Source organism: Canis lupus, chromosome 2 (assembly GCF_048164855.1).
Source record: "Canis lupus baileyi chromosome 2, mCanLup2.hap1, whole genome shotgun sequence".
Taxonomy (NCBI): domain Eukaryota; kingdom Metazoa; phylum Chordata; class Mammalia; order Carnivora; family Canidae; genus Canis; species Canis lupus.
The window spans coordinates 65,714,954-66,003,311 of NC_132839.1; the positions used below are offsets into that span (position 1 = coordinate 65,714,954).

At 43.1% G+C, this 288,358-nt stretch overlaps 2 protein-coding genes, 2 non-coding genes and 3 pseudogenes across 22 annotated transcripts; 6 read left to right on the forward strand and 1 right to left on the reverse strand.

The window, feature by feature from the left end:
* Window positions 1–25,021: 25,021 nt before the first annotated feature.
* PROM1 (prominin 1) lies at window positions 25,022–158,221 on the forward strand. 19 transcript variants are annotated; one of them, XM_072805012.1, is made up of 29 exons: window positions 25,067–25,327; window positions 25,684–25,718; window positions 28,587–28,697; window positions 56,090–56,568; window positions 93,331–93,386; window positions 99,716–99,742; window positions 101,991–102,196; window positions 110,812–110,932; window positions 112,912–112,975; window positions 114,391–114,480; window positions 120,505–120,722; window positions 122,543–122,617; window positions 125,264–125,327; window positions 128,193–128,352; window positions 130,554–130,706; window positions 137,011–137,134; window positions 138,888–138,991; window positions 140,534–140,618; window positions 142,191–142,337; window positions 143,138–143,209; window positions 144,217–144,309; window positions 144,902–144,919; window positions 146,236–146,289; window positions 147,789–147,869; window positions 147,959–148,027; window positions 152,099–152,191; window positions 156,710–156,825; window positions 157,327–157,359; window positions 157,790–158,221. In XM_072805012.1, exons 4-28 carry the CDS (start codon window positions 56,349–56,351, stop codon window positions 157,334–157,336), a joined length of 2,520 nt encoding a protein of 839 aa, XP_072661113.1. In that variant the 5' UTR covers window positions 25,067–25,327; window positions 25,684–25,718; window positions 28,587–28,697; window positions 56,090–56,348; the 3' UTR covers window positions 157,337–157,359; window positions 157,790–158,221. The 19 variants fall into 19 exon arrangements, with proteins under 19 accessions (XP_072661004.1, XP_072661079.1, XP_072661113.1 ...); XM_072804978.1 differs by lacking the exons at window positions 157,327–157,359; window positions 157,790–158,221 and adding an exon at window positions 157,089–157,315 and having other exon boundaries at window positions 25,066–25,327; XM_072804896.1 differs by lacking the exon at window positions 157,327–157,359 and having other exon boundaries at window positions 25,068–25,327.
* Window positions 118,142–118,331, reverse strand: LOC140623893 (U2 spliceosomal RNA). The gene has a single exon (XR_012023429.1). It is a non-coding gene; the product is annotated as a U2 spliceosomal RNA (small nuclear RNA).
* On the forward strand, window positions 128,519–128,621 carry LOC140623752 (U6 spliceosomal RNA). The gene has a single exon (XR_012023295.1). It is a non-coding gene; the product is annotated as a U6 spliceosomal RNA (small nuclear RNA).
* On the forward strand, window positions 149,565–151,177 carry LOC140620758 (dnaJ homolog subfamily A member 1 pseudogene; annotated as a pseudogene).
* A 54,496-nt stretch (window positions 158,222–212,717) lies between the features above and the next one.
* LOC140609602 (non-POU domain-containing octamer-binding protein pseudogene) lies at window positions 212,718–227,181 on the forward strand (annotated as a pseudogene).
* Window positions 227,182–243,646: 16,465 nt separating this feature from the next.
* On the forward strand, window positions 243,647–246,732 carry FGFBP1 (fibroblast growth factor binding protein 1). The gene is made up of 2 exons (XM_072805064.1): window positions 243,647–243,798; window positions 245,596–246,732. The coding sequence occupies exon 2, from the start codon at window positions 245,616–245,618 to the stop codon at window positions 246,381–246,383; it is 768 nt and encodes a 255-aa protein (XP_072661165.1). The 5' UTR covers window positions 243,647–243,798; window positions 245,596–245,615; the 3' UTR covers window positions 246,384–246,732.
* Window positions 246,733–267,973: 21,241 nt separating this feature from the next.
* LOC140620766 (mRNA turnover protein 4 homolog) lies at window positions 267,974–268,700 on the forward strand (annotated as a pseudogene).
* The last annotated feature ends 19,658 nt before the right edge of the window (window positions 268,701–288,358 follow it).

Sequence of the window (288,358 nt, forward strand, 5' to 3'; positions counted from 1 at the left end):
GGCGTGGATGGATGAGCTTTGCAAAACATGATGCTCAGGGAAAGAAGTCAGACCCAATGTATGGCTCCATTTCTAGGAGGTGTCCAGAACGGGCTAATCCAGAGAGATAGAAAATCAATTAGTGTTTGTCAGGGCTGGACTTTGAGGGGACAGGCAATGGCTGCTAATGGGTATAGAGTTCCTTTCTGGAGGGATGAAAAGTTTCTGAAAAATCTTTTTAAAGATTTTATTTATTTATTCATGAGAGGCAGAGACACAGACAGAGGGAGAAGCAGGCTCCTTGCAGGGAGCCCGATGGGGGACTCATCCCAGGACCCCGGGATCACGACCTGAGCCAAAGGAGACGCTCAACTACTGGGCCACCCAGGTGCCCCCAAGTTTCTAAAATTAGATAGTGGGGATGGTTGTACAACCTTGGAACTGTAATAAAACGCCATTGAATTTTACGCTTCTAAATAGTGAATTTTGTAGTTTGTGAAAAACGTTGATAAAATTTTTTTAACCAATTAGCAAATGTATAAGGAGAACATTACTATGATTTGTTCTGTATCTTACACCAAATTTCAACTGGCCTTCTATATCTGACATGTCTCCTGACCTTTTGTGACAGAGAGCCAAGACTATGGATATTTACTGTGGATTTGATCAGAAAGTAAGAGCAAAGATTGGTTTTAAAGCATTTCAGGAGGTGGCTCACTGGCTGACTGGCTGTGTCAGCTTTCTGGGCTGTGTAACTACTGCCTCCGTAGGTGTGCCTGGAGGAGTTAGTAAGGGAACGCTTTCAAAGTCAAAGCCTAAAAGTCAATGAAGAAATAATGGAAATTGTCAAGTTATAATAACCACAAAAAAGCATGAAGTGTGAAAAATATTTGAAAAGTATATGACAGCTAGGATATTGCTAAGCAAATCAATAAGAAATGCCCATTGAAAGAGAAAAAAGGCACATGAAAAATTGATTCTTGAGAAAATAAACACATACAGCCAATAAATATAAAAGTATGCATTCTCTCAAGTAACTTAAAAATTACAAAGTGAAACAATAACATGAGGCCATTTTTAGCTTGCAGACTATGAAGAACCATAACATCAGTGTGGATGAGGGTCATGACACTTTCCTGCATTTTTGGTGGGGACGATTAGCATTAATTTTCGTGAGGGCTATTTAACAAAAGGTATCATAAGAATTAAAAGATACAGAAACTAATCTGGTATGTTTAGGCATCAGAAATGATTAACTATTCAAGTTATAGAATCAGATAAACCTAAGTGTATAGCTTCGACCATTTACTAGCTGTTTCTCCACAGGCAAGGCATTTACTATCTCCAAATACCAGTTACTTTATCTATAAAATGGGATTAGTTATAGTACCTGCTTCCTAAGGATCTCTGAGAGTTCATTAATCCAGATATTTGTGAAGCACTCAACACAGTCACTGGCTCTTATGAAGCATCCATCAAATATTCACTATTTCATTGTCATTAAGAATTTCTTGGGGCAGCCCCGGTGGCACAGCGGTTTAGCGCCGCCTGCAGCCCAGGGCGTGATCCTGGAGACTCGGGATCAAGTCCCATGTCAGGCTCCCTGCATGGAGCCTGCTTCTCCCTCTGCCTGTGTCTCTGCCTCTCATTCTCTCTGTGTCTCTATGAATAAATAAATAAATAAAATCTTTAAAAAAAAAAAGAATTTCTTCTAAGAACATGCAATGTTTATCACAGTGTTATTTATACCAGCACAAATTAAGAGAATGTGGAGTGTTTAAATCAATTGTAGCTCATCTACACAATGGATTTCCATGTACATATCATATAATGTAATAAAATCTTCTTTGACATGGAAAAAAGTTTATAGTATATTGTTAGATGAAGAAAACCAGGCTAAAATGCTAAAATGCTATAACATGAAACTAGTGTAAAAAGTGTTTACTGAGATGGCAAGAGCACGCAAGTGAGGGGAGGAGCAGAGGAGAAGGACAAGCAGACTGCGCTGAGTGGGGCTGGATCCAAGGACCCTGAAATCATGACCTGAGCCAAAATCAAGTCGGACTCTCATCTGACTGAGCTACCCTGGGGCCTCCTAGGCCTTATTTTTCAGGATGAGTTTTAGATTCACATAAAAATTGTGTGGCAATTTTTCCCATTGAAATGAGTTCCCATATGAGTTCCCATATGAGTTCCCATATATCCCTTGGCCCCCTCGTCCTCTTCCCCCAATAACAATATTCTCCACAGAGTGATACATTTGTCACAATCAATGATCCCACGCTGACACATCATTATCACCCAGAGTCCATGATATATGAGCGTTCACTCTTAGTGTTGTACATTCTATGGGTTTGGAGAAATATATAATGATATGTGTCTACCATTATAATATCATACAGAATAGATTCATTGCCCTAAAAATCCTCTATGCTCACTCTGTTCATCTCTCCTTCCCACTTCCCTCCAATCCCTGACAACCACTGATCTTTTTACTGTCTTCATCATTTTGTGTTTTCCAGAAGGTCATTTAGTTAGAATCGTACAGTATGTGGCCTTCTCAGATTGGCTTCTTCCACTTGGCCGTCTGCATTTAAGTTTCTTCCAAGTCTTTTCATGGCCTGATAGCTCCTTTCTTGTTAGTGCAGAATAATATTCCATTGTCTGGACATACCACAGTTTACCCATTCAGCTCCTGAAGGACATCTTGGCTCCTTCCATGTTTTGGCAATTATAAATAAAGCTGCTATATGGGATGCCTGGGTGGCTCAGTGGTTAAGTGTCTGCCTTCGGCTTGGGGTGTAATCCCGGGGTCTTGGGATCGAGTCCTGCCCTGGGCTCCCCACAGGAAGCCTGCTTCTCCCTCTGCCTATGTCTCTGCCTCTCTCTCTGTGTCTCTCATGAATAAGTAAATAAAATCTTTAAATAAATTAATAAATCTGCTATAAACATCCATGTGCAGGGTTTTGTGTGGACATAAGTTTACATGGTTTGTTTTATAAGTTTTATTGAGATACAATTCATATACCATACAATTTGCTCATTTAAAGGGCACACCTCAATGATTCCTAGCATATTTATAGTTATACAGACATTACGACAATCAATTTTAGAACATTCTTTTAACCCCCAAGGAAACCCCACACCCTTTAGTACTCACTTCCCATCCCATCCACCCCAGCCGTGGGCGAGCACTAATCCACTTTCTATCTATAGATTTGCTTCTTCTGTGCATTTCATAAAAGTGGACCTACATAACTTCACATAGTATTTTCGAGCTCCATTCGTGTTGTGACGTGTCTCAGAACTTCGTTTCTTATTATTGCTGATTAATGTCCATTTTATGGATAGATCATGTTCTCGTCTCTTCATCAATCGATGGACATTTGAGGTCCTTCCACATTTTGGCTATTATGACTAATTCTGCTAAGAACACTCGTGTATAAACTCTGTGTGGACATACGTTTTTATACCCCTTTACCAGGTATATCCCTAAGAGCGGGATTGTTGGGTCATACGATGACTGCACATTTAACCTTTCTAGAAATTGTTTTGCAAAGCAGCTGTACCAACCACCAGCAATGTCTCCATGGCCTTACCACACCTACCATTAACTATCTTTTATTATAGTGTTTTAGTGGGCAGGGTGGATCAATATTAGTATACAACGTACATTTCTCTGTTTTACAATGAGGGTGGATCACTTTTGTAACTGTGAGGAATGTGTTATTAAAACAAACCATAAAGGAAAAGAAAAAGGAAAAAAACCCTCTGGGTGGGATAATCACGATTGAAAGTGTGTAGAAATGCAGTTGCAGCTGGGGACATTGGTGAGGTAAGCAGTTGAAAGAGCCAACGTTGGCCTGTGGAGGATGTGGGTGGCTCTGTGGTCTGCTGTCCTTAGCTCGTCCCACTCCATAATTGTTTTGTCTTCTCAACTCCAAGAGAAGAACTTGGGGTGGCCCTCCCTGGCTGGGGTTGGGGTCCGCCTCCTTATCAACCTGGCTTGGGTCTCACCTCACCCTGTGTGTCACCTGCTGGGCAGTAGAAAACACTCCACGTAGGGAGGAGCTCCTTAGGATGCATCAGGAAGATGCCAGAAATGCCACTGAAGTTTTACTTGGTCCTTTATAGACAACATAACCCCCAGCAAGGCTCAAGCCCTCCTGGAGAGATGAAGACCAGAACAACTCCCTTGTCTGAAATACGGGGTGTTTCAATTTTCCCCTGGTGCATCTAGTGTGGCCAGTTCATTCTGTGATCAGAACTGTGCTCCGGGGAGTATTGTATAGATGGAAAATCAGATGACAGGAACCCTGGTCCTTTTTAAGGGCAAACTTAATGATTTGATGATTGTCTATGTAGCCAAAGTTACAGAAGCCAACACAATACTAGGACAGGTGGGGCTTCATGAACTGAGGGGGGTTTAAATGGCTTCACCTTGCTAGCAGTTTACTTAGATTATCTTAACTCTCTTGCGCTCAAGAGGCTTCCAGTGGCCCTCTGTGTCCTTGCCTTCCAGAAGGTTGCAGAGGCCGTTCCTCATCCGATTGGTCAGTCCCACAACAATAAAGAAATGCCTCCTCGGGGCCGCCTGGCTGGCTAAGCAGTTGAGTGTCTGCCTTCAGCTCAGGACGTGATCCCAGAATCTGGGATCAAGTCCCACATTGGGCTCCCTGCGAGGAGCCCGCTTCTCTCTCTGCCTCTCTCTGTCTTTCTGTGTCTCTCATGAACAAATAAATAAAATCTTTGAAGAAAAAAAAAAAAAGAAATGCCTCCTCTATTAATTGAATCATTTTATTCTATATTTTTGATGCTTTGACATCTTGGCCCTGGAGGACTGCTCCTCCCAAGGCTAGCTAATTCCTAGAGAAGGCAAATGGCTGGGCTGTATAAAAAAAAAAAAACCTTTCCTCTGCAAGCCAACCAATCCAGAGCCCAGAACCCATACCCCAACCACCTCCTCCATTGTCTCTCACCTCTCAGCCACTATCCAGCCAAGAGCCAGGTACAGGTGACAAGGGCAAGCACCTCCGTACGCCCCAGAGTCTGCTGATGTTACTCACACCAGCCAATCCCAGGCCTGTCTGTCCAGCAGCACATTCCTTCCCTGGAAAGTAGGAGAATGACTCCTGTCCACATTTCCCCCAGCTCCCTCTACCTCTGTACAGACCCAGTACTTCCCAGTGCTGCGGCTCCTGTTTCTAGGGCTCCGTGACGACAGCACATTCCTTTCTTCGTGATAGTCCCTCCCATGCCTGTATGTCTGGCCATACCTGATTGAAGGGAATCCCAGCTATTCTTTAAACACTCCTGGAGACTCGGTCTAGAGCCCCTCATTCCTCAACAAAGTTTGGGTGATTTTGTAAGCACCTACTTCCCTGTACTGTCTCTTTTTTTGCCTAGAAACCACTAGGGGGGTTTTGCTTCCTGCAGTTAATCCTCACGGTAAAGCCACTTACCCCAGACTGCGCAGCTGGCCAGGAAGAAAGCCGCACACCATCTGCCCCCAACACCCAAGGCCTGGCGCAGGAAGGCTGCTCTGTTTACACTGGCGTTTGTGTCATGAGGTACCTACCGCCTCACAGCTCTCCCCGGCTGAAAGCGCTTCCCTCCAGTGTGGCCCTGGCCAGTATGTGACCTTGGTTGGCCAGCCTCCAGGGGAAGCTGTGGCTGGAGCAAGAGTCTGGCTGTCCCTTGAAGTCTGGACCGTTTCCCTGCAGTGACCTGGGCTCCAGGTTAGGTTTCAATCCTTGGAGAAGAGGAATCTGAGACTTCTGTGAAGCTGAACTGAGGGTTCCTTCCATTTACAGAAAAGCCCAAGGAATGCTGGGAATCCAAGGTGACTTCTGACTGCCACCCACCCTGCATCCCACCCCGTCTCCTAGAACGGTGCTCTAGCTCCCACCAGGCTTAGGGCCTGTGAGATATTTCTTTTTTAAAAAGATTTTATTTAGGGATCCCTGGGTGGCGCAGCGGTTTAGCGCCTGCCTTTGGCCCAGGGCGCGATCCTGGAGACCCGGGATCGAATCCCACGTCAGGCTCCCGGTGCATGGAGCTTGCTTCTCCCTCTGCCTATGTCTCTGCCTCTCTCTCTCTCTCTCTCTCTGTGTGACTATCATAAATAAATAAAAATTTTAAAAAAATAAGTAAAAAGATTTTATTTATGCACTTGAGAGAGAGAGTGCATGAGCATGGGGAGGGGCAGAGGGAGAAGTAGACTCCCTGCTGAACGGGAAGCCCGACAAGGGGTTCAATCCCAGGACCCCAGGCTCATGACCTGAGCCGAAGGCAGACCCTCAACCACTGAGCCCCCAGGTGCCCCCGTCAGATATTTCTTTTACCTGTGTGTTTTCCGTGGATTCTCTCTCAGTCTAGGCTCCTTGAGGCAACTTTGTACATTAAATGTGGATCCTACAACTCGTTCTGGTCATTTTCAAGTAGTAAAAAGATTCCAGTCCAACCTAAACCAGAACTTTCTTTTTCTTTTTTTCATCTCACAACCCATTCAAAGCAGCCACCTCTTCCCTCCACTCAGGCAGAAGAGCAGCAGGAATGGGGCCTGGGGTGTCCCTCAGCTCATCTTTTCCTTTCCTCTTCCCCAATGCCTTGCTCTTCCACTTCTCTGGAACTAGGGGAATAAGGGTGGGCAGGAGCTGTGTAGACAAGCCAGTCTGGTTGGACTCCTGTTGGAATATCTGGCCACTGGTACCTGTGGGGGTGGATGCCCAATGGTTGGTCCTTATGTTAATTCCCTAGAGCTGCCACAGCAAATTACCACAATCTGGGTGGCTTGAATCAACAGAAATGTATTTTCTCACAGTTCTGGAGGCTGAGCTCCAAAATCAAGGTTTGGGCAAAGCCACACCCCCTCTAAAGTCTCTAGGCTCCCCTTGCTTCTTCCAGCTTCTGGTGGCTCCAGCATCCTTTGGCTTGTGGCCACATCGCTCCAGTCCCTGCCTCTGTATTCATATGCCCTGCTCCTCCCTATGTCTATGCCCAAATCTCCCTCTTCCTGTAAGGACAGCAGTCACAGTGGACTAAGAGCCCACCCTATCCTAGTATGATCTCACCTTATTACATTAGCCACAACCTCATTTCCCAATAAGTTCACATTCACCAGTCCTGGGGGGTTAGGACTTCATCCTCTCTACTGGAAGGACACAGTTCAACCCATAATGGCCCTCTTTCTCTTCTCCTTTTTAGGGAGTGCTTTTGTGGCTTCCGAGATATCCCACCCGCTCACTGCCCCCCCCCAACCTGCCACCACCTGGGCCCCCTGGCAAGGGAGATATATTCCCTGTCTGACTCCTCATAACTCCTTGTCATCTCTTTACCTCCTGCCCGAGGGCTCACGTGGAGGTCCCCCGGCTCAGCAAGCAGCCCCCTCCGGCAGGGTTTTCTCCAAGGTGGCTCCGGTCTGGTTCCTTCCTTGGCATCCCCTTGGCCACAAGAAGACTCCCCCGATTCTGGCCTCACCAGCCCCTGGGGATGCAAGATGCTCCCGTGGCTGCCGTCCCTCGTGCTCCTGCGTCGAGACCAGAGTCTGTCACGTGGTGGGTAGAGTGGGTAGAGTGGGTAGAGTGGGACAGCTCCGGAAAGGCTGCGCCGCTTGTCGCTGGCCGCGCACTGCTCCCTGCTGCTGCGGTGCCCCCGCCCCGCCTGCCCTCCAGCGGCTGCCGAGACACTCGGGCCACCTCCCAAGATGCCAGCCTGGCTGCCTGCACCCCTTACTTCGCCAGGATTTCTCCTCTGCTCCCCTTCCCCTTGGGGCGAGGCGCTCCCCTGTCTGCCTCTGCCCTCTGGGGAGGAGGAGAAACATCACAACGTCCCCCACATCTGTGAATTTGCTTTTTAAGATCGCCCTTGGTCAGTCTCTGAGCTGCTCCCCAGGAGGAGCGAGGAGAGCCGGGCTACCGGGTTTTTGCAGATGTGGGCAATCCTGTGGGGCTGCGGCTGCCACCTCCTGGCGGAACCTGTGCGAACCCACTGCTTGCCAGGGGCTGGGGGCCGGGGTGCTCAGGTAGGTCCCGGTTAGCACCCTGGAAGGAGGCTGCGGTGCCTGGTTCCCAGTGCCCAGTAACTGGCCATCTTCAAAGCCCAGGTTCCCGCACCGATCGTCCTAAGGCTCTTTTCTTTCCTTGCTACTGTGCAGACATTTGCAGCCACGAGGCTTCCAGAACAGCTGCGCTCCCCCGGTGCTCGCTCTGCAAAAGACAAGCAGCCACGGTTTCACTCTGTCCACGTGCCTATCCTCCCAGGTCCCTGGACTTGGACACGTGGGGGGATCCGTGCACGTGCGAGTGACGTGCGCCCACCAGCCCCCTCTCCTGCGGGTGCCTCCCGCCACAGGGCACCTCCAACCACTATACTCCGAAGAGAACACACCCCAACCCGGATCATCTCTGCCCCCTTGGCCTTCCCAAGTGCACTTCAGAGCTGCTCTCCACCCGAAATTACATTAAATCATAGTTTGTTTACCTCTCCCCGTCTCCCCTTCACAAACTTCGTGAAGTTGGGCCCTGCCTGCCACACTTCCCGGGGCATCCAGCATTTATTTTTATTTAAATTCAATTCCAACCTATAGTATAACACCCAATGTTCATCCCATCAAGTGCCCTTCTTTTTGCATCCAGGGTTTAGACCAGAGTCTGTCATGTGGTGGGTATAGTGGGTTGAATCGTGCACACCCCCAGCCCCCAATCCCTTCACACACACACACAAAAAGATATGTCCTCCAAAACCTATGTGTGTGACTTTATTTGGGGAAAAAGTCTTTGCAGGTATAATTAAGCAAAGAATCTCAGGATGAGATGATCCTGGCCTCTTAGGATGGGCTTGGGAACCATGGCAAGTGGCTTACAAGAGAAGGGGAGGAGACGCAGGAGGAGAAGGCCTCATCAGGACGGAGGCGGTTCAGAGACATGAAACCACAAGCCAAGGACACCTGGCGCCAGCAGAACCTGCAAGAGGCAGGGAAGGATTCTCCCTTAAAATTCTTGAGAAGGAGCACAGCCCTCTCACCACCTTGATTTTGGACTTCTTGCCTCCAGAACTGTACAAGAATAAATTTCCATTACTTTAAGACACCGGGTTTGTGGTAATTTGTGATGGTAGCCCTGGGAAGCTAACACAGTGGACATTCAGTAAATGTTTGCTGAGGAAGTAAATGCATGCATGCATCTCCATCCACTGCAAGAGTATCCCGTCCCTTTCTTTGAGATCCTGGAGAGCCCACTGCCTCGAGTGGTCACCTCTAAAGGAGTAGGCGTCTGGAGCACTGAATGTGAGTCTCAGCTCTGCTGCTAAATGTCAGTTCCCTGTCGTGGCCACAGTCTCCCCAGTTGGAAGAGATGGTCTCCGAGGTCCCTGGGTTTTCTATGATTCAACAGGCGCACTGCAGACACCATGAAGATGCCCTGCAAGCAGCTCTCTCCAGGCAACCTGGCAGGCCCTGGGTCTGAGGCCTCAGCTGGCAGGGGGCCCACGGGAATCCCTCCAGAGCAGGGCACAGGCAGTGTGCCCAGTAGTAGCAGCTGCTGTGTGTCTGCGTCTGCCCACCCTCGGGGCCTTGCGGTTACCTTAGTGATCATCTCTCTCCCAGGGCTCCCCGCTGCAGAAGGAACCAGCTGGCGGTAGGGCTGGGGGCGAATTGTCCCCTGGATAGGAGACAAATCTTGTGCTTCACAAAGGACTTGTGCCTCTAGGTCAGGGTCGTGGACGAGTGATTTAGGGAAGCCACTTCGGTGGATATAGGCAGGATGCCCCCTGGTATTGCCATGTCTCCTAGGAAGACTGGCGAACTTCCCCAACAGAGAAAAAAAGGAGACTATTTTTTGGAAACTTGTAAAGCTCTACAGAAATGTATCCACACACTGCCTCTGTACTCTCCTGAGAACACCGATGGCTGGCCAAGACTTGGTTCATTTCAGCAGGCTCATCTGGGTTTTAAAAAATCTACAACCTCAAATATTTGTGCTGAATTTCAGGGCCTTCATCTCCTGGCCTTTCCAATGACTGATTCTTCCTGGAAGCTGCTTCCCATTGCAGTTATTCCTGCCCCTGGCCACTGGGTGAAGCCACAAGGATGCGGGGCTAGGTCATGGGATGACCATGGGTGCCTTGGAATGATCTGTGTGACCTTGGGGAAGTTCCTTGATCAGTCTGGGCCTGGTCTGACTCACTTGGGAAATAGAGATGACAGCATCGGCTATGCTTACCTCAGGAGGCATCTAAAGGACCCAGGCAGCTGGACACTTCAGGGATTCCCAAGAGAGGGCTTGGGGGCACCCAGAGAAATGGATGGGAAAGCTCAGGGAGGCTTGGTGTGCAGTAATTAACCTTTGCCCAGAGAAAGGTGTAGCCTTTGCCTCTAGCTTCTGGGAGATAACCACTAAGCCCTTGGAATGTTCTGCTTTGATCACAGGCTCTTTATTACCCGAGGGCTTGTGAGCCGCACCAGATAGTCTACAGTAACCAACCACGTGAACCCTGGTGGGGCCTTGGGCCATACAGTATCAGCTCATCCTCCAGAGGGGCTGGATACGAAAGTCAGTCTTGTGGGCAGGGCTGCCAGCTGCGTCTACATGGCTAACAGCCATAAAAACTCTGGATGCCAAGGCTTGGGTGAGTGTCCTTGGTTGTCAATACTCAGAGCACAGTATTGTCACACGTGGTTGCTGGAGAGGTAAGGGCTGCTCATAACTCCACTGGGAGATGACAACAGGAAGCTTGCTCCTGGAATTCTCCTGGAACCTTCTCTCTGCTCCTCTGACTTTAACCTGTGAGCTTTCATAGTAGAAAAGCATAAAGGTGAGTATGACAGCTTTGCTGAGCTTGAGGGTGGTCTTGGGGACCCTCCAGAACTTACACATTGGAGAAGGAACAACAGGAAGGAGGGGTCAATGATAGAGAATGCAAGAGCAGCTCCCAAGGAACGATGGGATGGGACCCTCACTCCTACTCCTTCTGGACCCTCACCTCTGCTCCAACCTCCTGATTCTGACCACCACAGGGAAGTGTTTCTAAGGCCCCTGCATGCTTATGAGTGATGCAAAACAAAACAAAACAAAAAACCTTGAAATCCTGGGAGGAAGCATCTGATTAGCTGAACTTGGATCACAGGCTTGTTCCCTGGTGTCCTGGGGGTAGGAAGAGGGTTTTCAGGGTGGAGGGGCCACGCCTCCCAGCTGGACCCTTATAATGAGGAATCCCTTAGACAGGATGGAGAGTCTAATGTTGAGCAGCCAAAAAAGCCATCCACTCGAAATGACTTGGATGGGTCAGAGCATCTCGAAAATTCTCTGAAATTAGAGAAGAAAACTGCTTGGAAGCTGGCCGACTTCATGGGTGTGCAATCTGTGCTGCGGCACAGCGCCTCGCACTTGTTTCCGTGCTCTGCTGTCACCAGCTTGAAATTCTTAATCATTTTCAAACAGGGACCTGCATTTTGATTTTGCAGCAGGCCCTGCAAATTGTGTAGCCTGTCCTGCCCAGAAGGCACAGAGCATCATGCAAATGTAAGGGCTGGTGATAACCTTTGTTTTACTAGCAAATGGTCCAATCCATCAAAGTTATTTTCACAGCTGCCTCTTTTTTTTTTTTTTTTTTTTTTTTAGTATTTGTTTTGACTTATACTTAGTGAAACCACCACCTGTTCCACTTGTAATAAACCCTGAGCAACACCCTCTGTGGGCACCCAGAGCCTTTTAAACAGCAGACCTACTCCCTTCCCTGCTGCTGCCAGTCCCACCTGCCTGAGTTCTCGGTACTTCGACTCCATTTCTCCTTCCCTCCAGACATGCTCCTGCCTGGACCTTGGTCATCCTACATGGCCCTGGTTTGCCTTTTCTCAGGCTGCTGCTTCTTTGCCTCTTCTATTGACTATGTCTGCTTTACTTCCTCTCAGTCCTTCAACCCTGGATTATTCCAGGCTGAGTTCTCCCTTGAGTCTGCCCTCCACTCTAGATCGACCAGTTTCCTCTCATGCCTTCAAACAGAACTCCCTGCAGAGTTCTCCAGGACTCTGCTCTGCTGGCTGTGGGCCTCACCACGTGGATGTTGTCAGCTCAGACCACATCCATCTGCCCCCCTCATCCTCCTGATTCTGCCCATATCACCATCAGCCTTCCAGCCCAGCTGGTCTCACATTCTTTCCTGCCTCCACATTGTTATCATATCTAAGTGTGTCCATCAGTGACAGAGTTCCAATAGGATGGGAGGGTGTATCAGAACCTCTGGGTTGGGATCCCTGGGTGGCGCAGCGGTTTGGCGCCTGCCTTTGGCCCAGGGCGTGATCCTGGAGACCCGGGATCGAATCCCACATCAGGCTCCCAGTGCATGGAGCCTGCTTCTCCCTCTGCCTGTGTCTCTGCCTCTCTCTCTCTCTCTCTGTGACTATCATAAATAAATAAAAAAAATTTAAAAAAAAAAAAAAAAAAAAAAAAAAAAAGAACCTCTGGGTAGCTGGATGGTGTGGAAAGATATGCTAAGTTAGCGAAAGCTCCCTAGAGCTCCTGCTAAGTGCCCCAGATAAGGCATGGCTCTCCAATTCCAACCTGCCAATCTTCCAGTTTCGATGCACCGTCCAGGACCTGATAGCCATCTGTGTATGTTGTGATATTTGTCCAGCTGCTGTAATAATGGTCAAAATAACAATAACTAAATCAAGATAGAAGCTTATGGCTCTTTCAGAAGAAAACAGTCTGCATGGATACAAAACAAGTCTGGTAGAGCCATTCCATGATGGTCAAGGACCTAGGCTCCTCTGTCTTGTTCCACATCTGAAATATTGCTTCTACCTCTAGGTCCAAAATGTCATCTGAGCTCAAGCAAACATCACTGCATTCCAGTTGGCAGGAGAGGGAGAGGGGAAGAAGGGCATGCCCCTGCCCCCATCTTTAAGGATACTTTCTAGATGCTAAACATGACGTTCTGTCTTCTTTCCATTGACTAGATGTCTGAACGGCAAGAGGCAGTTTTTATTTCATATAGTTGTGAACCCAGCTAAAGATGGGGATGTTCTATTTCTAAGGAAGTTAATGTTTGTGGACAACAAGCATCTCTATAGCAGTAATACAAACAAAAATCTTATGTGGAACTTTCAAGAGAATTCATTGCAAGGAAGAGGGTACACCCTCTGCTTCTTCTGTTGTCCCTCGTAGTTCTGTCCTCTGAGAAGTCCCCCTCTAGATTCTATTTACATAAGAAAGAGATAAATATCTATCTTGTTTAAACCACTGTCAGTTAATGGTTTAGTCATATGTGAGAAAGCTGAATCCTAAGGCCAAAATGATACAGATGTGAATAAGGCCTGGATATTGCAGGCAAACTCCAGTTGTGATTTCCTTGTCTTTCTGTGGATGAGTTTACACAGCTATCAAAAGTGCTGGGGGATTCTTGTAAGAGAATTAAAAAGAGAAGTGGGATTTTGCCAAAATGGGTCAGATTCAAGACTTAGGGTACAGAAAGGAGTACTGGGGATCTGAAAATAGTTTGAAAGCTAATATCTGAGATTCATTCTGACCCAGTTAATATACACTTTGAGATGGGAAAGGCCCAGAATGTACATGTAAATAAAAGAACTATTTGTAAACCAGAGATTATTGTCACTGGAATCATAACTACAGCCTGGTGAGATAATGAAGGGATAAAGAAGGTTATGTGTGTATGTGTGTGTATGTGTGTCTGAGTGTGTACATTTTGGAGGCACATTGATTATCCATTTGGCCAAATTCTATATTGGCCAGTGGTAAAATCAGCCTTTGGTTAAAGTTAAGACAAAAGCTTAATATTACAATAATAGTAGAATAAAGTCAGGCAATAAAAAAGAATCTGGTATTTTATCCAAAATACATTAATTTTACATTTTTGTTATTAAAACAACTTAGTAGCCAGTTTTAAAGCTTGAAATGGTAATGTAGAAACTATGTATTATGAGCTGCTATTTAGTTCCTAAATCACTATCCTGAACACTACTTATACCAAGTAGATGCCCACTTTGCACTATTGAGATAGGAAGATATATTAAGTCAGCTCTATCAGGATAAGTAAGGCTGTTGGTGATGTTGCAAACAAATTATTATCAAACTTGGAGAGTAGCAATTAAGATAAAGATTTATCATCTCTTCACCTACTTGACTTGAGAATCTGGTTTATGATGCTTATGTAATTTCACAGAAGCAATCTCACAAACTAAAGCTTTGGGCACTCAAAGATGATACTTCCTCACAAATTTGATAACTTAGATGAAATAGACCAATTCCTTGAAAGACAGATATCAAAACTCACATCAGAAAACAGATAAACTTCATAGCTTTATATCTATTTTAAAAATCGAACTGATATTTAAAGCTCTTACAGAAAAAGGAAACACTAGACTTTCACTGGTGAGTTCTGTCAAACGTTTGTAGAAAAAATAATACTAAAAAAAAAAAAAGAAAAAATAATACTAATTTTGTACCTTTTTTTCCCAGAAAATAGCAGAGAGAACACTTTTCTACTCATTTTAAGAGAATAAGATTACTCTAGTACCAACAGCAGATAAAACACAATAAATAAAACTGTTGACCAATTATCTTTCACCAATATGGATGCAAAAATCCTTAACCAAATAATGGCAAATAGAACCCAACAATATATAAAAAGGATAATACATTACAACCCAGTATAATTCAGGAATCAGGAATGCAAGTCTGATTTAACATTCATAAATCAATCAATGTAATTTTTAACAGAATGAAAAAAAAACATAAATGTCATGATAAGAACTCTTAAAAATCTGGGAATAGAAGGGAACTTCTTTAATGCAATAGGGAAATATATATTAAAAAAAAACCCTAATATCATACTTGATGGTGAGATACTGAGACTGGAAGTAACTGGAAACAAGTCTAAGACTAGAAGACTGGAAACAAGATAAAGAAGTCTTTCCTCACCATCCCTATTCAACATCATACCAGAAGTTCCACCTAGTGCAATATGATAAGAAAAGAAACTAAATAAAGGCATACACATTAGAACCAAAGAAAGAAGATGCTTCATGAATATTTGCAGAAGTGCTCTTAAGGTTATTACCCTTTCTTGCATTTTTTATTTCCTACATTTCAGGGTGTACTTACTGCCTTACTTTATCTTTTGAGAAAAAATTTGTTCTCAGATTTTGGATCTAGAAATATGGTAATGGACCAATATAATTTGCTTTCAAGAGAATAAAATCACACCCGAGTATCCAGCACATCTCCATTTTCATTGCATGCAAACAAATATCAGCCTTTTCTTGGAGTAGAAGGATAAAATAAATCTTTAAATCAGCTCAGAGACGCCAGATATGACAGAGGTAGACACTTGGCTGTTTAGCCTCCCAAATGGCAGGGCCAAATCTAATAATATATGTGAACAAACATATATAATTATGTCTCATAAACACTGAGACCAAAGTCAAACTTTTGTGAACCCTTGATATTTAGCCAGGAATTCCCAAGCTGTTCAACCTATGAGAAGAAACCCTTCCCTTAAATAGCCAGGGTAGGGATCCCTGCGTGGCGCAGCGGTTTGGCACCTGCCTTTGGCCCAGGGCGCGATCCTGGAGACCCGGGATCGAATCCCACGTCGGGCTCCCGGTGCATGGAGCCTGCTTCTCCCTCTGCCTATGTCTCTTCCTCTCTCTCTCTCTCTCTCTCTCTGTGACTATCATAAAAAAAATATATATATATATATAAATAGCCAGGGTAGAGTCATTCCCCAAATCATCCACTTCGAAGGAAGTACAGGATTTTAATAGGTTCCCTCCCAGGGGTCCCAGAGAGAGAAAGCATGTTTCCAAATCTGTCCTATATGCTACTTGTCACTTCAACAACAAGCTCTCCACATCCTACTCCTTCCCTGGAGATATCCTCTTATTATTGTATAACTGTTGCTTTCCGGGGCATGGCCACTTCCTCCCTAATCTCTAGAAGACAGCTAAGACCAGATTTGGTTAGTTAATAAATTATTTCTGTAGGTAACATTCTGGAAGAGTAATAAATCAGAAAGGAAACAGTTAAACAGGATACAAAATATGGCTCCCTAGATCCAGAAGCCAAGCCCCTTGAGGTATCTGACCTCTTGCCAACTTGGTCTCTGAAACAAGATGACAGCCTTTGCCATTTCTCCCTGCTAGATCCAGGGATTTTCAGTCTTAAGCCCGAAGGGAAGAATCAAATGTAATCTCAAAAAAAAAATTACAACTCTGCTTTCAATGGACACATCTACCTATGTCACTTTGCAACCAGTGGTCTGCCACAACATGCACAGAATTTCTTCACTTCAGAAGGTTCTGGACTTTTCTGTTGGATGACAGGAGATTTATTATGGGGCCTTTGCAAAATCAACGTGCAGTCTTTGTCAAAAGATAAAGTCTGCCCTAGAACAATGAGAAGACTTCAACTTTCGGTAAAAATCGTGGTTTGTCCCTACTTCTATGTATTGAAGTTTCAAAAATACTAAGTACAATCTCAGAGCATCTTATTACAAATATAGATTATGGTAGGTGCTGCTGGTGGCCTTCTCAGCATCCTCTCTCCCCTGCCTTCCTTCTTCTTACTATTTGTTTAAATCCTATGTTGGGTTTTCTGGTAAACGTAGTCAAGCTCAATCTTAACTGGTATGTGTGTGTGTGTGTGTGTGTGTGTGTGTGTGTGTGTGTTGTGTTCAGCAAAATTGTGATCAAACAAATTTCTATTTCTGGAGAGTGTGATGAAATGGATCTTTCTGCCATGAAGCTCCCCCTCCTCCCCACCCCAGGATGCCCAGTCCACAGGGAGCCAATGTGTCCAGATGCCATCTCCAAACTAGAGCAGACTCAACATAATCAGTGACATTCTCTGAGCCATACAGCAGGGCTAAGGAACATTTATTGAGGAAATAAATGAATGAAATGTTTCTGGCCATCAGGGTCTATATAATCTAATGGAGGAGGTAATAATTAGCATTTATGATCTGTAGGGTCAAATAAGAGCTATAATTACAGGGATCACATTTTTAGGACCAAATCTACAAGTATTCTAATAAAGCAAATTTTTCTGATTTTTAAACATGTTTAAGTGGACATTTTACAATGGTATCTGAATCTAAACACATCCGACTGCTTTTTACAAACTCTACTCCTCCCACCTGATGGGAGCCACATCATCTCAAGCCCAGCTGGGACTGCCTCTCCCCAGTGGTCCTAGTGGTTTCCCTTCTTACCCTCCTCAAGAGGTTCAGGGGGTTATACATGGCCACTAGGAGAGAGAAACTCTGCTCTGGAGTCCTAATCCAGTGTCATGCGATAGGAGCCCTGGGTAATGACTGCTCGGATTGTCTGCTACCTGAAGGAAGCTGGCCAGCAGTCAGGAATAAAATGAAAGAAGCCCTCAATATAACTGGAGCCAGTAGATTCAGCGGTGCCTGGGTTTTCCCCTATTCTGTCTACATCCTTGAGTCAACAACTTTCCCTTTGTGCTGAAACTCCATTGGAGCCAGCTTTCTCTCACTTGCAAATACAGAGGTTCTGGCAAATGCTAGGTTTCTAAACTTCAGTTTCCTCTTCTGCAAAATCAGCTGCCTCTAGGCGTGTAGTGAAGATTGAAGGAACTACGACTACCTCATGGCTTTGTAAGTTATGAAGCAAAATAGCCATTGTCATGTGCCTTCTCAAAGCACTTATCAGATAGGATGCTCAAGAAGTTGAGCAAGCAATTAAAATCAGCTTGAGCCAGGATGACTTAAAGTGTGGTTCCTGGACCAGCATCAGCGTCACTGGGAGTTAGAAATGCAAAATCATGGGTCTCACTCTAGCCCCATTGAACCAGAATTCCTATATTATAACGAACTCCTTGAGTGCACCCTAAAGTTTGGAAATCAGTCCCTTTGGCAACAAAGGGTTCGTTATCTCCCATAACAAGCCAGTACAAGGTGTCTGGGCATAGGTTGCTTAATTTTGCTTGGTCAAGGGCCTGGGTGCTTCCTACACTGAAGCTTGGTTCACTGGCCATAAGATGGTGATCTGAGCCTCCAATAGCAAATCTTTATAGAATCATGTCCAAGAACAGGAAGGGTGATTTTTCCTCACATACCCTTTTCATCAGGGAGTAAACCCTTTTCCCAAATCCCCAAAGGACCTCTCTTTTCACATCAGGAACTAGGGCTGCATCCCATGCCAGTACCTAAGTGATCATGGTCATGGGGAATGGAGTGACCGCACCAGCTTACACTTGACTACCTTCATTACCTGTGGCCCTAGAGGGGCCAGCTCCTCTGAGCACATAGGAGAGTGAATAACAGACCTGGTCAGAGCTTCGTCAGCAATGGAAGCTTGCAGGGACAGTTGTGGAATATAACCAGGAGGGTGTGCCACATCAATAATAGGGAATGAGGTCTGAAGTATGGAGAAATTGTGTTGCTTTGTCACTCTGATCCCTCAATCAAAGTAAAGTCAAAGTTCTGGAAGCTTCTCCACGTCTTGGGGGCCTCACCCATAGGTCAAAAATGATGAAGACTTTTCAAGGTGTGTCAACTGAATCATTAGCTCTGAAAGGCCAATGGAAGAGGTTAGGTGGACAGAGGCCGCCAGACACATCACATGCCCCCTATGTCTGTCTGGTGTGGACATCCCAAGCCTTCTCCAGGGTCAAGGCCATACCCATTACACCCACAGTGTTTGCTTATCAGGGCAGCACGCCATAGGAGTTCCATACATCCAGCCATCTCATCACCTAGTGGGTGCCCAACATTCTGAAGGGATAGGTTCCAAGGCATTTGGAATTTCTAAATTCAGGAATGCCAGTGGAGCATGTAAATTCATCCACAAAATGCACCAAGTATATCTCACATGATATGACAACAGATGTGATGAAGAGTGAACACGTAAACTAAGATGTGGATGCTGGGCGGGCAGGTTGATTCACTCAGTAGTCAATGATTCCTTCTGCACACAGAGTTGCAGAAATAAGATTGTGGACACAGAAGGTTTTAAAATAAAACTTTAGTCACGTCATAAAAATTCTGCATACAGGAAGAAATGAAGGCTTTATCCAGCAGCCAAGGCCGAGTGACTATTTCCCAGTTTTATAGATTCTGTTTTTCACACGAGCAGAACTCAAGAGTCTACCTACCGGGCCCCCTACCCCACACCTTTCCAGAAAGCTTCTTGTTGTGCTGCATTTAGCCTGGTACTTACAAGTCAATAAACAGATCACTCACACTTGACAAAGCGCCGTGAGTGCATATTTTGAAGATGAGGAATACTAGTGAACAAGGTAAAATCTACATCGAAACAGAGATTCAAATATACGGTTTGAAAACAAGGGGAGATGCATAATAAGCAGGAGAAAGGAGAATCAGACACACGTCTGAGGAGGAAGGAGTCATGCCATTTTTTAAAAGATTTTATTTATTTATTAGAGACAGAGAGAGGGAGAAGCAGAAGCACAGGTAGAGGGAGAAGCAGGCTCCATGCAGGGAGCCTGACGTGGGACTCGATCCCAGGTCTCCAGGATCCCACCCTGGGCTGAAGGCGGGCACCAAACCGCTGAGCCACTGGGACTGCCCGGAGTCATGCCATTTGTCCAGTGTGACATCAAACTATTTTGACTGGGAGGCTGATGTCTCTCATCACCATCCACAATTCAGTTCTTAGAAAAAAAGGCGAGCTAACACACTTACCGTTGAAAGCCCAGACACAAGGATTGGGTCTTTGTCTGGTCCAGGGTGAGGAAGAGGCAGGAAGGGGTGCTGAGCATGTGAATCAAGTGTGATGGGCTCTGCCCCCCCCCCACCAACCCTGTTGACCTTGGGCAGCTCATGTAGCCTCTGTGAATCGCGGTTGGTCTGTGAGGTGAGGAGTATGAGATCGTTCACCTTGCGAGTGCAGGGGAGAGTGACACAGCATGTCACTTAGAGAGAGTGACATGCTGTGTCACTTAGGAGGTGCCCAGGGGAACACCTGGCCCGGAATAGTGGCAGTGGAGAACGCAGACCAGGACCAAGGTGGTGCTGTGGCACCTCCTTCCCTGACTCCTAGGATCCCAGGGCAAGGTGATGGCAGCCAATCAGGTACAGCTGAGGTGGGGAGCGGGGCCTGCAGCCCTCCCGCAATGCCAGCCAGGCTCCTGGAACTCTACTAGGAAGAGGTAGTGACGTCGGGTGGCCGGTGTCATAAGGGTTCAACTGTAGACACTCTGAGGACTCAGACACCAGAAGGCCCCAAACTGGAGGATGCTTGGGAATGTCATGGAGGGAAGGGCATCCTGCTTCCGCGCTCCATTCCCATTTGGCAAGCTCCAGGCTGCCCGGGCAGCACCCCAAGGTGGGGCTTAGTCGGTGGCCGTGCCTCTGTGCCAGGGGCTGCCGGGACCAGTACATGACAAGTGAGAACCACAGGAGCAAGTGCGCCCTGGAGGGATTTGAGCAGCGGTGTGAACCTTGGTCCCTGTGCTCCGCCAAGTTGAATTATTGACGATGTTGTATTGGTCGGCTTGTATTTTTAATTAGCATCCTGGGAAAAGGCTGCAGCCTTGCCATCCTCCTGTGGAATCTCAGAGAAAGCTCCATGGCCCCTCTGATTGCTTTGGTAACAAGATCAAGGACCTGCCCCTGTGAGCTGGTGCTGTCGCTGGACAAGCCTGAGACCTCTTCCTTGTTTTATCAGGCCTGAGGTTTTCCTCTTCTGTGGGAGGGCTTCCCCTTCTCCAGGGGGAGTCAGGAACCTTCCATGCGCTGGTGCGAGTCAGGGCAGGCCGGGTGCCCGGCACTGAGCTGGTGGCAGGTAGCGTTTCCCAGCAAGGCATCACCTGAGGGCCCGGTGCCGTCTCCCAGCAGGACCTGAGCGGCTCTGGCGACCGAAGCCCGGGGACTGAAAGTCTGCTCCCGCCACCCTGCTCTTCAGAAACAGCATGGGTGTCTCCGGTCACCCCCAGATGAGCAGGGCGACCAGCCAGGCGGGAAACAAACAGTGGCCCTGGGGAGCCAGGAAGGCAGAATTAGATGCTTGGAACCACCCGGAGGTGAGTGGCCCCATCACATGATTCTAAACCCCAGAGTAGGGGCCTGGGGTACAGGGGAGGAGGCCCTGGGCTGGCTGGAGCAACACACAAGGCCTTCGGAAATGAGGCCTGCTCCTCACTAGCTGTGTGACCTTGTGTGACCTTAGCCCCTCAGGGCCTCAGTTTCCTTCTCTGTGACATGAAGTAATGATAATGACTAGCACCTGTTGGCTCTCAAAAAGAAATTTACTTTCTCTGTCCTATTGTTCTTCTAAGATTGATTGATTGATTGATTGATTGATTGATGTGACAGAGAGAGAGTGAGAGCACAACTAGGATGAGGGACAGAGGGAGAACCAGGCTCTCTGCTGAGCAAGGAGCCCAATGCGGAGCTCGATCCCAGGACCCCGGGATCATGAGCTGAGCCGAAGGCAGACGCTCAACCATTGAGCCACCCAGGTGTCCCTTCGCTGTCCTTTTGGCAAGTTACTTGGGCTCCCTGACCCTCGGTTTCTTCTTCGCAGATATGATAACACCACACCGCTAAGTTGGGGAAAGCATAATGCGTAGATGAGCATTCATTCCGTGGCTCTCCCCGTTTTCAGTGCTTCACGTGCATTATTGACTCATTTCTCCTCTTGACAACCCCGTGGAGTGGGTGCTGTCACATCTGCATTTTGCCAGCGAGGAAATGAGACAGGTTAAGAGTCCAGTGCAAGGCGCACAACTGGGGAAGTGGCCTAGACGCTTGTCCACATTTGCCTGGGGGCAAAATAGAAGGTTTTTCTCAGAGATGTTAGTGCAGTGACTGTGAGGGATGCAACAAGGAGAGATTTTAAGTTTCTGCGCTGGGCTTTTGTCCATTTTCAACCATGAAATTGCGACTTTATCACACACACAGAAGTCTCAACAAGGGTTAAAATACATCAAAACGAAAACCACAGTTCAACCCATCTCAACCTGATGCTCTGCAGGCACTTGTGCAACCCCACGTATAGGAAGGATCCAGGATAGGTCAACGCACAGAGACGGATGCAGACTGCTGGTTGCCAGGGGCTGGGAGGTGGGGATGGGGGGCTACTGCTTTGGGAGAACTGTGCTCTGTTTTGAGGGTGCTGAGGATGTTTTGGAACCAGATAGGCCTGGTACCTGCGCAGCACTGTGGGTGTACTAAATGCCAGTGAATGGTACACTTTAAAATGGTTGATTTTATTCTATGTGAATTTAGCCTCAATTTAAAAAAGTAAAGAAATGGAGAGTGGGATCGTACCTGTAGGTAGCTCATTCCTGTCCAGTAGCTGGATCTGGTAGAATGACCCTCCTTCCTCTCCCCCTCAAGGCAGGAACTTCCATTAAGAATTCCTCTTCCTGGGACCCCTGGGTGGCTCAGTGGATGAGTGTCTGCCTTTGGCTCAGGGCATGATCCCGGGGTCCTGGGATCAAGTCCCCCATCAGGCCCCCACAGGGAGCCTGCTTCTCCCTCTGCCTCTGTCTCTGACTCTCTCGGTGTGTCTCTCATGAATAAATAAAATAAAAATCTTAAAAAAAAAAAAAAAAGAGAGAGAGAGAGAAGTCCTCTTCCTGAAGCTTTTCAGGATCCCTTGGGGAAAGGCCAGCCCCACCCCCTGTTGTGGGTCCCTCTGCCCCCTGTTAAGAAGGAGGCATTTGTCAGGCCCCCTGGAGCCTTGAGGGTCTTCTTGAGATGACAACCTTCTCCTTCCCACAGGATCCTCGGTGCTGGTCCTATACGGCCGCCCGTGGCCCAGCGGTATAGGGGAGTGTGCTGGCTGATTGAATGGTGGCCCCTGTTCTGGACCTAATCCTTGTTCTTTACCTGTGATGTCGTCATTCGAGGTAAATCCCTTTCCCCCATAAGCACCCTCTGTCCTATGACTCTGACCCCCTGAGTCTTCCTAAGCACAAACCTGGAAAGTCGGTTTCACAGGACTAACAAGATAGAAATGGGGTAGGAGAAATTTGTGGCCCCTAAGCAATTTAGACTTTTCTCTCTGCTCAGCTTCCTCTCAGGAGATGGTTCCATGAAAACCAGCCAGGCGTGGTGGTCGCTCTGAGCTTGCTTTGTGGTCTTGGGGCCTCAGTGGCCAGATCATCCTGATTCCTGATTTTGGCAACAACTGGGAAACTGAGTTACTGAGGCGGCCCCTACAGAGAGAGGGCTCAGAGGAGCCAACTCCAGACAGTCTAGAAGGGCTGGCTGTGTTTCCATTCTTCCCTTCTTCCTTCGTACAAAGAGTTAAGTGCCCGGTTATGGTCTCCTGATGAATTCTGTGGAGAGACAGCACAAGCTCGACTCTCAGCTCCGTCACTTACTAGCTGGTGGCTTTGGGCTATGCCTCTGCTCCCTGGAGCCTTGATGTCCTTAAGAGCATTCTGTGCCTCCCCGGGTGTGGACAGGCTAGGATGGGTGAATGGATGTAGGCCAGGAGATCCCATGGAGAGGTTCAGTTAACTCAGAGCCTCAATGTGATGATGCCAGTGTGGGCAAGGGGTGGCCGCCCAGAGCCACACATTTTCACTTTCAAAAATTTCCTGCATCCACCTTATTTACTTTCCCAAGGCTAAGCTCCCTGGTTTAAAACAAGGAAATGTGCTGCTGGGCCTTTCTTCCTTTTGGCTGCCAGGAATCAGATTGCTTCAGAGAGAGAGAGAGAATGAGAACTGTCCCTCCCACCTGGGCACCCAGGGAGATCACTGTCACCATTGCTTACCTAACCGCAGAAGGGCAGCGAGTGATCGTAATTACAGACAGAGCCTTCTGTGCGCACAGCATGAGGGTGCAGCTTGTTCTGGGTGTGGGGAAACCCCAGAGCTCCTGCACTCCCCACCCCGAGGAAAGCAGCTCGGTGCCATGGGAAAGGCTTGGCAGCTGAAATCTCTGCCTCTTACTGGATGGGAGGCCCCTCGAGGGGGACGTGCCACCTCTCTGAGCCTCATGCTCCCATTCCATAAAAAAGAGATGATAACTGCCCTTGTGGGGATGTGGATTCATTTTCTGGAGCTGCTGTGACAAAGAGTACAGACTGCGTGGCTCAGACAACAGAAATTTATTGCTTCATAGTTCCAGAGGCTAGAAGTTCAAAATCGAGGTAATTGTCAGGGTTGGTTTTGCCTGAGGGCGATGAGGAAAGGCATTGTCCCAGGCTTCTCTCCTTGACTTGGACCTGGCTGCCTTCTCTCTATGGCTCTTCATGTGGTCTTCCCTTGGTGCATGTCTGTCTGTGTGTCCAAATGTCCTCGAAAGATCTGTAAGAGCACAAGTCATGCTGGATTAGGATCATTCTAAAGACCTCATCTTAACTAAGAGCACCTCTGCAAGGAGCTCACCTCCACATAAGGTCACAGTGTGAGGTACTACAGGCAAGGGCACCATGGATTTTAGGGGAGATACAGTTCAGCCTGTAACAGGGTGGCCATGATGATGAGATGACAGGTTATCGGGGATGGGGACTGCTTCCTCTATGGAGGCAGGGGGCACCTTACTCTCAGGGACGTGTCTATTGTCTTCATCTTGCTTGGGCAGTAGAAGTCTTGTAGGACTCTTACTGGGTAGTTTCCTACCATGGAACATAGGTGAAAGGAGCCATGTCCCCACCCTGAGACTAGCAGGTCTTCAGGACCTTCCCAGGGAACACGGCACAACCCTTGGGCCAAAGACCCAGATTCTGCTCATGGAGGGCTGAGCCTCACAGGTGGAGTGTGGGGAAAAAAGGTAACCCTGCCAGGCTCCCTGGCTCCCCCCATGCTGGGCTGGGGGGCAGAGATGACCAGGTGGGACTTCCTGCCCCAAGCAGCTCAGGGATGGACAGAGTCCAGGTGTGCCAGGTAGGGCTGTGAGGAACCCTCCTGCAGGAGTTTCTGAGACCTTGAATGACACTGAAGGGACAGTGCTCCCAGTGCTCCAATGTGGCTAAGCTGGGGCTGCAAGGTCCTGGAGGTGGTGGGCAGGGTCTCCCAGGTGAGAGTGGACATTCTCGTTGTCAGTCAGGTGGGAAGAGAGGGATGCTGGGATAGGAAGTAGCTTGGAAGGCGGGCCTTAAACTGGTGAGGAGCTGCCTGCCACCTTCTTCTCTGTGGGGCCCTCTGTGGGGACTTGGATCCTGGGGGTAGGAAGGAGAGGTGCCTGTGCTGGAGGGTGGCGACGGTTGCCCAGGAAGAGGCCAGGCCAGGCAGGGGACAGCGTGGGTGGCCTTGAGGGTTCTGGAAGCAGTCACATTGGTGGCCATTGTCAGTTATTCTGTTCATGTCTCTTGGGTACTCCCAAGACTCCTCATAAAATCTTGCTAAAGAGTCCAGCCCAGTCTCAGCTGCGGTGGGACAAATTGAAGGTAAATTCTGTGTTTGGGGCTGGTTAGAGAGCATGGAGAATGGGCAGGGCCTTGGACATCAGGGGTATGATGACAGCAGGGAGACCCTGGAAGGAGAGGCGAGTCTCAGAGGAGAGACTAACATGGCCCTCCCGTGGTGGACAACCTCTCCCCTGCTGCCAACCCCAGATAACCAAGGTGAGAATTTGATGAGGACCCCAGTGGGGGAGGCACCCTTTTCCATGGATTTCCCTTCCCAAGATGGGTGTCCAGGGCCATGTGCTATGGCCACGTCTGGGTCGGTCCGGGGTTCCTGGTAGGGCAGAGGAAGCCAGCAGGGGCCGAGAGAACTTCAAATTCAAGGCTTCAAATTCCAGGAGGACCAAGCTCAGAGGGTCAGAGCAGATCCGGGGTGAGTTAGAGTCTGCACTTATAAACCTTCGTCCGTGTCTTCAAGCCTCTCTGGCCCCATTTTCTAGCACTGCACTGGACTCACCCAAGCTCCTTACTGTTCCATTAGCACATGAAGGAGCTCCACATCCAGGCCTTCGAACCTGCTATAACTTCTCCCAGAAACTCTCTTCCCACAGATCCTCACTTGGGTCTCTGCTCACATATCACCTCAGAGAGACGTCCCCGACCACCCCATGGAAAACAACAACTCCTGTCTCTCCCTACACCTTCTCTTACTTCACAGCACTACATGCCTAAAATCATATTCTACAAGGCGTGTATTGGTTTATCTGATTACTGTCCCTTTGCCCTGATAGAATGGAAACCCCCCGAAGGCAAGAACTGTGTGTTTGCTCCCCATTGACTCCCAAGGGCCTCAGGCAGGGCTTGGCACATAGTCAATACTCAATAAATCCTTGCTGAGTCAATGACTAAAAGCGATAAATGTCTGCTGGATTCTACTAGAGTTCCAAGACTTGGTTTTAGGGAGTATGGGGCCGCTGCAAGGGGCGGGAACATGGCAGAGGCAATTCTCATAACGCCGTCCTTTCCACCGAGGCTGTTTGCCCCTGTCTGCCCACTCCTTGACCATCTGCCCTGAGGAGACCCAGCCTCGCAGGGCGCCCCCCTCCACACCACACACGTTTCCCCAGCCCTGCCTTTGCTCCTGCTTTGGTGACTCACCATGGTCTTTCCCGGTTCTCTGCTTTCCAAAACCTGGTTCCTCCTTCAGGCCAGAACTATTCACCCTTCAAGAACTAGCTCGAGGCTCTCGGAGCTTGTAAAATCACACCAGGTAGCATGAATGAGTATTCCTTTCCCTTAGAACCCAGAGCTCGCTCTTTATATTGCAATTAAAGCAGTGTTCACAGTCTGGAGTAATTAGGACACAGCAGGTCTCTGTCCTCCTTGTAAGACAACCGGGTCCTGAGAGCTATGAACGGAGTGAAGGTATCTCTCATACTTGCCCTGTAAGTGCTCAATTAATATTTGCTTAATTGAATAAAATTGACATTATTCTCAGAGAATCAGCTGGGGGAAAGGAAGTAAATTTAAATACACACTGTAGCAATAAATGCCACCACATACTTTATTTTCCAAATTCCTTATTTCCAAAACACAGCAGTGTTACTGCATAGATATATTACCATCTGCCTCATAATGAGGGTCAGAGATGTGTGAGTTACCCCAGCTCACATAGCTAGTAAGATACAGAACCAGGGTTTAAAGTCAGGTAAGGGCAGCCTGGGTGGCTCAGCGGTTTAGCACAGCCTTCAGCCCAGGGCGTGATCCTGGAGACCCGGGATCGAGTCTCACGTCAGGCTCCCTGCGTGGAGCCTGCCTCTCCCTCTGCCTGTGTCTCTGCCTCTCTCTTTGTGGTCTCTCATGAATTTAAAAAAAAAAAAAAAAAGTGTCTCTAACCTTTATAAAAATAAAAAAATAAAATAAAGTCAGGTAAATATGGGCATGTGGGTGGCCTAGTGGTTGAGCATTTGCCTTTGAGTCAAGTCGTGATTCCAGAGCTGGGGATCGAGCCCCACATCAGGGTCCCTGCGGGGATCTTGACTCTCTCTCTCTCTCTCTCTCTAGCTGTGTCTTTCATCAATCAATAAATAAAATCTTAAAAAAATAAAATAAAGGTTCTTTTAAAAAATAAAAAATATAGTCAAGTAAATAAAGTCTTTACTTACTTAAAGACAAAATGGCTTATATTCAGTTAAATCATTTTAATCCTTTTAACTTCATAGAAGATGACATCACTAGACACAAATAGGCATGGATTTATGGCCCTGATTATAATACACCAAAAAGTAAATAAAAACAGTACATCCTTTTTTCACAGGGACGAAAATAACTTTATGTTGTATTCTTTTTGTGCAAGGGGACTGTGAATCACATAGACACCTGCCCCAGACAAATCAAAACAATTGGCTACAATGAGGTCCCATAAATTGATGACGTCTAATTTACATTTTTCCAGAGGCCAGAACAGCTAGTGTAACTCACCCAGGGCTTGAAAAGGCAAGAGAGCTATTTATAGCAACAATAACAGCTGATTGTAAGAATTTGTTTGCCAATTAAATTTATTCTAGGAAATCCTATAATTACCAAGTTCACTAGCTAGCACATCGGGCTCATGAGCTGAAGCCACCATTTAAAATGGATATTTTTAAAACCCCCATTGAAGCTAAGAATAGAAAAATAAGAGTTGCCTTGGAGTGGTGTCTTGGGGCAAACTTAGCTCCGTCCCTGAAGAAATAAGACTTAATAGTTGATTAAATGAAACTTTAAAAAAACTATCCATAAGAAAGCATGTTTCCAAATAATGTACTCTGCTGTTTATTGGAACTTACCAGAACATGACAATTGTCCTTTAAAGCATTTCCACGAACTTCTCAAACTACTTCCAGAATGGATGGCAATGCATTTTTAAACTTTCATGCTTTTTTCCCCAAAAAAAGTTGGTTACCAAAATATATCACCTATAAACTTGAGCAATAAAAAAAGAAAACCTTTAAGAACCTAAAAAATATGTAAAGAAGTCTTGAGTAGAGATACTTTTATACAATTACAGTGATTGTTTTTCCCTTCAAAGAAAACTTTCTTCTCTTAATGATAAAGGACCACGTGTTTCTTTAATAGACAATCTGGAAAAATACAAAAAAGAAATAGGGAAGAAAAAGGCTCTTGTCCCACCGCTCCCTGAGACAACCAAGGCTAACATGTCAGTGTATTTCCGTCTGCTCTGCTTGTTTTTTTTAAGCTTGGTTTTTCCTGTTTCTGTGTTTGCTGTTATTTATCTGAACACTTGTTTTGTCCTAAACAGTGCTGGTGACCTGGCAGATGGAGGTCCTGGGGGCGACAGGAGGCTGAGCTATCATCCACGCTATGATCATACGTGAGTTACTTCTTACCTCCAGGCTGGACGTTTATACAGGTGGGTTCTGAGAATCTAAAAAAGCAATGAACCCTCTCTTCACAGAAACACAGACACCCACAACACCTTGCAGACCAGTTTAGTGCCCATACCAAACTCCTTAGCCAGCCTGGAGCCCCCCGGGTCAACGCTCCTGAAATAGCTGGTTTTCAAGGCCCCCCTGGCAGCCTACCGCTCTGCTTTCTTGAAGAGGCTTTCACAGGCCTCCATGTATTTATTTACACCCCTGTGAGTTCTGAGCAAGAAGCGAGGAGGGGAGATCCTTCCCAGGACACTGCCTGGGACTCCCCACTGCAGACTGCACTGCCATCTCTGTGATCCTCGCCATTAGGTTGGGGAGGGCAGCTTTCTGCATGTGGTCCCAAGTCACAGTGCTGGGGTCACAGGCTATTTGTGTCAGGGTCAATAGAAAAGAAGCCATCAGTCAAGGCTTAAGGAAAGGCTTTGCTTTTTCTGTGCCTGCAAAATGGTCCCGATTCATTACATGCCCTGGCATGCATCTGATGCCACCCAGGCCTGACGGCCACACCCAGGCTCTGACCACACAGGGTCCAGGGGCAGCAGGACAATGAGTAGTTTTGAGTCACCAACCTCCAAACCCCCCAGCCTCTGTGTGTTCTAACTGTGGCATACCCTCTCTCTTCCTCTAGGGACACAGCCACGCCAGCACCAGGCAGCGCAATGGGCAGGGCAGTCAGGGACAGAACCTCATGCTGGCAGGCAGTGCAGAGAGCCTAGGGACAACCGGGGCCCAGGAGTGAATGGTGCCCTGGGAAGGACTTCTAACTGGGAGTCTGGAAGGAGAGGGAATGGGCTGGAAAGGCACAGGGAAGCTTCCACTTGCTAAGTACTTACTGTACCCAGCGCTTTGTGCACAGTAATTCTATTATCAAGCTTCTCATTTACCACGCGAGATCAGTATTGTTTCATCACTTGCCTACAAATACCATGGGGTGGTAGCTCTGTGCTGGACAGACTGTGGGAGACGGCAGCAAACAGATACTAAGCCTGCCTCCGCCCTCTAATCGGGGGAGCACACAAGAAAGAATTGCACACATGGATATATGAGACAGCAGGTGAAGGGGCCCTGAAGAAGGGTGTGCTCGGGGAAGCCTGGGAACCGTGTGGGTGTCTAGGGCCGAGCCCCCAGGCAGAGGTCACAATCATTTTACTGCCTGAGGGGAAGCAGCAGGGAGGTCAGGTGGGGGCAGAAGATCATAGGCCATGCTGGGCACTTCGGACACGGTTCTGGGTGCGGGCTGAGATGGGGATCACCAAGGACTTTTGAGTGAAGGAGTGGTGGGATCTGGCTTCCATTGTGGAAGCTTTGCTCTGGCCCTGGAGTGGAGAATTAGCCCACAGGTGGAAAAAAGGGAAAGTGGCGGGGGCGGGAGGGGGGCAAGTATTGACCCTGCATTTATAGATAAAGATTCAGGGGCTCAGGAACGTGCCTCAAAAACCTGATGACACTAGGACCGTCTGGAATTTTGAATGATTTCCCTTTGCCTTTAGGATAGAGCACGTGTGTGCAGATGAGATCCTGAGTAGTCTATGCCAGCCTCACTCCCCAGTTCCCTGGATGCTCATCCCCTCTGGACTTGTCTCTTGGACTCCTCAAGAGGCCCGGGTTCAGGCACTTACCTGGCCTTTTTGTGTCTCTCCTGGTACCTGCAGTACCCTCTTCACACTTGCTCACCTGGCACAATCCTCGTCATCCTCTGAGCCCTTGACCACCTTTTCCCAGGGAAGCCTATCCTGTCCCCTCAGACCAAGCCAGGTGGGTGGGGTACCTCTGCGGGGTCCCCCTCCACTTCAGCTGCAGTCTTCACCTTTGAGTGTCCCTGCTCTTTGTTGGTCTCCCCTCTGGGCTCGGAACACCCCAGGGCAGGTTGGCTTCTCTCTTGTTCACCCATCAGCACTTAAGCCAGGCACGTGATCTGGCACATTGTACGTATGGACACTTGATAAGTAAAACTTTGTGAGTTGAATAGGAAACTCGCCCAAGATCACACACAGCTAATCAACAGGAAGATCAGGGTTCAACTTTCTCTACAACAGTCTTGTAGCCTCAGAACTTCAAGTCTTGGCTTTGTAGGCCCAGCTCTTGATGGCTCATGAATAAGCCATTTCATTTTTCTGGTCTTCTATTGTTTCAGCATTAAAAAGAGAGCATCCAACATTGAGTGTCTTTTCAGATTACTTGCCCAGCAAGTGCTCCCTGAATTCATCTAACCTCAAGAAACTTCCAGGCCCTGGGCACTTCTTTCCATTGCTGATTCCTGGCCTTGCGCCAACCTGCAGAATCTCAACTCCAAGATCAACTTGCGATCCTTGTTCTGTGTATTTTTCAGTTTCATCAGGAATCCCAAGTGATTCTTACCACCGAAGAAGTTTTGGAAACACATTTCAATGAGACTGCTTCTCGGAGAGGTCCCCCAAAGAAAAAGTTCAAAGAGGACATTAAAACATGATAACCATGACTATTTCAACTATAATAACCGTTCCTTCTCAAATGTTTCCTCTCTTTTATAAAAAGAAACTGCAACTGAAGCCTCATATTTATTTATGTGAATTATTTTGGAGGCCTAACGGAAGGCTCCTGAATTTCCACCGAGAGTATAATTTCCTAGACAACCCTAAATAGCACTGCTTTGATGAGCATTAGCCAACTCTAGATGAAGGAACGCTCAAAAGGAGCACAAGCAAAGGTGGAGAAACTCTCAGCGGCCGTGAAAGAAGAAGCAGAAGCCCCGAACTGTTAACCCACTTATCTGAACATACATAATGCACAGGCAGTAGACATGGAGCCAGACTCAGCTCTCTGAGCCCCTGACTGGTGGTTTCTTTCTGAACCACAACACTGTGCCAGGGCACCGTGGCCTTTGTCCAGAAGTGGGAAGTTCACACTTTAGAGCAACAGGTGTCCCATAAACATCACATCGATGATGACCAACTGCAAGAACAGTGCATGGCACATAGTATGCACACAATAGCCAGGGCTTCACTGATTGACCAACCCCACTGTCTAACCATCTTGGTCTGGAAAGGGGGCACTTTTCAGACTAGTCCATTGCCTTGTCTTGTCAGAGTAAATCTGGTGGAATTCCTGAGATGAGTTCCTGCTGGTCAAACAGATATGCACTTGATGATCCAAAAAAATAATCAGTTCAGGATCAAGGGAAGCAGACTAATTCTCACTCGGCCATCTCCTGACCTCTCAAAACCTGCTTCCTCCTCTGGAGAACGGGGATGACACCTGCATCATTGTGTCATTAGTGAGAACTAGGTAAGATACCCAAGTAGCATCTGACACAGACTCCGCCAGCATTGGCTAAGTGAAATGACCAACGAAGGAAGGGGAAGAAAGGGTTCGTTGAGCTCTGGGTTTGGAATTCTCCCCCCTTCTTCTCAGCCTCTGGCTCTCTGTAACAAGTGTGCAGCAACTGGACCTTTCCTGAATGAGATCTGTGGCTAGGGGGAGAGTGTAAGTTCAAACACACTAGACGAATAAAGGTAGAAGTGAATGGCAAATCAAGAAGCCCACAGAACTCGCCATCTTCCACTGCGTGTGGTATGTTTGCATTTTATTAGTTATGAGGAAGTTTGGCTACAAGTAACAGAGGAAACTAAAATATTAGTAACTTAATCCTTTATTTGTCAGTCATGATCCCAGAGGCAGAGGGAAACCAGGGCAGGGCTGAAGTGGGGCTCCCCTGTTCCTTCCATGTTGCTTTTAGGCTAAGCACGGCTTCTATTTTCAAGGTCACCTCATGGCCCACAATGGCTGCTGGATTCCAGCCATCAGTGTAAATTCTGGCCAGCAGGTAGAAGGAAGAAATGAAGGAGGCAACTTCTCCCTCTGTGGTGGCCCATTTTATTGTCACCCTGACTAGCCACAGGTGCCCAGATTAAATATTGTTTCTAGGTGTGTCTGTGAGAGGTTTCCAAATGAGGTTAGCCTTTGAATAAGTGTACTCAGTAAAGGAAACTGCCCTTCTCAGTGTGGTTAAGCATTGGCCCATCCGTCAAGGGCCTGAATGGAACAAAAGGCCCAGGAAGGAGGGATTCTCTTCCTTTTTTTTCCTGCTTGAGCTGGGACATTTCATTTCATCTTTTTCTGCCCTTGGACTGGGATTTGCATTATCGGCCTCCCGGGTTCTCAGGCCTTGAGACTCAGCCAGAACTACACCACCGGCCGCCCTGGGGTTGCAGCTTGCAGGCAGCAGATCGTGAGACTTCTCAGCCTCCACTACCACGTGAGCCAATTCCTGCTAATACCCCTCCAAAGAGAGAGTCTATTGATTCTGTTTCTCTAGAAAACCCTGAGTAATACCCTCTCCAAGGACCTTTTCCCCGAGGTTGCACACACGATTCCTGCATAACTCTGCTTGATCAGAGTTAGTCCTGTGGGTACGCCAGCTCCATGGATGGCTGGGAAATGTATTTTTGAGGAGGCCACACTGTGGCTTAGTTCAGCTTCTCCGGGTGGAAGAAGGAGAGAATGGATACTGGTGGACAAAGAGCAGTCTGGGCTACATCCTTATTATTTGCATGCTTCTTTTTTTTTTTTTTTTTTTTTTTTTTGCATGCTTCTTGAATACTCACCAAGACCAGGGCTTCTCTTTGGCCGGCCTTTTTCAAATGTCAAGTTGGGGTAGAGAATAGAACGCTTTTTCTTAAGCGGGAATCGTATTCAGAAACCTGACCCATGTCACTGACATCCGGGTGTTTGATGTCCTTGAAATGGGCCTTGGGAGTCTGGGCAACATCCATGCACACTCGAGGGTCCCGTGGGTCACAGGCAGAAAACCACGCTCCCAGACCAGAAGTTCTTCCAGAGAGGGCTTCTGGAAATGAAAGCATAAATAGGCTTTGATGGGGGGCTAGCTTTGTAAGATGTACATTCCTGCTCTGTGGTGTGGAGCAGAAATTGAGGCTCAGAGAAGGCAAATCACTTGTGCCGGGTCATGGAGCCAGCAGGCCCAAGCCCCACACCTGTCCATCCCCATGCTGCTCCCCATTGCACGATGAAGGGGCCCAAGGTGGTCTTTCCCCAATATTCCCTTCCCTACTGTGAGCCTGAAGGAAAGACCCCTGAATGGAGGAATCCAGAACCCTTGGTACCCATCTTCTATTAATTTCTCTAGCTCTTGGCTCCTGAATCCTGCTGTTTCTGCACCAACACCAAGACTCTGTGAGGGGGCATTCGTGGACAGCGGAGCTGGGGGAGACGTGGAGGGGTGCTGTTTGGGAAAGGAGGGCAGGGCACCGCAACGGAAGCTCTGCAGGCCTTTGCTGGGCAATGTTTCCAGCATCCCTTGGGAAACTGGCTGCCATCACCATGTAGGGTATTTTGGAGGCAGATATAAGTGGGTATTGAGCCTGGAACCCTGGGGGGTGTTAAGGCAGGTTTATTCAGGTTATAGTGGGTTTAGTGGGAGAAGCCAGGCCCAGCTCTCAGCGACGGGGGACCAGAGTTGGAGGATCAGTGGGCCAGGTGCTGCCTGGGAGCCCTCTCCTCACTTACTCTAACCTATCCTGAGCAACAAGGGTGCCCAGGACATAGGACACCCAGGAGGGATCACTTCCCCAGTTCTCCTTACTGCCAGGAATGGTTCTGCTACAATGTTAGTCTCCACGGCCTCTGGTTGGCTCTGAAGGCAGAGGCCCAGGGATTCTTTAAACCACATCTGAGAAACAGGGGTAGCTGAGCCCGAGTTCAGTGTTAACTCTAAGAGGAGGGAGGGCAGACTTGGTGTGCTTTAAGTCTTCTTTCCTTTCTCTTGCCTGAAAAGATGGAGTCACATCTGTCCTGGGCAGAGCAGTGGTTCTGAGTCAGAGAGACCTGAGATTTAATCACTCACACCCCCACCCCCACCAACTGACACCGTGATGTCAGGGAAGACACAGCCAGCACATGGCAGGTGGTCAGTAAATACTTGCTGAGTAATAATATATGTCAGCCCCTTGCAAGCTCTTTGTGTGTATTAACTCACTGAATTCTCACCATCTAATGCCATATCAGCATTAGCCACGACTTGCAGACCAGGAAATTACAGCACGGAGGGATCCAGGCGGGTGGTAAATACCCAGGGGACGGCCTCCAGAATGCCGGCATTGACCCCCTCTGATGTAAAAGGCCGAATATGCAATTTCTTAGAGTCCATGTCCTCCTCTATAAGGTGGGGGCATTTGCAGGGCTGGGATGTGATGAGTGCAGGCTGGCTGGTGAGGTGATGGACACGTTCCTGTAGGTAACAACTGGAAGGTCGAGACCCACCCCTGTCTAGGAGGTAACTTGAGCTTGGGGTTGGGTCTGATGGGAGACGAGATGGGCAGGCAGCAGTCCTAAATGGAGATTGGGATGTTGTTCTATGATCCTCCTCATTGTCTGGTCTTACCCAATATCCTGGGGCCTTGTGTCTGTCATCTCCAGAGAGGGGTAGTGATGGGTAAAAACAAAAGGAACATTTCCCCCAATTGTCCTCAAGAGAAATATGGGCAATGCTAGCTTGTGGTCCCTTCAACAGAGGGTGACATCAAAGACAGAGGCACCCTCTAGTCCCCAGATACTTTAAAGGGTGTAGACAATCCTCAGGGGCCCCAGAAAATGGCAGTGATGGGGGGGTGAGGCAGGCAGAAGGGGAGAGATTGCGCCCACCAGGTGCTAGCCACACTTGGGCTCCTGGGCCCCCAACCACAGCCAGGCCTCACTGGGCAGCCAGGGTCACACAGCGTGGTGTCATGAGGACCTAATGAGGTCAGGATGAGAAGGTCTGAAGCCCAAGCAAGTTAATTGTGGGAAAATTAACCCAGATTACTGGTCTAGCTCTTTAACAGAGGGTATCACCAGAGGGAAAGAGATGCTCCCCAAGTGTCTGAATGCCTCGAGGATGTGTGTGGGGGGGGTCATGCTGGACAGAAGGAGAAAGAGGAAGAGATAGAGACTGCAAATCTGGGGTGAAGGGTGGAAAAAGCAGAGGAGCAGCAGAGCATCCCAAGAAAAACATGGAGATGCAGCCTCCAAGAAGAGGCCCAGAGGAAGTATTTATGAGCACCAACCGTGTCCTTTCACAAAACCCTCGTAATAACCGTAAAACAAGCGTTATTATTCCCATTTTGTCCACGGTAAAACAAATTCTGAGAGATCAGATGACATGCCCAAACCACACCACACGCCACACACATAGTCTGTGCAGTTCCAAAGCCCACAGTCTTCCTCCCATACCTACTTCACATTTTCACCTAGAACTGATCCTGCAGGGAACACACTTGTCACATCAAACGGGCTTCTAGGGCCTGCACCGCAGAGCAGTGGCTCCCTGCGTGCAGGTTACTCAAAGTGTCTTTGAAGCACCAAGATCAAAGTCACGTCTAATGTGGGGTGCTCTGAGGGGTGTCTAGAAAGCTGGACCAGAATGCAAGCTGACTCAAGAGGAAGTGAAGCCAGAAAGCTGAGGATAAGCTCGTACAAACCTCTTAATGACATCCAGGCACTAACAGGGAGTAACACCCCGGGGTTCCTGGCTTCAGTTTAAAACACGGGATGGACTGCCTACGGAGGCTGCCAGGCGGCAGGACAGCCTGTGTATTAACAAGTAATTCAATGGTCTTCTCTTAAATGAAAATACTGAGCTCCCTACAAATCACACAAAGTGACTCAGACAATGTACTGAACTTGGGGAGAACAATGAATCACAAACTGTCAGACTGTGGGAAGAATCTCAGAGATTGCTCTCTTGGATGAGGATGTGGGGGCCCCACGGCACGAGGTAGCTATAAGTCTGTGTATCTGGCCAGAGGGAGGGTCAGGTCAGCACTCCCAGCTCCTGGCCCCAGTGAGCATGGAGCATTGGCCCACCGGCCCAGGGCGAAAGAGATTTCCACTGAAGTTCAAATCTGGACATGCTTTCAGACAACCACTCCCCTTCGACTCCTTGGTCAGTTGCGCCATGCAGTTTGATTCTCTCCGTCGTTCTTAATCATCTGAAATGATCCTCTTGATTGCTTTGTGCCCGGATTTCCCTGTGTGTCTCAGTAACTAGACAGTACGCTTTGAACCTCTTCTGTCTTGATTCCTGCCATGTACTTGGGGCAATACCTGGCCCATGTAGGAAATATCCAATAACTATTTGTAGGAGATAGGGTAGGAGGGTAGGAAAGGGTAGGAAAGAGAGCGAAGAAAGAAGGAAAACAGTTTAGCACCTGTTAGGCACTAAGCACTCTCTATTGAATTCTCTTTGTGTATTAATTTATGGGTATAGCCCTCCCCTTATTTCCAACACACCTGAGGAATCTCTAAGCACTGTCAGGCCCATTTCCAATGAGGAAATTTCGTTTGGATAGCAAGAGTGAGTAGTCTCCGGTGCCTCAGCCAGCGTGTGGCAGAGCAGACTGGAACCTAGGTTAGGGTACTTCCACCATGTGCTTTCAATCGAGGCATATTTATTGAGCTCCTACTCTGTGCCAGGCACAGCTTTCTGCTCATGAGATACTTGAGCGAACAAAGCAGATGAAGACCTCGGCCCTTACAGAGGTTACAGTTGGTGGGAACCTAATGCTTCCGGGGTGTGTAACAGAGCAGTGGGCGGTGAGCCTTGGGGAGGAATCTGCAGGATGTGGGCCTTCCAGGGCTGCCAACCTGGGCTGAGCTCTGCCCGACAGTTCGTGCTGCACCGCAGGAAGCCAGGAGCCGGCTGGAAGGCAGTGGAGGAGGTGGCCCGGAGCCTCTTCCTTGCCTGAGGTCTGGGAGGTTGGAGGGTTTGAGCTCTTCTGACCAGAGGGGTAAGATCCCGAAACTGGTGGAACAGTTTGCAAGACTCAGGAACCTCTACGACCAGTCAAATCTGTTTTTTTGTTTTGTTTTGTTTTGTTTTGTTTTAATTTACTAGAGAGAGAGAGAGAGAGTGTGCAAGCACAAGCAGGGGGGAGGCAGAGGGAGAAGCAGACTCCCTGCTGAGCAGGGAGCCCAATGAAGGGCTCGATCCCAAGACCTAAGCCAAAGGAAGATGCTTAACCAACTGAGCCACCCAGGCTCCCCTCAATTCTGTTTGGAGCTCCGAATTAAAGCTGAGCTTGGAGAGGAGGCCATACTCCCCTGATCTATGCAGCACCCCTGGAGCTCCACGTTTTGAGGGCTCCGTGAAAACCAGGAGGTGGCAAGGAGCCAGGTGTCTCGCGATGAGCCCTCATGGGGACACTCTGTCAGCGCGGGCAGCGGAAGGGCCTTCCTCAGCGGTGTCCGAGGGCTGCGAGGGTCAGAGCAGGAGCCCAGGCACCTGTTGGGTTGGGGCTCCGAATGGTGGGTGATTGCCCATGGCCGACTGGATGGATGAAGCACGCTGCTGGGGACTCCCAGAAATACGTCAGGGCTGCCTAAGAAGCACCTAATTTCCTGCTTGGGAGGGAGGAAGTGGGGCAGGGCAGAGAGTCCCTAACTGTGACCTAAGTGTAAATGAGACTTTATTTTGCAGACAAGATATTGAGGCCTTATTGAGGCCTGCAGACAGTTGCTACACAGTTGCACTTTTTTTTTTTTTTTTTTTTTTTTTTACCAGCACTTAGAAGGAGAAAGGCAACACGAGGTGTTAGATCTAACGGATTATTCCAAAGACCAGAACCCTTCATCCTACAGGAAAGATTGCTTAATAGGACACCAGGGCCCTCACAAACCAGTTCCGGAGCACGCCCCTGGGCACTCTCCCACCAGGCATCTCTCTCTGGCGCCATACGGTTTCCTTCTCCCCACCCCCCACCCCCATTCTTCTTTCTGGAGTGACCTTCTTGAAACCAACACAACACCATAACTTCTCCGCTTTAGGACCTTAAACGGTTCCCCCATTGCCTTCAGATGGTCTGAATCCCTTGGCAAGGCAAATGAGCCCCTTCACAACCTGACCCCATCCAGTCTCCTGCTCTAGATTCATTTCTTTTTGTTCATTTCCTCTAATACGATGTTCCAGGCACATTACCATCCTGCCCCACGATATCATGGACTGAATCTGAACATACCTGGGTATGCTGACTCCTCTACTCAGAATGTCCTTCTCCTTGTTCTCCAGCTGGTGAACATCTCATTCCAAAGGATTGGCTTAAGTACTACAGCCCATGAGAGCCTATTCCTGGTCCACTGAGGGCTGAACTCAGTATTCATTGCTATTTTCATGCCCACTCTTACCTTGTCCTCTCCCTCTGTTGGTGCACCTAGAATTCAGAATGCCCTTTGTTTCCTCATGAAATGGTGACATTTTTGAGGGCTGGACTTGGTGTTAATCATCTCTGCATGCTTATAGTCTAGTATAATCGGCTACAGAGCAGAGCCCTAAAAAACCTGCTTAGTGAATGAAGGGAAATGTATGAGAAGCTCTGGTCCTGACTAGTATTGCATACAGCTATGCAAGGACCAGCACAAAATATTAGGGGATGCTCAAAAGCTCAATAATTGAGATAAATAATATTTTAATGCAATATTTTTAAAAATTAGTATCTATGCCCTAACATCATGATGAACAGAATCATTATGTTAAGTAAAGACGGGATCTGATCCTGCACCTTAGGACTCATTCACTTTCCCTAAGTCCTGGCCTAAGCAATTTGTTTAAAGGGAGAGACTCCCATATGCAAGCAGAGTGGCTGAGTAAGCACTGCTACCGTGAGACTGTCAAGAGAGATGTGGGTTAAAAAAGAAAGAAGAAAGAAAGAAAGATGTGGGTTAGAAAGCAAAGTGAAGGTGAAGGAGATAGTAGAGGTAGTGTTTTCATCAATCAGGCATTACAGAAAGAAACTGGCCAATCTTAGCCATAGAAGGAATGTACTGAAGGGTATTGGTTGGCTCCTGGCCTCATCAGGAGGCTGAAAGAGCAGAATCAGAACCAAGGGCAGCGGGCACAACCTGGTTAGGATATGGCTGTTGGCACCTGGCACCACCCACACTCCCATCACTGCCGCCCTCTGTTGGTCTGATTGGCCCTATTTACTGCATCACACACTCCAGAATCAAAGTCATGGGCAGAAGTGGCCGGCTGGCCAGGCTGGGTAGGACCATGCTTTGAGTGCATGACAGGTCAATGGAAAGATAATCTTTTGGCCTTTGTGGTGGGAGATGTTGAACTGGCCCACTAGTACTCCCCACAAAGGGGTGTTTGTTTCACCCAGAAAAGGGGCTATGTGTTGGACAACTCTACAAATGGCAAATACTAACTACAGGTAACGTTGAATTTCTCTCTCGGGAGATTGTGTAGAGCCATTAATTAGGATAGAAAACCGGCAAAAGGAAAACCACTAAACTGGTTTTGCTTTCAAACACATGTTCTGGTTCTATTGGTGGCCGTGGAGGCCAGTAGGACACATTTGGGCTGTTTTCCATGGTGGTGATGGCTGTGGAAACACGTGGCTCCCTTATACCTTCTAGTCTAGTTTTAGTGAAGAGCTGCCTTCTTTTGGTAGGGGTTTGGGGTTGGGATGTCAGAGCCATCCTATAACCTGTAGCTCTAGTGTCTTTTTGATACCACGGTATCCAATGAATCCAGTCAGCCACAGACCTGTGAGATGGGAGAAAGCAAGGTGGAGTCTAAAGAAGGAGCATTGTCCTGCCCTAAATATAATCAGATGTGGAGTGGTCAGGAGGAAAGAACCAGCTGTCCCTATATGTATCTCATTTAATGCTCTCAGAACCCACTGGTACTACCAGTGTTAACTCCACTTTACAGATGAGGGAAACTGAGGCTCAGAGGAGTTAGGTAATGCAACCAAGGTGACATGTGGAGTTAGGTGCACCAGAGCCAGGCTCAAACTTGGGTTGATCGTTCCACAGTCCATGATTCCAGAATCCATGTTACTCTCCAGTCCATAAGAGAGAGGGAGCTGGCCCTTCCTTATTAAACTTCCCAGGCATTTGCATTGTCCTTTTATAAATAAAACAAGACATAATCAGAGAGAGAGAGACAAACCGTAAGAGACTCTTAACCATAAGGAACAAACTGAGGGTTGCTAGAGCGGATGTAGGGTGTGATGGGGTAACTGGGTGCTGGGCATTAAAGAGGGAGAGGACATAATGTAACAAGCACTGGGTGTTTTGCACAATTGATAAATCCCTGAACTCTACCTCTGAAGCTAATAATACACTATATGTTAATTTATTGCATTTAAATTTTTTAAAAAAAGAACTAATGTGACGAAAATAGCCAAGATGAGACAGAGCTTTCTTTTTGCCTGCTGACTGGTCTTTCACCCCACATTCAACTCAGCCCTTCGGCCTCACCCCCAGAAGCCATCATGACCTCACTGCAGTTCGTGGACAGGCCCCAGTGCCACTTCCTATTTCCCTCAGCCATTGACTTGATTAATTAATTAACTAATTAATTTTTTACCTTTATATAGTGGAAAATTCAAACTGGTGCGAAATAGAACCCCTGATACCTATTACTCAGCTTCAGTAATTTTACCAACTTAAATTTCACTTCAGTGCATGCTTACAACATTTATTAGTATTCTCTGCATCTATAGGGCTCCTTACCAGGGGATTTTCCCTTAGGATTTAACTTTAATTTTACTTTTTTTGTTCCTCCACTCCCCACTTCTTCAAATTAGATACCTCTAAAAGCAGTACATCCTCTTTCTGGTTTTATACATTTTAGCATTTTTAGCGTTAGGTGGCTTCTGAAATGTTTTGCAGAATGAGGTGCATACAAATGTTTTTTTCCCACAAGTCTGTAATTTTGTCTTTTGTGCCAGTTAAGCTCTAGAATCCCCCAACCTCAGCTCAATTTTTCCAAGGCCCTGCTTCCCCAGGTTTATCATCGTTGTTCTGTTGATTCCAAGAGATCTAGGATTTTGTTGTTCTTTCTATTACACTTTCTTTTAAAATTATTTTTCTTCTACCACTGTTACTTGCCATCTAATAGAGTTTAGTGGTGCAACTACAGTGTACAGGAGGCCAGGTCCACCCAAAGAGTTTCTTATTGGGATGGGGCTGAAGTCAACTCTGTGTTTCTAAGTTCCAAGGACAGATCTTACCTGGCACAGACTAGGTGCTCATTAAAAGCTCACTGAGGAAGTGTCTTTACTTCCAGTCGTAGGTCTGAAGGCTGCCATCTGTAGTCTTGCATAATAGCTTCCAGCAGGGAGGCAGAAGGTGGGATTGTGAAACGAATCATCCCACCTGTAAGCTTTTGTGAATGTCTATCTTCGCTCCTCTACTGTACACTTGATGGGGGCAGGGCCTGTCTGCTGCTGTGTCCCAACCACCAGGGGCTATCCTGGCACATAACAAATGCTCAACCGACTTTTGTTTAATTTGCTTAGATAATACCTGCTCCCTACAATTATCTTAAATACTAGATGAGATATTTAGAGTAATTGTTACCCTGATAAATGGTAACTATTATTCTTATTATGAAACCAGTAGATAAGCCGGTTTCCTTCTCTGGAAAATGCAGGTAACAATGCGCCCTTAGGAGGGTTAATCGAATAAGGGAATGTATGGAAAGTACTGGGCTCAGTGCTTGACAGGTAATAGATAGCCAATAAAATGCCAGCAACAAGCACCCAACTGGATACACGTTTTCTACCTTTCAGAACTGTCTTACCGTTACTATACTTATTTGCCTTCTTATGAGGTAATAGCTTCACCTTATTCCCCTTATTTTTCTCTGAGGTCTACTGAAACCGTGTAATGTGCCAGGAACTTTTTCTTTTTTTTTTTTTTTAAAGTCTTTTTTTTAAATTTTTTTTTTCATTTATTTATGATAGTCACACACAGAGAGAGAGAGAGACAGAGACATAGGCAGAGGGAGAAGCAGGCTCCATGCACCGGGAGCCTGACGTGGGATTCGATCCCGGGTCTCCAGGATCGCGCCCTGGGCCAAAGGCAGGCGCTAAACCGCTGCGCCACCCAGGGATCCCAGCCAGGAACTTTTTCACTAGGTCATGGGAAATATCATTAACAGTCTTATTCTTTTTTTGGAATGCTTCTGTGCTCAAGTTTCTAAGTACGATGTCCAGTTTCTCCAAGGGCTAGGTTGTACTCAGAACAAGCACCCAGCACCCACCACCCAGCATGGGACATCTGTGAATGTCTCCAGGAGGAATACAAGTCGGCAAATTACTTTTCTGAAATAACTCACTTTGCAGTTCTTCCAGGGCAGGCTGTCATAGGAGGTGATGTGGAGTTAACATGAGAGCTGGCTTATCAGGGCCAGGTACCTAACATGAATATGTCGAGTTTGGGTACCAGATATGCTTCAGTTTATGTGCAAAGTCCTTAGCACTGGCCAAATCTGTTACCAGGAAGTCCCTCTTTAATATGTCTGATAAAATTCTGCCCAAACTCAATAATTTTTCCTATGCCTTAAAAAAAATAAAATAAAAAACAACAACAAAAAAAGCAACTCGAAGTTTCAAATATTTTTGGTTGTCACAGCTGGGAGGGGGGTGCTACTTATATTTGGTGGGTAGAAGTCAGAGCTGTTGAACATCCTTCATGCCCAGAACCACCTCATGACAAAGAATTATCCAGCTCAAAATGTCGAGAGTGCCAAGGGTAAAAAATCCTGATCTAGAACAATTTTCTCACTTTGCAAGTTTTCCTCCTTCATAGCGAAAACTATTTTGGAACTCTTTCCCAGATTTTACCCAGATTACTGGAAGGAATGATCCTATCTCCACACATAGTACACACACACACACATACACACACACACTCCCCAGAGTCTGTCTTTCCTATTTGCTCCTCCATCTTTCATGGGTGAGGTGTCCACTTGAATTCTGATAATGGAGCAAAGAGCCACATTTGCAAATGTTTGAGCATGCTTCCCAGCTACTTTCCTTGATCTTTAAGAACCTTAAACCAATTAATTAAAAACCAAATCATTCTGTGTTCCCAGCAGCCAACAAATAGTTTATTGTGATCTAACTTTTTAAAATCTTTCCTTTTCTCCCTAGCTGTGTCTTAGAGCCTCAGGTCAAAGATTGGTCTAAATGGGTTTGCTGTAGGGAGGCTTTGGGAGAGAAGTTGGCAGGAACTTTGGTGTGCTGCTTGTAGCATCTCTGTCCCAGTGAAAGGGCTGTTATTATAATATTAGAGTCTATACAAAGATTTAGAATTTCACCTTTCCAGCATTTATTCGAATTGTATATATTTTATTTTATTTATTTTTTTAAAGATGTATTTATTTATTCATGAGAGACACAGGCTGAGAGAGAGAGAGGCAGAGACATAGGCAGAAGGAGAAGCAGGCTCCTTGAAGGGAACCCAATGCAGGACTCGATCCCAGATCCTAGGATCACGACCTGAGCCGAAGGCAGGTGCCCAACTGCTGAGCCACCCGGGCATCCCTCAAAGTTTAATTAACAAAATTAATTAATGTTAAAATTTGCCATTTGTCTCTCTAGAGATCGTAAGTTCCATTAGAGCTTCTAAATTATAACTTTCAAGGAATTAAAAACATGACTTTCATGTAAATATATAGTGGACACATGTCAAAGGTTTTACTCAACTCAGTAACTAATGAGAGAACCAGTCATAACATCTTACTATTATGTAAGAGGACACTTTGGAAAGCAGACGTTTGTATACACAATCAGGAATGTCGAAATGAGTATTTGCCAGTAGTTGCAAAACATGTCACCAGCCTATAGAAAACTGAAATGCTGTGTTTGGGGTCATCTTTTCTACAGGGTAGAAATGAAATTATCTTTCGTGGAGAACATTCATTTGCATCATTATCTGTGTTCTACAATATCACTTCTATCCTTACACATTTGTAATGCAACCTAGTCAATAGAAATACAATGAAAGCTACACACCTCTGTAGAATCCAGTAATTCCCTGAAGGTCCCTTAGACCATGGCCCTCACTCCACCAAAAAATACTAGTGTCATTTCCAAGTGATAGACAATTTCTTCTGCAGAGCAGAAGCCAGAATACATCCCGAATATGTTTTTTTCTGACTCGGATCCTTGCAAATCCTTGGGGGCATAACATGTAAGTAACTGTGGGATGCTTGTTTAGCTCGTGGATCCTATAGTCCCACACTCCTAATCTATGAAATTGGAAATAAAAAGACGAGTGGGAGCAGAGAGTGAGAGAGAATTTGACAGAGAAATAGAAAGATATAATAGTGGTGATTTATCGCCCACTCTGTGCAAGGCATGTTGCATATGTTGGCTCATTTATCTTTGCAAAATTTCTGTCTTGTGAGTGAGGACACTGAAGTTCACAGATGTTAAGTAACTCATTCAAGGGTATATAGTGAACATGGTTATTGATTTGGTGGCATTTTTTTTTTAAAGACTTTATTTATTTATTCATGAGAGACAGAGAGAGAGAGGCAGAGACACAGGCAGAAAGAGAAGCAGGATCCATGCAGGGAGCCTGATGTGGGACTCGATTCCAAGACTCTGGGACGAAGACAGACGCTCAACTGCTGAGCCACCCAGGCATCCTGATTTGGTGGCTTTTCTGTTCTGTGTTCTCTATAAGGGAGTGAGCTCTGGGAGGGCAAGGCCTTCCCCCCTTGTTTTATTCTCTGCCATATTTCTGCTCAGTCTGGCCCACCAAAGGTGCTCAGTCAGTATCTGTGGAATGTGTGGATAAGCAATGTATGAGGGAGTGAATGAATGAATGGAGCAAGGACAGTTTTCTTACGTCTGTTCAAGCACCACGCCCCATGCCTCCCCTACCATACAACAACAGGAACATTGCTGTTCCTTCTCACCCTGTGGAATAAGTAGTTGAATGGAACTATAATTTTTTATACCGTATTTCATACTTTTTATTTATTTTATGTTTTCTATTTTTACTGAGAACATTTGTTTTCCTGAGATGAGAAATTTCAAGGTCTATTCACTTGGCTACTTTCAAATACACAATACAGTATTGTTAACTATAGTCATCAAGCTGTATATCACATCCCCAGGACTTATTTATCTTGTAAGTGAAAGTTTGTGCCTTTTGACCACCTTCGCCCTTTCCCCCACCCCCAACACCCATCCCTGGCCACTGCAAATCTGAGCTCTGTTTCTATGAATTGGTTTTATTAGATTCCATATGTAAGTGAGATCATACAGTATTTGTTTTTCTCTTCTCTGACTTATTTCACTTGGCATAATGCCCTCAAAGTTGGGTAGGACTATAATTTAACATTTTAGTTGCTCTGGCAAAAGTGAATGTTTTAATTAGCATACAGTTTATTGTGCTTAAAATAAATATCTGATTATAGCTTATGTAGCAGAGTATGAAGCAAAAGAGAATTCATTTTTTTTCTTTTTTTAAAATCTCATGATGAGGAAAATAGGCAAGAGGTAGAGGAAAGACAGTGTTTGATAAGTTTCCTTTTTTTTTTTTTTTTTCCCCATAAAGTATATTCTGGGTCAGAGTAATTGGCCTCTCTAGCTCCTGGCCTATATAGTAGGTGCTGCATCAATATTACTGAATGAATGACTAACCAATGGCTAATATATGCTTTCAGATAATGAGAGGAGGATAAGTGCAAATTCTTAGAAGGAAGTAATAATAGGGATCGTTCCCAGAGGGTAAAACACTTCTTAGCAGAGTAGTAAGTTTTACCATTGTATAAATTACAAGCTCCTAGGTGAGCCTTTTAAGGGATATGATTTAAAAACTGACAACTATGGAACCAGAAATTGAGAAATTTTCCTGCCTACCTGCCTCCTGAATCAGTCCAAGCATTGAGATGAAAGCACCTCGCCCTCCTTGAGAAAATGAGATCAAGTATCGGAATGCTTTGTAATTCCCTGCCCTTCAGCTGCATTCCCACCCCTCCCTCCAACCCTCGCCCCTGCCATGCGGTTACCAAAGGCAAATTAGGAAGCCCCATGTGAGTTAGTGCATGTTAAAAATGATGTCAGAGGGAAAGGCACAGATGAAAGCCAGCCCGAGGTCTGAAGCATTTATTTGAAACCGTTACTGGAAGGCAGATCCAGCACAGAAAATAGAAAACCATCCCGCGCCAGCCACCAGTAAGTGTGATAGGGTTTTCCCACTTTCCAGCTTCAGAATCCAAGCACTGGGGTGCTGGCCTGGGCTTTGGTCTGGTCCCTGATCTGTCTCTCCTCCTTTGTCGGAACTGGGTTGAAGTTTTTTCTTCCTCTGTCTCTGAATTAGTACACGATGGGCTTGATGAATGAGTTACAAATCTTACCTGAAGGTTGTGGAAGGTACAAGAAGGATAGTTTTTTGGCTTTTGGTTGGTAAACGTCAGCAAAGCTATTTTTGGTTTCTAAGCCCAGGGGCAAGGGGAGAAAATGCAAGATGAACAGGAAAGCATGAGGTAAAACATTTATGGGAGAACCCTGGCTTGCATGAAGCCATTCCCTTCAAAACTAGTGGAATTTTGATTTGGAATAATCTCTCTCTCTCTCTTTCTCTCTCCCTGCCCCCCCTCCCTGCTCACTCCCACCCTCACCTCCCACCCCTGCTTAACTTCTCCCTCTCTCCTTAGCTGTCTCTTACACAAATTTCAGGCTTAAGGAGGCAGGGCAGCCCATGTTGAGATGACACAAACCTGATTTCCTAAAGGGTCACTCGCTGCCCTGTTTGTTGGTCATACAAACACATTACTTTGGGGGTGGGGGTGGGGTGGGCATTGTTATTCATGGTAGAAGATATCAGGTTAATTAGAATAATATACTCACTAACATTTTGTGTTAATCTTAGTGATTCAAAGAAGACTATCCAAAGTCTTTCGTTAAAAAAAAAAAAAAAAGTCCTTCGTAAGGAACAGTTCATTAAAGATTGAGGATTGTTGAATGACCAAGTGTTGTGTACTCTGACAATGATTAACCTCAACACTTCATTTCTAAAGCTACATAACCTTGCTAATTTCTGTGGCAATTTAAGTTTCTTACGCCAGTCCTGCTGTCATTTTTCCTTTATTATGGTTCACTATTTAAATGAGCCCTATCCAGTAGACCTTCCTGTGTTGTTGAAAATGTCCCCTATCCATGGGGTGCCAAATGGTAGCCTCTTGCCCTATTAGGTCACTGAGCAAGGATATTGGACTGATGAGGAATGTGAAGCCCACGGGGGTTACCTGACTTACCAGGGACCACACTGGCAGGTAGTGATAGAACCTGAATGAATCTCCTGGCTCTTGCTAGAATGCCACACTGCCTTGTGTTTAGATTTCATTTGGGCAGGAAAAATGAGAAGCCATTTCAGAAAGGGAGACCTAATTTTTACTTTTTGCACCTAATGACTGACTGGATATATGGAAATAATATTACCTCCTCCAGCCCTGCATGGAACAGATGACAGAGAAATTCAGTTGTGCTAGATAGTAGGGCTGTAGCTTTAGGACTCCAAGCCGAATTGAACAGAATAAATCATTAAGTCCTGTGTCACTGTCTGCCTAAGGCTGCTCAGAACATATCTTAATATTGTGTTCTGCTTATCATTCATTCATTTACTTATTGAACACCTCCAATGGTCCACATAGAGTAGGTGTTGCGGGGTGGGGGGAGGCACATGAAAATGGATAAAAACAGTCGAAGCATTCAGTGCCTACAGGAAGACAGATGGCCAATCATTTCAATGCGATGCTGGAGTGCCACACTACATTGTCAGTCAGGGAGGGGAGTACAGAAGAGGGTTTTATGTTATCTCTTGGTACACGTGCTGTGTAGGGCAATGATGGGCTCTGGAGGCCAGATCTGGGTTCAAATTCAGCGCTTTGCTGACTACCTCTATGACCTCGGGCAAATTACTGCACCTGTTTTTAGCCTTATCTTTAAGGTGGAGATAATATGTTGTCTTTGTTGCTAAGACTACAGAAAATAATGCACTTTAAAGCTCTGGGCATAGTGCCTCATCCAGAGGAAGCATTCATTAAGTGTTAGCGCTCACTCCTACTACTGTTGTCATTTTTATTTTTATTCTTATTACTAGGAATAAACAGGAGCCCAGTGAGGCCTGTCTTTTATTTTGCAGACAAGGAAACTGAGGCTCGAGGAGATTGAGCAGCCAAAGTCACAGTGGTAAAAACAGAGTCCACCTTTGATGCAAGTCAGAGGTGGCTGCTCTCAGGAGGGGAGGACTCCCCACCTGGCCCAGCTCTGAGAGGGCTGCCTTGGAGCAGAAGTGCTGGGAGCCTCTGGGGGTGCAGAAGCAGAGGCTCCAGAGAGGAAGCATCAGGCCCGATTAGATTACCACCTAAACTTGCTATGCCTCTAGTGTCCTTAACAGAAGTTTTCTGATCTGGCATTTGTTGCCTAGAAGCATGCACATGCAAGATCAATTGAAACTTTAAACAAACCACGCTCTTTCCAGCACAGATTTTATGCTAGATTCTGGGGTTAGTGAAAGAGCCAGGGCAGAAATGGTCCTGACCAGTCTGCCTGCCATCCATCCATCCATCCATCCATCCATCCATCCATCCATCCACCTGCATCACAAACATTAAACGCCTACTGTGTGCTAGACAGTATCCTGACTATGCTTTTCTTCCATAAGTTTTATGTTTTCCACTAGTCAGTATTCTCAATTCAAGATAGGAAGTGGTGAGCAAGGTGTGAGGTGCACATTGGTGAGTGCCATTAGGAGAGTGAGTACTTAGGGGCTGGTTTCCACCGACTGGGCCTGGCAGCTTTGCAGAGAGGTGAAGACTGGATGTCAGGGGAGTCTCAGCCCACATCTGAAAGGAGTAATTAAAGCGCTTTGTGCTTCGGGCTGCAGCAGATGCATGTACTCGTGGGGCGGAGGATCGCTTCTTGCAGGTTTTACAGCTCCAGCCACGAGCATTGTGATTGGTACAAACTAAGGAGCAAAATGATTTGGGTTTAGTTTTGTTCGGGTAAATCAGAAAAGAAGCCTATTGGGATCCGGCAACAGGTCTAAAGCGGCTGGGGGCGGGGGTCAACGGAGGCCTGTCGGTGGTGGAACCAGAGAGAGTTTTTGGAAGGGGGCCGCATTCCAAGCAGAGGGCTGTGCCCAGGTGAGGCGGCGGGCGCCTGGGAAGGGCCAGCTCGCCGGAGCAGGACTCCCGCCTCAGGACGTGCGCGCAGCCCCGGGCCGGGAGCCTGCTGGTCCAGGGGCGCGCCCCGAAGCCCGGGCTGAGCGGTCCTTGGAGTCCGGAGCGGGCGGGGGCACCTGGCCGCGCGCTCAGCTCTGCGGCCCTGGGTGGGGGCTCGGGCAGCGCTGCCCTCCCCGAGGCTCCGGCCGCGAGTCCCCGCCGGGAGCCGTCCGGGTGGTCCCCGAAGCGGCTCATAAGCCATTCAGGAGCCGGACGGAGCCGGGCGCCCGGTGAGCGGCGCCCTGGCCCCGGGGCCCGGAGGCGTCGGCGCGGACGGCGGGGCCCGAGCGCGCCCTCCCGCAGGGAGCGGGGGCGGGGGGCGGGGGGCGGGGACGGAAGGGCCGGCTCGGGCCCCGCGGCAGGTAGTCCGAGCCGGGGGCGGCGGGGACGCGGGGCTGCGACAGCGGGCGTCCCGGGCCGAGCGCCGCCGCGCGCCAACTTTGCGCGCTGCCTGGTGGCCGCGAGGTGGGTCGTGTCTGCAGCCGCGGCTGTGGCTCGCCAGGTTCCGGGGCGCCAGGCGGCGGGGCCGGGCCCCCGGAGCCGCGGGCTCCCTCGGAGGGCGGAGGACCGAGGCGGGGCTGGTCAGGGGCCCGGGACCTGCTTTGCGCGGAGGGCGGTGCTGGGGGCGCCCCGGGGGCGCGGCGAGGGGGCTGCAGCGGAGCGCGCGGGGCCACGGACCGTAGCAGGAGCGGGGAGCCGGGGGCCGGGAGGCCGTCCCCGCGATGGCGCACGCACCCCTGGCTCCACGCAGCCCCCCACCCGCCGAGGGGCACCCCTAGGGCCCCCGCGGCAGCCGCTGGGTGGAGAACTGGGGGCTCCGGGCGCCCTTGGCCAGGACGGCGCCGGCTGGGACAACAAAGGGAAGCGCGGACCGAGGAAGGAGCTTCGAGGTGCTGCAGAGGCTGGGGCCCCAGGTCAGTTTCCCCGAAAGCCCGCTCCGAAAGGGGGGGGTCCAGGGGATGGCACGTCGCCCGGGTCCCCCTTCTCCCTGGCGACCCCGGTGCAGCGGCGGGGGACGCGCTGGGGCAGCCAAGTTACTGGGGCAACCCCCCCCCCCCCGCCCCCGGCGGCGGATTCCTCGAGTCTCCTGGCTTCCCGCGCCCGCCCAGCCGCCCATTCTTTTGTGTCCCGCAGCCCGGGAGAGCTTCCTGCGGAGGAGGGAGAGGGGGAGAGGGGGCAGGAAGGGGCCCGGCCTGGCGGTGGGCTGGAGGGAAAGGCCAGGGGGAGCCGGCGCCCCAAGCTTCCTGCAGCAACAGGTTGCGCCTCTAGCCACAGGCGGCTGCTGACCTTTCTCCTGACCCGGCTCCGATCCAAAAAGGGTGTCCCGGGTGCCTGTGGGCAGCGGCCGACCCTCGTAAAGACAGACACCAAGGCGAATGGTCGGGGTCCTTGAACGCCCCACCGGAGGCTCCGACATCTGCCGTTCTGTGTTGGGTTGAACCCTACGCAGTTGCTGTTTTTGTAGCTCGAAGACGAGTGTGGGAAACACTGTGGATTCACATTGTGTGAAGTTACTACTTCTTTTTTCACTCTTTTGTGAGCACCATGGGGAGCTGTCCTGTCTGTCAAGGTGAGCCCAGGGCCACGGTGGAGTGTGGAGGATTGATGCTGGCAATGGGGGTACAGACCTTGACTGACTGCCAGCTGTCGCCTGGTGCTGTTCCTACTCCGCGTCTAACCTTCTGCTACTATTCAAAACCCCACTTTACAGACAAGCCGAGGAAAGCATGGAGAATGTAAGCAACTGCTCATGTCACAGGGCTCATGAGTGGGACTGGAGACTCCTGCCCCGTCTCAAACCTGTGGTCTCTTGTCACTTCAGCAATGTCCTCTGGTTTCGTTTTGCTTCCTTGTTATGCCCTGTATTTTTTTTTCTAAATGAACTTCCTTATGATTTCCACACTAAACTGTTTCTGTTCATTCCAGCATAGTGAAGTAAACAAGTGCATCAAAGGACAGTTCAAAGTAATAAGACTTTAAACCAAATATTATTTTATTGGGACTGTTTAAAATATGAAGGATAAGGGTTTCGCAGGGGGCCAGGAGCTATCTCAGATTTGTTAAGGGGCCAAGATGCTTTGTTACAAATGATAGAAGCCAACTCTGGATAATTTTAGCAGAAAAGGGACTGGGTACCGGGTAGCTTAGAGAAGTGACAAGAAGACTGGCTAGCCAGGCTCAGGAGCTCATGCAGGACATGCAACAGGACCTTCGATTGGTGTGTGGCCGCAGCAGCCACTGCAAGACTCTGGATGTGGCTGCTGGCACTGTGCCATCATTGCTAGACTGAATTAGAAACTTCCTGCATGCAGAAGCCCAGGAACTTAGTGAGTTTGAGGCACCCCCCAACCCAGGGCACAGTTTGGGCACCTCCACTGACCTCACAATGAAATGCAAGAGTTCTGCCCATGGGATAGGCTCAGGAGTTGAGTAGCACCCATTTCCCCACCACAACCACTACCCATCTAGGTGACAAATATCCACTACAAAGATCCTTTCGAAAGATGGAGAAATGAAGCTAAATGCTCACCATATTTGCTTTTAAACCAATGTTTGTGAAAGTGCCATCCTCTGGACTCCAAGCTCAGAATTATGTGAAGTATTTCCTGAAAGTTCACATTCTCAGGCCCCATTTCCAAAAGTTTGAACTCAATGCTTTTGAATGGAAAACAGGAATCTGCACCCCGTAAATTAGAAAAATGGTGAGATTGCCTTATTGATTGGTCTAGTGCCTGTGTAAGGAGCTAGCCCCTGAGGGAGCAGTTTCCAAGACCTGCAAAGTCAAGGGTCCCAGCAGAAGGCATGGCCCCAGGATGGTAGACCAGTTGCTCTGCCCTGGGTAGTAAATCCAGTAAAGAGGCAGTCTGCTGCCTATATTGTGGAAATAGCTACAAACACTCCCAGCACCTCCCTTCCGGAGGCTATGTGACTGCTAATAAACGCTCAATACAATTTTGAAATGGGTAGAAATGATCATTTCATGTCAGCTCTCCCCCTACTCCTCGCTGCTTGATTTCAGCAATCCTTTATTGAGTGTCTGGCTCCGGGGATACAGAGAGGAGTAAATCAGAGACCCCACACAGCAGCTGGGAAAGATCAGTTTAATGCAATATAAGAAGGGCATTGGGGGCACTTGTCCCTTGCTTCTATTGTCTGGCAATTGTGTTTGAAGCCAACGGTGTCTTTGGAAAGTGGCACGAATTAGCCAGATGAGTGGGCACTCAGGAACAGTGCTGGTTTTCAGATTTTGGTTGTCTTGAGAATCAATCACCAGAGGAGGGTGTTAGAAATGCAGATTAATGGGCCCCATCCTCAGAAATTAGGTCCAATAATTAACATTTTAAGTAAATATGCATTTTATGCTAATACAGCTCTTGGTCCAGGAGAGCTGGCCTGGGCTTTCTGCTAGTGGTGCCAGAGAACAGCTCCAGTTCTCTTGCTACCCAGTAACGTTAACAGGTGAGGAGCCAGACCGTCTCCTTTAGCTTGATTTTTATTAATTACCTAATGTTTCCTAAGTAGTGAGATTTTAATATTTTCTTGACATTTACTCTAAATGTAAGAGGGTCTGACACTTTGGAGCTAGAAGTGAAGAGATCTGGACATGTGGCTCTAGGTGCTGGCTAGGTTAATTGGCACTTCCAGCTTTGCAGCCATGAGTGGGGCTGCGTTTCACTTGGGATTTGCCTTCCCCTGCTTCTTCACAGAGAGAGTTTGAAACTGTTTATTCATAGCTCTTCCCCAGGCCTCCTGCCATCTCTCTCCTGCTGTGCTTCTCTCCATCCCTGGCTGAGGCTCCATGGCATTACCAGAAAGTCAGCCTTTCTTAGCAGCTGAGCTTTTAATCCTTCTAGCTGCTGTGCTCCCTGCCCATCCTTTAGCAGAAAACAAGATGGGAGTGTGTTGTGTGAGTGTGTGCAAGGGTTGTGTATATTGTACATGATGTTTATGTGAGTATGCATGTTGTGCGTATGTATGTCTTGTGCATGTGTGGAGTGTGTTAGTGTGTAAGGTGTGTGCATGTGTGGTATGTATATGTGTTGTGTATCAAGGTGCAGTGTTTATGTATGTTAGTATGTGATACATGCATGTTTGTTGTGTTATACGTGGTGTGTGTGGTGTATGTCTGTGTAGTATGTGTGTGGTATGTGTGATGTGTGTATATGTATGGTATATGCTAGTGTGTGTGGTGTGATAGTGTAAAGTATGCATATGTGTGATATGTGTTAGTGTGTGGTGTATGTGTGGTATGTGTTAGCGTGTGTGGTGTGTGTATGTGTGGTGTATGGTATGCGTTTGTGTGGTATGTTACTGTGTGTGGGTGTTAGTGTATGTGGTTTGTGTTAGTGTGTGTGGTGTGTGTATGTGTGGTGTATAGTATGCGTTTGTGTGGTGTGTTACTGTGTGGTATATGTGTGGTGTGTGTTAGTGTGTGTCGTGAGTGTTAGTGTGCTAGTGTGTGTGGTGTGGGGGCGTATATGTGTGGTGTGCGTGCTGTGGGAGGCGTGTGCGTGCACCCTGCCTGGCCGTCCCCACGAGAGGAGCCCTAGCCTACGTGAGTGACACCTGCCCGCTCCTTTCCCATCTTCCTCCTGCCCTGGGCGGCCCCGCACACCCCCAGAGCGGCCGGCAGAGGCTGCCCGGCCTTGTTTCTTTCCCATTTGTTCGCTCTGGAAACTATTTGAAGACGGAGCAGAGCAGGCCCGGGTGTGAGTGAACGTGCGCAGGGGTGACTTCCAGTTGGAACCAGTGGAAGGCGAGGCACCCGGGAGCCGAGCAGGGGGTCTGCAGCAGCCGTGCCTGGAAGGGAGGACGCCCTTTGGAGACAGTTACCAGGGGCCCGGTGTCCCCAGGGTGTGATGACGAGCCGACGCGGGGTTAACCAGGTTGCACTGGGAGCGTAAAGGCTCCATGATTGGATAGAGAGAGTCCAGGGTCATTCCGCTGCGCGCTCCGTGCAGAAGTAATTGGGCGGGACAGGCCTTAGAAGATGAGGCAATATCCAGGGGCTTAAATCTGAATTAACCATCTTCACTCAGCTCCTGCACTCGCACCTTCCATCTGGAGCTTTCTCCGACTTGGTGGAATACAGGTAGCGGGCCCTCTGGCCCTTGAGCGATGTGTCACATTCTTGAGGACCTCCCTTCCTCCCTTCCGCCATCTCACCTTGGCTTTCTGGAGCACCCTGCCCTTATTTTGAAAGTCACTCAGTGTGTAACTAACATCCAAGATAGAATGAAGTCAGGGTGTTCCTGACCCCAGAACAGGGAGTACGAGCTGAGCATCCGAGGTGCCCTCATACATTCTGTTCTGATGCACCAAGTTCCACGCAGTGACACAAACAAAGCAGTCATTTTAGCTTATTTAGTTTTATACTCAAGGGCTTCTGAGCCCTGGCTGTGCGTGCTGTCTTGCGTTCGGTTCTGGGGGTAGAAACACAAGGGGACACGTTCCACTTTCGAGGCCCTCTCGGTCTCTTGCCCTCCCTGGACACTGGCTTGGTAGTTGCTTCTCGCGTTCCTGTTTCTTTCTCCCCGGTGGTGAGGAGTCTCCCTCCGCCCTGTGTCTCTTCCCAGGGACCCCTAATTCCCAGGTAGTGACTTGGGGGTGAGGGTTTCCATCAGCATTACCTGGTGAAAATGTCAGAAAGGTAGATGCCAGTCTGACTCGGCCTTAGAGAGCTTGGTTCGTGTCCTTGAGGTCTCTAGTTTGGGTTGGGGGTGAGGTAGAGAGGGGAGATGTCTGAAATAAGGTCAGTGAGCAAATGAGTAGAATTAAAAAGCAGGTAAGATATGGCTCCAGAACCAGGGACAGCAGCACTAGCTTGGAGGAAAAATAGGCATATAGTCCATGGCTGGAGGCTTCTGGGTGCTGCCGGGAGCCCCAGAGAGAGGGCTCTGTAGGAACGCTGTTCTAGCGTCTTACTTGGGACCTGAAGGCAAGCTCCCAGGTTTGAATTGTGATCCCACCGCTAATCAGCCCTGACCTTGGGCAAGTCCCAGAAGTCCTCTGTGGGGGCGGTTTCTCATCTGTAAATGGTAGAAGGGTCCAGACGGTCGAGCGCCGACAACGGTGTTGAATACATAGTAAGTGCTCAGTAAGCGTCTATATCCAAGGCTGCACAGCCTTCTCTACACTGTAGGGTGTTTCCTGAACCCATAAAGGTCTGTGTTCTGCATCTGACCCCTGGGGTGGGACCTTCTGGCTTCCGAGCCCCCGCGGCTCCAAGCAGGCTCTGCGCTTGCCTCCCACCTGGCGGATTAGGCTGCTGCTCGGGCTCTAAAGCTCTGCAGCCTCCTCTCCGGGCAGCTCCTGGGCAGGCGGGCTGCCTGCGAACTTAGTGTCGCCTTTCTGTCTCACCAGGGATGGTGCGTTGAGCTACAGATCCGGATCCGGACCCAGACCCAGACCCAGACCCAGACCCAGACCCGGACCAGCAGAAGGCTCTCGGACCCCCTTCGCTGCATGCCAGCCAGGCCAGGAAAAGGAGGACTCCGCACATCCAGCACTTGCAGCGCCTCTTCTGCACAGGAACGCAGGCTCCTGTCTCACCCAAGGCTTCCAGAACCTCTGAGGCCCCAGGCCCCCAGCTCTACCTCATGCGTGGGGGACATTGCTAGCCATGGCCCTCCTCCTCGGCTTCCTGCTGCTGCTGGAGCTGTGCTGGGACACCTCTGCCCTGGGGCCACTGTCTTCCACAAAGGGTTCCGATGGTTTGGAATTTGAATTGCCTGCCACCAACTATGAGACCAAAGACTCTAACCAAGCCGGGCCCATCAGTGTTCTCTTTCAAATCGTGCAAGTGTTCCTCCAAGTGGTGCAGCCCCATCCTTTCCCCGAAGGTAAGTGTGGGTGGCGGGAAAAGATGGAACTCTTCCCCAGACGCGCTCACGTGCGCACACTGAATATTATTTGTTAATAATGACACAGTAAACATGTATTATAGTCAGTATTTTATTTTATTTATATATTCAGTATTTTAAAGCATAAGATTCTAAGGGATTAGATTGCACAGGAGCAGAAAGTATTGAGACAGAAGTTAAGAAAACTTGTCCTCCGTTAAATAGGTTGTCAAGGAATGTGATTAGAAGAAATGAAACCAAATGATGTTGCTATGTTGGTTTTTCAATTCTTGATCTTTCTTCCCTCCCTTTCTTTTTTCTTTTTTTTTTTTTTTCCTGGTGAGAGCAATGAATTACTCTCAGGTGCCAACCAAAGGTAAAAATTAGGGTAAAAATGCAAATTCTCTGGCATCAGATAAGTTAATAATTACCTCTGGTGGCCAGGCCAGCACTGACAGATTGACCTCTCCTCCACACACCACAAAGTGTGATTTCACATTGCCTAGGACAAGGACAGGCCTGACCTCACCCCCCAGGTTTACCTGAGTTACTATTTGCTTCAGTTCTGAGACTCTTAAGTGTGAGGAAAGGAGGCATGGCCCCTTGTGGGAACTCTGATGGCATGATGCCTTACCCTTCCAGAGTTTTGCTATTGTTTGCCCCACTCCCTGTACTTGGAAGTCTGCGAGTGTGTGTTTTCAGTAACGAGATTATGAAAATTTAAATGGTCTGTGGAAAGTGTCTGCTATTACGGTTTGGGAGTCTAAATTTTTATTGACTTAACATTAGACCTATTCTAGGCTAGTTCTTCAAACTATGAAGATTTGAATACTATTATTGATTACTACAATATACGAATTATAAAATTTGTAGTAATCCTTATCATCTTCCTTAGCTGGTCAGCTGTTGTTCGTAAGAGGATTATGTGTCTGTGTATGTGAGAGAGAAAGAGACAGAGACAGAAAGAAGGAGGGAGAGAATGTATTTAGTGAACTTTCATTTTTTAAAATTTTTAAATTTTAAATTTTTATTTTTTTCAGTTAACTTTTAATACTTGTTCATATTATGAGCAGTTTATAGATTTTCATTATGATACATTTATGTTGAAATTGTCTTAGGTTTTTTTTTTTTGTCTCAGATTAAGCAATCAAAACAGTTTGAAGTGTAGTTCTCAATTTATTGTTAGTTTAAATTTCAGTTCAATGAAACAAATCACTCTGAGCCCTGTTGCCATTGAAGAGAACCTGAACAAATACTATGAACTATTTACGTCCCTGCTTAAAAGACTAAATTTGGAAATCTGAAAGATGCAAGTAGAAAATAGTTCATTTATTACTGTTGGATATAAGTTCACTATTCTCGATAGATACCACTTCCTTTGTTTGTGGACATGGTGTAAATATTATTGCATAATCAAATACCTGCTAATGTTTTTAGTCTTAGCTTCTGTGTTTTTTTTTATGCAAAAGGAATAGAATTCAGTTGTCTTATATGAATTTATAATGGTATCTTCAAAAAGATTGTGAAGCATCCATGTGTTATTAAGGTGTATCATGTAATTAATTAATCCTATAATCTCTTTCCATATGTTGCTTTATTTTGCTTCCTCTAGGTTTCAGAGGAAGGCTTTCTCACACTTATTTAACAGAGGAAAGCAATATTTTTTAAAGTTTTCATTCAAACGATCAGGTCAAAGGCATCCTGCATCCAGTGCCTTCTCCAGTTTTGAACTCCAGCATCATTATTAGTTGAGAAGGAGGTGTCTAAAGAATTTAAATCCTGCTGCAATCTGAGGGTGGTAGCCTTGTTTGTCCCTTGACCTTCATCAATACTTACTACTTTGGAAAAGGAAATTACTAAAAGTCTCAACGGTAGACCAGAGCAGAGCAGCACTATTCCTTGTGAAAAAAAAAAAAAATAAATCGTTAGGTTGCTTCAAGAATATAACACTGACTTTCATAAGGGACATCATGGAGTGTTGATTTTTTTCCCCACCATCCCATTTTTTAAATCCTTTCATCCAGTTACTAGATCTCAGAATGGTTTCAAAGTGCCCTGGAGGAGTTTTGCCACATAAAGGACATACATGAGACATGATTTTTCCTGCTGGGGCCAGTTCATTTCATGAGCACCAGATCATAGACAGACGTCCTCATTATTGAAGATGCAAAAACAACAATGAGAGAGAGAGAGAAATGCAATCCTATTCATTAGCTTAACTAACTTAATACATTAATCAAAACAGATGACTTCTGGACCTCTACAAAGCAACATCTTCACAGAGAGAATGATCCCCTAGGTATACTTTGTCATTTGAAAGAGTGTTTTGAATGCAGAGTCCCAGGCCAGTGCAGAAAGGGAGGACCCTCAAGCCTGGGCTTCCTTTTCTCATGCTGTTGGACTGGAGAGTCATCCTGTATTGGAGCAAAACAGTGTATCACCTTTTGCATTTGTAACTCTCTAAAGCAAAGCCCATGTTGTATCCTTATAAATACAAGATGGAAGGCTCTTATTTAGCTAAGACTTTACATAAAAGCCTATTTAACTTCCTGGGCAGAAGAAAAGATCAGGTTAAGTCAGACCAGAAAGACAGGTAACTATACACCACAGCAGAATATGCTCGAGAACCTGGTGGGAGTATTTCATAAACAACTGCCCTAGTCTAAAGCTGCAAGAGGGATGCCGAGTCCCGGGCATAGACTCACCAAAAAGAGACTCATGGCTGACATTCAGGAGGAGTCACTTGTCCATTCCTTCAATTTAGAAGGGGTGTTGAAGGCAGGATGACCAGGGGGACTTGAGGGATGGATGTTCTGGGCACAGGCAACCACGTGCCCAGGGAGTAGAGGAGACATTGGTTCACAGTGGAACCATGAGGTGGGTATTCATTGAGTAAGTCTGCTAAGGGTCAGACCCTGACTGGCACGCTGGTGAGTTTTGTAAAGGGTAAGAAACTAAGGCAGCATGAACAAAAGTTTCCCTCACTTGGCAAGCATTTATTGAGAGTCCTTGCTTTCTGAGGTGCACCTCCTGGGGGCTGAGAGCCTGGGCAGAAGGGAATTGGGTTTTGGGAAAAGAATCTGATAGCAGCTGGTAGGAAAGGTCATAAGGAGGCAGCGTGCTCTGCAGTGGTCCAGAGGGAGGTAATAACGGACTAACTTAGCACAAGGCAGAGGTGATGGGGGAAACAGAGTCAGGATCCATTTCATGGATTTCATTTCAAAGGACTTCCTTCGGTACAAATCCTAGCTCTTGCCTATTACCTGCTGGGTGATCTTGGCCAAGCTAATTTTCAGAGATTCTGTTCTCATAGATGTAATATGACTATAATCATACCTCATTTTGTAGCTTTTATCTGTGAAAAACATATGGAAAGAGATTATAGGATTAATTAATTACATTTAATACACATACATGTAGTGAAGCCTAGGGGTATAAAACCATGCCTGAAGGGTATAGATAAAATGCTCAATAAATGTAGCTGTTATTATTATTATTAGGAAGAATTGACCAAATTTGACACCAAGATTGATGCCAAAAAGGGACGTGGGAAAAAGAAGATGTCTCCAAGAGGGATCATTAAAATGTCCTTGCTGCTGCTCCATCAGGAATATTCTACATGGAGTTGCCTTTGTAGGAAGCAGTTCCGATACTTTTGATGTTCAATGGGCTCTGTCTCCTCCCAAGCCCCATAGCCACAGAACAGGGTCTAGAAGGCAAGGCATGAATGCAGTGCTAGTCTACTGAGTGGTCTTTACTCTTCCACTAAAGGCTACATCTAGCAGGCTCTCATTCTTCTCTTTTTTTGTTTTTTCCTGCCGTCCCCACTTATCTGTTGTGAGGCATACTTTGCTAAGTGTTATCACATTCCAATCCCCCAGCAACTTTGGGAGGTAGACAATAGTGGTAAATGATGGTCTTCTTTCTATTTATTATACCCGCTTTACAGATCAGAAAACTAAGTCAGAACAAGAGTATATGTTCAAGGCACACAGCTAGCCTTTGGCAGATGCATAAACCTCTGTCCCTGGGACTAGTTGTTTCTCCTGTATTCCACAGTTTACTTTGTGGGTCATTTACTTCCCTTTTACTTTACCACAGTGCTTTAAAAATGTCTGCGGGTCCCTATAAAAAAACAGTAATTTTTGCACACTTAGAGTGTGTGTTGCAGGAGATTATCTGGTGTGGATAACAAATGGTGCCTTTTTAATTTCATGTGTCTGTGACGAATTTGGCATAAATCATGACCCAAATCAGAGCTATTCAATTGGAGCAAGTAGGGAAAAAAGCATCCTTTGTTTTTATTTTATAGAAAGTCTCTAAAATTATTCTCAACTCTATTTTTGGTGTATTTTTAAATGAGATTTTAGGCTGGTTGACCTGTTTCTAACAGCGTTCTGGGTTAATCTGATTTTGGCGTGTGGCCGAGTGGAGCTGGGTGAGTGGGAGGGGCAGGAGGAGGGAAGAGTGAAGCTTGTCCTCTGCTGAATCTGAGATCCAGGTAGGATGTTATAGTAAGTGAGAGTTCCCTCCATTGCAGGTAACAGAAACCTTTTAGCTAAGGGAATCAAAAAGGACTTTATTATCATGACTCTCATTTACCTCATGGTGCCCAGCCACCGGGGACTGAGCCTCACTCTGGGCCCTCCTTGCCTCCCACCTTGGCTCCTCTCTGCACATAGTCACTTTGTACCCTCGCCTCCGATCCCCCTCCCTCTAGGTTCCTCAACTCCTGCCTTCCTTGTGTCAGAGAGCTAGGACACCAGTGTCGCAGAATTCAAGCCAACTTCTGGACAATGGTTGGGGGTTCTTATCCTTAAGTCTCAAGCCCCCGTTCCAGGCCTGCCTGGGCCAGTCACTAACCCACTAAAAGTGGCAGCCAGGGTCACACCTCATGGGCATGACACTGTGAGCCATCACTTTCCCCATGACAACACAGGTAGGGAGGTGCTTCCAGGAAAGGGGGTGGCTGGGCAGACAGCCTAATAGGCATGTCTTTGCCAATGTCCACTGAGAATCAGGATGTTATATTATATATAACACTCATGTGTTCTTAAGTCAAACAAAGCCAGCATTGTCTCCTTTAGATCATATCACTCAGATTGGCAATGGGCCTGGTCATAGATAAGGTCATTGAGGGAAAGAGCTAATATCTAGTGATCCTTCCTCCTCAGTGTCACTCACTGTGCTGGACAGGCTACAACTGTCATCACTTCTCATCCAAACTTATGTAAGAGCAAACAGCTATTATGTACATGCTTTGGGGATTTGAGCAACTCAATAACTCTAGGAGCTAGGTATCATTATTCTCATTTTACGGAAGAGGAAGCTGAGGGCCAGAGCATAGTTGACTTGTCCATGCAACTAGTCTGTAGCAGAGGCAGGGCTGGAATCCAGGTAGGCTGGCTTTATCATCCAAGCTCATAGTTGCTGCCTGTATTTGCTGAACAGGAACTCAGGAGACTCGGGGACTGTCCCAAGGTCCCATACTGATGGCGAGGGGGGGTTAACCCAGGGCCGGTGACTTTGCGCCTCAGCGCTGCACCATGTTGCCTCTGTGGAGGAGATCTGCTGTACAGATTGCATTCATGTGTCCCAGTGACCTGTGAGTGTGGGGTGGGTTTGGGTGGGAAGTGACCCGTCCACAGACTATGATGGGCACTGCTCTAATCCATCTTATGTCTTCTTCATAGAACAGCTTTTGCAGCTAAACTGAAAACCTAGTCCTATTGACTACATTCCTGTAATGTTGTCTATAAGGTCCTGCTGGGATGTGCTCCTGACACTATGCATGTAAACAACAGAGGCGTGTTACACTTCTCTGGGAAATGTGTGCCAGGCCCACAAAAAGACACAAGAAAAGTTCCCTACTTTTCTAGTCTCCAGTAGTGATGTCCTTTTAGGCAGGCTTCAAATACATGCAGGAAATGAGAGATTAAGTACGAATGTAAATAAAGAGAGGCCACCTGAGCAGCTACTGGATGAAGCCAATGTGGTGTTAAACACCACTTGTCCATTAGTGTTGAGCGGAAGAGAAGTCGTAAAATTTGCTCTTGGAGAAGCAGCTGTGAAGTGTGGACTATACAGGGAAGGCAGCGCTAGGCCAGAACTCCTGAGCAGGTTAGACATTAGCAGGAGAGATGGTAGGCCTAACAGGCCTGCCATGTATCCTCTACTTGGCTGGGATCTAGATTCGGAAATGAGCCCAGTGCTTGAGCAGTGGTGAGAACTCACATTCTGGAGCCACTGCTTGGTTTGAATCCTGGCTCCTTTGTTTACTAGCTCTGTAACCTTGGGTAAGTTACTGTCTGTAGTTTTCCCTCTGTAAAATGAAGAAAATAGTCATGCTACATTTGGGGTGCCTGGGTGGCTTGGTGGGTTGAGCATCTGATTCTTGGTTTCAGCTCAGATTGTGATCCTCAGGGTCATGAGATCAAGCCCCACATAGGGCTCCCTGCTGGGCATGGAGTCTGCTTGAGATTCTCTCTCCCTCTGCCCCTCTCCCCATTCTCCCCAGTCTCTCTCTGTCTCTCTCTCAAGAAAAGGATAAATAAATAATCATGGTGCTTTTTGGTCATCATAATATTTAAAGAAATAATGTTTGCAAAGCAGTTAGAACGGTGTCTAAGATACACTAAGAGCTGTGTGTTTGTCAAATAAAATTTGAATGTATGAAATTGATTTGAATGTATAAATTTCATATCTATTAAAAGCTTTTGAAGTAATGTCAGATTTTGGTGATCACATGGACAAAAGAACAAGTATTTATTTGACTTCCACTGTATTGGTTTCCTAGAGCTGCCATATTAAATGATCATCAACTGGGTGGCTTGAAACAGCAAAGATTTATTCTCCCTGAGTTCTGAGGGCCAGACATCAAGGTATTGGCAGGGCCTTGTTCTCTCTGAAAGCTCTAGTGGAGAATCCTTGCTACTTTCAGCTTCTAGTGGCTCTAGGTGTTCTAATCTCTGCCTGTCTTCACACGGCACCCCTCTGTGTCACTGGCCTTCCCTTATAAGGACCCCGGTCATTGGATTTAGGGCTTACCATTTATCTAAGATAATATCATCTCAAGATCCTTAATTATGTCAGCAAAGACCTTTTTCCAAATGAGGTCACTTTCACAGGACCTTGGGGTTAGGACTTGAACATGTCTTTTTGAAGGCCACCTTTCAACACACACACCCACTACATACTTCTTTCGTTCTCCCCAACAGCTCAATTATATCTAGTAGTGTGCCTAAGGTCATATTTCAAAAAAATGGAACCAGATTCAAACCTGACTATTTGATTCCAAGTGCTCATATTTTAATCTTGCAAATATGTAGTGAGCTCCTACTGGGTGCCAAGCCTAGTGGTGTTTGGCAGAGATGGCATTAGCCAGGTTTCTCTGTTCTTGAAAGGCTGACATCAAGAGAGGAGACCTCCACCTCCGTAGTGGGCTGTGGTGCAGGGTGGACTTATCCTTGCTCATTGTCAAGTGCCAGTAGTGGGCTCATGGCTGTCTGGAGGAGGGATTAATCATCATGGGGCCAACAGAAGGCTTCATGGAGGAAGTAGCATTTGAATTAGCCATAGGATGTGAAAGGGTTCAAGAAGCAGAGGAGAGCACGCAGGTGCATAAGTAGAGGCCTGATTGATGCAAGTTGAAACAGGGGCTCTTGGGTATGGCCTGGAGAACACCGAAGCTAGAGCCCTGCATGCCTGGGAGATTGTCAGGTCTACAGAGCCACACAACTACATGGGGCTCTGTAGACAGTGAAGGATGGGCATTGCTCAGTAAACCTCCTCACTTAAGCTAACAGGAGGAGGTCGTGGAAAATATGCGTTGTCCACTGAGCCTGCTCCTAGAAATTTTCAGGTACACTTGGACACTAGTGGACTAGCTCAGTGCTACCCCAGATGTGGCATTTGGAACAATAGCATCAACATCACTTGGAAACTTCTTAGGAATCCAGATTCTTAGGTCCCACCCCATATCTACTAAATCAAAATCCTTCTTTTAATTTAAAAAATATTTAAAATATTTTTATGTAGAAGCATAATATGCATACAGAAAAGTACACCTAAATCTACAACTTGGTGACTTTTCACAAACTTCACAAACTTCATCTGTGTATCCAGCCTCCAGATCAAGAAAAAACACAAGCTTCCAGAAGAACCCTGTCTTGTTTACTGCATATTGTCCTCCAACTCATCCCAAGAGTAAAGCCTCTTCTGCCTTTCAATAGTATAGATGAGTTACACCTGATGGAATGCAGTATATTATACACTTTGTTTCTGCCTCCTTTTACACAATATTTTATTTGTAAGATTCACCCAGATTGTTGCAGATAGTTGTAAATATTCATTCTCGCTGTTGTATACTCTTCTATCACATGAATATACTATAATTTATTGATCTATCCTACTGGCTTGGCTTTTGGGAGGTTTCCAGTTGAAACCTGTTTTAGTCAGCTTGGGCTGTGGTCACAAAATACCATAGACAGGGCGGGGGGCATGTAAACAGCACACATTTATTTCTCATAGTTCTGGATATTGAAAGTCCACAATCAAGGTGCAGGAGATTTAGTTTCTAGTAAGAGACAGCTGCCTTCCTGCTGTATCTTCACATGGAGGAGAGAGAGCACAGTCACACAGGTCTCTTCCTCTTATAAGGCACTAACCCCATCATGAGGGTCTACATCCAGGCCTCATCTAAATCTAATTACCTCTCAAAGGCTCCACTTCCAAATACCAGGATGCTGGCTTCACTATATGAAGATGAGGGGCACACATGTAGTCTATAACAGGGCCATTAAGCATAGTGCACTATGATGAGTTTTGTGTGTGTCTTCTGGTGATTACATATACGCATCCCTGTTGGGTGTATACCTAGGAGTGAACTGCTGGGCCATGTGGTGTATATTTTTTCACTTTTAGCAATACTACCAAACTGTTTTTCAAATGTATATATATCAATCAAATATCTTTTTAAAAAAATTTTTATTATGGAGGATTTCAAGAATGTATGAAAGTAGAAGGGTCTGATGAGCCTTCATTTACCTGTCACCCAAGCTTAAATAACTTTTTACACATAATCAATATTTTTTTAATTAAAGATTTCTGTTTATTTATACATAAGAGACATACAGAAAGAGGCAGAGACCTAGGCAGAGGGAGAAGCAGGTTTCTTGCAGGGAGCCAGCCCAATGTGGGACTCCATCCCGGACCCTGGGATCATGCCTTGAGCCAATGGTGTTACTTACTATTCAATCACTGAGCCACCCGGGTGTTCCCAACTCATGATCAATCTTATTTGATTTCTACCTCTACCTAGTCTTTCTACTCAACCTCTTCATTTTGAAGCAAACCCCAGTCTTTCTATCATATCATCTGTAAATATTTTAGTACCTATCTCTAAAAATAAAGATGCAGGACTATTACACTGTAGAAAGTCAATAGTAGTTCTTCAATATGATAAAGTATTGAAGTGTTCGGATTTCTTTATTGTCTCTTAAATGCACTTTCTTACACAGTTTGGTTGACTTGGGATCCAAATAATGCCCATATATTGCAATAGGTTGATAAGTCTCCTTATGTCTCCTTAATTTCTAGGATGTGCCTTGAGGTCTTTTTCCTCCTTGCAATTTGTTTGCTGAAGAACCTAGTTACTGTTCCTGCAGTAATTCTTATAGGCTGAACTTTCCTGCTTCCACTTTCATGGTGTTCTTAAATGTTTCTCTGTCCTCTGCATTTCCTGTAAAGTAGTATTTATAAAGATCAGACACAAGTTCATTCTGAGGACAGAAGCACTTTATAGGTGGTATTGTACATTTGCACCAGGATACGGATACTATCTGTCTGGTTGTGTCTCTTTTTGTGATGTTAGCAGCACTGATGACCACGTCTAGTTTCATTCATTCATGATGAGTCCAGCCCTTTCAATGTTATTTGCAAACATGCTTTCAGGTCTATTAAAAATCTTGAGGAACCAAATGTAATACTTTGCGTGTTCTGTAACTGCAAGTTTTCACTTAGTATTTCATGGACATCTTTCCAGGTCTGTCCCTGTTAGGGTGTTGCCTGAACTAGAAAGGTTTTTTAAACAAGGAGCTTGAAACATTCATTCACCAGCCTTTTGATGTAGAGCCAAGACTAAGACCTTTTTTTTTTTTAACATGAGTTAATTGTTTGAAGTTTCATGATTAGCGTTTACGATATAAATAGCAGCCAAAATGTATCCTCTATAATTTTTGGCTTCTTTGTTTTGATTTCTTTGAATTCAAAGAAAACACTTAAAGTTCAGAGTTGTGTATTTTTAGTTGCTTTTTCTTCCCAGACTTTTATGATTTACTCACTCGTGATTTCATCTAATTGGCTGGTCTTTATTAAGTCTTTATAGAACTAGTTTTCTGTGCTCGTTCTTTTTATGTGCACATTTCCTCAGTTTGTGTAATATTTAATTACACATTGAACTTAATATACATAAAGAGGCAGAGAGAAGCTTGGTAGTAAATGGAGGGTTATGGGTTGAATTGTTCCCCCCACCAGTTGATATGCTGAAGTCCTAACCCCTGGTATCTCAGAATGTGATCTCATTTGGAGATAGGGTTGATGCAGGTGCCAGTAGTTAAGATGGGGCCATACTAGAGAAGAGCAGGCCCCTAACCCTGTGTGACTAGTGTCCTCAGGAAGGGAAAACTGGAGACCGATATCGACATAGGGAGGATGCCATGTGAAGGGTGGAAGGATGCTTCCATAAGCCAAGGAACTGCCAGAAGCTAGGAGAGACCTAGAACATTTCCTTCTCTAGAACCTTCAGAGGGAGCATTGGCCCTATCCCCTCCTTGATCTTGGACTTGCAGCCCCCGGAACTGTGAGACAATACATTCCTGTGTTTTAAGCCACTCCATTTGTGGTATTTTGATGCAACATGCCTAGCAAACGCATCCACTGAGTAAGTAGATGCATGGGCCGGTGTTGCAGAGGGCCATGTGTACCCAGCAGAGGTGGTCACTTCACAGTGAGTGACAATGCACAGCCATGTTTTCTGAAGGAATAAACTGAGGGCTGGGTAATGTGGTCAACTGGAAAGTGGAGTTTAGCTCCCCATTTCTCCACTGTGCATTTATATATTTATGATCCGAGTCATAGCATCCATGCATTTCACTCATGAAGATTCAGTGATATGTGCCGAAAAGGGTAAAAAAAAAAAAGGAGAAATTAATGGTATAAATGGGTCTCTCACCAACCTACAACCACATCACGTAGTATTCACCTGAAGGAATTACTGCCTCCATCAGCGTTTAAAAGAAAAACTGGCATTGCTTGTTTGAGGCCAGTGACTTAAGGGATTTTCATAGGTAATTCCTCTCTCTCTGCTTTTTGTTGACTGTAGTCCCTGTCTGATGTGGCGTCTCAAGCCCCTTCAAAGTCAAACACCTCTCTCTCTTGCCTCTCTGTCCTTCACATGCCTCCTGGTAAAAGTCCTGTCGTTTCTTTAAAATTATCCTCAGGCTCCTGGGTGGCTCACTTGGTTAAGCGTCAGCCTTCAGCTCAGGTCATGTCATGATCTCAAGGTCCTGGGATTGAGTCCCATATTAGGCTCCCTGCTCCTCAGGGAGGAGGAAGCCTCTCCCTCTGCTTACCACTCCCCCCTGCTTGTGCTCGCTCTCTGTCGAATAAATAAATAAAGTCTTATAAATAAATAAATAAATCTTTACCCATGTGATACCTATCCTGGAAATCTGGAACCTCTCATCTCATATTGTCTGTACTATTTCTGTATCACTTGCATGCTTTCGATGTTACATATTAAACTTTGCTTTTTTGTTAGTTTGTAGTCTTAGATTATAAACTTATTAATACCAGCAATGCCTGGCACTTAAGAGATCTTTTATAATCTCTTGCTTTTGTTTTGGTATTTTGGGGCTTTAAGAAAGATTATACTTTTCCTTCCCTACCAAACTTCTTTATTCACTCAACGAAAGTTGAGTATTTACTGTGTGCACTTTCTTGAAATACTGATGTCACAGTGATGCCATTGAGCTATTATACAATAAAACCCTCAGGGCATGTGTCTTTCTAGAGCTTTGCTCTGCTTTAAAATTTTCTTCTATAACTTCCCTTACTGTCAGGTTTGCAACCTTTTTCTTTTGTTTCTGCGTTGTCAGCTGTTAATGGAGCTCTGCTTTCTTGAAATCCTAATGCTTCACTTTATATAGTTGAGTTGCAGTGGGTAACTCCATTTTTCCCGTAGAATTCAAAGTGGATGGACTTTATGATAGCTGTATTATTTCAGAGATTTATTACTTTATTTCCAAGTAATAAATGCTTTTTTGCTTTCATGGGAAAACTCAACTTTATAATATTTTAGCCATCAGGATTCTCAAACTTAACAGCAATTAAATATCTATGAAGAGCTTAAAAGCAAGGAACAGCTGTGATGTGAGGAATATCATGTGTGATCCAGATGGAAGGTGACCAGGAGTCCTGCAGATACCTGAACTGAGAAGGAATAAATATTGAATTAAATCCAAATCACCACATGAGTCCAATTATATGTATTTCTCTCATGTATTTATTAAAATAATGCTAAATTTATTTTTAAACATGAAAGCTGTATATACACATAAAAAGCAAATAACATTTAAAGGTAATGATTGCTAACAAGTTTTGTGTGTAGCTGTTCTTTCATTCCTTCTTTCATTCATTCAGTGGGTAATTTAGTGAGTGCTTACTAAGTACCAGGCTGTGTTCTAGCACATCCACAAAATGTTTTACACACACACACACACACACACACACACATCTTTTAAAGGAATTATTCAACATATTCTTTGCTCCTTGCTTTTCAAACTTAATATATCTGATATGTTATTCTAAACATTCATTTCATTTCCCTTTAACTTCACAAAATGCAGGGAAGTACAGAGAAAAAAATTCATAAAACACTGGTAGTTTCCTCATGCTCCCAGAATGAATAAGTAGTCAGATTGTTTTGAATAAAAGTGAGAAAACATAATTGACAAAATTGGAATTTTGGAATTTATATACCATCCCCACTCCCATTCCCCTCCTGCCTTCCCTCTTTTGCTTCTCCACAGACACTGTTTCCTCTCAATGCATGTTTTTATGTACTCACTATACATATCCAAAGTGGTTTATGTGTGAGTCTTGTTTTGTGTCTGTTGGTTTTTTTTTTTAACCCACTGTTAAGTTACGAGTTTCTTTTCTTTTTTTTCTAAGAAAAAAAAGCATGCTTATTTATTTGAGAGAGAGAGAGCACAAGCAGGGGAGTGGCAGAGGAAGGAGAAGCAGGCTTCACTGATCATTGAGCAGGAAGCCCAATGCGGGGTTCGATCCCAGGACCCCTAGATCATGACCTGAGCCAAAGGCAGATGCTTAACTGACTGAGTCACCCAGGCACCCCAAGTTTTAGGTTTCTATTCATGTTGAAACCCCTCAATTCTGATCCGTTCATTTGAGCTGTGCCAATGTACCATTGTAGGAGTGAGCCATGTTGTGTTTATTCTGTTCCCTAGTGATAGTATTTAGGTCTCTTTCCTCAACTGCTATATTGAGTTCCATCGATTTGACAATGCGTTTCACTGTTTTTGATGGATATTTAGGTTACCAGTTCTTTTTGCTATTTTAACACTGCTACAAAGACTGCTCTTGAATGTCTAGCTTTACACACTTGGGCGGGTAAATCAGAAGGACTCTCTAGAAAAGGAACTACTGTGGCAAATGGTATGTGTGTTTAAAGTTTTGATTGATATTAACAAGTGGTTCCCTAATTTTCACTGATTTGGACTCCCAATGTTAGTTCATAAAAATGCTTGCTTACCCACCCGTTTTCCAACCCTGGTTATTAAGATTGTTTTTTTTATCTTTGCAAGTCTGACACGTTATAGGAAAAAAATATTGTGGTTTAATTTGTGTATCTTTAATCACTGGTGAATCATATCCTTTATATTTCATTTTGCAAATAACTTCCAGTTTTTGCCTTTGCTTATTTTCCAGTTGAATTATTGGTATTTTCCACTCTGAGTTGTTCCAGTATCTCATTGAATTTTAAAAACATTTAATTTTTTGAATAGGTAACATGTTTACGTGGCTCAGAATTTAAGCGTAGAAAAAGACAATGTAAAGCTTCTGCCCCCTTCTTGATTCTCAGCCACCCAGCTGGCTTCTTTACAGACAACCACTGTTATCAGTCTTATGTGTGGCATTTGTGTGTCTTTTCAGAAGTATTTTCTACATAGACAAACAAAAATGTGTATGGTCTTTTTTTCATGAATGTTAACATATTGTATATATTATTTGGCACCTCATTTTCTTTTTAAACGTACAGCTTGCGGGGATCCCTGGGTGGCGCAGCGGTTTGGCGCCTGCCTTTGGCCCAGGGCGCGATCCTGGAGACCCGGGATCGAATCCCATGTCGGGCTCCCGGTGCATGGAGCCTGCTTCTCCCTCTGCCTGTGTCTCTGCCTCTCTCTCTCTCTCTGTGACTATCATAAATAAATAAAAAATTAAAAAAAAAAAAATTTAAACGTACAGCTTGCATGGTCTTTATTTTACATGAGTACATAAAGAGGTAATTCCTCATTCCTCTTTTTATTGCTGTAAAACGAGTCCATTACTTATTAACTCATTTCCACCATTTTACTGCTACAAACACTGTTATAAAATCACTTTAATTATTTCATAAATGTGCAAGTACATATGGAGGATATATTTCTAGAAATAGAATTGCCAGGTCAACTTACAACTTTATGAATTTGCACTTACAATAGATGTTGCTAATTGCACTCTGTAAAGGTTGATCCAGTTTAATCCTACATTAGTAATGCAAAAAAAATCTTAATGATGTTGTCTAGTGTCTTGTAAGGCGGACATAATTCTATATTACCTTTGTGAAAATAGATGCTCACAGAGAGGAAATCACTTAGCCAGGATCACACAGCTTGTGAGGGTGCAGAGCAGGAGTTTGGACTCTGGGCTGTCTGATTTCAGGATCTTACTTCTTTCTTATCATGCTTTTAGACTAGGCTTTGCATGATACCTTTCAGTGGGATCAAACAGTGCTTAAGTTCTCGGTTTTTAAGTTCTACTTGCAAGAAGTCTAGGAAGGAAAATAAGGAGGATGATTTTAACTTTTGATATGTAGGTTCAAGTCCAGTTATTACTCAAGGATTTTAGACCACTTTCACGTGCCTTTTTAGACATTGTGCTGCTTGTGTTCCACATCCATCTTCCCTGCCACAGCAGGAATAAACTTCAAAACGGAGGACTGGCTTTTACCGGCTCCCCATGTGCCTTTTAAATGAAAAATTATGTTCATTTTGCTCAATTTATTTTTAGGAACTCTTCCCTTTTGCATTCACAAGTCTACTTAATTTTCTTCTTTAACTTTTTGAGTTAAACAGTTGTTTCATTTTTATTCTCATTTCCTAATAGATTTAAGTCTGTAAAATGTCCTCTGAGAGTAATTTCAGCTTTATCTTGTAGATTTTGAAGTATCTTGTAGATGTGAAATATAGATTTTCCTTTGTAATTTCTAATAGTCTATAATTTCAGTTTTGAGTTCCTCTTTTACCCAGTTTGACTCATGTCAATTGAGTAAAGGAATGAATGACAAAGGCTAATTGTGAGTCCTTATAGTCTCTTTATTTATAAATTCCTGCATCCAGCTGTACCTTCTCTCCTGGGCTCTGTTCAGACCTGTGAGCTGTGCACCTGAATGGTTCGTGGTGAGCCCTCCTCTCATGCCTCTCGCCTTGCTTTCTGGAATATTCTGGCATTTCTTTGGCCACCGTCAGGACATTGTTAAGGCAGCTGTTGACTGTGTCTCAGAGTTTCCTTTTGATGAGGGCACCTAGGGGGAAAAAACCTTTCTAGTCTTGAGTTTTACCTGAACAACTGGCCTAAGCAATTGTAGGTGGCTTCTGGGTGTTGTAGAACCATGGCTCTGCCTCTAGCCACCGGTACAGGACTCTCCAGTGTACCCCTTGTTTCACGTCTTCCTTTTTCCACAAATGCCAAAAGTACATGGGAGGCTGAGCCAGGGATCAGAACGTTTCTGTCTGCAGGGACCTAAGGAGTTTCAGCTTATGTCCCTGGGCTGGCTCACCATTTTTCCTTCGTCTTATTTATGTTATCTTACAGAATAGGAATAAAAATAAGAAATCCTAAAGGCCAAATTTTTATTGAATGAGATTAAGAAAAATAAGAACTACCTAATTTCAAAGCAGAGGAGGAAGGTTGGAGAAGACCCCCGGGGCAGCAGCCAAGGTGAAAGCAGTCTCTGGAGCCTTGCAAGGAGAGTGTTGATTAGCTTACAGATTGAGGTTGGAGAGACAAGACTTCTGGTTAGTCATTCCGTGGGGAGGAAGCTTCTTAGTCCACACTGGGAGCCAAAAGGTGGTAACAGAACTGTGTATTTTTGCCTGGCATTTCTTTAGCATTTATTACATTTGTTATATTGTGCATTTGTTACAAAATGCAGTTCCTGAATTTTTTAATTTTAAAATATTTTAATTTGATGGGGTTGCTGCTTCCATGACCCATGTTTACTAATTGAGATGAAGGCTCTCTTCAGACCTGATTGGAAGTAAATAGCTCTGTGTATCCTGGGGAAGAGGGGGTTGTATGTTGTAATATCCTCTTGGAAATTGGCTGACCCAGAAACTCAGCCTAATGAGATTTGGACAGCAGGCCGCTAGGAGGGGAATTATTGTGACATGCTGCTTTTAATGCAGCCACGTCTGCTGTGTTTCAATATGACCGTCTACCCTGGAGGCCTATGTCGCAAGGAATTGCATTTCTTTAAGGAGTCATTCCTGATATGACTCATGTACTAGAAGGAAAGCTAAGTAGAAATGAATACGCTGAAATTCAAGTTAATAGCTGACTTCAGAAACGAGTGCCTCCTAAGAATTGCATTATAATAACAGGAACGGACCAGGCTTCCTAGAGACCAGTCTGTTGGCCGGTAAAGCCAGACGTTCTGCTGTGAACGTGTGTGTCAAATCTGTCCCCTTCTCTGTGTCAGGACTGTCCTCCCTCTAGTGAGGCCGTGCATCACCTGGACCATTGCAGGGGCCTCTGGACTCCCACAGACTGTGGGGAGGGATATACATCGTAGCCTCCTAATGACTGTAGTAGTCAAACCAGCTGACCTCCCCGCTCTTCCTAGAACACACCACACAACATCCTGCCTCAGACCTTTAACAACTGACTGTTCCCTTTGTTTGGACTGCTCTTCTGCATGGCTTGCACTCACGTCACTCAGGTCTTTGCTGAAATGTCATCTCCTCAAAGAGATTATCTCTAGCCATACTGCTATAGGATCACTCTCTCTGCTCCCTTGACTTGCTTCATTTTCATTTGTAGCACGTATCTTGGTATAATAGTAAAAATTTGTTTATCTTGCTTATTAAACTCTAAACATCTTGTTGGGGGGCGGGGGTTATTCTATCTTGTTTATCTCGTTAACACTGCATCCTTGGAGCTAGAACAGTGCCAAGGACATAGCGAGTGCTCAGTAAATCTTACACAAGTAAGGGTTGTGTGCGTAAGTGGATGCACTCTTGCATAGCTTACTTGTTCACTGTGCTGCAGTCACACTGGCTTAGAAGGTTACTAGACTCTAAACCCACTTCCCAACACTGGTGCCTTTGCACCTGCTGTGCCTTCCACCGAGTGCTCTGCATCTTCTTGGTGGGGGGGTTCCTTTGCATCTTTGCTATCTCTGCCCATGATTCCTCCTCAGTGGTGATCTTCCCTGACACAATACAGCAAGCCACCCCCTCACTTACCCTTCTCCAACTAGGCACCCCACGTTCACTCTGAGAGCTCCTCATCTTCACTTTGTGGGCACCCACAACCCTACATTATAGACATCCCCTTGCCTACCTCTCCCACCTTGATTCTCCCACAGAATTTCAAATCTGGTTGTGCCATTTTCTCAGGTTGCTATTGGAACAGCTAACTGTACCTACTGGACTCACTTTAAATGTATGTCTGAACACGTTCCCATTTCCTACTTACCTACTTTCTCTTCTCCAATTTCTACCCTATGCCCTCCTCCATCAGCCAGTGACCTCAGACTTCATGGAGGAGATGGATGGAATCACATAGAAACCAACCCCCCCTTCCCTACTTTTATTTCCAGTTTTTTCACCAGGGTTATTCAGACATTTAGAATTCTTTGCCCCAAGGAGACTTATCATTAGTGAAAGATCTGATCATTTTCAAAGTTTTGGTTGTCAGTTTACCAGAAGGTCCTATGATGGTTTACACCACCACCAGAAATGTGTTGGGCACTTTTAAGAATGAATTAATTGCAAGGGACAAAACAACATGTTAGTACTTAAATATATATTTCTGACTACTTGTGAGATTAATTGTATTTCCACCTGTTTTGGTTTTTTTTTTTTTAGAAGTTTGTCTGTGAAATGCCTTCTAGTTATATAGCAGAGTCAGTCCTTTTAGTATTGATTCCTTGAGAGTAGAGACCCTGTGCCTAATGTGTTTACTGTGAATTGCCATTAGACCATTTGGATTTAGAGAATTAGTCATTTGGGGAAGATTATCTGGTCAGAAATAATCATCCAATGTATTATTTCCATTGTACGGATGAAAACACTAAGGCCCAGAAATAGGAAGTTTGCTTGTTTAAGACAGTACAGCCAAGTGAGAATTGGTAGGACAGGCAAGCAAGAAAGAGAACAGGGATGTTGTTGCCTGGCAGGATTCTTAGCACTGGCAGGCAGTGGTTCCTTTGTTGTTCAAAATGGATTCCTGATCCTTGAAGCATTTCGCTGAATGAATGTGTTTCTGTCAACTAAGGAAGCGAATTGTTTAATCATTTGTAATGTCATTCATTGCTAACACAACAGACATACCTTTAATTCCATTTTACAAGTAGAATATATTCTTATAGAATAAACAGGAACAGAAATTTAAAAAGTATCCATTCTCTCACCCAAAGATAACCTCTGTTTACATTTTCATCTATTGTTTTTGGGCTTTTTTCCCCCTAAGCAAAGATTTTTTGTTGTTATTGTTTTTATATAGCTAAAATCACACTCTCCTCCCATATAAGATGGAAGCTTAAAGTTATGACCTAAAGCAAAACAGAAAGATATTTAAAATTTTTTTTTTTTTAAATTTTTATTTATTCATGATAGGCACACAGTGAGAGAGAGAGAGGCAGAGACACAGGCAGGGGGAGAAGCAGGCTCCATTCACCGGGAGCCTGACGTGGGATTTGATCCCGGATCTCCAGGATCGCGCCCTGGGCCAAAGGCAGGCGCCAAACCGCTGCGCCACCCAGGGATCCCAGAAAGATATTTAGATCGTCTGGTTTTGAACCATTTACCCACTGGTCTCCTGTATATTCAGATTACCTAACTTGACTGTGCTTAAGGATTTAATTTTTTTATTATGATAAATGAGACTTCAAAAAACTAGGTTGTGCATTTAAAAACCAGACTGAATTAAGGGCTTAGAGCTGCAGGGAAATCATATTTTGTCTGATGTTTAATGTACCATTGGAAGGACTGGGGTTTTAAAGTTCAATAATAATGTTGATTTGAAATTGTGTCTTAGTTTGTAAGAAGTCTCTGATTTCCCAGCCACATCCCCTTTGGGACTTAATCAAGAAGGAACGTCTTAAAACAATACTAAACTTCTTATGAATAGAACCATGATTGTATCCTAGATTCTTTTTTCAAGGAAACTATTCTTCTTAGAAGAATGGTAGCTTCTTGGATCTCGTTTAGACATCTTGTTTAGGGCATCAAGTTTTGTTGAACACTTGTCACAGGTGCATAGCACTGGGTTAAAGGTCACAGGATTTATAAATGTCATTAAATGTCACAAGTGAGTGATGAGTTGTAAGTATTTAGTGATGAAAAAAGTAGGTTGAGGACCTTAAGTTTGAACCTTGAAGGATAGAAGGAGGGTTTAATGGGTGGAGGAATAGCATCTCCAAGACTCAGGGGGGCATGAGTAAGGCACATTTCATTTTGGGGACCAGGGAAGAAGCCTGGCTGGATTAGAGGGGTCTTGTTTGAGGGAGATTTATATCACCTGCCTATTGATTGCTTAATATGTGCTGGACATCTTGTTTAGGGCTTATTTATGTATTTATTTTTAAAGATTTTATTTATTCATGAGAGACACAGAGAGAGAGGCAGAGACATAGAGGGAGAGGCAGGCTCTCCACAGAGAGCACTATGTGGGACTCAATCCTGGGACTCCGGGATCACTCCCTGAGTGTAAAGCAGACGTTCAGCTGCTGAGCCACCCAGGTGTCCCAAGTTCAGGGCTTTTTATGTATTAGTTTTTTTTTTTAAGATTTTATTCATTTATTCATGAGAGACACAGAGAGAGAGAGAGAGGCAAGGACACAGGCAGAGGGAGAAGCAGGCTCCAAGCAAGGAGCCCGACGCGGGACTTGATTGCAGGACTCCAGGATCACTCCCTGGGCCGAAGGCAGGTGCCAAACTGCCGAGCCACCCAGGGATCCCCTATGTATTAGTTTTTTAACAATGAGTATTATTACCTCTGTCTTACAGATGAGGAAGTTGAGGCCCAAGGATACTAAATAGGTCATACAGCATTAAGTATCAGATCTGGAATTTGAATTCAGGATCACTTGATTTGTTAGCCATTTAGATCATCATTTAAACCAGGGCATTTAAAGAGTAAAAGGGAACACTTGTAATGATTAGGCCAGGGCAACAGGTGTAAGCCAGGACTGTCTGGGCAAACCAAGGAATACATTTGGCCACCCTGTCTCCAAAGCCTGTGCTCACTTTGATTTTAATTGGCAGGATTGGGTGACATTATGGATAGCCCTAAAGATAATTAGTGGAAGCCACATAAAGGAGGTTATAGACTGATTTGTCTGACAGCCCTGTGTAGAGTGGAATGGAAAAGAAGAGAAAGGAAGAGACCAAAGGAGTAATTAGTCGACAGCTTCACTAAAAGTAGGTTAGGTGTGTGATGAAGATCTGAATTGAATAACAGATTACGAATGTAATAAGATTTCCTATAAATTGCTTATAATGAAAAATTTCAGACCTACCCAAGACTGGAAAGAATGACTCCCCAAACCATTTGCCAGCTAAAAAATTATCTGATTTTGTCATATTTGCTTCATCTGTCCTTTTTTCTTTACATTTTTCTTTGCTAGAACATTTAAGGCAAACCTGGACATAATATTTCACCTTGCATTTCAGTGTGCATCTCTAAAAGATATGGGCAGCTCTTACTATCCACAGTGTCATTGTCAACCTGCAAAAAATTAATAAGAATTTAATTTTTTTACTATTAATTCTCATTAAGTTTAATATCCACATTTTTTTCCAATTAGCTGTTTACTGATTCCTTTCTTCCCGTCTGACTCAGAATCCTGACAAGGAATAATAATACATTGTGACTCTCAGAAAGCTTTGAGCTTAGTAAACAAGAAAGTAGGTTAACTGGCTCACTGGCTATTGAAAATAAAGTTTGGTGAAGGGAAAGTGATTATAGAGAATGATGGGAGGAGATCTAGGAATGTTTTTCCTTCCAAATTTTTATTTTGAATAATTTCAAACCTTTGGCTCTGTTATGAGAATACAAATGAACACCTGTAAAACCTTTACCTAGATTCATCACCTGTTAGTCTTTTGCTACACCACTGAGTACTTTAGCATGTATCCCATGAGAATAAGTCATTCTCTTGTATAACCACATGCAAGCATGATACTCAAGACAACAAACAGTATTGAGACACTTTTTTCTAATGTACAATCCATACTTAACATTTCTCAAATTTTCCCGTTAATGTTCTTTATACTTTTTATTCCCTAGATCTAGTGTGGAGTCAAGAACCTTGCTTTATCTGTGGAGATTTAGTCTCTTCTAATCTAGAAGAGTTTCCCAGCCTTTTTATTTTTGTCTTTGTGACGTACACATTTTTTTGAAGAGCCTAAGCTGTTTTTGCCCCAAAAATGCCTCTCAATTTTGGATTTATCCTGATTTCTCATGATTAGATTTGAATTAAATATTTTGTCAGGGCTGCCACGCAAATGGTGTATCCTCTTGGTAGATCCATCCCATCAGGAGGTTATTGGTGTCCCTCTGTCCCATTATTGGTGAATTAAGTTTGATGGTTTTGCAAAGGTGGTACTTTCCAGATTTTTCCATACCCAACCTTGGTCCCTAGCAATCATTTTCTCTTAGCATCTGCAGCTTATTCTTGCCTTAATAAATCGTTATTGTGTTGGTTGTAAAATGGTAATGTCTTGTCATGTCTTTTCCATTTACTGTGGGCATTCTGCTATGTCAGGAGCATTCTGGTGCCATATTACAGGGACGGGGCTCACATAGTCTATTATTTTCCAGGGACTCAGTGGTAATTTTGTGACTGGCCGGCACAGAGCTCAGGGACTTGGATTCCGTAGGAGTGCAACAAATGCATGTTTCTTCACACAGATGTGGGAATGATAAGGAGGAAGGGCCATGTGCTTCTTCACTTGCCGAGGAAGCTTTATTTAGCCCATATTTTCTCAGTGGGAGCTCACGACTGCTTGGGCTCAGCTGTCATAAAGCATTCCTTTTCATCTCCACACTGGCTGCAGGGGTCCTGGCCCCATGGCTAATATATAGGCATAGGTATAGATCCAACAGAAGTTTGTTGCTTTGCTTTTAAATAGAAGGTGGCTTTGGGGCACTTTGCTCCCTTCTTCTTCATTTGGGGCTTTGTTTTCTGATACCTGGGAGGTTTATGTAACAGAGATTCAAAACAGATAAGCAAATTGTGCTTGTATTGGGGCTTGGAGAGTTGTTTTGGGGGGCCACCAGGTTCCTGCTAATACCAGTGCCAGGATCACTAAGCCGGGGTCAGGAGTTGGGTCCCAGCTGTATCCCCTGAAATTCCTTCCTTCCACTTAATGCATTTCTACTTCTCTTTGAAGACACTGGTCAAATATCACCTGCTCTGATAAGTCTCTGCTTAGTCCCCACAGCCCCCCCTCCCCCCGTAACCTGCTGACTTTGAACCTTATATGGCCACATCAGAGCACATCCATTTGATTTTATTTACTTACCTGTGTTCCCAGCAGACTATGAGCCTGTTAATGGTTGCATCTTTTCAGTTCTGTATCCTTAGCACTCAGTACAGGGTCTGGGACATATTCATGCTGGTTTAAGTATCTTCGTGTGTGTAGTGCAACTGTGTCACTACATGTGAGGAAATTTAGACCCCAAGGGGATAAGGGACTTGCCAAATATAATGGAACCAGTAAATGGAGAACAGGGCTAAGACCAAAGTCTCTCATGTCCAAGCCTTATCCCCTTCCCTGCTGCTAACAGATGTTTGGCCAATGTTTTTCTTAGACTGGAAAGCCCGGAGGTCTATCTATTCCTAAGCTATCACTGCGGCCCCCACCTCCTCCCCCACCATGGCCACCATCACTTCCATCACCAGCATGATGTGGGGGCATTTCTTTTGTGTCAGGTACTGTTTCCAAGTGCTTTACACGTAGTATTTACATTGCTTAGAATAGTTGTGCAAGGTGGGTATGATTACCCCATTTCACAGGTGAGGAGATGGAAACAGAGACTCGAAGTCAGTGGCCCAGGTCTTCTTACATGTAACAGGGCTGTGTAGTGGAGAGTGATCCTGAGTTTGAATTCCTGCCGCATCACTCATTAACTGAGTGATGTAGTGCAGCCTACTCAACATTCTGAAACTCTGGCTTCCTCATTTGGGAATGGGAACGATCCTGCTCCTCCTACTAGATTGCTGGGAGGGGAGACAGCCACCTTGAGTCATTTGTGATCTTTTTAATAAGCTCACAGATAGTGATTTTTCTGTCTTTCCATTTTATAGATGAAGAAATTGAGGCCAGAGAGTTTTGTAATTTGGCTTATATACAAACCAGTCACAGAGTTTCTAATGTTGGAGGCAGACCTTGAAGCCAGCTCTGGTGACCAAATTACTACCCTTCCTGGTCTGCCACACGGCCCCAAGTACTTGGCTCCATGGGCATTCATGGCTCTCATGAGCACCCATTGGAGGCTTGCAAGCAAATGCAAACTCGTTTCTGAGCCTTCTGCACTCACAGTGGACATACTTGCCCATACTCAGTGTTAAGAGCTTATCAGCATTTTCAGTGATTTATTTTTACCGGACCGTCAAAGGGGAAACACTGTGTGTCCCTTGTACTCTCTTTGGCGGGGCTTGATGCTCTGTGGAATTGATGGCTTTGCAGGCTCAGCTCTCTGGTGGGCCCAAGAAAAGCCATAATACTGTCTATGATCTAACTTGCTCTTCTTGTTGGTGGGAGGGACGCTGCTTTGCAGATTCGTACATCCTGAATGTCAGAGGAGTGTGAGTCTCCTGATAGGAATTTCCCCAGTAACGCAACCTTTATGATTTTCAGCCTGGGTCTTATTCCAGTAACAAGAATTTACGGTGTAAACTCAGTTCTGATTTTTTTTTTCCTAGACTTTTGCTGGTTTTCTCTCTGAGCTTCTAGAGTTGCTCCCCTACATTGAATTCAACAGCTCTTTTCTTTTATTAGACAACTCTTCTTTACTGAGTTTTTAAAAACATTCAACTTAGAATTTATGTAAACAGGAACTTTTGCTTTTTAGTCATGTTTTATCTGTTTACATGATATTCAATTAAATGATGTCATTGCATCAAGAACAACTAGCAGAAAGTGGTTTGGAGACAAACAGAAGAGAGCCTTAGAGAGCACATAGCTTAGCTGGCAAAGCAAGAGGGGTGAACACACAGCCATGAAACATTGAAACATCGGTTCTGGTCCATCATGAACAAAACCCTGAAAGAGTGTGTTTGACTTGAACCAAACACTTATTGGGATCTTGAATATTTAATAATTTCTTTTCCAATGATTATTTATTGGGCAGCATGTAAATTTTTGCAGATTTCAGCCTTATCTCTTTTCGAGATCTCTAGTGACAAACAGTACATGCTACGATGCTGTAAAAATGGCCCCAGATCATATATCCTACACAACATACGGTAAAATCTGATATACATTTACAGGAACTAGAATTTTTAACTCCATAGTGTTAAGAACTGTGGGTTTTTTAAATGTTATTTTTTTGGGAAGAAAGGGCTAGAAGAATGTCAACAAAAATACTTTAAGCATTTTTCAATAGTCTTTTAAAAATTCAAGTGAAGGGCAGCTGGGTGGCTCAGTGGTTGAGCATCTGCCTTCAGCTCAGGGTATGATCCCGGGTTCTGGGGATTGAGTCCCGCATCAGGCTCCCTGTGGGGAGCCTGCTTCTGTCTCTGCCTCTCTCTGTGTGTCTCTTGTGAATAAATAAATAAAATCTTTAAAAAATAAATAAATAAAAAAGTAAAAATAAAAATTCAAGTGAGTTCAAAAAACCTACAAAAATTTTCTCCTTTGCTCTGCCCCTCTATCCCTGGTTGGGGAGAGGCCATTGTCAACAGCTGAGCCTATTGTCACCTGATGGAAGAAAATGGGGCTTCGCTGATTTCACATTCTCCCAGGAGTGCATGTGAGATTATGAGGACCCCCCCCACCCAGTGCACAGCAAAACATGTGATGCACATCGCATTCCTTTCAAAGATTCTTGAGGCAAACTTTGCCCCAACAAACAGCAGAGACAAAGACTGCAAATGGAATTACACTTTCCAGGAATGTCTCGGGGAAGGAAATGAACTGAATACCTTGGGAACTGACAGATATTTTGACTCTGTTTCCTGCTCCCCTCCCTGGATTCACCGGTGGTGGCAGTCCAGCTGCCAGTCCAGCCCAGCTCCGGAGGCCCCTTCCCAGGTCCCGCCCAGCACGAAGGAGGCCAGGGGGCCCTGGGCCTTTACCCACACGCAGCTTTGTCAAGTACCCCAGGCTCCAGGAGACACCAGAAATTTCCCTTGGCCTGTGCAACCTGAGCTCCTGCTTCCTCTAAAGGAGTTTGAGGTGATTTAAGGGCAAGGCTGCCCAGTAACAGGCTTGGCCACATGCTATGGGTAAGATAAAACCCCACTGCACGATCAGTGTGAACACATGGCAGGGAGGAAGCTGCAAGGGCCAGACTGGTCCCAGATGTTTTTGCAAGAATAGCTTCCCGGGCAGCATTTTCCCCACACTCTGTTCTCAGAGTGAGTTGGTGCCATCATTAATTCGAGTACAAGCCCATGTGTGTCCTTCAGGGAGAGGCTGCTCCAGTCAATTAAAGGAGAACCACTCAGAGTCATGTGTTGACAGCTGTAACGAAGGAAAAAGCACAGCAAGGGTGTTCACATTGTATTTTAAATAAAGGAAAGGAGGCTAGCCCTCCAGAATACTTGATTGTACACTCGGAGGCAGGGGGAATACATTTGATAGGTTCTAATAAACCCAGCTTGGCTTCTAATTTGTGAGGCATCAATCCCTGTATTAAAAACCAAACTAGAGTTTAGTTATGTTGCTAGAGGATTTGAACGGTATAATGAAGTGCTCCATGCGATTGGAAAGTACAGGATGGTTACTGCATGAAGTGGTTGTTAAAATGCATATCCCTAGAGCACTGAATTCAGACAGGCTCCTGGCAGACATTCCAGAAAGAAATGTGCTCAAACGAGGGAATCTGATGAACAATAAGACCAGAAGAACTTGCATTGTTTGGGTCCCCAAAATCACTTCTTTGGGCTCAGCCTTACCCACATCAGCCACAGGAAAACATGACCTAAGAACTGGGCAGACTGTGTTCATCCCAGTGTCAAAGGATAACAAACACATTTAGCCATCAGGACTTCGCGAAGATAGGCTTGCTAAGTATGCTCTTCAGAGAAGCAACATTTAACCTTGCAAGTGACAAACAAATTTGGGTCTGCTCTTTTCTTCTTTCCTTTTTCTTTTCTTTTTTTTTTTTCTTTTTTCTTTTTAGAGAGAGAGAGCATGTACGAGCAGTGGAAAGGGCAGAGGGAGAGAGAGAGAGAATCTTAAGCAGGCTCCACACCCAGCACGGAGCCCTCTGTGGGACTCAATCCCATGACCCTGATCATGACCTTAGCCAAAATCAAGAGTCAGGGGCTCAACAGACTGAGCCACCCAGGAGCCCCAGTTCTGATATTTTTGATGGAAATCTTTTTCAAGTGGCATTTATTCACCTGTCTTGTAGTTTGGCACACACCAAATGTAAATCAATTTGGGGGCTGGTTAAGGATCATCATTCAAGATCAGTTGTCCTCAGAGACTGCATGAGATCCCTGCCCTTGCACTAACTGGGCCCTGATTGCAGTCTTCTGGTTGTCTGGGGGCGTAGGTTGTCAGTAATGGCCATTAGTGATGGTGAGTCTACCTGCTTTGTAACAGGGCTGCTAGGATACATTCTGTTCCAGTAAACCTGCAGGGTGTGACCATTCTGTGGCTAACGTGGCTGGCTTGGGCAGAGCTATGGTTAGTCTTCTGGTCAACTTGGCTGGGCTATAGTCCCCAGGGATTTAATGAAACACCAATCTATGTGTTGTCATAAAAGCATTTTATAGGTGTGGTTAACACCTACAGTAAGTTGGGTTTAAGTGAAGGAGATTACCCTCAATAATGTGGGTGGGCCTCCCCCAATCAGCTGAAAGGTCTTACGAGCAAAAACTGAGATTTCCCCAAGAGGAAGGAATTCTGCTTCAACACGTAGCATTAACTCTTGCTTGAGTTTCCAGCCGACTCTAAAGATTTCAAACTGTCTAGCCCCAACAATTCCTTAAAATCAACTCCCCTTTCTCTCCATCTCTGTCTCTTCTCTCATCGGTGCTGTTTCTTTGGAGAGCTCTGATACAGGCAATCGTTTGCAGTATTTGGGGATTGTGGGGTGGGAGGGGGGGAGTGTGTAGTTGGAAAAAAGCCTACTCCTCCTTTCCCCCATTTCAATCACTGAAGATTCAAATTAACCAGGTCCCCCCATATCTTGAGTCAGAGATCACCAAGTGCTTTCTCAAGAGGACCTATGCTATAGGTGGTGTCACTTTGTGAGGCAATGACCCCTTCTCATGTACCCTAAATGTGCAGTGCTGAGATGGGGTGGATGGCAAGAGTCTACCTTGAAATAAGGGAGGAGCTTTCTTTTACCATAGTCAGTCCTAACTCACCTCCATTCTAGCGAAGATGACTCATGATCAAAAATGAACCTTGGCTTCGCATCAAATGATAGGCAACAAACATGTACCTGTATGCCTTAAGTTAAAATATCTAAGGCATGATTATTCTTCTTTTTCTCTTTTGACTAATCTATCAGCTATCAGAACTGATTGCGTCTACTATGCTGATTTAACGTAGATTTAAACATTTTTCATGCAATAAATTGGCGCCTTAAACACTTTTCTTTTATTTATTTATTTATTTTTTAATTTTAATTTTTTATTTATGATAGGCACACAGTGAGAGAGAGAGGCAGAGACATAGGCAGAGGGAGAAGCAGGCTCCATGCACTGGGAGCCCGACATGGGATTCGATCCCGGGTCCCCAGGATCATGCCCTGGGCCAAATGCAGGCGCCAAACCACTGCGCCACCCAGGGATCCCAACACTTTTCTCGATAAAGGGTGAATTGAGTCAAATTATCAAGTAACCAGAAATTTTCCATTTTGTTCCCATTGAAATATTTCCGTGTCAAGAGAAGAAATAGATTTTCATTTATCGGAAATGTGAATCAGGAAGTTCTAAAGCACAAAAACAAAACCCAGGAAGCTTAGCCCAGGGAGAGAAGAAAGATCAACCACAATGAATTTCCTGTCTGTAGTCTAAGACCCCTTCATGTGGGAGCTCTGGAGAAAGTGCAAAGGCCACATAAAAACCACATAGAGGTTTACATTTTTACCAACTAACTTTGCATCTTGATGAAAATCTGCATTCTGCTCCAGAAAGAGCAACCTACCCTAGGGAGCTCGTGCTCTCAACCCATCTGAACAGCCATTTAGTGCCTGTAACTCTTGGAGATGACCCTAAGATCTTAAGCCAACGTAGTTTTAACTCCTTTTTGATACAAACTTCCCAGGATAACACTGTAACCTGAGAGCATTTTCCTTAGATATTTTGGCAGTAGAGATGCCTGAATCAGCATGTTTTAAACATGTGTTTTGTAGGTTAGGAAAATTCAGTTGGTAGTGAAACTGTTGAAAGGCTTATGGAAATTTAAGCCAGGACTATGGACATTTTCCAGAGCTTCATAGATCAACAAATGAGAAGCAGGCAGGAAGATGCTGTACCTGAATTACATTGTACTGAATTTTGTAGTGGTATTTCTGAGTTTGAATACCTTTTTAGGGATCCCTGGGTAGCTCAGCGGTTTAGCATCTGTCTTTGGCTCAGGGCGTGATCCTGGAGTCCCGGGGTCGAGTCCCACTTGGGGCTCCCTGCATGGAGCCTGCTTCTCCCTCTGCCTGTGTCTCTGCCTCTCTCTCTCCTTCTGTGTCTCTCATGAAAAAATAAAATCTTTTAAAAAAATACCTTTTTATGCATTCTCTTTTATGGATACAGAAATCTCAACCTTTTAATGAAGATGTCTTTTAAAATCTCTGTTTACATTAGTGCCAACCTAATGGCTTCAGCAAATGTCATTCTGTTGTGTTAGGTGTATGTGTGCCTGCTCCTGAGGAAAACAAGTTAACCTTTGTTTGGTCAAAGCTGGCAGGACCGTCTACAGGTAGAGGATGCTGCTGCACAAAAATGTAGGGAGTCTTGATTGGCTAAGGCTTTTTTAAAGGGTGACTGGCATCATTTGCTATAACAAATAAGTCCAAGTTTCAGTGAAAAATGTTCTCTGTCTTGGCTCAGTCTAATGTAGAAGCGATGGAATGGCGATGTGCAGGGACTCTAGCTCCCTCCATTTAATGGTCCTTCCATCCCTGTGGGCTTCAGGATTCTTCACTGGGTCTTCCATATTTGGCTGGAAGTTGGAGAAAGAGGGCGAGCACACAGGCCCTTGTGGGAGGTTTCAGAGGCAGGCCTGGAAGTGTTGTGCATACACACCTGCCCACATTCCCTTGGCCAGAATTCAAGTCCTATGTCCCATCCAAGTGCATGGGCTCCGGGGAATGTAGCCAAGCAGTGGACCAAAGAAAATGAGGTGACAATCTGCCAAACATTCACATTCTGTGTCCCCACAAGCTGAAGGACTGGAAAAGGCAGAGCAGGAAGTGTGCAGTACCAGAGTGGAAGTGGAAGACGCTCATGTTTCCGTGTTAGTATATCACATACCCAGCACTGCACTGAATATTTCTCTTAGGGCAGAGAGCCTCTTGCTCTTCCATCCCTTGCACAATGCCAGCACATCCAGGAAGGTAACACTTTGAACTGTCAAGGTTTGGGTTTTATCTGCACTTGTCAGACATTCCACTTGGTTTGCCTACCTGCCCCTTGTCCCCTCAGGAATTTGGTCTGGAGTGGGAGAGGGCGCACGTTGTCAAATGGATGTTTAAGAGCCTGTGGAAAGTCTTCTGTGTCTAGAAAGAAAGGATTAAAGTTTTCATTAATATTTAATTTTTGAAAGCTATGCATTCACAAACCTAGCTGTTGTAAGTTTCTAAGTTGAACTTGAATATCACTTTTATTACTTTTAGTAATACTTTTAAAAGCTAATACTTTTAGTAGTAACCTGGATAATCTTTCATTTTGATGATGTTGATTTAATGCACAAAATAACAGATTAAGTCATTCTTAATAAAGAGACATTCCCCCCCCCCAACACATGGGTTTAAGACAGTGCCACCGGAGGTCAAAGAGGGACACTGTGGTGTCTCTTCAGGGAACACTTAACACTGTTTATGCTCTTAGTTAATCACATTTCCAAGCAAACACTTTAAGCGCCTGAGAGAGCTTACTTTGTGTGCGTGTGTGTTTAATTTTTATTAATAAGCATTCTGAGTGCCAATACATTTAACTTGACATTTTGGAAAAAAAAAAAAGGATTCACTCTCTAAGCTTTGTTCATAAAGAAAAACCTGTTCTGTACGTCTTAATCTCTAATTTTGATGCTTAACACCATAATGCTTCTAAGGTTATCATTTCATTTTTGGCTTCATTTTAACAGTTCTGTCTTGTTGCATCTAGTTAAAGAGACTAGAAAACATCAGGTAGAGAAACGCAAAAAGACTAATTAAAATAACATGAATATAAAACTTTACTAAACTTTTTAAAAAGCATTTAAAATAGGACAGGCTAAAATTAGAATACTTTTGGCAGAAAAATTACCATCTACAAACCAGATAACATTCCATAAAAATATTTTCTCAAGAACCGCATTATAAATAATATCATTTTACATAGATTAAGAATTGGGGCACCCAGGTGGCTCAGTCGGTTGAGCACCCAACTCTTGGACTCTTGGTTCTGGCTCAGTTCATCATCCTAGGCTGCTGAGTGAGCCCTGCCTCTGGCTCTATGCTCAGCAGGAAGTCTGCTTATCCCTATTCCTGCCCCTCTGCTCCTCCCTCCCCATCCCCATGCACATACACTCTTTCTTTCAAATAAATTTTTAAAATCTTTTAAAAAAGGAATAACTTGCAATATACTAAATGTTTATTTATATAAAAATCTCTTTTATGACATAAAAATTTCTTTCTTAAAAAATCTTTCAAATGTAATTTAGCACTTTGGGACGGTTCTGCTCCCAGTAAATGACAGGAACACGCTTTAAAGATGTTAGGTAGCACATCTTTTAACTAGAGATCTAACCAGGTAAATCTTGTCAAACAGATAAAAGCAAAATCTTTGCAAGATCACTTAAGTTCGTCACAAATCTGATGAATCAACTGCCAACAGCAGGGGTTTTGTTGTTGTTTTTAAGTTGTTTACCCATTTTCCAAGAGTGGAATCTCATTTTGCCCAGCTCGGCCCAGAATCTACATACGTATTAAGAGAAGCCAGTTAGGATCCGAAATATCTTAGTCAAAGATGAGTTTTGACTAACATAGGGAAGATGGATTTTTTAATGTATAGATCCTATTTTTAAAATATTTTCTTGCTGAGTGGCTTCAGACATCAAAAAATCCATAGAGAAATTATTCCCACATAGCAAAAAACTCACAACCAACCAACCAAATAAAACCAACGTACTTTCTAAGTTGGTGGCATAACACAAGAGCTCAGACCAATGCTTCTACATTCCTTAATTTCCATCAATATATGAAATTTAAAATTAAGTCCCAAGCAAGACGGCATTGTACCGTCTAAGAGTTGAATGCAGAGAAGCTGATAGTCACCATCATTGTGGAAAGACCCACAGAGCCCCTTCATGAGACCAGATACTGAGAAACAGTCTTCTACCATGAAATGAACTTCCTTATCCACTGGCTTCCATATTTCCCTCCCACGGCTATATCTGAAGTGGCGACTGTTAACTTGTGGAAAGAGCATGGCATTGGTGTAGGGGAAAATGAATGGCCACTTGGAAAAGCTGGCCAGAAAGCTCCCCAAGTTCAGGGCAGGATGACTCTTTCCCTGGTCTCTGGGAGTTGTCTGGCCCATGCTAAGTGCCTGCCAGGCTCTGTCAGAGCAGACCTCCCCCCTTCATTTCAGGAAGGATGGGACAGGGGGGCACTGTTGTCCACACCAAGATCTCATGGATGGCAGGATAACACTGTGGTCATGCAAATGCTAATGGCTACCTTGCTCACTAGGCAATACCAGCAACTAATCACAGACTTCTGGAATCCCATCTGATCTGCAGAAACAAAGCAACAATTTTTTTTTGATAGTGTCATGTTTCTGCAGCTTCAATACCACAAACAGTTCTGAGACCCCGGAACTTTCTAGGGATGCAGATGATCCAGAGGTCAAGATAGTCTCCACTGGAAGCCTTTAATGAGCTGGCCAGGAAGACAGAGACAGACACAAAGGATTGTAGTGCAGCAGAGCCACCAAGCAGGGGTGGCGGGAGCTTGAGGAGCAGAATTGGGACCCTGCATCTTCCATATGCTTTCTGAGATGGACTGTACTTGGTTCCGAGTTCTCACCAGCAATGAACGTGTTAGAACTGACATAAGAGTTTCCTAGTGTGGGGCTTCATGAGTTCCCACAGGAGATGTGAGCAGCAGCATTAATACCAGGGCTTTACAAATACAGATACTGGGCTGCGTACTACAGGCATTTCCCATGATCATTACCTGGATTAAGAGCCACTTAGGGAAGGCGAAGGGAAAATGGATACTGTGGATGCTCATTTTGTGTTCTCATGACACTGGGGTACACTGGGAGGAAGGGGGAGATAAAAAGACAAGCCCTGGTGCTTTGGGTAAAATGGAATCGCTCCAAGGTAGATGACCTGCAGCTTCTAACCCTGTTCTGTCCAGTACAGAGGCCACGGCCATGGGTGGCCACTGAGCACTTGAATGGTAGCTAATCTGAACTAAATGTACCGAAGCACATCTACACCAGACTCTCAACACTTTGTGTGAAAAGAAGACTAGCTCATTAATATTTTTATATTGATTGCATAGAAAAGGGAAAACATATTGCATGTATCTGGACTAAGTACAACATATTATTAAAATTAATTTAAAATAATCACCTGTTTCTTTTCACTTCTTAAATGTGGCTACTAGGAAATTTGAAATTACTCGCATGGCTTGCAATATACTTCTAGGCAGTGCCGCTCAAAACGAGAGGGAGGGAGACCATCCCTGCTCCAAAACCTCTGGTGGGTTTTTGGCCCTCACAGCAAGGATCTGCATTGGCAGAGGGACAGGGCCAGTAGGCAGACAAAGGACAGGGGTCAGCTGTCAGTAAGGAGTGTCGTTTGGAGTAGCTGGGACCATTCCTCGACACCTGGGACCACCAGGATCCCGGGAACCGGAGAGAGTCCTCCCGCGAACCGAGGGGAGTGTCTGTCTGACATTGGAAGACTGTCACTGTCTCACGGTGGCTGTGGCCAACACATGATCCATATGTGTCATATTTGCTTGCCTACACATAGCTCCGTTAGGGAAGCACCTGCTACATGTGTTATTGATAGAACCTGTTAAAGTGTCGTGAGAACGATGTGGTTAAACCCCACGTCTGTCAACCCCACGGATACAAATTTTGCAGAATTCTAATTTTTGCTTCAGTGCTCTAATTTTATCACTGGCAACAAGTCCCATCAGTCGCTTTCTTGAAGTTGCAGGCTTGGCTTCCTCCCTTTTAGAGAAAATGTCTACGAGATACTTAAGTCCAAATAACCATGGTTTGTCTTTCTTTCCAGTGCAAACGATGCTCTGTGAGACACCTGGTGAATTTAGCTCCCACCTCAAAATGACTGCCCTGTGCTCCTTCTGGGGACAGCTGGTCACCAGGGTGCGCAGCAGAAGCGCCTTGGGTAGACTTCTGCTTCCTCACACAGGATAATAAAAAGATGGTCACTCACTGGTTGAGATTTAATAAAATCATGATTTTGTAATGCTTCATCAGGTTTATTCTGAAGTGTCACTGGGTTTTCTGTCTCTTTCTATCTCTGTCAAATTAATTGAATCATTTAAAAAAAATTATCAGGGCTGCTTGGGTGGCTCAGTGGATGAGCCTCTGCCTTCAGCTCAGGGTGTGATCCAGGGGTCCTGGGATCAAGTGCCACATCAGGCTCCCCGCAGGGCCTGCTTCTCCCTCTGCCTGTGTCTCTGCCTCTTTCTGTGTGTCTCATGAATAAATAAATAAAATCTCTTAAAAATAAGTAAATAAACAATTATTGGTAGACCCTTATATCCAATGAAATCTAGAACAGAAGCCTAATCTATAAAACAGACCGAAGAGGGGCACCTGGGTGGTTCAGTCGGTTTAATCGCCAACTCTTGATTTCAGTTTAAGTCATGATCTCAGGGTCCTAGGATCCAGTACCCCTGAGTCGGATTTTGCACCTTTCAGGCAGTCTGCTTCAGGATTCTCTCTCCCTCTGCCCTCACCCCCATGTATGTACTCTCTCTCTCTCTCTCTCTCTTTGTATCTAAAATAAGTAAATAAATCTTAAAAAACAGGGCAGCCCTGGTGGCTCAGTGGTTTAGCGCCGCCTTCGGTCAAGGGCCTAATCCTGGGGACTCCAGAGCAAGTCCCCAATCGGGCTCCCTGCATGGAGCCTGCTCCTCCCTCTGCCTGTGTCTCTGCCTCTCTCTCTCTCTCTCTCTCTCTCTCTGTGTCTCTCATGAATAAATAAATAAAATCTAAAAAAATAAAAATAACAAACAAACCAAACGACTAGTTCAAGGTGGGAGATCTGTGGGGCTGGGCAGCCGCATGCTCCTCCTGTCCTTGGGTCTCCCTGATGTCCCTTGGAGGAATAACCAGGGTTCCTAGTACCCTGGGGTTAAGGTAGGTATCCCAAACCTACCAGTTTGATCCCTGCTCCTGCAGCACACTGTTTAAAGATCTGCTCCATCTAGTGTGCTCTGTGCAGGTGAGAAGTTGTTTTTCAGAAAGCCTTGTGAGGAGGTGGCTTGCTTTGATTTCTGGCATTTAAATCTGAACTTCTTACTTTATGAAAGGATTCACAGTAGGGTTTCCTTTGCCCCCCACCCCCACCCCCTTGGACTACACTTTAGAAGTGATCTGTATGGAATGCAGCTATAGCATTCCAGAAGCTCGTTGCTGGGGTCAGTTACAGTGTGGAGCATGGGAAGGATCCTGGGCCTTGGCCTGGCCCCCTCACACAGCAGAGATTTTAGACAAGTTATTCTCTCTGTCTGGGCATCAGTTACATCATATCATTACTAGATTGGTGCATTAGAATAAGAGGCGAATGGTAACCTCTGTAGGAATTTGAAAGGAATTTGAAACGAACATGCAGGGGAAGAAAATTCCATTTTGCATATTATTTCACATTTTCATGCACTGCTTGCAGATGGGAAGAAAAGGATGTTTCATGTTAAGAACTGCTGGATTAAGTTAATTGTAAGATTCCTTTTATTTGTAAACTATTATGTAAATGTGGAATGATTAAAGAATAAATTGCATTTGTGGTTCCAAAAATTAAGAGTGAGCAATTTCAGTGTATTATTTTATCCATAATTATTAATGATGTGTATGCTAGTTAAGTATTAAGGTATCTTGTGAGAGATTGAAAACTCTTAAAAATAGCAACCCTCCCAGCACCTGGGTGACTCAGTGTGTTAAGCATCTTTAAGCATCTGCCTTCGGCTCAGGTCATGATCCCAGGGTCTTGGGATTGAGCCCCACGTTGAGCTCCCTGCTCAGCAGGGGAGACTAGTTCCCCTCTCTTCCCTGCTCATGCTCTCTCTCCCTATCTCTATCACTATCTCTGTCTCTCTCTCAAATAAATAAATAAAAGCTTTTAAAAAAATGGCAACCTTCTAATTCTAGCAAAATAGTAAGTCAAAAATACCTGTCTTCCATTCTTTGCTTCTGGTTTGAGCCTCATTAGCTCAATTATTTACCTACATTAAGAAACAGGAATAAAATTGGGGTGCCTAGGTTGTTCAGTTGGTTGAACATCTGGCTCTTAATTTTGACTCAGGTCATGATCTCAGGGTCCTGGGATGGAGACCCTGCATCAGGCTCCCCACTCAGTGGGGAATCTGCTAGAGGATTCTCTTCCTGTCTCTCCCTCTGCTGCTCCCCCTGCTTATGTGTGAGCACTCTCTTCTCTCTCTAAAACAAATATGTCTTTAAAAAAGGAAATAGGAATAAAATTATAAGAATATTACATAGAGGTACAGTAATTTGTGAGTATATATAGACTTCATTTCCTAAATACGGATTTTGTGTTTTTACTGGAAAAGTAATCTTGCTATTCTTTTGTGGCTTTTTCCCCCCCCCAGATATTTTAAGAAAAATTCTACAAAAGAAGTTTGACTTCTCAACTGATTATGATAAGGTAATTTTTATTGATATCTTTGTTATTAAAATAAGTATATACAAGATTTTGGCTGACTTGGAAGTAAATCTTTAAACAATCAGTTAATCTGTGAGGTTTGTAATTTTTTTTTTGACTAAGAACTTTTATGGAATATTGAAGCACCTTAAAAATCCCATTTGAACAACAGCAGAAATTCAAGCTGTGTGTTATTTTAAAACAGAAACTTCTTTAAGGGAAGTATTATGGTATTTCTTTTAGCTAAGGGAGAACTCTCTAAGAAAAATTGTTTGAACGCTTCTAGAAACAGGGATATATACTTTGTTTTAAAAGATAGTTTGTTAAAAAAACAGCTTCACATTTGAAGTGTGCAGTTGCCCCCACTAGAGATAAGGAAAATAGCCCTTGTCAGGAGGTGAAGAGCCAGATGGCAGAGACAGTACCTAATTGTTTAAGGAAGAAGAAGGAGAAAAAGGAAATAGGTAGATTTATAAATAACATACAGAGGAATGTAGATGGAAGTAATTAAATCTAATTGAAGCTCTTCCATAAGGCGGTGATTTGGGGGCTTGTTGTAAAAAGGATAATAAGCAGGGCTGGAGCAGGTGGGGAGGTGGCATCGCTGGCATCCCAGGCTTTGGGGCCCAAGTAAACCACCAGGACAAGGTGTGAAAGAGTGGAGTGGAAGGAGAGGTGAGCTGGGACCCTGAACGCTCGCTGATATGAGTGGATGGTATTTTCAGAAAGTATTGAAGGACCTTGTGCGTCAGGACCTCTACTTACTACCCCAGCACTGCTCTGCCCATTCATTCTGTTTGCTCTAGGATCGACTACCTAAATGGAGGAGTGTATTATTTTGATTTTGGTTGACCACGAGTGTGGGTTGCCAGTGAAATAAACAGACAGATGTTTGTTGCACTGAATGTCAGGGTAATAATAATATAATAAAATACTTGAATCTGTTTGTCAGGCTCTTGGTCCTACAGGGTCAGGCACTTTGCTCTCTCCTTCCCTGGCACGAAGGTGACTCTCAAAACAATAAAAGCAGGCATATGGTGGACATTCTCTAATGGCCAGCCACAGCAAACATGAACAACAGTATCCCCAGTGGGTGTGGGGGGCAGCGTAGGGGGAGGGTGCAGTGAACTCCTGTCCAGCGAATGGGTACCTCAGATACCATGCTTACCATGCCCTTTATTCTCAATTTGCAATAAAATGATACTCGAGAGCAAACAAACACAGAAGTCAAAGAGGAAAGCCTTATCTAAAAACTATTTATGTGTATAAAAGATGATGAGCCAGTTTCTCCCTGGTGCTAATAGCCTTCCCTAGTACCCTAGCTATGAAAACATTTTCATTATTAAATGCCACTGGCTTCATATATCTCCCAAACATGATTGCCCATGTCTGCCTGTGGAGCGACTGTTGCTTTTATACTGATATTGAAAATTAGTGTGCCATTAGCAGCCTGGCCTGAATGCCAACTAGTTACACCAAGGAATGGGTGGAGGTTGTGCTTCACCTGGTCCCGGCCTTGGAGGATGGGATCCTGAGACTCTGAGGTGACTCTCAGCAGCCCAACAGGTATGAGCTGGAATTGGGCTGCCACCATGCATGGCAGGATTTTTAGCTGGGCAAGTCCTTTATGGTGGGCTCAGTATCAGATTTAGAGCACCTGTAAAATTTGCCATCTCCCTAGAGCCTGATTTTCTCTCCAACTTAGGTGCCTTTGCAAATGAGCAAAAACCACTGGTATGGGGGTAAAGTGGAAAAAAGACAGATCTGAGCCCTCACGAATGACCTCAATTCTCTCCTACATGTGGAACTGGGTCGCATTTTCCACCACTGTCCAGGAAAGAGGGATTTGGTTAGTCTAAGACACTGGAGAGAAGCCAAGCACTTGGGAGGGGAGCTCTCGGGTTGCTTCTAGTCTGCTGTATATTGGGCATGTTGGGTTAGAGTCCTCCCAAGCAGACCCAGAGTTGAGGACTCATTGGTCTGGGAGGTGCAGGGAAGGCAGGCTGGGAAGTGGAGAGATAATACTAGGGAGTGTGTGGCATGAGGCCATCTGGCACGAGGGGTGACGGAAGTGTCATCCTGTAGAATTGCTGGGGAAACGGTGCAAAGTCCTAGTGTCTGAGTTAGCCCATGGGCAGGGTGAGGGAGCTGAGATCTCTAGACACCCAGACGGAGGGGCACAGGGTAAGGGCCATGTGGGCATGGGGAAAAGTGTTAATCCCTAAGCACTCTTGATCTTCTACAGTTCCAGAAAAGGCCTTCACACTCTTACTGGCGTAGAGTGAGAAATGCCAGTAAGCTAGAAGTTCGAGGAGGCACAGGGAGGTGCTTGACGCCTGAGGAGTATGGGGGTGTATCAACAGGACCCTCTTCACTGCCCAGTGCCCACCGCCCCCACACTGGCTGTCTAATCCACACGGTCACACAAGTCAGGTCCGACCAGGCAAGTGTCCCTGGGGGGCAGCTTTTCAGCTTTCTGTGTCCTGTGCTCATCATTTTCTTTTCTGGTGAACCCCCAGGTGGTGGTGGAGCTGGGCTGCTGAGTCGGTGGCCTTCTAGCAGGGTGCTCTCTTAGCGAACTCTCTTCACAAGGAGGTTTGGAAGCGTCCAGCAGACCTCTGGTTCCAAGGTCTGGGCCTGGCTTTGGAAGGAAAATAGGACTGCCTTTTGCAGAACTGCCTCCTTTTTACACTTCAGCTGAAAGTTCAAAGTAATACTTTAAGATCCTTAGATCCTTGGCCACTTCTTCTTGACATTTTTTTTTATACTTCTCCTTTTGGTTCTTTTGTGTTCCTTTTATCCTTGTTTACCCTCCCCCCCGGGAGGCTGATGAGGAACAATGCACTGGGACAGGAACAAACATGGGAAAGTATGGCCTTCACTCTGCCAACGTTCTGTTGGGGGAAGGGAGGTTGTGGGAGAAGATATAGACGTGGATGTTGGGGGTTGGTTGTGCCTCGGAGTCACATAGTTGAAGCCTGGCAGACATGGAGGTCCAGGAGGGGAATAGGATTTGGAAATAAGGAGCCACGAGGAGAGCCGAGGACCAGGCAGATGAAGCTATGGAAATCCAAGCAATGGCTGTAATAATCCCAGGTTCCTAGTGTGTCTGTAGCATGTGCTATGGGGTGGGTGTCCTTGTTCATGATTTTGCAAGTATTAAGCCATTTGGTCCTCGTTGGAATAGTGTATCTTCACCGGTGGTGTTAGTCTCTACTACATGGACAATTTGTCCATTCAGTTTGCTCAGCGTGTGCCGAGCCCCACACTCCAGTACAAAACTGAGCCATGCAAAGCATCTGAGGTGTGTTCCTCGGGATCAGAGTTTGGGTGATCCCTCTCCAATCCTCCAGCTGACTGATAAACCGAGGGAGACAGCATACCATCCTCCCAGCTCACCTGGATTTACTGCAGAGAGAGCCTCTCAGCCTGGCTTGTCAAGTGGTGGCTCCTCCATTAAATAAAAGGACATGATTCCTGTCTTCAAAGAATGCATAGTTTGGGACAGTTTAGGTAGATGGTTTACAATCACTTCCACCAGCAATCCCTAGGTACCACCCGCTCTCTAGAAATCTTCCCAGGGGACAGCTCTCCCCGCAACCCCCCCACCACCTCCATCTTTTCATTTTGTGCATCCTTATCCATAGGAATGGCCAGCTTCTTTGTGATGACCTCCTGGGTTCATTTCCTTGTGGTCATGGTCCCTCGCCACTCCAGCCTCTTGGTCATCTCCCCTTCCTCATTCAAGTTATCCCACCATTATTACCTTTCCCTTTCTTGAAGCTTCCCCTGGGGGCAGGTGCTGGGCCTGGGCGTCCTCCCTGCTGCCTCTCATGACCTCACCAGTGCTAACAGTCACTGGCTATCAATTTGGCACTTAGGAAATGGCAGGTCATCATTCCAGGTGGGTCTGTGGTATTTGGAACCCATTCTGTGTGTCTGCAAAAGGTAAGTGAATGAGTTCCTTGTTTCCTGCCCTCCAGGGGGAATGTGGCATGCTGCCTGTAAGAGCACACTGTCCTTTCCAACTAAGGGAAGTACCTTCTAGGACTCTCCAAAGCATGTAGAGAGCAAGGAGTGCCAGGCAGTCAGTGACTGATCATTGCCTGAGGCATGTTGGAGCTGAGGGATGAGAATCATGCTAACATGTTTTGATTATTATTTCTGGTGATAAGGATGACTAATTGAGCATTACTCTGGGAAACCCTGGTCTAAGCACTCCACATGTATTAACTCAACATACATTAAATAGTTTACGTGAAGCACTTAGAATAGAATAAGACAAAAAATGTGTTGCTTCTCACTGTTTTCTCTTGTTCTCTTTGCAAAAACCACATAAAATAGGGTCTCTGCTTACCCCATTCTGTCAGTAAAGTAACAAAAACTCAGAGTAGCATTGGCAACAAGGCCTAGGCCTGTCCCCAGAGATTCTGATGTAGTTGGTCAGGGCTGGCCAATTATTGATATTTGTCAAAAGGTCCCTGGGTGACAATAATGGGTAATTAATTGGAGGGGAATCCCAGACACAAAGTGGCACAGCCAGATTCACACTGCTGCATTGCATGATAATAACTTGATACCTGTGTGACACCAGCATGAACAGGGGAAAGGAAAAGATGCACCCAGCTTCACTAGGCAGGGGAGTTATTGGTACCCCATCAAATATATCAGACCAGACCGACCCCTCCATGTGAAAATGAAACACAAAAGAATCAGCTGATTATTGTAGTTTACAGGTGGCTCTGGCCTGGCCTCAGCCCATCACGATCAGCCCTTAGAGCTGACAGCAGGTTTCCCGAACCCACCTGATCATAGTCTTGACACCGAGCTTTGTTTAAAGACAGATTCCTGGTTTTACCCAAATCTCCTGATCCCCACTCTAGGGGAGGAGATGGAACCAGTCTTTTTAACATGTCCTGTGAGGTGCTTATGGTAGTAAGTTTGGGAGGCAACAAGCCCGTAGAGCCCACACCCAAGAGGGGAGTCCAGGGTCATTCAAGATGCCCCATGTGATCCTGTGGACATGTACATCTGAGCTGCCCACCCCAATATTTTGGATGCCTCCACTTAAAAATTGGTAATATCACAGGCATCGTTCTTTCGCGTCTTTGAAAATCTGCCATGTAAAGCTATTGTTTCCGAACTTTTAGATTTTCCAGAGTTTCAAAAAAGTAATCCAGGAAATGACTGAGAGTTATCCAATTTCATTTTGCCACACAAGGATATTTAAAACCCATCATAGCAGCAGTATTAACTCTGTCCCCTTTCATATACATATCACCTCCTTCTCTCCACAAAAGGATAAAATGAGCAAATTTCACTTCATGGGAAACTCATTGTGTCTTCATTTTCCTAATTCTCTGGGGGACGGTCCAGCCCTGTCTCTGGACCACCATTGAGGGAACTCCCTCAGTTCATCAGTTTATCTGATTCCAGTTGGGCACCTGTTGCATGCCAGGTCCCGGAGTGAGCACTTGGGAGAGAATGGTGAGCATGACGTCACAGTTCTCACTCTCCCGGAGTGAACAACACAGCTCTGGCAGTGCTCCTGTGGGAGCCAGTCCTTCCATGCAGGACTGGTGTGGCCTCCAAGGCAGCATGAAGCAGGCCTGAAAGCAAACCCAGACTCGATTATCAAGACAGATTCTCAGGAGGATGCAACATCCAGACAGACTTGAGTTTCATGAATCGAGGAGTGAAGGGAATAATGTTCTGGGCGAGGAGGCAGCACCAGTGAGCCGGAGGGAGGAAGGGGGAGCGTGAAGCTTCTTCCTAGGAAGAGAATGGTGGGCATGAAGAAGAACAGAACATGAAGCCAGGATTAAGTAACAAGACGACTGCATTAAGAGGTTTGAATGAAACATGGTGGGAATCCATGGAATGCTGTTGAGCAAGAGAATGATGCCATCAGATTCTCAGTTTAGAAAGGACACTTTGGAAAATGTTGCATTTGGTTGGGGCTTTAGGCAGCTACTGATCTTCTATTGTGTGAAGACCACATGGTTAGTGTGTAAAGCATGTACAACTTTCCCTCTAATTTCCTCCCCTGTCCACAATTGATTAGCATATTGATAAGAACCTTTCAAGAAATCTGAATATAAAGTTCAGATGTAGATTCCAGACCCGACTCTGCCTAAAGGCTGTTTCTGTAATAAGCACTCAAGTTTTCTGTTCCTGTCTTGTGTGGATCCACCTCTCACTTGATTTTCTCTGTATGGAATATTAATGTTCTCAGTTGTGGTTAATCGCTCATGTCACTTTTTCTGTTTTCTTGATGCATGCTTGCCTCTGCCTCACTCTCTTCAACTCCTCAACTGCTTTGACTTCCACAGCCAGAAAATGTTGTCTTGACTCTGAAGGTAAAGTCTTTGTTTGCTGTTTCTTGTTTTGCTCTGTCTAAAGCCAGCGAGTAATGAGATGCTTCTGCCAGAACTTTCTGTTCTTCACTGTCTCTCCATTGTGATGGTTTTTTCAATGGTTTGCTTCATTTTTTGTATATGGAATCATCATTAAATCTTCTCTTTCGGTTTTAGTACCTCACCAAAGAATAGCGACCCATCTCAGCAAATTTCAATCTTGATCTTCTCCTCAACACAATCCACGAAGCTCTCTGGAGATCCTTGTGTATCAGAAAACTATTTAGGCCCTTGCCAGACTTCAGCCCAGAAGGGAACGCTTGATGTGACATGTCCTGTTCCTGAAACTTTTTGACATAATATTGAGTCAGTAGCATTGCAAAGGTTTTATATAAAGCGTGAAATTTGTACTTGGAGCTAAACATAGTACAATTAAAACTGCAAAACACCTTCCCTTCTGGGTTTGGGTTCAGTGTCTCCTGGGATTCAGAAAGGATTTTAAACCCCTTGAAAAGTAAATAATTTAGAACATTTGCTGGGAAATAATAGGGAAATAGAGAAGAGTTTGGGGTGTCTGAGGCTGGTTTCTCAACTGGCCAATGATGTGGGTCCTCAGGGGTGGGTTACACGCACCAGCAGGTAATGACTCTGTGGCCATGGGGTGCGACTTAGTTTAAGCAGGAGCGTGAACTTGATGAATGCAGCAAAATTCAACCACTTTTTTCTTTTTTAGCATTTTATCCTTAACATCAAAGGAGATAATATTCAAGTGCCATGTACACCTCAATACTCTGAAGCATTTGTCCACAGAGTTAACTAATATCGATTGAATATTTGCTGTGTGCTGGGCACTTGACTGGTTGTTTTCACATTAAATCATTTAATTATCTGACCCTCACTATTTATGACAGTAATGCTAATTCTGGTGTAGGAAACCAGAAGCCCCCTGGAATTTAAGGCAGGGCTTCTGACTTCTGGTTCAGTACTAAGAACCAGTACTTAGTACTTAGTACTAAGTACTATCGCATTCACTCCTTCAAACAGCAGTTGTGTTGTGTTTACTCTGCTCAGCGCGGCTTCAGAATCTGTTGCTAGCTAGCTGGTCCATTAGTTGCAAACAGCCAATCTGTAATTGTCATTCATTAAAAATGTCCTGCTTTATGAGAATTTAAGTAACTGTACATGTGAATTGGAATAAACTCAAGTTTTGTCATCTGGTTGCATCAATTTTTTTATCCCAGAATGCAGCCAGCAGTGATTATGAAAATATATTTAGGTACATGGTTATATCTAGAAGTCATGCTAGTCCCTAGGCACATAGGACTATCTGAGACACAGGCTGCCCAGCCCAGCCTCACAGGCACAGCATGGCAGGTACCACTTATTAAGGTGTCTTCTCTGGCCCACATACTTTACTTGGCCATTATCACTGATCACACATCATCTGCAATATCCTCAATGACTTTACAAGGTATGTATTATTATTCCCAGTATATGAATGGGAAACAAAGCAAGTGGCCTCTGATTAACATGTCTGACTCAGAAAGTCTAAGCCTTTTATCTCGATTTAGATATATTCCAGATTCATTTGTAACTAGGAATTTGTCATTAATTGATCCAATCCAAAGTGCTTTGAATCCTTAATAGCTTATATTGGTCCTGTCTTTCTGGTGAAAAGTGCCCCGATATGTAGATTATTCATAGAGCAAATACTTCTACCAAAATTTGTTACACCATTTAAAAACAAACCCAATTGACCTTGGGATTTAAATTAAGCCATTTGCAACTTGACCATGCATTTGGACATTTTACTGTGAGTTGAAAGAAGATAGTAACTGGTTGGTTACATATTCCGATAATTCACATCTGCTTCCTCTGTTTCAAGAAGGAGCATCAAGAGACTCCAGGGTGGCCTGGTCCTTTAAGAGCCTCACTCTTGATATCAGCTGAGGTCATGTTCTCAAGGTCATGAGGTGGAGCCCTGCATCGGGCTCCATGCACTAGGTGTGAAACCAGCTTAAGATTCTCTCTCTCTCCCTCTCCCCCTGCCCCTGTCCTTCCCTCTAAAGAAAAAAAGAAAAGAGAGAGCATCAAGATGGAAACACACACACACACACACACACACACACACACATTAAGATTCAACTCATGATGGCAAATAGGTTAAAACAAATGAAACATGCAAGCTATGGAATGTGCTACTTGGTATTTTGTGTTACAGTATATGCTGTTTCTTTTGTTTGACTTGCAGATTATCTACTATGAAATCGGGATTATTATTTGTGCTGTCCTGGGGCTGCTCTTTGTGATTCTGATGCCGCTGGTGGGATTTTGCTTTGGTCTGTGTCGTTGCTGTAACAAATGTGGTGGAGAAATGCATCAGCGACAGAAGAAAAATGGGGCCTTCCTGAGGAAATACTTTACAGTCTCCCTCCTGGTGATTTGTATATTCATAAGGCAAGTAGAATCTGGGAGGATAGCTGATTTGTGTTTGGGGTGGGTGAGGAATGTCCCATGTGGTAGCTGTTAAACCCAGGAGTTGAAAGCAAAATAACAACAACAACAGCACACTCATAAAACAGAAAACAAAAAATGCATGTCCAGGATGGTTCAAACACAATGTCACTATGCACAGAAGTTAGTGTTGTAATCAGGCTGCCCTAATTTACATGCCAAGCCAACTCTTCGGTATTTTTTTTTTCATCGTGAAGACAAGCTGATAAATCTTGGCCTGCAAAAAGTATTTACCTCCCAGAACAGCAGCGCCTTCCTTAAATAGCTGTTTGGAGACAGGCGGCCTGCAGAAGGCAGAGCATTTGCTAGTTGATTTGTACATTCAAAGGGATCTTGAAAGATAGGTATAGTCCCTGAATTGGGGAATGTGAGAATACTGTAGAATAGAATTAACTTTCTAATAATAAACTCAGCCTTCTTGGATTTGCAGTGACGCTGCTACCCTCTCCCAAAGCCTAGAACACGCTTCATGATTTAGAATGTTTCTTCTGCAATTCCTTCTGCTGCCATGAGCTTTCCAACAGACTGACCAATCGGAAGTACACTGCCTTTAGGACAGTAACATTTTAGGGGCGCCTGGGTGACGCAGTCCACTAAGTGTCCAACTCTCGGTTTCCGCTCAGGTGGTGATCTCAGGGTTGTGAGATCGAGCCCCACATCCGGCTCTGCACTCAGTGCAGTGTCTGCTTAGGAGCCTCTGTCTCTCCCTCTCCCCCTCCACCACTGATCCCCTTGGTTGGGTTATTTGGTCATCATTTCACATCTCATCATTCATGCAGCCAATGAAATGTCCTGACATTTAGCAACAGAAATAAGGTGCCCACAATGTGAATAATGCTAGGCCGCCAAGGACACACAGAGACAGTGAGGACAGGAAGTCAGCCTCCCCCTCGCTGTTTTCTCCAAGCACTGCATCTGCTCGGTAGCTATAAGTAGGATATTTCAGGTTTTGCTAAATAACCAATGGAAGGGAATTTAAGCAGAATTCAGAATTAAACATAAATTGAACAAAATTAAACAAACAATTGAAGCTGGCCAACCAGCTGAAGCGTTAGCTGGAAATCCAAGAAGTTCTTGCAGTATGACCATTAGCAGGGTCTTGATAGGACCCATGCTTTGGGGTGATCATTCATCGGAACACAATACACCTTTTGGACGGGACCGGGCAGCTCTAGACATGATAATAGGAAACAGTCCCCAGGAGAGACAAATTGAGAGAAGTAGGCCCTGGGACAAAAATGAAAAAGGAGAGAGACACAAATACTTGGTTATATTTGCATAGAGCATATGTGGCAGGCTTGCCACCTGGCAACAGTGGTTGCCTCTAGGAAGGAAATTTGCTGGTTGTGGAGGGTAGGAAGGAAATCAACTTCTCATTGCAGGCAGACTTGTTGTCTTTTTTGAATTATCTCCGTATAGGAGATACGCTCAGGTGTTACTTACTGAACTAATTGCACCAAAAATTAAACTTAACCAAAAAAATCTCCACAAAGAGCAAAAACGCCAGTGCATTACCACTGATTCCGGGGCATTTTTTTTGGAACAAAGATATACTTTTTCTGGAAATAGTTAATAGACTTTAACAGTCTATGTGTTAACAGGACCCAAGTAAATGGATTGCTAAATTCACACACCCTTGTTTGACCACCAGGGAGAGTTTGGTATTTTTTTTTTTTTCTTTTTTTTCTCTTGTCTCTATCTCCTCACTCTCTCTTTGTAAATAATTTGAATCTGTCCCTGTACGGTGAATTCTGAAAAGCAGCTTGAGATCAAGTCAATGGTAATTTCAGATGTCCCTGTCTCTCTGCTTTGTGTTTGAAATATTTTCAGGAATGCACAGACCCTCCAGCTGTGGGAGTGGTTACTTCCTCTCCAGCTACTAGAAAAGTTTCAGTTGCAGTCCAAAGACCTGTCAGACCCAGTAGGGATCCTTGTGCTTTTCTTTTAAGACTAAAACTTCCATCTTTCATTCATCCAGAGACTTGGACAGCTGTGCTTCTCCCTCTCTAGAGGCATACTCTGGCCATCAAAGATGAGGCTCACGTGACAAAATGTCATGTGAAAATACTTGCCCTGAGGGCTTCTTGTTAACATGATTACTTATTTAACAAGTTAATAGTTTTCACTTGACATAAATACATGTGCCATAATTTCAGGAACATTTTTTCTTGCATGTAACTTCTTGTTTACCCAAATAAATGTTTACATATGTAATAATAGACTTTCCATTTTTTTTAATGAAGCACACATTCTATATTTAGTTTCTATTTTTAAATTGGGCTTTTATTTACATTATACGTAATTATGTGCCAGATATGTTGTACATCACCCTGAACTGTTTAAATTTATTTACATTATGTTTAAAGTGCCAGTGAGCACCTGGTTGGCTCTGTGGGTTAAGCATTTGACCTTGGCTCAGGTCACGATCTCATGGTTCTGAGATTGAGCCCAGGTAGGGCTCTGTGCAGGGCTCTGTGCTCAGTGGGGCGTCTGCTTCCCTCTCTCCCTCTGTCCCTCTGGCTCATACTCTCTCTCTCAAATAAAATAAAGTCTTTAAAAAAATTTTAAAGTACTAAAATATGTGAACAATAAAGCTACAAAGTCAGAAATAAACTCGGCTTTCATTTATATGTAAAATGAATGCTACAGTTATTTTTTAATTCTTCAAAACTCAGATCCATCAAATACATTTAGATAAGTTGTATGTGTGGTTTTTTTTTTTTTTTTTCCTTCCAGGGATATTTTAGTTTAGAAAATTCTTTAAAAACATACATGGTGTGATTCTCTATAGCCTACTCTACATTCAGTTGAGATATTTTTCTCCACCCAAGTAAAACTTATTAATGTAAAAACCACATCTTAAATTTCAATATAATTTAAACAAAGTTGATCATCTATTTGAAGCTAAGTGACAAATTTAAACAAACTTTCCATAATCTACTGAACTTATATATAAATCATAAATAGCTCTAAAAAAGTAGTGTTAAAGATTGTTTAGCTTACCTTAAGCTCACATTAGAAGTTTAAACTTCTTGGCTTGCATTTTTACATTTGGAATAGATATTATGATATCTTTCTTTTGAAACCACAATTGATTTGCAAGTATTTTCAACATTATGAGTTGAATAGTAGCTCTGTATTACTTCCAGGTAATCAAAACCGGCCAAAAAGATGAAGGCCTGGGGAAAGCAAAGATTTCTATGTTACAGTTAGATAGAAAGGAGAAGAAAGTATGTCCATAAAATCATATTAGATAAAATAAGAGGGAGGGGCACCTGGGTGGCTTAGTCAGTTGAGCACTTGAGCATCAGACTCTTGATTTTGGCTCACGTCCTGATCTTGGGGTCATGAGATTGAGCCCCGCCTTGCATCAGGCTGTACACTGGGTGTGAAGTCTGCTTAAGACTTTGTCTCTCTCTCCCTCTGTCCTTCCCCACATTGCTTGTCAGTGCACAGGCTTTCACTCTCTAAAAAAAAAAAAAAAAAAGGAAAAAAAAATAAGAAGCAAAAGAATGTCAATAAAGCTAGAAGACAGAGAAAGAAAAGGAGGTATAGCCTCTGGCTTACACTGACCTCAGCAGAGATTGGATACAATTGATAAATAATCTTTGGATATGATTTTTTTAAAAACTCTTTGATAAATCCAAAGCAGCTTACTTGCCTTTTAAATCAGTCTCAGCTTCATTTTGTGGCTATATACTGCATAACAGTTAATCCTGAAGTTGATTTTTATATTAGTCTTGAGTACCCTTATTTTTCTCCCATCTTTTTTTTTTAATTTAAAACAAATTAAATCTTTTTTTTTTTTTTTAATGGAGAAAGGCACAGGTGTTAAGGAAAAAGGCGCCCTCATATATATGGAATATATGTGGTCCTGTTCTTTCTCTGAGCTTTTCCAAAGGCAGCTGTGGAATGTTAGAATTCACAGACGTTGACATATGTTTATGTAAGGCTGTTTGACCATCAGCAGAAGATTGAATTTCCATCTCTTGCTGTAGACTGTTTAAGCAGATGTGTCTGACTCCAGAAAAAGCCAAGTTTCCTCTCCTTTCTTTCCTTTGTGCTTTGTCATCACTGCATTTTTCAGAATTCCAAAAAGGTGGTGGACAACAACAAAAAGTAACTGCCATGCCATTATTTTTCCAGTATATTTCTACGTTTCTTTTTTTTTTTTTAATTTATTTTTTATTGGTGTTCAATTTACTAACATACAGAATAACCCCCAGTGCCCGTCACCCATTCACTCCCACCCCCCTATTTCTACGTTTCTGATTAGTTAGTCAGCTTTTGCCAATTGTTGTGGTGAAAATTGAATCCTAGTCTCTGCCAGGAAGATGGCTACTTTCAAAATTCATTTTTTTTATTAGGATTGTGATGGTCAATTCCTGGCTTAGAGTCCACAAGGTTCTAGAAAAGAAACTGAGCTAGCACGCTTGAAAATCATGAGACTTTCTTAATGTGAATAAGATTAATAGTTATTTAAAATTAAAATTTAAAAATTGTCTTTACAAAATAAGAGATCAGTTATAGGCTGAAAGCAGTTATTTGGCTTTTATTGGCTAATTTCATTAAGTCATTGGAAATTGGTAGGGAAAAAAATTGCTACAGATTTTCAGGTTGAGCCTTAGTTTTTTAAAAGCTTTAAGTATTTGCTTTTAAGTGTATATGAGATAAAATTGGTCTGTCCATAATAAAATATAGAAGATGTAAAACTAATATGCCATAAAAATTAAAATTCCTGTCTTTGGCTAAACATTTCAAGAGATTTTATTGTACTGCATAAAAACACACATCAAATGCCAGATTGCTAATAGTCATAGAAATTTTATTTCCTTTTTGGGTGAGAAGAATTTCCCTCAGTGTTCTATTCTAATAGATGACTGATGGTTGTTTAAACAATAACATTAATTCATGTGATTTTTTTTTTTACTTAAAATATGTATTGACTAATAAAGACTTTGTAAATCAAGGGCACCAAAAACATAACTTTTTAATTCTCTGTGTTCAAGTGGGAGGTTTTTTTTTTTTTTTTTTTTTGAGATTTTATTTATTCATAAGAAACACAGAAAGAGAGGCAGAGACACAGGCAGAAGGAGAAACAGGCCCCCTACAGGGAGCCTGATGCAGTACACCATCCCAAGACCCTGGGATCACGCCCTGAGCCAAAGCCAGATGCTCAATCATTGAGCCACCCAGATGTCCCTAAATGGGAGTTTTAAAGGGCTCCCAGGTGGCTCTGTCAGTTAAGCATCTGACTCTTGATTTTGGCTCAGGTCCTGATCTCAGGGTGTGGAGCCTGCTTGAGATTCTCTCTCTCTCCTTCTGCCCCTTCCTCCACCCATGCCCACACACTCTCTCTTTCTAAAAACTAAATAAAATAAAGCATAAATAAAGAGGTGTTTTAAATTAGAGATCACAAATGGAGACTATCAGTTGGTTTGCATAGTATTTAGAGTTTTTTTTAATTAGTTGGTAATATTTAAAAAGGGATGATTTTACATAAAAATCCAAACCTCCAGATTTTTCTGAGTAACTGGAAGATCTGACAATACTGGTCTCATATCATGGTGGCACCTGCCAGACAGAGCACCTGCTCCCTCTCCCACTTGTGACCTCCCAGCTCGCAGAGGTTCATACCATATACTTTTGCCCCTTGTGCTTTCTGCCTGGCTATGTGGGCATTTGGATTTGCCATCCTTAATTTAAATATAGGATTTACAATGTGTTATGGGCCTGAAAATCAGCTTTGGAAGCTGCTGAATTTTATTCCAGAATTCTGTTTAGGACAGTTTGTTTTTTTTAAAAAGATCGATGCTTTCATTTTAATTGGATCCATAACTGATTGGCAGAAATGTAGGTATTTTTAAATACATCACATTGAAATCCAACGTTTTATTGCAAAGTTGTATTACAATTCATTTTACTGATTGATGATCTTTTGAGTAAAGGCATTTGTTCAGTAAAGGAACACTTGATCTTAGCCAAAAGGCCAAGATGCGATGTTCAATAAAGGAACAAAGGCAGTTTATGACCTAGGCATTCCAAACATATGGCTAATCTTCTAAATGGATCAAATGAAACAAAGCCCACTCCTTAAGTCCACTTTCATTGAGCACCCACCATGGACAAGAGACCCATCATTTATCCAAAGCTGACAAAGAAGCAGTTTCCACCCCTTTCTAGGGAAATTAAACATGGGTAGAAATAAGGGCAAATTAAAGTATGAAGTGAGAAGTAGCCCACCAGAATTTCAGGGAGAGCCCTCTGAGAGTTCAAGACAAGGAGGTTCTTCTCCCATCCAGGGTGCCCAGTGAAAGCCAGGTGGACTTGGACCTGTTGTTTGTTTTCCAAGTTCGTTTTGACTTCTTCTATAACAAAATGATGAATGGCAGTGTGGTCATACTGCAGAGAGAAAAACAGCAAGGGGCCCCCAGCGTGAAATGCTGTGATGGGCAGGTGTATTCAGGTGGTGGCCCCGACGCATCATGAGATGGAACATTTAAAGTTGGGCATGACAAAGCTGCAGGTGCATTGCTACAACCCAACTTTTTCTCTTCTTCTGTTCACACTACTCCAACATTGTGTTGGGTCATTTGGCCTTGTTTGGCATGAGCGCATCATTTAATAGCTATATTTTTATAGTATGCTACCTGTCTCAAAAAATACCAGTGCAGGCTTAAGGATCGTGAAGATGGATTGTAAGGTGATCATTCCAAATGGCACAGACTATTGTTAATGTTCTTTCTTTTTTTTTTTTTTAAATTCCCATCAGCGTGAACCCAAACTTTAAAAAAATGGTCTTAGAGAACTTGTGGACATCCAGACCTCCTCTCCTTTGCAGTTCAAGAAGTACTTCTCCAATTTAATTTTCAGTTTTGCAATATCCGCTGAAGCTCACAGAATGAGAGTGACATTTTCAAGCTCCCACCGTGTGAGTTAGGGGTAGCAGTGGGGCTAGAACCCATGTCTCATGTTCCTACCCTAGTACACATTCCACAGTGACTTGTTAACCATAAGAAATGTCCAACATTGTGTTACAGACTTTTTGGGATCAGTTTGGAAAACTTAATATACCTATGGAATTCTGCTGTGGGGAAATATGTTTTAAATGAGACCAGCAATGAATCAATGCTGCTTGGAACGAATCAGGACTATAAATAGGGTGAATGACTATCCCCATTTCCCAAGACTGAGGCATTGCTAGGGATCATGGGACTTTGGGTGCAAAAACAGACACTTGGCCATGAATTTGGCCTATTATTTGCAAACCTTTGTTCTAGAAACCTATCCATACCTTCCACTGGATGGTTACAAATGAACAATTTTGTCATTAACTTCTGTAGGTTAAAGCCTGTTGTGTCAGGTTAGGTAATTCCTTGCTGCCATCTAGTGGCTAAATCCAGAAGGGCCTTGGTAATTAGCAATTTTCAATGTAACGTTTTAATGTTGAAAGGCTTTGACGCGAAAACAAACTAACCTGTCAAATTAATTTAAGTCGGGATTGTTAGTAACTAGTTAGAATTAAGAAGCCTTGATTAAATGCAGACATTTTAGATGGCTTGAAAACTTGAACACTTTTTAATATTCCTGTAGAGTAACTTTCCATGCAAGATACCTTTCATAGTGTTGTTTTACTTAGAGAAGAGTGTCCACATCATGTAGGCATCAACTTGCATGACGTGAGCATGGCGATGATGTCAATAGCCGCCCCTCTCCAAATACAGACCCTAACTTTTAGCACCATTGGCTTCTTGATTTCGTACATTATATAAAATAGAATGATACAGTATGTATGCTACTGCAGCTTCCCATGTGACAGTTTAATACTAAAGTGGTAACTCATGTTTCTTTTCCACCTGGGTGAAAAAGTAATAAAGACAATTAGAGCAAAAAATGTTGGGAAGCCCAAACCATTCTTACCATTTTGGTATTTTGCCTGATAGTCATCTTAGGAGGGAGCAGAGGTATGCAGGTGGGGTGGGTTTGTGTGTGCCCCAGCAGGAGGGTGTGTACCTGCATTCGCATGTGCGCAGGAACGGCACTATGTTGCACACGCAGCCTCATAAGCTTTGCTCCTTCTGTTCCCTCCACAATTTAGTGGGATCATTGTTCCATTTATAAGATTAATATTCAGCAGAACAACATACTTTTTTTTTTAAAGATTTTATTTATTTGTGTGTGTGTGTGTGTGAGAGAGAGAGAGAGAGAGAGAGAAGCAGGCTCCACGCAGGGAGCCCGATATGGGACTCCATCCTGGGACTCCAGGATCATGCCCTGGGTCGAAGGCAGGCACCAAACCGCTGAGCCACCTAGGGATCCCCAGAATAACATATCTTAAGTGGTTGTGTGTTTCCCGTGAGAGGACTGAGTCTCATTTTGTGACCCACATGTTGGATTATGGGATCTCGGCAGGAAAGCGGTGGCAGTGGGTTGGGTGGGGGCCCCCCGCTTGGGAGCCCTGCTCACCTCGCACCTGCAGAGCTGCTCTCTCTGTGCCTGGCCAGAAGACCACAGATCACATAGTAAATGCCCTCCCTTCTCTTTTCCATTTCCTGCAGTGTGGGTATCATCTATGGTTTTGTGGCAAACCACCACCTGAGGACCCGGATCGAGAAGACTCGGAAACTAGCAGAGAGCAACTTAAAAGACTTAAGAACCCTCCTGATCGGAACTCCAGCGGTAAAAACCACAACTGTGTCTCCCGTGGCACTTTGTGTTTGGGGCCTTTCTGAGTCCCTGTATGTATTTGGAATCTCATTTGGACTTCTAGGAACTCAAGAAATCAGTGTAGACGGATACTACCTTTTAATTCTGTAGATGAGAAATAACGGCCCAATGAGTGATTTTCAAAAGCATACAGAAGAGTTATTTTAGAACTGGTGTTGTTATTTTATTATTTTATTTTACTTTATTTTAAGGTATAACATAAAATTATAATATTTATAAAACTGCTTGACTATTTTATGGTTCTCTTGATTTTTTTTAAAAAAGAAAAATCTTTGGGTGCCATCGTCCTTTCTCTTTGGCAAGATGGTTAATTACCCATCATTTGCATGAAGTTACAGAAGAGTTTTCTGCTTTATAAACACCCATTTGCTAATATCTGCATAGATGTGTAGAATTCCTTGGGAAGGGGATACGCACACACATGTAGACACACGTGCACACACACACACGTTTATGTACAAACACACACAGAGAAGTTGTTTTGAGAGAAGGGGGACAGGGTGGCTGGAGGGCATATTTTTTTCTGTATCCCAGAAGTATGTTGGTGTCTTGCTTGTACAGAATATTGTTTTTAAAAGTGTCTGAGCAGAAACCAGCCCAAATACTTGATGCTGAGCTGATGGGTACCAGTATGTGGAGGAGGATGCCTTCCTGTTGAATTTACAATCAGACCCCACCAGATTCCATGGGTCTTTTCACACAGAGATGTGCTCTTGTAAATTTATTATATTCTAAACAATACTAACATATTAAATACTGTAGCAGTTTTTAAAAATGGGGTTGGAACTGAAAGAGCAAAAAATGCAAGCTTTTTTTGATATTTGATATTTGAGGTTAGAGAAGCTAATTTTATTCATAGCTTTATAAGAGGGAAATGTTTCCTTTTCCCAATCTGTGAATAAAAATTCATGATTTTTACCCACCATTCTGAAGACTCCAAAGTAAAACCCTTTTCCTAAAAAGTTGGCAACATTAAGTATATAGTAGTAATGGCTGGTGAACTTTGGGATTGCTTTCATAATCTTGGAAGGATAGTAAATTATTATGACTTCTGGGGAAACTTGTCTAGTTCAAAATATATGAAGAAGTCTAACAAATGTATTTTTAAAATGGGCAAAAAGTGACTAGTCAGTTTACAGAGGAAATATGGCCACGAACATAATGAGATATTTAATCTTACTCTAGTAGTTGGAAAAATGAAAATTTGAATACTGATGTATATTTTCGCTGAGGAGATTGGCAGTGGTTATTTAACAAATGGTAGCACCCAGTGCTGTGGAGGGGATGGGGAAGCAGGTCCACTGGGCCACAGAAGACAGGAGATTAAGCAGCCCCTTTGGGGGCCAGCTCAGTAGTAGCCACTGAATAAAATGGTGGTTCCTACTGCAATAGATTACTAATGGCCTCAAATTCTTTTTGTCTCTCCTGTGAAGAGGTGGATGTGTTTCCAACCCCTTGAATCTGGTCTGTGCCTGTGACATGCTTTGACCAAAAAAAAAAAAAAAAAAAAGGCAGTAGATGTGCCCTTGTGCTAACCCTGACCTCAGGCTTCCAGAGAGCTCACTGTGTCCACTCCTGTTCTCCTGCTGCCAAGACCATGGTGTGAAAATACCCTGGCTGGCTGCTTAGAAGACGAGAGGCCCCATCAGGAGAGGGGCCCATTTGTCCCCAGCCAAGCTGGCCCTGCCCCAACTCTTTACAGAGCCAATGCTCAGAATCAGGACAAATTATACATCATATTTCCTAAGATGATAAGTTTTGGAGTATTATTAAGAAGTCTGGGTATCAGAAAATAGAGATATCTCTAAGAAGCTGCTTTCTTTTTAAAATGTTCTGACTCAGAATAGCTTTTGTTAAATGTCTCTTTATTGTGGCTTTGGACTTTAGAAGAGTTTCATGCAATGTTTTTTTTTGTTGTTGTTGTTTTTTAGCAAATCAACTATGTGCTGAGCCAGTACGCAAGCACTAAAGAAAAGGCATTCTCAGACCTGGATAGTGAGTAAACTTAAAGTTGCCTCAAATTCATTTGATTTTTGGTTGGTTGGTTTTGGCTAGAAATCACTGAGGCCATGTCCCATAAAACATGTGCCATGTGAGGAAGTATGCCAACTTCTGCCTCAGATTTGAGGCAAAACAGAACAATTCCCCAGAGTCACAGAGATTAGAGAAGGTTTGCTGCTTGCTACCCAATGAGTAAAAGCAAGCCTTTATTGTAAAAATACTTTTGATTTTTCTGTGGTCACCAGTGCTTGTTTTTCCTTCTCCGTGTGACAGAGGACATGAGTCTCTGTCAGGTCCATGGTGACAGACAGAAATGGGCTCCCCAGAGAAACCAGCGGGCTTCAGAGATAGAGGGCTGGCTAGTTCTGGTCCCTGCATGTCCACAGCCTCTTGCTCAGGGCTTCTCAGCCAGGGGTGGTTTTGCCTTCAGGACAACCTTGGGTGACATCTGGAGACATTGTTGTCCCAGCGGGTGAGGCTGGGGACAGTGCTACTGGCATCTGTTGGTCGGGGGACCAGGGATGCTTATAAACACCTTGCAACACACAGGACAGCCCCTACAAGAAATAATATTCCAGCTCAAAACACTGATAGTGCCATAGTTGGGAAACTCTGGTCTTGCAAGGAGATTGGAGACACAAGCAGGTATGACTCCACATTATAAACATCGTGTTCCTAGTACAGATTTCCTGCCATCCGAAAGCTGAGCGTTCCTGTGAATACTTTCGTAACACAAAATGGCATAAAGAAAAGAAACAATTACCATTAATTTATATGGAAGATTTTTGGAGCCTTCCCATAACCCCCAAATCACCCTTCTTAGGCTTTCTGGTTACCATCGGACACATCTTGCTAACGAATGCACACAGTAGGTGGAGATGCTCAGACAGCACAGAGCTCTGGTGCTCGACCCTGACATGCTGGGTGTGATTCCCGGGGAAGGTGCTTGGAGGTGCCAGTCTCGCTGTCTCTGCAAAATCAACAAGGAGAGATGTTTTCACTTTTCTCCTTTCCTCATGAAAGCAAGAATCCTTTATGTTAGTGAAAACTGGTACTAATGTTCGTTCTTCCGTAAAGGCAGAGATGACAAAAAAAAAATTTGTCAGAGATGACAAAAAACTTTCGGAAAGTGGGGGGTGGGGTGGGTTGGTGGAGGCGCCTGTAGCGTTAAATACCCAGTCCGTGCTGACTGCCTTTGTACCCAGGACTACTGGTGGGGGGACTTTGAATAGCAGGAAGACATGTCCCCAGAAATCAATACCTATTTGAGGTCAAGGATGACAAGGGGGCAGGAGAGACCACAGATGGCTTTCCAAGGGAGGAAATCCTGCAGCAGGAGGAAAATGCAGGTGAAAAGGGGAAATTTGTGGAGCCTACCCTCACAACCCCTTCTGCTTCTTTGAATTTAGATATTAAGTCATTGCTAGGAGGCGGAATTCATGACGAGCTGAGACCCAAAGTGATCCCCGTGCTTGATGACATCAAGGCCATGGCTGAAGGTAAGTCCTGTGCTAGAAATGGGCACAAGAGTGTTTGCCCTGGAAGTCTCTGGCTTCCCAGGATCACGCTCCCCATTCTTCTGTTCCCCAGATGTGGGCATGTCAACAGACCAGTTAGAGACACACAGCCTCGCAGTGTTTTGTTTTGGTTTGCTGTTTTCTTTTTTTAAAAACCAAACCAAACAAAACAAAACAAAAAACAACAAAAAAAGCTTGTGCCAAAGAGGTTGTACTAATTGTCTAAAAGTCCTTTGAGGTAATCACAGCAGGATGTGATAGGAGCTTGCCACCTGTTTCTGTAAAGGCAGTTATCAGAAGGCAGCCGTGCTTGTCCGGCTAGCTGGCATCTGCGGCTCCTTCCACTCGGTGACTGACCACAGAGTTACGGACAGTTGCAGCAGGGACCCTGTGGCCCACAAAGCCTACAATATTTCCCATCAGCCCTTTGCAGAAAAAGGTTGTCGACTCTTGCTATAGAAGATGAGTAACCTAGAGTTTCTGGGTATGTCTATTGGTCTCTGGGTATGCCTATTGGTTACTCTTTCCTGCCCCGCCCCCCGCATTGGAAAGAACAACTTTTAGAAAAGAGGAATGTAGAGAGGTATCTTCCGACCCACTGTTGATGATTTAAGGGAGCAGATGTGCTGATTTTAAGAAACAACATATTCAGTTGCAATGAAAATAAGACTCCTAGGCTCTTCCAAATGTTGAGGCGATATCTGTGTTCAGCATCTGATAGAATAATTTCATCTACGTATCGCATTTGTCATCCTGCCACTGTGAATTTTACTGTCGTGAGCCAGGATTCCCGACAAAACAGTCCACAAAGGAAGGACTTGTGTAGAAGCTGGAAAGTTAAGCCTGTTCCTTTTGGCATTCCTCCCTGCCACCCTCGTCCCCTCCGTAGAGTTAAAAGACTCAGATGGATGTACGAAAATAGATGGTACACAGAACAGGCCAGGAGTCGGTAAAATTAATTTTAACCAACTGATTAGTCATCCCTTGCTCTTCACCTTGACCCAGCAGTGGAACTACTACACCTGGAAGATGCGTCCTCTGCCATGGATGCCTTAGATACCTCCCTGGCCCCTGCTCTCCTCATCACCAACCGTGTCCTTCCAATGCAAGGAAACTGAGGCCCACAGAAGGGATGTGACTACAAATACCCATGCCTCCTGCCTTCCTCTTAGATTTTTACATGTAGCTCCTTCTTTCCTCATTCCTTCCTTTCTCCTTTCTTCCCTTCCTTCCTTCCATACCTGGTCCCTGCCTATCCCTCTAGTCCACTTCCCATCTCAACCCTCCAACCCCTAAACCTTTCCTTCCAAGCCATGAATCTCAGTGTTTATTCTCCTGCAGATCTCTGCAGGCATAATTCTCTCTCAGACCCTTGTATTGGGTGTGCTTCCTTGGCCTGAAATGCCACAGGCTCTTTCTGACAGCATCTCACCTACCTACCAGACCACAGAGAAGTGCTCTGTTGTCTACAAGCTTCTCCTCATGTCTCATCTCCTCCTTTGCCCATAATAGAGCACGACAGCCCCCTGATTTCTGTTCCTTACTTTATGACTCTAAAATATGGCTCATTTGTAGTATTTACAGCATTGCCCCTCTTTGTTAGGCAATGAGCTCCTTAAGGACGAGACCTGTTGATTTTGTTCATGTCTTAATTCCCCTGGCTTGTGTCTGGAGACACCCAGTACAGTGTCTGGCTTGGAGCAGATTGTCATTTCTTGAACGAATAAAGGCTGGCAGACCTTACCTTAATTTTCTAAGTGTAGGATACTGTTACTTCGCTGATTATGGAGTAGAAATGGATTATATTCTTTCATTCATCATCCTGCTTCAGTTGCTAGGCAACTCCTTTGACTTTACAAGCTTCCTGATCTTTTACTTTATGTCTGTAGTCATTTGATTTTGGGTTTTTTTTAGTTGCCCTTCATGCGCTTCGTGGATTTATCTATCTATTCAAATCAGATTATAGCTGTTTTCATTTGCTTTGGGAATTTTGCAGATAATTCTGATACTTAGAGATCTTTTGGAGGTGCCATTGTTGTGATATCAATGCCAAAGATCCTTTAAGTGTTTTAAACAGCAGGAAATATAGCACACACGACAAGAAAGTGGAGTATGGCGGTTCCAAATTTAGCTGCTTCAGGAGTTCGACAACACCGTCAAGGAGCCCCTCACTGCCTTGCTGAGTCCTGTGGCTAGCAGGAGGTATTATTTAACCAACCAACAGGAACAGACTGTGAAAGGAGGTGGGGGGCCCACTGGGAGAGTCATCACTCCTGTAAGATACTGAACCTGCACTTCTCACGTCTTCGCCATCACTCTTGCTGATTATCCTCCATGTCCCCTCATTATAGTTTCACATATTTGCACTTCACCAAGGGATTAATGATGAGTTGGGCTGGCTCTGTGACCTTTACAATCAAATGTCTCCAGTTATGGCTCTTCTCTTAGGAGCATCTTTTGAGTAATCATGTGTCATTTCCCCAACACATATGGAAAATCTGTCTCTATCTGGCTTTCAACTAAGGGGATTATTTGCTCTTGTAACTAACACTGGCTTCAGGTAAGGCTTGATCTAGTGGTGAGATTCTTTCCACCAAGCTGTTCCCTACAATGCCTGTATCATTCTAACACAAACTCCCCTTGTAATTGCAAGAGGGCTAACACCAGCCACATTGCTCTTCCTCCTCAACCAGATTTCTCTCCAGTTGGGCCACCTGGGATTCCACAGCCATCTGTGGTCACCAGTGTGACCCAGGGGAGATGGGCTGGCTGAGGATATCCAGGGCCCACTCCTTAAATGAGAAGTGGGACATGTGTCATCCAAACACAGGTCTGCTGAAGCACAGGAGTCAGGGGACATGGTTTCTGAGATGTCAACCAACAAAGGCCATAGCAAGTATTTATAGAAATCATTAGCCATAAAGTAATATTTAGAAAACTTTTGAGTGTCGAGGGCCTGCCACATGTCAGGTGCTTTTCCTAAATCCTGTTAGTACTCACAAGAGTTCTGTGTGATCAGTACAGTCACCTCCATTTTACCAACTCAAGGCAGTAAGGCTCAGAGATCAAGTAACCAAGACCAGGTAGCCAAGAAGTGGTGGAGTTGGGATTCAGATGCAGTTCTGACTATGAAGCCTGTGCAGCCTGGTCCACACTAGATGGTATTTGGGTACGAACACCATTTGAGTATTAATATGTAGGGTGCTTCTGTACTGTCCATGGCAAGACAGCACAGAGTAACTTTGGAGGAGGAGTTAGAAATCTAGAGTTCAGGAGCTCGTACAGCCACAGGATGATTCCAGGCATTTGGAAAATTTGTCTTTCAAGATCTCCAGCTCCAAAATCATGTGATGCTAAATTCTGTGCGAAAATACATGAATGATGCAGTGTGGTTGCTGTGTACCTTTACTTTTAACCCATGATTTGCCCAATTTTTAATGTTTGAATTATACCTTTTTTTGGATTAGAGACAACTAAAACAGATTTTAGTTGTTGCTTCAGGGCTTCCTACATTAATGTTAAAGTTTTATTTTTTTTTAAATAGCCTGAACAAGTTAAAGTTCAGCCCCTGGTGTTGCCAGAACTTCTTATAATATGATTAATAAACTGCTTTGACAATTTTTTTTTTTTTTTTTTGTCCTTGAAAGGGTGCACCCTTCCTGGAGGTACTGGATACCAGGTCAATGTGTGGAGCCGATGGAGGAAATTCTCATTCCATCTCCCCACTCCAAAAAACTATTTAATGTGTTGTCCTCAGATAGAGGACATATCAGATATTAAATTGTTAAGAACAGATCCTATACTGGGTCTTAGCCAAAAGGCTGAGAATTGATGCTTTGACAAAATTTTTGCTAAAAATCCTTTGAGGCTTTACATGTTTAGTGGCTTTGGAGAGAGCAGAAACATGCAAAATGATTCGTGTAAATCTTATTTGAGCTGCAGATCAGGACCCACAAAGGAAATGTGCTATGAGCTGGTAAAATGTTAATCAACTAAAATTGAGAATCTGAAATATCTTTCCACTGACTTCAGATACATAATATATGTGATCTTGCTAAGTCTGGAATGACTCCCAGAGTTGTAACCCAGTAGATATTTTATAGACATCAAATACTTTGAAGCCTTTGGAAAAAAATATATGTGTATTACCTCCGAGTCTTTCTTGGCACATGACAAAATATTTACCATAACCCGGGATGTCTGTAGACTGTGCTTAAATGGACACGTGTATTCTGGGCCATCAATTTCACCCATCATTCTAGGCTGTTGTTGCTTGTCTCTTGCCTTAAAATACCTTATCTTAAAATGGAAAGGACTATGAGAGGTAGACTACATTAAAATGTGAAGCATGTGTTGTGTGATGGGAGGCGTACTTTGGTACACTCCCTTGCATTCTGTTGTGTGTTTTTAGCTGCAACCTTGTTCTTTGTTTCTAGTAGACATTCACTGAGCCTCTAAAATGAGCCATGCTTTGCTGATAATTCTGGGAGGTAGATGCAAGAGATGAAAAACTGACACCCAGAGTGATTCTCTGACAGAGTCTTAAATATTATATCTCCAATACTGTTAAGACATGACTGGGCCACAATTCAAGAGGAAAGACTGAAGCAGATGCTAAGATTTCATATCTAGATAAGGTGACAGAATTTGGGGCCAGTGGTCATACCATCCAATCCTGGAAGCGTCCTCAGGTCTCATGGTAAACCATCAAAGTTAGGCTGCGGTGCCATCTTGGGTGACACAGGCAATGCACCTCTTAAGAGCAGACCTGCCAGGACTTGGCCTAGAATCATCAGCTCTCATAGTAACCAAGAGATGACCCAACCAGCTTCCCAATTTACAGAGGAGATCCCCCCGAGGTGTAAGAGTTTGCTAAAGATGCTATAACAAGGTGATCACAGAATTGGGATAAGACCTCAGGCGAGATCCCACAACACGAGGCATTAAATTGCATATGTGTGCATGTGTGCATGCGTGTGTGCACATGCGTGTGCATGTACGTGCTGCTTTAGCACTCAGTTTTTATGAGGTTGCCAGGGAAAGTTGGGGAAACTGACTTTTAAGGGCATTCACACTTTTCCTTGCAACACCCAAGTGTGGCTTGATGCTCTGCCATCTGTTCTGTGAGCCTGGAAGACTTGCTGGCTTAGAAGAAAACCACTGCCCTCTGATTTAAATTTCACATCTTTTACTGCTGTGGCTTTAAGTCACTGTGGAAAAGAGTTGTAATTCGTTACCTCCCTGGTCATGAATACACAGCTCTACACCTCAGAAAAGTGAGGAGGATACCAAACAATTATCAAGGATTTCCTAGCATAAGAATGTATCCTGGGCTGTGAGGCTTCCCAAATAAAACAGATGGATTCACTGCCATTGAGGAATCTCAATCCGATCATTCTAATGCCCACATTCCATGATGCATGTGGTGGTGGTTTCACCATTTTCAGATGAGAAAATTGCTAAAAATCTTTCAGGAATCTGTTTCCAGTGACCAGTGAGTAGCAAGGCTGGGATCTACACCTAGACTTGCGTGAATCCAAAACCATGCTCTGTTTAATTCCAGCTCTCTGAAGCTCCATAGTTAAGCTATATCTGGGTGTGATCAGTTTTTACGTGGGGTTAAAACTATTTGGGTTTGAAGGTGCTAGCTTGTCTGGGCTGGCCTCTTCAACGCTGGACAATTCTAGGGTAGTGATGCTTTGTCCTGCCATTGCCGTTCTTGTGCTGGCCAGTTAATGCTGCACCTAGGTGTCCCCCTTGCATTGCTGGGTTAGTTCTTGCTCCTTCTTCTTGTCTGAAAGGCCTCAGGCAGGAAAGCTGAGCTGGCTAAGGTAGCAGGGCAAGGAGGCCAACAATGTCCTGTATTCTCCTAGAGGGATCCTCTGGTTGCCTTCCAATGTCTAAGCCCAGCTCAAGTTCTTTAAGGGTACTTTGTAGATTAGAAGGAATTTCACCATTGCCAGCCAAGTGGGTGCCTCTATTCTGAAGCAAGGTGTGTCTCTACAGCAATCAAAGAGACCAGAGAAGCCCTGTTGAACGTGAACAACACCTTAAAGGAGCTGAAGATGTCAACTGCACAACTGAACACCAGCCTCAGTGATGTTAAAAGGAATCTGGAGCAATCACTCAATGATCCCATGTGCTCTGTCCCTCCAGTGGCTACAACTTGCAACAACATCAGAATGTCTCTAGGCCAACTGGATGACAATACCAACCTGGGTCAGGTGAGGAGGTGCTACAGTGCAGTGTCATTGGGACACCTGTCAGATGTATGGTGGCTTGGGTCTCCGCTGGCCTCCCTGGTTCTATAATTGCCACATTGGCATGGCTGCAGCAGGAGAGAAGGAATAATGGGAAACCTCTCCTTAAGTGTTCTCTGCAGTTGATTTGGTGGAACTGACCAGAATGAATTCAGCCTTAAAAAGAAAAAAGGGAGCAGAATGCATTTTTGTAGACCTCTAAAAATTAAAATATATTTTCAAATGACATTTGTAGTGTATTAACTATGTATGCCTAAATATAAGGTAGTTCCCCATATTCCAAAGAGAAAATTATGGGGAAAAAAGAATTTAGAGCAACTTGAATATATAAAGAAACAACTCAACAAAGAGAACTTAAGCTAAGATATAGATAAAATAATCATGTCTATTTATGATATTTAATGTATCAAGATAGTGGTGTATATGTGCCACATCTTTTATAAAACAATATTTTAGTATGGCCGTACTCTTCTCACTTCCTATCTCATGGGTCAATATTATGCAGATCCTTCTCCTTCAGCCTCTTTGTGTATGAATCTACCACCATCACTGTGGTCATCAGTGCATGGCTTTTCAGAGGCTGGGATCTTCACTTGCATTTAAATTGTTTCAGATCAAAAAATTAAATTAAAAAATTTTTGGAGACCAGGTCTTTTGGGTTTAACTTTTTATTCTGGTGTCCTTTCAAGCACACAGAAAATTTGCAAGAATGGTACAAGGAACCCTGTTTACACTCTTTACCCAGAGTCACCAATTGCCAGCCTTTTGCTGCATTTGCTTTATCATATTGTATCTGTTTATCAACCTGTGTAGCTACCATCTACTCACATTATCATTTCTATGTATAAAATACTATGTATTTTGTGTTTTTCTCAATCACTTGGCAGTAGGTTGCAAACTATGTCCTTTTACCCCTAAATATTTCAGTACATTTTCTAACCATACACAACCTTTCTACAGTTCTCAAAATTAGGACATGTAACACTGACCCAATAGTACCATCCATGGTTTATATTCAAATTTTGCTGATTTTCCTAAAAAACTGACTTTATAGCTGTTTTTTCTTTCTCCAGTCTAAGGACCACTCCAGGGTCGCACACAGTCTTTTGCTGTCATGTCTGTTTGATTCCTTCAATCTGGGACAGTCCACTGCCTCTTATTCTCCTTTTTGACATCGACCATTTATTTTATAGAAGGACCTTCAATTTAAGTTTATCTGTGTTCCCTCATGATTAGATTTGAGTTATGCATATTTGCCAGGAATATCACAAGAGTGATATTGTGTCCTTCTTGGCACATCATGTCAGAAGGTCCATGACGTTTGTCCCTGTCTTGGCAAGAGAACACTGTAAATCCATATACAATGCTGTAAACGAAAAATGTATTCCAGACCACTCACCCACTTGGCTGTATTATTTTTAAACATATTTTTTTAAAGGTTGTTTACAATTTTACTCAACAGTATTCAGTATCTGAAATTATAGGTCACACACATTTGATCTGTGTTAAGTTTCTTTCCCCAATTTTTGCCAACTGCAACAGGAATGCTCCAAACATCTAAAATGTAATGCCTATAGAATATGTGTATACTTACTTTAGCTTAGAGTATCCTCTAAGCTAAATATCTTTTTCCCCAAATAACAGTCTGTTGTTCAAAAGAAATTTAAATCATACCATATAACATTTGGGACTTTGGGACTTGGGTATAAGATGATTCCCTTTTTTATGACAAATAATGTTGCTAGTAACCACCTTGCCTTATACTTTGTTTTATGAATTTTCAGCTCCCATCTTTGGATAAGCAAATTGATAATATTAATAATGTTCTTCAAACAGATTTGTCCAGCCTGGTCCAAAAGGTATGTTTTTTAGAAAAAAAAATTACAGTAGTTTGTTTTACGGCATTTTAAAGGGTAGACTAGTACATAAGAAAAGAAGTAACTGCAAAAAAGTGTGAAATTTTGAAAAGGGTGCCAAAATTTTGCCAAGAAGGGTGTTGTTAACAATTATCCTCCAGGTAATTTTGCTCATTCCACTTCAAGAAATTTGTATCAAGCATCCGTTGTGTGCAAAGCACCATGCTGGAGATAAAAAGCAAAACATGATCTTGCCTTTCTGGGACTCAGAATCTGGTGGGTGTAGTGCTGAACCCCATACTGACTCTGACGCAAGGTGCCCTCCCACTCTGCATGAGTCAGTCCTGTTGCTTTGTCTCCTCCCCCTTCTGCTCATTCACACATGCTGAGGGCTATGTCTGTCATTCTCTCCTTCACCTCGCTACTTAGGCTACCAAGTACTAGCTTCTTAAAGTATTCAGTATCACTTTCTAGATTGATTGGTTGATTGATTTGAGAGACAGAGAGAGAGAGAGAGAGTGTGTACGTAAGTAGGGGGAGGGGCAGAGGGAGAGGGAGAGAGAGAATCTCAAGTAGACTCCCCTGTGGGAATGCCTGGGTAGCTCAGTGGTTTAGTGCCTGCCTTCAGCCCAGGGCGTGATCCTGGAGTCCCAGGATCAAGTCCCACATTGAGCTCCCAGCATGGAGCCTGCTTCTCCCTCTGCCTATGTCTCTGCCTCTCTCTCTCTCTCTCTCATGAATAAATAAATAAAATATTTTAAAAAAAGACTCCCCTGTGAGCTCAGAAGCTAACATAGGGCTCCATCATACCATTCCAAGATCATGATCTGAGCCAAAATCAAGAGTCAGACTCTTCGCCAACTGAACCACCCTTGTGCCCCCAGTATCGCTTTCTCAATGAAGCCTTTCCTGGGCATCTTGACCAAGTCACATCCTTTTAAATACATTCTTCCAGCACCACACATATTCTTTGTTAATGTCCTCATGACTGCAATTATTGCTTTAATGTCTCTATCGTCCCACTGGAGTGTAAACCCTAAAAAGAACAAGAGCTATGTTGGTCTAGCACATCATTATTTCCCTGATAGCCTACCAGTTATTGCTGTTTCTTTAGCCTATATGTTGAGTGCACAATAAATATTCCTTTGTAGATTATGATTTGATGAGAGTGCCCTGGGCCTGCAGGGCACTTGACTCTGACTTTGAGCATGGGTATAAAAAGATCATCAGTTATCTATTAAACACCTACTTACTGACAAAATTAAACATCACCTCCAACAAGTCATGAGAAACTCTTGGTCTTTCCATTCCAGTGTCCCCTCATTTGTTAAATGAGGGACTTGACCCAGGAGATCTGTAAGGCCCCTTCGGCCATAAAACCTCTTACAGTGAGTGACCACCACAAGTCCAAATGCAGATAAATGCAGAGGGGTCAGGTGTACACTAATCCAACAAGCACCCGTGTGCTGGTAGCTTAGTTACCGCTGAGGAAACAGAAGTGGTGGATGTTCTTTTCCTGGCATTGACGTTACCATGCCAAACTGTACACTTGCTGGCACCATAAATCTTATAACGTCTATAACCTAGATCGGAGTGCTCTAAAAGCCTATCACAGGCTGGGTAGCTTCTCAACAAGAGAAATTTATTTCTCAGTTCTGGCAGCTGGAAGTCCAAGATTAGGGGGTCAGCACGATCGAGTTCTAGCAAGAGACCCTTCAAGAGGCTTCACTCTCCTGACCTAATCACCTCCAGAAGGCCCCACCTCCTCATACCATCACTCATGTTCAGGATTAGGATTTCAGTGTGTGATGCCAGGGACAGGAGGCAGGGCTATGCAGACATTCAGTCCATAACAAGCTGTAATTGATACAGTGTTCCCCAGCAGATGGCTAAATACACCAGCAGACAGCTAAGAAACACAAAATAAACCACTTCCAGAGGAAACGCTGTCTGTTCAGTTGAATTACTTGGAAATAATGACATCTTCTTATCCCAGATTTAGCCCCAAAATGACATAGCTTGGCTTGGCTGTTTTTGTTTTCACTTTAGTCTCACTAAAATGTGTATCCTCTATAAGCTGTGTGTTCTGTGAGACTAGACTTAGTTAACTGCCATGACTCTTGTTTCGTTAACAAACTGACTCTTGTTTTGGAAACTCACTTTCTACCTGCATGAGGATCATTGTACAGATCAGAGCTTCTCAACATCAGCACTGTTGACATTGTTGATAATTTCCTGTGGTGGAGGTTGTCCCATGTTTTTGGGCTATTTACTAACACCCAGGTCCCTGATCACCCAGGGCCACTGTCGTGATGACCAGAACATCTCCAGACATTGCCGAATGTCTCCTGGAGGACAAAATCCCCTCCCCCCCATTGAGAAATGCTAGTATAGATGACATGAGTTAAAAGTTTAAAAGCAGAAGACTTTTAGCAGGATCTTTGATAGATACAATTTAAAGAGAAAGCCCTCTCTAAAGGGGAATTTTTTAGTGATCTTTTGATGGCCATATGGTTATGATTTCAGGCTTAATATGACTGTTAACATTATTACTTTGCTTCTCTATTCCACACTTTGCTGAAAACTGAGTACTTGTTAATTGCCTTTCTACTCACTATGTATATCAATTTACTTTGAACTATTTTCTAGGGCTATAAATCCTTTAATGATATTCCTGAGATGGTGCAAAATCAAACCACAGACATCGTATCAGGTGAGAATCAGAGTTTGAACTCATTTTGTTTCTCTCTGTGTTAAGAATTAGATAATTAATACCAAAAAAATCATATTGTTAAGAACTATACTTTTTCCCCCTCTTAAAAATAATCTCTCACTAATCTGGAAAATTAAATGAGCATCAGAGCTTTCTAAATGTGCCATCTTCACACAGTGATTTAGATTTTAAGAAATAATAATCCTCTTGAACTCTGATTAATATCATCCTGCTAGGTGGAGGCTGCAAGATCAAGGGCCACACTGTAGTGATGAGTCCTTGTCGTTGTCATGAACTGTCAAAGCTAAGGACAGCCATAGATGAACTAGGGAGGTCACACTTTGATTGGTTTCACTGGGGGAAAACTGTAGGTTATTATATTTTCTTTAAAAAAAAGTGAAAAAAGTTTTCCCAGGGATACTATGTATAAGGATTTGTCTTTTTAGGAAAATATTTATCTGCCTTCCAATGCTGCTGTAATGGTATCTTAGGCTCTTAAGATTGCTTATGATTTTGGAGAAGCAAGACTGATATTTGGGAGAATTCTACTAGTCTTAAATGATTGAATCACACTGTATTTGGGTTATGATATTTGGGGTAAATGTGCAGAGAAAGAGTGAGGTGTAAACAGTTTTTTGTGTAGCAATGACAATCGACGTGGGTTATTTGCTTAAAGAAGAAATCTCTGAAGCTATATGAGATTTTTCTCCTTTTAAATCATCTTCCCTGTGCTTCCTTTTATCTGTTGACCAAGCAGTTTTAAAATGTTGTGTTAGAAATATTTGATTTTTTTTCCTGTAATAGTGTTCTCTCAATCCATTAAGGCTTCGGGTGAAAAGCATTTCACATAGTGCTTTAGATGTTTTGTGGGTTCCTTTTTGTTTCACCTAAGATTCTACTTTAAAATATTAGGATATTAAAGATGAAGTTCTCAGTTTCCTATGCTAGCCTCTGAAGGCTAACACATGCTGTGTGTCTGATAGCCACCTGCTTACTAATTTCTGTGTTTACTTTTTTTTTGTTCCCCCTTTCTGGACCTCTTCTGCCAATACATGCAGCCCTCCCCTGTAAGTCTGGCAAAGCAAGGTGTGCAGTATGCGTGAGCGAGGTCCATTGCACACAGTGTCATTGCCTAAACACAAGCCAGAGTTTTCCCAGGTCTGGGCGGGTATCAACTCCATTAGCCTGAATATCCATTGCTTATTTTCATGTCTTTCCAAAAAAATAAAAACCCTTTGCTCCCATGTTTTGATCACTCGGCCCTACCCTGCACACATATCTTGAGTGCCTACTGTGTGCCAGGCTCTGCTGGGCTTAGGGGGTGGGAGATGAATAAAGCATGATCCCTGCCGGCCCTTCAGCTGGGCATGTAAACAGATGCATTTTCCCACACTCTAGAGACATGACAAGGTATGTGCAAGGGATCCAAGGTGGGAAAGGCTAGTGGAATGCTTCCTGGAGGAAGCAACATCTAAACTAGACCCCGAGGGAAGTATTTGGGGAGAGAGGACGCCGGCCATGATGGTCACCCAAGCTGGCAGGGCCAGGGAGTTCTGTCATATGGGAGGGCAGGACAGCCTGAGAAGCAGAAAAAACCTATTTCTGATTCTAGGGAATGTTCATAGGTGAGGGAGAGTCTGCAAACCACATCTCTCAAACTCCCAAAAATCCTAGAGGTAAAGAAGAGATCCACCAAGTCACCTTGTTGAGGATCCTCAGGCTTTTGGACACAGGTGGAAGAGAATTGAGACACTGTGGGTAGTCTTCTCCTAGGAGCTCTGTGTGAACAACACACTTTGAAAAAGATCCCCACCATCTTATGTAATTCCATTTGATTCATGCAACCATCTGCCATCCGAAATTCACCAGGAGCCCTGGGATCACATTGTGAGAACAGTTCACCTTGTCTCTGCTGCTGCAAAGAGATTTATCTCCCTTTTCAGGATCAGTGAACACTTAACTGATTAGCACGTTCTTAGGACATCTGTGTCAAGAATCACTGTGGATAGTGGCAACTTCATACCTGTGTGAGCACTGAGTTAGGTGATGCCCATGTCCTAGGTAACCTTGATCCCAGGACTTGTCACAGTGGACACACTTCCCAGAAACTTAGAACTTATCTTCTCTCAGAAAGGTTAGGATGGATATTACTAAGAAACTCTTTGACCACTGGGAATACATTGCTATCTACATATGAGAGACACAGGTGTACTTTAACAAGTCTTAATTTGTAGGAGTCACATACAGTTTGAACAAAAATGTCGCCCGGGGCTCGCTTGTTCAAAAAATGGTTCCTGGTGAATTATAGTGTTCCTGAATGCTATTCCTTATTAAATTTATTTTTTCCAAAATCATTTAACCGAAGCTTTGGAGTTAGACAAACCCGGGGTTCAATCCTATTTCTAGCACTTTCTGGAAAAAAAAAAAGACCTATAGGCAAGTAGTTTAACCTCAATAGCCTTCTGGCTCACTTCATAAAATAGGAATAAGAATATCTACCCCAGTGGGATAAATGAGTTAACATTTATAAAAGTGCCTGGTCTGTGGTAGGCATGCCATATGTTTTAGTCACCAAGGTTCATTCTATTTCTTTAGTGAAATAAGTAGCAGAGGAAAACTCTGGCTTGACTTCAGCACCATGTCATTAAAAGTCAACGCTCATAGCTTGCCGTTTTGTTAAGTAATTGCTCTTTGATGGTCTTGGCTACATTCATGCTTGTTGTAGAACCTTTCCACGTTTGAAACACATACATAACATGGGGAAAACTCAAAAAGTGGTTGAAGCTCTTCATTTTTGTTCCAAAAACAAAGTTTCTGTTTCCCCGTAGTTTTGAAAATGCATAACCTGGATATATTTGTTTTCAGATGTCAAAAGGACCTTGAATTCCCTTGGCTCAGATATTGAAAATATGAGCGAACAGATTCCTATTCAGGATAAGCTGTCAGATTTCATAGGTTATATTAATGACACTGAAACTTACATTCACCGCAATTTGCCCACGTTGGAAGAGTATGATTCGTACAGGTGAGTGCCCCCCTGGAGCTGGCAAACTAGAGAGCTAACCTTGCTCTGGAACAGAATAGAAATCTGATATGATAACTAGGATCATCATCTTATGAGAGAAGATCGTACAAAGAGCCCATAGCCCGATAGGTGTTAACCCTAGTTTATGTTTATTTAAAAAGTTGGAGTGCTCGCTTTGGCAGTGCATATACTAAAGTTGGAACTAGACAAGAAAGATTAGCATGGACCTGCACAAGGATGGTATGCAAACTCATATATTATGTATTTTTTAAAAATGGCTCAAGAAAGTTCTTGAGCCTAGTAGTCAGTAACTTGCCATTTTGACATCATTAATGGCTTCTAGAATCTTAGTCATAACTATCTAACACATGTAAAATTATTTTAAAGCCCGAAAGTAATTAAGGAGAGCATTTGAATAATATTCTTCTTTTCATTGGCTTAAAAAATAAACATGTAGAGCTTTGTTCTCACAGAAAGATTTTCCTTGAAACGAGTAAATTGCTCAAGAGCTCAGGGAAGCAGCTGTGGTCCTCAGCTGTTGATTGCTGCATTAGAAAATGTTAGCAGTGGGGTTTGGCCCTGGAGACGACAGTGGACATCTCAGGCGGGAGTGCTAGGGAGCCATGGACTCACAGACTTGAGGAATTTCAAGGACCACATGAGATAAGATGTGCTCTCCTCTCTGAAAGGCTCAGCCCCACCACCCATCACTTTCAGAATCATTCTTACAGCCCAAACTCATGGAGATTCCAGAGACTTTTCTTCCTATTCTGGTATTTGTTATGTAAGACCCCAAGATAAATAATAAAATGCTAACAATAATTGCTAGCATTTCACAAACAGTTGCATTGTGCCCTCCAAAGTGTGTTTCGTGGGATATCTCATAATACTCAAAAAAACAAACAAACAAAAAAAATCTGCCGTGTTGTGTCCTATTTGTAACCTTGTTTCACAGACAAGTTGAAGCTCAGAGGAGAGGAATAACCTTCACAAGGTCAGCAGCAATGTAGCAGAGATGGGTTTTCAACTCCCATCTGACTATGCTCTTAATTACTACCCTGTAATCATGAAGACATTTTCTTACTGCGGCTAGGCCATCCCAGCAGGTGTCAGGACAAACATAAGACAGACCCTTTCTCAATGAATTTACAATATCATTAGAGGTTAGAGTTTCACAAATGGAAAGATTGATACAATTATCTGTCTATACGACGGGCTCCCCCTGCCCTGAGAACTAGAAGCTTATTTTTAAAGGAAATCTAACCAAGCAGATGAAGCATGTATTAACTGCAAAAGATTTCTGAGGTTCCATGGCTCATGGTTCCAGTGTCTGGAACGAAATGCCACAGAATGGGTGCAGGTGGCTATTATAATTATCAAAATTGCTCTTAATTTAATTAAAAGCTTCAGTGGCAGTTTTTGTCGCAGAACTAAATTCTTTATTTTTTAGTGTTTTAAAGATTGGGAAGCATTTCTAGCCTTGAATGCTCCTCAGCTCCTGGAAAAGGTTGTTGTTCATTCCGGGAATGCCACTAAGACCTAATTGAGGATCCATTATCCTAAAATGTCTCACAGGACCATTACAAAACTGAGATTTGTATTCTACAGGCACTTGATTTAGGATGCTTGTAAATTCTAAAGTATTCAGCGCACTCCCCATGTAGAGTTTCTGGTTCAGCAAAGAACACGATGCCCCCTTTCCCTAATAATTCTTGCAACTACCAAGCATTTTAGAGAAAGACCAGGGAAAAGAGCCTGATATTTCTTTATCTGTTATCTAGTCATGATCTGTCCACATCTCGTCATCATTATAACAAGTGCTCACAGCATCGGGGACCTTGACAGGACTTACAGATCTGAAGGGGTACGGTTATCAGTAGCTTTGGAGAACCTGGGTAAACCCTGCTTTAGGAGCCCCACAGAAATGAAACAACAGAAGGAAGCAATCGTCTCCCGACCAGTGAGCGAGACAGAGTTCTTCAAAACCAAGATAAAAATTAAAATTTCCTGCTGGTTGGGTTGGAGGACTAGGGGTGAGAAGGGATCCTGTCACTACAGTGTTACTCTCCGAGGAATTAACAGGGGAATCTGATATTTGATTGCCAAGTATTTCTCACCTGCTCCAGCCCTAGTCTGACAGCTTTTGTGTTATAACAGTGCCACCTCTTTTATGTATAATAACACCGTGCTTGCTTCACCAGGTGGCTGGGTGGCCTGATTGTCTGCTGTTTGCTGACCCTCATAGTCGTCTTTTATTACCTGGGCTTGATGTGTGGCACATTTGGCTATGACCGGCATGCCACCCCGACCAGACGAGGCTGCGTCTCAAACACCGGGGGCATCTTTCTCATGGTGTGAGTGTTTGCTCTTCCTTGCCACGTGGGGGGTGAAAATGTAGGTGGGAGAGCAGATGGCACGAAGCCAGTGGCCTCTGCGCTGAGTGTTCTGGGTTCCAGTGGAGCAGGTATCCCCGTGTGATTGTACCTTTCGTCGGTTTGGGAAATCCCGCCAAGTGTAAAAAAGTAAAAGAAAACTCTAAATTGTTTGTACTTTGATAGACAAGCTGAAATGCAGCGTCTGTAGATGGTGGGCTGCTCTGTAGCTAAATTATTTCTAAGCTTGCTTTCTTGATTCCTGTTGTATTTTCTCTCTCTCCCTGCCACCCCCTCCCTGCCTCCCTCCATCCATCCATTTATTTATTCACCAGAAACTTGCTGAGGATTGGCCTGGTATCAAACACTGTTCTCTGTGGTCAGCAGTATCATTAGCTTGTTTACTTTGAAACTGGAAACTTGATTCAGCAAAGGGATTGTTGACCCGGCACCCTTAGGATTTTGACACGTAACCTAAATTAGTGATAAGAGCAGGTGTGGGGTATCAGCGAGAGGCAAACCTGCAGAACACTGGAGCAATTGTCCCTACCTCAAAGACATTCATACCCAAGCTCATATTTTTGAAACAAACAAACAAAAAACCTTCACCAGGATGTGACAAAGCACAGAGGGCATGAGCTGGGTGTGACTGGAGATGGAGCCAGAAATGTCAAGTAGGAGGCAGAGGTAGAAGCTTTGAATGCACCTCAGAGAGGAAGCTGTATGGCTTCCAAGTTGACATTTTCTTTTCCAGTAAGTATATCAAGAATAAGCAGCGGGGTGTGTGATGGGGCTGGAGAGGAAGGTAAAGCTTTAGAACAAGTTCATGGAGCAACGGAGAATCAAAATCTCAGCCATGTTCTCATTTCTCTGCTTGTATCACTAGTAGCAGGCTGGGAGAAGCTGGTCAGCAAGTGTTGTGCATTAACGTGCTTTTTCAAACATTGGGTCACTACAATAATTAATTAGACTGTTGAGTCATGATGGTAAGGCCTTTCCCTCAAACCCGTAGCCTCCAGTAGAGTACAGCTTTTATTAGCATTAACACAGCCACAAAGAGCCTTCCAAACAACCTTGAAGCTAACAACACGGGAATCTGCCAGAATCGGACACAAGTGAACAGCACTCCATGCATGGAAAAGGCTGTGTGCTCACATACCTACACTTAAGAAATTAACCCAGCAAGGAAGAGTATATGGCCCTGCCATTTTGTATCTGTTCACGATTACAGATTGTGTACAGATACAAAATAGTTTAGATAGAAAATGAGTTTAATGTCCAGATTTTACTAATCCTGGTACTTGGCTGTTTTGTCAGTGTTTCAAGGTGAGTCTATGCACCACATCTTTTTAACTGCTTGGTGGGAGGGAGCACCTTGCTCTGAAAAGCTGCACTTCTCATAGAATTCTATTTTGCACATTTTTTAAGAGTCGAAGCCAAAATATATGCTATCTGGCTTTGAAGATAAAAGAAACAGGGGAATCATGAGCAGTGAGATGGAGTCTAAAATTACTTCAATTTGGGTATAATTCTCACCTCTGCAGACTAAGGAATCTGTGAAGAGACAAAGTCACATGGAAGCCCATGGCTTGGGAATGAAGGGCTTTATCACATGGTAGGAAAAATGCTGGCCAATGCACTTCAGGTGCATTGTTGACACCTACCACTTAGCATGGAATTCATGTTTGCTGTGCTTCCATGTCTCTTGAGACATCTGGTAAACAACTGGATAATTATAAAGGAGGAAAATGGTACAAGTATAGTTAGTGTAGTCAAACTGATTAGATGAATGTAATTCCCTCTTAAAAACTATTTATTTGATTGTAGGAACAAGAAAGAGTGTATTTTGTTCAGCTACAACCATAACACCACCTGTTCTTAAAAACAGTGACGCCATCCATTGAAGAGCATGGTCTCTTCAAAAACCAAGCAAGAATCCTTATTTCCCAGGGGGCTCCTAGTGAAAGAACTGGCAGGAGGAAAAGTAGAAAGGCCTGGCTTTGCTCTGATACTCTGTCTTCTGAGGGTCTAGGGAGCACATTAGGGACTGGATGGGATACAGTAGGAATGTACATCTGTCTCAGGGGCACATGGAAGGTCTCCCTTGAGGTAAGGAGACCTAACCCAGGTACAAAGAAAACAACAAGCTCTTGTACTGAAGCCCACTGTGAAACTTCCAGTTTTAGCTCTTGCAAAACCACGCTCAGATTATCTGGAGCTTTGAAGAAAAGCTAATACCCAGCATGGCCATGGGTGTCACAAAATGGGCCACACGTACACACCGGTGGCAGTTCAACAGTCATAGATATTTCAGAAAACAGTTTGTCAGGCTGTAGTTGGGGCCAGAAAGACACAACAATCTCCTTGGCCAAGTCATCTCCATTTTAGGGGATCCGTTTTTAGGAAGAAGAACCCAGCTGTGGACAAAGCATCACAAGCAGGGAAGTGTTCTTGCACTTTTAGTTATAATAGTGATGCATTGGGAATGACACCAAGGTCAGCCACCAAAGAGTGAGAGATCCTGGGGTCACTGAAATGTAACCAGGTTGTCTACCTTGGATTGTTGACCAGAGTCCCTAAGATGATTGACAGGAGCTCACGAGATTATGCACACGTCACTACCATAACTGTGTAGATTTAGGAGTCAGCACACGTTTCTATAAAGGTCCAGATAATAAATATTTTTGCTTTTACTGGCCACATGCAGTCTTTATTGCATGTTCTTTTTCTTTTTTAAAAAATTTTAATAAAAAAAAAATTTAATAGTTTTATTTAACCTATAACATCCAAAACATTATCATTTCAACTTTCAATCAGTATAAAATTACTGAGGTGTAGTCTATATTCTTTTTTTCTCTACTAAGACTCTGAAATTCAGTGTGTATTGCACAGTTATGACACATCTTTATTTGGAGTAGCGACATTTCAAGTGCTCAATAGCTCTTTGTGACTAGGAGCTTTGGACATTGAAGTTCTAGGTAATGATATTAAAAACATAGAATTCAAGTCAATATGGGAATTTTTTATTTTCCTGGGACATCTAAACTACTTCGTGAAATTTGGAGGTGAACCTTAAAATTCCCTTGGCTCCACTCCCTTATCTAACTTAATACCAATCTCATTGATTTTTTTTTTAACATTCTAAGAATGTTATCAACCCATTCTCTTTCTCTACTCCCAACACCCCAATCGAAGATACCATTTTATCTCAACTGTGTATCCTCTTACTGATTTACCTGCATCCACTGACCATTCTAAACTCTTCTCTATCCGACACCCATGGTAGTGTTTTCAAACATCTAAATCTGCTCATGTGATCCCTCTGCTTAAAACACTTTAGTGGCTTTCTGTTGCTCTAAGAATAAAGACAAACTATCATAATATGATCTACAAATCTCATTTCTGGTCTAGCTACACTAGCCTTTTAGTCCCTGTCACCACTGAGCCTGTGTACATCCTAATTAACTCCTATTGCATGTTATTTTTCTTTTTTTTTATTAAAGATTTTATTTATTTATTCATGACAGACACAGAGAGAGAAAGAGGCAGAGACACAGGCAGAGGGAGAAGCAGGCCCACGCAGGGAGCCTGATGTGGGACTTCATCCCCAGTCTCCAGGATCATACCCCGGGCAGAAGGTGGCGCTAAACCACTGGGCCACCGGGGCTGCCGCATGTTATTTTTCTTATTCTGGTTTTACTTCTCCTTCTTTTCAACACTTTGAGCACACATTAGCCCTTGTATCTGAGTGACAGGCCTTGGGTGTGGTGTGTTTTTTATCTAGATAGATGCATATTTAGGAAACAAAGGCTGGAAATGCTAACAATAAGCTATTTAGAGTAGCTTGTTGTTTTGAAGCATTCTTTCAAAGGTTTTGATGATTTTTGTGACTCCAATACACACACATGCTCAGGCACACGGTTAAACTATGGTGACTGGCATACGCTTCACACGTGTTCCCCTTCTTTATACTCTCCCTGACCTCAAAAGCCTCTTAGGTCAGAGAAATTCAAGCTGAGAGAGGCCCCTGCAATGAGCAGATCTTGCTATTTATTTCATCCAAACCAGACAAATATTTGTAATTGCGCCTTAAGTCTATCCACTGGGCAGATTCATGCCCTTAGAAAGGGAGGCTGTTGTTTCTAAGTCCATCAGCCTATGTGCTTCTGAGGGTCCTTCCTGTTTGTACCAGTGACGGTACAATCATCAGTGATGATCTGGCTATTCCACCTAGACAGATTCAACACTCTGCTCTGTCTGTGTCTACACCTGAGTAACTGAGCACCCTAGAGAAAAGTCACACCATGGGGCACGTTGGCGTCCCTACAGAATTTTATTCCTACCTCAAATGGATCCTTCAGAGCCCTACAAGTTTCTTCCATCCTTACCTTCCCCCTTCCTTCTTTCCTTCCTTCCCTCCCTCCCTCCCTCCCTTCTTTCCTTCCTTCCTTCCTTCCTTCCTTCCTTCCTTCCTTCCTTCCTTCCTTCCTTCCTCAATGGCTTTTTTCACTCTGGTATATCCATCCTCCTCATGTTCCCCCTCTCTTAGTAGAAGGCTTTACCACCTTCTTCACAAAGAAAATAAAAACCAAAACAACTTCCCAAGGCGCCGGTGGTGCTGTGTCCACACACATATGGTGCCACATGCAGAGGGATGTCTCCCATCTGGGCCTGTCCCACCTGCGTTTCCCAATCCCATCCCTGCACACTGCCCCAAGCCTTCCATGGGTCAGTCTGCCCTCTCTTGCATCCTCCTTCTCCTCTTCCCCTCCCCCTAGACTTGCTTCTCAACACTAAACATGTTCTGCTCTCTCCCCTCTTTAAACGTGAAAACAGAAAACCTCCCAACACCCCTTCTTCCCTCTCACGCCCTTCCCTGCACGGACTTCTGGAAATAATGGTGTTTGCTTCCTCTGGTTTTCCTTATCTCCATGCCCTGCCCAGGCCACTCCCCTGCCCTCAGGTCCTCAGTGGCCTCTAGGCTTCCAGCCAGAGGACTTCCTTTACTTCTTCTGGAACGTGCATGCCCTCCCTGCAGTGTTTGGGACCGCTGCCCACTCTCTCCCCCTGCAGACACACCTTTGTTTTCCCTTCAGTGACTGTGGGCCTGGTGCTTTCTTTCCTACATTGCAACTCTCCTTAGCAGTCTTGTGTGTCTTGTGTGCTGCTTGCCCTACTCACCTGCTCCTCCAGCAGCCAAGTCCCCCAGGCCCAGCCCAAGTGTGCTTCTCCCTCCAGCGTCAGCCCCAGGGTCCAGTGGTCACGTCTAAGCATTTGATTGCCTCCTGCAGGCCTGGCACCCACATATGTGTGCTCCAGACGCAGCCGACTCCCCCCCAACATCCCCCGCACGTATCATGGGGGGGCAGGGGGAGCAGGACCAGGTCGCACCTCTCTTCCTTTCCTGGGCCCCGGCATCTCCTTCCCTGCTGCCAAGCCCCAGCTTCAGCCTGGCCCTTCCTCGCAGCATCCCCAGCACATCCCGCGGGGTCCGCCTCCCCTGTCCCATCTCCTCTCCCGTCTCACTTCTCTCCCCTGCCTCCAGCCACATCGGGCCACCGCCCAGGGCTGACAACAGCCTCCTCAGTGGTCGCCACTGTCCGTCCTGTGGTGCACACTCTGCCGAGAATGTTCTTCCTCAGAGAGAACCGGGCTTATGTTCCTCCTGCGCTTCAAGGCCCGCAGCAGCCTGCCCTCCTGGACCAGCCAGGCCCCGTCCCGTCCCGTGCACCCCGCCTGCCCCCCCCCGAAGGCTGCCTTCGCGCCCCCCCAGCCCTCCCTCTGGATGCAGAGCCACGTTGGCCCCTTTCAGACTCCCAGCGGTGCGTGCCCCCCTCAGAACGCCGCCCCTCCCCGTGTCCCCGCAGCTTCACCTCCCTGACCCCAGAGACCATGTCTGAAGCACCGTGCTGGCTGCAAGGAGAGCAGAGTCTAAGCCTTCCCTAAATACGTGTGTGCGGCCCACAGATCCCAGTGCCTATGGCTTCCTGTCCCCTCCTGAGCAGGCAGGGTCGGTCCCTTAACCTGCACAGAGCAAAGGCTCTCGGTCTGTTTCCTACACTGCATAGGTAGCATTAGCAAGGACCAGCAGGTAATACTGGATCTCTAGTTTTTTGTTGTGTGTTTTTTTAAAGTACTCCCTACATCTGACGTGGGGCTTGAACTCATAACCCGGAGATCAAGGGTCACACACTCTACCAACTGAACCAGGTGCCCCTGAATGTTGAATGGTTTACTGTAGAATTCCAAACTTTATTTCCGTTTTGGTTTTGGTTTTGTTTTCCAGCGGAGTTGGAATCAGTTTCCTCTTTTGTTGGATACTGATGACCATTGTGGTGCTCACGTTTGTCATCGGTGGAAACATGGAAAAACTGGTCTGTGAGCCTTACCAGAACAGGAAACTATTCCAGGTTAAGTATGACTTCTGGGCCCGATGGGATATGCCTTCAGTGGAAATTCTGATGTCTCTGTATCTTGTGGGGTCAGAAAGATGAGCAGTTTGGTTTCTTAATTCACTAAGTTAAGATTCCTTCAATTAGAGCAAATAACTGTGGTAGTATTGTTTCTCGAACGTCAAGTGAAATGAGTACCAGGACTTGAGGCGTCCTCATCAGTGTGGATTGTAATAAGCTGGGAAAGAAAATTCTTGAGGAGGGGTACCCCAGGAAGTTTCTGACATTTTAAAGAGTCTCTCAAATGACAATTGCCCATACAGATGGTGTGAGGCCTTCAATTTGAAGTGAGAGACACCAACAAATTCCATGCCTTGTGGCCAAGTATCGTCCCTGGTGGACGTCTGAGGAGACCATTGAGAAATGAATTTGGGCTCCACTTTCTCCTGAAACTGAGTCCTGTGGGCTCATCGGGACCGCTTCTCAGTTCAGCTTCATTAGTTAATGAGGAGGTTTGGGTCTATGTGCCAGTCTTTTCACTCTGGCTTTCTGGTGCTTTTTTCTACATTCTGGCTTTTAAAATATATTTGTTTTCCTGTTTTATTGTATATACTTTTCCACTTCATATCTGTTATGAAATCCGGTGAGGAACTATGCAGGTAACCAGTTGTCATGGAATTTTATTTTATTTTTTAAAGATTTTTTAATTTACTTATTTGAGAAAGAAAAAGTGTGCACACGTGAGCGCATGGAAACATTAGTAGGGTGAGGGGCAGAGGGAGAGGAAGAAGCAGGCTTCCCACTGAGCAGGGACCCTGACGTGGGGCTCGATCCCAGGACCTCAGGATCATGACCTGATCTGAAGGCAGATGCTTAACTGACTGAACTATACGGGTGCTGCTGTTGTCATGGTATTTTAATTTTTCAGTTGGCTGAGGAAAATTAAATTGGGAGTGTCGATTTGTCAAATTATGTCTGTTTGGCCTCTTGATAAAAAAAATAATAGCGATCAGCAAGCCAGACTTCATGTTCCATGCTGTGTTAAATTGCTAAAGTGGAATTCTTTAAAAATAGAGGGATATTTTGAAAACATTTACATTCCTCAAGCACATACATGGTCATGCATTAAGGAGCTCATTAAGATATATGATATATTAGCCATCTTAAATATATGATGTTAAGTGAGAGAATATGCAAGTTTTAATTCATTTTGTCTAGAGTAAAGGAGTAAAGAGATGGGCCAACTGTTTTATGGCTTTCTATAGGCTATTCTGAATCAAGTTGTCAATTCTTCTCTTATTTCTAATGTCCCTGTCTTACTAAGAGAGATGTTCTCTCAGGGCAGCCCCGGTGGCTCAGCGGTTTAGCGCCGCCTTCAGCCCAGGGCATGATCCTGGAGATCTGGGATCGAGTCCCACATCGGGTTCCCTGCACGGAGCCTACTTCTCCCTTTGCCTGTGTCTCTGCCTCTGTCTCTGTCTGTTTCTCATGAATGAATAAATAAAATCTTAAAAAAAAAAAAAGAAAGAAAGGGAAGTGTTCTCCAAAAAAAAAGCAGTTTCAGTAATTCTTACTGAAGTATCAGTAAGAACTGCCCCCATTGGGCAGTTTATTATGATCACACTATTATTTTCTTGTTTTAAATTGGAAACCAATGAAGAAAATCATGATCTGAAAACCCCCAAATATATTTAACAGAATATTTTATTATGTGTATGCATATTAGTATAAAAGCATCTCTTTCAAAATAGCTTTTTTCAATTTGTTCTAGATTTTGGACACCCCATATTTACTAAATGAGAATTGGAAATACTATCTCTCTGGCATGGTGTTGGACAAACCGGATATTAATCTCACTTTTGAACAAGTTTACAGGTATAAATAATGGCATGATGCATTTTTTTGGCTACTGAAAATGTTGTTTGTTCCAGAATGAGATTTTGCTTTCAAAGTGTCTTTAAGCTTGATAAGACTAGCTGTTCTATAATCTTCACAAAGAGATAGTAGAAATAAGACCAAAAAGAGATCCTTCTACTAAAAGCCTTCTAGACTTTGGTGTGGTGATGTCTCAAGGTCCTTCTGTTCAGTATCCCCTAGACCTCGCTAGTTAAGGTGACCCTAAGTGGCATTAAAGAGATCCTCTGAGAACTCTGGTGCAGGAGTCACGCTACCCCAAGTAAATGCCATATAACAAGATGTCAGTGGATGGGTCCAAATCTCATACATGCTAATAGTGAAGCACATGACAGGCCAGGCTGTGTAGTCAGTCTGCCTGGGCTCCAGTCTTGGCTCTGCCATCAGGGAGCAGGCCTTGGTGATCTTGGGCAATTTTACTTCTCTGTTCAATAGGGTTCAAAGCCTTCCCATCATCTCTAGCAGAGACAACAAATGAGTGGCACACGTGCCCACCTGTTGATCTCGCCCTCGTGATAGCCGTTGGTAGTTAGCAGAGGTCTTGTTCATAGCCCAGAGAGTCTCAGGATCCTTCTCAGGATCCTGCCTCAGCATGTTGTAGGCAAAGGTTATCAATCGATTTGAGTTACTGTGCATGATTAAACCATCCCTGGCCTGAAAGGACGAAGCCAGCCTTCTTGGCCTGGCCTGCCAGCTCTTTATGACTCTGGCTCTGCAGTCTTACCCCTGGTGGTTAGTGTATCAAGCTCTCTGTTCCAACAACACCAACCTACTGGGAATTCCCTGAAGAGGAGCATCACACCTCTAGGGCTGTGGGAAAGTCACTTTACCCAGGCACCCCTCAGGGCTAGAGGGCTTTGGCTGCTGGACCAGGAAGAGGCACCCCCAGGAAGCAGCTATCTCAGCAGCAAGGATATGCATCAGATGAGCCTGCCTTTCTTGGCTCAGTTGAAGAAGGATTTTGCACGTTTTAGAGAAGCATGAAGAGGTGAAGCCAAGCTATGTGAACTGACCGTCTGGATCTATGTGTGTTCCGCTTCTGTATCTCAACCCTGGAAATACAGAGGCAGGTGGTCTGGCAGAGGTTTGAATCTTTTAATAAAGCCCATGATATGCTGTGTAACACACATCTTTCCAGCAGGTGGTGGCTTGTTTTGTTTATTTATGAGAATTTATTTCTTCCCAATTTGTGAACTTATGATTCCATCATAGCACTAGAAAAAGCACAAAGGAGACAGATGGAAGGATGACTTACCACTCTTACTGTAACTGTTCCAAAGATGGGACATTTAGTAAAGCAGGGAACGAAGAATGGTAGGTCTCCGGGGCGAATCCATGCAGCCACTAGTGACCGCCCCCCCTGCATCAGCCCTCAAAAGCCGCTTCTGTGCTTGCAGATGTAAACAAAAGATACACCGTGAACCTTTCTCTCCACCCATAACTGGGGACAGAGATGGACACGGCTGCCTTTTCTGGATCATGATCTCTCTGTTTTTCCCACAGTGACTGCAAAGAAAATAAGGGCATCTATAGCACACTTAAGCTAGAGAACACCTACAACATCAGTGAGCATCTCAACATTCAGGAGGTAAGGAGTAGAGCCAGGCAGGAAACTGATGTACATCTTTAGTAAATCCATTTCTTTCTTTCTTTTCTTCCTTTATTACTTTCTTTCTTTGTCATTGAGGTGAAATTCACGTAAGGGAAAATCCTAAGACATTTTCGCCACCCTCAACCAGGTGTCTCTCTTGAGGCATGAGTTCCTCTAGTGGACTGTGCAGGTGCCCTAGGGGGGTCTGGCTGCAGATGCGATGCAGGAGGATCTTATCTTGCTATGTGTCAGGGTCCCTAGAGGAACAAATCCCAGGGATATTGGCTTTCCAACACTGGCCACCCTTTCCTGGTAGGTGCCTGAAGAGGGAACAAGACACCCAAGACTCCAGCCTACACAGTCTTTGCCCCTTGGGAGTCAGGGCTGTGGCCCCAGGGCTCCAGGGAGGCCCTGCAGAGCTCTATTGGCCTTCGAAAGACGGCGTGGCAAGAGTGTTGGGAGCAGACAGGAGGGAATGATTTCCTCCTTCTCCTTTGCCTGTGCCCACCCACAAATCTTGAGCCTTAAGACTCTGAAGAGAGGCCACTCGAGAGCATTCCAAGACAGGAGGAGGAACAAGAGTTTCCCTGGCAGGCCTAGGGTGCCATCAGCATAGGCTCTCCCCCTCCCCATACCTGGAGGCCTCTGGCCTTCTCGGGGGTTAAAAACTTAAGGAGGCTTCTTTCTTTTGGGCTTCCAACTGGAAGCAGATACCAAGAGACACCAAGGAAAGAGACTGTTCCCCAAACCCCATAGCTTGTCCACTGAGACATCACTGGCTTTCAGAGGCACCATGAGACCATGGTGGCCTCCCACTTTTCAGATATGAAGAGGTTTATTTAAAAGCCGAATACAAATTTTGTACTGTGTTGTATTTTGTATTGTGTTGATTATCCTCCCTAAATATTCCCTGCATGTATATACAAACAAAATATAATTCTGTAACCAAGCCCAGACTAAATGTCCTCTACTCATTTGGCATCACACCGTGTGTCATTTTCTCTGTGCACCAGAGACAGAGTGCCTGGGACGCTGGCACTGCATGCTGCCTGAAACTACTTAGGTCAATCTCAAGTCCCCAACCATGTCCCCATGATCTCAAGCATCCTCACTACGCAAGTCCAGTGCGTGCTGCCTTTTTTCGCCCTGAATACAGCCTGCCTGGCTCGTTTCAGCATCCATATTTGTCAAGACCCATTCAGAAGCCACCTCCTCTCTGTTGCCCTGTCTAGCCCCCTGCCTCAGCAGACTCTCTCCTGACCCTTGGGGTCCTGACATAGTTTGTGTGCCTTTATTATGACACTGCCTCTTCCTTTGAGGACTTTGAGAACAGAGATGGAATCTTATTCTGTTTTGCATCCCACCTCCTCACACAGTGCTTGGCGTGGGGCATAAGGAGGGAGGCGGGGATGCAGGGAAGGAGTGGGTGGGGAGAGAAGAGTACCAAGGAAGAAAATGCCAGTTAAGTGCCTGTGTTTTTTGTCTTGTGTCATTGCTCTTTTAAAGCATGAAAGCCTGTGGCATTCTTGAAGAATGGACTTACTTATCCCTTTTCTTTTCATCATGCAGCATGCTAGAAACCTCAGCAATGATTTTAAAAACATGAATGTAAATATTGACAATATTGTTCTGCTGGACGCAGCAGGAAGAAAAAACCTGATGGATTTCAGCTCTTCGGGAGTAGACACCATAGACTATAATGTCTACTTGGCAGAGGTGTGACCCATGATCTTGATCTGTGGGGGGCAAATAACAGCAGATACTTCTTTCTTTCTTTCTTTCTTTCTTTCTTTCTTTCTTTCTTTCTTTCTTTCTTTCATCATTGAAATGAAATTTATATAACATAAATTGGCTATTTTAAAGTGAGTTAATTCAAGGGCATCTGGCTGGCTCAGTTGGTAGAGCATACGACCCTTGATGTCAGGGTAGTGAGTTTGAGCCCATGTTGCATGGAGAGGTGACTTTAAAATAAAATCTTTATAAATAAAAAAAAAATCTTTATAAATAAATAAATAAAGGGAGCAATTCATCAGCTTGTAGTATAATCACAGTGTTGCACAACTACTGCTTCTATATGGTTTCAAAACATCATTATCACCCAAAATGAAAGCCTCCTTCCCACTCCATGGTTGTTCTTTTCCCCCAGCTCTGGCGACCACCAGTCTATGTTCTGCTTCTATGAATGTACCTGTGCTGGATGTGTCATACGAATAGAATCATACAGCACGTGACCTTCTCTGTTTAATGGCCTTTCATGTCACCTAAAGTTTTTGAGATTCATCTCCATTATAGCGTGGATCAGAACCTGATTTCTTTTTATGGTTGGATAATGTGGTTGGAGAAACATAATATGGTCTTATATGTGTAAATCAGAATGTAGCTGTTGTCATCTCTGTAAGAGTTTCCAGCTCTACTTTATGGTCACAGGACCATAGTTTATTCTGTTGTCCATTAGATATTGTTAAGGTCTAAAAATCCCACAGCCATGACACGGTTTCCCTCCCCCTCTTTTGTAGATGGGTAAAACTCCCACCAAAGTGAATCTTTTATCCTTTGCAGATGATCTGGACACAAAAGCCAACAATCTGGTGAGTTTGAACGGTCTAGTTTTAAATGCTATAATCGTTATAGATGTCAAATGTCCATACTATTCCTAGTTTCCTTACAGCACAAGTGACCTTTGGTTAAAAACCCCTCTCTCTTGTGCATGTCAAGACTTCCCACCAGCCGCCACTGCCGTGTGGCCCAGACACCTGTGAGCATACGAATGGTTCCAGGGTGGTGTCAGGGTGCCCACAGCTGCTCCTGACCTCTCCTCTTGCTGCTGCCCGCACTGCTTTAGAATGAGCTCTGCTCTCACGCCTATCAGCCCCTCCAACCACCACATGCACACATGCACACACACACATCATTTTTCTTGCAGTTTAGGGAATGGAAGGCGATTCCATTTGGTGATTTGCATCACCAATAACAAGTGGATAAGTGAAGGAAAAGACACCACCCAAGCCCCCGTAAGCTTCTGTTCTTCACTTCCCCTGCTGGCTGGTGACTAGATGACTCAAACCTGTCCCTTTCAAGAAGCAGCAGCACATGGGGGTGAGGAACCTGGGCTCCAGAGGAACACTGGGATTTAAACCTTGACTCAGCCACTTCCTAATGGTGGGCCCTTGGACAAGATGTTTCACTCCCCTGTGCCTTACTTTCCTCCTTTGTAAAATGATCACAATAAAATTGTTACATGTTAACATATTAAACATTATTTAAGTTGAGCCTGGGTTTTTCTCATCTGTAAAGTGGGGACACCGCTGCTGTAAAGTGGGCTTCACAGTGGCTATATTATGGTGAGGTAAGAAAGAGAGCCCAACCTCCAGCACTCAGGAAAGGCTCATGGGTTTGGGTGGCTGTGGAAAGTTCATGGTTCTAGGATTTGAGGCAGGGTGTCTTGGTGATGCCCCTCCTAGTGGTCCCCACACGCACAGCGTACAGGAGGGCTGCATGCTTGTCACCAGCACCCTGCCCTGACCTCCTGCAGTTAGAGAGTGCTCCACAGTCTGGAAGGATGGTGTTGATTCTGTTTATTTTATTCTCCTTGCAGCCCCAAGGAAGTTTGAAACAGTCCCTCAAAAATAATGCGCAAAATCTTAAAACGATTCACCATGGCCAAGTCATGCCTTTGGAACAGTCAATGGTAACAACCCGCCACCTCTGGGGTTTCCCGAGACCTGAGCAAAGCCCGTCCCACTAGCTGGCTTTCATTTAGACTGAGTGAAACATCTGCATCTCATGTGTGGGTCAAATCCAGTTGGCCTCAGGAACTGAGCTGTGTTAAAAATAAATGATGGCAGCGGGGCGCCTGAGTAGCTCAGTAGGTTGAGTGTCTGACTCTTGATTTCAGCTCAGGCGTCAACCCCATCTCGTGGTATCGAGCCCCACATCAGACTCCCTGCTCAGCGGGGAACCTGCTTCTTCTTCTCCCTCTGCCCCTCCCCCTCTCTCTCTGAAATAAATAAATCTTTAAAAAAATTAAATAAATGATAGCACCTGGGCTTTAAAGAAGACACATTTTCAATGTCCCCACTCCTTTTGTGCTTTATCTCCTTGCCTTTTCCACTCGCCTGTGTCCAGGTAGATTAACTCTGTGGTTGCCCCACACACGGTGCTTGGGTTCCCCGGCCCCCAACAGGCACCCGGGAGCCAGGCACCTACCTGGAGGGCTGATGTCTGTGCTGCGGACTCACTCTTACTTATTCTCAAATTCTTTTTCTCCAAACCCTGCCAAGAAATATGGGAAGGCGAGGGTAAGTTCTTTTCTCCCTGCCTCATTAAGCTTTGTTCACTGATCTAATGGGCCATGTTTTCTTTCTCCTCTCTCATAGCCTTTGATCTGACTTCCCCCGTTCTTTTTCCTCTCTCTGCTCCTGGCTTCTTTCCCGAATTCCAGAAGGGCAGTCTGTAGCAGAGAAAGAACACCGGCTCTGGAGTCAGGCGGAGCTGATTTCAGATCCTGCTTCTGCCTCCCCAAAGTCTCACCACTTTCGATTCTCTCCTCTGAAAATGGTGGGGACGGATCCCGCCCTACTGTCACCTGGTTCCTGGACATGACTCTGTAACTAGCAGGAATTCTTATTAGGCTTGTGTGGGAAACCCGTTACCCAGTCAGCGTGCTCAGGTTTGGAGAAGCACAGTAGCCCACTTGACTCCAGCTTTGAAGCCTTCTAGAACTAATTTTTACCATCTCTCTCTCTCTCTCCCCCTACCCCTTTCCTCCTGATTCTCTAAACTCGTTAGAGTATTCACAAAGAAAACTGAATTTTCTGAATTTGTGTGTTGTGCTCGTCACAATCCTCTGTTCTGCTTGTTATGCCTACCACCGGGTTGTTAACATTTTAAGTTGGTTTTTCCCTATTCCTTAAGCGGTTTCCTTCAAGTAGACACAGGACTCCTTGGCCTTTTAAGAGCTGGGGCAGCCTGTCTACAAATAGGCAAACTGCTCTGGACATGTGACCTACCATCTAAAACAGGGCGGGCAGCAAACTATGCCCCCCCAAACTACATTCTGTGGGCCAAATCCAACCTGTTGCTTGTTGTTATAAATAAGGTTTTACTGGAACACAGCCATGCCCCCTTATTTACAGATGATCCTTGGTTGCTTTCAGCTAAAAAGGCAAAGTTGAAAATAAAATAAAAGGGCAAAGTTGAGAGCTTTGGACAGGGTTTGGCCCACTAAGTCTGAAATATTTACTGTCTGGCCTCCTGTTTCACCAATCCCTGGTCTAAACCACTCAGAATAAACTACTCTGGGCAGTTTGGGCAGACTTTTTCTGATGTAGTGCCTGCCACTTGGAGCAAACCTGACTCAAAGTGGTTTCTTGGACACTTTGCATGAGATGTACCACCCTCCAAAGCTCTAGAATATATATCCTGATTTTCTTCTTCAGCTTCTCTTACACCAGAGGGATTGTTACTTCCATCTGTTGTTTTTTCTAGAATGAAAGCATCACAGAGTAAAATCAGATTTGGTGGCTGACTGGGAGAAGGGAGGGGAGACAGAGGCATGTGATCTTGCTGATTGATTCATGTAATAAGTTTGAAAATATGTATGTTTGTTCACCAGAGCACTATCAACCAAAGTATCAAGGAACTTCAACACAAAAGCAGCGGATTGAGGGTAAGGACTTCTTTTCCTTTCTGCCGTGGTGGGGGAGGGGCACACACAGACTCTCAAGAGATGTTGGTTTTATAAGTACTTAGGTTTAAAAAAACAAAAGTCTTGGTTATCTGCCCTTGTTAAATGCCAAACTGCCAAACTGAGTTTTCCTACCATTTGCTTTCTGCAAGTACTTCTCACCTTGGCCCTAGTAGACACACAGGTGAAAGCTGTGTCTTAATGTGTAGAACACAAGCTCAGAAGGTACGCTGGTCACTTTTACTGAGATAACGCTGCCTGCAAAACCCAGTGCCTTTGGACCACAAACTCATTCTCACTGTTGGATGGACTGCAGGCTTCTCCACCTATGTCCCCACCCAGGGGCAGGGTGAAGGGAGCACAGGAAATCAGGGGGTGAGTGGAAACAGGCTACTCTTTAAGTGACAGGTTAGAACCAGCATGCTGCCACTCCATCTACATTCTGTAGGCCAAAGCAAGTGACACAGCCAGGCCTATCATCACTGGTTGGGGATGTATGCAGGTCCCTTACTGTCCTATGTAGCTTGACCTTCAGGTGACAGTATGCGGCTCTGCACTGCCTTTCACAAGGAGCCAGCGTGGGGGCAAGTTGGGTTGGAAATCAGCCCTTGTCCCACTGGCCAGGCTGTGTGCCCTGAGGTCTCCAGGCAGGACAGAAAAGGCACCTTTTCTCATTTACCAAACTGCCATGTGGAGATTCTTATCTGTGTGAAGAGACTAGGTATGAATCCCAGGTCTTGTGTCCCCAGCTTGGTTACATAGAGCAGGATCAGCTACCTCCTCTGTGAAGGGGGCCTAACCATGCCTTCCTGTAGCCTGTGAGTACCAGAGCCCCCCCTTATCCCCAGGGGAGGGGGTTGGTTCATTCAGTGAATGCCTGAAACCACAGGTGGTACAGAGCCGTATTGTACTTACGGGTTTTTTCCCCATACATATGTAGCTCTGAGAAAGTTGAATTTATAAATTGGGCACAGTAAGAGGTTAACAACAACAATAATAAAATAGAACGATCATAGCAATATAATGTAATAAAAGTTATATGAACGTGGTCTCTCTCTCAAAATATCTTACTGTACTGAACTCACCCTTCTTCCCGTGATGATGTGAGACGATAAAATGAGTGATGGGAATGTCTTAGGCATGTGACGTGGCATTAGCCACTATTGACCTTCTGACCACACGTCAGAAGGAGGATCATCTGCCTCTGGACCCCAAGTAACAGAAACTGTGGATAAGGGGGAATTCCTGTCTCAGTGAGACGATTTGGATTCTTTGGCCCCGTGTCTGGCACAAAGCGAGGCTTGGTATGTACTGCTCTCATTCCTCTGCCCTCAGAGGGCTGGGCTGGTTCTGTGGTCTTCTTAACTAGCAAATTATGGTGGTGTGGAGCTGAGCTAACAGCACTCGTATCCACATGCCAACTCATATCCACATGAAATCCCTTCATTGATTGACCCCCTGGCAATTGCTGTGTTTTCCAGGTGAAAGTGGCCAATATCCTTTCCTCTCTGGATTCTGCTCAGGACTTCCTCCAAACTCGCATCTCCTCAGTTATTGTCAAAGTAAGTGGGTGTGAGCCCCTAACTATATGGCTGCAGAGAGTATGGGATGGTCCCCTCAATGGTGTTACTACTTTTTGATTTCTTTCCAGGAAAGTAGCAAGTATGGGAACATGATAATAGGATACTTTGAACACTACCTGCAATGGGTCAAGATCTCAGTAAGTAGTTTATCTTTTATGAACGTAAGAGGGCCATGTGTTAAGATAGTCATGTTCTAGGATAACATCAGGAGGAAATAAAGTAAAATTCCTAGTAATTTGGTAGGAGATAACCAAAGGACCTCAAATCTGGGGACCATGAGGAGGGGTGTCATTGGACTCAGCATGTGTCGTCTAAGCTGGACCCTTTTCCCAGCCTGCCCACTGAGCTGGAGAACATGCTCCTCACTTTCTCCCCTAGTTCCTTTGCTCACGTTGTGGGGGTTCCTGCTACAATTGACTCTGTCTCCCCAGGGAACTGCAGGGGTGGTTTGTTCATGCCCTGGGCCCCGCAGAACCTGTCATGTGGTTGGTGTGTAAATCTACGAGGGGTGGCTTGAGCTACAGAAATTTGTTTTCTCACAATTCTGGAAGGGCTGGAAGTCCAAAATCAAGGTGTCAGCAGAATTGGTTTCTTCGGAGGCCTCTCTCCTTGGCTTCTGGAAGACCGTCTTCCCCTTGTGTCTTCACATGATCATCCCTCTGTGCCTTTGTGTGCCCACATTTTCTCTTCTTTTATAGACACCAGTCATTGGATTAGGACTTACCCTAATGACTTCATTTTAACTGACCTGCCTCTTTAAGAACCCTACCTCCAAATACAGTCACATTCCAAGAAACCGGGAAGGAGGACTTTAACATGTGAACTTTTGGGGGTCACAATTCAGTACACATTTGGGTCCCCCTGAATATATTAGAAGACAAAGTTGAGGAGCAGAGTGAAGTTTCCAATGATTTCAAGGCAGCTCATTCCTCCCAGAAGCCAATTTATAGAGAAGTAAAGTGGCTTGGAAAGTGCTCCTTGCCATCTTGGGCTTTGGGTCAGCTTTCCTCTGAGGATTATTCCCCTGGGGCAGGGGTAGGGAGAGATGCTTGCAGCTGAGTTACTTGAGTAACTTGGGCTAAGTTATTGAGCTGCTTGCTGCTAGCCAAGACGGGCTTTGAGAAGTCTAGGGACTCAGGAAAATTTAGACTACTCCAAGAAGCCTTGAGTATTTCATTTGTATTCCTGGCCCTTGATGGTGTGAACCCAGACTACCGCCATCTCCTCCCTCTTTGCTGCTCCACCCCATATTCCAGCCACATCCAATGGCTTGAGTCTCTGAAATGTTCATATTTCTTGATGTGATACCCTCTATGTCATATCCTCCTCCCTGGTTCCCACCTCTGGCCCCCACCCTCTGGGCCCTGAGCCTGGTTCTCCTTCAGGGCCCAGCTTTCTCATGTCTGTGCTGACACTTCCTCCTGCCTCCCAGATCTGAAGACCTCAGGGTCTTATCAGTGCTGGGATGAAGGGCATACACACACAGGTGAGTTGTGGTGGAAGAAATGCATTATCATCATTGCCACCATGGCCACTAGAACCTATGCATCTCCTCCACCAGATCAAGGAACCATATTTTGGTCACATTCATACCCAGAATATGAAGCAAATACCCTGAAGCCAAAGTGAGTCTGGACAGGAATGGTTAAGTCATACAAGAGCCACATGTGAATATTAGGTGGCCGTTTATACAAAATGGATCAGAGCTCTGCCAAGGCACTAGGAGAAATTTTCACAGGGTATAAATAAGAGAGAAAAGCAAGATGCAGAAAAACATATGGAGTAAGACTCCTGCTCTGTTTTTTTTGTTGTTGTTGTTGTTTTTTAAAATAAACAGTTAAAAAGCCTATAAAGAGGGTGTACAGGGTTGTTCAAGCTTGGTAAAAATAGGGAACTTTCCAGAACGCTCGGTGAGACGCGGAGGAGCGGCGGCTGCCCGAGCTGCGCCCAGCAACACGCCCCTTCCCGCTCCCCCACACCGGCTTCGGCCCTCTCACTGGCTGTAGAAAATGGTGAAAGAAACCACTTACTATGATGTTTTGGGGGTCAAACCCAATGCCACCCAGGAGGAATTGAAAAAGGCTTACAGAAAACTGGCCTTGAAGTACCACCCTGATAAGAATCCAAATGAAGGAGAGAAGTTTAAACAGATTTCTCAAGCTTATGAAGTGCTCTCTGATGCAAAGAAAAGGGAATTATATGACAAAGGAGGAGAACAGGCAATTAAAGAAGGTGGAGCTGGTGGTGGTTTTGGCTCCCCCATGGACATCTTTGATATGTTTTTTGGAGGAGGAGGCAGGATGCAGAGAGAACGGAGAGGTAAAAATGTTGTACATCAGCTCTCAGTAACCTTAGAAGATCTCTATAATGGCGCAACAAGAAAACTAGCTCTGCAAAAGAATGTGATTTGCGATAAATGTGAAGGCCGAGGTGGTAAGAAAGGAGCAGTCGAATGTTGTCCCAATTGCCGAGGTACTGGAATGCAAATAAGAATTCATCAGATAGGACCTGGAATGGTTCAGCAAATTCAATCTGTGTGCATGGAGTGCCAGGGCCATGGGGAACGGATCAGTCCTAAAGATAGATGTAAAAGCTGCAACGGAAGGAAGATAGTTCGAGAGAAGAAGATTCTAGAAGTGCATATTGAAAAAGGCATGAAAGATGGCCAGAAGATAACATTCCATGGTGAGGGAGACCAAGAACCAGGACTGGAACCAGGAGATATTATCATTGTTTTAGATCAGAAGGACCATGCTGTTTTTACTCGACGAGGAGAAGATCTTTTCATGTGTATGGATATACAGCTGGTTGAAGCCCTGTGTGGCTTTCAAAAGCCAAGATCTACTCTTGACAGCTGAACCATCGTCATCACCTCTCATCCAGGTCAGATTGTCAAGCATGGGGATATCAAGTGTGTGCTAAATGAAGGCATGCCAATTTATCGTAGACCATATGAGAAGGGTCGCCTAATCATCGAATTCAAGGTAAACTTCCCCGAGAACGGCTTTCTCTCTCCTGATAAACTTTCTTTGCTGGAAAAACTCCTACCTGAGAGGAAGGAAGTAGAAGAGACTGATGAAATGGACCAGGTAGAACTTGTGGACTTTGATCCCAATCAGGAGAGACGGCGCCATTACAATGGGGAAGCATATGAGGATGATGAACATCATCCTAGGGGTGGTGTTCAGTGTCAGACTTCTTAATGGGGCCGGTGAATAACACTGCTGCTGGCATTTTATATGCAGTAGTGGATGAGTGAAGGACTATAATCATAGCTCACTACTTGCTATTGTTTTTGTTTTAATATTCAACTATAGTAGTGTTTTAAAAGTTAAATGAAGAATAAACTCAAATATAAAAGCAAAAAAAAAATCAGCTTGGTAAAAATAAGGTTGTTCACATGGGTTGCCTTGTAAGGCATAGGTGGGAGAAAAGGGGAAAGTGATCCAACCAATAAAGGCAAAGAAATAAGACACACCTCTGCCCTAAAGAGCTAACATCTAGCTCATTTTATGTATTTTTTTAATGAATGAATATAGTTATTTTAAGTCAATGGGATTGGAGCATCTGTTTGTCATTAAACTTGTTTAGTGAATTGTACATAGTCTTCTGCTTTCTAAATTGGGGTCAGCAGGTAGTGCTGTTTTTCTGTAAACACAATTTTATTAGCACACAGCCGCACATTCCTGCGTATTTATCACCTGTGGCTGCTTTCACCATACCATGGCAGAGTTCAGCACTTGAAACAGAAATGTTTCAGTCTGTCCTGCAGGGTCAAAAATATTTACTCTTTGATCTTTTAATAGAAAACGTTTGCCAAGCCCTGCTCTAAAATCTATAATTATTGATTAATTAGCTTTCCATTTTCTTCCCACATCCTTTGTCAGATCTCAGAGGGGTCAGGCAAGAAATTCAGACTGAGACCCAGTACCAAACACCTGGACTTCTTCATTCTCTCAGGAGCCTGGTAGGGTGGGTCTTACTGTTCCAGATAACAAGTGCAAAAACCAGAGACCCAGGCTCCAAGAGAATCCGCATCTTGCTTTCAAGTACCTACTTGTATGCATCATCGAACTTATCCATAGAAATCAGCTCTCAGGTCTGTACCTGAGACGGTATAGAGAACAGGTCAAAGGTAAATGGCACATCTAATTCTTGTGGATTTTTATGGGTATGGCTCAGAGTTCTCTTGTGCTTCCCACCCATAGATTACTGAGCAAATTGCAGCCTGCAAACCCGTGGCCACTGCTTTAGACTCCGCTGTTGACGTCTTCCTGTGTAGCTACATTATCGACCCTATGGTAAGAATTTCATCTTTCAAAATAAGGAAACACAATAAACTCCTCAATCATCATGTTTTGTTGGCAGAGTATAGGACACTCTGATATAAAAAGAGTTTTGTGCTTGGATCTGTTACCGTTGTAGAATCCAAAACCTAAAATCTAAAATTCAGATGACTGTGTTATGATACCTAACAGACCAAGGAAAGCCAAAGACCTAGCTGCATATCTTTGTTCCTTTGTAGAATGATATTTATGGAGGCCAGGAGACCCTCATGAAGAAAAATCCTATTTGTCCTATTTGTCCTATTTGTCTCGATTAGTCAGAAAGGAGCAGTCACTGGTGTGCAGATTGCCAATATTCAAAAGGATTTTGAGTGCAACTGTGTGATGTGTATGTGTGTGTGTGTGTGTGTGTGTCCCCATAGGAATAGCAAACTTAACTTAATTTTTGATTTAAAAGGCCTTTGATATGTTACCAACGGGATGGTAAGTTCCAATTAATCCAGTTTATTCCTCAGCTCTATTCACCCCTCAATATATCCTGACTGTCTGCGAGCCAACCCTTTCACTTCCTCTGCTGAAAGCACCGCAGTGGCTTCCTCCTGTGGTTATCCACTGTAAAGATCAGTATCCTTAACTGAGTACACCAGGCACTGTATGATTGGGCCCACGCCCATTGAGGCCACATTTTGCAAAATTTGAACACCTTTCCTGCTGTTCTTCAGACACATATTTTCTTTCACTTCTTTAAATATATCTCGTCCCCACCACAGGACCTTTGCACATGACATTTCTACCTGGACTGGAGCTCTCTCTCTCTCTCTCTCTCTCTCTCTCATTCTTCCCCTCCACATCCACACCCCACCTGGCTAACTCTGATTCTAAATCTGCCAGTGAGTGAAAACAAAGGCCCTGGATTCAGATTCTACTACATTTCCTGAACTCTGTGACTGAAAAATTATTGGACTTTTCTGAGCTTTCTGAACTTGTCTAAGTGGGATTGTTTCATGGTTCATGTGATTATGAGAGATTATGGGTAAAACCCTTAACACCATGTTTAGTACATTAACAGTCAATACATGTTTTCTATTACTAGTGAGCTGCTTTCAGGTCTTAACTCAAACAAGTCTTTTTTTTCCAGGAAGCCTCTTCTGATCTTCCCACCTAGACTGGGCTCCCTTTTCTACACTCCCATAGAATTCTGTACTTTTCCTTAAAGATGTTATTACTGCTTGAATTGTACATTTGTGTGGTTCTTTGGTTAAGACCTGTCCCCTGCAGGGGCACCTGGTGGCTCAGTGGTTGAGCATCTGCCCTTGGCTCAGGGCATGATCCTGGGGTCCTGGGATTGAGTCCTGCATCAGGTTCCCCACAAGGAGCCTGCTTCTCCTTCTGCCTGTGTCTCTGCCTCTCTCTGTGTCTTTCATGAATAAATAAACAAAATATTAAAAAAAAAAAAAACCTGTCCCTTGCAGCACACTCTAGACTCTCACCTCCCTGAGCAGAGGGCCGGTGTGTTGCTGTGCCCCTATCATCTGGCATGTTGCCTGGCACAGGCAATGGAATGAACGAAGAATGATCAGATGGCTATTTGTTGAAGTACATCTGTATTGCTCCATCTGTCCATCTCCCTACCCTACATCCACATGTCCATCTGTGTGCAGGACGGACTTTCACACCCAAATGGAAACACTCCTGTGCTCATAGCCATGCGGACCCCAAGGCTTGGCTTCCTGGCCACCTCCCTTCTCCCCAGCCCCTAAATCCCTCTGTCTTCTGCTTGGACTCCTGCTGATGGCTTTGCTTGAACCCTCATTGGACAAGTGCTGGGCTAACTTGGTAGATTCTGAACTGATCTCCTGTCTTTACCACCTGCCCCAGCTACTCAAATCACCCAACTATCAGACATCTTTCCACAAATAATTGGGGGCCAGTGGAGGGGAGGCCTAGAGTCTGCTCAGGAAGACTGTAGGCTGGAGTTTTATAGCCAGGTGGTTTAAACAGTGAAAAAGAGCTCTGGGCATTGATTTTGCCAGGAAAACAGACTCCAGAGTGACTAACATATTTCTCTTATATCTTGATTGTTCCCAGAAGAATTGTGGCAGCTTCCAGTAAAAGGATATGCTTGTCATAAAGCTCTAAAGCCTCTCAAAATAAGTCTGAAAGCATAGAAATCTGCCAATAAAAGAACATGGGGGGGGTGGGGGAAGAGAACAAATTTACTGGAAATACTGGGCCAAGAGGTGTCACTGCCATTGGGCAGGACACCACCAGGGGGGGAAGCAGAACCTCAGTGGCTGAGCTGTGAGGGTTGGAGTGGGGCCATTGTGACATCTAAGCTGCCTTTGCCTCCAGGTGGGCTGGGGAGGCGGCCCTAGTGTTGCCAACAACTTCTTAAGGCAGCAGCCGCAGACTTGAGCTTCTGTAGGGATCCTGCAGGTTGTACATTTACAAAGTAGGCCAAGTGTAAGACACCGGCCATGTGTGGTGCCCAAAGGGTCATGCTGGTGGTTCCCAGCTGTGTCTTTTCTGATTGGTGGATAAGGTTAAACAGTGTTAGGTGTCACCCCTGCAAAAGCTAGTGGTGTAGCCTGGGGCAAACCAAGGACAGATGCCCCTGTTGGATGGAAGAACCACCATTCAGCTACAGCTGGTGTAGCCTTGTGAGACTAGGGGCTCAGTGTTAGGAGACCAAACTTCAGACTTTTCAAGAAAGGATGGAAATCCAAGTTCCTATGTGAAATCTGACTATGAATGTTGGTAACCATTTTTTAAAAATACTTTAAGGGATGCCTGGGTGGCTCAGCAGTTGAGTGCCTGCCTTTGGCCCAGGGTGTGATCCTGGAGACCCGGGATCGAGTTCCACATTGGGCTCCCTGCATGGAGCCTGCTTCTCCCTCTGCCTGTGTCTCTGCCTCTCTCTCTCTCTCTTTCTGTCTCTCATGAATAAATAAATAAAAATCTTTTTTAAAAATAAGAATAAATAAAAATACTTTAACCTACTTTTTAGACAAAACGAAGTTGAATACAACCTACCCTAAAATGAGTTAAATTAAATACAGGAAGTTTATTGAGAGCCTCATAATTCTGCCTTTTTCACACAGTTTGGGATAAGGATGCTCCTGTCCCTCTGTTCCAATGCACAGCAAGGCCAGAAAGGTCAATCAGCATATCAAACAAGTCCTAAAAGGGATTAAGCTCAGGCTAGCTGGCTCTTCTCATTGGCATCAAAGGGACACCATCACCTGGTGGGATTCTTTTCTTTTCTTTTCTTTTCTTTTCTTTTCTTTTCTTTTCTTTTCTTTTCTTTTCTTTTCTTTTTTCTTTTCTTTTTTGTTTTAAGAAGCATTATCTTTATTTCTAAATTTTATTTATACTCAATTAATTGACATATAGTGTATCATTGGTTTCAGAAATAGACATCGGTGATTCATACATCTCATATGACACCCAGTGCTCATTACATCATGTGCGCTCCTTTTTTTTTTTAATAATAAATTTATTTTTTGTTGGTGTTCAATTTGCCAACATACAGAACAACACCCAGTGCTCCTCCCGTCAAGTGCCCCCCTCAGTGCCCGTCACCCATTCACCCCCACCCCCTGCCCTCTTCCCCTTCCACCACTCCTAGTTTGTTTCCCAGAGTTAGGAGTCTTCATGTTCTGTCTCCCTTTCTATTATTTTCTACCCATTTCTTCTCCCTTCCCTTCTATTCCCTTTCACTATTATTTATATTCCCCAAATGAATGGGACCATATAATGTTTGTCCTTCTCCGATTGACTTATTTCACTCAGCATAATACCCTCCAGTTCCATCCATGTTGAAGCAAATGGTGGGTATTTGTCATTTCTAATGGCTGAGGAATATTCCATTGTATACATAGACCACATCTTCTTTATCCATTCATCTGTTGAAGGACATCATGGCTCCTTCCACAATTTGGCTATTGTGAACATTGCTGCTATAAACATCGGGGTGCAGGTGTCCCGACATTTCATTGCATCCGTATCTTTGGGGTAAATCCCCAACAGTGCAATTGCTGGGTCGTAGGGCAGGTCTATTTTTAACTCTTTGAGGAGCCTCCACACAGTTTTCCAGAGTGGCTGCACCAGTTCACATTCCCACCAACAGTGCAAGAGGGTTACCCTTTCTCCACATCCTCTCCAACATTTGTGGTTTCCTGCCTTGTTAGTTTTCCCCATTCTCACTGGTGTGAGGTGGTATCTCATTGTGGGATTCTTCATGCAAACCCTGGCTTCCTTACCTGCTGCTACTTTTCCTCATTTGCAAAATAACTGTAATGATAGGACTGATTCAATGTTTTCAGAAAGATCTAATGACTTACAGTAATATGCAGTGCTTCACATAGTGGCTGACTCCTATTATGTCACAAATGGTCTTCACAAACAAAATTAGAGCTCATTTAAAAAACTGCAAAAAAAAGGGGGGGGGGTGGATTTCTGCCTCAAGAAACTGCTGTTTCCCATTCCCTGTCTTCAGGCATGTAATCCTCCTGATTTTCTTTTCTCCCCTAGAATTTGTTTTGGTTTGGCATAGGAAAGGCGACCATATTTTTACTTCCAGCCATCATTTTCGCTGTGAAGCTGGCTAAGTACTACCGTCGAATGGACTCAGAGGATGTGTATGATGAGTAAGTAGACAACTTTCTGCAGAGTTTGGTGGGATGGGGGTCATTTTCTAAGTGGTACTGATCTCAGAGAGCTTGCAAAAAGATGAGCTCTGATGAGATTAAGCTTGGTCTTTTTTTTTTTTTTTTTTTTTTTTAAGTAGGGGTTCATCTCAATTCAGGTGTTTTCTTTGTACCAACTTTCTTATGCTTGTGTTATGCTATATTTTCCCTCTCCCTTACTCTTCTCAGAATCCTTAACTGACCTTCTTATTTCTTGTTTGCAGTTCCTCTGTCTTGGGGACTTGGCACTTTACTTTATAACTGTTTTTACTAGTTTCCATTTTGACTCTGTAGCCTATACTTCACTCGGTATGCTTCGTTTTTACTTCTCTCATCTTCTTCTCGACTGTGTCTCTCCTGAATTTACTCTGTTAGCATCAGTATTAGGGTAAAAATGTGGGGGATGCAGCTGTTGAGCTGTAATAGTAATTTAAAAAAAAATAATTGTATCTCCCTTTTTAGTATTCTATAGTGCTGAAACTGTATCGCCAAAAAGTAAGCCTTTTCTTTTTTAAACCATATTCATCAGATGGGACTGGGGAGGTCTTTATTAGTATATGGTGGACTTATAAGATAAAATTAATAGCATCTTAAAATTACATAGCAACATTAGATATGCCTAGATAAAAATCAGTCCTAATGTCTCTTAAAATGAGGGCTGACACATGCAAGATACTTGTTGAGTTAATGAAATTTTATACATTAAGCTTATGTATGTATAAAATGGTTGTCTTAATACTTGGTTTTTCAAAGGGAGCAGAATGTTGATATACCTTTTTTACCTTCTTTGTAGACTTAACAAACTGTCACATACGTTTCATGACCATTGTATTGCCTTGTAACCCATGATGTAAATACTTCATCTTAGAGATAACATGGTGTTTTTGTTTTTTATAACAAGTTGGCATATTTATTTTTGTTACAGTATGGAAAATGGTAATATTGGTTTTCATAGACATCATTCCACTCAGACTGTATGAACAAAGGTTTTAAACAGATCCAACATGGCACGAGTTCTTGACCTACAGCATCTCCAAATGTTGGAAAAGAAACCCTTCTCTTCTGGAGTTTACAGAGTTCAGTGATTTTATATGCAACATGCACTGATGCACCAAAGAGTGAAAAGCGTGCTCACCAAAATTTTTTTAAATCTCTAGAATTTAAATTTTTTGCTCTAACCATCTAAACCTTCGATGAAAGTTTCAATATGTAATACCTTCATTAATTTCCAGTTTAGCTTTTGGAACAAGACATGAATTGTGTCACATTTCATTGCTTGGAAACTTAGACTTGTAGTTAGAGAAAGTTCAGCAAATCACAGATGTGAGTGTGAACAATAAAAGAATGATTTCAGAAATCTGACTCTAATCTTCTTATTGAAAAATATTCCTAGGGACGCCTGGGTGGCTCAGTGGTTGAGTGTCTGCCTTTGCTCAGGGCGTGATCCCAGAGTCTGGGGATCAAATCCCACGTCCAGCTGCTCCCTGCAAGGAGCCTGCTTCTGTCTCTGCCTCTCTCTCTCTCTGTCTCTCATGAATAAATAAAATCTTTAACAAAAAAAAAGAAAAAGAAAAATATTCCTATTTTATAGATATTGGTAACGTCACTGTGTTATTTGCTTAGGGCTACCGTAACAAATTATGCAAAGGGAGTGGCTTCAAGAAGTGTCTTCCTCAACACTTCTGGAGGCCAGGGGTCTGAAATCCCCATGTCAGCACCGCTGCTTCCTCAGAGAAGTTCTGTGGGAGATTCTGTTCCATGCCTTTCTCCTATATTCTGATGGTGGTGACAATGCACCACATTCCTTGGACACATCACTCCAGTCTCTGCTTCTGTCTTCCCCATCTTAGAGTCTTCCCTTGTGTGCCCATGTCCACGCATTGTGTGCCTATGTTTACAGAGGGAAATGTGGATCATGGCCCATCCTAATCAAGAATGACCTCGTCTCAATTTCATTACATTTGCAAACAACCTATTTCCAAACATTCACAGGTTCTAGGTGGATACGAATTTGGGGGAGTGTGGAGGGGATGGACGCCATTCAAGCCAGCACCATCACACAACAGCAATGCAAATAGCCAGAAAGTTAGGGAAGTAAATTTGAAGGAAAGAACACTATACACACAGAAACTAAGTTAAATGACCAAAATCACAAAAGATGGAAAAATAACATTTTATTAGACACGTACAAAAGAGTGACTCATCCCCCTTTTCATTTTATGTTTGTCTTAAAGAACACATTAATACCCCAACTGCTTGTGAGCATAAATTGTCTCTTTATCTAACACAGTGAGGCCCAGCCCCTGCCACACAATGGATTCACATGGCTGGTACTTAGGTACCACTCTTAGAGATTCTGATATAATTGGCTACGGGTGTGGATTTTTTAATTTCTTCAGGTGTATTTCCTGGATGGCCCACTTGGTTCGGCTTCCAGTTTTTGGTTTTGGCTCGGGCCACGGTCTTGACATTGTAGGATTGAGCCCCAAATCGGGCTCTACGCTTACTGAGGAGTCTGTTTCAGATTATTTCTCCCTCTCCCTCTGCCCCTCCCTGCTCATACTCTCTCCCTCTCCCTCAAACAGATGGATAAATCTTAAAAAAAAAAAAAAAAAAAGATTCCTCAGATGATTCTAATAGATGACCAAGATTGAGAAACACTTCCCTAGATTAACTGAATCATTTTCTGGGATATATACCATGTAATTCTCATGTAAACCTGGCTTGAGAACTACTAGTGCAGCTCTATATGCATTTCATCCATAAGGACCCTGTCCCTCAGATATCAGAGATTTGTGTTCTGATCGCTGATTGCTGCTCCTAATCCAGAGGTGCAGATGCAGAAGGGGGCAGCACTGTTACTCTCCTTCTGAGGACGAGCTGCATTGTGCTCTCACTATCTTCTCTCTGGGGAGCCTATAATGCTAATGACATGGTCTATCCAGCAATCTCTCCCAGTCAAGTCTTTTAAAGTCCTTTCAACTTCTTGATGACACCACCAGCTAAGAATGAGAAGGAGCATAAAATGCCCACTGAATGTCATGTCCATTGGCCCACTGTCAGGGCCCTTTGTCAGCATTTGATTGTAAATGTCCCAGACATCCAAAATATGCCAGAGCTTGGTCTCAAATGCTACTCTAGTGTGGCCAGAATCTGCCACTCCCACAGAACAGCAATTTTACTTATTGGATTGTGTCAAAGACCACAAGAAGCCAGAAGTTGCCACGAGATGGCAGCAGAGGACACATGTAATCTATTTGCAAGGTGTACCCTTAAAGCCCACGGGCTAAATTCAGAGGCATCTGTTCTGAAGTGCTGATGATGCTCTTGGCTGATGGGCCACTACCACAGTAATCCATCTATTTCTACCAGAGATGTCACTAGCACTAGAAGTCTGCTGCCACTCAATCAACTTATAGTTGGGATGAGCCTTCAGGAAACCAGGCCCAGGCATCCTCAGACCTACCTGGAAGCCATCACCAGGTAGCCAAAGGCTCCCATGTGAGTAATCAAGAGAGATATAATGGGTCCTAAAGATGTAGAGATGTAGCATTCCTTTGTCTTTGGGAACTGACTTGCTGTTCTGGGATGCTCCATTCCCTTTTTTTTTTTTTTTTTTTTTTTAAAAAAAGGAGAAATCTGTTTTCCCAGGATCTGAGGGGGCCCATGCAGAATGGGGACACCTGGACACAGTGACGTCTGGTATTTGTCTGTCCCTAAGCCACTCACTCTCCACAAGTGCCCAGTAATAGGCGAGCAGCAGTGTGTCAAGTGCAGTGCAGCAGGGAGACATGTGGGCAAGAAGTAGGACTCCCAAGGGGTGACCCTGGGCAGAGGTGCCTCCAGCTACCAGAGGTGCCACTCAGCACATGTCCCTGTGTCAGATCGCTGGGTTCCACCAAGGTCCTTGGGGTCTACAGGCCTTAGCTAGGTGGCCTATGGGGCTGCCTCTAGCATACCTGCTGTCCAGGTCCCCAAGCACATTTGGCAGATCTTCTGCTCAAGTTGTACACAGGGCTCAGCAAATTACCTGGATGAGGCACATACAGTCTCCTATCCCCAAGCAACCCAACTAAGTCTGGGCTTCCCTCTTGGCTTGTGAGGGCTCTAGAGCGTGTAACTTTTCTTTTACTGTCTCAGGAATCAACCTCTGAGCCTCAGTACACAGTCCTCCTGAGAACTGACTGGAGGCTGATCCCTCAGAACCCTATCCCTAAGCTGCTGCCACCTGCTCTTCTGGGAGCTCATCAGCTTGATGTCATCCGTGCAGTTACCCCCTGATGGAGAAAGGCCTGCCCCATTATTGGCCCTGCTCTGGTGGCACAGAATGTAAGCATCCAGGTGCCCCTAAGGCAGGGCAATAAATCTGTTTGCAGGTCCAGGTGAGCTTGCAGACAAATGATCTTTGACACTTTGTGCCAAAGAGATTAAACTAAAGGCATTAGCCACATCCAAGACCGAATCCTGCCAAAATACATAATCAATAAAGTTGCAGTTGGAAGTCTGACAAGGCTGGGGTTCTAGAGGTGACAACTGAATTTTGTTCATGATAATCCACTATGGAAACACCCATTTTGGATTTAAGCAAAAAATGAGTTTCCAATGTTTGGAGTGCCCATGGTTGGAGTGTTATTGTTCTAGCAACTGGCTTTACCTGGCTAATACAGTCTGTTGCTTCACAGGCTCTAGGACCCTATGAGTGGCAGGTAATCTGTCTGGGTTTCACACAAGAATAGCAGCAAATGTCAAATTAATTGAATTGATGAATTTAAACTGATGGTTTGACATCCCCATCTCTAATATATATGTACTCCTCTCACATTTGGTGATTCCAAGTTTATATGAACATGGGACAGATTAAGCACAGACCAGTTACTGACCTTTTAATTATCATCCCACCATCCACAGGAAGAATTTAGAGCATGTCTGGGAGGTGCATATATTATGGCAGGGGTCCAACTGTTTTAAATAAAATGGCTAATAAAAATGGGAGAATGAAAAATCCTTGCTGTGCATCTGCTTGCAAATATATCCAGGTCGGTGACCTCCTGAAAGATTGCAGTTCATAATCAGCACAGAGGAACCCCCAGAAGGACTTCTTTCTGCCTGTAAGAGCTCGCCAGATGCTGTCTGGGAGGCACATGCCAGGTCTTCTGACTGGTCCTTTAAGAAATATAAATTTTTGGGATCCCTGGGTGGCGCAGTGGTTTGGTGCCTGCCTTTGGCCCAGGGCGCGATCCTGGAGACCCGGGATCGAATCCCACGTTGGGCTCCCAGTGTATGGAGCCTGCTTCTCCCTCTGCCTGTGTCTCTGCCTCTCTCTCTCTCTCTCTCTGTGTGTGACTATCATAAATAAATAAAGAATTAAAAAAAAAAAGAAATATAAATTTTTGAGGGGCGCCTCAGTGGCTCAGTTGGTTAGGTGTCTGCCCTCCGCTCAGGTCATGATCCCAGTGTCCTGGAATCAAACTCTACACACATCAGGCTTTCGACTCAGCAGGGTGTCTGCTTCTCCCTCTCCCTCTGCCCCTCCTCCTACTCATGCAAGCTCATGCTCTATCTCTATCTCTCAAGTAAATAAAATCTTTAAATATATATATACATTAATATATATTAAATATGTATATATATTAATGTCCTGAAATCATATGTGTCCATGTTCTAGAGCTGGAAAAACTTTGGACCTATTAATATAATGACCAGGTTTGTGTGGAGCCGTGTTTCCCACCCCTCTCTATGCATCCCCAGTAGTCATCCCCACCTCCCACCACCTAGGGATCCCAGTTCCCTTTCTGATCTCTTTCCTCTCCTTCTACTCTCTCTTGGAGGCCAGGCTTCAAGCTGAAGATTCATCAGGATATCCTCTCCTGGATTCTTTCAGAATCCTATACTCAAGTCGTGTCAGGCTTGGTTTGGAGTTATGGTGTCCCTTTTTATCTTCTTCTATCAGAGAAAAAAGAAGGCTGTACCTGGAGCAGGAGATCTGGTGCACCTGGGAGAGATGAATTCCAGGACTTTAGGGAAGTAACTTAGGTCAGCTCGCTCATTGTTAATTCAGTTTAAAATAATGGCCATTGGGGATCCCTGGGTGGCGCAGTGGTTTGGCGCCTGCCTTTGGCCCAGGGCACGATCCTGGAGACCCGGGATCGAATCCCACGTCGGGCTCCCGGTGCATGGAGCCTGCTTCTGTCTCTGCCTCTCTCTCTCTCTCGCTCTCTCTCTCTCTATCTCTCTGTGTGTGACTATCATAAATAAATAAAAACTAAAAAAAAAATAAAATAAAATAAAATAATGGCCATTGCTGATAGTGTTGTGATAAAGGTCTCTTGATTTACAAGATGCAAAACTGATGCTCAAATGAGAGTGGATAATAATTTGGTTAATCAAATGCAAATAAATTACCAAATTTCCATTGCCTTTGTGGTACATTTTGACAGCAACCTGAGTAAGGGCACAGATTTTTTTGAGTCTCCATGACCTGTTTTGGAGTCCTGGCTTTACCAGTCACTAGCTATCTGTGCTCTTTCATTTACTCCTCTCCACAGGTAGATTGAGGGTAGCATTTATCTGCTAAACAGAGACTCAGTGAGCTCATCACACAAGCTGTGTGCAGTAATAGCTCATGTCATAGCTGCTGTCACCCTCACCATAGTGTTGCTAAAGCACTTTTAGAAATGTGTGAGTGCTGTGGTGGGGAGGTCTGCCCAGGCTGTGGGTGTCATAAGCAGTCCTCATACCTGGGAAGATGGGGAGTCGTTGGTCTGGGTGCAGGCTCAGGTGAATCTAGAATGCCCTCCTGCCCACTTCATCTACCTTATCCATAACTTCCCTCTAGTGCAGACCTGAAACTGCAGTGTCTCCCTGTGCTGAGAACAGATCTCCATTCTTTGAGAAAAGTTGTTCCTTTTGTAAATCCAGCCACATGTTTTAGGTGCTGGGCTGTTAACCCCAGAATCCTGCTCTTTGCCAGGATGAGGAATCCAATGTCAGGAATGTGACTTAAGCCCAATCTATCAAAGTCTTCACTTGAGATTTCCACACTGCAGCTCAGCTCAGAGCTGTTGATGCCCATATTTCCAACCACATGGAGAAAAGCAGAGAGAAGCAAAGCATACATGCAGAGAAAACTGAGATATGATGTGAGAACAGAGCTTCAGGTCCCAACTCTTTGGTGAGTGGTATCCCAATCCATGCATCCATGATTTATAAGAAATTTTCCACCAATTCTCCATTTTCTTGGTTTAATACATTACATTTAATTATTTCCTACCATTGAGAATAGAAGGTTCTTGAAAAACACAAAATCCAATTCAATCCAGGAATATATGCTAAGTTTTTTCTAAGGTTCAAGCTAGAGATCTGGGCTGGGATGACAACTCACAGGATGATGACAGTGGCAAGTTTGTAAATGAACCAAATATAATGACAAGTCAATTGTAATAATAGTGAAGTCTGTAAAAATTTAAGGGAATCCAAAGAACCATGGATTTTTTGTGTGTGGGCATAGGAAATCAAAATGACTATTTGCCAAGTAGACAATGGCAGAATGGAATTTTGAGACAAAAGTAACAGTTTGGCAGACATTAAGTCTCTCGAAATAGCCTGATACTTGAATAGAAGAATGAACACTCAGATAGAACTGCAGCCCAAAGACGTGCCTATAGGGGGTGATGGATCCTGGATCATATCTGGCTGGGATTAAAGGAGTAAATTCCTATTTGTTGCCCTCAGAAATTAGGACTTTATGCTGTGGAAAAATGAAAGCCAACTGGTGCTTGATGTTTGGAAGTGACTGGTGTCACCACTACAGCCATCATCAGATAGTGAGCCACAGACTAAACCAGCCCACCTTGAGGGCAAAAGCCAAACCCTATTTCACTTTGATTCCCTAAACTGATAGGAGCAACTGCTATGGAGCAGTTACTGAGTCAGGATTGAAAAAACAACATTCCTTTTCCACCAGCTGTTGAGCATCCCTTAGCCAGTTACAAGCTCTTAAGAAATTCTCTCTGCCTCTGGCTAGGTTAGATGTCCCCATCCAGATCACTCCATGTTCCTGCCTCCACAGCAATTACCCCTCTGTTGTCAAGGTTGAGATCCTTGTCTTTCCCTTACTGTATGCATCTCCTCGAGGACAAGGACCATGTCACCTTGATTACATTCTGGGCAATGACACAGAGCCTGGGACCTTACATGTTTCATGAGTGCTCTCTGGATAAATGCTAGAATGAGTGAATGACAGGGTGAATGAATGATTGGTGGCAGAATGAATGACATCTGGTTAGAGGGCAACCCCATTCTTCCTAGAGCCAACCAGCGTCTTATTCCCTTGCCCAACTCTGACTTGCCCCCAACAGCCCACAGCACCTGAGAGTGCTTTGTCCTCTGGGTGTGAGTGCCATCCACTTGTCCTGGGTGTGCCTTTCCTCTTAACATCTTTACTTCTCCTTGTGACAGAAGCTGCCATGCATGTGCCCAAGTGCATGGTGGCTCACAGGGGTAACACAGAGAAAGAACATCTTCTCTTCTCCCTTTGTCACTTTCCTTGTGGCAACTGGCTCTCTTTGTAACACACTGAAAAGTCAAAAGGGCTACTAGCTTTTTTCTGAATGTCTCAGAAACTGTATTCAAATAAAAGTAAGCTTCTTTAAAGTATGTTTAACCTGTTTTACAATGTTTCCCTTTAAAACAAAAATACAGAAAACCTGGAGGTGATCAATGAACTTGTTTTCTGAAGAGTTTGTTATAATATACTAAAAAAAATTGTAATAACATATAAGACTTTGAAACAGCCCTATTACTTGAAATGGGTGGGGGAAACCTTAATATTAGTTGGATCCATCCAAATTGCTGGTAATCTACCACTTTTGATCTACTACAAACAGTAATTTATATGGTTTAAACTATTAAAATATGGGCACTTCTTTTAAATGGGCTTAGAATAAAAACCATATATTACACATAACTTCTAACAAATGGGTTCAAAATTATGGTGTGTGAATCTGGATGTCTTATTAAGGTAAATAAACTTTATAGGCTTTCAATTTTCATTCATACAAAATACTGTGCTATCAACTTTTCACTGTCTTTTATTTTTCTAAAGGAAAACTTTGGCACTATGTATTAATTAATTTGCTGAACAGGAATTCTGATACCTTATGACAAGTGAGGATTTTAAATTTGGGACACAAATACTATTCAGTGGAGCTAAGATGAACACTTTTTGTCAGGACGGTTAGATTTTAATTGAAGTTTTTCAGACAATTTCCTTATTTTCTGACGATAAGTTTTTAATGCCCATGACCTGACCCTACAAATTAATATCACTTTTATGAAATGACTCAGCATTTTCTAAGCCTGCTCATGTGGTCACTTTTGAAGGAGGTACTGGCTTTTGACCAAGAGTGGCTTGACACAATTGAAGTTAAAGCTTACCTCATAACCAAATTGTACCCATTGGGGAATCTCTGGTGTCTGTACCCATAAGTACCAGCCCCTTAACCCAGGAAATGATATTGTAGTAGCAAATACATGAGAGTAAAATCTCATGCTTTTGAACTTGAAATCACCTACCACTGACCAGACTGAATGAGACTAACATTCAACCACCAGCCTTACCCTGTAGGTGGTCACCAATTGCATTCAGACATCATGGAACCCCCAATGGAAACCTGACCTCTACCATTTAAATCTTTGATGAAGAGAAGAATGACGTAACACCAATCTGATCATGAGGAAAACACCAGGCAAATTCCAAAAGGGACACAGTTTCAAAACACCTGACCAGTCCTCCTGAAAACTCTCAAGGTCATCAATAACAAAGAACAGCTGAGGAACATGACAAAGAAGATTAAGTAGTCAGGACTACATTAAATGTGATGTGGAACATTGGCTGGCATCCTGGACAGAAAAGACCACTAGAGGTTGAAAACTTATGGGCACAATAAAACCATGAATGTTTATAGCAGCTATTTATTTACTTATTTATTTATTTAACCAAAACATGGGAGCAACTGGGATGTCCTTAAGTAGCTAAACAGAGAAATGAACTGTGGCGTGTCCAGACATTAGTATATTATTCAGTGCTGAAAAGAAATGAGCTTTCAAGCCATGAAAAGACACAGAGGGACCTTAAAATAATAAAGCTAGTGAAAGAAACCAATCTGAAAACACCAAATTCTGCATTGTTGCAACCATCTGACGTTCTGGAAAAGGCAAAATTATGGAGTCAGGAAAAAGACCAGTGATTAGCAGTGGTTATGGAAGAAGGATGAATGGGTGGCATCCAGTGAATTTTCAGGGCAGTGAGACTGTTCTCTGTGAGACCATATTAGTGGACATATGTCATTATATATGTCAAAATCCATGGCAGGTAGAAGGCCAAGAGTGAACTATAGGAAACTATAGTTTCCTATACTGGGTCACTGCAATGTACCAATGTTGGTTCATACATTGCAACATACACTACAGTGCTGGATGTTAGCAGTAGGGAGTGTCTGTATATGTAAAGAGGGGAGGTATATGGGAACTCTACTTACTTTCCACCCATTTTGCTATGAGCCTAAAACTGCCCTAAAAATAGCCTATTAACAACTTCAAAAAGAACATTAAGTGAACTCTAAAGAGTTTCAATAGTACAAGGACTTCGATGATAATGTATCAACATTGATCCAATTCTTTTTATATATGTAGCATAGTAATGTAAGAGATTAATGATAGGCCAACCTAGGTGAGATGTGAGGAAGAGGTCTTACTTTTTCTATATATCTAAAACTTTTTTTTACTATTTTTTTTTACTTTACTATAAGAGAATAAGGGGAAAACAGGGAGAGTTTTTTAATGTATAAGTATGTTACTTCATTTTTAAAATACTAGAAAGGTCTTCCATACATGAGATTTATTTTTTTTAAAAGATTTTATTTATTTGTGAGAGACACAGAGAGAGAAAGAGAGGCAGAGACACAGGCAGAGGGAGAAGCAGACTTCCTGCAAGGAGCCTGATGTGGGACTCGATCCCAGATCCCAGGATCATACCCTGAGCTGAAGGCAGATGCTCAACCACTGAGCCACCCAGGCGTCCCCATACATGAGATTTATAATTATGTGTCAATCACTGGGTAAGGCACCTACGGTATGTATCACATTTGAGCATAAAACAACCCCATGAAGTAGGCATAATTCTCCCTCATATGCAGCTGAGATCTACTTGCCATGTTAAAATAACTTGTCTACAAAGATCCTTACTTTTGGTGTAGTTCAGCTCCTACATTTATAAAATGGAAGTAATAATAGGGTTCTTGTGCAAATAAAGTGAGATAACTTTTTAGAATGGTATTTGAAATATAGAAGCACTGTGACAGTGCTCATGAGTTACTATAAGCATCATCACCATCACCACCCACCACCATCATTATCTTCAACACCATCATCAACACCACCACTATTACCATCATCATGTAGATATTTTGAGGGAAAAACACTTAATATCTTTAACTTCTCTTTCCTCAAATATAAAATGTGGACAATATCTCACCAGTTTGATGAAAGGATGAGAAAAGTTTGTTTGAGGGCTATTTCTAACCTTCAAATCCCCAAAAGAGACAATCTTGACATGGAGGCAGTGTTCAGATTTCTGGTTCCTCATACTCTTTTGTCTGGTTTCCTTTCTATACCATAGTTTCTGTTTCCCATCTTCACTTGGGGGTTGGTTGGCCAAAGACAAATTCTTTTTCAGATCAGTGAAAGACATATGACCCTGAGCTATACATGCTACTTGCTTTTCTTTTTGTCAAGGGTTATTTAATCTGAATCAAAATGTGAAGAAAGGTAAATCTTCAATGTAAGTCCCACTTCTGATACAGGCTCACTTGTGCAAGGTTGTGGATTCCCTAAGGTGTGAATTTGCTCACTCTTCTGCACAAAAATACTGGAAATATTCAAAAGCCCCATCAATGGCAGGGATGGCAAGTAGGCTTTGTCCTTCATGCCAACACTGGTAGATGACTAGTGGCTTCCTGGAGGACTGGGTTGAAATGACTTCTGAGGCTATGTCCAGGCTTAGCAGGAATACTCTACACAGCCTCCTGGAAAGTCAGCCAAGGACACTGGAAGGGAAGGTGATGGCTCCTGGGTTGCATATCAGTCATCCTCTGCCTGTGAAATAAAATGCTCAGCTTTGCATTCAAGACCTCTTTTTGACTTTGAGATCTTATCTTCCACCTTCTCCTGTCACAAACCTTCTCCTTAGGCAACTTGCTTACTTACTGATCCTCAACCAGATTAGAAACAGTTCTGTCCCATGAATCTGATATGGCTTCCCTAATTAGTTAAGTCCTACCTCGCCAGAAGGAAGTCTTTCTCAATAGGTTAGCCAGCAACTATGAAATTCCAATATAACTTATTATCTGCATTTGTTCTCATTAAGTGAGAACCTGTTGAGATGTAGATTTTTTTTTATTTTTTTATTGGTGTTCAATTTACCAACATACAGAATAACCCCCAGTGCCCATCACCCATTCACTCCCACCCCCCATCCTCCTCCCCTTCTACCACCCCTAGTTCGTTTCCCAGAGTTAGCAGCCTTTACGTTATGTCTCCCTTTCTGATATTTCCCACACATTTCTTCTCCCTTCCCTTATATTCCCTTTCACTATTATTTATATTCCCCACATGAATGAGACCATATAATGTTTGTCCTTCTCCGACTGACTTACTTCACTCAGCATAATACCCTCCAGTTCCATCCACGTTGAAGCAATGGTGGGTATTTGTCATTTCTAATGGCTGAGTAATATTCCCTTGTATACATAGACCACATCTTCTTTATCCATTCATCTTTCGATGGACACCGAGGCTCCTTCCACAGTTTGGTTATTGTGGCCATTGCTGCTAGAAACATCGGGGTGCAGGTGTCCCGGTGTTTCATTGCATCTGTATCTTTGGGGTAAATCCCCAGCAGTGCAATTGCTGGGTCGTAGGGCAGGTCTATTTTTAACTCTTTGAGGAACCTCCACACAGTTTTCCAGAGTGGCTGCACCAGTTCACATTCCCACCAACAGTGTAAGAGGGTTCCCTTTTCTCCGCAACCTCTCCAACATTTGTTGTTTCCTGCCTTGTTAATTTGCCCCATTCTCACTGGTGTGAGGTGGTATCTCATTGTGGTTTTGATTTGTATGGTGGTTTTTTTTTTTAAGATTTTATTTATTTATTTATTTATTTATTTATTTATTTATTTATTTATTTATGAGAATGCACAGGGAGGAGAGAGAGAGGCAGAGACAGGCAGAGGGAGAAGCAGGCTTCGTGCAGGGAGCCTGACGTGGGACTCAATCCAGGGTCTCCAGGATCACACCCTGGGCTGCAGGCGGCACTAAACCACTGAGCCCTAGATTGGTTGTTTTTGTCCATTTTTCCTGCTTCTGTGGATAACAGGAGCCCCGTTTCTTGTTGAGAACTGCCCATCCTCCACTCCTCTTGCTTCTGGTGGGCTGTCCACCTCTGTCTCTGCTCCCTGCAACAGACTCAGTGAATGTACCAGGGAGGGGTTATCCGAGTTTCCTGGGCATTCATATGATTCTAGGGATGAAAAGTCATGTTCTTTACTATGAGAAGTGGAAGGACCCTGCCTGAGAATGAAAATAGACAGCAGAGAGTGCAGAAGACAGAGAGAGAAAGAGAATGTGATAGAGACAGTCAGAGATCCAGAGAGAAATAGAGACAGAGAAAAGAGACTTTTAAACCTTTGAATCTATGCATATATGAACCAGCTTTATTCCCTCTCCTACCCAGTCTAATAAGCCAATAAGTATGTCTTTTAAACTAGTTGAAGTTGAATTGTTCAACTCATTACTTCAATAATTCTGATGAAAACACCTACTATATGCCAAGAACTGTTGTGGATAATGGGGACATGAAGGTACATTAGACAGCAGGGCTGGGTCTTCTCACAATGTAGAATTGAAAAAGATTCAGGCCTCAAAACCATAAGGCAACAGAATACTCTGCTAGGAAGTTAATCAACAACAGACCCACCATTAGCACAGGCTCTGACATTCAGAGCTCAGGACATTTGTCAAGGGACTTGGTCCACTTAAGCCTCATGTTCATTTTTGTACAAGAATTCAGGGTCGCCCCAAATTTCTCCTGGGGTTCTTGTGGAAAAAATAGGGATGAATCTTTACAGAGTCAGTCTCCTGAAGGCAGGTTTCCCTTTGGTCCTGGGAGCATGGGGAGGCAGTGGAAACCTGCTGTGGACAGCCTTGCTGGGGCTCCAAACCTCTCCAATTTCCCCAGGGCACTGTAGTACAAGTGCATCTTTTTCTCAGTATGTTGAGATGTGAAATAACACAACCTCAGCACAATGCTGGCACAATGTATACACTAACAGGGAGCAATGGTCTGTTTCTCTCCATGAACATCCATGAAAGGTGAGGAGCATAGGCAATGATGAGGGAGCCAATGACATCAACAGGGAGGAGATGACATTTGAGCTGAATTTTGAAGGATGGGCACGTGCGTGCCTGCCAAAGTAGGACTGGGGTGGCATTTCAAGTAAAGGAACAGCAGGATCAAAGACAGGAAGGGAACAAGCAGGTACACCAAGAATTCAGGAGATATTGGGCCAGTGATTTAGTGTGGCGTGATTGGAGGGTGTGTGTGTGTGTGTGTGTGTCTGGAAGAGTCTGGAAAGACAGGCTGAGCCAACAGGACAAGTTATGCAGCCTGGTCTCATATTGTGCCATCTGTTTGGATCACAAAGACCAAGGCAGAATTTGGGATGGGATCAGAGAAAGACTGAAGGTCCATGTAAAACCAGTGGAAAAAGTTCCATGTTCCCTGCCAAAGCTTACTGACACTTCTCAGAAAAAGATCCTGGAGTCCATGTGTTTCCTTATAAATTTGCTTTGGGTTCTGGCTTACAGTCTTCCTCCAGAAAGAACCTGTTTGCTTCCTATAATCAAGACAAATTTCTCATTTTGGTCATCTTGAGCTATATCTTTCTTTGGAACAAAACTGCTTTATTTTGCCCTTGTCCCAAAAACTGTGCAACTCCATCTATTTATGGAGGTCAGAGTTTTAAACAGTGGAGGTGGGGATCCCTGGGTGGCTCAGCAGTTTAGCGCTTGCCTTCGGCCCAGGGCATGATCCTGGAGTCCTGGGATCGAGTTCCACGTCAGGCTCCCTGCATGGAGCCTGCTTCTCCCTCTGCCTGTGTCTCTGCCTCTCTCTCTCTCTCTCTCTCTCTGTCTCTGTGTGTCTCATGAATAAATAAATAAAATCTTTTTTAAAAATAAAAATAAACAATAGTGGCCAGGAAATTGGAGATGGTTCCTAACTGAACAATTTTACAAAAAGCTTGGAGTTTGGAGAAATAGCTACCTCCAATGGAATTCATGAAGAGACTCTGAAAAAATTGAGTGAACCAGTCAATATCCATATCTCTGTGACCCTGGGATTCTCAAATGAATTTTGAATGAAATACAACCACAGTTACAACTTTTGGCCTGTGTATCATTGAAACACATTACTATTTAGGAAAATATGAGTTAAATGCCAACCCAATTTCATATCAACACATCTGGATTTCAGACATCTGAGAAATTCAGAAAGTCTCACAATGCTGAGCCCTACTCCCAGCTGTGCTCAACCAATGGAACTGAGAGTTGACATGTAGAAAGGCAGACATTCTAGTTCGCCACAATCCACACAATTCTCCCTGGTGCTATGTCAAAGCAAAAGATTAGATGTCATTTACCATCAATTCAGGAAGATCGTTAAGGAAAATGGGCAGCACAGGGCTTGGCAACTATGAGACTTTTGTTACTGTTTATAACTGTCCCACAGATGTTGCTGCTGGGGTCCTCATCCCATCAAGCAGGATCTTTGCAACCTACCCTGGCCACTGGGGAAAAGAGAAGGGCTTGAAGGAAGCAAGTCTAATGCCCTGCATGTATTCTCCATCACCTCCCCAACCTCAACACACACACACACACACACACACACACACACACACACACAGGATTACACCAACCACTTTCCCTGTAAGAACTGTCTCCCTCCTGAGGGATGTGGCTGGGAAGAGTATCGTAAAGATAGATAGATACGTGTGTTGTAAATTCCACCTGTCTGGGCTTCTATAAAAAAGGCCTTCCCTGCCTGGCAAGCAGATGAGACAGCTGGAAGCCTACAAATTCACTCGCACATGTGGGATTGCACTGGATCTGCATACTCAGAATAAGGTAAGAATTTGGCTTTTTAAAGAGTTTCATTACTTGCCCCCCTCCTAGCTCTTCAGAAGACCTCAGGATCCTAGGTCTGGATACCATCAGAGACATTTAGGGACTGAATCCCAATGCTCTGATGAATTAGGGGGTATTTATCTGGTGTACTCAGTTCCCCATCCACCTTCATTTAGGAGCCCTCATACCTGGACACTGTTTCCCTTTCTCAATCTTAAGAAGAGGCCAGAAGCCCCTTATGCAAATAAAATTCTGAATTTATTTTTATAGTAGAGCACTATAAATGGATTTTAACATATTTTTAAGTGGATTCACAATAATATAAATCAGAGCAGCCCTGGTGGCTCAGAGGTTTAGTGCTGCCTTCAGCCCAGGGCGCAATCCTGGAGACCCAGGATCGAGTCCCATGTCAGGCTCCCTGAATGGAGGGAGCCTGCTTCTCCCTCTGCCTGTGTCTCTGACTCTCTCTTTCTCTCTCTCTGTGTGTCTCTCCTGAATAAATAAATAAAAATAAAATATTAAAAAAACCAATAATATAAATCATCATCAACTAAATCAAAGCAAATCCTGAGTAGTTTATAGTTTTCTTGTTACCAATATTTTCTGAAAAATACCAGAAAGATAGGGTCTGGCTGCCTGTCCTATCTTTGTTACTTTCCCACTAGGAGATCTTGAATAATTTGCTTACCAATTTGAGTCTTAATTGTCATATCTGTTACCTGGGGGTGATTTTTTATTATCTACCAGGCATAGTTCTGGAGTGGATTAAACAAGGTGAGAAGCAATACTGGCAGAGGGCATAGCACACAGCAGATGTCAAAATACTAGTGCTATTTCTCTTCTCCTTTCAAGTGTGGGGGTTTTTTTGTTTTTACTTTTTTACTGGCTACCTGATAAAATCCATGCTGTGTACTATTTAAGGTCATCATTTTTTTTCATTTTCATTTTTATTTATTTTCTATTTCACCTTTTTCCCTATCTGCCTTCCATCTGGCAATCATCAGTTTGTTCTCTGTATCTAAGAGCCTGGTTTTTGTTTGTCTCTTTTTTCCTTTGTTAGTTTCTTAAATTTCACATAGGAGTGAAATTATGGCATTTGCCTTTCCATCAGACTCATTTCATTTAGCATTATACCCTCTGAATCAATCCATGTTGTTGCAAATGGCAAGACCCATTCTTTTTATGGTTGTGTAATATTCCAATATATTATATATTACATATTATAAATATATAATATTTTCCTCATCCATTTATCTATGGATGGACACTTGGTTTGCTTCCATATCTCAGCTATTGCAAATAATGCTGCAACAAACATAAGGGTGTATATTTCTTTTCATATTAGTGTTTTCATTTTGGGGAAGATAAATATCTAGTAGTGCAATTACTGGATAATACATTAATTCTATTTTTATTTTTGAGGAACCGCTGTACTGTTTTTAATAGTGGCTAAACCAATTTGCATTCTTACCAATAGTGCATGAGGGTTTCTTTCTTTCTTACCAATACTTCTTATTTCTTATCTTTTTGACTAGTCATTCTGACAGCTGTAATGTGGTATCTCATAGTGATTTTGGTTTGTATTTCCCTGATGATGAGTGATGTTGAGCTTCTTTTCATTGTCTGTTATCCATTTGTATGTCTTCTTTGGAAAAATGAGTATTCGGGTCCTCTGGCCATTTTTTAAAATTTTTTTAAAAAAAGATTTTATTTATTTATTCATGAAGGACACAGAGGAGAGAGACAGAGGCAGAGACATAGGCAGAGGAAGAAGCAGGCTCCATGCAGGGAGCCTGATGTGGGACTTGATCCCAGGTCTCCAGGATCATGCCCTGGGCTGAAGGCAGGTGTTAAAGAACTGAGCCACCCAGGGATTCCCCTCTAGCCATTTTTTAAAGTGGATTATCTGGGAGTGGAGGAAGGGTTAGTGTTGAGTTGTATAAGTTCTTAAGGTCATCCTTTCTAGTCAATCATTTATTTTTAAAAGCATTGGTTGAGAGCTTTCTACATGCCCAGCACTGTACCACAACAGGCCTCCAGAAATTAATTAGTTATCATTATTCCCTTCAATTTCCTAGTCTAAATGTTCTGGCAGAAATTCATCCCCATTCACCCTGGCTCACACTGCCCAGTCAAATTAGATAATATCTGCTCCTTCATGTCTTTCCTTAGGTTCTTACTGCACCCCAAATGCCCAGCCTTACAAACTCTCCTATCTCAGAGCATCCAAACTCCACCCATGTTGAACACTGGGTCAGTTGTTACCTTTCACGTCATTTTCCATGTCCACTATCATTACATGGTCTAGTGACACTATAAACCTATATTAATCTGTAAGAGAATTTCTTTTTTTTTTTTTTGTAAGAGAATTTCACTCACTGTGTCCAAAACCTCAATATCCTGTTAATAAAACTGAGACCCAGAGTGGGAGAGTGATTTTCCTAAGATCATGTCACAGGGTTGGGACAGACTTCCAGTTAATGTTGTTCAAATTTCCTAGAGTTATTTCTAAGAGTTTAAGATATGAGACTTTTCTTGTATTCAACTTGGTTAATTTAATGTCTGATTTAGCTCATGTCATACAGTAAATGCTTCTTAAATGAACAAGTAAATGAAAAAGTGAGTGAGCAAATGCAGGAGTAAAGGAGTAATGAATGAGGGATGAGAGTTTGTTTGGCTCAGAGAATGGTGAAGGAATAAAAGAAGGGTAAGAGATTTTTGATGTTCAGGACTCAGATAAAACAAAAATGTGAACAGATGGGCTGCTGGTTTAGTAATTCCAGGAGCCAGAAGGATTCTTGATCTCACTCCTAATCAGGCAGACATGTGTCAAAGTAGAGGGAGGGTAATCCTGCAGCCCTGCATTGCTGAACTACAGCCAGGCACTGACCTACCTGCTCTTGTCAAACAGGTCCCCACCAAATTGAAGCCATGAGGATCCATAGCCTCACCCTGCTTTCCTTCCTCCTGACTGCTCAGGTATTCTTGGTGGAGGGACAACAGGAATTAGGAAAATGGCAAAGCAGCATTGCAACCAAAGATCAATGGATCCCTCTGGGCAAGCCCCAAATTGTGCAGAAAACGCCGGAAGAAAAGCACGTGGTCAGTGGCATAATTGTTACCCGAGATCGGGCCACATGTCATTTGACTGTGACTTATCATAAGCAGGGTGCTACCCTGATGGTAGAGTGCACCAGACTGGATCATAAGTTTTCCTGTGTCTTTGCTGGCAATCCCACGTCCTGCATATCATGTTTTAGAACTGATATAATCTATTGGAGACAAATTGCCCAGAATTTGCACTGGCAAAACAACATCTGTGAGGACTCCAAGATGGTCCTGAGGACCAGGGTATGTGGTTGGAGGTTTCCAGAATCCAATCTGAAGCTGGTGTATTCCACTCTGATCCAAAGTCCCAGGAATGCTAATGTGGAGCTTAACCGCTGGTGTCGTGTCTTTGTCGGAGAAGCCACGGATATAAACTCCAAAGGTGTCAAACACTACTATCCCAAGCAACAGAGCCAAACCATACCTCTTTTGCCTACCAAGAGGATCCAAGTTCCAGAGACCGCTCCCACAGTGGCTATTGTGAATGAAGAGACCACCCCTACAGAGCAGTTGGTTGTTGAAGAGACCACCACTACACAGCCGACCACAACCACAGAGACCACAACAGAACAGACTACCCCTACAGAGCGGTTACTTATGCAAGGAGCCATCACTACGCAGCCAACTACGACCACAGAGACCACCACTACCCAGCCAACCACAACCACACAGACCACCACCACCCAGCCAACCACCACCACCCAGCCGACCACGACCACAGAGACCACCACCACCCAGCCGACCACGACCACACAGACTACCACCACCCAACCAACCACCACCACCCAGCCGACCACGACCACACAGACTACCACCACCCAACCAACCACCACCACCCAGCCGACCACGACCACAGAGACCACCACCACCCAACCAACTACCACCACCCAGCCGACCACGACCACAGAGACCACCACCACCCAGCCAACTACCACCACCCAGCCGACCACGACCACAGAGACCACCTCAGAGCAGACCACCCCCGCAGAGGTAACCAAAAAGGTTACCACCACCATCAAAATTAAGCAGAAGACAATTCAGGACACCTACCAGAATATAGGCCCGAAGACAGTCCAGCAGAAAGACCTAGATATATTCCAGCAGAGGGGGTTGGATGCATTCCAACAGTCGGTCCTGGATACATTTGAACAGACAGACATGGATCCATTCCAGCAGACAGACATGGATCCATTCCAGCAGACATACCTGGATTCATTCCAGCAGGCAAACCTGGGTCCATTCCAGCAGGCAAACCTGGGTCCGTTCCAGCAGGCAAACCTGGGTCCGTTCCAGCAGGTAAACCTGGGTCCGTTCCAGCAGGCAGACCTGGATCCATTTCAGCAGGCAGATCTGGATCAGTTCCAGCAAACAGACATGGATCCATTCCAGCAGACATACTAGTTCAGAGACAGCACAGCAGGGTATATCTAGTTACTGCCCAGCAGATGGCCCTGAATTACTGTGAAGAGTAGGGGCACCTTTGGCAAAATCTTAGTCATTGCGTTACAGGACAAACAATTGTCATGAAGCAAAAGCAGATGGAGTCAGTTAGGAAATGTTATGCCATTAGTCCCTCTGTATGCTGCAAAGCTCTCCAAGTTCTCCATGAAATAATGAAATTATGTGCTATGAGAGTACAATGGAATATTTAGATTTTTGTAGTTTTGTTTTTGTATTTTAAAATTTCCTTTGTATTCACTTGAGATGTGAGTTTCAGAGGCTGTTTACCACAGGGTATAATTCCATTGCCTTCAAAGTTATGTATATATGCCCAGTGAGGACCTGTCTTTGAGGGAAATAAGCCAGAGTGATGATTTCAGCATGATTCTATTTCTGTCAAATTAGCAAAGATAATAAAGCTCTGAGGATTTTTCAGAAATATGTTCAATTGTTGTTTGGGTTCTCTGTCTGGTTCCAAATGAATTCATAAACAGTCCTCAATATATCAATGAAGAAATTTTCAGTAAGAAACTACATACCATCATACCATTTTCCATGTACCCATGGAAAGGTTGGAGGCATCTTATTCACTTTATGGCTTGGTCTGCATCAAAACCACAAATTTCACTTTCTCCCATTAAATGAAGAAAATCATGAGCTTCAGACACAGAAAGGGCTGGGGAAACTCCAGACCTGGGTTTCTCACAGCTCTGCCACTTCATGCTTGGTGACCTTGGCAAGCTGCCCAGCTTTTCTAGGACTCAGTTTCCCCATGTAGAATACAAGGATGATAACACCTACCAGACATCATACATCATCAAATTTACCAAATTTGCCTATCCATCCTAAGTTATCCTCAAAGGTGACCCATTTCAGAATTCCTATCTGTATGCTTTCATTCTTTGGTCTGAGATATGTGATGATTTGTGGGCTATAGTAATTAGGATCCCTGATTTCAAGAGGATACATGGGGCATAAGGTGATTAAGACAATTGTCAGGGTTTCACAAAGGAGGGGCAGGATGAGAACCCAGGAGGTCTGTACGCCAAGTCCACAGGCTGGAGGAATGCCCTCTACTGACTCAAGTCAGAATCCATTATGCCCACCCCATGTGGGGACCCTGACCTTGAGAAGCTCATCTGGCCTGGGGAGAGAGGAGGCTGGGAAAATGCAGTTACCTGTGTGAAAACTTAAACAGAAGAGGGGAAGGTGGCATTGAAAACAGACAGAGGAGGTGGAAATAGCAGGAAGATGTCAGTTGAGCTTTCATAGAAGTGGCATGAAAGCTGGAATTTTGAAACAGTATCCATAGGTAGGAAATGAGGCATAGTAGAGGCACTTTAGGCAATGACAGCATGTGTGAAAGCAAAGAAAAGAGAAAATCCTAGAAGATGGGAGATGCCATGGCTAGAATATGGTGGGATGCAGGGATGACAGTGCTTTGTGTCATTTACATGTTCATGAGGAAGATCTGAAAGTGTTTTAATTCAGGAGTTGGAGAGAGAGGAGGATGTGACACGCAATACCTTATCACGGTTCTACAAGGAACAGAGAGTCAGGAGCAGGGAATGGTAAAAGCACTATATTTTAGAGTCTCTCCCAATGTCAGGGAAGAATGGCAGGTGGCATGGAAGATTGGCCTTTTATACTCACCAATATCCACTACCTACACTGAGGATTGTCAGTGGCTTATCAAGAGTGTGACAGCCTCAGAGTGACCTTGGGTGTCATCATCAACATCAACACTGACATTTATCTCTCCCTTGCCATGTGTTAGGCACTGTGCTAAGTAAGCTATTCCATGGAGGTGGCATTCATTCATTCATTCACTTGTTCATTCAACACATAATTTATGGAGCACTGACTCTGCCAGACCGTGTTCCAGGTCCTAGAGATACAGAAACTCAAAGAGATGATGCTTTGCCACATGGAACTACCACTGGATAAAGTAATGATAAACTAACAAATATACAAGTGATAGAAGAGTAAAGGAGAAGAAGTGGGTAAAAGTGATGGGCTATATAGTTAGTCTTAAATAAGACAGCAGAAAAGGCCTCTCTGTGGAGGTGACTTTTAAACCTACCACAAATGAAATGAAAAATCAAGCCAGGTGACTCTCTAGGGTAAAGGTGTTCCATGTGGAGGGAACATTAAGGGCAAATGCCCTGAAATTAATTGATTAGTTTATTTACTATCTACTCTGAGCTCCTACTATGTACCAGACACTGTTCTTGGTGTAGAAAATGGTATCAAAGAAAAAAAACCCCACAAAACAGATCACTCTCTTTATAGCACTTATTTTCCAACGACTGGCTCATGTTTGGCATGTTCAGAAACATGGACTAGAGGTTTGCTTCTGCTGCTTCCCACACAACATCTCTGTGCCAATGATTTAACTCTTCTGAACTCCAATGAGCTCATCTCAACAATGAGGACAGTGAAATCCACCTGGAAGGGCAGCTGTAAGACTCACATTGGTCAATAAATCTGAAGCACCTAGTGCCCCACTGTTTGCACAGAAGGTGTTCAACACAACTGACTGCCTAAAGTCCACAGCACAGGACCAGCTGTGGAGGGAGTTCAGAATTGCCTTATGTAAACTCTTTAAAAGTGTGAGGGTTTTTCCCCCTAACACAATAAGCAAAGAAGAAAAATAATTATTGATAACCTAGCAGGTGTTAGTGGCTTTGCCCCTTGGCTAATATAATCCCTCTCAACAACCCTGTCTGGTAGGTGTTATCATCCTTGTATTCTACATGAGGAAACTGAGTCCTAGAAAAGCTGGGCAGCTTGCCAAGGTCACCAAGCATGAAGTGGCAGAGCTGTAAGTGAGAAACCCAGGTCTGGAGTTTCCCCAGCCCTTTCTGTGTCTGAAGCTCATGATTTTCTTCATTTAATGGGAGAAAGTGAAATTTGTGGTTTTGATGCAGACCAAGCCATAAAGTGAATAAGATGCCTCCAACCTTTCCATGGGTACATCCTTTCTATGTTCTTAACAGAAAGAAGATTCCAGAAGCTAACACTTCCATTCTTGTCCAGCCTTCTGTTATAGTCACATCTTGTGCAGACATTTAAAAATACAATATAAAATAAATTTTCAAAGACAACACAGATTTTACATTTGCTTGTATCCAACTTGGCACTCCATATTCTCTCTCTGAAAATTTTCTTAATATGAAATGGAGGAGCCAGTGTATGTGTGTGTGTCCCTTTCAGAATGATTCCTCTTGATAACAAGAGATGGGAGGCTTTCAGGTAGGTAAGAGGTGCTGAAGGATGGCATCTACTAAAACTGCTCAGTGTCGGAAATCTCTCTCCTCCCTTAGAAAATGACAATTTGGCACTGGCTCTGTATAGGAACCCACAACCACAGCAGTGCCAACACATCTCGCTGGCCATCCATCTATCCACCTCTTCCTCAGCCTCTCTGTTAGATTGGTTTTGTCCAAACAAGTGACGGAGATCTGTCATCCAGCTGTTGGTGGCTGCAGCTAACCCTGGCATACCTTGGCTTATAGAGTATCTCTCTAATCCTGGCCTCTGTCATCACATGGAGTCATGCCCTGTGTGTCCGTGTCCACATTTCCCTCCTTTTAGGGGGACACTAATCACTGCACTGGAGTCTATCCTCATCTAGTATGACCTCATCTTAACTTGATTACATGTGCAAAGTTTCTATTTCCAATTAAGGCCATATTCACAGGTTCTAGGTGTACATGAAGTTTTGGGAGATACTAACCAGCCCAGCACAGTCACCCAACAGCAACAACAAATAGCCAAAAAGAGAGAGAAGTGAATTTGAGAAGAGTAACTCTAAACACTCAGAAAGTAAATTAAGTAAACAAAGTTGGAAAGGACAGAAAATAAGATTTTATTAGGCCCATTCAAAATCATAACTTGCTCCCTTCTCAATTTTGCTTTTGTCTTTATCTAAGAACAGGTTAAGAATCCACTGCTTGGGTGGATTGTTTCTCTCTCTTGGCCAGAGATGCCCAGTCCCTACTACATAATAGCTTCACCTGAAGGTTCTTTTTAAAGATACTGAAGCTTCAGCCCCATGCCCAGAGATTCTGATATAATTGTCAGACATGAGGCCTAAGCAATGGATTTTTAAATTTCCACAGGTAGTTCTTTTTTTTTTTTTTTTAAAGATTTTATTTATTTATTCATAGAGACACAGCTAGAGAGAGAGACAGAGACACAGGCAGAGGGAGAAGCAGGCTCCATGCCGGGAGCCCGATGTGGGACTTGATCCCGGGGTCTCCAGGATCACACCCTGGGCTGCAGGCGGCGCTAAACCGCTGCACCACTGGGGCTGCCCTCCACAGGTAGTTCTAATGTGCAACCACGGTTGAGAGATACTGCCCTGGATTAATTAAATCTGGAGTGGTGTTTTTATTTAATTCCCAGATAGTTCTCATGTGATACCCTGGCAGTGGCTGAAAACTACTAATACAGCTTCTCTATGTATTTTGTACAATTAAGATATATTTATTTATCATCTGCTATGTCCCAAGCACTGTACACACTGGATGGAGAAGTAAACTAACAGACTAGGCCCAACTTCCTAGAAGTCAGGGTCGGTGTCGGAACAAAGCACAAGAGACATGGAAGGCTGGGTGGTGGTGGGGATCAGGCAAGTTTTGCTGTCACTGAGTTTCTAAAATTATATACAATAAGCATTTACTATGACACAGTTATCAAATCTGTTTCTTATAAAGAATGAGATGTACCTTTCACTTGTCCCCTCATATAACCCTTGTCACCTCCCTATTAAATCAGCAATTTTATTCCCATTTATAAACACAGTGACCTGAAGTTTAGAGAGGTGAGTTGTCCAATATCACACAGCTTGTGTGTTTGGGGCAGAAGAGGAGCCAGGTCCCTTGGAATCCAAGCTCCTGGCTCTCAGTCCATGCACGTCACAGGCTAGAGTGGGTTTGGGCACAAACCGTTTCCTAACCTTTCCTAATATTTCAAACTAGAACCCCATTGTAGCTATCTGGTATTTTCTTACGATGAAATGTGATGTAAAAATCAGTGTTATTCAAAGTGTGGCCTGAGGACCAGAAGCACCTGGCTAGCTCTGGAAATACTAATTCTCGGACACTACCCCAAACATACTGAATCAGAATCTCTGAGGCTGAGGTTCAGGATTATCTGTTTTTTTAAATGATTTTTTTTTTATTGTGGATAAAAGCACATAACATAAAATCTACTACCTTAACCATTTTTTAAGTGTATTATTCTGTATTTCTGTTGATTTTGTCCTATAATGTCCAAAAGATTTTATGATTGATGCAGTCTCATTTGTCTATTTTTGCTTTTGTTATTCATGCTTTTGCTTTTTTTTTTTTTTTAAGATTTTATTTATTTATTCACAAGAGACACAGAGAGAGAGAGGTAGAGACACAGGCAGAGGGAGAAGAAGGCTCCATGCAGGGAGCTCATCGCGGGACTCTATCCTGGGACTCCAGCATCAGGCCCTGGGCTGAAGGCGGCACCAAACCCCTGAGCCATCCAGGCATCCCGATACTTTTGCTTTTCTATTCAAGAAATCATTATTCAATCCAATATCATGAAACTTTTCTCCTGTTTTTTTTTTTTTTTTTCTAGGAGCTTTTTAGTTTGGGGTCTTAAGTATTTAATTTATTTTGAATTAATATTCGTATATTATGTAAGATAAAGGTTCAACGTAATTCTTTTGCATATAGCTTTTCAGTTTTCCCACAACATTTGTTGAAAAGATCATTTCTCGTTCGGTGATCTTGGCACCCTTGTTGAAGATAATTGGACAATATATGTAAGGGTTTTTTTTCTGAGTTCTCTATTCTATTTCATTGGTCTACATGTCTGTCTTTATGCTGGCATCACACTATTTTGATTACTGTAAACTTGTGATATGTTTTGAAGTCAAGAAGTGTGAGTCCTCCAACTTTGTTATTCTTTTTCAAAATTGTTTTGGCTATTCTGTGTCCTTTGAGATTCCATACAAATTTTAGGGTGATTTTTTTCTGTTTCTACGAATATACCTCTGGGATTTTGATAGGGATTATGTCAAATCTGTAGATTTTGTGGGGAGTTTGGCATCCAAATGGTATCACATCTTCCAACCCTTTCTGATTATTTGTGGCTTTTTAAATTTTTTTTTCAACAATGTTTTGTAGTTTTCTGTGCCCAGCTCTTTTATGTCTTTGGTTATGTTTATTCCTAAATATTTTATTCTTTTTTAAAAATATTTTATTCTGGGCAGCCCCGGTGGCGCAGCGGTTTAGCGCCGCGGTTTAGCGCCGCGTGCAGCCCAGGGCATGATCCTGGAGTCCTGGGATCGAGTCCCACGTCAGGCTCTCTGCATGGAGCCTGCTTCTCCCTCTGCCTGTGCCTCTGCCTCTCTCTCTCTCTCTGCATCTCTATGAATAAATAAATAAAGTCTTAAAAAATATATTTTATTCTTTTTGATGTAAATTCTTATGTAAATGAAATTGTGTTCTTAATTTACTTTCTGGATTGTTCATGTGTGGAAACAAAGATGATTTTTGTATCTTACAACTTTGCTAATCCATTTGTTAGTTTTAACTGTGTGTGCGTGTGTTTCTGTGTGTGTGTGTGTGTGTGTGTGTGTGATCTTCAGGATTTTTTACATATATGATCATGTCATTTGTGAACAAAGATAATTTTACTTATTTCTTTCCAACTTGGATGACTTTTTTCTTTCTTTTTTTCTATTTTTTGTGTAATTGCTTTGGCTAGGATTTCCAATACTATTGAGAAGTGATGAGAATGGGCATCTTTATCTTGTTCTTGATCATACAAGAATAGCTTTCCCCATTGAGTATGTTGTACCACTGTAAGCTTCTCATACATGGCCTTTATTATGCCAAAAATAGTTTTCTTCTATTCAGAGTTTGCTGGGTATTTTTAAGGGTGTTGAATTTTGTCAAACACTTTTACTGCATCAGTTGAAATGATTATGTAGTTTTTGTCTTTCATTCTGTTAACGAGGTGTATTACATTGATTGATTACTTTATTTTGAATTATCTTTGCATCCTAGGAGTAAATCCCACTAGTCCACGAAATACAATCTTTTCAATGTGCTGCTGAATTCTATTTGCTAGTATTTTGTTAAAGAGTTTTATATTAATATTTATTGGGGATATTGGTCTGTAGTTTTCATTCCTTGTAGTATCTTTGTCTGGCTTTTGTGTTATGGTGATGCTGGCCTCGTAGAATGAGTTTGGAAGTTTTCCTCCTCTTCAACTTTTTAGAAGAGCTTCAGGATGGTTGATGTTAATTCTTTAAATGTTTGTAGAATTCTGCAATGAAACCATCTAGTCCTCAGCTCTTTTTCATTGATTACTGTTTTAATCTTCTACTAGTTATGGGTCTGTTAGATTTTAAATTTCTTCATAATTCAGTCCTGGCAGGTTTTGTGTTTCTAGGAATTCATTCACTTCTTCTAGGTTATTCAGTGTCTTGGTGTACAATTATTCATAGTAATCCTTTATAGTCCTTTTTTAAAATTTCTCTGGCATCAGTTGAAATGTTCCCATTTCATTTCTGATTTTAGTTATTTGGGTCTCCTCTTTCTTTTTTTCCTACTTAATCTAGCTAAGGATTTGTCCATTTTATTGATCTATTCAAAAAACCAACCTAGTTTCATGTACTTTTTTCCTATTCTCTAGTTCATTTATCTGTGCTCTAATCTTTATCATCTCCTTCCCCTAATAGTTTTGGGTTTAGTTGTTCCTTCATTTCCTAGTTCTTTGAGGTTGTGAAGTTAGATCATTGGATTTGAGATTTTTTTTTTAATGGACATGTTTACAGCTATAAATTTCCCTCTTACACTGCTTTCAGTGCATCCAGTGCATTGCAGTATATCATGTTTTTGTTTTCAGTTGTCCCAACGTACTTTCTAATTTCTCTTGTGACTTCTTCGTTGAGCCATTAGTTGTTCAAAGGTGTGTGGCTTAATTTATACATATTTGTAGGTTTCCCAATTTTACTTCTGGCATTCATCTCTAGTTTTATTCCATTGAGATCAGAGGGAATACTTTGTATAATTTTAATCTTTTAAAATTCATTAAATTGTGTGGCCTAACATGTGCTCTATCAGGAGAACACTTTGTGTGCCCTTGAGAAGACTGTATACTCTGTTGTTGGGTGAAGTGTTCTCTGTCTGTCTCTTGGCCTATTTGGTCTATGCTTTGTTCAGATCCCTCAGTTCCTTATCTTCTGACTAATTGTTTGGTCCATTATTAAAAGTGGAGTACTGAAGTCTCCTGCTAGTCATGTGTTGTCTATTTCTCCCTTCAATTCTAGTCTTTTGACTAGACTTCAATTTTGACATGCCTTGAATTCAAGCCAAAGTTTGCTTCATATATCTAGGAGCTCTGATGTTTGGCCTAAATATAATTGTTTTACCTTCTTGGTGAATTCACCCTCTTGGTGACTTTCTCTGTCTCTTGTAACAGTTTTCGATTTAAAGTATATGATATTAGTGTGGCCACTCCTGTTCTCTCTTGGTTGCCATTAGCATGAAATATCTCTTTCTATCCTTTCAATTTCAATTCATGGGTGTCCTTAGACATAATGCGACTTTCTTATAGACCGTACGCAGTTTGATTCTGCTTTACTGATAAGGAAGGACTTACTGCTGCCATTTAAAACAATTATTTTTTCAGTATGCCTTGTAACTTTTTCCATCTCTCCATTCCTCTCTTATTGCCTCCTTTGTGTTTTGTTGACTTTTTGTAGTGGCATGCTTTGGTTCTCTCTCACTTTCTCTTGTGTATAGTTCCAATTCCTTGGTGGCTACCTTTGCAATTACATATAACATCTTAAAGTTATAACGTTCTATTACATCCCTTCCTTGTATCTGGTCTTAGTGGAATAACTTCAAGTTTCCTATTATTAAGTATGATGTTAATGTAGATCTTGTAGAAAATCTTTATCAAGTTTGGAAATCCCCCTCTTTTCTTAGTTAACTGGGAGTTTTTATTGTGAATAGGTATTAGATTTTGTCAAGCACCTTTTCTACATTTATTGATACAATTATCTGTGATTTTTTTATTCTATCGTTGTGATTAATTACATTAATCGGTTTTCAAATGTTGAGGCAGCTTTACATATCTGGGATAAATCCCACTTGGTTGTGGTATATAACTCTATTTATACATTATTGGATTTGATTTACTAATAATTTTGTTGAGGAATTTTACATTCATGTTCATAAGAAATATTGCTCTGCAGTTTTCTGTTTTGTAATATCTTTGTCTGGTTTTAGTATTCGGGTGATGCTAGCCTCATAAAATATGCTCAGAAGTATTCCTTCTCCTTCTATGCCCTGAAAAAGGTTGTAGAAAATTGGTATATTTTTTCCATAAATGTTTGGTAGAATTCACCAGTGAATGCATCTGGGTCTGGTGCTTTCTGTTGTGGAAGGTTATTAATTATTGATCCAATTTCTTTAATAGATATAAGCCTAATCAGATGGTCTATTTCTTCTTATGTAAATTCTTTCAATAATTAGTCCATTTCAGAAGAAAGATCTAAATGTGAGAAAAGAATCCATCAAAATCCTAGAGAAGAACACAGGCAACACCCTTTTTGTACTTGGCCACAGCAACTTCTTGCAAGATACATCTATGAAGGCAAGGGAAGCAAAAGCAAAACTGAAATATTGGGACTTCATCAAGATAAGAAGCTTCTGCACAGCAAAAGAAACAGTCATCAAAACTAAAAGACAGACTACAGAATGAAGAAGATATCTGCAAATGACCTATCAGATAAAGGGCTAGTATCCAAGATCTATAAAGAACTTATTAAACTCAACAGCAAAGAAACAAACAATGCAACCACGAAATAGGCAAAAGGCATGAAAGAAATTTCACCAAAGAAGACATAAACATGGCCAACAACCACATGAGAAAATGCTCCGCATCACTTGCCATCAGGGAAATACAAATCAAAACCACAATGAGATACCACCTCACACCAGTGAGAATGGTGACAATTAACAAGACAGGAAACAACAAATGTTGGAGAGGGTGTAGAGAAAGGGGAACCCTCTTGCACTGTTGGTGGGAATGTGAACTGGTACAGCCATTCTGGAAAACTGTGTGGAGGTTCCTCGAAGAGTTAAAAATAGAGCTACCCTACAACCCAGCAATTGCACTGCTAGGGATTTATCCCAAAGATACAGATGCAGTGAAAAACCAAGATCACCTGCACCCCAGTGTTTCTAGCAGCAATGTCCACAATAGCCAAACTGTGGAAGGAGCCTCGGTGTCCATCGAAAAATGAATGGATAAAGAAGATGTGGTTTATGTATACAATGGAATATTACTCAGCCATTAGAAACAACGAATACTCACCATTTGCTTCAACGTAGATAGAACTGGAGGGTATTATGCCGAGTGAAGTAAGTCAATCAGAGAAGGACAAACTTAGATATTTTATATTATATATATATTTTTTTTCTTTTCTGATTCATGCATTCGGGTGTCATAAATTTCCCTTTAAGCACTACTTTCTTTGGACCTCAAGTTCTTGATAAGCTGTATTTTCATTTTCATATACTTCAAAACAGTTAAAATTTCTCTTGAGATTGCTTTGTTGACTCATGTATTATTTAGAATGGTGTTGTTTAATCTTCAGGTGTTTGGGAATTTTCCAGTTATCTTTCTGTTATTGATTTCTAATTTAATTTCATTGTGGCCTGAGAGCAGATATTATATAATTACTATTTTTTAACTAAATGGGATGAAGAAAGTGTCTACATGCCGTTAGAGTAAGAATCCAAGATGTATTTTTATGTGAAAAAATATGAAGAACTAAGCAGTGTGTTTAATCTGCTCTCTTTAATATAAATGTTTAGCATGTAGTTGTATGCACTGGTATTTTTTTTTCATTTTCAGTATGTGTGATTTATAGTATGTAAATTATACTTCTTAAATTTAAAAAAAAATTTTGTTTCTAGTATGACTAACATATAGTGTTATATTAGTTTCAGGTGTATAATATAGTGATTCAACAACTCTTTTTTTTTTTTTTAAATTTATGATAGGCACACAGTGAGAGAGAGAGAGGCAGAGACACAGGCAGAGGGAGAAGCAGGCTCCATGCACCGGGAGCCCGATGTGGGATTCGATCCCGGGTCTCCGGGATCGCGCCCTGGGCCAAAGGCAGGCAGGCGCCAAACCGCTGCGCCACCCAGGGATCCCAACAACTCTTTTTTTTTAAAGATTTTATTTATTTATTTGAGAGAGAGAGAGAGAGTGATTGGAAGAGAGAGCACAAGCCAAGGGGAGAGGCAGAGGGAGAAGCAGACTCCCTGCTGAGCAGGGAGCCCAATGCGAAGCTAGATCCCAGGACCCCAGAATCATGACCAAAGGCAGGTGCTTAACCAACTGAGCCACCATGATACCCTGTGATTCAACAATTCTATACATTATTCCATGCTCATCCCTACGAGTATACTCTTCATCTCCCTCACCTATTTCACCCAGCCCCTCACCCACTTCCACTCTGGTAAACATTAGTTTGCTCTCTATATTTAAGAGTCTGTTTTTTGTTTGTCTCTATTTCTTTGTTCATTTGTTTTGTTTCTTATTTTTTTAAATTTATTTATTCATGAGAGAGAGAGAGAGAGAGAGGCAGAAACACAGGCAGAGGGAGAAGCAGGCTCTATGCAAGGAGCCCAACGTGGGACTCGATCCTGGGACTCCAGGATCACGCCCTGGGCTGAAGGCAGCCCTAAACAGCTGAAGGCAGCCCTAAACTGCTGAGCCACCTGGGCTGCCCTGTTCTGTTTCTTAAATTCCACTTATGCGTGAAATCATATGGCGTTTGTCTTTCTCTGACTGACTTGTTTCACCTAGCATTATACCTTCCAAACCCATCCAGATTGTTGCCAAGTGGCAAGATTTCATTCTTTTTTGTGCCTATGTAATATTCCATTGTATGTATAAACCATTCCCTCTTCATCCATTCATCTGTTGATGGATACCTGGGCTGCTTCCATAATTTGGTTATTGTAAATAATGCTTCAGTAAACATAGGGGTACATATATCTTTTCAAATTAACGTTTTTATGTACTTTGAGTAAATATCCAGTAGTGTGATCACAGGATCATATGATAATTCCACTTTTACTTTTTTGAGGAACTTCCAAACTTTTCTACAGTGATTGCACCAATTTGCACTCCTACCAACAGTGCATGAGGGCTCCATTTTCTCCCCATCTTCCCAACATTTGTTATTTCTTGTCTTATCAGTATTAGCCATTCTGATGGATGGAAGGTCATACCTCATTGTGGTTTTGATTTGCATTTCTCTGATGATTAGTGGTGTTGAACATTATTTTCAAGTGTCTGTTGGCTATTTGTATGTCTTCTTTGAATAAATATATTTTCATGCCTTCTACTCATTTTTAAATTGGATTATTTGAGGTTTTTTGGTGTTGAGCTGTGTAAGTTTTTTGTATATTTTGGATACTAACTTTTTATTGGATACATCATTTACAAACATCTTATCACTTTCAATACATTGTCTTTTTTTATTTTTTTAACTGTTTATTTTGCTGTGCAGAAGCTTTTTATTTTGACATAGTCCCAATGGTTTATTTTTGTTTTTGTTTCCCTTGCTTCAGGAGACATATCTAGAAAAACATTGCTATAGTTAATGTCAGAAAACTTGCCTATGTTCTCTCTAGGATTTTTATGGTTTCAGGTCTCATATTTAGGTCTTAAATCCATTTTTACTTTATTTTTGTGTATGGAATAAGAAAGCAGTCCAGTTTTATTCTTTTTAATGTAGCTGAATATAGAGGCAAAAATCCTCAACAAAATAGTAGCAAACCATATTGAACAATACATTAAAAAATCATTCACTATGATCAAGTAGAAATTATTCATGGGATGCAAGTATGGCTCAATACTGGCAAATCCATCAGTGTGATACATCACATCAACAAGAGAAAGGATAAAAACCATATGATCATTTCAATAGATGCAAAAAAGGATTTGACAAAGTACAACAACCATTTATAATAAAAACCCTCAACAAGGTAGGTTTAGAGGGAACATACCTCAAAATAATAAAGGCCATATATTAAAAACCCACAGCTAACATCATCTTCAGTGAGGAAAAACTGAGAGCTTTTCCCCTAAGGTTAGGAACAAAACAAGGATGACCACTCTTATCACTTTTATTCAACATAGGATTGGAAATCTTAGCCACAGCAAACAGACAAGAAAAAGAAATAAAAGACACCCAAACTGGTAACAAAGAAGTAAAACTTTCAGTATTTGCAGAAGACATGATACCATATATAGAAAACCCTAAGGACCCCACCAAAAAACTACTAGAACCAATAAATGAATTCAGTAAGTTGATTGGATACAAAATCAATATATAGAAATATGTTGCATTTCTATATGCTAATAATGAAATAGCAGAAACAGAAATTAGGAAAACAATCCCATTTACAGTTGCACCAAAAATAATGAAATACCTAGGAGTAAACTTAATGAAGAAGGTGAAAGACCTGTAGTCTGAAAATATTGGTGAAAGAAATTGAAGACAACACAAACAAATGGACAGATGTTCCATGCTCATGGATTGGGAGAACAATATTGTTAAAATGTTCAAACCACCCAAAGCAATATATAGATTTAACGCAATCCTTGTTAAATACCAATACCATCTTTCATAAAACTAAAACAAATAATCCTAAAATTTGTATAGAACAACCAGAGACCCCGAATAGACAAAGCAATCTTGAAAATGAGGAACAAAATTGGAGGTATCACGACCTCAGATTTGAAAATGTACTACAAAGCTGTAGTAATCAAAACAGTATGTTACTGGCACAAAAATAGATACATAGATCAATGGAACAGGAGGAAAGGCAGCCCAGGAATAAACCCACAATGACATGGTCAATCTATGACAAAGAAGGCAAGAATATGCAATGGGAAAAAGTCTTTTTAACAGATGGTGTTGGGAGAACTGATCACTCAGTTTTTAATTTATTAAGGGTTGTTTCACAGCCCAGAATATATTCTATCTTGGTGAATGTTCCAGGTGAGCTTGAGAAGAATATGTACTGAGCTGCTTGGTAAAGTAGTCTACAACTGTCAATTAGATCCTGTTCAACTCTGGTGATATGGAGTTCAACTGTGTCCCTACTGATTTTCTTTCTCAATCTGTCCCTTTCTGAGAGAGGGATGTTGAAGTCTCCAACCATGATGGTGGACTCCTTCTTCTCTTTGCAAATCTATTACTTTTGGCCTCACATAGTTTGCTGCTCTGTTGTTAGACATATGAACATTAAAGATAGTTATGCTTTCTTAGAACATTGACCCCTCTATCATTATGAAATGCCCTTTTTAAAAAATTCCTTATAAGTTTCCTTGTGTAAAATCTCTTCTCTCTGAAATTAATGTAACTATCCTAAATTTTTTTATTATTAGTGTTAGCATGGTATATTGTTCTCCATCAACCTAATTTTATTATTTGTAAATGTCTTTTTATATAAAGTGGATTTCTTGTAGACAACACATATGTGAATGAGTCTTCTTTTTTTTATCCTGCCTGTGTTTTATTTTTTTCTTTATTAAAAAAGATTTTAATTATTTATTTGGTCTATTTTATTTATGTCTTTTTAAAACTTTTTTTTAATTTAAATTCAATTTGAAAAAAAATTCAATTTGCCAAAGTATAGTATAACACCCAGTGCTCATCCCATCAAGTGCCCTCCTCAGTGCCTGTCACCCAGTTATCCCATCCCCTGACCCACCTCTCTTTCTGCAAACCTTTGTTTGTTTCCCAGAGTTATGAGTCTCTCATGGTTTTTCTCCTTCTCTAATTTTTCCCACTGCTTGTGCTTTAAACTGTCTCAAATTCCCTGAGGAGCTTGTCTCCCACCCCCCTTCTCAGAAGCCCATGATCTGGTCCTCTCTCTGTCAGTAGGGACACAGTTGAACTCCATATCACCAGAGTTGTACAGGATCTAATTGACAGTTACAGACTACTTTACCAAGCAGCTCAGTACATATTCTTCTCAAGCTCACCTGGAACATTCACCAAGATAGAATATATTCTGGGCTGTGAAACAACCCTTAATAAATTAAAAACTGGGTGATCAGTTCTCCCAACACCATCTGGAACTGCATCTCTAACTAACTTGCTGACGTGCTCCTGTTTTCACTGACTTCCAAATTAAGCCTAGTCCCATCAGGGCTTTGAGTCAGGCAGGACAGGGACATGTTCCACTGGCAGCCCCCAGATATACCAGCACATTGGACAAGGGCCCAGCACTTTGTTCCAATCCCTAGGGAAAAGCCCCAGCATGAGAGGTTTCCTTTAGTCGTACCACACTATGGATGGGAGTGCAAAGTGTCATGCAATTGTCTACTGCTTTCACAAGAACCCATTCTTAGTTTTATTTGGAGCCAGTAACTGTAGCTTTTCAGCTGGTCTCTTGAGTTCTCATGAAACCATTCTGGTCGTACATTGTTATTAACTTTGTTGGAAAAGGAGGGCATAGAGCTTCCTAGTTTGCCAATCTGCTGATGTCACTCAGGAATATGTATTCTAACAAGCCTTCCAGATGAGTCTGAGGCAAAGTAATGTTGGCCAAGCAATATTTTAAATAACCCTCAAGGAAAAGGTCTTCATCCATTTAGAAAATAGCTGTTGCCTAAGATATGCAGCCAAGCCCTACTGCAAGCTATGATTGTTGGCAGAGTATTGGTAGCTACATAACTGCTGGGGAAATGGGAGAGGTGGAGGCAGTCTGAAGCGTGTGTTCAAAGCAGAACAGGGAATGTTACAGGGCTAATCACACCGAAGCCCACCACCAATCCGAAATGCCCATCTCCCTTCCTGTCCTCCCCCCTGCAGAGGCTCCTGTGCCCCATGTGCCTTTCCTGAGCTGCTGCTACCACTCCCTAGTCAGACCAGACACTCCACTGCTCTTCCATCCTCTTCTCAATGAGCAACTACTTCTTTGCTCTCTCCTCCAACAAGATCTCAAATACATGTGCACAAAACCTATCTATGTCTTAAATTCTTTTGATTCCCCATGGTCCTTTAGGGACAGTATGGGCTCATATTGGACTCAGAAGCCTGGGTTCACATGTGGCTCTCCCTTAGAGAAGCTCCTTTAGCCTCATTACTTCTCTATAAAGTGGGGAAGAGATTTACCTACTTTACTCTGAGTAGGGCTCAGTAAAGGGGAGACAGTGCCACCTGCTCATAGCAGGCTTCCAATAAACAGCAGATCAGGCTTCTTTCTGAGGCAGCAAACTCCTCACTGGCACTTAAAGCAAAGGCTGAGGAACCGTCACCTTGCAATGAGATATCATGAAGAAATGTCTCCATTCATTTCAGAAAGGGAAGGAAATTCTTCTCTCCAAGTGGTCCTGAAACAATTAGATATCCATAAGAAAAAAAAAAAAAGAAAACTCACCATTACCTCACAGGATACACACATAAAAAAATCTACTGAAAATGGATTCTAGACCAAATCGTAAAAGACATTCCTTTAACCAACCACTGGGTGTGTTGCTTTCCTACCGTGACCACAACGTTTGTACTAATCCAGTAGCCACACTACTCCTTTGTAAGCCATTTACCCATCCAAAACTTGATCTTCCATCCAGATAGACTGAGGCCATGGGGGCAGAGGCAAAATAAAAGAACTTTCAATGTTCAATGATGGCCCCTATTGTTTCCCAGTGAGCCAGTGTAAGAGTACCTAGGGTTACCAACTCAACCAGTTCATCATAATTCTACTGGCCTGTGATATTCCATACCTAATAACCAAAACCAGGTGGTGGTAGAAGCAACAGACTGAAGTCAGTCTCTATGTTGTCATCTATGATGCTCTCTGCTGATGAAATGAATCAGGCTTCCAAAGTAGTATTGTCATTTGAAAATATACAGAGTAATTGTTAGGGTTGTGAGGGTAGAATCATGGATATGGAGAGCTGTCTCCCTACTGCCTCTGTCTTACACTTCTCCAAACACTTTGTCCAAATGCTCCCTCTGAGCATCACCTGCATTATACTCACACTGTCTGGCTATCTGGGTAGTCTCCAACACTGACAACATGATCTATCCAGCAATCCTTTCTAGTCAAGTCTTTTAAAATTCATTACACCTTTTATAATTCCACCCACCTTAAATTGAGAAAGGACACAAAACATCCACTAAATCTATGTTCATTAGCCCACCATCAGGTCCCCTTTGCTGGGAATAATGTGGCAGCATATAATTATAAGTGTCCCGGATATACAAAATATGACAGAACTGGGTTTCAAATGCAACTGTGGTATGGCCAGAATCCGCCATATACAGGAATGACAACTCCAGTTGTGGGGTTAAGTGTCAAAGGCCACTAGATGCCAGAGCAGCCATATGATGGCAGCAGAAAACCAATGTGTTCTATTTGCCAGATGTGGACAGGACCCTCTTGAGACTTAAAGAGTCCTTGTATACTTTTAGGTAGATAGATCAATTATAGGTACCACAGTCCTGATAGACCATTTCAGTCTTCTTGGCATATAGTAGAGGCCTATGTTTAGGGCTCATTTTATGGGAGCAGGATTACTATACCCAGTCCAGTAATAGGCAGAAGTATTGATGCCGCCACCTGGGCTATGAAGACCCAATCAACCACATCACTGAAGTCAGGCTCACCTAGGCTTGTACCTTCCCATGGACACCCACATAGGTTCAAAAAGATACACCATTAAGTTGTCACTCTCTAGCAGGGTGGCTAGCCAGAGCCCAAGAACAAGGAATAAGAGCCTTTCCTGGTATTTAAAAATATTGCCTAAAGGCAGGGTTGGCTTTGAATTTTACTAATTGGCTGATGAATTTCTACCATATTAAGTCCTCCAGAGTTGTCATTGGCACTAGAAGGCTGCTACCATCCAGTGGACTCCATCACCTTTTAGTGATATAGTACATAGAGTGAGCATCAGGAAACCAGACATTCCTGGGAGCCATCTCCAGGTAGCCAAAGGCTCCCATGTGAGTAATCAAGAGAAATACAATGAATCCCTAAAGATGTGACACTTCCCTGTCTCTGGGAGCTGACTTGCTGTTCTGGGATGTTCCATTTCCTTTTTTTTTTTTTTTTAAAGGAGAAATCTGTTTGCTTTCCCAGGATCTGAGGGGATGGGGACACCTGGACACAGTGATGTCTGTCAGTCATCTGTCCCTAAGCCACTCACTCTCCACAAGTGCCCAGTAGTAGGCCAGCAGCAGTGTGTCAAGTGCAGTGCAGCAGGGAGACACGTGGGCAAGAAGTAGGAGCCTGAAGGGGTGACCCTGGGCAGAGGTGCCTCCAGCTGCCAGAGGTGCTACTCAGCACATGTCCCTGTGTCAGATCGCTGGGTTCCACCAAGGTCCTTGGGGTCTACAGGCCTTAGCTAGGTCACCTATGGGGCTGCCTCTAGCATACCTGCTATCCAGGTTCCCAGGCACATTTGGCAGATTTTCTGGTCAAGTTGTACACAGGGCTCAGCAAATTACCTGAACAAGGCACACTATTGTCTCCTATCCCTAAACAGCCCAACTGTATCTGGACTCCCCTTTTGGTGTGTGAGGTCTCTAGGGCATGTAACTTTTCCTTTACTGTCTCTGGAATCAATCTCTGAGCCTTAGTATACAGTTCTTAGGAGGACTATGAACTGACTGGAGGCTGATCCCTCAGAACCCTATCCCTAAGCTGCCACCTGCTCTTCTGGGAGCTCATCAGCTTGATGTCATCCGTGCAGTTACCCCCTGATGGAGAAAGGCCTGTCCCGTTATTGGCCCTTCCCTGGTGGTACAGAATGTAAGCACCCAGGTGCCCCTAAGGCAGGGCAGTAAATCTGTTTGCAGGTCCAGGTGAGCTTGCAGACAAATGATCTTTGACACTTTGTGCCAAAGAGATTAAACTAAAGACATTAGCCACATCCAAGACCGAATCCTGCCAAAATACATAATCAATAAAGTTGCAGTTGGAAGTGTGACAAGGCTGGAGTTCTAGAGGTGACAACTGAATTTTGTTCATGATAATCCACTATGGAAACACCCATTTTAGATTCATGTGAGGAAGAAATGAGTTTTCAGTGTGTGAGGCCTCCAAGATGTAGAGCTTTATTGGTAATACCTACTGATTCCCCTGATTTGCACATCCTGTTATTTATAGGCTCTTAAATCCTTATCAGAGACACATAATCTGGGCTCCATTTGGGAACATCAGTAAGTAGTTGTTAATTGAATTAATGGATTTAATTTTTAAAAATATTTTATTTATTCATGAGAGACATGAATAAATGAAAGGTAGAGACATAGGCAGAGGGAGAAGCAGGCTCCCCCACAGGAAGCCCGATGTGGAACTCAATCCCAGAACCCCGGGATCATGACCTGAGCCAAAGGCAGATGCTCAACCATTGAGCCACCCAGCCCCCTTGAATTAATGAATTTAAACAGATGGTATTGACCTCCTCATCTCTAATACATACTCTTCTTCTTACATTGGTGTTCAAAGTTTGTATGAAGATGGGACAATTTGGGCAACAGGCCAGTTACTGATCTTTTAAAAAACCATCCCACCATCTGCCAGCAGGACTTAAGACATGTCTAGGAGTGCATATATTATGATTAGAGCCTAACTGCTTTCAGCTTAACTTCTTTTTAATAAACATCACTTTCATTGACCAGTTTGGGCTACAATGGAGATCTTCACTGAGCAAAAGAAACCAGACAGTTTCAAGAGTTACCAAAACAACCTGAACCCGTATGGCTGAAGCCTTATTGTCTTTCCCTCCCCACTGTCCCGTGCAGGTGACACTGTCACTCTCAGCTTGACTCTCCTATTTTTTTTAAAGATTTTCTTTATTTATTCATGAGAGACACAGAGAGAGAGAGAGAGAGGCAGAGACACAGGCAGAGGGAGAAGCAGGCTTCATGCAAGGAGCCTGATGTGGGACTTGATCTTGGGTCTCCAGGATCAGGCCCCGGGCTGAAGGCAGCGCTAAACCGCTGAGCCACCAGGGCTGCCCCTGACTCTCCTATACTGTGTTGAGTTCTGAAGGCAAACCTGGCAAATCTGAAGGCTAGTGACAAACCACTGGTACCTTCAACCCCTCCCCATCCCAGAGTGGAGTTTCCAATGCTTTCCCATGGGAGGTGGCAGCCTGTGTGATCTCAGAGTTTTTGAACCACTGGTGCCAAGGCCCTAGAGCAAAGGCTGTCAAGTGTGAGGGGTGGAGAGAGTGTGGGGTGTGAGGCAAATGTGGCAGAAGTACAGGAGACTCTGACCGATAATCTTGTAAATAGATGCAAACTCATGCTCAAATGAGAGTGGATAGTAATTTGGTTAATCAAATGCAAATAAATTACCAAATTTCCATTGCCTTTGTGGCACCTTTTGACAGCAGCCTAAGGGTGAGTGCACAGTTTTTTTTTGTTTGTTTGTTTGTTTTTTGTTTTTCCAGAGTTTCCATGACCTGTTTTGGAGTCCTGGCTTTACCAGTCACTAGCTGTCTGTGCTCTTTCATTTACTCCTCTCCACAGGTAGATTGAGGGTAGCATTTATCTGCTAAGCAGAGACTCAGTGAGCTCATCACACAAGCTGTGTGCAGTAATAGTTCATGTCATAGCTGCTGTCACCCTCACCATAGTGTTGCTAAAGCACTTTTAGGAATGTGTGAGTGCTGTGGTGGGGAGGTCTGCCCAGGCTGTGGGTGTCAAAAGCAGTCCTCATACCTGGGAAGATGGGGAGTCATTGGTCTGGGTGCAGCCTCAGGTGAATCTAGAATGCCCTCCTGCCCACTTCATCTACCTTATCTATAACTTCCTTCCAGTGGAGCCTTGAAACTGCAGAGTCCCTCTGTGCTGGGAACAGATGCTCTTTGATAACAGTTGTTCCTTTTGTAAATCCAGCCACATGTTTTAGGTGCTGGGCTGTTCACCCCAGAAGCCTGCTCTTTGCCAGGATGGAGAGATCCAATGCCAGGAATGTGACGCAAGTCCAATTTATCAAAGTCTCCACCTGAGATTTCCACACTGCAGCTCAGCTCAGAGCTGTCGATGCCCATATTTCCAACCGTGTGGAGAAAAGCAGAGAGAGAAGCAAAGCACACATGCAGAGAAAACTGAGATATGATGTGAGACAGATGGAGTTCATGATTTTCAATCCCAAACTCTGAGTCTATGAGGTCCTACCCCGCACTTGCCTCCATGATTCATAAATAACTTTTAATAAATTCTCAGTTTTCTTGTTTTACTATGTGAAATTCAATTATTTTATTGTTGCAAGTAGAAGAGTCTTATTTAATACAAAATCCAACTCAATCCAAAAGATATTTGCTAAGTATTTTCTGGCTTCATGCTGGAGATCTAGATTAGACATGTCACTTCCCAGAATGAAGACAGTGGCAAGAATATAAATGAACTACAGTTAGATGACAAATGAACTGTAATAACTATGAAGTCTAAAAAATTAGGTGATCCCACATAAACATGGATTCTGTCGTGAGAACAAGAATAACTATTTTCCAGGTAGATTATGGTGGGCTGGAAATTTTGGACACAATTTGGCAGAGGCAAAGTCTTATTGAATAGCTTGAAATCTGGGCAGAAAAATAAACACTCAGATATAACTGCAGCCCAAGGACATACCTATAGAGGGTGTTGGATACTAGATCATATCTGGCTGGGATTAAAGGAGTAAGTTTCTCTTTGTTGCCCTCAGAAATTAGGACTTTATGCTGTGGAAAAATGAAAGCCAACTGGTGCTTAATGTTTGGAAGTGACTGGTGTCACCACTACAGCCATCATCAGATAGTGAGCCACAGACTAAACCAGCCCACCTTGAGGGCAAAAGCCAAACCCTATTCACTTTGATTCCCTAAACTGATAGGAGCAACTGCTATGGAGCAGTTACTGAGTCAGGATTGAATAAATGACATTGCTTTTCCACCAGCTATTGAGCAGCCCTTAGCCAGTTATAGGCTCTTAAGAAATTCTCTCTGCCTCTGGCTAGATTAGATGTCCCCATCCAGATCACTCCATGTTCCTGCCTCCACAGCAATTACCCCTTTGTTGTCAAGGTTGAGATCCTTGTCTTTCCCTTACTGTATGCATCTCCTCGAGGACAAGGACCATGTCACCTTGATTACATTCTGGGCAATGACACAGAGAGCCTGGGACCTTACATGTTTCATGAGTGCTCTCTGGATAAATGCTAGAATGAGTGAAAGACAGGTGAATGAATGATTGGTGGCAGAATGAATGACATCTGGTTAGAGGGCAACCCCATTCTTCCTAGAGCCAACCAGTGTCTTATTCCCTTGCCCAACCCTGACTTGCCCCCAATAGCCCACAGCACCCGAGAGTGCTTTGTCCTCTGGGTGTGAGTGCCATCCACTTGTCCTGGGTGTGCCTTTCCTCTTAACATCTTCACTTCTTCTTGTGACAGAAGCTGCCATGCATGTGCCCAAGTGCATGGTGGCTCACAGGGGTAACACAGAGAAAGAACATCTTCTCTTCTCCGTTTGCCACTTTCCTTGTGGCAACTGGCTCTCTTTGTAACAAAAATAGATTAGAGTCTGAAAATTTGAAAGGAAGAATTTCTAGGACCTTCTTCTATCCCAAAATACTAAAGTGGGGTGTGTGTGTATGTGTGTGTGTGTGTGTGTAAAGAAACACAGGCTTTGGTGTGTCTTGGAAAATCTTATCTAAAAGGAGCACATTTCCTTAAAAGGATGTTCTAAGATTGATATCCCTAAGAACAAGAATATGAAAAACCAGAGATAATCCATGAACTTGCTTTAGAGGGAGAATTTGCTACAAAGAGCTAAAAATCATCATTTTTAATACATATAAGGCTTTGAAACAATCCTATTGAGAAATATACCCACCCTGTCATTAGTTTGATTCATTTTTAAATGTTGCCATTCTACATTTTGGACCTACTAAAAACAGCAATTTCACATGGTTTAACTTAATACACAAACTATGAGTTACTTTTTAGGTGGATTCAGAATAAGAACCAAGCATTCCACATTGTTTCTAACAAAATGGATTCAATATATGGGCATGAAACAGAGCAATCTTATTAAGATTAATAAACTTCATAGCTTTCAATTTGCATTCACAGTGAATGCTGTACCATCTACTCTTCACCATTTTTCATTTTTCTAAAGCAGTTTAGCAGTATGCATCATCTGATTTGCTGCACAAGAATACTGAAATCTCATGACTAATGAGAACTTTAAATTTGGAATGCCAATACTGTTCAGTAGGTCTAATATAAATGCTTTTTGCCAGACTAATAAGATTTTCACTGAAGTTTATTTAGCCAATTTCTTCATTTCCTGACAATGAATGTACATGGTTTGACCTAAAAAAATTAGTATCACTTTGATGTAGCAACTAAGCATTTTTTATGCCTGTTCATGAAGTCCCTTTTGAAGGAGAAACTGGTTTTGACCAAATTTGGATGGGTATTATTGCATATTGAAGGCTTTCCTCAGAATAAAATCGCACTCACTGCAGGATCTCTGATAATTCACCCACAGGTGCTAACCCCCTAGGTCAAGGAACCATACTGCAGTATCAAACACATGAAAATTAAATCAGCTTTTTGAATTTAAAGTCACCTGCCAGTGACCAGACTGCATGAGACTTGCATTCAATCACCAGCCTTAACCTCTAGATGGTCACCAATTTATCTTCAGACCTCCTATGGAACCCGCAGTGAAACAGACATCCATCATTTAAATCTGATGGATGAAGAGAAGAATGACTAACACCAATCTAATCATAAGAAAAACACCAGGCAAACCCCAAAAAGCCACCTTCCTTAGAACACCTGCCCAGTCCTCCTGAAAACCCTTAAGGTCGTGAAAAATGAGCAACAGCTAAGAAACTGTCACAATTAATCTTCAATTAGATTCTGGAGAGAAATGACCATTAGGAGTTGAAAATGTTTACGTCCACACCAAAACCTGCACGCTGATATTTATGGTTACTTCGCCAAAATATGGTAGCAACTGAGATGTCTTTCTAGAGGTGAATGGATAAATGAACTGGGATACATCCAAACAATGTTAAACTGTTCGACTGTAAAAAGAAATGAGCTATCAGGCCATTAAAAAAGGAAACTTGGAGGGACCTTAAAATTATAAAGCTGAGTGAAAGAAGCTGATCTGAAAAACTAAATTCTGCATGATTCCAACTATATGACCTTTAGGAAGGAAAAACAAAAGAGATAGTAAAGATCAGGAATATCCATAGATTGGGGAGAAGAAGGAATAAGTGGAGCCCAGAGGAATTTTAGGACAATGAAACTATTCCCATATGATCCTTTAATAATGGATTCATGTCATTATATATTTGTCAAAACTCATGATTGGACAACACCAAGAGTAAACTATAATGGAAACTGCTGATTTAGGACGATAATGAGGCATCAGTGTAGATAAGGCAAATGTGCCAAATGCACCACTTTGGTAGGGATGTTTGGTAGGGTGATGTGCCTGTGTGGTGAAACGGTGTATGGAAACTGTACTTGCTGATCAGTTTTGATGTTAGCCTAAAATTGCCCCAAAAAGTAAAAATATATTAATAACTTTAAAAAAGAACATTAGGTGAAATTTAAGGATGTCAGAATAAAGTTTGGACTTTAATAATAATATATAAATACTGGTTTAATAGTTTTTATAAATGTAGCTTAGTTATGTAGGGGGTTAATGATAGTGCAGCCTAGGTGAGATGTGGGGCAATGGAAGTCTCTTTGCAATTTTCCTGTAAATCTGAAACTATTCTAAGGTTGAAAAAACATTTTAGTAGAATAAGAGTAATAAAAAATGAAATAGAAAAGGACAGGAGAATTTTGGTGTGGGTACATTACTTCATGTCTAATAAAAATGACGAAAGTAGCTCTAATGTCATTCTTCTTTAGTTGTGTAAGGTACTGTGCTAAGCACTTTTGTCATATCTGATTTAAGAAGGACACAACCCTATAAGGTAGGTACAACTCTCCCTCATTTGCAGATGAAATAATCTGACATTCCAGGTTTAAGTAACTTGTCTAGAGACTTTCTTATCTTGCTTGTGCTTTTGTTCTCTATTTGTATAAACAGAATCATAATAGAGTTGTCATGATTTGAAGTGAGGCCACTTTGCACTGATGGTTGGAATGCAGAAGTATTATGTAATGATGTTATTATCAGTATCATCTTTATCAGTTAGGTATCTTGAGGGATATTATTATCTTTAAAACACTTATCTCAATTATAAAATGGGAATAATGTCTCCCTGGTTTGATGAAAGGATAAAATGATTTTAGTTATGTGAATATTTCTAAACTTCAAATCCCCAACAGAGATAGTCTTGATGATATTGAGGCAGTGTTCAAATTTCTGATATCTTGAACTCTTTTTTGTTTTTTATAAGATTTCATTTTTAAGAAATCTCTACCCCCATCATGGGGCTCAAACACACTACCCCAAGATCAAGAGTCACATGCCCTACTGACTAAGCCAGTCAGGCACCCCTCCTTGAACTCTTGTTCCTGGCTTCTTCTCTATACCATAGTTTCTGTCTCCCATCTCCACTAGGGGTTTGGTTGGCCAAAGACAAATTCTTTCTCAAGTCAGTGAAAGACACATGATCCTGGGCTGTACACGCTACTTGCTTTTCTTTTTTTCAAGGGTTATTTAATCTGACTCAAAATGTGAAGAAAGGTAAATCTTCAATGTAAGTCCCACTTCTGATACAGGCTCACTTGTGTAAGGTTGTGGATTCTCTAAGGTGTGAATTTGCTCACTCTTCTGTGCAAAAATACTGGAAATATTCAAAAGCCCCATCAATGGCAGGGATGGCAAGTAGGCTTTATCCTTCATGCCAACACTGGTAGATGACTAGTGGCTTCCTGGAGGACTGGGTTGAAATGTCTTCTGAGGCTATGTCCAGGCTTAGCAGGAATACTCTACACAGCCTCCTGGAAAGTCAGCCAAGGACACTGGAAGGGAAGGTGATGGCTCCTGGGTTGCATATCAGTCATCCTCTGCCTGTGAAATAAAACGCTCAGCTTTGCATTCAAGACCTCTCTTTGACTTTGAGATCTTATCTTCTACCTTCTCCTGTCACAAACCTTCTCCTTAGGGAACTGTTTACTTACTGATCCTCAACCAGATTAGAAACAGTTCTGTCCCATGAATCTGATATGGCTTCCCTAATTAACTAAGTCCTACCTCGCCAGAAGGAAGTCTTTCTCAATAGGTTAGCCAACAGCTGTGAAATTCCGATATAACTTATTATCTGCATTTGTTCCCATTAAGTGAGAACCTGTTGAGATGTAGATTCGTTGTTTTTGTCCACTTTTCCTGCTTCTGTGGATAACAGGAGCCCCGTTTCTTGTTGAGAACTGCCCACCCTCCACTCCTCTTGCTTCTGGTGGGCTGTCCACCTCTGTCTCTGCTCCCTGCAACAGACTCAGTGAATGTACCAGGGAGGGGTTATCCGAGTTTTCCTGGGCACTCATATGATGCTAGGATGAAAGGTCATGTTCTTTACTATGACAAATGGAAGGACCCTGCCTGAGGATGAAACTAGACAGCAGAGAGTGCAGAAGACAGAGAGAGAAAGAATGTGATAGAGACAGTCAGAGATCCAGAGAGAAATAGAGACAGAGAAAAGAGACTTTTAAACCTTTGAATCTATGCATATATGAACCAGCTTTATTCCCTCTCCTACCCAGTCTAATAAGCCAATAAGTGTTGTCTTTTAAACTAGTTGAAGTTGAATTGTTCAACTTATTACTTCAATAATTCTGATAAAAACACCTACTATATGCCAAGAACTGCTGTGGATAATGGAGACATTGAGGTGCATAAGACAGCAGGGCTGAGTCTTCTCACAATGTAGAATTGAGGCAGATTCAGGTCTCAGATCAATAAAGCAACATCCAGAATACTCTGCTGGAAGGTTAATCAGCAACAGACCCACTATTAATGCAGGCTCTGCCATTCAGAGCTCAGAGTGTTTGCCAAGGGACTTGGCCCACCTGAGCCTCAAAGGCTCCATGTCTATACTGTGAGGATCTAGCATTCACCTTCCTCTTGAAGTTTGTGTGGGAAAAAGTCAATGAGCCTTTACATACTTCTCCAGGAGGCAGTGATGCATCCTGGGAACATAGGGAGGCAGTGGGAGTCTTCTGTGGACAGCCTTGCTGTGGCTCCAAACCTTTCCAGTTTCCCCAGAGCACTGAAATACAAGTGCATCAGTTTTTCAGTATATGGAGATGTAAAATATTAACACAGACTCAACACAATGCTAGCATATATATGTACTAAGTAGGAGCAATGGCCTATTTCTCTACATGAACATCCATGAAGGGGTGAGCGGCATAGACAAGGATGAAGGGGCCAATGACACTAGCAGAGAGGAGATGACACGAGCTAGATTTTGAAGGACAAGCAGCTATGTGCCTTGCAAAATAGGACTGGAAGGACATTCCAAGTAAGGGCGACAGCGAGATCAAAGGCAGGAAGGGAGCAAGCAAGTGCTCTAAACATTCAAAAAATGTTGGGGGAGTGGTTTAGTGTGTCTAGATTGGTGTGTGCATGTGTGCGTGTGTGTGTGTGTGTGTGTGTGTGTCTGCAAATGAGTATTGAGTGCAGATTGAGCCAATAGGGAAAGATCTATACAGTGTAGTCTAACCTTGTGCCATATGTTTGGAACAAAAAGACTTAGAACTTGAGATGAAATCAATAGAACTTGAGATGGAATCACAAGATGGAATCACAAGATGGAATCACAAGAAGGCTGAAAGTCCATGGGACGTTCTGTGATCTCTGCCAAAGCTTAGAGACACCTCTCAGAAAAGATCTTGGAGTCCACGCGTTTCCTTCTAAATTTACTTTGTGTTTTGACCTACAGTCTTCCTTCAGAGTGAATCTGGCTGCCTCCTGGAATCAAGATGAATTTCTCTCTTTATTTTTTAGGAGACCACTTTAATTTCTTATCTCCCTATGGAACAAGACAGCTTTATTTTGCCTACATCCAAATAATCTTTAAAATACCACGTTGTGAGTGCCTATTTATGGAGGTGAACGGCTTCAGTGAGATGGTGGTCAGAACAATAGAGATGTCGCCTAAGTGAACAATTTTACAAGAGGTCTGGAGTTTGGGGAAATAGCTACCTCCTATAGAATTCATGCAAGGACCCTTTGAAACAGTGGATGAACCAGTCAACATCCATATCTCTGTGACCTTGGAATTCTCAAACAGGTGAACCTTGAATGGAATCCAATCACAATCACAACTTTTGGTCTTTATATATTTGGCAAAGACACTGTTTTTGAAAAATTTGAATTAGATGCCAACCCAATTTCATATATACATACCTTGAATTTGGGGCATTCCAAGTGTTCAGAAAATCTGACAATACTGAGAATCACACCCACTTGTTCTCCACTGGAGCTGCTGTCAGTCTTCAAAGAGGCAGTAATTCTCTACTTTCTCCAACCTCCGCCACTTCCAACTGTCCTGTCCTAGCACCAAATGTAACCTATCATTTATTGTCACACTTGTGCTATCGTATTCCTTGTAGCTAAGTTAAAACGAACACGAACAATTTCTTGAATGGATTAAATAAGGTGACAAACAGTGGCTGAGAGCAAAGCACATAGTAGGTGTTAATTAGAAGTACTATCTCTTCTCCTTTCAAGCTTTTTTTTTTTTTATCATCCATCTGACAAAATCCATAAAGTTTAGTGTACCATTTAAGGTAGTCCTATTTATGCAATGATTTATATTTAAAAGCATTGGTTGAAGGCTTTCTACATGCCCAGCACCATGCCACAACAGGCTCCAGAAATCAATTAGACATTATGCTTCCCTTCTACTTCCCAGTCTAAATGCTATGGTAGGGATTCATCCCACCCATTCTGGTTCACTCTGCCCAGTCAAGTTGGATGGCCTTCCCTCCTTCATGCTTTTCCTTAAGCTCTTACTGCACCCCAAATGTCCCCTCTCATAAACCCATCTATATCAGAGTTTCCAAACTCTACACATGTTGAACCTTAGGTCAACATCACCTTTCATGTCTCTTGCCATGTCCTTTCTCTTGTTTAGTTACCTGAATCCATGTAGAACTGGGTTAGAAATCCAGCACGTGGCACCAGAGGAGATTTTGGCAATTATCATATCTAACACCTCGATATCCAGAGGAACTGAGACCAGAGGGGAGAGTGACTTGGCCAAAATCAAGTTGGTGACAGAACTGGGGCAAACTCATGGTCAGTGCAATTTAAATTCCCTTACAGTGTTGCTTCTAAGTTTTTAATATGTGAGAATTTCTTATTCACCTCAGTTAATTCAACATCTAGTCTAGTGCATAGCATACAGCAGATAATGCTTATTTAATGAATGAGTGAAGGACTGAAGGACTGAATGAGAGAGAAATGAGAATTAGTTTAGCTCAGAGAAAGGCGAAACAGGCTTTGACATACAAGACTTAAGTCAAGGAGAAATGTGAATAGATGGGCTGCTGGTCTAGTAATTCCAGGAGCCAAAAGGATTCTTGACCTCACTCCTAACTAGGCAGACATATGTCAGGGTAGACGGGGCGGTGGGGAGGGGGCATCCTACAACCCTGCATTGTTGAACTCCTGCTGAGCACTGACCCCTCTGCTCTCCTCAAACAGGTTCCCATCAAGATGAAGCCATGGGGATCCATAGCCTCACCTTGCTCTCCTTCCTTCTTTTGGCTGCTCAGGTATTCTTGGTGGTGGGTCAACAAGAATTTTGAAAAGGGCAAAGCAGCATAGCAACCAAAGATCAGTGGGTCCCTCTGGGCAAGCTCCAATATGTGCAGGCAAGCTGGCAACAAAAGTACATGGTCCTTCTCATGATTTTCACCTCAGCCCAGGCCACATGTCATTTGACTGTGTTATAACATGAAAAGAACATTGCCATGAAGACTGTGTGCCCTCAACTGGACCAGAAGTTTTCCTGTGTCCCTGCTGGTAATCTAGCTTTCAGCATGGAGTGTTTTAAATCCGAGATGATGTACTGGAGACAAATTGCTCATTCTTTGAATCACCAGAAAAACATCTATGAGGACTCCAATCCTGTCCTGAGGTCTACCCTGTACTGTGGTAGATTTCTAGAGTCCAGTCTCAAGTTGCTGTAATTCATTCTGATCAATAATTGCTATGATAATGTGGAATTCAACCCGTGGTGGCCTATCATAGTCAAATGGGCACCCCCAACAAGTTCTAAAAATGTGAAGCATTACTTTCCCAAGCAGTGGATGTAGACTATTCCATCCTTCCCTAAAAGGATGACCCAAGTCCTAGAGACCACTCCCACAGCATCCATTGTAACTGAAGAAACCACCCCCACAGAGTAGTTGGTTGTGGAAGAGACCATCACTACACAGTAGACCATAATCAGAGAGATCACCACATAGAGGTTATCGCCACCAAATTCAATTGTGAGGATAATTCAAGTATACTTACAAAGAATAATTCATCAAAATGATGATGTCCTCATCAACATCTTCAATACTTTCATTTATCTCTCACTTGCCATGTGTCAGGCACTATGCGAAGCTTTTTTCCAGGGAGTCTGCATGCATCATTCATTCACTCATTCATTCAACATGCAATTTATTGAGCACTGACTCTGCCAGACTCTGTTCTGTTATATACTCTGTTCTGTTATATACTCTGGAGATATAGTAGTCCACAGCTGACGAACATATGGTGCTCTGCCCCCATGGAACTACCAGTGGAGAAAGTGATGATAAACTCCCAAGTATACAAGTGATAGAGAAAGTAAAGGATAAAAGGGTAAAAATGAAGGAGGGTAGTCTAACCTCCTACTATGCACCAGACACTGTTCTATGGATAGGAAATAGCTGAAAAAAAAATCCCTCTTCTCATGGCGCCTGTATTCTAATGACTGGCTCATGCTTGGTATGTTCAGAAACATCAAAAATTGCAGAACCATTGTAGGATAGGGCCCAGGACCTGACTTTTGAACTTTACCTCCACACCACAGAACTGAACCAATATTCCATTCCCTCCCCCCAGCTTCTCCTAGCCACGCCACTGAAAGGACATATTCCTTAAAGTCTACACAGATTGTCATCCCTGTGACCCTCCTCTTGAACTAAAACATCTCAGTTTCATGCAGCCCTGAGACAGAAAAAGATTGTTGAACACTCCTAGGGCTCATTAAATAATAACTCTGGTTTGTTCTGGGTGATGGAAACATCGAAGAACCAACCAGATAAGACCTGAGGATTTCTTAAGATCCCTTCCAGCCCATGAAGATGATGACTCTTCTAATTCAGTCATGATGTTTGACCACTATCAGAACTGGGAGGAGGTTTGTTTCCAACATGGCAGAGTTTCCTAGACTTGGGTTAGAGGTTTGCTGCTTCCCACACAACATCTCTGTGCCAATGATTTAACTCTTCTGAACTCCAATGAGCTCATCTCAACAATGAGGACAGTGAAATCCACCTGGAAGGGCAGCTGTAAGACTCACATTTTACAATAAATCTGAAGCACCTAGTGCCCCACTGTTTGCACAGAAGGTGTTCAACACAACTGACTGCCTAAAGTCCACAGCACAGGACCAGCTGTGGAGGGAGTTCAGAATTGCCTTATGTAAACTCCTTAAAAGTGTGAGGGTTTTTCCCCCTAACACAATAAGCAAAGAAGAAAAATAATTATTGATAATCTAGCAGGTGTCAGTGCCTTTGCCCCTTGGCTCATATAATCCCCCTCAACAACCCTGTCTGGTAGGTGTTATCATCCTTGTCTTCTAGATGAGGAAACTGAGGCCCAGAAAAGCTGGGCAACCTGCCAAGGTCACCAAGCATGAAGTGGCAGAGCTGTAACTACTCCAGGTCTGGAGTTTCCCTAGCCCTTTCTGTGTCTGAAGCTCATGATTTTCTTCACTTGATGGGAGAAGAATGAAATTTGTGGTTTTATTTTTTTTTTTTTAAAGATTTTATTTATTCATGAGACACACACACAGAGAGAGGCACAGACACAGGCAGAGGGAGAAGCAGGCTCCATGCACAGAGCTGAAGGCAGCGCTAAACCGCTGAGCCACCCGGGCTGCCTGAAATTTGTGGTTTTAGATGCAGACCAAGCCATAAAGTAAACAGGATGCCTCAGTCCCTTTCATATGTACATCCCCTTTCCCTTCCCTATGAAGAGAAAGTTCCATAAGCTAAAGCTTCCCTTCATGCTCTATTTTCTGTCATAGTCATGTCCTGAAAGGTTGTTTTAAAAACATAGTACAGGGGATCCCTGGGTGGCGCAGCAGTTTGGTGCCTGCCTTTGGCCCAGGGCGCGAACCTGGAGACCTGGGATCGAGTCCCATGTCAGGCTCCCGGTGCATGGAGCCTGCTTCTCCCTCTGCCTGTGTCCCTGCCTCTCTCTTTCTCTCTGTGTGACTATCATAAATAAATAAAAATTTAAAAAAAACATAGAAAATAGTTAAAAAGAGACCACACCACAAACTTTGCATTAGCTTGTATCCAACTTGGCACTCCGTATTTTTTCTTTGAGAACTTTCTAAATACGAAGTGGAAGAGCCTGTGTGTGTGTGTGTCCCTTAAGGAATGATTCCTCTTGATAAAAAAAAAAAAGATGGAAGGCTTTCAGGTAGGTAAGAGGTGCTGAGGAATGGCATGTCTGTATCTCCTAAAACTGCTTAGGTTTGAAAATCTCTCCCCTCCCTTAGAAAACCACATTTCAGCACTTGTTCTGTGCAGGAACCCACAGCTACAGCAGTGCCAACACATCCCGCTGGCCATCCATCTATCCACCTTCTTCCCCAGCCTCCTTGTTAAATTGGTTTTGGCCAAACAAATGATGGAAACCTGTCATCTAGCTGTTGGTGGCTGCAGTTAGCCTTGGCATACCTTGGCTTATAGAGTATCTCTCTAATCCTGGCCTCCATAATTACATGGAGTTATCCCCTATGTGCTTGTGTCCGAACTTCCCTCTTCTTAGGGGACACCAATCATGCACTGGAGTCTATCCTCATCTAGTATAACCTCATCTTAACTTGATTACATCTGCAAAGTTCCTATCTCCAGATAAGGTTACATTCATAACTCCCAGATATACATGAAGTTTTGGGGGACATTGTTCAACCTACTACAGTACCCAATAGCAATAGCAAATAACCAAAAGAAAGATGTGAACTTGAAAGAGAGCACCCCTAAAGACTCAAAATATACATTGAATTAGGAAAGTTGCAAAGGACAGAAAATAAAATTTTATCAAGCATGTGCAAAATAGTGACTCATTCTCTCAATTTTGTATTTATCTCTATGAACACATTAGGAGTCCACTGCTTGTGTATTTAAATTGCCCTCCATTTAGCCAAATGATGCCCATATTATGCAATGAACTTACCTATGAGAACTTTTTAGAACTACTTGATGCTTGGGTCCCTTCCCCAGATATTCTGAAGGAATTGGTAGAGATGTGCATTTTTAAATTTCTCCAGGTGATTCTAATGTACACCCAAGTTTGAGAAACACTGCTCTAGATTAATCAAATCAAAATCTCTGGAGTGTAGCCCAGGCAGTGGTATTTGGATTTAATTTCTAGGTAATTTTCATATGAAATCTGCTGAGAAATACTAATATGGTCTGTATATGTATTTTATCCTCTTTATGTATATTTACCTATGACCCACTATGATGTATCAGACTAAGTCTAACCTCCTAGGAACTCAGTGTCAGTGGTGGAATGAAGATGGCATATTTTATGAGTACTTAGAAACATAGAAGTCTGTGGGGGGGGGAGTGGTGAGGGACAGGAGAGATTTACTGCCACTGAATTTCTAACAAAAATACACACTAAGTGTCTACTATGACACATTTGACAATTTTATTTCTTAAAAAGGCTCTCTACCTTTCACTTGTCCCCTAAAATAGTCCTCATCATATGAGGCCAGCAGTTTTATTCCTAATTATAAACTACACCCCCATAACTAAGAGGGGTATGAGTTGTCCAACATCCAACAGATTGTAAGGTTTTACATTAGAAGAGAAATTGGATCTGCTCAATTCTGTATCTTATAGCTTTTAATAATACATAAATACCAGGGTCTAGGATGAGTTTGGGCACAGACTGCTTTATACCCAACTTCAAACTTATTAGAGCAACTCACAAGAAAAAGTACAGAGAAAAACCACCATATAGCTATCTGGTATTTTTTTTTAATGATGAAATGAAATTTAAATCAGTGCTACTCAAAATGTGGCCTGAGGAGTGGAAGCATCTGCATAACTTGGGCAGCTTTAGAAATGCTAATTATCAGGTCCCATCCCAGACATCATCAGCGTCTCTGAAGATGAGACACACAAATGTATATTTTAACAGCTTTCCAGAGGAGTCTGAAGTACAGTGAAGTTGGCCAAGTGATATTTCAAATCACCCTAAAGGGAAAGGTCTTGATGTATTTAAAAAATAATACTTTCCTAAGAGCCGTGGCTTAGCCTGATCAAAAACTGCAGGTTGTTGGCAGAGAGCAATCTGTGCATGTATAACTATTATACACGATAAAGGAGAAGGTGGAGACAATCTGGACAGTGTTTTCATGAAGAATTTTACAGAGCTAACCACCAAGGTCAAAGTCCACTCTCCATTTGAAATGTCTGTCTCCATTCCCATCTTTCTGTGTAGGTGCTCCTGCACCACACCATGTCTTTCCTGAACTACTGCTATGTTCCCCCAGGTGAGAGCAGTTGTTCTATCACTTCTCTGTCCTCCCTAAACAAGCATTTATTTCATAACTCTATCCCCCAGCAAGATCTCACACACTTGTACACAAGACTCGTATCTTAAATTTCTTTGATTCCTCCACCATTAAGTGCAGTATGTATTGATGATCAATTCACAACCTTGTTTTAAATATGAGTCTCCCATAAGAAACTAACATAAGGTCCTTAGTCTTGTTTCCTCCTCTGAAAAATGGAGAGGGGATTGCACCCACCTCTTTGGGCAAATGCGATGATTGACATAATGCTGAGCACAAGGTAAGGCTTAACAAATAGGAGCCAGTATCACTTGCCTATAGTAGGCTTTCCATAAATAACAGATCAAGGTTCTCTGTGACACAGTAAACCCTTTACTACTGGAGGATCCATAGGTTGGCTGACTTATTCATGAGATATCATGAAGAAGTGTCTTCATTCAGTTCAAAAAGCAAAGGGAAGGAAAAATCACAGAGTAGGTAGCACCAAGCATCTGCTTCTCTACTCAATCAGCAATTGCACCAGCAGAATCTGTCCCATGTAAGTATTTTTGGCACTCTGGAGGCTATTGAGAACTTGCAAATTCTAGGGAGTGGCTTGGACAGTAAGTTGTGACCGACTGAAGTCAATTTCCTCTCTTAGCAGGGCAGGGGCTATCCATTATATACCCCAGCCCTGTGGCAGGCAGCTCTGCACATGTTCATGACTCTGTCTGCATGCAGCTTATGGTTGTCAGTTGGAAAATAAGGCATCTGTCTTCCAAATATATGGATATATGTTTTGATCACAAATTGCTGCACCTAATCACAGAAGTGCAAACAGAGAGGTGATTTCACTTCTTCCCCGTGATTGCAAATCCCTGAGTCTCTGGCTTAAGAAATTTCCAGGGTGTTTAGAAATCTAGTGCCTTTTTTCTCTTTTTATTTATTTTCTTTTTCTCCTTTCCAGAGCCAGACATTAAAAAGTAGAACATTCAAAAGCAACCCCACATATAAGAGGAAATTACAAAATCATTGGCATACCCAGTAAAGGGGCAGATTTGGAAAATAATGGAGATCTTAGATTTATACCTCAGACTGATCCATGGCATGAAGACAGTCTAAAACACTCAGAAAGAACAATAACAATAAAAAGAGCCAGCCCTGAGAAACGAGGAAAATCTAAATTCCAGCGTTACCTAATTATTAGATTAAAATGTCCAATTTTCAAAACAACAACAACAAAAAGATATATAAAGAAACAGAAATCGTGTCCCATTCAAAGGGGGAAAGGTTAAGCAACAGAAACTGTGCCTGAGAAAGAGGAGATGACAGACATGCTAGACAAAGACTTAAAACGGCTATCTTAAAGATGCCAAAAAAACTGAAGTTATCGATAAGGTCAAAACAATGTATGAACAAAATGGAAACATATATCAAAGAAGTGATATAAAACCTAAAAAGAAATAAAAAATTTCTGCAGCTTAAATATAAACGAAGTGAAAATTTTTGGAGAGAATCAAGGCAGATTTGAGTATGTAGAAGACAGAGTCAACAAACTTCAAGATAGGACAATTGAAATTGTTGAGTCTAAGAAACAGAAAGAAAAACCATTTAAGAAAAGTGAACAGAGACTAAGGGGCCTGTGTGACCAAAAAATGGACAAACATGCATTGTGGAAGTTCTAGAAGAAAAGGAAGAAAAGAGAAAGGGACAGAGGGATTATTTGAAGAAATGACTGAGATCTTCCTAAATTTGGTGAACGACATGCATACAAACATCCAATAAGTTCAACAAACTCTAAGTAGGATGAATTCAGAGTCCTACACTTGGACACATTATAATCAAATTGTCAAGAGACAAAGACAAATCTTGAAAGTAGTTTTTCACATTTGAATGTTCACTTTTGAATGTTCACATACAAGGGATCCTCAAAAAGATTATTGATAGATTTCTTATCAGAAACTTTGGAAGCCAAAAGGCAGAAGGCTGACATCTTCAAAGTTCTAAAAGAAGAAAACAAAAACCCTGTCAAGCAAGAATCCTTTATTCAGCAAAACTGTCCTTCAAAAATGAAAGAGAAATTAAGACTTATCCAGATAAACAAAAGCTGAAGGAGTCCATTACTACTAAATTAGCCCTGCAAGTAGAAATGAAGGACGCTAGACAGTAATTTCAAGCTATATGAAGAAATAAAGATCTAGGTTAAGGCAAATACTTTAGCAATTACAAGAACTAGTATGATTATAACAAAATTGTAAGTTCATTCTCAGTTTTCTACATGATTTAAAAAACTAAGTTTAAACAAAAGCAAGTATTCACCTATAACCTAGGTGAACATTTGCAAATTGTATATCTGATAAAGAAATAATATCCAGAATTTATAGAGAACTCCTAAAACTCACAACGACAAAAAAAAATACAATACAAAAATGTGCAAAGATCTTGAATAGACAATTCTCCAAAGAAGATATACAAATGGCCAAAAACCACATGAAAAATGTCCACTATCAATATCACTAATCAAAACCACAATGATTTATAACCTCACAATCATTAGGATGGTTACAATTTAAAAAATTAACAAACAAAATGACAAGTGTTGGTGAGGATGTGGAAAAATTGGAACACTGTGCTCTTGTGGTAGGAATGTTAAAATGGTACAGACTCTGTGGAAAACAATATGAAGCATTTCCTCAAAAAAAAAATAGAATTACCATATGATCCAACAATTCCTCTTCTAGGTATGTACTTAAAATAATTGAAAATAGGATTTCTAAGTTATTTGTACACTCATGTTCACAGCAGCATTATTTATAATAGCTAAAATGAGGAAGCAACTTAAATGTTCATTGACAGATAAATGGATAAAAAACGTGGTATATACATGCAGTGGAATATTATCCAGCCTTAGATAGGAAGGGAATTCTGACTTATGCTACAACATAAATAAAACATGAGGACATTGTACTAAAAAAAATAAGCCAGTGAAAAAAGGCAAATACTGTATGTTTCTACTCACATAAAGTACCTAGAGCAGTCAAAATTCTAGAGACAGAAAGTGAATGGTGGTTTCCAGGGGATAGAAAGAGGTGGAAGTTACTGTTTAATGGGCATAGAGTTTCAGTTTTGCAAGATGAAAAGAGGAGATGGAGGTGGTGATGTTGTATAACAATGTGAATGTACTTAATACTACTGAACTGTCACTTGAAAATGGTTAAGATGGTAAGTTTTATGTCATGTGTATTTTACCACAATTTTTTTAAAAAATAATTTTTTTACAAATGTGAAAGAAAAGAAATTACACTGGAACAACTAAATATACATGAGGAAAAAATAAAAATTACCTCACTCTATACATAAACATTAAATGAAAATGAATCATATACCCAAGTGTAAAAGGTGTTCCCTCCCCGGGTATTAGGTATATGCCTTCCTTCATAATTATGTAATCTATCCTAATCTAGCAACTACTACATGTCCCTTTGCCAGCCAATTATTTACTCACATCCAGACTTTTCATCCAGATGGGTCAAAACCATAGGGGCTAGGGCACCATAGTAGAAGTTGCAATGTTCAATGCTATCACCTATTGCTTCCCAAATGAACCAATGTACGAGTACTCTAAGCTTTACAAATTCTATCTACTGATCATAACTCTCATGCTGTGTGATGTTTTATATCCAGTTATCAAATCCAGATAATAAAGAAGCAACATTTTCTCCATGCTGTCACCAAAGTTGCCATTTGATAATGAAGAGTCATGTTTCCCACACCTTAGGATTAGTGGGAAAAAAGAAAGAAAAGAGCAGTGGTTAGGTTATTATGGTGGAATCATGAACATGAAGAGCCAGTCTTCCCATTCCCCTATCTCTTCTCCTCCAATCAATAGCTTCAAAGGGAATGTTCCTTCTGAGCATCACCTGCATTAATTCTCAAACTCTCAGCAATCTTTTTCCATCAGTTCTTTTATTATTATTATTATTATTTTTTTTTAGATTTTATTTATTTATTCCTGAGAGACCAGAGAGAGAGGGGCAGAGACACAGGCAGAGGGGGAAGCAGGCTCCATGCAGGAAGCCTGATGTGGGACTCAAACCTGGGACTCCAGGATCATGCCCTGGGCCCAAGGCAAACACTCAACTGCTGAGCCACCCAGGCATCCCTCCATCAGTTCTTTTAAAATTTATTTCATCCCTTGATGATGCCACCAGCCTCTGAATGAGAAAGAACATGAAATGTCCATTGAATGTCATATTCTTAAGCTAATTGTCAGAGCCTCTTTGCTATGAATGACATGATGTCATGTGACCAGAAGTGATCTGCATATCTAAAATATATGACACAGTTTAATCTCAAGTGCTACTCTGGTGTGGCCACAGCGGGCCACATCCACAGGAATGACATCTCCTTACAGGGTTGTTAAAAACCAAGAGATCCCAGAAGAAGCCACATGATGGCAGTAGAAGACAAGTGTGTTCAAGTTGGAGACCTGCCCATGGCCAACCAGAGACCTAGAGATCCTTGTTCACCTTCAACAGAACAATTGCTGACAGCACCCACAGTCCTGATAAGCCACTTCAGTCACCTTGGCATACAGATGGAGCCAGCCCATTGAGTTACTAGCAGGATTAACATCCCCAGTCCAATAATGGGTGCAGGTAATGATGCTGCCACCTGGGCAATGAAGGCTGATCAGCTATATTGCTGTAGTCCATCTCATCCTAGCTTTTACTTTCCCATGGGCATCCACATAGGGTACAGATGATGTTATACTAGCTTGCAGGAGCAGCTTTCTAGAACACTTAGTTCCACAGAGAGTGTCTAATATATCTATCATTGTCAAATACTAACAAGATTGCTAGTCAGAGCCTAAGAACAGGGGCTAAAAGCCTTTCCTGATAGTTGAGAGTATTGTGTAAGAGAAGGGCAGTTGCTTTGAATTTAGCCTATGGTTGATATGCTTCTACCATAGTAAGTCCTCCAGAGTTGTCATTGGCACTAGAAGGCTGCCGCCACCCAGTGGACTCCATCACCTTTTAGTGATATAGTATATAGGGTGAGCCTTCAGGAAACCAGGCCCAGGAATCATCAGACCTTCCTGGGAGCCATCTCCAGGTAGCCAAAGGCTCCCATGTGAGTAATCAAGAGAAATATAATGAATCCCTAAAGATGTGACACTTCCCTGTCTCTGGGAGCTGACTTGCTGTTCTGGGATGTTCCATTTCCAATTTTTTTTTTTTTTTTTTTTTTTTTTTTTTTTTTTTTTAGAAGAAATCTGTTTGCTTTCCCAGGATCTGAGGGGATGGGGACACCTGGACACAGTGATGTCTGTCAGTCATCTGTCCCTAAGCTATTCACTCTCCACAAGTGCCCAGTAGTAGGCCAGCAGCAGTGTGTCAAGTGCAGTGCAGCAGGGAGACGTGTGGGCAAGAAGTAGGACCCCGAAGGGGTGACCCTGGGCAGAGGTGCCTTCAGCTACCAGAGGTGCCACTCAGCACATGTCCCTGTGTCAGATCGCTGGATTCCACCAAGGTCCTTGGGGTCTACAGGCCTTAGCTAGGTGGCCTATGGGGCTGCCTCTAGCATACCTGCTATCCAGGTCCCCAGGCACATTTGGCAGATCTTCTGGTCAAGTTGTACACAGGGCTCAACAAATTACCTGGATGAGGCACATACTGTCTCCTATCCCCAAGCAACCCAACTAAGTCTGGGCTTCCCTCTTGGCTTGTGAGGGCTCTAGAGCGTGTAACTTTTCTTTTACTGTCTCAGGAATCAACCTCTGAGCCTCAGTACACAGTCCTCCTGAGAACTGACTGGAGGCTGATCCCTCAGAACCCTATCCCTAAGCTGCTGCCACCTGCTCTTCTGGGAGCTCATCAGCTTGATGTAATCCATGCAGTTACCCCCTGATGGAGAAAGGCCTGCCCCATTATTGGCCCTGCTCTGGTGGCACAGAATGTAAGCATCCAGGTGCCCCTATGGTAGGGCAGTAAATCTGTTTGCAGGTCCAGGTGAGCTTGCAGACAAATGATCTTTGACACTTTGTGCCAAAGAGATTAAACTAAAGGCATTAGCCACATCCAAGACCGAATCCTGCCAAAATACATAATCAATAAAGTTGCAGTTGGAAGTCTGACAAGGCTGGGGTTCTAGAGGTGACAACTGAATTTTGTTCATGATAATCCACTATGGAAACACCCATTTTGGATTTAAGCAAAAAATGAGTTTCCAATGTTTGGAGTGCCCATGGTTGGAGTTCTATTATTCTAGCAACTGGCATTACCTGGCTAATACAGTCTGCTGCTTCACAGACTCTAGGACCTTATGAGTGGCAGGTAATCTGTCTGAGCTTTATATAGGAATATCAGTAAATATTTGTTAAGTTAACTGAATTGATAAATTTAAACTGATGAAATTTAACTACATTATCAAGGTATATATTACTCCTCTCACATTCATGATCCAGAATATTTGAACATTGGGCCAATTTAAGCCCTGGGACTATTATTGACCTTTTTAACAGCCATCCCACTGTGTGGGGAGAATTTAAGAAATACCTGAGAGATGCATATATTATGGATAGGGTGTAATTGCTTTGTATAAAATGGCTAAGAGAAATGTAAGCATGAGAAATCCCTTGCTGTGTGTCTAGTTGCAAATATACTCAGGTCTCTGAGTTTTAGAATGATTGCAGTGTATAATCAGCTAAAGAAACCCTTTGAAGGACTTCTCTAAAAATTTTAATTCCAGGGGTGTTTGGGTGGCTTAATTGGTTAAGCATCTGAGTCTAGATTATGGATCAGGTCATGATTTCGGGGTTGTGCGATTGAGCCCCACATCAGGCTCCTCACTGCGCAAAGACCCTGCTTGGGATTCTCTCCCTCTCTCTACCCATCTATCCCCAGCTCATGTATGCTCTCTCTCTAAGAAAAAGACAAAGGTGTAAAATATGAATTCCATATAGTTAACACAAAGTGTTAAATTAGTTTCAGATGTACAATATAGTGATTCAACAATTCTATACATTACTCAGTGCTCATCATGATAAGGGAACTCTTAATCTCCATCACCTGTTTTACCCATCCCCCAGCCCCCTCCCCTCTGGTAGCCATCAGTTTGTTCTCTATAGTCAAGAATCTGGGGGTTTTTTTGTTTGTCTTTTTTATTTCCTTTGTTCCTTTGTTTCTTATATTCCATATATGAGTGAAATTCTATGGTATTTATCTCTGACTTATTTCACTTAACATTATCTTCACTAGCTCCACCCATGTTGTTGTAAATGGCAAAATTTCACACTTTTCATACTTATTCATGGCTGAATAATATTCTATCATATATAAATACCACTTTTTTTTTTAAATACCACTTCTTTATCCATTCATCTATCAATGGACACTCGGGCTGCTTCTATAATTTGGCTATTGTAAATAATGCTGTGCTAAACACAGGTGTGCATATATCCTTTCAAATTAATGTTTTTTGTATTCTTTGGGTAAACACCCAGTAGTGTAATTACTGAATCATATGGTGGCTCTATTTTTAACTTTTTTTTTAAAGAGAGAGAGATAGCATGTGAGCAGGAGAAGAGGAGCAGAGGGGAAGAGAGAGAGAATCTTAAGCAGGCTCCATGCTCAGTGCAGAGCCCAACACAAGGCTTGACCTCATCCTCAGGAATCAAGATTTGGCTGCTTAATAACTGAGCCACCCAAGTGCCCCTCTATTTTTAACTTTTTTTTTTTTCCCTTCTGACTTCTTGAGGAATCTCCATACTGTTTTTCAGAGTAACTGCACCAGCTTGCATTCCCACCAATAGTGTAAGAAGGTTCCCCTTTCTCCACATCCTCTCCAACATTTGTTGTTTCCTGTCTTGTTAATTTTAGACATTCTAACTGGTGTAAAGTAGTATCTCATTATGGTTTTGATTTGTATTTCCCTGATGATAAGTGATATGGAGCATTTTTTCATGTGTCTGTTGGCCATTTATCTTCACTGAAGAAATGTCTGTTTATGTCTTCTGCTAATTTCTTGACTGGATTATTTGTTTTTTGGGTGTAGAGTTTGATAAGTTCTTTATAGATCTTGGGTACTAGCCCTTTATCTGATATGTCATTTGCAAATATTTTCTCCCCTTCCATAGGTTGCCTTTTAGTTTTGTTGACTGTTTCCTTAGCTGTGCAGAAGCTTTTTCTCTCAATGAAGTCCCAATAGTTCATTTTTGCTTTTGTTTCCTTTGCCTTTAGAGACGACATGTCTTGCAAGAAGTTGCTGTGGCCAAGTTCAAAAAGGTTGTTGCCTGTGTTTTCCTCCAGGATTCTGATGGATTCCTGTATCACATTTAGGTCTTTGATCCATTTTGAGTTTATCTTTGTGTATGGTGTAAGAGAATAGTCTAGTTTCATTCTTCTGCATGTGGCTGTCCAATTTTCCCAGCATCATTCATTGAAGAAAGTCTTTTTTTGTCTTTTTTTCCATTGGATATTCTTTCTTGCTTTATAGAAGATTAGTTGGCCATAGTTGAGAGTATTTTTAACTTTCTGAGGAAACCTCATACTGTTTTCCAGAGTGGCTCCACTAATTTGCATTCCCACCAATAGTGCACAAGGGTTTCTCTTTCTCCACATCTTCACCAACACTTGTTATCTCTTGTGTTTTTAATTATAGCCATTCTGACAGGTTTCTCACTGTGGTTTTGATTTGTATTTCCCTAATGATGGGCGATGTGCATCTTTTCATATGTCTGTTGGTCATCTGTATGTGTTCTTTGGGGGGAATGTCTGTTCATGTCTTCTGTCCATTTTTAAATTGGATTATGTGGTTTTGTCATATGTTGATTTGTATAAGTTCTTTATCTATTTTGGATACTAACCTTTATTGGACATGTCATTTCCAAATCTCTTCTCCCATTCTTTAGGTTGCCTTTTAGCTTTGTTGATTGTTTCTTTGCTGTGCAGAAGCTTTTTATTTTGAGGCAGTCCTAATAGTGTATTTTTGCTTTTGTTTCCCTTGCTTCAAGAGATCTATGTAAAAAAATATTGTTACCACTGACGTCAGAGAAATTACTACCTGTCCTGTCTTCTAGGATTTTTATGGTTTCAGGTCTCATATCTAGGTGCCTAATCCATTTTGAGGATTAATCTATTTAATTTTTGTGTGTGGTGTAAGAAAGTGATCTATCTTCATTCTTTTGCGTATGGCTATCCAGTTTTTCCATCACCATCTGTTGAAAAGACTCTTTGCCACTGCATATTGTTGCCTCCTTTGTTGAAGATTAATTGACCATATAATCATGGGTTTATTTCTGGACTATTTATTCTGCTCCACTGATCCATGTGTTTATTTTTGTGCTAGTACCACAGGGCTTTGATTTCTACAGTTTGTAGTATAATTTGAAATCTGGAATTGTGATATCTCCAGATTTGATTTTCTTTTTCAAGGTTGCTTTGGCCATTTGAGGTCTTTTGTGGTTCCACATACATTTTAGAATTGTTTTTTCTAGTTCTGTGAAAAATGCTATTGGTATTTTGATAGGGATTGAATTAAATCTGTAGATGCTTTGGGTAGTTAAATATTCTAACGATATCTGTTCTTCCAATACATGAGCATAGATTACCTTTCCATTTGTTTTGTGTTGTCTTCAATTTCTTTTACCATTATCAAGTGGGATTTATTCCCAGGATGCAAAGGTGGTTCAATATTTGCAAATCAATCAACATGATACATCACATCAAGAGAAAGAATAGAAGCCATATGATCATTCTAATAGATGCAGAAAAAGCATTTGACAGAGTACAACACCAATTCATGATAAAAACCCTCAACAAGGTAGGTTTAGAGGGAACATACCTCAATATAATAATGAACATAAATGAAAATCCCACAGCTAACATCATACTCAATGGCGGCAACTGGAATATTTTCCCCTAAGGTCAGGAACAATACAAGGATGTCCATTCTTGCCAGTTTTATTCAATATAGTACTGGAAGTTCTAGCCACAGCAGTCAGACAAGAAAAGAGAATAAAGGGCATCCAAATTGATAAGGAAGAAATGAAGCTTTCATTATTTGCAGATGATATAATACTATATATGAAGGACTTTTTCTTGACTGTAGAACTCAAGTTTGATCCTGGTTGCAGCTGGTAGGTCTTGTGACTAGAGCATTAGTAGTATATTTTTTTTATTTCCCCTTGAAGTCATATATCTATCAATACTTAGAAAATAGAGTTGGAAAAGACTTCATACTTATTACAGATACTGACCAGGTTTTTTTTTTCCTTTCTACTTCTGTTTTGCTAATAGGTTTTATTTATTTTTTTATTGAAATATTATTGATACACAATATTAGTTTTAGGTGTACAACATAAAGATTTCATAATCATGTACAAAATGTTCAACACACTAAGTGTAGTTACCATCTGCAAACATAGTCATTACAATCTTATTGTCTATATTTCCTATGCTGTCATGTTCATTCCTGTGATCTATTTATTTTATAACTGACGTCTATACCTCTTAATCTCCTACACTTGTTTTGCCTATCTCCCCTTCCCTTCCCTTTGGCAACCATACAAGTTCGCTCTCTGTATTTATGAGTCTGTTTTGTTTGTTTATTTGCTCATTTGTTTTGTTCTTTAGGTTCTACATATAAATGAAATTATAAGGCATTTGTTTTTCTCTGACTTATTTCATTTATCATTATATCCTCTAGATCCATCCATGTTACTGCAAATGGAACAATTTCTTTCTTCTTTATTGCCAAGTATTATTCTATTGTGTATCTATATACCATACTTTCTTTACCCATTCATCTATCAATGAAAACTTTGATTGCTTCCATATCTTGATTATGTAGATAATACTGCAATAAACATAAGGGTGTATATATCTTTTCAAATTAGTGTTTTTGTTTTCTTTGTGTAAATACCTGATAGTGGAATTATTGGGTTCATGGAATTTCTAATTTTAATTTTTTGAGGAATCTCCATAGTGGCTGCACCAATTTACATTCCCACTAAGCAGTGTTCAGAGGTTCCCTTTTCTCCACATACTTGCCAATGCTTGTTATTTTTTGTCTTCTGTGTTGAATAAAAGTAGTGAAAGGGGACAGTCTCATCTTGTTCCCGATCTTAGAGGAAAAGATTTCAGTTTTCCACCATTGAGTACGACGTTAGCTATGAGTTTGTAATATATGGCCTTTATTATGTTAAGTATGTTCCCTCTATAGCCATTTGGTGAGAATTTTTTTCATGAACGGATGTTGAATTTTGTCAAATACTTTTTTTGCACATTTTGAGGTGGTTATGTGATTTTTATCCTTCATTTTGCTAATGTGTTGTATCATATGATTGCACTGTGGATATTGAACCCTCCTTGCATCCCTGCAATAAGCCCCACTTGATCATGGTGAATGATTCTTTTACTATATTTTTGAATTTTGTTTTGTTTTGTTTTTGTTTAAAAGGCTTAAAACATATTTTAATAAGTTGATGTCACCTTAGCCTTATGGTCCGAAACCTTCCTCAGTATGTTTCCAATGAACTGCTGGAGGAAGCCTTTTCTGTGTTTAGCCAGGTGGAGAGGGCTGTAGTCATCGTGGATGATCGAGGAAGGCCCTCAGGAAAAGGCATTGTTGAATTCTCAAGGAAGCCGGCTACTCGGAAAGTTCTGGACAGGTGCAGTGAAGGCTCCTTCCTGTAACCACATTTCCTCCGCCTGTGACTGTGGAGCCCATGGACCAGTTGGATGATGAAGAGGGACTTCCAGAGAAACTGGTTATAGAGAATCAGCAATTTCACAAGGAGCGAGAGCAACCACCCAGATGTGCACAGCCTGGCTCCTTTGAGTATGAGTATGCCATGCGCTGGAAGGCACTGATTGAGATGGAAAAGCAGCAGCAGGACCAAGTGGACCGCAACATCAAGGAAGCTCTTGAGAAGCCGGAGATGGAGATGGAGGCTGCTCACCATGAGCACCAGGTCATGCTAATGAGATAGGATTTGATGAGCGTCAAGAAGAACTTAGGAAGATAGAAGAGCTGCACAACCAAGAAGTGCAAAAACGAAAGCAACTGGAGCTCAGGCAGGAGGAGAAGTGCAAGGGCTGAAAGGAAGAGATACGGTGGCAACAGGAAGAAATGATGCGGCAACAGCAGGAAGGATTCAAGGGAACATTCCCTGATGCGAGAGAACAGGAGATAGGGATGGGCCAGATGGCTATGGGAGGTGCTGTGGGCATAAACAATAGAGGTGTCATGTCCCCTGCTCCAGTGCCAGCTGGTACCCCAGCTCCTCCAGAACCTGCCACTATGATGCCAGATGGAACCTTGGGATTGACCCCACCAACAACTGAACGCTTTGGCCAGGCTGCTTTTTTTTTTTTTTTTTTTAAGATTTTATGTATTTATTCATGAGAGACACAGAGAGAGAGAGAGAGAGAGAGGCAGAGGGAGAAGCAGGCCCCGTGCAGAAAGCCCGAGTGGGACTCGATCCCGGGACTCCAGGATCATGCCCTGGGCTGAAGGCAGGCGCTAAACCGCTGAGCCACCCAGGGATCCCCAGGCTGCTATTTTTGAATTTTTTCAGTTAATAATTTATTGAGGATTTTTGCATCTATACGTATCAGGGATATTAATCTGTAATTTTCCTTTTTGTCATATTTTTGCCTTATTTTGGTATCAGGGTAATGCTTGCCTTCTTGAATGAATTTGGAAGCATTTCTCCTAATTTTTGGAATAATATGAGTGGGATAGGTATTACCTCTTTTTTAAATGTTTGGTGGGATGCCTGGATGACTCAGCAGTTGAGCATCTGCCTTTTGCTCAGAGAGTGATCGCGGGTCCAGGGATCAACTCCCACATTGGGCTCCTTGCAAGGAGCCTGGAGCCTGCTTCTCCCTCTGTCTATGTCTCTGCCCCTCTCTCTCTGTGTCTCCCATGAATAAATAAATAAAATCTTTTTTAAAAATTAAATGTTTGGTAAAATTCACCTGCAAAGCCATCTGGTCCTTGACTTTTGTTTATTGGGTGTTTTTTGATTACTGATTCACTTTCATTACTAGTAGTCAATTTATTCACTTTTCTCTTTTTTTTCCTGTTTCAACTTTGGAATACTGTATATTTCTAGGAATTTATCCATTTCTTCCAGATTTTCTAATTTGTTGACGTATGATTTTTCGTAGTAGTCTCATAATCATTTGTATTTCTGTGGTGATGATTGTAACTTCTCTTCATTTGTGATTTTATTTGTTTGAGTCTTCTCTATTTTTCCTGATGAGCCTGGCTAAAGGTTTATCAATGTGTTTGTCTTTGCAAAGAGCCAGCTTTTAGTTTCATTGATCTTTTCTATTTTTTTTTGTCTCTAGTTTTATTTCCACTCTGATTTTTATTATTTTCTTTCTTCTACTAACTTTAGGCTTTGTTCCTTTTCTAGTTCCTTTAGATGTAAGATTAGATTGTTTATTTGAGATTTTTTTATTTGTTTCTTGAGGTAGGCCTGTGTGCTATAAACTTCCCTCTTAGAACTATTTTTGGTGTATCCTGAAGACTTTGAATCATCGTATTTCCATTTTCAGTTTTCTCAAAATATTTTCTTATTTCTTCTCTGACTTCTCCATTGATCCATTGGTTATTTAGCTAGTATGTTATTTAGCTTCCATGTCCTTGTGGGTTTTGAGACTTTTAATTGTAATTGATTTCAAATTTCATACTGTTGTGGTCGGAGAAGATGCTTGATATTGTATCAATCTTCATAAATTTATTGAGATAATTTTGTTGCTAATACATGATCTATCCTGAAGGATCTTCCATGGGCACTTGAAAAGAATGTGTATTCTGCTGTTTATAAAGGGAATATTCTGTATATATCTGGTAAATCCATATGGTCTAGTGTGTCATTCAAAGTTCCTATTTCCCTATTGATTTCCTGTCTGAATGATTTATCCATTAATTTAAGGGGGATGTTAAAATCTGCTTCTATTATGACTGCCAATTTCTTTGTTTATGTTTGTTAATATTTGCTTTATATATTTTGGTTCTCTTATGTTGAGCACATATTTACAATTGTTTTATTCTCTTGTTGAACTAATCTTTTTAACATTACATAATGCTCTGCTTTGTCTCTTATTATAGTTTTTGTCTTAAAGTCTATTTTGTCTGATATAGGTACTGCTACCTCAGCCTTTTATTCATTGTATGGAATGTCTTTTTTCCATCCCTTTGTCTTCAGTCTACGAGTCTTTAGATCTGAAATGAGTCTCTTATAGGTAACATAAATATGTTTTTTTAAATTCCATTTAGTCACCCTGTGTCTTTTTTTTTTGGAGCACTTAGTCCGTTTACATTTAAAGTAATTATTGGGGATCCCTAGGTGGCTCAGAGGTTTGGCGCCTGCCTTCGGCCCAGGGCATGATCCTGGAGTCCTGGGATCGAGTCCACGTCAGGCTCCCTGCATGGAGCCTGCTTCTCCCTCTGCCTGTGTCTCTGCCTCTCTCTCTCTTTCTGTGTGTGTGTGTGTCTCTCATGAATAAATGAATAAAATCTTTAAAAAAATAACAATAAAATAATTATTGAGGGGTGGGCACTTGTTGCTGTTAACTGTGTTCTAATTGTTTTTATAGTTTTTCTTTGTTCCTTTCTTCTTCCCTCACTCTCTTCCCTAATAATTTAATGTCTCCTTTTAGTGTTGTGCTTGGATTCCTTTCTCTTTACTTTTTCATGTATCTGTTATAGGTTTTTGGTTTGTGACTACCATGAAGTCCATACATAACATCAAATTATACAGCAGTCCATATTAAACTGATAGTTGATTAAGTTTGATACCATTCTAAAAACACTACATTTTTATGTGTGTATATGTTTATGCTCCATGTTTTATGTGTATGCTGTCATATTTATATCTTTTTATTTTCTGTATCCCTTGACTAGTTTTTGTAGATATAATTAACTTTACTACCTTTGTCTTTTAAATTTACACTAGCTTTCAGAATGATTGATATACTACATATATTCTGTTTTGATTTTACCTGTTTTTTCTTTCATAATTTTCTCACTTCCAGTTATGATCTTTTCTTTTTCCACCTAAAGAAGTCCTTTAAATATTCCTTGTAGAGACAATTTAGTAGTGATGAGATCCTTTAACTTTTGTTTGGGAAACCCTATCACTCCTTCAATTCTGAATGATAAGCTTGTCAGGTAGAATATTTTTAGTTGTAGTTTTTTTCCTTTCAGTGCTTTGAATATATCATGCCAGTGGCTTTTGGCCTGCAAAGTTTCTGCTGAAAGACCAGCTGATGGCCTTAAGGGGTTTCCTTTGTACATAACTGTTTGTTATTTCTTGCTGCTTTTAAGATTCTCTCCTTGTATTAAATTTTGCCATTTTAATTTTTATGTAATTTGGTGTGGACTCCTTGGGTTTTCTTGTTTGGGAGTCTCTGTGTATCCTAGACCTAAATGTTTATTTCCTTCCCTAGGGGAGGGAAGTTTTCACCTATTTCTTTGAATAACTTTTCAGCCCTCTCTTCTCTTTTTCTCTCTTCTACAATCTCTATATTGTTAATGTTATTACTCTTGATGTTGTATCGGAGGTCCCTTAATCTATCTTCATTTGTCATTTCTCTTTTCTTTTTCTTTTTTCTTTTCTTTTCTTCTTTTTTTCCTGTTCAGCTCTGTTGCTTTCCACTACCCTGTCTTCCAGATCACTGAACCATTCTTCTGTATCCTCTATTCTGTTATTGATTCCCCCTAGCTTATCTTTCATTTCAGTTATTATATTCTTCAGATTTGACTGGTTCTTTTTCATATTTTCTATCTCTTTGCTAAAGTGCTCACTGAGTGTATCCATTCTTTTCTCAAGTCCAGTAAGTATCTTTAGTACTAATACTTTGAACTTTTTATTGGGTAGACTATTTACATTCATTTCATTGAGCTCTTTCTCTAGGGTTTTATCTTGTTCTTTCATTTGGATGATAATTCTCTGTCTCTGCATTTTGTCTGGCTCTCTGTGTTTTTGCTATTTATTAGATAGATAAGCTATGTCTCCTGGTCTTAAAAGTTGTGGTTTTGTGTCAAAAGTGTTCTGTGGTACCAAGTAGCACAATCTCACCCTGATCACCAGAACAAGGCACATACCCACCTGTTGTGGCTGGACCACAACTACCAAAGATGTGCTGATGTGCAAGGCTCTCCTCAGTCTGGCTGTCAGCAATGACCAGCCATGACTACCCTGAGTGCACTGGTGGGAGAGCTAACCCCTGGCACAGTTGGATGAGGCTGACTGTAGCTACTGAAGGCATGCTAGTGGGTGGGATAGCTCTAGACACAGCTGAGGAAGAAGCCCAGCTGTAGCAAATAGTGACCAGGTTTATGTGAAGGCATATCACCACCCATCTCCACCTTTTTAATTACTCAGCCTCCACCCTAAACCTCCCAGGAAACCTTGTTCCCTTTCTACCTCTCCTGCCTCTCAAGGCCCTCTCTGTGCCTGGAGCAACACCAGGCCAGGCTGCAAGCTCAAGTCTTACCAGGATTTCTCCTCATGGATTTTTCCAGAATCTTGTACTCAGGTGGTGTCAAACTTGGTTTGGAGTTATGATGTCATTTTTCATCTTTTTGTATCAAAGCAGAAAGAAGGCTATACCTGGAACATAAAATCTAGTGCATCTGAGAGAAATGAGTTCTGGGATTTTAGGGAAGTCACTTAGGTCAGTTGCTTCATCATTAATTCAGTTTAAAATAATAGCCACTCCTGATAATGTTGTGATAAAGGTCTAATATAATAAGGTACAGTGAAAGCTTTAACAATGATATAGAGCTGTGTGGAAGTGCAGTATGATCATCAATCAAGAAAAAAGAGGTTGAAATATTCAAGGGGAAGAAAAAGTTATTGATATCCCAATCTCCCTTCCTAGGACATGGTCAACACATGGCTGTGATATGGAGTCACCAATGCTCCTGAAGACTGGCAACATGAATCCTCCAATCACACCAAGGAAGCATCAGCCAGTATCAGCCTGCCAGAAGCCTTAACCATGATAATCTGTTATAGAAGTTGGTTAAAACAGGTTTAAATCTAAGACAAGATAAATCATTGAGTTCTTTCAGATGGTTGCTTTGAAGAGAAACTAGGAAGGTTTAATGACTCTTTTCTGCTCTTAGATAATCTGAGGTTGACAGAAAAGGGCATCGTTATTAAATTCATCCTGCCACACACACACACTCCACCCCCCAGAGACTGAAGCCCTATTGTCTTTCCCTCCCCGATGTCACACTCAGGTGACACTGTCACTCTCAGAGCTTGAATCTCCTATTTGAAACTGTATAAGGTCTAAGGGTAAACTTGGATGGGCTAGTGACGAACTACTGGTACCTTCACCTCCTCCCCACCCCAGAGTGGAGTTTCCAAGCCTTTCTATGTGAGGTGGCAGCCTGTGTGATCTCAGAGTTTTCAAATCACTGGTCCCAATGCTCCAGAGAAGAGGCTGTTGGATGGGAGGAGTGGAGATGGTGTGGGGTTTGAGGCAGGTGTGGCAAGGGTACAGGAGACTTACTGATAGTGTTGTCAATAGATGCACAACTCATACTCAAATGATAGCAGAGAGCATTGTGGTTAATCAAATGCAAATAGATCACCACATTTCCATTGCCTTTGTGGCACCTTTTGATGGCACCCTAAGGTAAGTGCACAGATTTTTTTTAGAGTTTCCATGACCTGTTTCAGGGCCCTGGCTTCACCAGTCACTAGCTGTCTATGCTCTTTCGTTTCTTCTTCTTCTCATATGGATAAAACTAGTATCTAACTGCTAAGCAGGGACTGAGTGAGCTCATCACACAAGCTGTGTGCAGCAATAGCTCATGTTATAGTTTCTGTCACCCTCACCACAGTGTTGCTCAAGCACTTTTAGGAAATGTGTGAGTGCTGTGGTGGGGACATCTGCTCAGGCTGAATCTAGAATGCCCTCCTGCCTACTTCTTCATCTACCTTATCCATAACTTCCTTCCAGTGAAGACTTGAAACCTACAGAGCTGGGAAGAGCTCTCCATTTTTTGAGAACACTTGTTCCTTTTGTAAATCCAACCACATGTTTTAGGTCCTGAGCTGTTCAGCCCAGAATCTGGATCTCTGCCAGGGCGGAAGAGTCCAATGGCAGGAACGTGACTCAAGCTCAACTTATCAAAGTCTCCACCTGAGATTTCCACACTGCAGCTCTGCTGACACCCATGTTTCCAACCACGTGGAGAAAAGCAGAGAGAGAAAACAAAGCACACATGCAGAGAAAACTGAGATGCAATGTGAGAACAAAGCTTCAGTTCCCAATTCTGTGTGTCTAGGCAATTGTATTAATTACACATTTTATGTTTTGTATTGTATGATATTTTAACATCTTGAAGGACCTACAGGCTAAGGAAGAAAATGTCCCACCCAGGGCTAGCTGATTCCTAGTGATAATCACTAGGGACACACCTCTTGTATGCAAGCCAACCGTCTCCTTTGTTAACTGTAACACACCAAGTCAATATTAAGTCAACCCATAGCTGTGTACCAGACAGCCAGCCATTCTGTTCCAAGCCTTACAGAATTGCTCACTCTGACCTATCCTAAGCTATTTAATCTGCCTTGCCTTCGTGTTATGTTGAAATTTCCAAAGGAAAGTACCTTCCTTCTCAAACACCTGCAATAGGGGCTAGGGGTTGGCTTTCTCTTCCCTCCTGCTCCTGCCTCCTGACCAAAGCCAGGTGCTTCCCCTATGGCCTCTGTGCCATACTGTGTCCCCTTCTTTTGGGAAATATTAGTAATACATTCTTCTTTTAATGGCATTATTCTCTCCATGTTGTCACCCAATCACCTCCATACATTTAAGTACCAGGGGTACGTTTTGAGACAAGTAGTACAGCGAATGGATGGCTCAGTTTTTGGCTGAAGACCAAGCCGTTAGAGGTTTTTGGCTCACTGATTGACTCTACTACATAACTGGCTCTGCCTAAGTGGCACTACTGGCTCTGGGTGTTATGCTTAATTGCCACTGCCTTGGACTTTGTCCTTCTATATTTTTCTAACCTAAATTGTGGCAAGAGATCCTCCCAGATTCTTGCTTAGCATGGCAAAGGGGTATGAGAGATCTCCAAGGAGAGGTCAAAGAGGCTTCCGGAGCTAATTGGCACAGCAAAGGCTTCCTGAAGAGAGTAAGAAGCAGGGTGTGGTTTCTCACAGAGTGTTCTGATGGTGCTGAGACTGACCATCTCACCTGGTAGCACCATTAGACCACCACCAACAGAGGCCACCACAGAAGGCATAAAAGCTGAGCCCAGGGGTACTCCCAACATGTAACAAATGTCTTAATCTTGTGGACAAACAAGTCCCCTCCAATAGCCCATCAGAAACTGACATTGATGATTGGTCCGCTGGGTATTGTCGCTTTCTGAAGATACCCCTTTGTTTCCAAATCTGAACAAGCTCATTTCTCTTGGTCAGTAGCTAGGTGTAGGGCTCCTTCTCCATGGAAAAGCATGGTTGCCAAAACTTTGAGTGTTGCTTAAAGGCAAATCTCTTCGCTGTTGCTTGTTTTGCTGATCCTATGATTCACCTCTTGACCTGGTGTGATAAAAGGGATCACATCCTTGCAGCCTGATGGCTCAGTATTTAATGAAAAAGGAGAAGAGAAAGAGCATTTGGTTCTGCTCTTCCTAAAATACCTTGGAAGGGGTTTATCACTTTATACGCATTTGTGAACCTCCTGGCCAATGTATTTGGGTACCCTTGAATATTCCTGCTTACCAACATGCTAAGAGCATCTTCTTAAAACTAAATTGTTGAGGGATGGGTGGTTCAGTTGTTGAATGTCTGCCTTTAGCTCAAGGCGTGATCCCAGACTCCCTGGGCTGAGTCCCAAATCGGGCTCTCCGCATGGAGCCTGCTTCTCCTCCATCTACCTATGTCTCTGCCTCTCTCTCTCTCTCTCTTTGTCTCTCATGAATAATTAAATAAAATGTTTAAAACCAAAAAGCAAGCGATGCCTGGGTGGCTCAGTGGTTGAGTGTCTGCCTTTGGCTCTGGTCATGATCCTGGGGTCCTGGGATGGAGTCCTGCATTGGGCTCCCCACAGGGAGCCCACTTCTCCCTCTGCCTATGTCTCTGCCCCTCTGTGTCTCTCATGAATAAATAAATAAAATATATTTTTAATATAAATAAAAAACAAAACTAAACTAACTTAAATTGCTGAAATTCAGGATGCTGACACCACAGGTCCTAGCCCCTCTGAGGTTGGCTGGGACCCCCAGAAAGGGAGGCTGCCACTCCCAACCGAGGCCATTGGAGACCACCAAGAGCTTATCAGATAAATACTCAAAGGGGGAAAAAATGGTCCCACAGACAAGAGGAAAAAAAAAATGAAGACAATTTTAGCCATCTGGAGATATGTCATTCTAAAAGATGTTGTTTAAGAAGGGAAAAAAGGGGAGGTAGAAGGAAGGGGACTGTTTGAGCTGCAGACACAGCTCCATGGGGAGAAGCTTCTGCCAATAGAGTCGCCAGCCCCTTTCTGTCCCCTCTTTTCCTCCCACCAGTCAGAGAAAGAATCTGAACACTGTGACTTTAAGCAGCTAAAAGTTTAAACAGAAGAAAAAAAAATCCTTAAATATAGGAAGAGGAAGGGAAAAGGTCATTAAATAAATTATATATATAATTATGTACTGGTTCGATATGATTTCAAACCCACTTGTTCACGACAAAGACAGAAAAGTGAAGTTGTTTTCAGAAGTAAAGTTGTTTTGTGTTGTTTTGTATAAGAGTAAAGTAAGTTGTGTGTAAGCAACTTCTTGCAAGACATGTCATGATCTCATCCATTGTCCTTGATAAGAACTCAGTTGCTCAGCTGGTGAGGAGCTCCACTGGGGACTTAGCAAGAAAAACATGATGAAGCAATTGTGGCAAGAGGACATTTTGTCTGAACACCAAGAGTTTGCAAGGACAATCTGACAGTTTTCCATCTGGCAAGGCTACACTTTGCTGATCTGAAAGAGCTCTCCAAAGACTTGGGGCCATTAGGTCCTGCCACAGTAAAGGCCACTTTACCTGAAGTAGCAAAAGCCTTGCAGTCACCTGGCTCCAAGAAGACCACTTGCCTGTCCACACCCAGCACCACTGTTCCCCAGCAACGTGCTCTAGCAACTGGAGACTTTTTACTTTGCACTGGCAGTTGGACTTCTCTCCCTAATACCAACTCATATAAAGGTACTCTTCAGCTAATTTGGACTTTATCCCTTTCATCTCCCTTGCCTGACATGGCAATGTGATTATCTATCATTGACTTGGAGTATGTGATTTCTTTACTGGCTTATTAAAAAACATTATCCTTTATGCTTATTGGCTTATGGAATTCCTAGATGATGGGAATCTTGAGTTAAATCATTGGCAAAGACAACTCATCTCTGGCCTAATCAAAGGGCTTAGCGAGGTTAACAGTTTAAACTGTGATATTCTTTTTAGAAGGCTAAGAATGAGAGTGAAACACCTATAGTCTCTAAGCAGGAGGCGTGTGCTGTTTATGGATGAGGCTTCCCTGGGGTGTGACCCCCAGGGCCAATCTCCATCCTTTTACAGTCTCAGAGACCCCAAGGTCACCAATGGTAACCAAAGGGCTGGTTCAGAGCACTGGATTGCCAGTCCTCTGTGCACTCTCCAGGTAAACCTTATACAAAGCAGGGAATCCTTTAAATGAACTCATTCTTCGGAGCTCTCTTGCTTGAGCTCTCATTGCTTGATGAGGTAAATTCTCTTGCGTTCCTAGCTCCATTGTGCCTTATCAGGCCAATTATAAACCAATTTCAATTATGTTTCCTTACCTTACTCTTGACAGTTTTTCTGTTCATATAACCTGAGGTCCCATCTGCAAGCATGGCCCTACTGAGAGGTGCAGACCCTAAGATTTAGCATCATTATAATTCCATATTTTTGTTGTTGGAGCAAGGAAGCCTCAACTATATGACCCCTTAAGTCCCAGCCACTAATGCAACCAGTTGAAGAACTGGCTGGGAATTTGTAATTCCCTCCTTAATGCCCAAAGTATTCCAAGGATGTAAATACCCAGGAAACATCAGGCTGCCTCCAACTTGTCATATAAAGAGATTGCTCTAATCCTGCTTGCCAATAATTTTGATTTTAATTCCTGGCTGTGATTAAACCTAAATTATAACTCACAGAAAAACATACGTCTTACCAGGCGACAAAAATGAGGACAGGATTCCCCTCCTGGCCTAAGTTCTCACAAAAGACCTCTTTAGTGGAAAAAGCCTTGTACCTACATAGACAACACACTTCCTGAAATGAATCCCTGATTAAAAGGGCATATTGATCAGCAGAGATTGGAAGAGCCCTACTATAAAGCAAAGTTCCTGAGGCAGGAGAAAGCCATTTAAGAAAAGCCAAAGAACAGAAAGCAGAACTGGGTAGGGTTAGGCCAACATTCCCTTCTTTTGAGCAAGAGGGATTGACAAAACCTTTTTCCAGAAGCCTATCACCTGAGTCTTAAGATCTGTGGCCAAGCTATTCACCTTTAACTGGCCAATAGGTGCTTGATTTGGCTGTTTATCAAAAGAAGAGGTTATCCAAGGGAATGATGTCTTCTAGGAAAGAAAGGAAAGGAGTTCACTTTTACCCACCCTTTGGTGGGAGTGATCCCAGATTTGGGCACCAAATGAAGCAGAAGAGCTAGGTTCTTGTCTCACAGAGTCGAAGAATGAATCTTGCGGACACAAGAAAGTGTGAGCAAAGTGATAGAAGTTTATTAAGCCAGGATATAGAAAAGGCTCTCAGGAGTGAGAAAAGGCTCTCGGGGTTGCCAACATGGGTCTTCACTGACAGTCTTTTATTTAGAGCTGACCACGGAGCTTGTGGCCTTGTCATTCTTGTGATGTCTTGGTTTGAGTAAGGACTGGTGATACCATCTTTAATGGCTTCCTTTTGGATCAGATTATTTTTTGTTAGTCATAGGTGACTGTCCTAAAAAAATTATCTTTTCCACCCATATCTAGGGCAGGGTTATCTGGTTTGTTTCTTTATCCCTAGTTTCCTTGCATCTCAGCATTTTTGGGACTTTCTTTTGTGAGCCTGATTCCATGCCCCCTTACCTATTTCTCCCTCTCCCTATGAAGTCCTGCCTGTCCCTTACTCAGAAACCAAGTGTCAGATGCTCAACCTACTAAACTACCCAGGTGCCCCATGGCAGATAGGATCTTAATGGCCTCTACCTTTCACCGGGAACACAGGGTCAACATTACACTGGTGACATCCTCCTCTAAGGAGAATCATTTGACACACTCATTATGGACATACAACTCCAACATCCTTTAGTTCTTTTTGGAATCTGGTGGCAACATATCCTTCATTTACAAATTTTACTTCCAAATCAAAGTCAACAGGTACTCTCATTCGTGCCCTCAGAGATTCCTCCCCACTGAGGTTTAGGCTACCTTTTCTGCCTCTTGGAGTTCCTGGACCACTTTTGAAGGCTGTAAGTTGGCCAAGGGCTATTATGCAAGAAGTTGCCTCTTTCAGCTTCATGTTATATATCATTAAAACAACAAATGACTTGCTGCCTCCTGAGGTCTTCCAGAAATAGAGGCTCCCACAGGCCTTCAGCCCATGTACCTCCAAATCCAACTGCCCATTATGGTTTGGGTCATGGAAACAGTACCCCACAGGCTATACACAGCTACTAAATCCTCCTTAAGAAAGGATGGAGCTAAACGTGAGCCCTCTGGTATGTTTCACATGAAGAAGTAGGTGACTTCTCTTCTTCTCACTCCTTCACCAGATGTCTTTGTAATGGAGGAGGTGGCCCCTCCCACAGACTCCTTGGCTACCCAAGAAGCCCCTTGAGATTAACTGAGTGAACAGCAATGAATATTCATAGGCTATGCACAAGATACCACTGACCATCAGATGTCACGTTATATGTCCCCACCCAGATCACCCCAGCTTTCCCTCCAATACAGCAATTATTCCTATATTGTCATAACTGATATCCTTGTCTTTCCCCCTATTGTTTGACATCTTTTCAATGAAAAGGACCATGAGTGTCATTCTTATGTGCATTTGAGTCAATGACAGAGAAACCCTGGGACATTCAGAGCTTCATGAGTGCTCTTTGGGTGAATAGAAGAATGAGTAAATGACAGAATGAGTGAATGATTGGTTGGCAGAATGAAGGATGTCTGGTTAGAGGTCAGCTCTGTTCTTCCTAGAGCCAAATAGTGTCAGTACGTAAGAGTGTTTTGTTCCCTGGGCATGTGTGCCATTTGCCCCAGGTGCCTCACAGGCCTTTTCAGAGCCATTTTCTGATGTCTTTCATCTAAATATTTTTACCTTTTCACATAACAGAGCTGCAATTCATTTACCTATGTGCATGGTGACTCACAGTGGTAACAGAGAGAAAGGGCAGCTTGTCTTCTTTCCAGGATGGCAACTGGCACTCTTTGTAACAAACATAGGTTAGGGACTGAAAATTTCAAAAGAGAATCTCTGGACCTTCTTCTGCTGAAGATACTGACGTGGAAGTGTGCATACATGTTCATACCATATGTAATGTATGTCTGTGTATGTGTGTATAGGTGCACAGCCATCTGTGTACTTTGGGAATTTTATCCAAAAGGATTAGACTTCTTTGTAAGATGTTTAAGATGTGTTAGAGTGATTTTCTTTTTTTAAAAAAAAAGGTATGAAGAACACAAAGATGATCAGTGAAGTTACCTTGTATGGAAAATTTGTTATAAAACACTAAAAAAAGATTTAAAGAATGTATAAAACGGTGAAACTGTTTTATTATCTAAGGGGAAAAAAACTCTATTATTATTAGGTTGATCTATTAAAAATTACCGATTCTTTGCCATTTTTACCTACCACAAACAGCAATTTTGGTTTAATTTAATACAAAACTGTGAGTTATTTTTTAGATGGATTCAGAACAAGAAGCCAGTTTTGCACATGGCTTCAAACATAATGGGTGCAATATTATGTGGTGTGACATCGGGTATTCCTTTAAGATAAGTAAATTTTAATAGATTTCTAATTTGCATTCATACTGAATCCTATCCCATCAACTCTTTACAGTCTCTTCTTTTTCTAGAGTAAAATTTTAGCAGTATGCATCATCTGATTTGCTGAATGGGAATTCTGAAATCTCACGACTAATGAACCTTTTAAATTTGGAATGCCAATACTCTTCAGTGGGTCTAAGATGAATGGCTTTTGCCACCTAATTAGATTTCAGCTAATGCTGTTTAGCCAATTTCCTTCTTTGCTGACAACAAATAAGTTTTCAAAGCACATGATTTGACCCAACAAATTAACATCGCTTTGATGCCGCAACTCAGCATTTTGTCTGAATATGAAGTCAGTTTTGAAGAAAGGAGTGATTTTTCTACCAAGTTTGGCTTGGTATTGTTGCATGGTTTAGGCTCAGCTCAGAACAAAATCTCACCCAGTGATAAAAGGGTGACTGTACCCACGGTTCCTGGAATGATATTGCAGTAACAAACACATGAGAATAAAATGTAAAATCAGTTTTTCTTTTTTTTTTTTAAGACTTTATTTATTTATTTGATAGAGACCACACACAAGCAGGGAGAGCAGCAGGTGGTGGGGGGAAGTAGGCTCCCCACTGAACAGGGAGCCTAGCTAGGGGTTCTATCCTAGGATGCTGGGATCATGACCTGAGTTGAAGGCAGACGCTCAACTGACTGAGCCACCCAGGTTCCTATAAAATCAGCTTTTCAACTTGATACCACCTGCCAGCGACCAGATTGCTTGAGACATGTATCCAACCACCAATCTTAACCTACATGTGGTCACCAATTGTGTCCAGACTCTGTGGAACCCCCAATAGAAACCTGACATCCGTCATTTAAATCTTTGATGAAGAAAAGAATGACATAACCTCAAGCTGATTATGAGAAAAACACTAGGCAAACTCCAAAAGGGACATAGTCTCAAAACACCTGCCCAGTCCTCCTGAAAATTCCCAAGGTCATTAAAAACAAGGAACAGCCGGAAAACATCACAGGCAAGAAGAGCCTAAAAAGTCATGAACACTTAATGTCACATGGAATCTTGGCTGGGATCCTCCATTAGGAGATGAAAACTTATATTCACATCCAAATTTCCACATGAATGTTTATAACAGCTTTATTCATAATTGCCAAACATGTCACAAGAAACCAATAGATCCCCTTAGTAGGTAAGTGGATAAACTGTGGTGCATCCAGACAATGAAATGTTATTCTGTGCTAAAAAGAAATGAGCTACCAAACCATGAAAAGACATGGTGGAAATTTAAAATCTTATTACTGAGTGAAAGAAGACAATCTGAAAAGAATAAATTCTGTAGAATTCTAACTATATGACATTCATGAGAGACAAAACTATGAAGATGATAAAAAGACTGGATATTACTGAGTATTAAATAGGTGGGATATAGAGGATTTTTAGGGCAGTGAAACTATTCTTTATGATGCTATAATTATGAATTATGTCATTATACATTCGTCAAAATACATAGATTTTACAAGAGTAAACTATTATGGAAACTGTGGACTTTGATTTGTATTTCCCTGATGGCAAGTGATGCGGAGCATTTTCTCATGTGCTTGTTGGTCCTGTGTATGTCTTCTTTGGTGGAATTTCTGTTCATGTCTTTTGCCCATTTCATGATTGGATTGTTTGTTTCTTTGCTGTTGAGTTTCATAAGCTCTTTATAGATCTTGGATACTAGCCCTTTATCTGATATGTCATTTGCAAATATCTTCTCCTATTCTGTAGGTTGTCTTTTAGTTTTGTTGACTGTTATCTTTAGCTGTGCAGAAGCTTTTTATCTTAAGTCCAATAGTTCATTTTTGCTTTTGTTTCCCTTGCCTTCATAGACGTATCTTGCAAGAAGTTGCTGTGGCCAAGTTCAAAAAGGGTGTTGCCTATGTTCTCCTCTAGGATTTTGATGGATTCGTGTCTCACATTTAGATCTTTCATCCATTTTGAATTTATCTTTGTTTATGGTATAAGAGAACGGTCTAGTTTCATTCTTCTACATGTGGCTGTGCAATTTTCCCAGCACCATTTAACAAGACAGAAAATAACAAATGTTGGAGAGGATGTGGAGAAAGGGGAACCTTCTTGCACTGTTGGTGGAAATGTGAACTGGTTCAGCCACTCTAGGAAACTGTGTGGAGGTTCCTCAAAGAATTAAAAATAGAGCTACCCTATGACCCAGCAATTGCACTACTGGGGATTTACCCCAAAGATACAGATGCAGTGAAAAACCAGGACACCTGCACCCCGATGTTCATAGCAGCAATGTCCACAACAGCCAAACTGTGGAAGGAGCCTCGGTATCCATCAAAAGATGAATGGATAAAGAAGGTGTGGTCTATGTATACAATGGAATATTACTCAGCCATTGGAAATGACAAATACCCACCATTTGCTTCAATGTGGATGGAAGTGAAGGGTATTATGCTGAGTGAAGTAAGTCAATTGGAGATGGACAATCATTATATGGTTTCACTCATACAGGGAATATTAAAAATAGTGAAAGGGATTAAAGGAGGGAAAATGAGTGGGAAAAATTAGAGAGGGTGGCAAAACATGAGAGACTCCTAACTCTGGGAAACAAACAAGGGATAGTGGAAGGGGAGGCGGGCAGGGGGATGGGGTGACTGGGTGATGGCACTGAGGGGGGCACTTGACGGGATGAGCACTGGGTGTTATACTATGTGTTGGCAAATTGATCTTCAACTATATATATATGTGTGTGTGTGTATATATATATATATATATTTATATATATATATATATATATGAAAGAAACTGGACTTTGGGTAATTACAATGTGTCACGAAAGGTTCATCAACTATAATGGTTGTACCATTCCAATGGAGGATATTGACAGTGTGAGTAGCTGTGTCAGAGAGCAACAGGGGATGGATAGATAGACAGATAGATAGATAGATAGATAGATAGATAGATGATAGGTATGCTCTGGGAATTTTGCTGGGAACCAAAAACTACACTTTAAAACAAATTCTATTAATGATTATAAAAAGAATACTAGGGATCCCTGGGTGGGGCAGCAGTTTAGCGCCTGCCTTTGGCCCAGGGCGCAGTCCTGGAGACCCGGAATCGAATCCCATGTTGGGCTCCCGGTGCATGGAGCCTGCTTCTCCCTCTGCCTGTGTCTCTGCCTCTCTCTCTCTCTCTCTGTGTGACTATCATAAATAAATAAAAATTTTTAAAAAATTAAAAAAAGAATGCTAGGTAAAAAGTATGAAGGCTGAACAAAGTATGGAATTTAACTAGTAATAATATATTCATGTTGGTTCAATAGTTTTATAACTATAGCACTATAATGAAAAAGAATGGGTGATACAGAGACCTGGGGGGGGATGCAGGGTAAGGTACCAACTTTACAAATGTTTTGTTAAGGGTAATAATATTCTTATGTTTGAAACTATATAAATTTAGAATGAGGAAAGAAAGAATTTACAATTTATTAGTTTGGGCACATTAATTTCTTTTTAATAAGAATATTGGAATTGGCTTCCACTTAATTATTCTCTAGGAGTATGCCAGGCATGTGCATAGCCCACATGAGCCTCAGCTCCATGTCTATATCATGAAGACCCAGGGTGCACTTTCCTCTTGGGGTTTGTGTGGGAAAAAGTCAGTGAGCCTTTCTTTACATACTTCTCCAATATGCAGTAATCTGCTTCATTCTGGGAGCATGCGGAGGCAGTGGGAACCTGCTGTGGACAGCCTTGGTGGGGCTCCAAACCTCTCCAGTTTCCCCAGGGCACTATAGTACAAGTGCATCATTTTCTTAGTATATGGAGACATAAAATAATAACACAGTTTCAGCACAATGCTAGTACATTGTGTAACTAACAGGGAGTGACAGTCTGTTTCTCTCCATGAACACCCATAAAAGGGTGCAGGGGCATGGACAAGGATGAAGGGACCAATGATACCAACAGGGAAGAGATGACATTTGAGCTGAATCTTGAAGGATGAACAGGTGTATGCCTGGCAAAGTAGTACTGGAAGGACACACCAAGTAAGGGAACAGCAGAATCAAAGACAGGAGGGGAACAAGCAAGTGCACCAGGTATTCAGGAAATGTTGGGCCAGTGGTTAATGTGGCCTGATTGGAGGGTGTGTGTGTGTGCGCGCATGTGCGCGCGTTCAGAATGAGTTCAGAATGACAAGCTGAGCCAACAGGGAAAGAACTATACAGCTTGGTCTAATATTTTACCCTTGCTTGGAATAGAACAAGCAAGGCAGAAGTTGGGATGAGATCACAGAAGACTAAATGTCCATGCAAAGCTAGAGGAGGAAGTTCCATGTTCCCTGGCAAAATTTAGAGATAATTCTCAGAAAAGATCCTGGGGTCCACGTTTTCTTTATAAATATGCCTTATGTTCTAACCTACAGTATTCTTCCAGAAAGAACCCGACTGCCTCTTAAGGGTCAAGATGAATTTCTCATTTTGCAGAAGATCACTATGGTCTATTGCTTTCTGGGAAACAAAGCGGTTTTATTTTGCCTATGTCCAGATAATCATCCACTAAAACATCAGGTCATGGTTCAATAAGGTGTTCAGGACAATGGGGACGAGGGGGAAATAGCCACCTCCAATACAATTCATGAAGAAACTCTTTAAACCACTGAGTGAATTGATCAATATCCATACCTCTGTGACCTTGAAATTCCCAAATAGGTAGCTCTTGGATGGAAGCCAACCATAGTTAGGACTTTTGCATCTTTATTGTGAGCCAGGACACTGTTTTTAGAAAATCTCTATTAGATACCAACCCAATTTCATATCCACACATCTGGATGTTAATCTATTTTTTTAAAAGTACATGAAGTCTCCACATTTATTTTTACTAATGTATATGTGAAAAGAGTTCATGAGTTCTGAAAATACTGACCCCTATGCCAACATTCTCTCAGTCAATCAATGCTGGATGTTGACACTTAGATATCAGGACTACCCAGTTTGCCACAATCCCCATCATTCCTTTTGTCCCTGACCCCCAAAGACAAGGGTCAGTTGGCATTTACTATCACTCTGGTGTTATTGTTTCTTCAAACCTGAGTTAAATAGAAAATGAATGATTTCTTGAGTCCAAAAATCATGAAAGGTGAGGTGACAAAATGTAGTGAGATCCACATCTTTGTGAAATGAGTCTCCTTCAATATGTTTGTGAAAACTAAGTATGTCTGTTTTTAACAAATACACCTTGAAACCCCAGTTTGAGCCAAATCTGTTCTGCTTCATTTTATGTGAATAGCTTAGCCCCATAAAATATTTAATGTGAGCCCAAAATAAAGTACTGCTATTGTCAGCAATCTATAGATGAACAAATGGAGGTTCAGAGAGGTTAACTGGTTGGAGAAGGTCACACAGCCAAAAGAATACTATCTCCAGGATTCCACATAGATCATTCTAGTGTAAGACTCTCCCTATAGAACACTGACCAGAGGGAAGTCTGTCTGTGTGACCTGAAAGTGAATATTTACAGCAGAAATCCCCAGACCACTTTTAACCAGCCTTTCAGAACCATAGATTCCTTTGCCCCTATGGTAATTTCAGGTGCTTCTGTGAAAACGGACTTAGAAACTGGGATGGCTTTTCCAGTTTCAGTCAATCATTCACAAACATTTTCTTGAGACAGTGGGAAAGATCAGACAGTGCATGTGGGGAGTCCCAGTGCTCAATTCTGGGCTTCTCATCCTACCATCTCTGTGACCTTGGACAAGCCCTGAATATCAATACGCTCCAATTTTCCATCTGTAAAATAATAGGAATCCTTGTTACCATATCATGGGGTGGATATTATGGGAATTCAAGGACCACGTTAGGTAAAATGGGCAACACTAGGGCTTGGCAGCTATGGTAGTTTTGTTATTGTTTATAATTCTCCACGGATTTTGCTGCCACAGTCCTCATCCCATTAGGAGGGACTTTGCAAGGCTGAACTGCTCGCCTATCCCGGCCCCTGGGGGAAAGGGAAGGTCTTGGAGGAAGCAGGTCTAATGTCCTGCAGTACCTCCCTCCCACAGGATTACACCATTACACCAACCACTTTCCCTGCAGGAACTGGCTCCCTCCCAAGGGGCGTGGCTGGGAGGAGTGTGATAAAGATAGACAGGTGTGTGTGTGTGTGTGTGTGTGTGTGTGTGTGTGTGTGTGTTGTAAAATCCTGTCGGTCTTCAATAAAAAGAGCCTTCCCTGCCTGGCACGGCAGATGAGACAGCTGTAAGCCTGCAAGCTCACTCTCACATCTGGGATTACACTGGATCTGCATACTCAGAACAAGGTAAGAGTCTGGCTCTTTTAAGAGTTTCAGTCCCCACCTTTCTTTTCACTTCCCTGAGGACCTCAGGATCCTGGGTTATGGATCTTATCAGGGACACATGGGGGCTGAGTCTCAATGCCCTGATGAAAAAGTGGGTCTTCACATGGCATGCCTAGGCACCTGTCCATGCTTCATTCAGGAGCCCACATACCTGTGACTGTCTCTCTTTCTCAATTCTGAGGAGAGGCCACAAGCCCAAGGTGGAAATAAGACCTGGACCATTTTCTGGGCCTGCCCCATATACAAGCAAAATCTATATTTTCTTTTTAAGTGGGGCACTGACAGTATGAATCATCTTATCATGAATTATACCAAATGAAACCCTGAGTAGTTTGTAACTTTATTTGTTGTCAGTATTTTCCAAAGGACAGAGTAAAGCTGAAACGCAATAAGTGAGCAAACTTGGTGGTTGGTGGTATAAAAGATCAAAGAGATAAGTTCTGGCTCCTTTCCCAGGTTTGTCACTTGCCCAATAAGGGATATTGAGCAATTTATTTACAGTATGAGCCTGAATTTTCACATCTGTTACCTGGGGTGATTTATTTTTACTTACCAAGCACAGCTTTTCTTTTTTTTTTTTTAAGATTTTATTTGTTTATTTGAGAGAGAGAGAGAGCATGTATGCATGAGAGAGAGAGAGAGAGAGAGCGCACAAGCGGTGGGGAGTAGCAGAGCCAGAAGGAGAAGCAGACTCTCCACTGAGCAGAGAGCCTGATGGGGGCTGGATCCAGGATCCCAAGACCATGACCTGAGCCAAAGGCAGATGCTTAATGGACTGAGCCACCGAGGCACCCATGCAGTGATTTATTTTTAAAAGCATTGGTTGAGTGCTTTCTATATGCCTAGCACTGTGCCACCCAGGGCTCCAGAAATCATTTAGGTATCATCCTTCCCTTCAACTTCCTAATCTAAATGTTGTGGTAAAAATTCACCCCATCCAGGCTGGTTCACTTTGCGTAGTCAAATGGTATGACCTCCCCTCCTTCATGCCTTTCCTTATGCTTTTATTGCACCCTAAATGCCCCCCTCACAAACCCATCTATGTCAGAGTGTCCAAATCCCACACATGTTGAATGTCGGATCAAACGTCATCCTTCATGTCATTTGCCATGTCCATTCTTGTTGTGTGGTCACCTGAGTCCATGTAGAACTAGGTTAGAAATCTATCACATGGAGCCAGAGGAGACTTTGGGAATGATCACACCTAAAACCTCAGTATCCAGAGGAACTGAGACCAGAGGGGAAAGTGACTTGGCCAAGATCAAGTTGGGGACAGGATTGGGACAGACTCCTTGTCAATGCTATTTATATTGTTCAAAAATTTGTTTCTAATCTCTTTAAGATGTGACCTACTCATTCACATTAATAAAGCCAACATCTAGTCTGAGGCATGGTATATAGCAGATGCTCCATAAATGCTTGTTTAATGAGTAAATGAAGGAGTGAGTGAGTGAGTGAGTGAGTGAGTGAGTGAGTGAATGCAGGGGTAAAGGAGTAGTAAATGAGGGATGAGACTTTATTTGGCTCAGAGAGTGGTGAAGGAATGGAGAAAGAGTAGGAGGTTTTTGACATTCAGGACTCAAGTCAAGCAGAAATGTGAATAGATAGGCCGCTAGTCTAGTAATTCCAGGAACCAGAAGAATTCTTGATCTCACTTCTAAGCAAGGAGGCATGTGTCAGGGTATAGGGAGGGTCATCCTGCAGCACTGTATTGCTGAACTACTGCCCAGCACTGACTCACCTGCTCTTGTCAAACAGGTTCCCACCAAGCTGAAGACATGAGGATCCATAGCCTCACCCTGCTCTCCTTCCTTCTTCTGGCTGTTCAGGTATCATTGGTAAAGGGCAAAAAGGAAGTAAAAAATAGACATGTCAGCAAAGGCACCAGAGATAAATTGCGTGCTCTGGGAGAGACCCATACTGAGCCACACAAGCAACTGACCAAAGGCAAATTTGTCACTCGAGACCATGCCAACTGCAGATGGGTGGTGACTGAGCAAGAAGAGGGTATCGCCCTGAAGGTTGAGTGTACCCGACAGGATAACAAGTTTTCCTGTGTCTTTACTGGCAATCCAACTTTCTGCCTAGAGTCAAACAAAAAGAATGTCTATTGGAAACAAATTGGCCGGAACCTGCGTTCTCAAAAGGTCATCTGTGGGGATGCCAAAACCATCCTGAAAACCAAGGTGTGCAGAAAGAAGTTTCCAGAGTCTAATCTCAAGCTGGTGAACTCCACTCTGATTTGGACCAAGAAACCCAGCCAGGAATTAACAGAGCCCTCTCCCAGGGAGCAGAGCAAAGTCAGTAAGGCCTCCCTGGTGGAACCTAACAAGGTCAAAGAGTTATTCCCTAAGGAGCAGATAAAGGTCAAAGAGAACATCCCTTCTGGCTCAGTGGAGACCCAGACCATAGCCACCAAAGACCCCAAGTGTGAGGAAGATCCGGACTTAATAAAGCAGTCAAAGATAGCCCTGGACTACTGTGGGGAATCCTGGGGGTCTCTCTGCAAATTCTTCATCACCATGGTCCAGGGGAATTCATGCTAATGAGATCAAAAGAGAACAAAGTTCTTTAGGAGGTTTTATGTCAAAGCCCTTCAGTATGTGGTACAGCGCTCTGAATAAGATGAACATTTGTGCTATGAGAGTGCAGTGGAATATTTAAATGGGTTTTATAACTTTTGTTTTTGTGTTTTGGAGTTTACTTTATATTCATTTCCTTAAATTTTATTTTCAGAGGTTGTTTACCTCAGCATATGTTTCTACGGCTGACAAAGCTATGTGTATATAAGCAGTATACATTCTTTGATCTAAATGAACCAGAATGATGATTCCAGTGCATTGCACTTTCTGCTAAACTAACAAAGTTAATAAAGCTCTGGGTGTTTTTCAGAAATATGTTCAACCATTTTTTGTTTCTTTATGTATACTTTCAATGAACTCATAAACAGTCCCCATATATCAGTGGGAAAAATATGTAAGTAATGACTTTTTGTTCCCTACCCATCCTACGTCATTTCCAAATGTGACCCATTCCAGAATCTTTACCTTTATCCTTTCATCCACTGGTCTGTGGTGCTTGTTGCTTACTGTGCCGTAATAATTAGGATCCCTGATTTCAAGTGGGATAAATAAGGCATGGTGTGATTAAAAACACAAATCAGGATCTCACAGATGGTAAGAAGGGAGGAAGGGTTTGAACCCAGGATATCCGTAAAGCCAAGTCCACAAGCTAGGGAGACGTCCTCCACTGACTCAGGTCAGAGCTGGGCATTACTTCTTGCTATATGTGAAACCCCTGATTTTCAGGGGCTCATTTCTGGCCTGAAGGAGAGAGGCTTGATTAAGTACAGCATCCTATGATGAAAACTTCAATGGAAACAGGAAAAAGCAGTGTGGAGAGAGGAGGTGGAAGCTGCTGGAAGAATTCTGGATGAACTTCATGGAGGAGTTATTATTGGAGCTGGATTTTGGAAAGAGTATCCATAGGTAGCAATGGGGCAGAATGGAGACACTTTGGGCAAATGACAACATGTGTTAAAGTGAAGAGATATAAAAATCCTAGAAACTGGGAGAGGCCAGGTGGCTGGAATATGGTGGGATGTAGGGGTGATGCGATTGTTAGTCATTTACATGTTATTAAGAAGGATCTGAAAGTGTTTTTATTCAACAGTTGGGGAGAGAGGAGGTTGTGCCCCCAATGCCTTGTCACAATTTCACTAAAAGCAGAAAATGAAGAGCAAAAAATGGTAAAAAAAAAAAAAAAAAGAAGAAGAAAAGAAAAAAGAAAGAAAAAAAAACCAACACCAAAACAAAACAAAACAAAACACCCCACTGTACTGTAGAGTTTCTGTCAGTTGCAAGGAGGAATGGCAAGTGGGGTGTAAGAGTGGCCATTTACACTCACCAAATTACCAGGACCTACATTGAGAATTGTCAATAGCCAATCTAGAATGTGTTGTTATTCACAATGTCAGCAATAACATTTATCTGTTACTTGCCATGTGCGAGGCACTGTGCTAAGCTCTTTCCATGGAGTCTGCATGCATTCATCCACTCACTCATTCATTCAATATGTAATTTATTAAGCACTGACTGCCAGGCTCTGTTCTAGGTGCTAGAGAGAGATACAGCGGTCCACAGCAGATGAGCATATGGATGTTCTGCCCCTATGGAACTACCAGTGGGGAAAGTGATGATAAAATCACAAACGTACAAGAGATAGGGAAAGTAAAAGAGGAGATGGAGGTAACAGTGATGATAGGTAATCAGTCTTAGATTAGATGGTCAGAAGAGGCTTCTCTTTGGAGGTGACTTTTGAGTCTAGATATGTAAGAAGTGAGGAATTCTGGAGTAAGGATGCTCCAAGCAAAGGGAACAGTCAGTGCAAATGCCCTGAAATTAATTAATGGCCTATTGTGAGCTCCTACTATGTGCCAGACACTGTTCTAGGGGTAGAAAATGGCAGCGAACAAAAAGAAAAAAAATCCTTCTCTTCATGGTGCTTATATTCCAATGACTGACTCATGTTTGGCATGTTCAGGAACACCAAAGGTTGCGGAATCATTTGTAGGATAGGGCCCAGGACCTGATTAATGAAACTTACCCACATTTGCAAAAGAACTAAACCAACTTTCCAGTCCATCCGAGGCCTCTCCTAGCCACCCCATGTAAGGGACATTTCCCCTTAAAGTCTACACAGATTGTAAGTCCTCTGGATCTCCTCTACTCCTACATCTCAGTTTCATGTAGTCCTGAGACAAGAAAACACTTGAACACTTCTAGGTCTCATTAAATATTAACCCTGTTCTAGCCAGAATGACATGAACATTGAAGCACTAATTAGATTAGATGCAAAGACTTTTTAAGGCCATTTCCAGCCCAAGAGAGGATGATTTTTCTAGTTCATTCATGGCCTTTGACAACTGCAGAACTGGGAGGAGGTTTGTTTCCAACATGGCAGAGTTTCCTAGACTTGGGTTAGAGGTTTGCTTCTGCTGCTTCCCATACAACATCTCTGTGCCAATGGTTTAACTATTCTGAACTCCAATGAGCTCATCTCAACAATGGGGACAGTGAAACCCATCTGGAAGGGCTGCTGTAAGTCTTACATTGGTCAATAAATCTAAAGCACCTAGTGCCCCACTGCTTGCACAGAAGGTGTTCAACACAACTGACTGCCTAAAGTCCACAGCACAGGACCAAGGGAGTTCAAAATTTCCTTATAGAAACTTTTAAAAAGTGTGAAGGGTTTTTTCCCTAATGCAATAAGCAAAGAAGAACAGTGATTATTGATAATCTAGCAGGTGTCAGTGGCTTTGGCCCTTGGCTTATATAAATCCCCCTCAACAACCCTGTCTGATAGGTGTTATCATCCTTGTGTTCTAGATGAGGAAACTGAGGCCCAGAAAAGCTGGGCAACTTCCCAAGGTCACCAAGCAGATCTGTAAGTGAGAAACCCAGGTCTGGAGTTTCCCCAACCCTTTCCATGTTTGAAGCTCATGATTTTCTTTACCTGATGGGAGAAGAATGAAATTTGTGGTTTTAGACATGGACCAGGCCATAAATGCCTCCACCCTTTCCATGTGTACATCCCCTTTCATGCCCTACAAAAAGAAAGCTCCAGAAGTTAAGCTTTTGTTCATGCTTAGCCTTCCTACAGATTTACATCCCAGTGTAATGTTTTTAAAAACACAGTAAAAAAAAATTGTTTTAAAGACAACATAGATTTTACATTAGCTTCCATCCAACTTGGCACTCCATATTTTCTCTCTGGAGACTTTCTGAATATGAAGTGGAGGGGCCAGCTTGCATGTGTGCCCGTGTGTGTGTACACATGTTTAAGATATGGTTCTTCTTGATAGCAAGAGACAGGAAGATTTCAGGTAGGTAAGAGGTGCTTCAGGATGGCATGTCTGCACCCCCTAAAGCAGCTCAGTAATGGGATTGTCTTATGTTCATCATAAAACTACCTCTCAGCATAAAGAGGGCCTCTGCTCTGCCTGCGGCACTGGCTTTATGTAGTAACTCACAACTACACCAGTGCCAACTTGAATATCTGGAGTCCAGCCTACGTCATCTGGCCTCCTACCCACCCACTACTTCCCCCACCTCTCTCCTGAATTGTTTTTGGCAGAACAAAGAAGGGAGGCAAAAGTGTTTGGAACTGACAAACGCAAGGGCAGCCATCATCTGTGGTGTTGGTTCCCATAGCACCACACATACAACATTGACCTTCAGATGTTTCACTCAGAAACAGTTCATGAACAATATGGAAGAAAACATTCATTAGGAGCCCTGATAAATGAGGCATCCGGATGAAGATGGGGAGATTTCAGAAAAGGGCTGGTGAGTTCAAAGTGGGTTATCCAAGGGGAGTTTTTATCAGGTAATTGGGTATGTGGGAAATAACACAAACCAAATGAGCACAGAGAGTGGCCCAGGTGGAGTTTGGAGGGCACTCTCTCAATTGTCAAAACAAAAGAACCAAAACATTGATTGGCAGTCCTGGCTACACTGGGGTCCTCTGACTCTATCCCCTCTCTCCTACAAGCTAGTCTGCACAAGGAGGCAGCACACCTTTAGGTGTGGGTTTCCTAGATGCTCTGAGGACAAAATTACCCCCACTAGACAATGGGAAAGTTGTACCACATTCTCAGCTTGCTCAGTTCATTCAGAAGCAGGTATTTTGCTGAAGGCCAGGGGTGGAGAGAGACATGTAAAGATATGAAGGCAGCTGACAATTCTGTCTGCCCTGGTCCACAGGGAACTACACACAACATGAAAAATGTAAGTTTGCTGCTGCTCAGTGAATTAGAATTATGCATTTTATTTTAGTTTTAAATGCAAACCAAGGACTTGTTCTGGCACTCAACCAAAGGAAGGCCATAAAGGCAATTTTGACTAAAATCAATTTTAACAAAGCAGGCACTGACGCTAGAACCTGACCACCATGTGTCATGTGACTTGGCAATGGCATTTTTGTACTGTATGTCAGAACTAGCTTCCAATGTCCAGTGACAGCACCCAATGAGACCAGACAGGGTGGGGTCTGCTCTATCACACGAGGGTTCCCAGAGCCTCTAGGTTGCCATCCCCATCTCCCTTAGCACCCACCTTGCTCTTTCATCCCTTGGTCCCCAAACTGCTCATTTTCTCCTAAGCCCTCTGCACAAAGGTTAACAGATAACTAGCATTTGCTAGAAAGAAGCTAAGGTGTGACTGCCCAGTGCATGCACACCTTCAGTGGAGAAGAGCGTTCATTCAAAAAGGACCCGTTAAAAGAAAGAAGAGAAGGGGTAAGGTAGAAAGAATATGCTAGTCATTTTTGGTAATTCAAAAGTAGTACATCATAAGAACAGCAATGAACAAACCAGAAAGTGCACACAAGTTAGAAAGAAAGAACTCTGCCCCATCCATCAAGGGATAACACCAATTATACTTGAGTGTGGATCTCTCACATCCTCCCTTAGATACATTTTAAAATATTCTTAATTGGATTATAATATCTCCTGCCTTTATTACTTTTTTTTTACTTAAATCATTACAAAGAAAAAATCATGAACATCTTTGACAATACACTTGTGACTGCAACATCTTTTTAAGTTTAAATAGCTTGCAGTATATGATATATTGAAATTATGGTAAGACCTTCCCACTGTTGCAAAATTCGATTGTTGCCAATTGTTTATTATAAACAATGCTGTTGAAAACTATCCTTAAAGATAAATCTTTTTTTTTTTTTTTAACATTTAGGAATTTGTTTTCTTTAGGATAAATTCCTAGAAAGTAAACTGAAAGGTCCAAGATTTGGCTTTTGAAAGATACTTTTTATTACTGAAAAATTCAAATATTTGTAAGTAAAGAGATGACTGTAACAAATGTCTAAGTATCCTTCACCCACATTAAACAACTATCAACTTGTGGCCAATCTCATTTGATCTATACAGTTTCCCAATTATCCTCCTCTCAGATTGTTTAGAAGTAAATCACAGATATACATCATTTCACTCATAAGTATTTCAACACATATATCTAAAAAGATAGGGCAAGAGTACGCTCATTTTTAAAGCTCTTGGAACAGATTGCCAAACTGCCTGCCAAAAAAATTTTGCAACAATTTCCATTCCTACCAATAGTATTGAAACATGGCCATTTTTCCTCATTTCTGTCAATTCTGGGTATACCAATTCAGTGTTTGGTTAAGGGTGGGTGGGGGATAGGAATCAAACGCACAAAAGTAAAGCAGATAATTCAAGAGAGATGATTGAGTATGGGGAACCAGTTACAAAGATATTGGAAAAGCTAAAAGGGCAAACAAGGCACAGTGAGCCCAGGAGCCAGGATGCAGAGTGAGATCTGGGACCCTGAAGGGAGGAACCCCTGAGGGGAACTAGAGTCAGTGGCTACTGGGAATGCCACCAGACACAGAGTGAGGGAACAGGGTCCTGGCTGCACTGCCCTATCCAACAGAAGCCAGTGGGTAAGGGAGTCTGGGAAATTAGTTTGCTTAGCCCCCCCTTCACCCCTTCACCCCCCCCCCATACCAAGCAGCATGAGAGAGGATGGTGATAGGTCTGAGAGCCAACAGACCCATGACCAAAACTCTGAGCATTGCTACTTTAGTTTAGCTTTGTTAATTAAAATAAGCTATTTATGGGCAAAAAATATCTGCAATTATGAGGGAAGGCATGAGTCTGACAAGTATAAAGTGTTAACTATAGAGCAAGAAAGACATGCTATTGGAGAGAATGTAAATTGTATAACCTATTTTGAGGGGAATTTGTCAATATTTCTCAGAATTTTAAATCACAAGCTCTTTAGCCTAATGATTTCCCTTTCAGAGATTTATGCTGCATATACTTGCACAAACCAAAGATACGTGTGTGAGGATATTTGTTACAGCATTGTTTTATAAGAGCAAAACACTGGAAACAATCTTCGTATCCATAGGCACTGGTTAAAGATATTGATGAGTTAGTTGGAATGATTTCTAAGAGATGCAGCTAAAGAAAGATTTTTTAAAAAAACAGCTTGCATATCATATTTCTGTGTGTTTATAAATTAAATGTGTGTAAAATATTTCTCAAATTATATACAATTTTTTCTCAAGTCATTAGTGGCAGCTGTTGCCTTTGGGGAAAGGAAGCAGGCAATTAGAATAGGAGAGAGATCTAGTTACCTTTTGTACATTTAAAATGTTTTCACTATGCATTATATTAATCTAAATCATAAGAAATTGCTGACATTCTCATTTTTGACCCACAAAACAGCAATTTCAAATGGTCTACAGTACTATTCTTTATCAATAAAAGAAGTAATTAACTTCTAAAAGATCAAGAAGAGCTGTGACATTGGAATGTGAATTTGGTTGACATTTTCAGTAGGATAAGAAGGTGACAGGTGAGATATTACTCCATCCACTGTCAGGATGATTCCTTATTTCCTCAGTAATTAAGTTAAAAAGCCATGTGACATCCCATGAGCTTGATTCTTTCAGAAGAGTATACAAGAATGGCTTCTTGATTCTCCAGACTATATGGACTTTTAAATCTGCTTAAAATGAAGGACAGTTGACCACTGCCCTGGGGGCCAGTTGGTTAAGTGGGTGCCTCGGCTCAGGTTCCAGGATCCTGGGCTGAAATACTACGCATTCAGGCTCCCTGCTCAGTGGGGAGTCTGCTTCTTTCTCTTCCTCTGTACCCACCTTTCCCATCCCACACCTCTGCCGCCCGCGTACTCATGTGCACATGTTCTCTCTTAAACATTTTTTAATGGACAGTTGAGAGGCAAGCTGGAGCTGTGCATGCTCTCCTGTCAGCTCTACATGCTGCCAAAGGCACAAAACAAATCCAACTAGGAAGTCAATCATCCCTCTGCTACTGTTTGAGGATATTGGTAGCTCTCTGTTCCCAGAGCTTAAGTACAATTTTCCTCAGTTAGATGAAAAGAAACTTAGGCAATCTTGATGGCTTCTGATGAAAATAGCCTGAAGCTCTTCACATTCCAGAGCCTCACAGGGACTTGGAGAGTCTCTCAGATGACGGAAGTTGTTCTGATTCACCAGGAGCACTTCACAGGGGAGGGTGTTGCAGTCAGAACAGCTAACTTCCATGGCGGTAACATTAACATTGGGAAAAACAGGGGACATCGGTTCAGCAAGAAGAGCCTTACACACATTATCTAAAATCTCCCTCAGGAAGGTGCAATATCTTGTGGCAATTTTACAGCGGAGAAAAGTGAGGCTTCAGTAAGTCCAATAACCTGGAACCTAGATCTGTCTTACTTCAAAGCTCATTCTCCCAGTTGTCACTCTGGACATGACAAGAGTTGGATGTCAGTTGGTGACGATGGTGCCAGCTGGAAGAGGTGGTGCTGGGCAGGTATTGTTTGCTGGGCATGGGCTGTTCAGAGATGAAAAGGTGGTGGGCAGCACATCTGGTCAAGTCATTCCCTTGCTTCAAACTCCTCAATGGTTCCCAATTGCCTTGAGAATACAATCCAAATTTAGCACAGCATGCAGGAGTGTTAGGCTCCATCTGCCTTGCCAGTCTCCCCTCTCCCCATGACCTTCAGCTCTTGCTAGATGCCCAACAGAATCCAACCACTTTCCCTTTCCAGGGTGCCCTGTGCCTCGCAAGCCAACTGCCTTTGCATACTGCGCATGCTTGTTTCTGCCTGGAGTGCCCTTCCCCCACACTGCACCTGCGGCCAACTGTAAGAGTCCTTTTCTAATGCTCCCTCCTGGCCTCCACTCCATTCCCATCCCCAACCAAGTAGAGACTCCTTTTCTTGTCTTCTTTGGCTCCTGATGCTTCCCTCAAGTCTGGCATCCTTCCCTTTCTCTCTCCTTACTTCTCTTCTTTCCTACTTTCCATCTTTTATTCCTTCTTTCTTTCTTTTTTTAATTTTTAAAAATTTTTTTCCCTTCTTTCTTTCAACACTTGTTCATTGAGCAGCCACTCTATACCAGTTATTAAATTGTATTTGGGAGATGAAAGTTGAATAAGAAAAGATTCTTTTCTTCCTAGACCTGTTGGTCCAGGGAAAAGAAAGGGCAAGGTGAGAGATGGTAAGGAATAAGGGATAGAGACAGAAGAATATGGATAGAGATGGAATGAGATGGACCATGTCCAGGTGAGAGATAACAAGGGGCTGGAAAAAGGCATTGATAGGAAAGAAGATTAAGCTTTGATTTTAAAAAGAAAAGACAGAAGGCAAGGAGAATCAGGAGAATGAAGCTTCTGAGAGCAGAGGCTAGAGGACCAACACTGTTAAATACACTAGGAAGAGAAAGATAAGAGCGACTGCAGATTGGAAGTAAGTCATGGGCGTCTCTAAGAAAGAGCAGTAATGACTGAAGTTGGTAGATGGATTGCCATGGGTTGTGAAATGAAGTGAAGATGAAGAAATGGATTCTTCTGCGTACAAATCTGGATGAGGGAGAAGAGTGGAAAGTTACCTAGAAGGATAACTCCTTCTGAGTCCACTGGAGTGGACCACTCCAGGTCAGTGGAATTTTCTGGTATGAAATTAGTTTTGAAAAAGAGCTGGTAGAGAAGGAGAAGCAGAGGGAGAAACTGATCATACTTCAGAAGAGCAAAGATCACTGATCACTGATGGAGCCCAGACATAGAGGGACCAGGGCCAAGTACCTTCTACACGCTTTGCCAGGTTATCTGCCCAGACCCCCAAATCCCACTGCTATGCTGGGAACTCTATATTTTCTGTGCCAGGCACATTGTCCAGCACATGGTTGTACTCAGTCAATGCTTGCTGAGTGAATGAATGACTGAGTGGATGGCTGGATGGGTAGTCACACTATAAGATCAGAGTAGAAGAAAAGATGCTTCTTTCTGCAACTCACATAAGAAGGCTAAGGTTCAAACATGAACTCATCCAACAGAAGTCCAGACACCTTGAGCAAGATAACAGTCTACAGTGAGGAAATCTTCAAGATTTCCTTTATGTACACACATCTATAAACAAAACCCCCAACCGTACCAATCTGGTTGAAGACCTCTGATGAGTGTTATTGGATTAGAATCAGAGAGGCTGGAAACCAATAGTCTTTGTGTTTAGATGAATTGAACATTTCAGTAGCACTGATTTTTTTAAAGATTTTATTTATTTATTCATGAGAGACAGAGAGAGAGAGAGAGGCAGAGACACAGGCAGAGGGAGAAGCAGGCTCCATGCAGGGAGCCTGACATGGGACTCAATCCTGGGTCTCCAGAATCAGGCCCTGGGCCAAAAGTGGTGCTACCCAGGCTGCCCCAGCACTGATTTTTATTAGCTCATTTAATTTGGCTTGGAAGAGGGTATGGTGATTATGCTGTTTCACTTTTTACCTTGGGAGTGGTGGAGGTTGGGGGAGTCAGTTTTTTTCTCAAGGCATCTTTAGGTTTTCAGTTGAATTTCTCTCCCAGAACAACTAAAGGTTTGGTCACTTGCAAAGATTGCTGAGGAAGGGGTTTTTGTTCCACGTGATCCAGGTCTTAAGACTGTGGCCTCCATAGCTCATGCTTCCTATCTGGGAATAGACTACTTTGAGCCCACAATTGGCCACATCAACCAAGAAAGTCACATTTACAGTAATTGGCTGAGAACAGGCTGAAAGACAAAATAAGAAATGTGGTCATTTGGGAAGAGAGTGAGAAAGGAACGAGAAAAGCAAAAAGCTGGTATTTCTTTTGAGAAGTAACATGAAGGAGCAAATTGCACTCACTCCTTGGGTCCCAGCTTCATGTTTCCTATTGGTGTGGGCAAAGCCCCTATGAACCTCATCTATAAAGCAGATATTCATTCAATTAAAATTGTCCCCTGCAGTATGCCATACACTGAGCGAGGCACTTAGAGAACATCAATGAACAATAATAATACCCCTTCTTCTGAATATTTTTTTAATTTTTTTAAGATTTTATTTATTTATTCATAATAGACATACAGAGAGAGAGAGGCAGAGACACAGGCAGAGGGGGAATCAGGCTCCATGCTGGGAGCCCGACGCAGGACTCGATCCCAGGACTCCAGGATCGTGCCCTGGGCCAAAGGCAGGAGCTGAACCGCTGAGCCACCCAGGGATCCCCTTCTGAATATTTTAAGTAAATGAAATAGTGTCTATAAAATTACCTGGTGACAATTTATGAAAGGTGCTGAATTAGAGGTAATTCTCTTTATATTTCAAATATGGTGCTTCTCATATGTGGAATATAATGACACAAGAGGGACACCTGGGTGGCTCAGAGTTTGAGCATCTGCCTTCGGCTCAGGGCATGATCCCAGGGTCCAGGACTGAGTGAGGAGCCTGATTCTCCCTCTGCCTATGTCTCTGCTTCTCTCTCTGTGTCTCTCATGAATAAATAAATAGAATCTTAAAAAAAAAAACAATGGCACAAGAATGTGCCAGAGAAGGGGGGTTGACAGAATCATTAATGTCATGTCAGCTGGGCTGTGAGTTCCATGAAACTAGGGATCATGTCTACTGTATTCACCTCTCTGAATCACTAGCACAGTCCTTGACACATACATATCAGTTAATTAACAAGAAATCATTCTCAAATGATTATTGCCAACTGAGTTACCAAATATCTCCGAAGTTTGTGTTCTTCAGCTATAAATACCCCATAACCCTTCTGACAACTGGAGATAATGCAAGATACTGGATATAATGCCTGTTTCATAGAGGTACTCAGGAAAGCCAACCCATTCCTGGGGGTCACTTCTTATTTGTAGACTCAGCCCAGTTGAGTTTACTCACTTGGTAGTCATGAGTGGGACAGTCTTCAGAGCTCCTCAAGGGACTCCTGACATGTATAAAGGAAGAATTAGGCACAGTGATGTGACAGGAGGTGCCTAGAGACACTCACTCAATAAAAGATAGGGCTGGGGCTGCAGGAAGGGATGCAGGAAGCCAATGCCCTCAAGGTATGTCTGGTATAATTAGGGAGATCAGCTTCTCACCAGTGTAACAATTAAATTCATTTTGGCTGACTAAATGTCTGGAGCTAAGGGGGAAGAGTGTGAACAGGAATGGAGGAAGAAGCAGTGTGGAGAAGTGGGGACTTCAGCGGGGCCCTGAGAGGGACGTGGGGAGGAGCTGGGGAAAGATTTATAATCAGAGAGCACACCTTGAGTAAGACCTCAGAGATGACAGTGAGTGTGGTCAATCCAGGGTTCAAGAGGACAGCAGACTGGGAAAGGGACAAGGCTAACTGACCTACACCAAGTCCCCACACATGCCTGCCAGGGCTCTCCACCCTAGCTTATTTCACCCTTCCCATAAACTTACAGTACAGATTCATATTGTTGACAAGTGGGACTCTGTGGTAAACACCAAAGCTGGTATTTGAACCAGGTCAGTCTAACAACAAAGCTTCTGTGCCTTTCACTCTACCCACAAGTCTTCCTGGAGGGACCAAGTGAGGCCACCTCGCAAGATGATGAATCTCTCACTGGAAGTATCAGGTTCTACTCCTGAATAAAAGAGTGAACTGGGCAAGTGATGTAGCCTCCATCCCTCTTCCCTTCTGTCATATGAGGTGGTAGTGGTTCCTGTTTTGTAAATGGGAACAGCAATTCCTGCCATACACCTGTCTCAGATCAGCCCACAGGATTTCCTCTGTGAGGTCCTCACCCCAGGGTATGGGCTGAGGGTGTGCCAGAGTCACTTTACTCTTGGAAAAGTAAAGCGGGGCAAATCATGCATAGATTTTTAAGGCTTCCACCCAGTGACACACTCGTTTCCGCTTCTTGGGCCAATGCAAATCCAATGGCCACACCAAAACTTAAGAACCAGGAAAAGGCTTTCTTAGCGTGTATCTGGGTGAGAGAAAACTGGAAAGAGTAATGACTACCAGAGGTAACTCACACCTGAATCACTACAAATGTTTTGCAAGAGCTTTTGACACATCTGAGTTCTTTCTATCTTTCAAACTCAGGATGAAGAATGTAGATGTGATTCTAGGCAATGAGAGGTCCTTTAAGATTTCCAAGGAGGGAAGGGTAGAAGTGCTAAAGTTTCATAAGTCAATGAAAACTACAGTCAGGGTGGTGTTAGAGATCCGTGGTGATGGAATGCAGGTTACGTTTGCAGTGGGAGAGCCTGGAAAGATGGGAGCCGTGGAAAAGATGCTAGAATAGTCCAGGTCTAACCTAGACTTAGAATGGTGGCAATGGGAAGATAAGGCAAATCCAGAGATATTTTCATGAAATAAACACTAATCGAGTACCTACTCTGTGCCAAGCACTGTGCTAGGCACCAGAGGACAGGGATGGGTAAGAATGATCTGACTATGGAGGCCCTTCCAGTCCTGGTGGATGAGACAGACATGAACAACTCTTCCTCATAGGAAACACACAGAATTAATAAACTCTGAGCTTGGATGTGGCCACTGGACTTGCTTTGACCAAAGAAGTAGAAATGAGCATGTCACTGCGCATCCTCTGATCTCACCCTTGCACCTGCCTCACAGTAGGATTCAACACATAGCTGTATCCCTTAAAAAGTAAACCTGAAACATGTCATTAATGAGGAGTCTACATTTTACTAAAGATGTCATGAAGAGTCTGAAAAGAGTGATCCATCCCATGCCACACAGCAGAATGTATTCCAATCCCCACCCAATGATGTTCTTCTTCCCCTAGCTTGTACTTTGGCCACAGTGGCCTTAACTTCTTTGTTCCAGGGCACCAAGCCCTCCCCTCTCCCATACTCCTCAAGCTGTTCCTTCTCTTTTCCAAAGCGATTTAATTTTCTCCCTGAACCTCTCAGAGTTTGCAGTCTGGCACACACCTGCACGTTCCAGGCAGGTGTTCAACCCTCCTTAGAATTCACCTTCTGAAGAGGAAACAGATGGTGGAAATCATCACTGGCTTTCTGTCTTCCCAGTTGCCTTCCCTGACCCTTTTCATGGCTAGGATGACAGTGGTTTCAGCCAATCTGTTACCTAATCCTCTCTCAGAGGGCTCTGAGAGGACAAAGCAGGTCATTCACTGGAGCCTGGCCTCATCTCACTCCTCATCAGGCACCCTCCCCTCTTCCTGTTGGCTCTGCCCTGCCATTGAGAGTTCTCCCTGCTGTGTGCCTCCCCAGGGGTCCACAGGCCTCCTCAAGGAACTTGGGGGTTTGTGACTTTCTCCGCTTCTGCACACCAGTGATAGAATTCCAAGGGGCTTGGAGAAGGGGATGGAAGCTCCTATTTGAGAATTGTACTGACCTTTCTCCCCACCAAGTGTTCTTTTAAAAACTCAACTCATGATGCTATAACTAGATAGGTAGAATTAATGTTCCAAATAAAAATTAAATGATGATTATTTGTAAATGCTCTTTCTGGCAACACTAAAGCAACCATTAAGTATTTGTTGATATCTTAAAATATATAAACAAAATAATGCTGAATGAGTGAGATAACATTCTAATGAACAGTGTCCATTCACTAAGTGTTGTTGAGATCCATTTTGTACCATTTGTTCCAGATGCTAAACTGCTGGCTGGACTCTGCCTTACCCCCAGCACCCCCTGGGGAAGGAGAAGGTCCACATGTGTAATGCCTTGAATAGGGCTTCTGTCCTCACTTCAGTCAGGCCTTCTAGAGTCTCTCTAAGCCCTAAAGAAGGGCCTATGACAAAGCCCTTCCCATCAGAAGAAGGCAAGTGTGAGCAAGGTTTTGTCTCTCCTGGTCCCAGATGGGGTCAAAGCTCAGGTTAGAACAGGGCAGTGGTGATAGAGAGGGGTACATAGGACAGACACACAACACTGGTGACAGCTCCTCCCCTCAGACGACAAATAAAATTAATGAAACTTGAAGCAAGTCCACCAACCTCAGTATGTCCTTTTCCTGGAAAACAAACAAAAACCAAATAGCTGTAAAGCAGGAGAAAATGCACTGGCTGCACAAGTTCTTGCACCAAGCTTTCTTGTTGGGGAGGCCGTCCTGGCTGAGTACTCTGTTTCTGTTACAAAACAGAGAGGATTATAAACACCCACTCCTGCTGCTAGGGATGGCAAATGAAGTAGGAGAGCTGGGACTCTGGCCCAAGGAGAACATAACAGGACTTGGGACATCTCAAACCTTCAGTCAGCTGCTCAAAGCTGTGGAGGTTGGCTGTGCTTTGCAGACCAACTGCTAAGGGGATATGATGGAGCCAAAGTCACTGCCCTACTCTATTAACCATGTTCTTTATTTTCTCTATTTTCTGATGCTTTGACATTTCAAGGCCTTGCTGACCCAAGAGATATTCTCCCTCCCACGGCTAGACAATTTCTAGAAACGTTAAAGGACCCACCAGCAAATGCTCCGTTCATAAGCAAACCAACCAACCCAAAGCCCACAACCCAAACATCTCCCCTGTCAGTTTCTCCAAAGGCTATTACACTGTAGGCTGATATACCCATGTGCAGATCACCCCAGGCCAGGCACCAGACAACTCAGGACAAACAGCCCCTATACCCCAGAGCCTGCCAAAATTACTCAGACTAGCCAAGTCTAGGTCTGCTTAACCTGCCTTGCCCATTGCTTCTGCAGAAACCACAATACAGACTCTTGCCGTGTGTTCTTTCACTCTGCCTCCTAACCCACCCTGGTGCTTCCCTGAGTGGCCTCAAATGGTGCAATGTGCCTCCCCTTTCTTGGGAACAGTGAGTAACAAACTATTTTTTCAATGGTGGTCATCTTCTGGTCTGTAGGCCTCACCATACCCAAATAAAAATGAAACCTACATTTTAATACACCTGTCTCGGGCCGAGGGCTGGAAGTGCCATGGGTAATATTTGAATGTTGTTTAGCTCTACCTTGTATGGGGACAAAGGATCTTCGACTACTTCCAGTCTTTGGGTGTCCTGAAACTTCTGTCTGTCTGGGATTAATACAATGAAGACAAGGCCTGGGACAGAGAGGTGAGTCACTGACAATTTGACAGGTCTCAAAACAGAATTAACGCTAGTAAGGGTTTCTCATGTACCGATGTTTTGCAGTGCAGCCTGTCATAATCCAAGGCTATAAGGTATATTCTTTCCATAAAGTCCCACAGCCTTCTTCAAGGTGTCTATAACACAGGTCAAGAAGCATAACGTCTGTGTCAGAAAACCCACTGTTCCCCCCAACACCACCCACTACCCACCTGCCATGTTTCTCTATTTTCTGATACCAATATTTCTGGTACCAAATGTGGGGATTCTGCTCACCAAGCAACTGTGCCACACCAGCTGGTTGCCCTATAACTTCACTCAACTCTGAGACTACTGAGATAGCATCTGATTCCACAGGTAAGGGCTCAGTTCCACAAGACTGCCCCTACCCCCTTCATGCCAATCACAAGTAGTAGGTCCCAGGGTACTCACAACTTCTGTCCCATTTGGCTACAAATCAGAGATTCCCCAATCTTGGGTTCCATTTATTTGCTAGACCAGATCATAGAACTCAGAGAAACAGTTTGCTAGTTTCTTAAAGGATATGATAAAGGACCCAGATGAAACACCAGATGAAGAAATTTCACAAAGTATGAAGTGTGGGAGGGCCTCAAGCACAAGAGCTTCTGTCCCCTGGAGCTGAGGTGTGTTGCCCTCTTGGAAGTGCTCAAACCCATATCTTTGAGATGTTTATGGAGGCTTCATCATGGGGGCATAACTCACCGTCAACTCCACTTCAACCCTTTCCCCTCACCAGAGAATGGAGGTGGGGCTTCTTTTTTTTTTAAATTTTTTTTAAAATTTATTTATGATAGTCACACAGAGAGAGAGAGAGAGAGAGAGGCAGAGACACAGGCAGAGGGAGAAGCAGGCTCCACGCACTGGGAGCCCAACGTGGGATTCGATCCCAGGTCTCCAGGATCGCGCCCTGGGCCAAAGGCAGGCGCCAAACCGCTGTGCCACCCAGGGATCCGGAGGTGGGACTTCTAATCATGGTTTGGTCTTTTTGGTGACCAGCCCCATCCAGGAGCCCACCAAGAGTCACCTCATTAGAACCCAAAACAGTCCTGTCACCCAGGAATTTTCAAGGGGTTTAGGAACTCTGTGTCAGGAACTGGGTCAAAGACAGAGGAACAGAAGATGTTCCTCATACTCTTAACCCTTGTGAAATTACAAGGGTCTCAGGAGTTCTGTGCCAGGAACTGGGACAAAGAAAAATTTATATATTTTCTATCATCTCCTAAGGTCCAACTTATGAAATTGGAATCCTTGTGAATAAATGTGTCTGAAAATAGATTACATACATCTCTGCTTTCTTAAGTTAATTCAAAGGAGGCATGGCAGGCCATAAAACAGGCAACCAAAACAAGAATATTTAAGTTCTTTGTGAAGGCTGAAGCATGTACTCACCTTCAGCAGGACATCTGAATTTTAGTGTTCAGATAATATCTATTTCAATGGTTGAAGCGACATTTGTTTCATTTTTTGTCTAGCTTTCTGGAAAGCTAAAGTAATACTAATTTCTATTAGTATACTTGAGAGTAGATGTCTTTACTAATTTTTTGCTATTCTCATTTACAGAAGGAGCAGACAAAGTTTAAAGAAGCTAAGTGCCCTAAGATTGATGGCTTGAAAATAATGGAACTGGGCTCTGAAACTAGATCTGTCAGGCTCCTGAAACCCAATTTCTTAACCTCACTCATGTCTGGACTGAACAGCTAACATTGTCAGGTTAGTGGCTTGTGGTGACTAGTATATTACTACATTTTATCTAGAGCAAGGCTCATCAGTAATGCTGCTGGAATGATGTGAAATGCCACAAAGTTTGCAGGGTAGCAGAGAATCGAGCTCCGGCTGGCAGATCCTACAACACACTTCTGATGCAGTACAACACGACCCATTGCTCATTTAGGGAGGGTTTACTCTACAGACATTTCAGAACATGAATCTCAGGGGTCTCAGAGGTTCCAAACTCGGAGACTACTTTATCCTGCTCTGTGTTGGTTTGTTTTATTTTCCCAAATGTCATGAATATCATTTTTTTCACCAGTGCCTCCTAACTAAGAGCTTGTCTCAGTAAGAGTCTAGGATCTGCCCTGGTTGCAGTTTTGAAGTCTGATGATGTGGAGCTGTGTGAGTCTTTGCCTCAGCACTTGTACCTTCAACAAAGTATTTCTGAATGATTGATCTTGGACTCCATTCTGTATCCACACAACTAGTAAGACCTCCCCACTTTAAAAAAACAAAACAAAACATTTTTTGATTGATTTGAGAGGGAGTGACAGGCAGAGGGAGAGGTAGAGAGAGAAAGAATCTCAAGCAGACTCCCCACTGAATGCAGAGCCCTACTCAGAGCTCAATCACAGGACCCTGAGATTATGACCTGAGCTGAAATCAAGAGTCAGATACTTAACTGACTGAGTCACCCGGGCACACCATGACCTTCTCACTTTTTAATTGTACTGATATTTGGTTGTTGGACTAGAAGGCCAGGTTCTATTCCCAGCTGCTACTGATGAGCTGTGTGACCCTGGGAAAGTTATTTAACCTCTGCGCACTTCATTTTAGTCAACTCACCTAGAAACAATTCGTTGAGGTCCTACCAAGTACCAGGCCCTGGACTAGGTTACATAGGGTACATGTTAAAACTACAGGTTTTAGAGACAGATTTGGATTCACATTCCAGCCCGTCACCCTTCTAATTGTGTGGCCTTGGGCCAGCCACTTCACTTATCCAATATGAGCCAGCAACCTGGGACTGCATGCTTTCTCCCTCATCCCACAAGAATGGAGTACACATACATCATGCACCACGTCTTCAGCCTTGGGTAAGGCATCAACAACATAGCAAACCCAGACACAGAAGAGTGCTTACCACACGCAGACACCCTTACAAGCCATTGGCATACATTAGCCCAGTCAATCCTCCATACAAGAGCCAACCACTCTCATTATCCCTGTTCTGCAGTTAGGTTTTAGGGCGTAGAGAGATTAAATAACTGACCTAAGGTCACACAGCTACTAAGTGGCAGAGCTGGATTCAAATCCAGTAGTCTGGTTCCAGAGTCACTGCCCATCATGCTGCACAAGTTCTGGCTTACTGTGACCTCTTGGAACTTCCACAACAGATTCCTGTCTGGTTTTTGTCATTACTCTTGTTGCCTTCCATGGTCTTTCCATGGGATAATAAGCCCACATGCTGTTCCCCACATTGAGGGAAGGAAGGAGCAGTTTAGCACCGCCTCCGGCAGTCCCTACCACCCTCTTGGCAGGGTTGGTTTCTTCTGAGGCCCCTATCCTTGGCTTATTGGTGGCCACCTACTCCCTATGTCTACTATGTATATCTGTGTCCCAGTCTCCTCTTCTTCTTCTTTTTTTTTTTTAATGAATTTTATTTTCAAGTAATCTCTACACCCAACACAGGGCTCAAACCTACAACCCTGAGATCAAGAGTCACAGCTCCATGGACTGAGCCAACCATGCACCCCATAGTCTCCTCTTCTTATAAAGAGGACACTCATATTGGATCAGGGCCCACCCATATCACCTCATTTTCATTAAAACACCATTTTCAAGATCCCACCTAAACACAGTCACATTTTCAGGTACTGAGGGATTAAGGTGTCAAGATATAAAATGCGGGAGGGGGGAGCAGGACACAATATAGCCCATCACACATGGTCACACAGACTCAGCAGAATAGAAGGTGCAAAATAAAAACAGAATTTTTTTCTCTTTCCTATGGCTTCCCCACAGGGAACCACTTTGAACAGTTTCTCCCACTCAACTGTGTGAACTCATCTTGAAAACATTGTTCCAAGCTCTTTACAACTCCTCTGCTGACCCTGACCCCCCTCCAGATCAGTTGAGCAGTGGTCCCCTCACACCCCTCAGTGCCCCTCCATCTTTGTTATGCTGCCACCAAAGGCAGCTGCCTACCGGCTCCCAGTTCCCTAAGAGCAGAGAAAAGCCTGTTTTACCCCTGTAGCCACCTAACGCCTAGATCATAGTAGGTGCTCATTTGTTTTGTGAAGAGCTGACTGACTCCTTACAGTCCTGTGAGTCTCAGTTGGGGATAGTGGTTTTTTACCTGTGTTTCTGTGGGCCTGAATGTAGCACCTGACAGGGGTCAGGGATTCAAGAAAAGGATTACGGAATAGAATAAGTTGCCAACAACCCGGGTCAATCCTGATGAACTAACTCTGCTTGTTTCTACAGCTGGCTCCTCTGCCCCTTGAGAGAGTCAGAGAAGAAGAGGGAGGGAGAAAGGGAAGGGAAAGGGTAAGGAGGAGCGTAGGCAGGGAAAAGAGACACAGGTGAGAAAGCGGGGGAATAGAGACTGGAGAAGATAAGGAGAGAAGTTGGAGGAGAGAAGGAGAAAGAGAAACAGGGGAGGGAGAAGAAGGGGGAAAGGGAGTGAGGGAGGGGAGAGAGCTAAAGTTGCAAAGAAGGCAGGTGAGGGGTAACAGGTGGCCCGATGGCAGATGACAGAGGCACTTGTACCTGCCCTATGATTCAGCAATCACACTACTGGTATTTACCCAAAGAATACAGAAACAGTAGTTCAAAGGGATACATGCACCCCAATGCTTACAGCAGCATTGCCTACAATAGCCAAGATATGGAAGCAGCCCAAGTGCCTATCAACTGATGAATGGATAAAGAAGTGGTGTATGTGTGTGATGGCATATTATTCAGCCATAAAAAGGAATGAAATCTTGCCATTTGCAATATGACATGGATGGAGCTAGAGAGTATTATGCTAAGCGAAATAAGTCCGTCAGAGAAAAATAAATACCATACCATTTCACCCATATGTGGAATTTAAGAAAGAAAACAAATGAACAAAGGGGGATAAAGAGAGAGAGAGAGAGAGAGACCAAGAAAGAGACTTTTAACTATAGAGAACAGATTCTTGGTTACCAGAAGGGAGATAGGTGCAGAGATGGGTGAAACAAGTGGTGGAGATAAAGGTTAGCACCGCGTGATGTATGGAAGTGTTGGATCACTATATGGTATACCTGAAACTAATATAACACTGTATGTTAACTAACTGGAATTAAAATAAAAACTTGAACAAAAACCAAAGCCAACATGAGGCCAAACATTCTAAAAATAACGATCTCTTTCACTATAGCCTGGAGACTCTAGGGAGTCCCTGGGACCCTTCCAGGAGTTCACAAAGTCAGAACTATTGTCCCAATATATTAAGATATTATTTGCCTTTTTCACTCACTTCCTGAGGAAGGGACAGTGGAAGTTTCCAGAGCTTATAGGAATATCAGGACATATGGAATGCAGCAGCAAATAGGAGAAACCAGCTGGCTTCCATTAAGATCTGCAAAAATATAAAACAATGCCACCCTTCTAGTTATTTTTTTTGGAAACTATAGTTATTTTTCATAAATATGTTTCTGTTATATCATGGGTTATTACTGTCTTTAAATAATGGTTTTAAATTTTCTTGGTTTTAATTTCTAATATAGTAAATATTAATAGTTATTACTACAGAAATAAAAGTTTTCGGGGTTCTCAATAATTTTCAAGGGTGCTAAGGGGAGGGACACCTGGGTGGTTCAGTGGTTGAACATCTGCCTTCAGCCCAGGGTTTGATCCTGGGGTCCCGGGATTGAGTCCCACATCAGGCTCCCTGCATGGATCCTGCTTCTCCCTCTGCCTGTGTCTCTGCCTCTCTCTTTGTGTTTCTCATAAATAAATAAATTAAATCTTTAAAAAAAAAAAAAAAAAAAAAAAAAAAGGGCAGCCCGGTTGCTCAGCAGTTTAGCGCCACCTTCAGCCTGGGGTATGATCTGGAGACCCAGAATCGAGTCCCATGTCGGGCTCCCTGAATGGAGCCTGCTTCTCCCTCTGCCTGTGTCTCTGCCTCTCTCTCTGTGTGTCTCTCATGAATAAATAAATAAAATCTTTAAAAAAAAAAAAAAGAGTACTAAGAGGTCTGGAGGACAGAATATTTGAGACTACTATGCCTTGTCGTCAAGAGGGCACGGTCACATTCCTTCCAGAAAGACCTGGTAAAGACTGGATGGACCTGATTTGACCAGCAGGGTTGGAGTCCAGGCTCAGGGGAGTGGGTGACGAGTGGGGAGGGAAGGCAGGAGCATCTTTCCAGCCAAAGAAAGCCCTCGACACACAAAGAAGAGTGAGCTGGCTGACATGGTAGTTTTAGGGAGCACATTCTCAGCCCCCAGAAGAGTCTGGAGGGCGCGTGTGCCTGCAGCGCGATGCCCAAATCCAAGCGCGACAAGAAAGTTTCCTTAAGCAAAACTGCCAAGAAAGGCTTAGAACTGAAACAGAACCTGATAGAAGAGCTTCAGAAATGTGTGGACACGTACAGGTACCTTTGCGTCTTCTCCGTGGCCAACATGAGGAGCACCAAGCTGAAGGACATGCGGGAAGCACAGCCAGATGTTCTTTGGCAAAAACAAGGTGATGATGGTGGCCTTGGGTCGAAGCCCAGCTGATGGGCACAAAGACAACCTGCATCAGGTCAGCAAGAAGGTGAGGGGTGAGGTCGGTCTGCTTTTCACCAACCGCACCAAGGAGGAAGTGAATGAGTGGTCTACAAAATACACGGAGATGGACTTCGCTCGAGCCCGAAACAAAGCAGCTTTCACCGTTGGACCCTGGACCCCGGGCCCCTGGAGCAGTTGCCCCACTCCATGGAGCCACAGCTGAGGCAGCTGGGTCTGCCCACTGCCCTCAAGAGAGGTGTGGTGACTCTGCTATCTGACCCTGAGGTGTGCAAGGAGGGTGATGTGCTGACCCCAGAGCAGGCCCACGTGCTGAAGCTTTTCGGGTAGGAGATGGCTGAATTCAAAGTCACCATCAAATACCTGTGGGATGCACAGTCTGGAAGGTTCCAGCAGATGGGAGGTGACTTGTCCGAGAGTGCCTCGGAGTCAGCGGGAGAATCTGAAGGGGAGGATGACAGCTGATAGGCACCTGGGGCCAGGACTGAGGGGCCGCCACTGCCCCAGGCAAACAGCAGGGAGGGCGAGGGACGGACTGCTTTTCTGTAAGGAATAAAGCTGTCTGCAGGGTGGCTCCTGTGGACAGCAAAGAGGACTTTTCCTAAAAAAAAAAAAAAAAAAAAAAGAGTCTGGAGGGTGTGAGCAATGAGGACCCCTCCTAAATTCTTGACTTGCTGATTCAGTGACATAAGGAATTCTAGAGAAGGGAATCTGGATAGAAAGATGCAGAGTGGTTTTCTGCAGGTGGTGTTTGAGGCGTAGTGGGCTTCTCGTTACCAGCCACAATATGGGAAATCGGTTTCAAGTCCCTAAGCAAATCTAGGATAAATAAGAAGAAGCTTAACAGAATAGATCTTTTTAATAAGGATTTTTTTTTAATTTTTATTTATGATAGTCACAGAGAGAGAGAGAGAGAGAGAGAGGCAGAGGGAGAAGCAGGCTCCACGCACCGGGACCCCGACATGGGACTCGATCCCGGGTCTCCAGGATCGCGCCCTGGGCCAAAGGCAGGCGCCAAACCGCTGCACCACCCAGGGATCCCAACAGAATAGATTTTAAAAGTTCTCATCACGAGAAAAAAAATTAGCTATATATGATGATAGATGTTAACTAGACGTGTGATCATTATCTGTAGTATGTCATGGTACTATATACATATATGAAATCACTTTTCGTTCATCTGAAACTAATATAGCATTACATGTCAGTTATATTTCTATTTTAACAAGAAAATGCTTTATTAATGGCAACTTACAGTCCTTAAAAAAAAGGGGGGGGGGGACACCTGGGTGGCTCAATGGTTGAGCGTCTGTCTGCCTTTGGCTCAGGTCCTCATCCCGGGTGCTGGGATAGAGTCCCAGCATCAGGCTCCCCAAAGGGTGCCTGCTTCTTCCTCTGCCTGGGTCTCTGACTCTCTGTGGCTCTCATGAATAAATATATAAAATCTTAAAAACAAACAAACAGGATAGCGATTCAGTCCCTTTGGAGGCAAAAGATCTGAGGGTAGGGTTGGAAGCCTGACTCCACCATTTGCTGACTCCAGTGGGTGGGCAATTCTTAGCGTCTCTGGTCCTCAGTTTCCCCACCTGTTGAGTGGGAACTTTAAACAGTCCCTACTAAGGGAGAAGAAATGTGTGGGAAATATCAGAAAGGGAGACAGAACGTAAAGGCTGCTAACTCTGGGAAACGAACTAGGGGTGGTAGAAGGGGAGGAGGGCGGGGGGTGGGAGTGAATGGGTGACGGGCACTGGGGGTTATTCTGTATGTTAGTAAATTGAACACCAATAAAAAATTAAAAAGAAAAAAAAACCAGTCCCTATTTTTTAGGGTCCTTGTGAGAATCCAATGGGCGAGCATGTAAAAGACGCAACACGGTGGCCAATAAAATGCCTTTTTTATGGGGCGGGGGTGGGTTCCTCCTGGAGGCGGCCAACTGTCGGTCAGGAAACCCTTGTCATTCTCTCTAAATTCACTTTCCTTCCCCACCAAGCGGGCGTAGTCACCCACTTGGCAACGGCGGGGCTTGCTGGCTCCCACGCCAGCCGCCGCGCACCTGGGGAAGAAGGGAAACGAGGCGGGGGGCAGGGGCCGCGCTCCGGCGGAGCCCGCGCCCCAGATCCGCCCGCCCCACCGCCCCACCGCCCCACGTCGCCCCACCCACGCCGGCCAATCAGCGCGCGCGCCGGCCTCACCTGCCACCTGGCTCGCACCTGCACCTGCGGGGCTGGGCGGGGCGGGCGGGGCCTCGCGCTCTTCCCGCGCCGGGTGAACCTGGCCCGCCCGCCCCTCGCGTCCCCTCCGTGCCAGCCTGTCCACCGCCTCTTTTCCTTACAAGGCGGGTTCCTCAATTCCTGCGGGCGGGGTAGGGGACGGGAGGGGAGAGGCAGCGAGCCACCCACAGGTAGGGCTTTCCTTGCGAGGTTGGCTTTGCGCTAGCTTTTTTTTTTTTTTTCCTTTTCTTTTTTCCCCTAAAATCCAAACTGGCTTTTTTCTCTTCGCTGGCATAGATTTTCACGGGGAGGCGACTTCACAGGAGAGGAAATCAGCTGGTTCAATGAGAGGACAGTGGGAAGAGGGTGCCACGGGCCAGGGCCCCCCAGGCGTGACTGCTAGGCCACCCCCACCCACTTCTACCCTGGATATCCTTAGAGCCACGAGCTTTATTGAACTTTGAGGCCTTTCTTTCCTTTTTTTTTTTTTTTTTTTTAAGATTTTATTTATTTATTCATAGAGACACAGAGAGAGGCAGAGACACAGGCAGAGAGAGAAGCAGGCTCCATGCAGGGAGCCCGACGTGGGACTCAATACCAGGACCCCAGGATCACGACCTGAGCTGAAGGCAGACCCTTAACCGCTGAGCCACTCAGGTGTCCCCTTTGAGGCCTTTCTTGAAGATGATCCTAGGGGAAGACACGATGTCTCTGTAATACCACTAATTGATTCAGATCTCTTGAGTACTTACAAAATGGTAGGCATCCTCCTAAAATGCTTTTTCCATGATCTTATTTAATCTCTCCTTCGGAGGCTTGCGTCCTTGCCCCCAGTTTGCGTACAGGAAAATGAGGTCTGGGGAGAGTGATTTACACAAGTAGTAAATGACAGCGCCAGGAAGCGAAGCTCTTGGAAGCTCTCTTACTCCATAACGGATAGGTTGGTATCCATCTGAGAATCAAAATAAGATGTACTACTTTTCTTATCAGAGAACAAAAACAGACCAAGAGAAAAATATTCATTTTGATGGCGACTTTCTGGCCCATTCTGTCTTCATGGTAGGTCATCAGAAAATCCCATGATTTATTTATTCATTCCTTCAACAAATATAGGTCGAATCCTTTCATGAGCCAGGCACCATATTAAGGCAGTGCAGCAATCAGACATTTAACCCTGCCCTTGTGGAGCTTACATTCCGGTAGAGCAGGAGTTAGGGGGAGCCAGGCAATAAGCAATAAATGTAAGAAAATAGTAATTGTATTATGTAGCACAGTAAGTGTTATGAGAAATAGCAAAACATGATAAAGAAGGTTGGGAATGTAGGGTAGGACTTACTGAGGAGGCAACAAGGGTATGAGCTTGATGCTATCTTAGGGAAGAATTTTCTAGGCAAAGGAGTGGCCAGGGCCATAGCTCTGAGCCTAGAATGTGCCCAGAGCAACTAGGAAGCTAGTAGAGCTGGACTGAAGGGAAAGGATGAATAAAAAGGAGAGAATAATAGATATGAAGTCTGGGGAGAGACAGGAGGGGCATCTCCTGCCCTATAGGACCTTGTAGGTCATTATAAACACTGACTTTCACTCTGGGTACAATTGGAGACCATTAGAGTGACATGATCCAACTTTCATTTTAACAAGATCACTCTGCCCTATGCTGAGAATAGTGCGCAAGAAGTCATGGGTGGAAGCAGAAAATCAGGTAAGAGGCATTCCCAGCAATCCAGTTGAGAGACATTGGGGACCCCAGACCAAAGGTGGGAGCACTGAAGGTAAAGAGGAGGACTTGGGGTTTGAATCTCTTTTGAAGGAAGAGTGGTTGAATGAGATTTGGTGATCAGCTGGACGTGGGAACAAGAGGAGTCAAAGGTGATTCGAAGGTTTGACCAAACTGAAAGAATAGAGCTACTGTCACCTGAGACAGGAAATGCTATGGAAGGAATGTTGGTAGTGGAGATTAGGAGTTCACTTTCATTTCTCAGTGATTGTGCAAACAAGTGATAAGACACAACCACATGTGGGAGGCTTTCCCCATGCTCCAGTGTGCTATTGCATTATGTGAATTGGGCTTTCATAACACCATATGCCTCCAGGTTCCTTTCTACCATCCTTGCCTGGTAAATTTCTACTTATCTTAGGGAAATGGCACCTTTCTATGAATCCTGCACTGATACCAAGTGCCTGGTATGAGTCTTCCCTCCTCTCAACAATCTCAGTTCTCAAGTTCATGCTGCCCATTATGACACTGTATTATATGCTGTCATTTATAGTTCACTACTTCCTTGAGGTTTGCTAGATATGGATCTTAAAAGGTCAAGGCTCACACTTTATCTTTTATATCTCACACAGGACTTGATGGGACTTGATCAGAGGGTATTGATTGAGCCCCTTTATACATGCATTGTGGTGAATGACCATTGCTGTCAGATGGGAGTCCCAGATTTGGGATCATGGAGTCAACATTGCTCTAGTTCATCTTGTCATTAAATGAGAAACCTAGGTCCCAGAAAGGGTAAATAACTGGTCTAAGATCCTTTATTTGCTTTGATTTTTAGACTGGGGCTCTTTCCCCCACATTCAAACCTGGTCCTTGGGCAACTGGCATCTCCTAAAATAGACTCCAGTTTGAGACTGCAATGGCCTAAGAGTGGGTACAAAAGAGGGTGTTTTGAAATAGACATTCTCAAACTCTGTGGTAATATAATTGCCACAACCTCCTTGGCAATAAATAACCAATTTTATAAATGAACAAACCCTTTATCCCAGGAAATCACTTTCTAGATATTTGTCCTAAAACAGACTCATATGCATGGGAATTGCCATTTATGCAAGATTAGTCATTACATCAAGGTTGTAGTAGCAAAGTCTGGAAAGAACCTAAAAGAACATTAATATGGAGGTGACATGACAAATCCTACTCACTCATGCAAGGTATGTAATTTAAAAAGGAATTCAGCAGGAACTTGTGGGTGGCTCAGTCGGTTGAGCATGTGTGACTCTTGATCTTGGCTTTGGTCTTAATCTCAAGGTCATGGGTTCAGGCCCTGAAATGGGGTCCTTTAAAAAATTTACTTAAAAATAAATAAATAGGAATGTAATAGATTCTATGTACTGGTATGTAGTAGGGTCCAGGTGGGACAGCCTGGGTGGCTCAGTGGTTTAGCGCCGCCTTCAGCCCAGGGCGTGATCCTAGAGACCCGGGATCGAGTCCCACGTCAGGCTCCCTGCATGGAGCCTGCTTCTCCCTCTGCCTGTGTCTCTACCTCTCCCTCTCTGTCTGTCTCTCATGAATAAATAAATAAAATCTTAAAAAAGAAAATGAAGTAGAATCCAGGGAAAATATGAAACCGTGTGTGTACAAGATGGTCTCATTTGTATAAGAAAGATATTGGCATATCTATATAAATATGCTGTGTAAAAATAATGTATTTCTGGATGGATACACAAGTTGATAACAGCAACTGTTTCAGATAAGCCTAGAGAAGGAGGCTTATCTTTATATACATTTGATTTTTTCAACCCTTCTATAACTTTTTCTGTGAATTAATAAAATTAGTTAAAATACATTCATATCATTTAAATGCTAAATATTGCAAAAAAATTTTTCAAGGAGGCCTTGCCCTCCCCCCACCCCCATCCCCCTTTTTTTTTGCAGATGACGTGGATGAATAAGTATGCTGTTTCCCAAGGAAGGAAATCTGTTAGTAACCATTTCCCTGAGAAAGCTCACTGATTTTGACTGTCAGTTGCATGTTCATTCTTGCTGGTGACTATTGATAAATTGGGAAATGACTCTATAACTAGGTGTTCTTGAGAGGCCAGACCTCAAAGGAGATCAAGAAAACAAGCTTCCACCTGTTATCCTCACCTGTTTCCTCCAAAGATGGGCCCCAGACTTGGGCAATTGTGATCTACCCACTTATGCAGGAGGAAAGAGGACTTAACATGACAGCCACTATCCCTGATTTAATGAATTAGAATCTTTGGGGTAAGGTTCTGGCAGCTACGTTTTTTTATCCCCTCCCCTGCACACTGAGGTAGTTCTAAGGCCCACAGCTTTGCTAACTTCTCTCCTAATTCACTTATGAACCCCCTGAAACTTAGTTTCACTAGTAGAATGACAGTTTCTTAATGGGACTCTTGACATGATGACACACAAAATATCACCTATGAAGTTGTAGTAGACGTGATACTGCTTCACACAAAAGATGTCCATATTCTAATGCCTGTAATCTGTGCATGTGTTATTTTACATGGCAAAAGGAGTTTTGCAGATTAAATTATCACCCTGAATATGCAGGTAAGCCTAATCTAATCACATGACCCCTTAAAAGAGGAGCACTTTCAGAGGGAGATGTGACTACAGAAGAATGGCCAGAGAGATATGGTGTTGCTGGCTTTGAAGGTGGGGAAGGGAGTCCCAGCCAAAGAATGTGGGCAGCATCTAGGAGATGAAAAAGGCCAAGAAACAGATTCTCTCCTAGAGCTTCTGGAAAGGAACACTACCCTTCCATCACCTTAATTTTAGCTAGTGAGACCTATATAGGACTTCTAACCTCCAGAACTATAAGAAAATGAATTTGTATTGTTTTAAGCCACTAAATTTATAACAATTTGTTACAATAGCTATAGGAAACATAAGTATTCTAGGCAAAAGTATTTAATGTTAATCTAATCAAATGTCCACTTCAACAGGACTGTAGAAAATACAAAGACTAAAGGAAAGATTTAAATGACATCAGACAAACCAAGAATGTAGCATGTTCTTAAAGAAACCTGGCCTAATTATCAAAAAACAATGGTAAGGATAAGAAATCTGGAGAGGTGCTTTGGATTTAAATAGACAAAAGAGACAAAATCTAAAGGTAATGTATGCTCCTTGATACTTGCATCAAAAAAAGAAAAGAAGAAAATTATAAAAGATATTCTCAAGACAAATGGAGAAGTTTTAAAGATAGTCCACATTTTAGATCAGATAATAGAATTATTGTTAATATTCTTAGGTATGACAATGGAATTCTGGTTAGTAGGAAAATGTTATTATTCCCAGGAAATACTAGCTGGAATATTTAGGTGGCAAAGTATCATATAATATCTACAGCTTAATTTAAAAAAAAAAAGTAGAAGGAAGGAAGGGAAAGAGAAAAATAGAGTAAGGAAAGAGGAAGAAAGAATATAAATATGATGAAATATTAACTTCTGTTCAATCTGGGGTAAGAGTTTCTGTATACAATGAGTTCATTGCATATTTTTTCAATTACTCTTATATTTGAAAATGCTTATAATAAAACTTGAGGTATGGAGAAACCTGAGCTTGTGGCAAATTTGAAGATAGAGGAATAGATCCTGAATCACTCGTTCTGGCAAATACTACAGGTGGATTGATGGGTTTTGCAGTGTCTTCCAGCCATGTACTCATCCATTCATTCATTTATTTTTCTATTTATATACTTATCAAGCATGCATTAAATGTCTCCTCTTTCTAGGCTCTAATTTACAGAGATCACAGGGAGAGAACTCTTCCCAGGGGAAGGCAATGCTCAGGTTGAGATTTCCTACTGAGCTCTGGGCAGTTGGCTAACCTGGAGTGAGAAAGACCCATTTCAGCTCTGCCTCCCCTGACAAAAGAGAAAGGAAAAGAATGGGAAAGACCTCCTCATCTGGCATCCCTAAAACTGTGAAGTGCAAGTTTGGAAAGTTATGCTTTGCTTCAATCCCAGTACTCATTAGTAAGGGCACTTGAACCAATGACCATCCATCAGAGCTAGGTAAAATCTTTTGTTGTTCCATTCAACTAATGTTTCTTGAATTCCTACCACGTAGCAGGAGTTAATCAAGATGCTATGGATTCACAGTGGAGAAAATAAAGCCCCTCCCCTTATGAAGTTTATACTCTTTTAAAGAGTGAGGATGACAAAAAAAATAAAAAGTAAAAAGTAAATTAACAATGTCAGACAGTGCTAAGTGTGACAAAGACAAACACAGCAGAGTGAGGTGGATAGGGGGTCTGGATGGCTGGAATGGCCTCCTGAGAAGTTGAGCTTTGAGCAAAGACCAGAGGGAAATGAGGAAACCTACCATATGACCCTCTGGGGGAAAAAAAAAAGAAGGGGCATGAGCTGAGTCCCTGGTAGCAAATATTCTTGGTGTATTCAACAAGCGACAATGTGGCTAGAGTGGGAGATGGTAGAAAAGAGGCTGTAATAGAATATTAATAATAATAATATATTTGGGTTTTGTCCTTGTCCTGAAGTCCTTGGAATTTCCTGAATGATAGAGGGGATAGGCATGTATTTTGTTATTCATAACAAGCCATTTTCCATCATACCTGTTAATACAAATGAGGTGACTCTTAGAGGATCCTTGGGGAGTTTCAGGATGGGGGCTGGTTGCCAGAGGAACCCCACCCCCACAACCCTGGAGAAGAGAGAAGGAGTAGATACTGAGCTTAATCACTAATGGCCAGTGGTTTAGTCAATCATGTCTACATGATGAATCTCTATAAAATGAGATTTGGGGAGCCTCCAAGTCTGCAAACACATCCATGTGCCAGGAGGTGGCACACCCCAATGACTCCTGAGCTGGAAACACTTTCAGACCTCACCCCATGTACCTCTTCACCTAGTTGTTCATTGTATCTGTAGAAGAGAAAAAAGTTTCCCTACCCCCCCTAACATCCCTGGTTGTTGCTGAAAATAAAACTGACAAAGACAGATTAATGGGAGACAAGGATGCAAGTTATGTTGAACTTTTACGTGTACACGGGAGCCTTCACAAGAAAATGAAGACCCAAAGAAGTGACCCAAGCAGAAAGCTTCTATATCTTTTAGATAAAGAAACAATACAGTTGTGAAGAATTGGCAAAGCAAAGGAGTTTGGACCAAAGATATTAAATACCATGAATTAACAAAGTTTGTTTATCCAGCCTATTCAGACCTAAATTCCCTGTCACTGATGATAAGAATATGTCCCTTCCTCCTGGTAAAGAAAGGATTCCATTCACATGGGAGATTTCTCTCCTCCTTGCAAGGAGGAAGAGAAACATGGTGTGGTGGGGCACAGTACCTTCCTGCTTCCACTGTTTTCTCAAATTCCTCCAGTCTAAGATATTCAGAATACCAAGGTCCAATATTTGGGACCAGTGTGTTCTGAACCCCACCATATCCTTTATAATAAACTCCATTAGTGAGTATTGCATTTTTCTGATTTCTGTGAATCATTCTAACAAATACCTCTAAAGTAGGGGTTTGTGAGAACCCCTACCTTGTAGCCAAGTTGGACACAATGTGGGTGGCCTGGGGACCTGACCCTTTCAACCAGCATCTGAACTGAGGGCAATCATGTGAGGCTGAGCTCTTAAAGCTGTGGTTTGAGACTAACTCCAAGTAGTTAGCATCAGAACTGAACTGTAAGACAGCTAGTTGGTGTCCAGAGTAGTAGAATTGATGTGGAAGGGAGAAAAACCACGTTTGGTGTTAGAAGTGTTATGAGTAAAAATAGATCATAGAATGCTCCGTGATTGATCTTCCAAACTCTTTTTTTTTTCTGTTTTAGTCTCAAAAAGAGAACCAACGGAAGTCCACCTTCATGTGGAAAGGATCCAAATTTACCTCTACTTACTGCCACAGGACAATCTGGATCTACCAGTTTACTGTCAGAGTTAGGTCAGAGGAGTTTGGATTTGATGGAGGTCCCAAGGTGATAATATACAATATTGATGATCTTATGATAATATTGAAAACCTAAGAACAAGCTAGGACTGACTTGAATGTTATCGTGACTCATGTGAACAAGGAAGGGAGGTTAATAAACCCAACAAATATCAAAGGACCCACCCAACCAAGCAACATTCTTAATCTGGTCAGGAGCCACCCAGGACATTTCACAAGTGACTGAAAAAAAACTGCTGCTATTTTTTACCCACCCCTAAGACCAAACAAGGAGTCCACATTTCTTTGGTTTATCTGAATTTTGGAGAACACATATTCCTCACCTAGAAATATTGCTAGTTCCTGAAGACTTCCTGAGAGAAGGCTATGTCTGAGAGAGGAAATGAACAAAGGAAGCCACATCTCAGTTATATAAAGGGATAACTCTCAGTGCTTTTAAGCCCTATGATCCCAGCTCAGATATAATTTCAGAGGTGTCTGCCACTGGACATGCAGACTGGAGCCTATGGTGAAAGCCTGTATCTGCCTCCCAATGACAATCATTGAATTTTGGACCTGAAAATTCTACATGCTGCTGCTTAATACTCAGCATTTGAGAGATAATTACTAGCTTGCTGTTGGGCATTTGAGACTGCCTGTATGGCTGAAGGACATGAAATAACCACGAAACCTGAGATACCCATAATGTCTTGGGTGATGTCAGAGAAATGCTCTAATAACGAAAATAGGGCCCCAAGGAGTTCCAGAAAAAAATGGCAACAGTTTCTACAGGAACATGCTGTTAGGGGAATTGAGGAGTCATCCACCTGTATGCATAGGAGGTAGTCTTTTTTCCCAGACTTTGGAACCACCTCAGGAGCTGCCAAAACCTGTCACCACATGAACAGTACCCTATGAATACCACTCAATTGACTAACCAAGAACTGCTTGGTTTATGAGACAGTTCCAAGGAGAATGGATAGTATACTGTTTGCAAAGCTGCAATATTAAAACCAGCAGAAGGAAAGACCCTAAAGAACGTAAGAGTAAATCAGCTCAATTAGCTAAACTGGATGCTCTTTTCATAGCAGTAATGGAAGACTTGAATAAAGGTAAAATCCTTGAGTTTTTACCAATTCATGGGCAGGAGCCAGTGCTGGTCAGGTAAATAAACAGTGGAAAAGTGGACTGTTAAAGGGATGCCTATGTAAAGTACAGCCTTCTAGAAATTGCTGTGGAAATTTAAGGGATGTGTCAAAGGAATACATGTTGATGCCCATCAGAAGAATTCTTTCCCATATTCGAAAGATGATTGGGAACCCCCAAATGGACCTTCTGATGCTCTCCCTTGAAGTGACTATCTGGGTCCTTGGATTGAGAGGGAATGGCAGTGCTATAGCAGGCAGAGGTGAGCTGAATCTACATATTCCTCTTACATCTTCTGAGTCACAAAACACCAAGAACTGTTCTGTCTGCCAACAAGTGAGGCTGCAAATGGCTATGGGGAAAACTCCCCAGGAGAAAGGCCCCACCCATAGCTGGTAAGTGGATACATTGGACAAATGCTGGTGGCTCCAGGAAGCTATAAATGGGCCCTGAGAGGAATAGACCCTCCAGACTGGGCTTTGTATACCCAAATGTACGCAAATATTCAAACTACTGTTAAAGGATTGGAACAGAATATACTGGACCAATTTAGCTGACTGAGTTACATTTCTTTATGTCAAAGGATGCACTTCACAGCCCATAGTGTCCAACAGAGGGGCAAGAGATACACATCAAATGGGCATACTGTACTGCATATCGTTCTTAGAGGAGTAGTTTAATAGAGAATTGGAATGGGCAGTCGAACATTTGCTGACTAAAACATTTATGTCGAAAACAGGGGGAGAAATAAAGGCATGAGGAACTGGATTACATAACCTCATGAGTGTGTGTTCACCCTCAACATGAGAGGGGCTAAGTATCCCCACTGGATAGATTCCTCCAATTTTCTGGGGGATCTGGGGAAGGGTAGGGGGGAATGCTGGTGTGATTATACAATTCTCCCCCATGTCACCACAACTTTCTTTTTTCCTACTTGATGCCATGCTTCCAGAGCCATGGATCTAACTGTAGTTACTGGAAGTAGAGATGATTCCTAAGTAGGAAGCCATAACTGTACTTTTAAACCTTTATGTCAGAATTCTTGAGGACCTGCTGGGGTAGACTGTGCCTACAACCCATCTGGGAAAGTTGGAGTTCACAGCAAATACTATTGTCATGTCTACTGATTGAGACAGCCCATTAGTTGTGTATATGTGTAACCTCACCCTAGATGAATGGGAGTGGACTGAGGCAGTGGGAGGGGAAGATATTTGCTAGACTAGTATTGCTGCCAGCAATCTGAACCGATGTCCTTTCCAAAGGTGGAAAAGTTTGAGTAAAAAAGATATGTATCTATAAACATATGGAGAGAAGGAGAAATAATAGCTGAGGGTAAAGAAATGATAAGCAAGCTATCCAACAAGGGAAACCCAATATCATATTAATCACTGTAGAGAGACTCAGAGCAAGGGAATAATATTATCTCTTAGCACAGTTAAACCAGATGCCCAGAAGTGTGAAGCTGATGTTTGTCAAGACCACTCCTGCTTTTGGAACCGGACAAAGTCAAATGGCAGCCTGAAAATCTGAGTGAGAGCACTCTGGAAGACATTCTGGTCATATGATATGATAATAAACTGGACCAACCATAAATGACTAAATGGAATGCTAGTAACATGACTATATCTTTGGGCTACCAAATTGTACCATGACCACACTGCCATGTGGTATAATCCTGGTGGTGTTGAAGATTCGACTATATCATGTAAATAAGTCCTATGGTAACACCAGTATTGGTTATCAAATGTACTGGGGGGTTGTGTCAAGACCTCTTCAGGACACGCCTACAGAAATTGACTGGCCTGAGGAGGAACTAACCATCAGCTGATTTCTATGCTAAATAGTCCTGCACAAGCTTATCATAAGCACAAACTACAGTAGATCGAGGGAGAAGAGAGCAATCCAACTGGCAACCAAATTTTATTATAACAAATTAAAATGGCAGCCAATGTGCCAGTGTGCTATGCAGAGATACATATTACCCTTGTTTTTGTGGATGGAAAGCTTTTAAGCTGAAGAGGTCAAATATATGTAATTTTCAAGAATATGAAAGTGTCTGTAATGGCTTAGTGGGACAAATTAGTTGTTTCTTCAAATCTATTTCTAGCCCACATTGGCTTCTCCAAATCTATTAGGTATATTCACGTTGGTACTATTGCTGTATCTATAACAATTCTATAAATGCTGCATCAAATGTAAATGTTCTGACAAGACATATGATCATTTTGCTGAAAAGGATCTGTAGTCAAAGTCTGAGGAGTAACTAGTGGAATAATAATAGTAATAATAATAATAATAATAATAATAATAAAAAAAAATTTGGTCTTTGTCCCCAGTTCCAGCACAGCTCCTAAAACCTTTGGAATTTTCTGAGTGACAGGAGTGGTGTTGGAGCATCTTTTGTTACTTGTAAGGAGCCTTTTTCAACCGTACCTGAGTTTATGCTAATGAGATGACTCTGGGACTCTCCTTAGATAGCCTCAGGATGAGGTCTAGTTGTCAGAGGAAACAGCCAGCTATGTGATTTGAGGGTTGCAACTTTCAACCCCATCCCACCCCACCTCTGGGGAGAGGAGAGGAGCTAGAGATAGAGTTCAGTCACTAATGGCCAATGATCTAATCAATCGTGCCTATGTAATGAAACTTCTTTAAAGACCTCTAAACAATTGATTCAGAAAGCTTACAAATTGGCAAACACATCCATGTGCTGGCAGGGTGATGTACCCCAACTCCACGAAACAGAAGCTCCTGTGCTCAGGTGCCTTTGGACAGGAGCGATATATATTACATATTATATATTATATGCTGCTTTATGTAGCTGTTCATTTGCATCTTTTATAACAAAATGTAATACTAAGCAGAGCATTTTCCTGAGTTCTGTGAATCACAGTAGCAAATTATGGAACCAGGGGTTGGAGGCTGGGGAATTGGAGGGGTGGAGAGTTAAGGGCTAGGAACCTTTGACAGAAGTGTGAGAAGCTTGAGGATCTGATATTTACTACTGGCATCTGAAGTGAGGGCAGGCATTCTTGTGGGAATGAGTCCTGGTGAGCCTGAGGTTAATTCCAGGCAGTTCGTGTCAGAACCAAATTGAATTATTCAACACCTCATTGGTGTTGGAGAATTGGTTGGTTACACATAAAAATCATTAGACACAGAGAGTGCCCAGCCACCAGACCTGGGGGTGTGAAGAGAAACCCGAATTCTCTTTTAAGTACTCTTTTATCATTTATATTTTTTAGAATACCAATTCTATATCCAGCTTCTTACATTTATTAATTCCCTTATTTTTAATATTCTCATTTATCCTTTGAGATCAGTATTATTATGTACTTTTTTTTAAAGATTTCATTTATTTGTTTATGAGAGACACAGAGACAGAGGCAAACATAAGCAGAGGGAGAAGCAGACTCCTCACAGGGAGCCTGATGTGGGACTCAATCCCAGGACCCTGGGATCACAACATGAGCTAAAGGCAGATGCTCAACCACTGAGCCACCCAGGTGCCCTATTATGCACATTTTATAATTGTGATACAAAGTAAGGCTCAGAAAGTGTTGTAGGTGACTTACATGTAGTCACACATATGGGGATGGGATAAACACAATTTGAATTCAAGACTGCCTGACAATGTCTGCCTGACAAAGGCAGCAGCAGAATTGAGAGTGGAGGTCCCCCTGCTGTACACAGATTCTTTGAGTGGCAGGGCAAGAGTATTGGAACAAGAGGCAACTGCTCAGGTATGGCTGAAAGCACATGAGAAGTAAGAGCAATGCAGTTCACCAAGGGGTATTGTACACCAAGGGACATTGTAAGAAACTAGACAAAAGAGGATAATGTTATTAAAATAGTGTGTCTGATAACATAGTTGTATTTTTCATTCCTTTTAGAGCATATTGCCATGTGGCTCCATGCTACACCAGGTGGATGGATGGATGGATTTCTCTGCTTTGAAAGAAGAGCTAATTAGAAGTCATTTCTAATTAACTCCATACACAAGAGGTACAAATTTCCAGTTATAAAATAAGTAAGTCATGGGGATGTAACGTACAGCAGGATGATTATCACTGATAATACTGTATATATTACGTATTTTTACATTGCTAAGAGAATAGATCATAGAAGTTCTTCTCGTAAGAAAAAAAAAACTTGCAGGGGTGCCTGGGTGGCTCAGTCAGTTAAATACCTGCATTTGGCTCAGATCATGATCTCAGGGTCCTGGGATGGAGCCCTGGGTTGGGCTCCCTGCTCAGTGGAGAGTCTGCTTCTCCCTCTTCCCCTCCCTCCAGCTCATACGTTCTCTCTATCTCTATCTCAAATAACTAAATAAATAAAAGCTTTAAAAAAAAAGAAAAGAAAAAACTTTTTAAACTATGTATGGTGATGGAAGCTGACTAGTCTTATTGTGGTGATCATTTCACCATAATACAAATATTGAATCATTGTGTTATACAACTGAAACTAATAAAATGTTGGTGTCAATTATATTTCAATTAAAAAAAGAATATATATTGTTTCATTACAAGAACATTCATTAATATAATGCATCATATTAATAGATTCAAGAAGAAAATTATGTTACTATTTCCATAAATGTTGAATAATTTCTGACAAATTTCAACACTTATTAAAAAAAAAAAAAACTTATTTCTTAGCCTTGACTCTCAAAGTTGACTTTCTAGGGACACAGTAGTATTAAATACTGGCCTTTTTTTTTTTTTTTTTTTTTTTTTTTAGGAGAGAGAGTCTTCTCTACATTGGAAAAGTTCTTTACTTACCAAGAACCAAGTCTGGCCACCTAAGATCACCGAATCACATCATAGGCCAGAGAAAAGACCCTAAATAAGGCAAAGGGGTCAGAAGCAAGTGTCCTGTCTACCACTTCTCAAGATTAAAGCCCCTGATGGTGAAGGAGTGTGAAGAACAATAGAAAAAACAACATGGGGTTGGAGTTAATGTAAAGGGAGAGCTTCGTTCTTGCACACCTATCATCACTAAGGCAAGTGGCAAGATCCTGAGAGAATGCCTTCATTGATTCTGGCACCCACGTTAAGGTGGCCATGGCTAAGGGCAGTGAACAACACTGCTGTGCTCCCCATCGTGAGAAGAAAGGACTCAAAGATAGACCAGAAAAGACCTGGGATGCTGATTAGGGCCAAGAGCTTAGAAACAAAGCCAAGACTAAAGAACCAGCCAGCAGGTGCTACATATATCAGCAAAGACCAAAAACCAGTGGCCCATCCTTGCTCCATACACTCCCTCGTGCCCCCAGAAGACTTTTTGAGAGTCAGAAGAAATCTTTGAGAGAGGGGAAAATAATGCTGATGAGCAGTTCTGTCTTTGAACTTAATACTAACCCCAAAGAGATTGAGTTAACCCCAGAGAGAATAACTAAAATTAATTAAAATAAAATAAAATCCAAAAAATAGGAAGCAATCTTTAATCACCTCACTAATCCTCTCTTTTGCCATCATTAGCAGGAATGAGGATTTGAGAGCACAATGCCGGTGGTCCACAGAAAATGTGTGTTTTGCAGATCTGAATTGTAATGCATTCATTTCCACTTGCCAATTCTGAGAACTTGCCTTACTCAAACTCTGAGCACCTTTGACATATTAATCACTCAATCCTTCTGGAAATGCTCACTTTACCTGGCTGCCAGACATCATACTCCTGGTTTGCCTCACCTTACAGGTCACTACTTCTCAGTAGCCTTTGGCAGGTTCATCTCCGCCTTTTATTTTTATTTTATTTTTAAAAAGATTTTATTTATTTATTCATGAGAGAGAGTGAGAGAGAGAGAGAGAGAGGCAGAGACACAGGCAGAGGGAGAAGCAGGCTCCATGCAGGGAGCCCAATGCGGGACTCGATCCTGGGTCTCCAGGATCAGGCCCTGGGCTGAAGGCGGCGCTAAACCGCTGAGCCACCAGGGCTGCCCTCATCTCCACCTTTTAGTCTCTATATGTTAGAGTACCCCAAGGATTGGTTCTTAGCATCCTGCTTTTGTCATCTACATTCCTGCCTCCCAAAATATCCCAAGACCAATTTATCCTCTGGGTTCAGACTCATTTGTCCAAGTACCTGACATATCGCATGGATGTCTGGCAGGCATTTCAAATTAAGCATGTCCAGAACTCTGACTCCCAACCTGCTCCTTCCCAAGTGCCCCCACCTCTATAAATGATATGATTACCCCTATTATATCTAAGCTATAAACCTAGGACCCATCTTTGACTCTTGTATTTCCTTTATGCCTTACATCTGGCCCGTTAGCAAGTCCTGCTAGTCTACCACCAAACCACCCTCTTCTCTCACCTGGTACTCTAACCAGGCTTCCTGCTACCATTCTCCTACAGTGAATTCTCTACCTAACAGCTTGACAGAATGGTTTGGGTTTTTTAAGAAGATTTTATTCATTTATTCATGAGAGACACAGAGAGAGGCAGAGACACAGGCAGAGGGAGAAGCAAGCTCCCCATGGGGAGCCCGATGTGGGACTCTATCCCAGGACCCCAGGATTACGACCTGAGCCAAAGGCAGATGCTCAACCACTGAGCCACTCAGGTGTCCTGAGAGAATGGTTTAAAACATAAGATAAACCTATAACTTTCCTGCCCAAAACCCTCCAAAGTCTTCTTCTCGCATATGGAGTGAAGTCCAGCCTCTTTTCCATGGCTTATACATCACTATATAATCTCCCCTTGCTTCTCTCTCTCTGGTCTCATTTCTAATATGTAGCATCTCTAACTCATTTCTCTGCTTTGCTCACCCTATCCCAATAACACTGGCCTGCTACCAATTGCACACACCCTAAACATTCCTAACTTGAAATCTTTGACTTTTGCCCTTTCCTCTGCCCAGAAGGTCTCCACTAGGAGTTCACATGACCGATTTAACTCCCCCCTTCTTAGAGACATTCTTGATCTCTCTCTCCCTCTCTCTCTAAAATAGCATGTCTCCATCATTTTCCATATTTCCCACTAGTAGAGGGGGTTGGCTTGAGAATGAGACTGATATAGAAAACAACAGAGTTGGGTAGCCCTGGTGGCGCAGCGGTTTAGCGCTGCCTGCAGCCCAGGGTGTGATCCTGGAGACCCGGGATCGAGTCCCACATCGGGCTTCCTGCATGGAGCCTGCTTCTCCCTCTGCCTGTGTCTCTGCCTCTCTCTCGCTCTCTCTGAATGAATGAATAAATAAATCTTTAAAAAAAAAAAAGAAAACAACAGAGTTGAGAAATGGAGAGAAACACAATAATGATATATCTTTCTATAATCATATATCCATAACAGATGGTCTAATAATGTAAGCCCTTGGTTCTAGGCATGCCTCCACTTGGATTCTTTGCAGTGTCCTGAGCCAACAGAATCTCTGTCTGAAAAATCCTGTTTGGGTTGTGTTTTCTGCCATGTGTAACCAGGAGTCTTGATCCTAAGAATCAAACTCATGGACACCCACGTGCTGTCTACCTTGACAGGACTTCAGTATTCTGTCTTCATCAACATGACTTTACTCTGCTAGCTAAACCTTTTTCTTTTTCTTGTCCCTTAAAAAAAATTTCTCAGTAAGGGTGTCTAGGTGACTCCGTTGATTAAGCATTGGACTCGATTTTGGCTGTGGTCATGATCTCAGGGTTGTGCAATCGATTCCCACATTGAGCTCCTTGCTCAGCAGGACTCTGCTCAGGATTCTCTCTATCCCTCCCCGTCTGCCTCTATCCCTCTGTCTCCCTCTGTCTAAAAAATTGTTTTTAAAAACTCTCAGTGAAATCAATATTGTACAGCAATAGAAGTTTTTGTGAAAGTAAAAATTGCTAAATCACGCTTCAAAATTCCTGAGTGGCAAAAACAAATTGTGCCATCAATTGTCTTTGACAATATGACTCAACTATTCCAGGGAACTCTTGCCCGGGAAGGTAAAGTGTTACAAATGACTGTATTATTCCTTTTAGGAGCTTTCTGAAATCATACCGATTGAACATCAGACTGCTCAGTATTTCAATTGATAGTATCTAATGACTGTTCATACCTCAAGATGCTTCTATTTAAAAAAAGACTTTATTTATTTTTGTATTTGAGCACCTACATGAGTCCACACACAAGATGAGGAGAGAGAGAGAGAGAGAGAGAGAGAATGAGCAAGGGCAGGGGCAGAGGGAAAAGCAGACTTCCCACTGAGCAGGGAGCCTGACATGGGTCAAGATCCCAGGACCCCAGGATCATGACCTGAGCCAAAGGCTAGTTGCTTAACTGACTGAGCTACCCAGGTACCCAAGACACTTCTTTTTTTTTTTTAAAGATTTTATTTATTTATTTATTTGAGAGAGAGAGCATGAGTGGAGAGGAGGGGCAGAGGGAGAAGCGGACTCCCTGCTGAGCAGGGAGCCAATGCAGGGCTTGATCCCAGGACCGTGGGATCATGGCCTGAACTAAAGGCAGATGCTTACCCAACTGATCCACCAGGCATCTCCTCAAGACACTTCAAAACCTTCACCCCGAGAAACTCTGCCTTGCTGTGTCCACTAATTCTAATCAGTCCCCTACATTGAAAGATCTGCCTTAAACCAGCCCCTTTGATATTTTGATTTTCAAAATATCTAAATACACTGACTTTGTCCTCCCATTCTGATACTCTGTTACACTGTCAAGGTGGCAATAGACTCAGATTAGCTGACCTATCAGTTGTTCCAGCAATATTCTTACAAACAAGTTTTTAAGAATGATGGGCACCTGGCTGGCTCAGCCGGTAGAACATGAGACTCTTGATCTCGGGGTTATAAGTTTGAGCCCAATGTTGGATGTAGAGGTTACTTAAAAGTAAAATCTTTAAAAAAATAAAAAGAATAAATACAAGCAACTAATCCTAGACCTGAGCTCTGAGAGTATGAGTTTAGAGTGTGTGTGTGTGCACACATGCTGTTAGGGACTTTCTAAAAAATGCTATCTACATGGAGTCTCTCTTTGGCCACATGGGTGTCACATCCATTTTACCTGCTTTCTCCAGACCTGTTATCCTGAGTCCTGGAGGCCCAGGGAGGAGTGGCAGTTGGAGTCCAAAGTCTGCTAACCGAACTCCTTGCATGGGTGAGGTCAGTCTTTTTCTATCAAAGCAAGCCTTCAGCAGA

Coding starts and splice junctions, on each gene's coding strand:
- PROM1 (XM_072804903.1), top strand. CDS start 56,349: ATGGCCCTCCTCCTCGGCTTCCTGCTGCTGCTGGAGCTGTGCTGGGAC. Junction 110,933..112,911: donor TCCTGATCGGAACTCCAGCG/GTAAAAACCACA, acceptor GTTGTTTTTTAG/CAAATCAACTATGTGCTGAG. Junction 137,135..138,887: donor AGAACAGGAAACTATTCCAG/GTTAAGTATGAC, acceptor AATTTGTTCTAG/ATTTTGGACACCCCATATTT.
- FGFBP1 (XM_072805064.1), top strand. CDS start 245,616: ATGAGGATCCATAGCCTCACCCTGCTCTCCTTCCTTCTTCTGGCTGTT.